This window comes from Bos taurus, chromosome 16 (genome assembly GCF_002263795.3).
Source record: "Bos taurus isolate L1 Dominette 01449 registration number 42190680 breed Hereford chromosome 16, ARS-UCD2.0, whole genome shotgun sequence".
In the NCBI taxonomy this organism is placed as follows: Eukaryota; Metazoa; Chordata; class Mammalia; order Artiodactyla; family Bovidae; genus Bos; species Bos taurus.
Genome location: NC_037343.1, coordinates 77022119 through 77310476, shown reverse-complemented (window position 1 = coordinate 77310476; position 288358 = coordinate 77022119). Strand labels below are relative to the sequence as shown.

The 288358-nt window shown below is 44.1% G+C and overlaps 1 protein-coding gene and 1 pseudogene across 2 annotated transcripts; both read right to left on the bottom strand.

The window, feature by feature from the left end:
- Window positions 1-81835: 81835 nt before the first annotated feature.
- LOC107133258 (6-pyruvoyl tetrahydrobiopterin synthase-like) lies at window positions 81836-83371 on the bottom strand (annotated as a pseudogene).
- Window positions 83372-97910: 14539 nt separating this feature from the next.
- On the bottom strand, window positions 97911-236070 carry NEK7 (NIMA related kinase 7). 2 transcript variants are annotated; one of them, XM_003587112.6, is made up of 10 exons: window positions 235795-236070; window positions 180077-180161; window positions 164139-164279; window positions 157590-157652; window positions 156042-156152; window positions 134999-135107; window positions 134009-134116; window positions 118424-118518; window positions 114283-114396; window positions 97911-100801 (listed from the first exon to the last, which is right to left on the bottom strand). In XM_003587112.6, the coding sequence occupies exons 2-10, from the start codon at window positions 180131-180133 to the stop codon at window positions 100691-100693; spliced, it is 909 nt and encodes a 302-aa protein (XP_003587160.1). In that variant the 5' UTR covers window positions 180134-180161; window positions 235795-236070; the 3' UTR covers window positions 97911-100690. The 2 variants fall into 2 exon arrangements, with proteins under 2 accessions (XP_003587160.1, XP_010811924.1); XM_010813622.4 differs by lacking the exon at window positions 164139-164279.
- Between the last annotated feature and the right edge of the window lie 52288 nt (window positions 236071-288358).

Sequence of the window (288358 nt, the reverse complement as noted above, 5' to 3'; positions counted from 1 at the left end):
GGGTTGCCATGCCTTTCTCCAGGGGACCTTCCAGGGGTCTGATCCAGGTCTCCTGCGTTGCAGGCAGATTCTTTGGTGTCTAAGCCCTCAGGGAGGAAAGCCCCCACCGAATCTGCTGAGTCCTGACGCCCACGGAGCAGCAGCACCTCCTCCTGGTTATTCTTTCTTACAGTGGAGAATCCTAGTTCCACAGGACGCCTCATTCATTAGTGGTTAACAGCATCTACAGATAGGTAGAATTTATCTGTAACTGGACAGAATAATAACCTCTAAAAATAATATCCAACCTTCAGGGCCAAATGAGGATTAAATGAGTTAAAAGATATCAACTGGAGACAGTCAAATAGAGTGAAGGACGACAGAAAGAGAAAAACAAATATCGAGTATTAATGTATCCAGGTGGGACCCAGAAACATGGTATAGATGGTCTTATTGGCAAAGCAGAAACAGAGACACAGGCGTAGAGAACGAGCGTATGGATACCAGTGGGGAACAGGGGGTGGGGGCGGGAGGAATTGGGAGGCTGGGATTGACATGTACACGCTATTGATGCTATGCATAAAGCGGATGACTAACGAGGACCTACTGTGCAGCACAGGTGACCTACACGGGAAGGAAATCCAGAGAAGAGGGACATATGTATGCGTACGGCTGATTCATTTTGCTGTACAGTAGAAACTAACACACCATTGTAGAGCAACTAGACTCCAATAAAAATGAATTTAAAAACAAAATAAAATGAAATATCTAGACCAAAAAAAAGATATCAAGCTTCAGAGCAGAGCCCACATCTGGCAGGTGCTAATTCTATCCTCATTCAAGTTATTGATGAAAAGAACGACTAAATGCGTGTGGAATTTCAATACTGTCAGGAAAACTCTCTCAAGGGAATAGAAATCTGTTCGTCAGCAATCTTTTTAGTACAGAGTTCAACAAATAGTGAATTTAAGTGACTCCATAATCATTTAGTCTATATTTCTCCAATTTATCTACCCAAATATCTAATCATATTTATCTAAACATGGAAACAGAGCATCTAAAGCATTTTTCCTTTTCTTAAGTATGATAATTCTCTCAAAAAAAGGAAGGTTTCTGAAGCAGGATTTGTTCTCACTGACTTATTTTTAAGTTAACCTGCACCCTGGAAAAATTCCAAGAAGCCTGGTAAGTACTGTTTGCAAAAAAAAAAAAAAAAAAGAATTCAGGCAGTGGGTGAGGGGGTGGAGAGGGCAGGAAGTCGAGGATACTAGGCCAGGAGCGGGGAGGGCGGTCTCCATGGGTGGGGGCTTCCTGCGGGAGGGAGCAGTCACCAAGTCAAAACTTTACCTGCTTAATTTCTTTGCAAACACTGGAGATCACATTTATTGATACTAAGTCTTTTTTTCCTTTTCGAAATTTGGAGTTGGGAGACAGACCCTGGATCAGTGTTACTCCGGGTCCTTGGGTTTCTAAATTTGTCTGAAGACCCAAAGACAAGAGATCCCCAGTCTGACCCTTCAGATTCGTGAGTTTCACCTCACCGTCTCGTGGCTGAGATTTCAGAGCCGGTTTGCTTCTCTCCTGGCCCTCGAGACATTCACACAGTCAATCTCGGAAACCTGCTTCCTTCAGGCTTAGTTTCCAAAAAGGATGCTGAAGGGAAAATGTTTGTGAAAATACAGGCAAAAAAGTCCCGGGAAGTTCAGAGTGCCTGCAGGAGGCAGCGAATGGGGCATGCGGACCCAGCGGCTTTGCCGTGTCTCAACAAAACGCGGTGACCTTGCTAGCAGCTGCCACCACCAAGAGGGCCTGCTTACTTCCTTTTCATTCTGCAGGCCTCGGCCAGAGCGTAATCCAAGTTTAATGTTGTTTCTAGGCCTTAAGGAAAAGCAACAATTTTCTCTCTACAGAAATCTCTTTCTGGAGAAGATGTATGAATTATGTGTTGTCTCTTCATAAACCTTTTCAAAAATACTGTAAGTAGGAGGGTGATGCACTCAACCCATGAGAACTTTCTGACTGCCCCCCCTGCCCCGGAGGGGAAATGTTTCTTAAGAATATTGTGGGTGCAAGAAATACTTATTTCTAATTCTATAGCCCTCAAAAATTAGGAAAAGGAGTCCTTTTTTGAAATCTACTCAAAGCTTTAAATGTCAAACACAAAACAAGATGATGGGATTCAATTTTTTATTTACCCAAGGCAGAATGAAATTCTCTTGTCTGAAACATAAAGAAAACTTTTTCTCTTTGCCTTGTTAAAGTTGCCTAATGAACGGACTAACTTGTCTCCTGATGCCACAGAGAAAAGTGTAAGGTAAGGAAGTAAAAGAAGAAAAAACAGAGTGGAGAAAGAGATTCAAAATCCAGCTGTAATAAAGAGACTTTAACATGGCCACAACATAAAATTCAAATCACAATGCAGAAAAAATAAAGCTCCCTGTTTATGCCACTGTAGGCTGAGGGCGGTTAGAATTCTCTTAACGATGCCACCGAGCAGCGTCGTTGCTTCTTATTGCAATTTGGGAAATAAATGCAATATAGCTTTCTCCTCTCTGCTTCATTTCTAAAATAAAACTCTAGTAAGAGAATAATCGAATCTGAGGACCAGAATGCCAGATAAAAAAAAATACAGAATACTGGACACATGTAATGAATAATCCCCTCTTAAGATAAGCAAATTTTCTTTAAAAAAAAAAAATGACATTTCTTGTAATCGTGCATTACAGAATGTTTGAAAAGATATAAACAAAAGGAAAAATAAAATCCCCCTGGCAACAAATGCATTTATTCCAAGAGAGAAAAAGAATGGTTCACAATATAGTATTAAATTCTGAGTGCATAAACAGGAGAGGCTCATTTGATGTGAACATTTTAACTTTTTAAAAAAGGAAACAGCTTGTTTAAGCTGATTTGTCTTTAAAATTAAATAAGCTCTGTCATCTTATTTAAACCACAGGTTAATTTATTAAACCTACGCAGGTAGAGGAGAAGTACAGTTGAGCCTGGTGTGTTTGAGACATTGCAGATTTTACGTGGATGGGATTTGATTCAGTGAAGTGCTGCTCCATCCCTGTGCAGAACCAAACGGAGCTAATGAAGTAAAAACGGTAAAAGTTTGTATTAGCGTTTAGTCAGACAGTGGGAAAGCATGAAGCTTTTTAAGACTTGTACTTCCCAATCGCTTTCCAGAAATGTTTGCTTGTCACGATTAGATTTAAGCTCATACCAGCAGCGAAAGAGAATAGGCTTGCTTTGCAACATACTCACCAACCTTGGGTATCATTGCTTTATTAACTCTTGCCAGTTTAAACTCCTCAAGGATGTTATTGTTCTTTAACTTATAATTGTTAAACAGACAGATAAGTAGAAACATACATAGATAGACGCCATCCACTATGTATTTTCAGACTTTTATTATGGCAAATTTAAAACACACAAAATTGGAGATCACAGTATATTGAATTTCCAAATACCCACCACTTTTAATTAATTTTTATTGGAGTATAGCTGCTTTACGAGGTTCTGTTGTTTTCTACCCCATTGTTCGTTAAGCCAGGTTGCCAGGAATTTCTGCTAAAAGAGCCTTGATATGCAGAAATGGAAAACTCTCACAAAGCATTGATTCCCAAGAATCAACATTTAATGGAGTATAGATTTTATTATTGATCCTGTTTGCTGTCTAACTAGAAGATAACTGCCCGAGCGCAGGGCATCCATCTGCTTTGTTCATGGCTCTGTTTTCAGACTCTGGAAATGAGCTTGGCATACACAAGGTGCTCAGTAATTTGCTAAATGAAGGAATAAAACCTTGCAAAGGGCTGCTTATCAACGCCTGGGAGCGTGGCAGATGCCCTGGGCCTGTCCCGTCCACACTGGGCCTCTAGGGACAGCATGGTGACCGCCAGCAGCCAGAGCAGATTTGGGTAAGGAAGCCACACGGAGAGGCTTCACCACGGTGGTCATAGGAGGACGCTTTTCTATCTTTCCTCTCTGAACCTGAATTTTAAAGAATGACTAATAGACTTCCTAAGTCACCAAGAGCCTTTTGGGGTTGTGTCTATTTAGCCAGAAATATAAAAGAAAACTGAGATTAGCTGAATACATCAAGGTCTTCCAAGCCCCTATTTGTTGTCACTTAAAGTTATGTTTAACCTCTGCCACTGATGTCCATTCTTTACTGCTTGGTTACACTTACCAGATAATTATTATCTTCCAGTCATATTGTCTCAGAGAGCATGGCCTCCAGGGATAAAATTTTTTTTTAACGCCATTTGTTTCAAAACAGACTGTGATTAGGGATACAATGTGAGGCAGGAAGCAAGTCAAGATTCGGTGAGGCTGGGGCTCCCCCGGTGGTCCAGCAGCTAGTGTGAGAGCTGGACTATAGAGAAGGCTGAGCGCCAAAGAATTGATGCTTTTGAACTGTGGTGTTGGAGAAGACTCTTGAGAGTCCCTTGGACTGCAAGGAGATCCAACCAGTCCATCCTAAAGGACATCAGTCCTGAGTATTCATTGGAAGGACTGACGCTGAAGCTGAAGCTCCAATACTTTGGCCACCTGATGCAAAGAACTGACTCATTGGAAAAGACCCTGATGCTGGGAAAGATTGAAGGCAGGAGGAGAAGGGGATGACAGAGGATGAGATGGTTGGACGGCATCACCGACTCAGTGGACATGAGTTTGAGCAAGTTCCGGGAGTTGGTGATGGACAGGGAAGCCTGGTGTGCTGCGGTCGAAGGGGTCGCAAAGAGTCAGACACGACTGAGCGGCTGAACTGAACTGAACTAAAATGTAAGCTCTGTGAGGGCTCTGTCCTTATTTTGCTGTCTGTGTAAACCAGGAGCATAGCACTGTGCTGCTTATATAGCAGATGTTCAGGAAATATATATCAGCAGGAACAGAGGGAGGGAAGGAAGGTGAGAAGGAGGAAGGGAGGGAGGGGTCAGGAGAGAGGGAGAAAAGCAGGGAGGGCAAGAAGAATCTTGCCCTCATTGCTTCTGGTCTGGACAACTATCGCTGATTTTTTTTAAATCCCAGAGATCTGCTCTAGTGGATTCTTTCTCTGGTATCAGCCTCCTTCCCATGGCAGAATCTGGCTTAGAACAGTTGTGTATTTGCCTAAAACTCCAGCAGGCTCCTACAACCTTTCTCCACATCCTATCACATCCGACTTCCTTTATATCCAAGTATCCCAGCCTGGGATTCCAGGCAAAGATGGAGAAAAAGGCCCTCTGCTCCATAAATTAAAACTTCATAGCCTTTAACGTTCCTGATTGACATAAATGCTGCAGTGAATAGACGAGGAATGTGGAAACACGGGTCGATTTCCTCTGCCATCGGCAGCCAGGCCCTGCGATACTGCGCATCCAGAAGTGCTCTTTGACGGATGGCACCCCAGTGATGCAAGCAGCTGATGGCACCCAGAGCTGCAGAGGCGGTCACCTGGCCTCCTAACTGGTTGATGGATCTGCAGAGCCTGGGCGAAAGGGACCCAGAATGGTAACTGCGGCCATCTTTCTCTTTTATGATTTCTCTTTCTTTTCATTAGGTTTGACATCTTGGAGATTGAGCTTTGTAACTAACTATTAGCCCAAGGCAAGGACTGGGAAAATGAGACTTTTCTGAGAAAGTGACCCCCACCCCCGAACACAGAATGTGAACAACTGTAGTTAGGACCTGCCAGGAAAGGAACCTGGGTGTGGATTTATGCTTAGACGTTGCCGTTGATTTGATGAAGGAAAGTGAAACCAGTCCCCTCTACACCTGCGGGCAGGGCCGGGGACTTTGAAAAAGAAATATTTTTATTCGTTTTATCTCTCTGTGTTGCGGGATTTGAAATGAAAGTCTGGGTCCACTCAGTACCCACAGAAGACGAACTTCTGCCATCAGGGATGAGCTGGGAGAGGCGGGTGTAATAAACAAGAAGAGGAAGCACAGAGAGCAAGCGTGCCTTGTGAGGACCGGCACATTCCAGCCCTTTCTCCAGGGTGAGGCCCTCCCGACGCACCGTCTGTCTGGGGCGGATGTCCAGAAAGCCGCCCCCCGGCCACTCCAGCGTGTCAGTCTGTCTGGTTGGGATCCCCCTGTGTGATTATTAAAGCCTGAGTTCTGCCGAAGCCCAACCAACGCTGCTTCACATTTTTAGCTTCAGCTCAACGGTTTTCTTTCCAGACTGCAGCAATGTCCTCAGCACAGGGACAACCCCCAGGCAGAAAGACCACGCGTTTCTCTCTAGGAAATTCCCAGTAAAAACTTTTCCTCAAACGCTTTCAGCCATTACTTCCACAACAGGAGAATTTTTTTTTTCCCCTACTGACATTCTGAAGGGATAGAATTTCCCCACATATGACATACTTCCCCCGCACTCAAAAAAAGGCCAAAGAAGATGCTGTGAGGCCAGAAAATCTCAAGGAAACAGTTGAAAACAAGAATTCAAAAATAAATAAATAAATAAATAAAAGAATTTCCAGAGGGCCTGGGGCCCCAACTGAAAGAGAATGCAGTTTTCCTGATTAAAATAAATTAATTAGCCTAGTAAATGAGGGAGAGGGTGGAATGAGAAAGAGAATTATCCTTGTTTAATGTGTTTATTCAGGCCCTGAGGGGACAGAGGGGCTATAAAAATTCTGAAGGGAATTAAAACACATGTGTGCCAGCAATGTGTCGTCTCCTTTCTCCACCGAAGGGCCAGAAGCCTCCAGAATTCTGTACAAAACATTTACCTACAGAGCATCTATCAGAAGCAATCAGTGATTCCTCCATTGGTGTGTCTGATCGGTTACCTAACTTGTTTTTAGCAGTAAAATAACCTTGTCAAGAAGACTCTCTTATATACACACTATGTATAAAATAGGTAACTAAAGAGAACCTTCTGTACAGCACAGGGAGCTCTACTCAGTGTGGTATCCTAAATTGGAAGGAAATTTCAGAAAAGAGGGAAGACATTGTATACATACAGCTGATTCACTTTGTTGTACAGCAGAAACTAACACAACATTGCAAAGCAACTACACTTTGATAAAAATAAATAAATTTTAAAAGTTTAAAAACAAATAAAAACTTTAAAAGCAAAGAATACTCCCTCACGCTTTCAATAGTATCTCTTCTCTCCAGAGCGCTCGAGGTTTTGTCTTTTGTTGTTGTTGTTATAAAAATAAAACAACAAGCAGAAATAAAAGTTCTAGACGAAGATCTTTGAAAATGGTTAAGGACTCGTGAGAATTAAGACTGAGATTTGAATATGCTTAAAAATATTTTTAACTGAATGCATTAATATCTCAGCCGATTGGGATACTGGGAGAAGATATGAGCTAGATTGCTTATTCTCAAATTTCTTATCAATGATTTTGATAAGCAATTGATGATACACTTTTAAGATGAAAAAAATATAAAATACTTTCAGTAACCGATGACTAACAGTCAGATTTACTGAATGCTTACAATTCACAAACTCTTTTTAAAGTATTTATTTATTTACTTCCTTGGCTGCATCCAGTCTTAGCTGTAGCTTCATTGCATCACATGGGATCTTTTGCCGAGCTGCACGGGACTCTAGTTGCCGTCCTTGGGCTCCAGCACACGTGGGCTCAGCAGTTTTGGCGCATATGGGTTCTTAGTTCCCTGACCAGGGGTGGAACTCATGTCCCCTGCATCGCAAGGCAGATTCTTAACCACTGCACCGCCAGGGACGTCCCAGCAATTCACAAGCTCCTAACTGGGCTTTGAGGATGCACAAAGAGGAATAGTCCTCACCTTGACAAGTGTGTAATCTAGTTGGCGGTTTAAAACTCGAACACATAGAAAAGTAACCTGCCTTTGTAGGTAATAATATCCAACAAAGCTTCTTGAAGGCCAGTCCCAGAGCTGGCTGGCACAAACCTTACACTGACCACATCTGATGGTCAAAGAAAGTCACAAGGCCCTTCCAGACTCAAAGAGAGAGGAAATAGATTCCACATCTTCCTTAGCAGAGCAGAGCAAAGGAGGAGATAGTGGCTTTTTTTTTTTTTTAAAGATCATCCTAATCTGAAAAAGGAGATAGATTATAGATCCTTCCTTGTATATTGACCTGTGAATATAAAAACCAACTTTTACTTGTAAGAGGTTTTCTATGTGCTCAGTAGTATACTAACCACAGGGGGGAAAAAGAAATCTATTGCTTGGTGCCAGGGTTTGGAGCTTTCAACCATTTTGTTGGGTTTTGTGGTCCTGGAGTATTTTTCACATAGATTCTTACGTCCAAATAAGATACAGTATAAAAATGATCAAAAATAAGCCTTTACTCTTCAAGTAGAATCAAGAATATAACAGAAATCATGTCTGACACATGAGGATTATAAGCAAGTAGAAAAAACAATGGCCTGCAGAATGCTACCTGGAGGATTACAGAGAGACTTTAGTCTTCAGTTGAGAACTTTTTGCTCTTCAGTTGCTTTCCTGGTGAGTTCATTACCCCAATTTAAGTAACATTTAAGTCCAAATGCACATGTCTACTAGTTATCAGAAAGACACGTCTTCAGTGGTAACTCATCAACTAAATGGACAGAATTATATCCCTGGGGTGCTGCCCTATTTCCTGTAAATGGCCATTCATAATACAGATGCTGTTGGGATTTTGAGAACAACCAATAAATAATACTACTGTTTTCACCGTTTGAATTCTAAGCCCAATAGTAAACAAAAAGTAATGCACAAAGAAATTAAAATATCAGCTTTATTATAGATGGAAATTTGAGTTGGAAGGTGTTGCTTAGTTCTGCCATCAAGGGCTTCAGTACAGAACATACTTATGCCCAGGATCAGACCTCTCTTAGGTGCTTGACTTGCCCCCTGCAAGCTCTTCTGCATGGAAGACCTGACCAGACTGCAGCTTGCTGAGAAAGGCAGGCTCCTGGGAGGAGAGAAGAAAACAGGACTGAGGGTCACTGCCTGCCTCACATGCCTGCCTTACATGCCTGCCTCCTCCTAAATTAACAGTCAATTCACTTTGCCTTCTCCAGGGAGAAGGGAAGGACAGGGTAGGGCAAAAAGTCAAGGGTTTTTAGAAAAATTCCCGTCTTAAGGAAATCTGATGAGTGGAGATGAATTGTCTCCATGAACAGCTCCTTTTAAATATACATACTTAATTAAATATTAAGATAAAATATATTAGTATTGGTTGCTTTAGTCGCTAAGTTGTGTCCGACTCCTGACCCCATGGACTGCTGCCCACCAGGCTCCTCTGTCCATGGGATTTCCCAGACAATAATACTGGAGTGGGTTGCCATTTCCTACTCCAGGGGGTCTTCCCGACCCAGGGGTTAAACCCGGGTCTCCTCTATTGCAGGTAACTTCCTACATTGCAGGCCGATTCTTTACTGACTGAGCCATGAGGGAAGCCCCTGTTATTATTAGAAATATAGTGTAGTTGCCTCCTGACCAGCCGGAAGTGAATAGTTTCTAACTCTACCCTGTTTGCTATATCTCACGTTCTTGCATCCAGTTTCTAAGTCCAGAAAAACCTCCAGAAGGTTGAAAATCAAGACAGCTAAACGCACACACACACACACACACACACATCATGTGAAAATAAGAAAAACTGTGAATCAAGAAAATCTTCATAGTGGTCAGCACTCTTGACATAAAGAGCCAAGAGAAAACGCTAACAACTGTACCTACACGTGATTGGAATTGCAACAGTTAAGAGGAAGATAAATGTGCTTTTAAGAAAGTAGGTCCCATGGGGAACTCTAGTCAATGTTTTGTAATAACTTATAAGGTAAAAAATTTGAAAAAGAAAAATTATATACATGTATATATAGAGATAGAGCTGAATCACTGTGTTGTATACCTGAAACTAACATGATATTGTAAACTAAGTATACTTCAACTTAAAATTTTTTAATTTTTTATTGTGATAAAAGTCACATAATATGAAACATACTATTTTAACCATATATAAGTGTACAGTTCAGTGGCATTAAGTACCTTCACATGGTACAACTCTCACCATTATCCATCTCCTGAATTTTTCACCTTTCTAAACTGAAACTCTGCCTTCATTAAACACTAAAAAAATTATTTAAGAAAAGTAGGTTCAGTTTGGACAAAAGCAAATAGCTTTCCCTTCACATCCTGTGACAGCAAAGACTTTGAAAACTAACCCAATATTCCAAAGTGTCTGCCCTTTATGAAGACTGCAATGCATGTTCTTCAAAATCTTATTATTGATGTTTATAAGCCAGTTCACCAGATCTTAAAAATCATCATCACTCAGCCCTTGGGGGTGCCGTCAAGGATAGAGTCTGCAGAACTGAGGACCCCGCTCCTTCGAGCCCTGTGGACCCAATCCCAAATCTACCCCAGTTCCATGGTGGGGTCTGGGCTGGCGGCTTCTCTGCCAGCGGTTTCTTCCCAGCCGTAGGCTCCTGCTCCCCGCTCTGAGTTAACCCATTCCTGCCCGCGCCCTGGCCTGTTTCTGCCTTTTCCAGCCTGACAGATACTCATCTCTGCCCCTGGCTTGCAGGTGGGGGCCTCAGCCGACGGGCCTTGATGTCAGGAAATCAGCAGCGGCTCGTATATCAGCCTGGTCATTAGCGGCGGATGGCGGTGGACCTTTGCCCAGCGCACCTTGCCAAGGCAGGAGGAGGGCTATAAAACCCCGGGCCTTGTCAGCCGTTGTCACTTAGGTGAGAATTTATCAGGTCTCCGGGTGCCCTCTGACTGGATTATTATGAATAATGAATGAGGCTTTATGCTACACTGAAGCATTAATAAGATGGGGGTGACTGGGAGACATTCCGGGCACCGCAAACACTCCGGCCCCCCGGGTGGGCGGCCCCCCAGCCGGTGGCCCTGCCGGATCTGGGGGTCTGGGAGAGGGCTCTGGTCCCGGCACTGACAGAGCCCGACTCGGCGTCTGCGGTCCAGCCCGTGGGTGGCAATAAAAGACTGGGAGCACGCTGTGTGTCCACCCTGCTCGGGCAGATGCAGCGAGTTCCAGAGTCCCTTATAAATAAAGATCTGAAGGTGTAATGCCAATCATCTCGTTTACTATCACTCCAGTGCCAGAGTCCAGGGTACAGAAGCCTTGTAAGAAACTTCTAGGATACAAATGCAAGGGGTTTTCATGACTCAGATATTTGGTGTTTGGAGAGGGGAGTTTTGCCTTTCTTTTTTCTTCTTTTCCTTCCTGGACAGAGGACCCTGTGGGCTACAGTTCATAGGGTTGCAGAGTCGAATAGGACTGAAGCAGCTTAGCATGAACTCATGCATATCTATATCTATATATATCTATATATATATATATATATATATATATATATATATATATACACACACAGAGAGAGAGAGAGAGATGCTATGGAATGAAATTCTTGGCCAACCAAAAAGGTTTTTCCCTATTCTTTTCCACTATGGTTTATCACAGGATATTGAATAGAGTAAGTTTTGCCACTTTTAATTTTATTTTATTGAAGTATAGTTGATTTACGATGTTGTATTAATTTCTGCTGTATAGCAAAGTGATTCATATATATATTTTTTCTTTCCATATGTATATGTATATATATTCTTTTCCATCGTGGTTTATCACAGGATATTAAATATGAGTTTTTACCACTTTTCTAAGCATGGCTGGTCCTGGGTGAGTCTCAGAAATTTTACATGACCCAAAGGGAAAGAAGGCTTAGGAAACAGAGAGGAGAGGGGCCCAGATCAGGTGGAGAACAGCTGTCTCCGACCCATCTGGGTGGAAATCATTTTCTCAGATCGCGGGAGGGCTACTGCAGAGAACAGCTGCCCCCTCCTCCAGAACATCTCCGGACATGCCCGCCACCTTCTTCCAGGGTTCCTAAGGGTTACTGAAACAACAAGGTCAGCTGAATATCCTTCTCAGTAAAACATTGTTCAGTGGAACAAGGTGAAGAACAATCTGTGTTCTTCTGATTTTCCACCTAAAACCTCCTTCCACATTTCAAAGGCCAAGGATGAACATGTTGATTCGTCTTCTGTGAGAGACTTGCTGGCCAGATCCCACTCAACCCAATTTCATTCAGCAAACATTCTCTGAGCCTTTAAAACTTTCATGACAGTGGGAAATTAAAAAGAAAAAAGTACCTCTCCCTAAATGAGTTGATACTCAAGAATAACACATGGGAAGGGAGTCCTTGTCCTGATGCACCACTGGTGACCCAGAGTGAAGAGCTCAGCTAGGAAGCACTGCCACGCGGCTCTGCGGGAATAGGTGTGGATCTGTTCCTGGTCCTTCAGGAAAATAGAAGTTATCCAGTGCAGTCACCCAGCATCAACTTGACAGCTGTGCTTTTCAATGATTTTACTGCTTCTCTTTCCCCCTAGGTAGTGCTCCTCCTTCCCTCTTCTATTCCTAGTTTTGTGGTCTAGAATGAAAGACTTTTCAGCACTGGAGCGGCATTTTGAGTCGGTCAGGTTCGATTTCCTGCAATGTCCTTTCTCTGAAAGTCATCCTGACAGTCTAGTCACTCCCAAGGGGTCTCTGTCTCCACCTACTCTACTGTTTCATTCATTAGGTGCTTAAAAATGGTAGGATTTCGTTGTTTTCTACAGCTTAATCACCTTCTGCTGGTATATACATGCATGTGCATCTTTTTAATGCGTTCATCCATCAACGAGCACTAGGCTGTTTCCATGTCTTGGCTGTTGTGAACGATGCAGCAAGGAGCAAGGGATGCAGATGGGTTTTTGTGTGTTTTTGCTTCCTTTGGATAAATACCCACAATCGGATTGAATGATTGTATGTTACTTCCGATTTTAACTTTTTGAACCTCCTCCATACTGTGGTCCTCAAAGGCTGCACCAGAGAACTGATTCTCTTCTTGCCCTCGTCACCATGTTCTCGGTGTCCTGAGGGACATGGAGGAGGAGCAGGAGAAACAGTCCAGTGTTCTAGAGACCTCTTTGCTCTTTCCTGAAAGAGTCTGGTCAGAATAAGAGCTGTTACCATGAAAAGAACCGGAACCAGCCAGTGGATTCAAATCCTGCTCACACCACAGTGCCGTGAGCGCCCAGCGGCTGGCAGCGTCCACAGCATCGTGAGGGCTTCGTGGGGGCCTGGCAGGGAGAGGGGCTGCGGGCATCAGGCTGGCGTTAACGAGGGCAACCCCTCAGCCTCTCTGCCATCCTGGGATTCCAGGCTCGAAGTGCGCTCTGCTGTCCTGGCCAGTGCTTTTCATGCTGAGGTCTCCGTGAATGCCTGCCCAACTCGGTGGGTATTTGTAAATGCTCAGCTAAGCAAAAGATCCTCTTATTCACTCACTCAAGCCTCAACATCAGACCGAATTAGCCCTAAGTGAACAGAGTTTTCTGATCATCGTGAGCAAATTGTGCAGAGGAGAAGCCATGTGTGTGTGTGTGTGTGTGCACCCAAGTCCATGCACTCAGGCACACATGCTCTGCTAAAATATGTGGTCTGCTGGGGAGGGGGCTCCCCTCACTAAGCCAACACAAGTCTGTTATGCAAAACATTGGCACTGGCCGAGTTTCTCACCACCACTAAGCCGTAATCTGTTTGGCAGGCATGAAGAATGTCACAGAATCCAAGGTTAATTGGGAACAAGGCAGTAAGCACCAGCCTCTCCCAGGGCACCCTTGGAACTTGGAAGCTTCATCTGAGGACAAGGTCTGTCTCATCATTAGTGGACAGAACTTCTATCTGCCCTGTGAATGGTAAAGAAAAGCAGTGAGACAAGCGTAACAGGATTTTAGGAAAATCGCACACTCTTTTACTTTTAAAACGTTGGAAAGACCATAAGGAGTTAGATGATACATCCCCTGAGTCCCAAGCACGAGGAACACGTCTGGTCACAGAGCCACACACAGGCATGTCAGGCCACCCGGAATCATGTCATATTTGGATATTTATGGGGTCTCTGTGTACCTGAGGCTAGTTTCACTCTTAATATGCAAACTTATGTGACTCTCCTGGCAGCTGAATCAATGCTTCCCACTGCATTAGGGGGGCGATTCATGGAGAAGGCAATGGCACCCCACTCCAGTACTCTTGCCTGGAAAATCCCATGGACGGAGGACCCTGGTGGGCCGCAGTCCATGGGGTCGCTAAGAGTCGGACACAACTGAGCGACTTCACTTTCACTTTCCTGAGCAGGACCTGACATACAGAAGGAGGGGTGTACACTGAAGAGGTCGTCTCCAAAGCAACGTCAGATGGAAAATAAGAGGAAAGCGGTGGGTGAGGAGAGGAAAGTGTAGGTGGGGTGGAGAAAAGCAGGCATCGGAAGGAAGTCTGTGGCAACAAACACAGAAGGGGATGATGTCTAAGGTAAACCGGGGGACACCTTGCTACTCGGAATGAACATCTACTCCGGACCAAAAGGGAAAGGTTTGAAGGGGAGAAAATGAGCGGCAATGATGAAAACGGCAAGATGAAAAGCAGCAGAGCCAGGAAAAGATCGAGGACGGGGCCCCCTGTGAAAGGAAGGAGGCTGGAAAGGGCTAAACAGCAGAGAACAGCATTATTTTGAACAGTGAAAAGAAGCACAAAATCTTTTCTAATCAGTGGTTGCTGTCTTGGCCTTAAGAGCTCAAACAAAGGAAGACAAGATGCCCCGAATGATTATTTATTCATTCCCCTTGCTTCAGTGGGGTTCTCCTGGCAAAATTCCAGCAGCTTTGCCATTTTCAAGAAGGGGGATTTTAGAGCGTGGCTGCTCTGCGGGTTTGGTCCTGTAATCTCCTTTTAATGTTTCTGCTGCAGTAAAAGGTCACTCTCGATTCAGCTGTTCATAAAATTGACATGAGTCTGGGGTCCCTTGGAGATCCAAAGCCAGGGCAGGCAGGGGGGTGGCTGTGATGAGGATCACGCCTCGGACAGAAAGGGCCCCTCAGGGTTCTGTCATCTCCGAGGGTTTAATCATCGCTTTGCCACTCCAAGCCTGCACCTCCCTTCTGACTTACGTATGCATATATCCCACCGCAAACCAGCGTTTTAAGAGGAGGCCATAATGACTGATTTAAACAAAGTAGCCCTCCATGGGACATGGCGAGGGAGAAGCGGGCAGAGGAATCCGGGCTGAGCGGGGACCCGAGGTGCGTTTTTAATAATTACACAGTAACAGGATATTTCTCTGTCTCACACCTCGTGGCCCTGGGAAATTTTCTACTGATTGAGCCTCTTTGAGGTCCCAGGTCCTTTATATTAATCCATATGGTCTCTGATAGTTATCTCAACCCTGTGACTTGACATCAACATTCCCCACCTTGTGTCAGAAAGAACCAAGTCTCTGCGAGTTTGAATGGGGACATAAGCCTAGGAGGTGTTGCAGGTGGGCTCTGAATCCAAGTCTGAAGGCCAGCCAAATGTGTTTGCAACTTTCCCACCTCAGCCAGATCTGCTCTAGACTGAGGGTGATGGTGTCCACAAGTCCAGTGGGTGTTATTGCAGGCTGTGTGTGTTAGGCTCAGGAGCAGGGGCAGAGAGGACAGCAGGGCCATTTCTCCCTTTAGGACACTGTGACGTGAGGAGCAGACGTGTGAGCAGTACTAAGGGCCCCAGTCTCCTGGGGCTTCTTCTGAAAAGAATTTACATGGAAGTGAAAGTGTTAGCTTCTCAGTCTGTGTTTGACTTTTTGCGACCCCATGGATTTAGCCCACCAGGCTCCTCAGTCCGTGGGATTCTTCAGGCAAGAATACTGCAGTGGGTTGCCATTTCCTTCTCCAGGGGATCTTCCCGACCCAGGAATTGAACACAGGTCTCCTGTGTTGTAAGTGGATTCTTTACCATCAGAGCCACCAGGGAAGCCCATTTAAAACCAATAAAACCAAATGTTTGTTTTAATTTTTTAAAAGTCTTCTTTTTCAAGGACATATGAAGGCTAAGGTCATCTACCTAGCAGTAAGTAAGTTAAGTAAATGAAAGTCGCTCAGTCCTGTCCAACTCTTTGCGACTCCATGGACTATACAGTCCATGGAATTCTCCAGGCCAGAATTTTGGAGTGGGTAGCCTTTCCCTTCTCCAACAGTAAACCCGTCTCAAATACCAAGCTGACTCTGCAAACCCTTTTCCCAGGGCCACTGACCGCATTTCATGAGGTTAACTAGATTAGTGAGCTTCATACGTTGCCAACCCCCATTTCAGGGATAACAGCTATCTTCTCTCTACCAAGGCAGGCCAGGACAAGGCCACAGCGTGGGGTCTGTTTGTCCAGGCAGCTGTGATTTCAGTGCCGCCAAAAAGGTCTTGTATATGTTCTATGTATTTCGTAGAGCTAACTGCCCAAAGCCATCTTCCTTGCCTTTTCTTCCGTTTAATAGAGACATTCTCACAAGATAGTGAAGTGGGCAGGAAGAGAGTTAGACTGGAGGGGTTAGAAATTCATTGCCACAGGAGGAGAAAGTTCCAGAATAGTTGTCTCCGCCTTGATGGAAGCTCTTAGCAGAAGACTGACCTAATGAGGCTTCCTTCCCTTCCTCTCTCTCCACTAAACCTTCTGAAAGAGCCTCTGTGAGAAACACCACCAACCTTGAAGCCACGCTGCGTCCTCCGTCCGCCCAGCCACGCTCTCACCCGTGTTTCCTGCACCGGGAGGGCCAGTCCCCTTCCCATTTCTGTCCCTTTGCACACACCGTTCCCTCGGCCAGGAATGCTCGTCCACAAGCCCATTGTCCGCCTCCTGGGGCCAGTGACTCTCACCCCTCAGGTCTGACCATCCAGGCCAGGCTCCTGGGCTGCTCTCCTGACTGCACCCGTACACTGTCACCAGGCTAGACAGTTCCTCCCACCAAATGCTGTCAGAGCCCTGCCCCTTCTACCCCAATGCAGATTAAATAGCTATTTGGTGACTACTTTCGTCTACATCTAGAAGAAAGAACTGTAACAGAGGTAGTGTCTGCCCAGGGCACCAGGGTACTAACAGCGTGGCACGTGCCTAGGAGGTGCAAGGCAAATATTGCAGAATGAGCGACCGAACGAAGGGACAGATGGATCGATGGATGAACACAGAGCTGCAAGCCGTCCCCGGGAGAGATGAGGAGGCCTCCCCGGCGGTGCAGTGGATAACACACCACCTGCTAGTGCAGGGGACATGGGCTCGGTCCCTGGTCCAGGGAAGATTCCGTGCGCCATGGAGCAACTAGACCCGTGCACCACAAGTACTGAGCCCACGCTCTAGAACCCAAGGGCCGCAACTACTGAGCCCAAGCACTGCGGCTACTGAAGCCCGAGCGCCTAGAGCTGGTGCTCTGCGGCAACAGAAGCCACCACAGCGAGAAGCCCGAGCCCCGCAAGGAACTGGAGCCTCCACTCACCGCAGCTGGAGAAAGCCCGCACGCGGCAGTGAAGACCTAGCACAACTTAAAGAATGAAACAAACGAGTAAATTATTTTAAAGAGAGAGATGAGGAGTTGTGCCAAAGAAAGCTGACTAATCCCCATCCCGAAAAATCAGTTTCTACATATTGTCTTGCAGTAGTTTGGTGAAAATTTATGCATAAGAACATTCAGAAATCGCCATGAGATAAACAAATCTGCCTGGTAATAAAATTCTGCTTGTGTAGACACATAAAATATTTTAAAACCAACTATGTCATAATTCAGACATGTGTTGATCAAAAAGTATAAATACACTTAAATATAAACATATTTAATAAAACATGAAAACTATAGCCAAAGAGATTTTGTTCTTCAATGGAATTCATGACCAAAACTGAAGAATTAGTTTCGTAACAATGAAGAATTGAAAATATTTTTGGAGTTGTAATGTATTAGAGCAACAATGGATTAAATCATGGTCTTCTATTTATAAGAGAATTAATTTTAACTATTCTGGAATGATGCAGTCTTTATTTGAAACTTTTAATCAAATAAAGTATTAAATAAAATTTAATAATGATTCAAGTTAAGATTATCATCAATTTGCAAAAATCATTCTATCCAAAATGCTCAAACATATTTGTAGAAATCAAATAATGCTTCTCTGAGGAATGTGTAATTAGCCCTTCCATCTTTCTTAAACATATGTACTATATTACTTGTCTGAGAGTTTGCAATGACTCAAAACTCTCCATGTAATTATATAATTAGGTGATTTCTTTAAATGAAGAACATGTACTCAAATTAAATATATCTGTTTTATCATGTCACTATATTATCAAACTGTAGACATTTCAATAAAATTCTGGCCAAAACTCATATTAAACATACAGAAGATGCCATTTAGGTTTTAGGCTAATGAGAATTTTGTAAACATTACATCAACTAATTTCACTAGCAAAAAAGACTCCCCTAATATTGTATAAATCATAAGGATTATATACGTGGGGATGAAATAAAAATCAACCTCTTCTCAAAAGCATTAAAAAATCAGATCAACCTAAAACACTTAAATTTATTATAGAGCTGCATCTAGTTTCTGGAATTATATTATAATCAACATTATAGTAGTCAATCGCTCTCTTTATCTCTGTGTACAAGTATAGAATTTCTTCTAAGCATCCAAGGATTAAATTATCCATAATATTTTTATAAAAGTATATTTTATAGTATCTCCAGCCAAGAATGTATCTGTGGATAACTAATTCTCTTATCCTACCATAGGTGGTCCCTTCCAAAAACCTTCACCTTTTAACTCAGAATTACAGATGGATACTAGTTTGATTACTTTTGCAAGAACTACATCAAAAAAGAATTCAGAGCCTTTAAATTTATCTTTTAAAAAATCAGTTTGAAAGATTATTTTTACTAGCTGCAAAAAGAATGACTGAATCTCTCAATATTTAAAATCTATTAGATGTGTCCTGTTGAGAAATCTGTCTGTTGTTTTCATGAAGAGTTGAAACAAAACACCAAGCTAACAACAGATATTTCTTACACTAAACGACAGTCTGTGTGCTCTTTTCTTCCCGGCTTAAATATGTTCCATGTTCTTTTCACCCTAAACTCATTTGGCTTGAGTTGTTGATCAAAGAAAGTTATGCATGAGAGACCATTCTGTTCAGGAATGAGGGTCTGTCATGCCCTGAAACGCCCTTGTGATTTATAATATATGAACTTTCTGTGTGAAGAGGGGTAAATAAATTAAAGCAATTTGAAAACAGCTGGAAAACATGCTGTGTATGCAATTTATCAGTCACACAGCCATGGACATAATATTCTGATCCAATTTTAATTTCTAAAAATGCTTGGATGACATGGGCAGAAACCGTCCTAAATATATGTAAGAACACACACATACACACATGTCAAATACAATAGAATTACGTTGGAGAAATACATTTTCTGATTATGTGATTTTAAATGTGAATTTGATACTTCCAAGTTCTTACTGGTGTAATTAAGTAACTTCTCTATTGCTAATACTTTTCATTTTTAACTTTGATTTCTGCAAGTAATTTGCAGTTCATCAGTTACTCAAAGCCAAAATATTCTCTCTGCTAAACTAGGAAAAGTTTAAGCCACCGCAGTAACAAGCAGAGAGGAAAAAAGCAGCGTCAGTTCAGTTCAGGTGATTCTTGCGCATCAGACTGAAAGCCTGGGTGAGTCCCCTGCCTTGTAGGAAAGCAGAAGGGAGTTGATGAGGCAGGTAACAGAAGTTACAGGAATAAATAGGAAAGCAAAAGGGAGTTGATGAGGCAGGTAATAGAAACTACAGGATAAATTTGCAAGCTCTCCTAAGTCAGGGTTGTATCTTGACTTAAAGGTCGCTTTCTGAAAATTCTGAGTGAGAACTCAGATGAACTCATAAGTGAATGCACAGCTCATTTCAGATAAGGGCACAGGCCACATCTACTCAATCGCAGCTTTGGGAAAGACCTTGGAAACCAGACCTCAGCTAATATACGTGAGGACTCCTAACTGGAGGAAATGATAAGGCCATAAACAAGCTCTAAGTCCCTAGGTCTCAGAGTAAATGGAGAACACATCAGGACTAGGGCTGGACCCCAGTGTTTTTCTGCTTCAACACACACAACTCTGTCTGCTGGTGGTGTTTTTATGACTATCTTTCAAGAACTCCTTTCCTCACAACTTCCATTTTTCTGCGTTTAGTTTAAAACTGCCTCTTCATGAAGTAAGTCTGTGTTTTACCAGCAAGAGCTTCCCCCTCCTTTTGCTTCTGTTGGCAGAGTCCAGGACAGGCCCGTGTGCTCGCTGACAGACAGCGTAAGTCAGCACGGTAGGTCACAGTGTGTTCCAGGGACTGTTCTGTTAAGTACAGAGCAGATGCGTCTGTTCTTAGAACTCCACAAAGACTCAAACAAGCTGAAATACAAGAAGGAAGAGTCTCGTCCAAGGGGTACCCGCCTGCCTCCCCATTTTCCATAGGGGCTGTGCTGTTCCCACGTTTTATCCAGACCTTCTACTTAGTGTGGTGGTTTGAGGCTTCCAGGTAGGGACTTCTTTTTCTAAGCAATTTTTTTCATTTATTTGGCTGTGCTGGGTCTTAGCTGTGACGTGTGAGATCTAGTTCCCTGAGCAGGGACTGAACCTGGGTTCCCTGCATTGAGAGTGCAGAGTCTTAGCCACCGGACCACCAGGGAAGTCCTTTCCAGGTAGACACTCTGTGTCTCCTTTCATAGCTTGGTATATAACCTTGGGCGAGTCACTTTAACTTTGCTGAATTAAGGCTAACCTTGCTGAAATTCTTTTCTCCTTCACATGAGTAAAAATAAAATACCTTGTAAGAGAACTTAGAAATCCTGGGAGATATTATTATTGAAGAGCATTTTATCCGACAGTCACACCATTGATTATACGATGCCATGTTTGTTGAGAAAATGTGCGTTCGTGAAGACTTACTCTCAGGGTGACCTGAGTGTGTGTGTGCTGTCAATGAAGGCCGTCTCTTTGGGAAACCAAGGACTGGAGCCCGCCAGGCTCCTCTGTCCATGAGAGTTCCCAGGCAAGAATACCAGAGTGGGCTGTCATTTCCTCCTCCAGGGGATCTTTCCAAGCCAGGAATCAAACCCACATCTCTTAGGTCTCCTGCATTGGCAGGTTCTTTACCAGCTGAGCCACCAGGGAAGCCCCTCGTGGTGATAGTCATATTCAACATCAACAACTCCGACTACATTTTTTGAAAAGGCAACAAATTTCTTTTGCCTGTGTGCACTGAATCCTATTTACCACATTATGACACAAAATGCATAAAAGCACACCATATCACCAGCGATAATATATCAATAGAGTAAGTACATCAATTTGTAAGATGTGTGATCATGACAGATTTTTGACCAAGCTTAGCTCAGGAAAAAAAAAAAAGTCAGTGTATCATTTTAGTATCAATAAGCAATAGTTGGTTTTGAAAGATCCTTATTGTTCAAACAATTCCAAAGTGTCCTATTCCCTGTATTTAATTTATCACTCATTTTTTTGAAAATCAAAGATATGGGGAATAAATGAAATCTTAATGTTGTGAAAGAATGTAAGAATAGATTTTAATTAGATCTCAAATGCTTTGAACTAGCAATTCTTTTTTAAAAAAAAAAGACCCCACTGTTGATACAAACAATGCATTGAGTGACAGTCTCTCTGATTCTGTGGAATCACAGTATAGAAGCTGGAACCAAGACCAGCGAGAAAGACATCGACAAACCCAGATACACAGATGACACCACCCTTATGGCAGAAAAGGAGATTAATTAAAGAGCCTCTTGATGAAAGTGAAGGAGGAGGGTGAGAAAGCTGGCTTAAAACTCAACATTCAGAAAACGAAGATCACGGTGTCCAGTCCCATCACTTCATGGCAAATAGATGGGGAAACAATGGAAACAGTGAGACTTTATTTTCTTCGGCTCCAAAATCACTGCAGACGGTGACTATAGCCATGAAATTAAAAGACTCTTGCTCCTTGGTTGAAAAGCTATGACCAACGGAGACAGCACATTAAAAACAGAGACATTACTTTACTGACAAAGGTCTGTCTAGTCAAATTATGATTTTTCCAGTAGTCATGTAAGGATGTGAGAGTTAGACCACAAAGAAAGCTGAGCGCCTAAGAATTGATGCTTTTGAATTGTGGCGTTAGAGGAGATTCTTGAGAGTCTCTTGGACTGCAAGGAGATCCAACCAGCCCATCCTAAAGGAAGTCAGTTCTGAATATTCATTGGAAGGACTGATGCTGAAGCTGAAACTCCAATACTTTGGCCACCTGATGCGAAGAACTGACTCATTGGAAAAGACCATGATGCTGGGAAAGATTAAAGGCAGGAGGAGAAGGGGACGACGTTGGATGAGATGGTTGGATGGCATCACTGACTTGATGGACATGAGTTTGAGCAAACTCCAGGAGATGGAGATGGACAGGGAAGCCTGGCGTGCTGCAGTCCATGGGGTCCCAGACAGTCGACACGACTGAGCGACTGACCTGAACTGAATCACGGTGCAACTTTGTTTCCCCGTGTGTGTGCTTAGTCGCTCAGTCGTGTCTGACTCTCAGGGACTCCACAGACTGTAGCCTACTGGGCTCCTCTGTCATTTCCCTGCTGCTGCTGCTAAGTCACTTCAGTCGTGTCTGACTCTGCGTGACCCCACAGACGGCAGCCTACCAGGCGCTCCCGTCCCTGGGATTCTCCAGGCAAGAACACTGGAGTGGGTTGCCATTTCCTTCTCCAATGCATGAAAGTGAAAAGTGAAAGTGAAAGTGAAGGCGCTCAGTTGTGTCCGACTCTTAGCAACCCCATGGACTGCAGCCCACCAGGCTCCTCCATCCATGGGATTTTCCAGGCAAGAGTACTGGAGTGGGGTGCCATTGCCTTCTCCGTGTCATTTCCCTGGTCCCCTTTAAACTGTATTCTGTGCAAATCATCTTGTCTCTGACTTATTCTCATGACTTGACTGGTTCATACTTGGATAAGACAGCATCGTATCGTGACTGTAAGTCAAAAGCACAGTCTGAAATCAGGCCAAAGTGTCCAGGCTCAGGTCATAATCAAAACTTCACACCTGATTTAAAGGGAAATTTCCCTCTCCAGCTGGGTCCTGCTGTGGGCTTGCCATGACTGCGGGTAAGGCAGGGCCCTCTTTCTTCCGGGATCATTCCTGCTCAAAGATGTTTCTGACCCAGCCGGGGGCAGAGAAGAGGGGAGGAGAAGAGGGGACGTAGGAAGCTCTGACCTGACTGGGGCTGTCAGAAACCACCCCTGGTCCTCCTGGGGTGACAGGAGGTGACTCTCTCGAGGCCCCTCCTTCCTCGGGGCACCAGCCCTGGGGCAGAGAGAGCGCAGGGGCTCCTTTGATTGGCTGCTCCTGCCATCTGGTCTGCTCCACCCCGGACCTGCTGGCACCAGGACATCCTTTCGGAGGCAGGACCCCTTCCACCAGGACCGATGGCCAGGTTAAGGGTTACCCATCTGTATATTTGTCCTCTACATCTGTGTCTCTATTTCTGCTTTGCAAATAGGTTCATCTGTGCCATTTTTCTAGATAACACATATATATGTTAATATATGATATATGTTTTTCTCTTTCTGACTCCCTTCACTCTGCATGACCATCTTTAGGTGCATCCACATCTCTGCAAATGGTGACTTAAATGGAAAGGATATCCAAAGAGAAAGAGGAGTATATGTCTATGCATATATCTGATATACTTTGCTGTACAGTAGAAATTAACACTTTATAAAGCAACTATACTCTGCTACCCTAGAGAAGGAAATGGCAACCCACTCCCGTATTCTTGCCTAGGAAATCCCGTGGACAGAGGAGCCTGGCAGGTCCCAGTCCATGGGGTCACAAAGAGTTGGATAGGACTTAGCAACTAAACAGCAATAACAAATTGCATTTTATAGTTATTTTTTCACACCAAGTATTTTTTTAAAACAAAATGTTTTACTTCTAAAATAAAAAACTTTGTATAAAGGCAAAAAACAAATCCCTATATTCCGATTCAGAATGGGGAACACAGGTATACCTGTGGCGGATTCATTTCGATATTTGGCAAAACTAATATAATATTGTAAAGTTTAAAAATAAAACAAAATTAAAAACATTTTTTTTTGTTTAAATTTATATATAAAAAAACAAACAGAAGAGAGGTCCTCGTCTAGCCCTTGATATTCCACCGCCTTTAGCTTCCATGCTGTGCTGGCCCGTGCAGCCCTCAGCCCGTGGTCACAGGTCCTTGCCAGCACTCACGTGCCCCGTGCCCCGTGCCCCGTGCGTGCAGGGCACACGTGCTCCAAGGGGTCCACCAGGCCCCCTTGTGAAGCTTGGTGGACAAGGAGAGTGTTTCTTGCTCGTCCCACCGTCTCCTTCACCTGAGACCTCACAGCTCGGTTCCCTCCGAACAAGTTCCCTTTATAAAATATTTTCATCCCCCGGGGCCTTTTTATCCCTCTGGCAAGGATATGGGCCAAGTTTTTTTTTTCTTAGTTAACTTTTTTTAATTTTGTTTTTTTAGTTGGAGTACAAATGCTTTACAATGCTGTGCTAGTTTCTGCTGGGCAGTGACGGGAACCAGCTATATGCAAACACACAGGCCTCTTGGCCTTTCTTCCGCCCCGCATCCCACGCTCTGGGTCATCACAGAGCACCCGCTGAGCTCCCTGGGCTGTGCAGCAGTTTCCCTCTAGTTACCCATTCTACGCACGTCGTGTACATACGGAGCTACCCACTCAGCTCATCCCACCTCTCCTCCTCGCTGTGTCCACAAGTCCCTTCTCTCTGTCTGTGTCTCTGTTCTTGCAGTTAATCTGTATCGTTTCTCTAGACTCCACACATACGCCTTAATACACGATATTTGTTTCTGTGAAGCCAGTGTTTAAACCCGGTTCTTTAGAAGGATGCTGTATTCTTCCTTTGGAGAATCTTATCAATTTCAACTTCTCCTTCACCAAAATTTCCAACTTAACATGCCTGAAACATCGTGGAAAAATCGAGTAGCATGTGGACACGTGTCTCTATGAAACCCTGTTGTTCCCACGAGCTGTCAGACGCTGCTCTTCTCAGAACCTATACACTGAAAACGACATAAGGCTGTGCCTGCTTTTTGGAGCCAATTACAAGATAAATATAAAAAAGCCCCTTTCTGACACCTTAGATACCAGGGATCAGCCAAGGTCAAAGTGTCATTGCTGTAAATTCCAGAAAAAAATATTCCTCTTGAAGCACAGATGTAGCTTAAAAGGGAGCCAGTGTGCAGAGTGCTGGAAGAATAAAGAACGCATCCACAGTCAGGCGAGAGTGAGCTATGAATGTGCTTGGTTGCTCGGTCGTGTCCAACTCTGTGACCCCATGGGCAGCAGCCCGCCAGGCTCCTCTGTCCATGGGGATTCTCCAGGCAAGAACACTGGAGAGGGTAGCTATCTAGGTAGCCATCCCTTCTCCAGGGGATCTTCCCAACCCAGGAATCGAAAGAGGGTCTCCTGCATCACAGGCAGATTCTTTATCAGCTGAGCCACCAGGGAAGCTCAAGAGAGTGGTTTGAAGAGAGATGAATGTGTCTAAGCAAAGGTTTCTGAAAATTGTAATCAATGCTTTACATGTATCACGCCCTAGCGGACTCGTTGCTGAAGAATATGTCATTTGGGGCATCATTTTAAGGTTGATTTAATGAATCACAAATGGGCTCTTGCAAGTTCCCATGATCAGTAACAAACCACCTTCAAATTCAGTGGTTCAAACCACAACCGTTTGTTGTCGTTGCTCAGTCACTAAGTTGTGTTCAACTCTTTGCCACCCCATGGACTGTAGCCCCCCCAGGCTCCTCTGTCGATGAAATTCTCCAGGCAAGAATACTGGAGTGGGTTGCCATTTCCTCCTCCATGGGATCTTCCCCACCCAAGGCTCAAATCTGTGTCTCTTATGACTCCCAGGGAGCCCAGTACATGAAGAATTTGCCTATAATGCAGGAGCCTCGAGAGATGCAGGTTCGATCCCTGGGTTGGGAAGATCCCATGGAGAAGGAAATGGCAACACACTCCAGTATTCTTGCCTAGGAGATCTCACGGATAAAGGAGCCTGGTGGGCTAGTTCTTTACCACTAGCACCACCTGGAAGCCTGGAAATACCTCATGGGGAGCAGCTGATGCTGGAGGAGGGGACGGTGCTCCCCTGTCACCCCAATCTCTGCTTCTTCTATAAATCATGGTCATCATCATCGACTTCTCTGAGCTCGCTCACCCTAGTGCAAATCTCCCACTACAACTTTAATCTTCCATCCATCCAGCCGGCCATGAATTCAACACACATTCTAAGTACCTTTTATGTGCCCCAGGCTGTGCCCCACCCAAGTGATGTAAAAACGAGCAACACATGGTCCTTTCTTTCCAGAGACTCATGGTTCTATAGTTACAACACGAGTTCAGGGGTGATGTAACAGAGACCAGCAGCTGCTGCCTCCTCCACCTCTGCAGGGCCTTGGTGTCGGATCAAATTCTGAGGGAGGACATGAGCCAGTCTTTTGAGGGATGAGCAGGAGTTTTCTGGGTACATGGAACTCACACAACATCGCGGGGAAAGAGGAATTTCAAACTTGAATGCTTGGAAAGTTGAAAGTAGTTCAGCATGGACAAAGAACAGAGGATGTCTAGGAAATAAATGAGGGCTTTCCTGGTGGCTCAGAAGGTAAAGAATCCGCCTGCAATGCAGGAGACCTGGGTTCAGTCCCTGGGTTGGGAAGATCCCATGGAGAAGGGAATGGTTACCCAGTATTCTTGCGTAGAGAATCCCATGGACGGAGGAGCCTGGCAGGCTACAGTCCACGGGGTCCCAAAGAATCGGACACGACTAGACAACTGACAGTTTTGCTTTTCAGGAAATCAACAGATGCCAAGGCAGGACAAAGCAGGACTTCATACAGCTTTTAGGACATTGCATTTTTTTATTTTATTTTTTGAAGCGGACCACTTTTAAAGTTTTTATTCAGCTTGTTACAATATTGCTCCTGTTGTTTACATTCTGGGTTTCTGGCCATGAGGTATGTGTGATCTTAGCTCCTTGACCAGGGACTGAACCACAGCCCCTGCATCGGAAGGTGAAGTCTTAACCATTGGATCACCAGGGAAGTCCCAAGACTTTACATTTTAAAATTGTAGGTAAGCAGATGCCCCGGGCTTCCCTGGTAGCTCAGCTGGTAAAGAATCTGCCTGCAATGCAGGAGACCCTGCTTTGATTCCTGGGTCAGGAAGATCTGCTGGAGAAGGGATAGGCTACCCAATGCAGTATTTTTACCTGGAGAAACCCCATGGACAGAGGGGCCTGGCAGGCTACAGCCCACGGGGTCGCAAAGAGTCGGACACGACTGAGCAACTAAGCACAGGCAGATGCGCCAGCAGGAGAGGTGCCTCCTGGTCATGAGGAGGCTTTCCTTAAGGACTGTGGCTTCTTTCTTTCTTTTTCCTGAGCGCCATCAGTCTTAGCATCTCCTTCAATGAATAATACTACAGGCAGCGTGTTAAATGGTTCTGAATGCTAACAGTTATTATTTAATTACTGCTTACATTTTTTTTTTCTAAACCTGAGTTTTAGGTGATGGGGACACTGTGGTTATTTATGCCCCGTGGCCTTGTGTGTGGGTTTTCCTGGAGGCAGTTGTTAGGATTATTAATGTCCCACATAGAACTGTGCCACAGAGGTAGAGAAAGGGGAAGAAGCAGATAAACTAGAGAGAAGAAGGAAATGTGACATGTCTTCATGCCAAAGGCATAAAAACCAATTCCTTTGTTCTGTGCAGTGAAATACAGAGACAGCCGTTTAACCTCTCTGCAGAATAAACATGATATGCGCAATCAGAATTGTTGAGTGATAATCAGGAGAGCAAGGCACAGAGGTGAAACTTAACTCAGGTTGACTAACACAAGCCCGTCCACATCCGTTGTCTACTGACTGTGTCCCAGGCAGCTTGGACACGGGCTATGCGGCGATGCAGAGAATTCACTTGGTCTGCTCCCGTGGTGCTCACCAGCCTTCTCCCGGACAATGAGAAACTTGTAATCATCACCTGGACCTCGTTTACTTACTAATAAAGTAAGCGTTAAGGGATGGGACTTTCCCCAGGGAACCTAAGTATGAACACCAGGTCTCCCTCATCTTGGCTTGGCAGGGATGTTGTTAGGACTCACTGTGGTCACTACCTGGGGGTCTTCTTCGTCTAGAGTCAGTGAAGTCGCTCAGTTGTGTCCCACTCTTTGAGACCGCATGGGCTGTAGCCCACGAGCCTTCTCCTCTTTGTGACCGCGTGGGCTGTAGCCCACCAGGCTTCTCCATCCATGGGATTTTCCAGGCAAGAGTATCGGAGTGGGTTGCCATTTTCTTCTCCAGGGGATCTTCCCAACCCAAGGATCGAACCCGGATCTCCCACAGTGCGGGCAGACGCTATACCCTCTGAGCCACCAGGGAAGCCCCTGTCTAGAGTCAGGAAGGGAACCATTTGAAAAGAAGGAGGTGGAGCCAAGACAACTGTTAGTGAAGACTGTGGAGTCAGGCTGGGGCCAGGGCTCCTCCTCTGTTCTCCTTAGGAAATGTCTCTCTCTGAGTGCTTTTGGGGGCTTAAACATATGAGACACGAGGGGGAGATGAACGTGGTCCTCAGGGTTGTGTTCTTCCCTGGCACTCATTCTCCAACGGAAATGAAATCCTGGAATGTTCTGAATCCAAGGAGTCTACGATTCTTCCCACTTCATGTGGAACTTAGAACCTGTTGTTGTGCCCACTCATGTTCAACTCTTTGAGACCCCACGGACTGTAGCCCACCAGGCTCCTTTGTCTGTGAGATTTCCCAGGCAAGAATACTGGAGTATGTTGCCATTTCCTTCTCCACGGTATCTCTCCAACACAGGGATTGAACCTGTGTCTACTGAGGCTCCAGCATTGTAGGCAGATTCTTCACCCACTGAGCTACCTGGGAAGCCCAGCTTAGAACCTAGTTCCACTCTGTCCTCTGGAATTCGGTCCCTTATTTCGGTGCAGCCCATTGCCAAGACCTATTTGCCTAGTGATTATAGACTGGCTTTGGGCTCATTGTTGTAGAGTCTGGCGTTACTAACTGTTCAAACTGCAAGAGCCTCAGAATTGCAGGTTCAAAACTGAAGGCTCCACTTAGATGCTTCTTAGACACAACTTCTGGATATATGCCATTCAGTCTGTTGAGAGCTTGAAGTATATGGCATCTATAAATGGAGGGTACTGAAGGACAGAGATGATCCCGAAAAGAGCATACACCCCCACCTTGATATCTAAATCAGAACTTGGGCGTGGAGTCCCCATTAGAATTCTTCAGAATTCTCACCTCCAGGCTTCTCACCTTCTCTAGGTTTATCTCACTCTGTCTGAACACAGTGGGTGGGTCCTGTGGCCACTTCCCCACCAAGCATTAAATATTAATAATCTGTTCATTTTAGGGAGTTGGGGAACATGATGAGAATTCGATTACTCTTCTAAGATCAATGAAAATAAGACTCTCAAAAGACATTTTATAAGATTTTCATTTCTACTCCCTAGCTCTTTAATCTGGCTCATTTAGTTTGACTCCATGCTGGAAGGCAATTTGGAGGTAAGATGGGCTTTTCAATTTCGGCCCCCATCTTCCTCTTCGGTTTTTTATTATCACCAAATGCAACATGCTGTTTTAAGATTCTCTAGATTGTAAACATTTATGTCCAATCCTCTTTTAAAATTATTTTCTTTTCCAAATTGTAAGCGGCTAGACCTATTAAAAAGTTTAAAATTTCCTAAGTCTTAGTAGGGGGAAAAACAAAAACGGCCCTACTCTTCAGCCTTTTGTAAGAACCAATTCAAGGATCTGTTTGTACAGAAGAATCTCTTTCCAAATTTATTTCCAGCTACTTTTGTTTTCCTTGAGGGACCTTTGAAACACTATATTGCTACTTTTCATGTTTTTTATTTGCCCTGTGGAACAATAAAAGCTCAAAGGTTCATAAATATGCATTCTGTAAATGTATTATGCTGACAAAGTGTTGCTCAGATAGCTGGCTTGCCTTTGGGGAATGAATAAGTTTACAGCATGCTTAAACAACACCGCAAGGTGGGAAGAGAGAACACGGAGGAGGGGAGGAACAGGGGGAAATTGGAGATAAACAAAAAGGAGGAGACAGAAATAAGGAAAACTGAAAAGCCACCACAGCAAAAGGTGGTGTGTGTGTGTGTGGTGGGGGGGTAGGGATCCACAGTGAATGAAAAATGCAGGAGAAAATTAAGAACAAAAGTACCACCATATTTTGTAAACATTTTACAATGTCAAGACAGGGAAAGAGATATTTCACTACCAAAGATCTGAGGTTGTTTTTCTCCTTAAAATGATTTGAATGGAGCAATATACAATATCTATATTTTAATTTGTATCGGGCTTTTATTAAATATGAAATTTGAACACAAGGTTTTTGTCCTTATTTCTTCTAATCCCCTCTGGAATTAATCTAGTTCTGCTTCATTCATCTCAAATTAGATAAGCCATAGGCTTGATGATTACTGATAAGTAAGGCCTGAAAAGAGGAACACATTTCATGACAGAAGTGAAAACACCCAAACAGGCAAGTCTCTAGTGAACTGTGCTAAGGAGCCTCAGCGCGGACGTTAGGAAACTGCAGCTCTGATCTGGGCTAAGTCTGTCACGTGCAGAAATGGTTACTGCTTAACTCTGTGTTCGTTTTTCTTCTCGCGAGAAATTAACTGTGAAATTTAGAAATAATTTACAAATTCTTTACATTGTTTAAATACAATTAATTTTATACCCATAACAATGCAAGTTGGAAAGAAGGTAAACAAAAATAACATTTGTAACTTAAGGAAAAGGACAAAATACTGGAGCTATCAAGATACATTGGGTAATTTGTGTGTGTGTGCGCTCAGTCATGTCCGATTCTTCGAGACCCCATAGAATGCAGCCCACCAGGTTCCTCCGTCCACAGGATTCTCCAGGCAAGAATACTGGAGTGGGTTGTCATTTCCTTCTCCAGGGGACCTTCTCAACTCATGGAGTAATCTCTAGTCTATCAGAAATCATTACCCGGTACTTTATGCCACAGACATTTCATTAAATATGCTCAGTGAAAATATTGAAAATAACAAATATCCTCGACTTGGAATATAAAGAATGAGAAGTTTATGTAAAAATTTTTCACACACACAGCTAACTCTCTGGGGACTTCCCTTGTGGTCCAGTGGTTAAGCGTCCGCTTTGCAGGAGATGCAGGTTCAGCCCCTGGCTGGGGAACTATGACCTCACAAGCCGATGAGTAACTACTGAGCCCTCGGGCCACAACTAGAGAGTCTATGCACTGCAATGAAAGATCCTGCATGCCACAACCAAGTCCCCACACGGCCAAACAAACAAATATAAAATAAACAAGGTAAATACCTAATTTTTTTTTTTTAAAGCTGACCTTCTGTGATTTACCTTCCTCACATCTTCCTTATGGAATTCTCAACCACTGTCAGTTGGGTAGAAATGTCCTCCCCATCCACGGCCTTAATCCCGTTGCTTTCCTCAAGGTTTCCTCAAAATCCCATAATTATGAAACCAAAGCATCTTTTCTATATTTTATACAAGTTACGATTTCCCTAAAGCTCAACATTCAGAAAACGAAGATCATGGCATCTGGTCCCATCACCTCATGGCAAATAGATGGGGAAAGAGTGGAAACAGTGTCAGACTTTATTTTGGGGGGCTCCAAAATCACTGAAGATGGTGACTGCAGCCATGAAATTAAAAGACACTTACTCCTTGGAAGAAAAGTTATGACCAACCTAGAGAGCATATTCAAGAGCAGAGACATTACTTTGCCAACAAAGGTCCATCTAGTCAAGGATATGGTTTTTCCAGTGGTCATGTATGGATGTGAGAGTTGGACTGTGAAGAAAGCTGAGTGCCGAAGAATGGATGGTTTTGAACTGTGGTGTTGGAGAAGACTCTTGAGAGTCCCTTGGACTGCAAGGAGATCCAACCAGTCCATTCTAAAGGAGATCAGTCCTGGGTGTTCTTGGGAAGGAATGATGCTGAAGCTGAAACTCCAGTCCTTTGGCCACCTCATGGGAAGAGGTGACTCATTGGAAAAGACTCTGACGCTGGGAGGGATTGGGGGCAGGAGGAGAAGGGGACGACAGAGGACGAGATGGCTGAATGGCATCACTGACTCAATGGACATGAGTTTGGGTGAACTCCGGGGGTTCAGGGAGTTCAGGGAGGACAGGGAGGCCTGGCATGCTACGATTCATGGGGTCACAAAGAGTCGGACACGACTGAGCGACTGAACTGAACTGATGATGCCTCGCTTCCTCGTGGACATCGACAGTGGAAGGTTCTTACAGAGGGCTGTTCTCCGAGGAGTCTCTCATGGCAAAGAGAGGACGTGCAAAATAGAACCGGATGTGATATGTGCGCTGAGAGAGAGAGCGCGCGCGCGTGCCAAAAGGCAACCGGAAGTGCCTGATGCTGCCGGCGAGGAACACGGAGGAGCGGATACGTGAACCAGCCTTTCCAGGTTCATCAAGCCTTGGAAAGAGCCCAAGGCCCCGAGTGTCCACTGCTTCCTACAGGCCAGTGGCTTTCTTTCTGTCTCTCTCTTTTTTTTAATTATAATAGGGTGTTTCTGTTTTTTCTTTTTCTTTCTTTCTTTTTTTTTTTTTTGAGATATATTCTCTCCTTTTAAAAATGTATTTATTTGGCTGCGCTTGTCTTAGATGCGGCATGCAGGATCTTTAGTTGCGGACGGTGGGGTCTAGTTCCCTGTCCAGGGATCGATCCCAGGCCCCCTGTGACGGGAGCCTGGAGTCTTATCCCCTGGACCGCAAGGGACGCCCCTAGGCCAGTGGGTTTCAATTTCCAACCACAGTGTAGCAGGAAATGCTTTCTATAAGCATGGAGGTGCAAAATGTACATGTAATGAATAAAAGTTTTGCATAACAGAATGTAACCCTTCAGTTTGTGAAAATACTGATATTTCAATCCTATTTAACCTTCTTTCATTTTGTGAAGGTGTGTTATAACCCACCAAATGGACCGTAACCTCAATTTGAAAGAAAATCTGCTACAGGCAATGGGTGTTAGAATGTGAAGGATACATTTAATCTGAGTTTTAGAAAGAGAACTGGCACCATAGGAGAAGAGAGTTTGGAAAGTGGAAAGATAGAATCAGGCAGTAAAGTGGTCTGGGCAAAGGGCTTAGAGTTAAAATAGCAAGATGCAGAATGTTAAGATCAGAGTTGGTGATTTTCTACATTACCGTTTTCAGGATTATTCACATTTTCAAAGAAAATCTTGAAGAAAGGGAAGGCTGTACGGGGTCTTAGCTGCAGCACCAGAATCTTTAGTTGTGGCATGTGAATTTTTAGTTGCCACATGTGGGATCTAGTTCACCAAGCAGGGCTTGAACCCTTGTCCCCACATTGGGAGAGCAGAGTCTTAGCCACTGGTCCACCAGGAAGGTCCCAAGAAAGGGAATTCTTAAGACAAAGGAATAGCTCCTCAAGAGAGGAGATAATTTAGGAATGCACCTTCCTGGAGCTACTCAAGAAACCCTCCTAAAGGGATCCCCTGCACAGGATCTGGGCTTTGATTATGCACAGAAATTGGGGTTGGGGAGGGTCTGTTAACAGATACAAGTGTTATAAACAAGAGGGACAAATCATGGTAATACATGCCTTTGCCACCAGTTTCTCCTCAAAGAATCTCATCTCTCCTGTGTCAGGGCAAGGTTCCCTCTGACATAAGGTGAGTGCCAGGTATCGGTCACTAAAATATTTTCTAACTGTGTGTGGAGTGAGGACTCGACAAACTGAAGGAAGAAAACACCACTTCTACATCCGAGCAGCTGTGTGTTGACGTATCTTTTTCTCTAACACTCAAAAGATTGTATAAATGATGTTAAAATGACAAAAAGAAAAATAGTCATTGTCTCTACCATATCAATTATTTCCTCTTTTTCTCGTGGCCGTAGCCATAGTATATGCACAATTTGAATTCTCTTTGTCACCGCCTTCAACATTTCCACAGGGCCACATGGTCTCGGTAGAACTAAAGCCAGAAGCATATTCCATTTCCCACTGATGGTGTTTACAGATGTTCCCCTGTTTTTCCCCAACTCAGTTTTAAATTCACACCTCCATGCAGGTCCCTGTTGCCACAGGAGGGGACGAATTTGAAATGGGAGAAAATCACTGTGATTCACCTAAGGTGTCTCGGAAAGGCAGTTCTAGAATTTGAATCCAGTGCTGCTTGTTCACATGAGGTCTTTTCAACCCACGTTCAAGGCTGAGCCTCTTCTGCACAGCCGACATACAGAGAGATTTAGAGGTGATGTTACAGTCCATGGACACGAAACAGAGTGGAAGCTCATTCTTATTTTCCTGCTTCGTCTCGTCTAATTTAGATCGAACGCAAATTCTTCTTGTTAAGCAAACAGCCTCCTTCTTTTCATGATGCCAGTCCCTTCTTCAAAGGCCTTTTGTTTTCTGTGGTCTCCAGTATTTCTCCACTTCACTCACCGTCTATTCCCTCAGCCCAAGTGACATTCCCTTACACGTGAGCCTTTTATTCTAATGTTTTCCCCTCTTCCTTACTTTGATTTCGTCGCCTTTTACCTTTTTCATGCTTTCGGAAGAGAGCCCTTCTCTTCTGAAGCAATTTCATCTCGTTGCAGAGGCTCCTTTAAGGAAAAATTTTAAAAGCCAGCTTTCATGTGCCCCCCATCCTGCGTCCCCTGAGAGCCCAACAAAATCAGCTACTGCAGTGCCAAAGAACAGATCAAAACCAGCCCGAGCCCACCGTCTTTGTCGTATTTATTTATTTATTTGTTGTGCTTTGCATTTAGAAGTGGATTCTGAGAATTCCTCCCAATTCGAGGGCAGCCCTGCACTGGATACTGAAGTAAAACGTAAGTAAATGGAGAAAAGGAAGAAGACGGTAAACCGTATACACCACTGATACTATTCATATATGCACCACTGGTACCACGTATAAAATAGATAACTAATGAGAACCTACTGTACAGCACAGGGAACGCTCCTCAGCGCTCTGTGCTGACCTGAATGGGAAGGAAATCCCAGAAAGGGGATATATATATATATATGCTATGGCTGATTCACTTTGTTGTACAGTAGAAACTAACACAACATTGTAAAGCAACTATGCTCTGATAAATTTTTTTTAAAAGCAAGATAAAAGTAAAAAAGAAGAAAAAATTATCTCATTTTTGTGACTATCTAATCAATGTAGCCAATGAGGCGATGTACTGAGTTAAACATACTACAGTATTAAAATTCATTTCACCCCTTTCTCTTCCCTTTCTAATTCGGTCTCTAGACAATTTTAAATTACATAAGGAGCTCACGTGTGCAGCTGGGCAGCAGCCCTGTTCTAGAGGGGGCCCTTCTGCTCCCACAGGGCGTGTGCTTGACAAGAAGCAGCCGTGTTCCACCACACATATGCTCATTGCCTGTTGTACTTGTTACCGTCAAGATGCAACCTGATTAAATATGAAAATATAAGCAAAAGAAGAGGCCTGTTATTTCTAAGAAAGACTAGAAAATGGCGAGTTGCTAAAATAAGTTACTATTAAGTGTAGATGTGACAAATGTCAACAAATGGAGAGAAACTATAAAATATATCAAGCGGCACTTTATTGAGTTTCTTCCATGACACTCCTTATTATCCCCACTTTACACAAGTGAAAACTGGAATTCTAGATAATACATTATCAGTTCACTTCAGTCACTCAGTCGTGTCCGACTCTTTGCGACCCCGTGGACTACATTATAGGCGTGACAGGTAAAGCTTCCCAGGTGGCTGTAGTGGTAAAGAACCCACCTGCCAATGCAGGAGATGAAAGAGATTGGGTTCGATCCCTGGGTTGGGAAGATCCCCTGGAGGAGGGCAAGGCAACCCACTCCAGTATTCTTACCTGAAGAATCCCATCGACAGAGGAGCCTGGCGGGTTATGGTCTATAGACTCTCCCATTTGTCTGCACTATCTCTACTTTCTAAAAACAACTTAGCCCAAGATTTACAGATGAATGAAAACGTCTATGTCACCCTAATTCCCCTAAAAAAACATTGATCTCCATAGGAGTAATTCTAGTGAATGAAATTAACGTAAAACCAAATTTTCAAAAGAGAGTCTTCATTGACCACATGCAATTAAATTATCCTTTAAAAAATAAAACAATTTAGTCCAGGTGCAGTTGAATTTTCCCATCTGGCCATTTCTTCCTCATCTAGAAAATGTAAGCGGTCAGTACAGAGCTTAACGAAGCCCAGCTATTGACCTCTGCAGGTCAGTATGTGTGCTTGGTATTAGTCAGACACAATTCAGTTGTCAAATTTGCAGTTGAGGGAAAGATGACTGCTTCAGTTCTTAGTACTTATTCCAGGAACCCATGGGTTCCCTGAGGTCTTCTGCATAACTATTTGTCATATTCGAAGCAAAGTGTGAAAGTGTTAGTCACTCAGTCACGTCCAAATCTTTGCAACCCCATGGACTATAGCCCACCAGGCTCTTCTGTCCATGGGATTCTCCAGGCAAGAATACTTGAGTGGGTTGCCATGCCCTCCTTGAGGGGATCTTCCTGACCCAGGGATTGAACCCAGGTATCCTCGCATTGCAGGCAGATTCTTTACCATCTGAGTCACCAGGGAAGCCCTATTCAAAGGGAAGCTGCCTTCACATGCAATATTGACCTTACAGGGCCATCCTGCAGGACAGAGAAAGTGTTCCTGGCCTGAGTGTCTGTGCTTCGGCCACAGATTTATCCTAATCCTCACCAATCATCTTGCTTTGGGAGAACCAGATGCCAAGGGGCACCAGCCTGGCTGTTCAGGGCAGGGGTGGGGGTGGGGGGTGGAACAGGTGGATCTGAGCAGTCATAACAGTACCCAACCTTTCCTACGTTTATCGTTTAATGAATCTAATTGAACCTCTTGTTCTAAAAGACAAATTAACCGGAATTTTCAACTGTCAAGTGAGAAGACAACAGAAGACGGAAACTGCTCACATAGACCAATGAAAACGCATCACCGTGTGGGAGGCTAAGCTTGGGGGGCGGGACAGAAGGCAGAAAGTGCTCACATAGACCAATGAAAACGCATCACCGTGTGGGAGGCTAAGCTTGGCGGGTGGGAAGGGGCTTTTCTCTCCCGCAGGCACCAAGTCTGTGCCACGTGGCTCAAGGAGGAGAGTGGGGCCGTCATGCCTCCTGACCCAGAAGCAGAGGCAGGCGCTCAGGTGTTCGTGCCCGTCACATCTCAGGAAGTGAGTTAAGCTCACCTAACCTCCAGGTGCCAGAAAAGGCAATGGCCCCCCACTCCAGTACTCTTGCCTGGAAAATCCCATGAATGGAGGAGCCTGGTTGGCTACAGTCCATTCGGTCGCTAAGAGTCGGACACGACTGAGCGACTTCACTTTCACTTTCCACTTTCATGCATTGGAGAGGGAAATGGCAACCCACTCCAGCAGTCTTGCCTGGAGAATCCCAGGGATGGGGGAGCCTAGTGGGCTGCCGTCTATGGGGTCGCACAGAGTCGGACTTGACTGAAGTGACTTAGCAGCAGCAGCAGCAGACCATCTTGTCCTCACTTAGCCCCGCAAATAAAGCTGCATGCGTGCTCACTTAGTCATGTCCGACTCTTTTGTGTCCCCATGGACTGTAGCCCACCAGGCTCCTCCATCTATGGGATTTCCCAGGCAAGAATACTGGAATGGGTTGCCATTTCCTCCTCCAAGGGATCTTCTAGACTCTGGGAATGAACCTCATCTCCTGAGTCTCCTGCATTGACCAGCGGATTCTTTACCACTGAGCCACCTGGGAAATCTCCGTAAACAAAGCTTCTTCCCCTCAGTCCACCTTGTCCTCCGGCTCCCAGACACATCACATGCTCACTAGCCACTCAGCCCTCCAAGCAGGATGGGGACGGGCAGGAAACACCTCCCCAGATCAACCTCCATTGTCTCAGAGTCTTTGTGGGATGCTGGTTAGACATTTCCACTCTCCTAGGATATTCAAAAATCAATCACAAAATAATCTTCTTCCTAGTGAAGCTGTGAAAAACATTTGGCAACTGATTGATGAGTGTTTCCAATGAACAAACAAACCAAATGTCCCTTCATTAAGTCAGTGGGCCATATGTTCGGGTTTTATTTGGCATCTACTATGTGCCAGCAATGAAACAGTGTCTCACTGTCCACTGAATCCAGGGTAAGCAAGGCGCTAGCAGGGAAGCTGGAAGAAATCTCAGGAGCCATAGAAACTGCAGAAATGTTTATTCTCTCCAGGCTGGCACAGCAGCAAAAAGGGTTTCTCAGGTAGGGCTTGTACACCTTTACAGAACAAAAGCTGTGGCAAAGCAGGGATGACGTGATGCGCATGCACATTGCTGTACGTGATCCCAGCTCTTACATAGCCAGGCAGTCATTGTTCACCAGCTGTGGGGCGAGAGAGCCTGACTGATGCCATCTTGGCTACCTGCTATTTCCCCACAGATTGGTGTCAGGACACAAAAATAAACGAGAAAGAGTCTCGGGCCCAAAGAGGTTGATGCCTAATGCCAGAGGCAAAGTGTAAAAACAGCACAATCGTGCAAAACAGAGGCGTATACCAGGTGGGCAGTCAGGAGAGACTCCCACATGGAAGAAGCAGAACTGGGCCTTAAAAGGCTAGTAGAACTGTGTCGGAGAATAAAGGAGAAGCACAGAGACCGGCCTTTGAAGACATCTAGAGGCACGGATAGGCTTGGTAAGGGAAGCATTGGCGGAGGCTGGAGAGAAACGCGGAAAGGTGTGAGGAAGAAAGGGAGAAAGAAAAAGAAAGAAATAGAGGAAGAAGGAAAGAAGGGAGGGAAGGAGGAGGGAAGGAGCAAAGAGGGTGGAGAGAGACAGGAAAAAGGTGGGGCTCAGTCTAAAGACCAGATGCACCACGGTGAAGAGCCGGACATTGGCCTCAGAGGTTGAGGTCAGCAGAGATGTCTAAGCCTGAGCAAGAGGAGAGACAAGGTCAGACATGTGTGCTGAAACATGAACCTAACACAGTGACCAGTGCGGTGGCACATGGCGCCCTCGGTACATGTATGGTCTCGGAAAACGAATGTCAAGACCATACTGGAGGGGAGACGTGACTGGTTTTACGGGGAGTGAAATGCAGGTGAGAGGCGAGGCCCCCGTGGTCAGGAAGAGGAGGATGAACAGGAGGGAGCGGTCAGCAGGGACTGTGGGGTACGATGGATGTCCTTGTTTAGAGGCTCCATGTCGAGAAGAGAGGGAAGAGCCCTGCTGGTGTGATTCAGAGGATGGAGGTCCCTCTCATGAGAGAAGAAAGGTCACTGGAGGATCAGGGTCTCTGGGAAAATCATCTCTGTCGTAATATGTAGGTAATAGTCATGAGATTATATCTTCAGTATGCCTTCCTTTAGGTTTTACATTTCATGGAGGTCATATAGGTCACAGCATGATGTTTGATGGTTTCCCAGGTGGCCCTAGCGGTAAAGAACCCACATGCCAATGCAGGAATTGCAGGAGACGGGAGTTCGATCCCTGGTTAGGGAAGATCCCCTGGAGAAGGGCATAGCAACCCACTCCAGGATTCTTGCCTGGAGAATCCCATGGACAGAGGAGCCTGGAGGGCTACAGTCCCTGGGGTCGCAAAGAGTCAGACAGGACTTAGCGACTAAGCAAAGGATGCTTGGTACAAAGTAAATGTTCTGTTTAATTTAGGGGAGAAAGGAAGGGGGAGGGAAGGAGGGGAAGAGAGGGGAGGGAGGCAGGGTGGAAGAGGGAAGCGGCCGTTCTGCTTGTGGGCCTACAGTCCAGGAGAGAAGTGCGAGGCTCTGCAAATAGAATCGTTCACATAGAACCCGAATTCAATGTGCACATTATTGCATCAGTGATGTTGTGCACATGCAGCTTTGCCTGCTCAACCTCTGTACAGATTTTAAACACCGACAAATTGCTCCCCGGCTAAAGGGCACTTTTCACATATGCTTCTGTCTCTTTCCAGGGAAGCCGCAACTACGTGATTAATTCTGAAGGAAGTCTTTGTGACTGAAATGTGATTCTTCTTAATTTCAAAGCATCCTTAAAGTGTGGTAGGATATTACTGACCTTTATTTCACGGCCGTATGGAGGACTAGTATGTCTCCAGTAACACACTTCCCTGTCCCATTTCAAACGGTGAGTTGTAAACATCCAGAAAACCACAGGCGTTCTAACAGGCACTGTCTGGGAACTCCCAGGTGGCGCTAGTGGTAACGAATCTGCCTGCAAGCACGAGACACACCAGATGCGGGTTCCATCCCTGGGTCGGGGGAGCCCCTGGAGGAGGGCATGCAACCCACTCCAGTATTCTTGCCTGGAGAATCCCAAGGACAGAGGAGCCTGGCGGGCTACAGTCCACAGGGTCGCAAAGAGTCGGACACAGCTAACGTGACTTAACACAGGGGCAAGCCAAAATGTTCAAGCCTGACAACCGAAGGCCCCACACTGCACTCAAACCACGGCTATCACGTTGCCGCTCGGAAGACCACTTTGTCATCACCAACAGTATTCAGAAAAAGGGTTGAAATGATTAGCACATTCCAGGAAGGAACAGAAAAGGAAACATTACAGGAGGCAGGAGTCTAACACTGCCTGTCTTTAAATGTGGAGTCAGATATTCTACAAGAGGCTCAATTTTGCCTTTAATAAGCCTGACTTAATGGGACATGACTGACATCCGCCCCTATTTCATCTATTATAGTGTTCTTCAATCGCTTGAGTGTTCCTTAATCAAAAGGAGAGTTCCTCACCACCCTTGGGTATCAAAGGAGAAGGTTTCTATAGCTATTACTAAACCGAAGAATTATTCTTTGAAGACCCTAAGGTGAAACATTGGAAAAAAAATCCTTCCGGGATACAGATGAAAAATGCCACATGCACGTGTCTCCCAAGTACGCGGTGCAAACCGTCCAAAGACTAATAGAAACACAGACCCACGCTGACTGCGCACGAGCGCTCACATCTCCTGTGCTCGCCTTTCCACTCGCCTGACGCACGTGGAGTCGAGAAGGACTAGGTAACAAGCCCAGCCCCGATTAATGAGCCAGGTGAGCAAGCGACCCCGGAAACGCTTTCATTTCCATAAACCTTTTACGCCAAGGAGCCACGCCAGGGCGGGAGGGATATCGCCATGGCAGAGCCAAAAATATGTAGCTCTGTAACACGCGAACAATGGTGAGAGCTCCTGCATTCAGGCAGGTTCTCTCTATGGCCATAATGCCACTGGGTAAAAGTTATTTAATTACTTTGTTCTGAAAAACCCATGCCTTTTGGGTTCAAAAGAAACCTTTAGAAGGCCCGCTGGGAATTAAAATAATTAGCACATAGCCCATTATTTGAAAGCTCGATCCTGTGAGACTAAGTCATTACAAAATCAAGTCAGAAATGACTCGACTTTTTTAATGCTGTGGCTGGCAAATGAAGTCCTTTTTTATTATGATTATTTCTTTTTTAAGATAGAAACCTACCTATTTGAAAACAGAAGCTGTTAACTTGCTCCTTGAATTTAACATCTGGTAACATTTTCATCTTTTGCAAACTAGTAAAATGTTATAGTATTTTTGACAGCGGGAGTTCAGTGCCAGAAGAAATTTTATCAGTACAAAGAGACTGCTAAATGGGTTTCTTACTGGGCCACGGGGTTTCTTAATCATTATCTTACAGCATTAAAAAAAAAAAAAGCGCTGCAGGGTGGGTGCTATTTGCCTGTGATTTCTCCAGGAATTAATTTAGGGAGAAATTAATGGCCAAGCCATTAATGGGCCACAGCTCAGCTCCTATAGTAGGTTAACGTGTAGAGTGGAACCCACGGACGTTTGGACGTCTGGGTTACTGAAAGACGTTCCGCCACCGCACCGTCACTGCCACCATCTGTTCCTTCTTTTTCTATCGACTGCCTCTATCCTTCATTGCACCACATTGGCCATTCATCAGTTTTGTCTGTAAAATAACCTTAAGTACCGTGGGATAGTCAAAGGCAGGCTTCCCTGGTGGCTCTCTGGTAAAGAATCCACCTGCCAATGCAGGAGACCTGGGTTCAATCCCTGGATCGGGAAGATCCGCTGGAGGAAGGCATGGCAACCCACTCCAATATTCTTGCCTGGAGAATCCCGTGGACAGAGGTGCCTGGCGGGCTGCAGTCCACGGGGTCGCAAAGAGTCGGGAATGACTCAGAGACTGAACCACCACCACCACCAGTCAAAGGCAGACGTGAAAATGTGACCGGCAGACTTCTTATATGGAAACATGAAAACACTGGGGTACCGAGCGGAGCCTTCTCGGGGTGTCTGCCGAGCGGTCTGTGCTGTGAGCAGCAGGATGAAATGGAAGAAGCAGTCACGGAGCAGCCTGACACACAGACATCGGCTGTGGGCTGAGAATCGGGATGCTGCATTCTGGTTCTGGCACCTGCCGGTTCTAGAGACTTACTCAAGTCCCTCAGACTTCCATTTCCTCATCTGCAAAACTGGGGAAATAAGGAGTGAGGATTAGTCATGATCACTCTGCCTGGCAGTGGGAGGGCTCGCTATGGGTCGTGGTTATGCTTGTTGTTCCTATAGGCACTTGGGAAGCTGCGGTTGACAATCATTATTTCGTATTCCTTTCTTACTCCTTTTTTTTTGGCAGCACAGGATCTTAGTTCCCCAACCAGGGTTCATACCTGGGTCCCCTACAGTGGAAGCTCAGAGTCTTAATCGTTCGACCATCAGGGAAGTCCCAATAATGATTATTTTAAACAACAGATACACACTACTGGATATAAAGTAATCAACAAGGACCTATTGCATAGCACAGGGAGCTCTACTCAACACTCTGTAAGAACCTATGAGGGAAAAGAATCGAAGAGAGTGGATATATGTAAATGCATAACAGATTCACTTGGCTGTACACCAAGTGTACACACAAAATAACACAACATTGTAAATCAACTATACTTCCATAAAAAAGGAAGTAAAAGTTTCCGTCTCCTTATGATTTTGATCAGAAGAAAGCTAGAAGCACACACACTCACACATGAAGAGTTTGATTGACCACAACAATATAATGTGAGTGAAACATTTGTCTGCTCAATTTTCCAAAGCCTCTGAACACAAATAAATTATTCAGCAAGGACTTGGAAGCACAGATCACTTCTCTGAGGACAAGGAGGGTCGTGCCCTGTAAATGCTCTGATTGCAAGGCTCTGCCTCCGTCTGATCTGTCAGTGGTCTTATAGAATCAACGCAGAGGTCAAAAAGAGAATTAGCACCTTTTCAAAAGCAAAACAATTATTTAAAGTCTTGGTGAAGGAAAAAAATAATGTTACTCTCACCCACGTGTTCTGTGCAGTTCTCACATGGAACTGAGGAAGAAACTTAGATGAGCAGGTCTCCAGGGCAGAGAACATGATTTCATTGTTATTAAAGTATATAATTGCTTTAAATATATAAATATTTTTTGAATATTTACTATATGTTTGGCACATGCTAAGTGATTTTAATGGGCTGTCTTATTGAGGAACTCTAGAAGGAAATGGAAGCTTTAAAAGATTAGTAATTTGTCCCAAATCTCACAGCAACAAAGAGAAATAAGGGGCCCAGTTCTTACCCTCAGTCTCTCTGCTGACAAAGCTGACAGCTTCTCACACTACACTGTGCCCCTGAAATCACACTTTTTTTAAAAAGAATTTGTAAGATTAGAATAATTCAGGTGTCTCCAAAAACCTCTTTTTAGAAAAGAAAAAAGTATCTGGTATATTTTCATGAAAGAGAGGACACTTCCTGTACAGCCCTGCAATTTTATGGACTACAATCAAAGACGCACGTTACATCCATGAAGAAGGAAAAACTTGGAAACGCACAGTCAAGTTTGCATGGACGGTAGAAAAGAATTCATGTCATGAAGGTGGAGAAGAGGGATAAGGTTAAACTGGCCTTCAGAGCATCAAATGACAGGCAGTAAAACGGCCTGAACCCAAAGCTTGATCAAAACTGTGGATCTGTAATGATAGACCCCTTCACTGTTAACATCGGAGTACAACTTCCCTCCCTGATTTCAGGACACCAGACGGAAGACTGCATGTTAAGCCTTGAGCAGAAGCATGAAGACGACAAAATTCATGGGATGCTGGAAACTGAGGAGCCCGCGGGTCTCCGCCGTTCCGTACAGGGACCTTGTTGTTGTTGCTGTTCAGTCACTAAGTCGTGTTGGCTCTGCGACCCCGCGGACTGCAGCACGCCAGGCTTCCCTGTCCTTCGCTAGCCCTGAGCTTCCCCAAACTCATGTCCGTTGAGTCGGTGATGCCATCCAGCCACCTCATCCTCTGTCGCCCCAGGGACCTACCTCATCCTAGACGAGACAAAGCCCGGTGGGCGAGGCTGGGCCTCTGTGCTCGGCATGTGCGGCACCTTCAGCAAGTGGCTTACACCTTTTTGTGTCAGTTCCATGAGTCACCAAGTGGGGAAAACCATTTCTACCTGGGGATAGCAGTGACGGTATCTACTCCATGGGGCTTTGATAAAGATCAAATGATTTGTAAAGCACGTAGAACAATAATCAACTCAGAGTAGGTTAGTTTTCGGTTAAATAAATACCTTCAGGTGTGTGTCTATATAGAAATATTTGACCTATAGATCACATCTGGAAACTACATTGACTGCTTTCCGTGTTCCAAGAGCTGGGATAAATTCCTGAGTTGGATGAGTTTATTTAATCCTTGAAACAACATGTGGAGGTGGCACTGCTCAGATGAGCAAATTGAAGTTCGAGAAATTTGTTCAAGGTCACGTGACTCATAAACCTTGGAACTAAGAGCCAACCCAGGCCATCTGGCTCAAGCCCTTGCTCTTAATTAGAAAACGGATAATTATTCTCCTAAGTACAGGAAGGAAATCTCATCATTAAAGAACTGGGAGAATTGGTTCATGATAAGCATCAAATGAGTTCCAAAGCTAGCATTAAAAACAATGTTTATTGGCGTATGGTTGCTTTATGATGTTGTGTTAGTTTCTGCCGTACAGCAGAGTGAATCAGCTGCATGTAAGCATAGATCCCTTCTTTTTTGGATTTCCTTCCCATTTAGGTCACCACAGAGCATTGAGAAGAGTTCCCTGTTTTATCAGGGGAAGTTCTCATTAGTTATCTATTTTATACAAAGTATCTGTGTCAATCCCAATCTCTCAATTCATTCCACCCCCCCATCCCCCTACTCAGTGTCCATATGTTTGTTCTCTGTGTCTCTACTTCTGCTTTGTAAATAAGATCGTCTATAACAATTTTTTCAGATTCAATATATATGCATTAACATACACTATTTGATTTTTCTCTTTCTGACTTAATTCATTCTGTATGACAGTCTATAGGTCCATCCACATCTCTACAAATGACCCAATTTCATTCCTTTTTATGGCTGCGTAAAATTCCATTGTATATATGTACCACATCTTCTTTATTAATTTATCAGTTGACAGATTTTTTGGTTTAAATTTTAAAAATTAAAACAGAGGTAGCATTGTATATTGTCTTTAACATAAAAGGAACATGGGCATGTTTGTCAATGATCGTTTATATGATTCCACATGTATCTTTAAACTCTTATGCTTCCAATATTGACTGACGTCACTATAAACAGACAAGAAGAAAATAGCCTCAGAGATTAACGATGACCTAAGTATATTAGCGGAGAAGGCAATGGCACCCCACTCCAGTACTCTTGCCTGGAAAATCCCATGGACGGGATGCAGTCCATGGGGTCGCTAAGAGTCGGACACGACTGAGCGACTTCACTTTCACTTTTCACTTTCATGCATTGGAGAAGGAAATGGCAACCCACAGTGTTCTTGCCTGGAGAGTCCCAGGGACGGGGGAGCCTGGTGGGCTGCCGTCTATGGGGTCGCACAGAGTCAGACACGACTGAAGTGACTTAGCAGCAGCATATTAGTATATTAGCCTAATTCTCTACTGGAACTTTCCATCTTATTTATTAGGTCTACATTAGACTAGAGACAAGCCCTTCTCTTCTTCATCATCCTCAAGTTACACTCTTAGACATCCGAAAGGGATGACGATCATTACTGACATCTGTCCTCTCCCACATGGGGCCCTAGCTCACCACTTTCCAAACCAGGTCCAGGTAAGAATGTCCTATGGGAAGTATGATCCCACAGGAATGAATGATCCAAGGAAAAGAAAAAAGTCTCAAACAAATAAACTGATATGTTTAACTGTGAACTGATTTCCCTTTTTACTGCAGATTTACCAAGAGTGACTCATATATCGGCCAGTGCATGCACTGTGAACCTCCGCCAAGGGGATTCCATAAAGCACTGTGTCTCACATTTGACCGCAGAGACTGCAGCTGCTGGAGCACAGATTTCTATTTCCTGGAGGTAGGTGAGCTCCAGGGCACACTCTGGCCCCTGGCACTTTTGCATTATCTGTTTTTACACACAGCAGTTTGCAGAGGTCCGTATTATTACCTCTGTTATGAGACTGACACTAGAGCTGGGGACACCGACTGACTTGGCTGCAAGTGTGAATCGCTCAGTCGTGTCCAACTTGTGACCCCGTGGACTGCAGCCCACCAGCTCCTCTGTTCACGGAATTCTCCAGGCAGGAATACTGGAGTGGGTGGCCAGTCTCTTCTCCAGGGGATCTTCCTGACCCACGGGTCGAACCCAGGTCTCCCACATTGCAGGAGGATTCTTTACCATCCGAGCTACCAGGGAAGCACCGCCTTGGCTGAGGTTGCAGTTATTAGCGGTTGCAACTGGATTCAAACCCAGGTCAACCTGCTGCAAATGGTCTTGCTCTTCCTACTTACAAAGAAACGGGCCAGACCCTCAAACAGCAGACTGCCCGCTCACTCCCTGGTTTCCTCCCTCCCAGCCTTCTGGTTACTGCCAGCAGGAACCTGACACCTGGATGAGAGGAAAGAAAGCCCGTGACTGTATATTTGGTTTTTCTCCTCCTCCTCCTTACCCTCTAGTGTAGAGTACGTCCCGTAAAGTTAATACCTCACATTGACACTGAGGATTTTTTTTTAGTTGTAACAACTTGATTTCTGAAGCATAATTTCAAAAACATTACATAATAAATATGCTCCAGTGATTAAAATTGATATGTTCTGCAGAATCAAACAGAAAACATCATGAAAATATTTTTAAAGTTTTCATGCTGAAGAAATCATCTAATCCATCACTAAGAAATCTAGCCTGAAGACCGAAAATTTTTGAAAACACAGATCTTTGATCCACTGGAACACGAGTGCAAACATCCCTTTCAAAGACTACTAGGAACCCAGAAACATCCCAGTGTAGGTCAGATTTCCATCGGGAAAATGCAGGGCCTGTGGGCTGGCGGAGCCATCACCTTCTATTGGTGGGCAGGCAGGGGTGGGACAGAATGCAGTCTAAGCTCATTCAGGAGCTCAAGAATCAGACTTTTACCTTTCTTGCAAGAATCCTGTCTCCCCGTGCATATAGGATTTCTTTCCTTGGGAACTTCCCTTGTGGCTCAGACGGTAAAGCGTCTGCCTGCTATGCGGGAGACCTGGGTTCAATCCCTGGGTCAGGAAGGTACCCTGGAGAAGCAAGTGGCACCCCACTCCAGTACTCTTGCCTGGAAAATCCCATGGATGGAGGAGCCTGGTAAGCTACAGTTCATGGAGTCGCAAAGGGTCGGACACGACTGAGCGACTTCACTTTAGGACAAATAAAAGCAGCCCCGTGGCACATCCAGACTTTTCCTAACGTGCTCAAAAATTGACTGTCACATATTCAAGAGTCGCAGGATTATTTCATTCACTCTAATATCACCCAAACTTTTCTTCTTTCTACAGCCTTCATCCTCTTACTTAATACTTTATCAGCAGGGATTTTATTGAGCTGCTACTGCATGCTGTACTTATTATTTCTAATGCTCTCAACAACCGTGCAAGATACATGAAGAACAAGAATTTCTGAGACTTCCCTGGCTGTCTCGTGGGTAAGGCTTTACTCTCCAGTGCAGAGGGTGTGGGTCTGATTCCTGGTCAGAGGATGAGACCCCACATGCCTCTCAGTCAAAGAACCAAAAACGTGAAAAACAGAAGCAGTGTTGCAAAAGATTCAATAAAGACTTTAAAAATGGTCCACCTCAGTAAAAAAAAAAAAAGAAAACTTGAAAAAGATTAAGAATTTCTTAACCCCTCTGAGTACATTAGGATAAATTTACTTGTGAAAACATTTTCTTAGTATTTAATATTTATCTCTTCTATTCCAGTTCAGGATTTCTGTGGTTATTACAGAAAACACACTTAGGTGAAAGTGTCAGCTGCTCAGTCACGTCTGACTCTTGCAACCCCATGGACTATAACACGTCAGGCTCCTCTGCCCATGGGCTTCTCTAGGCAAAAAAACTGGATGGGTCGCTGTTTCCTTCTCCAGGGGATCTTGCCGACCCAGGGGTCAAACCCGGGTCCCCTGCACAGACCATTTTCTTGAGTGGAACAGGCAAACCTTACAGTCATGTCCATGCGCACAGGTTGTGGTTTTCATTTCTAGGTGGGGGATGGGGAAGGGAATTATTCAGAATCTGAACCTTCTACACAGTCCTAAATTCAAAGGTCTCCATCTCCTTCAGCTCCCACTCCAGTTTTCACTGATAAATTTACTTTGGTCAAATCAACGCAGTGTTTTCTAAACTGCAAGGTAACAGGAACCAGATCCTAAACACTGTGATAAAATCGATCATTTTCCCTTGTGTTCACGCATCTGACATGGCTTCACTGTATAAGGAGGTAGCATTTCTCATTTTTCACCACTGATCTGTTCTCAGCTTCTGAAATTTTTGACAGCAAAGCCTCTTGAAATTTGGTTGGGAGTAAAGGCTGAGACAGCATGTAATCAACCAAGCTAAACATAAATTCCTTTTTCAATTCCCTTTCTCAATTGCTTTTGAGTTGTTCTCAAAAGTATCTATGGCTCCATAATACACAAAAGAAGTGAGAAGGCAGAAAGTCTACACTCCCTGCAAAGTAAATTCTTAAACGGTTTTAAATTTTGCCCCCCAAATCCCAATACTTTATATTTTACTGTATTTGGATGTTTGCATGGTGTTCAAACATTCTTTGAACACAATTACGAAGGTACTTCTCATAAACGCTGCTGTCAACACCTATGTGTTTTTGGTAGCTAATAAACATTACCCAAAGAAACTTCTTTTCTCATTTGCTAATGTCAAGTTTAGGGAGTAAAAGATGTGAAGTCGGGACTGTTTGAACTTGACGAAGCAGGTGGAGGGGGAATGCGGCTAAATTCAGACACAGTCTGATGGAAGGTTGGAACACATGCTCTGGGTCCTTCCGTTCAAGAATGAATAGAAAGAGAGTACGTGGGAGGGGGCAGAAAGGAGAGGAGCCACAGATTTCAACACGGGGTGGGATTAATTCCCACTAAATGCTCCATGTTTAATAAATTCCTCTACCCTCAGGAGTAATAAGCCTTTTAGGAGGCAAAATTTTATTTTACATAAATTCATGCCCGAATATAAACATGTATTAATTAATAGTAACCATTTTAACAAAGAAAACATGTAAGCCATTAATGGCAATCTAGCTTTAAATCATTAACTGGCATGTTTCAAACCCAAGAGAGATTTGACATTATGACAACTGACTTGCAGCAGCAGACAGAATACTCTGCTATCAAGAAAATTCCCTGTAGCACACAAACCTCGAGAGTAAGATCCGTTTCTTAGGGGAAAAATATTGAGGCTAGAGAATTTTCAGATGAAAACTCCTGTTTTCTTCACTGGGAGAGAGCCAGAAAAAAACTGAGAAACAGATAAACAGTGGTGGAGGTGGTGGGTGAACCGCAGGAAGGGGAATTCTTGCTTTCTTATGGAATTTGGTAAAATGTCCCCAAGTTCTGTGATCCAGGTCACGCTAGCTGCAGTTAGTGGGGTGATGCCAGTCGGCATATTCTTATATCAGGCTGCCAGTTTAGCTCAGAATGTGGAGAACGATCAATCCAATTCCGTACAAAGACGAGAAGAATGGGGGAGCAGGACGAGGCAGAGATGGAAGATCTAGGAAAACTAGAATTACACGCAAAACCCACTGGAGACGACAGGTATGTACACAGCTCCAGATTTACCGTGAAGCTCAAGATGTGGCCCCCTCATGGCCTGGGCTCTTCCGACGTCTGGGGTGATGACCCAGAAATGTGTTTACGGGGGAATATAAGTTTGAAAAATTTGAAAAGTTTGACTATTTTAAATACAACAGGCTTAAGATTTTGGTCATCTACTCCGGCTCACCCTCGTTTTCCCTTTTGTTAACGCGTGCGGAGAAGCTAGGATACATACAGCTGAGGGGCAGTTGAGATGGGGGTATATTTGATCTGGAATATCAGCCTGGATCGCAGCAGGAGATGAGTGTCGGGGTCATTTTAGGTGGAAAAACTTAATGCACAGAATTACTGACTGGGAAAGTAGATGGGAGTAAAGAGGGGTTGGCTGGCAAGAAAGACAATTCTAAAAAAAAAAAGCCATAGGAATGACAGAAATCAAGGACAGTCACCGCCCTAGGGCTGAGATCAAGTGTGGGGCTGGCAGTGAGGGGGCGCTTCCCTAATGGAGAGCCTGACTTTGCTGGCAAGAGCAAGAGAAGCGAGCAGCTAATTGATAAGAAATACTGTGACTTGTCTGGGCTTCTCAGGTGACACAGCGGTGAAGAATCCACCCGCCGGTGCAGGACACGGAGGAGACGTGAGTTTGATTCCCTGGGTCAGGAAGAGCCCCCGGGCAGAGAAGACTGGTGGGCCACAGTCCCTGGGGTGGAAAAAGAGCCCTCTAAAGTGACTGAGCATGCACATACGTGCCTGCATGGCATTCATCAGGATTTAAAACTTTTTATTTCTTGTATTTTCTTCCCTCATTCTGGATACCGACATGCTTTTGTATTGAACTCTGTATTGATAATTCTGTACATTTCTCTTTAAATTTCCCAAAAGCGTATAAGCTTCAGGTCCACCCAAACTTGGATCTACCCCTGTGTACATGAGTCATACAAAGATGGGTCTTGTAATGGCAAATCCAATCTGATGATTTCGTCCTTACACAAGTTTAAAAGTAAGCATTATTTAGATACTCATCCGAGGCTTTTGGTTTTTTTAATCCTAAAACAGTAAAAGCAAATCTAAGACTTCTAATTATTATGGAAACATTGAGCTCCGTCATCAGACTACCTTCTGCACCAAGACTAAAACAAAAACCAAGGTCTTGGCTCTCGTGAAGTTCCTCACACTAAGGTGTTACATTTACTTTATTCAAATCAAAACTAAAAAAAAAAATTGTTTTCTCAGCCTCACTTCAAGTCCCCACAAGCCTGTGTACCATTTAGATTCTCATATTTATTATAATGTTTTCCCAGCAGGTGGCAGTAAAGAGTCTAGTTCTAAATCAATTAGTCTATTAGAATTTCTGACCGGATGAAAATAAAATGTTCCGAGGGCAGGGATGCTGCTTTTCTGATTTAGACAAAGGTGCCACGTGGGCTGGTGTCCCTGCTGAGCTGTTTCAGTTATTTCTAACCTAAATCAGATGCACATTCACTTCTGTGAACCTGATGTCTCGAAAAGCTCCCCAGAGTTGGGAATTAGCGTGCCTTGGAGGAGAGAGGGCAGATATTGGTAGCATCATATTGTTTCTTCAGGGAGGCCCTTGTTGCATCCCTAACGAGGAGGTATTTCTCTGGATCAAGTTACTACAACTCTTGGAAAAGAACTCTAACCTGTTAAATGTTGATGGTTGGGGACTCTCAGCAAAACCATTCCTTGAATAAGGTGAAAAAAATATTCAAGATATTGTGACTTGTGATACCAGTTTGGACCTGCTTTTCATTTTATTTAAAGCTCTGGTCTTCCTTATATATACATATATATATATATATGTATATATATATCTTAGTCTTCCTTATTTTATAATAGTCTCCCTTGTTTACACACACACACACATATATATAACTCTGATATTCCTTTATTATATATATATATATTCCTTATTATATATATGTATATGATTATTTGTTCTCATGCAGAAATGCAGTTATTAGGTATATCGTTTAGAAAACCAGAATTTTCATATGTTAAAAAGGAACAGATGGTCCTATAAAAATTAGTGTTTGTATGGTATTATTGTAAGCAATGAAGTAAAAAAAAAATGAGTTGAAAACGAAAGCTGACAAACAGCAAGAATATCTTACATGTTGAATTTAAGATACACTGTGCAGCTGTGAGCTTTGAGGGTAACACCTCCCAGAAACAAGAATGAGACAGTTCTGAATAGTATAAAGGCTTAGACATTAACCTCAACTAAAAGACTTATATGGAGTGCTGGATTAGTTATTCTTTTAATTGAAGACTGATACAAACTGTTCCATTATTTTAGCTGCATAAGATACCCACTTATTTGGTACAGCTTTTGCTGGCCTCTTGACAAATTAGACTTAAAAAGTCTCATTTCAAACTAAAAGGCATTATTAATATAATCACATTAAAGACATTTGACAGGTGAGCACCTCCTTGTTAAGTCCTTTTCCTGGTGTTTTCAAAATCTAAGAATGGTACAAATTAGGCTGTTTGTACTTAATTTTCATCTTTGACTGAAAAACTCAAAAAGTTTAAAGAATCTATTCACCATTGATTTGTCTGTCAGTCAATAAGATAGACTTTCTTTTGGGAATTCTCTCTTCTCTCCCTGCTCTTTTGTGATTCTACACTGCACAGAATTCTTAAACATCAAAAAATACATATTCTTCCTGAATAGTCCACCCTTCCCATTCCTACAGTCTCATTATATACACATGGTGTGAATTTTCATCGTTGATTTTTATGTTTGGTACATGTGTGCGCACAGGGGTTTGGGGGAGAGTTATTTTATTTGTTTGGGGTTTTTTTTGATTTGAAGCAAGTACCCTAGCCACATTTAAGAGTTTGCTAAATCAGACTTCCTTTGTGGTTGCAAACAAACATCTTCTCCCTCCGAAGACTACTGCCTATTAAAGAGTGGCCTCATCTTTCCCAACAAATCAAAAGTTATCCAACATGACAGTACCTTAGGAATGCTTCGTTCCTGAATGTTCAGCAACCCAAGAAGCAGTGAAGTTAGAAATACAAACGCAATCTTGTGTGCCAGTGGACTGGGAAGTTCAGTTCAGTCACTCAGTCGTGTCCAGCTCTTTGCGACCCCATGGACTGCAGCACGCCAGACCTCCCTGTCCATCACCAACTCCTGGAGCTTGTTCAAACTCATGTCATTCGAGTCAGTGATGCCATCCAACCATCTCATCCTCTGTTGTCCCCTTCTCTTCCCGCCTTCAATCTTTCCCAGCATCAGGGTCTTTTCCAATGACTCAGTTCTTCCCATCAGGTGGCCAAAGTATTGGAGTTTCAGCTTCAGCATCAGTCTTTCCAATGAATATTCCGGACTGATTTCCTTTAGGATGGACTGGTTGGATCTCCTTGCTGTCCAAGGGACTCTGAAGAGTCTTCTCCAACACCACAGTTCAAAAACATCAATTCTTCAGCTCTCAACTTTTTTTTATGATCCAACTCTCACATCCATACATGACTACTGGAAAAACCATAGCTTTGACTAGATGGACCTTTGTTGGCAAAGTAATGTCTCTGCTTTTTAATATGCTGTCTAGGTTGGTCTTAGCTTTTCTTCCAAGGAGCAAGTGTAGAGTCAAGGATAAAACAAAATATGAAGATATTTAGAAAAACTTTGTGTTAGAAGGAGGATGCTTCAATGCCTAACTACTTGTTACAGGCAGCTAAAAGGGGGCTGAAGGCAAGAAATTGTTCTGCAGATCAAGAAAGGGTCCTTTTAAAACTTATATTACCATATGCAAAATAGATAGCCAAAGGGAATTTGCTGTGTGGCTCAGGGAACTCAAACAGGGGCTCCTATCAGCCTAGAGGGGTGGGGTGGGGAGGGAGATGGGAGGGAGGTCAAGAGGGAGGGGATATATGTATATGGCAACCCACTCCAGTGTTCTCGCCTGGAGAATCCCAGGGACGGCAGAGCTTGGTGGGCTGCCGTCTATGGGGTCGCACAGAGTCAGACACAACTGCAGCGACTTAGCAGCATGGCTGATTCACATTGAGGTTTGACAGAAAACAACAACATTCTGTAAAGCAATTATCCTTAAGTTAAAAAAATAATTTTTTTAAAAAAAGAATAAAAAGGGTCCTTTTAAAGATAACTTGTCTGAATACTGCTTGATACCATTTATACGTGGTACCAGAAGAGTCACCTTCATAGAGTCAGCAAATACATTGGTGGATGCCGGGGCCAGGGGAGGGGAGGGTGGAAGGGGCAGATGGAGCATTCATATTTATTTGGGACAGGGTTAGGGCTGCCCTGGCGGCTCAGCTGGTAAAGAATCCGCCTGCGAGACCCTTGTTCCATTCCTGGGTTGGGAAGATCCCCTGGAGAAGGGAAAGGCTACCCACTCCAGTATTCTGGCCTGGAGAATGCCATGGACAGAGGAGCCTGGCAGGCTAGAGTCCAGGGGGGTCACAAAGAGTCGGGCATGACTTTGACTCACTTCACTCACTCACTTCAGCTGAGGAAGGTGCACATTTTAGGAGACAGATGATGGTGAGAGTTATACAACAATATGAACATTCTTAGTGCTGCTGAACTGTACCGTTAAATACGGTTAAAATAGTGTGCTTTCTACTATGGGACTTTTACCACAATTTGAGAAATATTGTAATAAATAAATATAAAGATACTTGTCTGGGAGGGAGAGCCGTCTGGGAGGGAGAGCCGTCTGTTCCTCGTGGTATGAGACACCTGGACCATTTGCCACCTAAGGCTCCTTTGAATCGAGGAGTTCCTTGGCATGTAACGTGATCTTCCTTAAACGAAGGGGACTCAGAGGGAGAGAAGAAGAGAGAAGAGGAGACGGTGGACACAGAGGAGACGCGAGCAGAGCGGAGGCCTGCAGCATGGACTGCAAGTGGAGCAAGTGATGGCGACGGACGGCCCATGAGCTCCTGGTGAAGGTGCTAAACCAGGTTCAAAACAAGGCTCTGACTTGGAGATTCTCTTCCTCGGTCACCCTGAAATCGGAAATGAAGGTTCCCAAAAGAAGGACGGCTTCCGAGAATACAAGCAGCAACTGGGCACAGACACCACTTCAAGGATGTGCTCAGACATCCTTGCCAACAACGCATCCGACGCCGGTGCTGTTCCCCACTCCACTCCGAGCCCCTCAGTTCCTGAGCGGATGGTTGGGGAAGACAGAGAGAAAAAGCCGACTTGTGGGTTTCAGTCTGGAGGAGAGTCATGAGTTCAGCAGGAGCGTCTCCTCCCCGCGCATCCAAAGCTCAAGAACAGAACACCTGTCGGGTAGAGATCAGGAAGTCCACGAGAGAAGAGCAGCACCTTCATGCAGGTTGGCTGTTTTCTTTGTCATGGGTTCATCCCTCTGTCCCCTGCACCCCTTTGAGTGAGGGAAGCGAGATAGGAAGCAGAGTGATGAGTAAAGGGAAAGGGGGGCGGGGGAGCCACAGAGCAGCTGACACCCCCAGAGTCTCGGGGGGAGTCTCCCACAGTCAGGTGGATGGAAGGATGCTTTCCTAGTCCTGCAGGAACCCCCCTGAGAAGACGGTCCATCAGCAGGGACGGTGAGCCACAGGGCAGGAGGCAGGCACCAGGCAGGGAGGGGGTGGGGACGTGGGGAGCGGGGCGGTGACCTGGAATCAGCTCTCCAGGGCTCTCACGTGAGGCGTGGGGTTGCTGCTGCAGGCCCCTGACAGTCGGGACTGGATAAGGCTGACGTCTCCAAAGCTTGAGAAGGGGGCTAAATAATCTAGAGACATCATCCCTGGGTCTGGGTTTTTTCTAACTCACAAGAGTAGAACATTGTAACTGAAGTGTCTCGAGACCACCGTCTCTCTCCAGCCAGCGTCCCTTTGGTCACATCTTCTCAGGTGGGGTGGTGTTGGGATGCAGCTGAGAGGAAGTGCAGCTGGGAATAGAGTTTGGGCTCAGTGGCTGTGTCTGCATGGGTCTCGGTCACTCCCATTCACAGTCAGGTTACCGCTGGCCATGCTGGCATAGAAATGATGCCCAGAAATACTCCTAGACTCACGTATGCTGTGAAAACACAGAACCACAGGTTGTCTTGTGATTCAAATACATCCTAAATGCCCCTCACAGAAAGTATATAAGTAGCGAAAGAGAAACAAAATCTTCATTCTGATTTTAACCAGAAGCTGTGCTGTGGTTAGTCACTCAGTCATGTCCAACTCTTTGTGACCTCATGGACTACAGCCTGCCAGGCTCCTCTGTCTACGTGGATTCTCCAGGCACATATGCTGGAATGTGTTGCCATGCCCTCCTCCAGGGAATCTTCCCAACTCAAGGACCGAACAGGGGTCTCCTGCATTGTAGGTGGATTCTTCACCAACTGAGCTGGGGTCAGCTTCCCTGGGGCTCACCAGGGAAGCCCAACCAGAAGCTACATGCAGAGTATTTCTACCAAATAGTATAGCTCATAATTAGAGAAAAATAATTAGATAACTACCCTCAAATGTACTTGATATCACTAAAAACTAAATTGTCCAAAAGCGTGGACAAATAAAATAATATTCCAACTCTTGGAAGTGTGATCAGAAAGTTATTGGCACCATATTAGGGTTGGGGGGGAGGGGCACGTGCTGGAGGAAAACAGGTACCTAAGAGTCTACGAGAGGCTTTCAGGTGAGATGTGTGTGTGCTCACCAGGACACAACACTCCTCCTCCTTCTGACTCCAGCTCAGGCGGCAGAGCGTGGAGACGGTCAGGAAACAGAGGGTGGAGCGAGCTGGGAGTAGCCCTCTTGATGCTCCCGGTGTTGTGAGCCACCTGCCAAGTCCTAGGGAGCTGCTTGTTTTGTACACTCAGAGCACTTGTTACATTCTTTCTCTAACTTATTATTTTATATTAGGGCTTCAGCAGTGGCTCAGAGGTCAAGAATCCGCCTGCGATGCAGGAGACACAGGTTCAATCCCTGGGTCAGGGAGATCCCCTGGAAAAGGAAATGGCAACCCACTCCAGTATTCTTGTCTAGAGAATCCCATGGACAGAGGAGCCTGGCGGGCTACAGTCCGTGGGGTCATAAAGAGTTGGACACGACTGAGATGACTGAGCACGCACGCACAGTTTAAATTAACAGTGCTGTGATACAGCCAAGTGATTCGGTTATACATATACGTTTGTCCATTCTTTTCCTATTTGGGTTGTTACAGAATAATTAAGCAGAGCTCCCTGTGCTATGCAGTAGCTCCTTGTCAGTTATTTTATTTTTAACTAGAATATAGTTGCTTTACAATGTTACATTCGTTTCTGCTGTCGGGTAAAGCGAATGAGCTGTGTTCATATATCCCCTCCCTTGGGAGCCTCCCTCTGTCTCCTACCCTACCCCACCCTCCAGGTTATCACACAGCACTGAGATGGGCTCCCTGTGCTACAGCAGCTCCCCACGAGCTATCCATTTCACGCCCGACAGTGCACACTCGTCAGTCCCAGCCTCCCAACCCGTCCTCCCCTCCCTCCCCACCTGTGTCCATACGTCCACTCTCTTAATGTCCGCATCTCTATTCCTGCCCGACTTATCTTGAAGGCAAGTAAATTTCTAGCTTTGCTATCGGTACAAAAGGTACTAGGTGAAAGGGCTTATCTTCCCCTTGCAATCAAACCTGAAATAGCTTTATTTTTTAAATCTCTACTTTTGCAATGAAGAAACTTGAGACTCAGGGAGTCACAGAGTTCTAGGTGGCAGAGAAAGGAAAAAAAGTCAACCTTGTGTATGTGTGTGAGCTCAGTCATGCTTGACTCTTTGCGACTCCATGGACTGTAGCCCTCCAAGCTCCTCTGTCCATGGGATTTTGCAGGCAAGAATACTGGAAGGGGTTGCCATTTCCTTCTCCAGGGATCTTTCCGACCCAGGGATCGAACCCGTGTCTCTTACGACTCATGCACTAGCAGGGAGGTTCCCCCCTGGGGAGCCCATGAGAAATGTTCAGCTGATGGTAAAAAGGGTGGCATTCATGTATGAGTGACACTCGGAGCGTATTAACTACTGGAATAAACTGCTTGCTTTTGTCTGATAAACTCTAGTTCTCCAGTAACTCCTAACAAAGTTTGCGTCTAACCTACCTATTGAACCTATTTGTAAAGCCCAAAGCTTTCTGATAGCACCCTCGGTACGGACCCCATCATTAGAACGTACGTAAATTATTTTAAAGGCATAATAGCTCTCCACGGACATCCTCATAGATTAAGTGTCAGAAATGAAATATAGCATTTCAACTTTAGAGGCCTTTTGGAGTAGGTTTGAAGACAATTGTTGAGAGTCCTGTAAAGTGCAATTTATGAAGCTGGAATCCCAGAGGTCAGCCATTCTTAGCTGAATAAAATGCAGGACTGACCTCCTAGGGCCGCCTCTGCTCGGATCCTGTCCCCTAATGATGCCTTCCCACGCAATCGTGACATCTGTGAGAAGGACAAATCTCCTATCACTTACAGGTGGAATCTTAAAAATGATACAAATTAACTTATTTATGGATTACATTTGTGAATCTGAAGGATTTACATTAGTGAGATTCGTCATCACAAAATTCTCCATGCTTTAGAAAAATGTATATAATCTGTAGTGGAGGATTTGCCAAACCCCTTGATCTCGTCTAAGTGTACGGATTCATTGGAGACACAGATGCAAAAAAACAGTGCAATTAATCATCAGGGGAGGTTGACCTTGGCTTGAGGGCTGTTGTTCAGAATGCCAGTCCCAGGACTTCCCTGGGGGTCCAGGGAATGTGGATAGAGAATATGCCTTCCGATGCAGAGGACATGTGTTTGTTCCCTGGTCAGGGAACTAAGACCCCACGTGCTGCAGGGCATCCAAGCGCCCAGCCGCAACTAGAGAAGCCCCCCACCCCCCGCGCTGCAACTAGAGAAAATGCAGGCCACAACAAAGGCCAGCGCGGCCAAAATGAGACGAAATAAATAAAGTACCTACATGATAAAGGGGGGGGGAGGGGATGCCAGTGGCCAGACAAAATAAATAAACTACCTACATGTTAAAGGGTGGGGAGAGGATGCCAGTGGCCAGATGAAATAAATAAAGTACCTACATGATAAAGGGGGGGAGGGGATGCCAGTGGCCAGACGAAATAAATAAAGTACCTACATGATAAAGGGGGGGAGGGGATGCCAGTGGCCAGACGAAATAAATAAAGTGCCTACATGTTAAAGCGGGGGCAGGGGGGGAGAGGATGCCAGTGGTCAGATGAAATAAATAAAGTACCTACATGATAAAGGGGGTCAGGGAGAGGATGCCAGTGGCCAGACAAAATAAATAAAGTACCTACATGTTAAAGGGGGGCAGGGAGGGGATGCCAGTGGCCAGCGTGGCAACTCAGACACAAATGGTGAGAGAATCAAAGAAGAACTCAGGCACCTCCTAGGCCCCCACCCTGCAAAACAAAGGGTGAATGCCTCTTTGCTCACTTCTCCATATTCAGAGATACGTACACAAAGCCCCGTCGTCTCTGGGCAGCCGGTGATCTGTAAATTCCCTCATCCGCTCAGTTCTGCTCCGAGAGCTGCCTCACTGAGCCCTGTGATAATGCTGTTCACAGTTTCCTGTACCTGCTTCTTAGGTCTTCAAAGAACAAAGAAATCAATAAAGTTTTCTTCTGTTTGTTGATTGCAATTTGGTATACCGTCACTTCAAAACCCCCTTTCCGTGCTGGCTGTAACGGCAGAGGGGAGGCGGGTGGGGAGGCAGGTGGGTAGAAAAGCGTGTCTTTCTTCCCACGCTTCGTGATCTCTGCCCCTGTTCCCTGCGGCTGACGACGCGATGGCTCGGCTCGCCGCGCAGCGAGGGGGTGTCATCATGGGCTGTGACACCCCGGCCTGGGAGGAAGGCGAATCCGGAGCCCTGTGACGGCCGATTGCAGAAGAGAGCCCACAACAGCAGCCCTCGCTCACCAGCAAATCTGTGGCTCTTCTGGGTTTGGGAAGATAGCGTTTTCTAGCAGGAATTTCTATTTCTCTGTGTTATCAGGCTCTTGGACCACATAAGCAATCATTTTTGATGGCTGCTGTGTACTCTGCCAGCCTGCGGCCACTGGGAGCTTCTGAATAGAGCCAGGCAAATGGCTACTGCTTAAAAACTAAGCTTTCTCTTCTGTACAATTCTGCTGTAAGTCAAAATCCCCCTCCCAGTTATTTAAAACAAAACATCAAATCTGATCTTCTGAAGGTCCTTTCTTTGAAAATACATAAATAAATATATTTTCAGTTCAGTTCAGTCGCTCAGTCATGTCTGACTCTTTGCGACCCCATGGACTGCAGCACGCCAGGCCTCCCTGTCCGTCACCAGCTCCTGGAGTTTACTCAAACTCATGTCCATAGAGTCGGTAATGCCGTCCAACCATCTCATCCTCTGTCGTCCCCTTCTCCTCCTGCCCCCAATCCCTCCCAGTATCAGGGTCTTTTCCAGTGAGTCAGTTATTCGCATCAGGTGGCTGAAGTATTGGAGTTTCAGCTTCCGTATCAGCCCTTCCAATGGATATTCAGGACTGATCTCCTTTAGGATGGACTGGTTAGGTCTTCATGCTGTCCAAGGGACTCTGAAGAGTCTTCTCCAACACCACAGTTCAAAAGCACAAATTCTTTGGCACTCAGCTTTCTTTATAGTCCAACTCTCACATCCATACATGATTACTGGAAAAACCATAGCTTTGACTAGATAAACCTCTGTTGCCAAAGTAATGTCTCTGCTTTTAAATATATTCTGTCTAGGTTGGTCATAACTTTTCTTCCAAGGAGCAAGCGTCTTTTAATTTCATGGCTGCAGTCACTATCTGCAGTGATTTTGGAGCCCCCAAAAATAAAGTCAGCCACCATTTCCACTGTTTCCCCATCTATTTGCCATGAAGTGATGGGACCAGATGCCATGATCTTAGTTTTCTGAATGTTGAGCTTTAAGCCAACTTTTTCACTCTCCTCTTTCACTTTCATCAAGAGGCTCTTTAGTTCTTCTTCACTTTCTGCCATAAGAGTGGTGTCATCTGCATATCTGAGGTTATTGATATTTCTCCCAGCAATCTTGATTCCAGCTTGTACTTTATCTAGCCCAGCATTTCACATGATGTACTCTGCATATAAGTTAAATAAGCAGGGTGACAATATACAGCCTTGACGTACTCCTTTTCCTATTTGGAACCAGTCTATTGTTCCATGTCCAGTTCTACCTGTTGCTTCCTGACCTGCATACAGGTTTCTCAAGAGGCAGGTCAGGTGGTCTGGTATTCCCACCTCTTTCAGAATTTCCCAGTTTGTTGTGATCCACACAGTTGCCCAAAATGTTTGTTTCGGTTTTTCTGTAAGATGTTATGGAAAACCCAAATGAATGTTTTGGCCAACCCAATACTTGACTTTACCCTTAAGTTAATTGTCTACTAAGATTGGGGTGAGGGGGACCACAGTTCTGTACCAGTAAACTGTAGGCAGAGGCGAGCGTGCTTCTTGGGTGTAAAGACAGGACACTTCCTGCAAAAAACACCTGCCCTTATATTCAATATTGAATATATATTACATGTGTCCTTATTCGCCTTTCATTTCATTCCTCAGTTCAGGAGAATTTAGCCCATAACCCATGAAGCTCTCTCTTTCACAACATCTTTCTTGACCTTCCTAACAAGTTTCAGTTGTCATTTACTTCCTTCTAAGCTTCCAGAGTCTTTCGTTTGATCCCCTTTAATAGCACACATTTTCTTCCTTGTAGTGTATTTACCAGCTGAGCCACAAGGGAATCCCAAGACTACTGGAGTGGGTAGCCTATCTCTTCTCCAGCGGATCTTCCTGACCCAGGAATTGATCCGGGGTCTCCTGCATTGCAGGCAGATTCTTCACCAACTGAGCTATGAGGGAAGCCCAGGGTATATTATCAGTGTATGATGTTATCACCCATGGTTGAAGAAGAGTCTTTACCAACAAAAGCCGTGACTTATCCATTTTTGGAATGTCCATAGTGTCTAGAACTGACTTGTCCATAATGGGTCTTCAAAAGATGTTAAATGTAGTTTTAGAGGAAACTTACTCACTCTAGTGTATCACAAGTTGCTAGCAAAATATGTGGTGGAAATAGTGAACAGAGGGTAAGTTTCCTCCCAGCCCCCTTTTTTTCCTCTTCAGCAGAGGGCATGTTTTAAAATGTGAGTTCTATCCTTATTCAAGTAGGGTGAGACGGACAGATCAGGACACAGCTGTCATTGGAGGGATGGTTTGTTGCTCACAGTTCCCATGGGAAGGGGTCACATCACGCCACACAGGACCACAAGGAGATCCCTGGAGTCAACCAGGGGGGCTCCTGGGCAAGAACATTTATTGCAGCTCTTTCAGGAACTGTGTTGGTAAAGAATCCGCCTGCAATGCAGGAGACCCCAGTTCGATCCCTGGGTCGGGAAGATCCTCTGGAGAAGGGATAGGTACCCCCTCCAGTATTCTTGGGCTTCCCTGGTGGCTCAGCTGGTAAAGAATCTGCCTGCAATTTGGGAGACCTGCATTCGATCCCTGGGATGGGAAGATCCCCTGGAGAAGGGAAAGGCTGCCCGCTCCAGTATTCTGGCCTGGAGAATTCCATGGACTTTATAGTTGATGGGGTCGCAAAGAGTCACACACAACTGAGCGACTTTCACTTTCAGGAAAGAAAGGAGGTAAAGTGAGCTGTTGAGCAGGATTGTGAGTGTGTGTGTGTGTGTGTGTGTGTGTGTGTGTGTGCACACGCATGCTCAGTCAGTCGTGTCCACCTCTTTGCAACTCCATGGACTGTAGCCCGCCAGTCTCTGTCCATGGGATTTTCCAGACAAGAATACTGGAGTGGGTTACCATCTCCTACTCCGGGGGATGTGTCTCCTGCATTGGCAGGCAGATTCTTTACCACTAGTGCCACCTGGGAAGCCTAAGCAGGATTAAATCAGAATAAGGTCAGTGAACTCTGGGGTGTAGGGCTCCAGCAATCCCTGGTGGCTCGGGGGTAAAGAATCTGCTGCCAGTGCAGAAGACACAATAGACACAAGTTCACTCCCTGGTCGGGAAGGTCCCTGGAGGAGGGGATGGCATCCCACTCCAGTATTCCTGCCTGGGAAAGCCCACGGACAGAGGAGCCTGTCCGGCTGTGGTCCATGGGGTCATAAAGAGTCAGACAGGATTGAGCACGCATTCTGGAAGAGCCTGGTAAAGCAGCAGCTGGGGGTGGCCGCTGGGTCGGTTACTTTGCCCATGAAAGTGTTGCCGGCAGGGGAGTCATGTGGTGTCTCTAGGAACTGTCTGAACCTGGGAGCGGCCGTCTCTCCAGGGTCACCAAGACCCCAGATGTCAAAGTATCAGAAACATGGAAAATAAATAAAGGAGCATAATTCCTATGGAGTCTCTTTCCTCCCGGAAGCTCCCACCTCTTCCTCACAGACACCAACAGCCTCTCTCCATGCTCTCCCTGGTTCTGCTCCATTTATCTATAAATACAGCCCAATAGCAGCAGCAGGAAAATACATTTTTCTATAACATTTACAGAGAAGTTAGAGGTGGTCTTTGAGACACCATGATATTCATCTTTTAAAAATTGAAGCACACGGTTAATATCTACAGAAAAGCACACTCACCCTAGGGATGTATAGCTCTATGAATTATCAGGAAGTAATGATGTCCCTTTTTTATTCTAACCACATTATGTGACATTTTTGGAACATAGTACACATTTCCTTACAGTGTTGCCTGAAGTGTAGGGTGTAGACTGTAGCCCCAGAATGTCTGGGTTCTAAACCCTGTCTCTGCCACTCCCCATCTGTTCCTGGGAGGCGTGACACTTAACCTTTCTGTAAACCCTTCTCAATTTTCCCACGTGTAAAATGATAATAATAGTAAGAACCTTGTGGTGTCGCTGTGAGAAATTCAAGTGCCGAGGACAGTTCCAGGTGGCTAACGCACTGCTCAGTAATATGTGCTTCTCTATTACTGAGAAACAGTACGTGGAATAATGATTACTTTTCCTTGACGACAATACACAGTGATGTAATGGACACAGAGCCACCTCCAGCCGCCAGCTTGCCAACCTTGTCTCGTGGCTATGCTCTTGGCATTTTGCTACCTGCTTTCTGCAGACTTTACTTCTTTCTAATAAGCCAGACCGTTAGTCCCCGTGTCTTTGGGAGGACTTTCCTGGCAGTCCAGTGGTTAGGACTTTGCCTTCCAGTGCAGGGGCTGTGGGTTTGATCCCTGGCGAGGGAGTTAAGATCCCATTATGTGCAGTGGCAAAAACAAACAAACAAACAAACCATAAAACAGAAGCAATATTGTAACAGATTCCATAAAGGCTTTTAAAATGCTCCATATTAAAAAGAAATCTTAGCAAGTGTCTCCGGGTTTCTTCTTACTTCCATATCCTCAGCACCTGAAGCAGAACTTAAAACACACGTGTGTCCATTCACCGTTTTAGAAAGGCCAGATAAACTATCATTAAAACACACGTGTATCCATTCACCGTTTTAGGAAGGCCAGATAAACTATCATTAAAACACACGTGTGTCCATTCACCGTTTTAGGAAGGCCAGATAAACTATCATTAAAACACACGTGTGTCCATTCACCGTTTTAGGAAGGCCAGATAAACTATCATTAAAACACACGCGTGTCCATTCACCGTTTTAGAAAGGCCAGATAAACTATCGTTCCTTGCTTTTGCCATTGTGCTTGCTTCCAGCACCAAACAGCAAAATCTGTTGCTTGTGATCTGCTTGGTTCAGGAAAACCAGATATACTGTCAGGAAAGGATGAATCAAACCCAAGAGGATCTCTTTATTAAGCTTGAAGCACCTTTCTGTGTTTGTAACTTGATTCTGACCCTGATGCAGCACTGGGTCTTGCCAGGGCTCCACTGGGCCATGAATCAATGTTGACAGCAGCGTGCGGTGGATGCCAGCGGGCCGGCTGTGGTGTGCCCGCGCCGGGCACAGCTCAGGGCAGAGAGGCTTTGCTCTCCCTTGGTGTCTTTCCCTCCACTTCTCCACGGGTCGCCTGGGAAGATGCTCCTTCGTTCCCGTCCACTGGGGATGATGACAGCTGGTAGCCCTGAGACCCGGTGACGAGATAAGAACAGAGAGCAGGGGCACCCAGGGGGAGAAGGAGCCAGGTCAGCCAAAGCGAGGGACTCTTGGCAGAATGGCCTCAGTGCCCGCTGGAAGGGGCTGTGCCTAGTGAGGTGCCGGTGGGGCTCGACACAGGATTAGAAGCAGATGAGCGGATTTGGAACAGAAAAGTAATGAGATGGTCCTAGAAGTCCTTTTTATTTAACAGATATTGTGGTACGTTTCCAACGATGTCCATACCCTCATCCTAGGAGCCTGTGAATATGTTACTTTATTTGGCAAAAGAGGGGACTTCCCAGGTGCCTCAGTGGTAAAGAGTCCGCAAAAGAGACTGCGGGTGGATTAAGATCCAAGATCTTGGGATGAGGGAGTTGTCTGGCTTATCCAGGTGGACACAATCTAATCACATGAGACTTTAAAAGCAGAGAGCCCTTCTGGGTTGCAGAGTGAGGGTGGTATGAGATAGACGTCGTGAGCCTGGCTGGATTGACGCTGGAGAAAAGGGGGCTTGTTGGGGTCCTAGAAGCAGGAAAGTCCAGAAGGGTTTCCCCCAGAGCCTCCAGAAGGAACACAGCCCTGCCCAGACTTGATGTTCGACCAACTAGACTCATGCACGACTGGCTTCCAACCTACAAGACTGTAAGGTAATGCGTTTGTATTTAAGTCATCAAATTTGAGATGATTTGTTCTAGCAGCAACAATGCCTGTACGCGTGCTCAGTTGTTCAGCCGTGTCTCTCCCTCCGTGACCCCACGGACTGTAGCCTGCCAGGCCCCTCTGTCCATAGGATTCTCCAAGCAAGGATACAGCAGTGGATTTCCATTTTCTTCTCCAGGGGATCTTCCTGACCCAGGGATCAAACCCGCATCTCCGGCTGGGCAGGCGGACTCCTTACCACCGAGCCACCGGGGAAACCCAGGAGGAACAATACATGAATATAAATATTTATAGAGTCCCATCTTGGGCCAGCACTGAGCTAAATATTAAAGCTACAACAGTATACAAAGTAAACCTAATTTCTGCCCTAATGAGGCTTACTTACAAACTAGGATTTAGAATCTTCAACCACCTGAAATCTATAGAACAAGTATAAGATAATAAGAGGTCTTGTTACAGCCATTCACCTTCTACTATATTAACTCTGCAAACTATACTCTGAATCAGAAGAAGCAGTTTGTAAATCAGTTTTTCTAATGAAAACATGTGCTCGATAGAAATATAATGTATATGTATAAGTAACTTCTGACTACTGAGATGGAGTAGCACTCAGAAACTACTTTTTACAAGGGGCAAGCAGCTCTACAGTATTAGCAAAAACCGACAGAGGGGATGAATATCTAACAAGTAACGTGGAGAAGGTAATAAGAACAAGTGACTGTGGAAGTAAATACAGAAGGCTGACAACTTTTGTCTCGTTTCATAAAATGGGTTATTCATGAACTAGTGTAACCGGAAGTGGGGTCTGGCTGCTGTCTGCTCAGAAGCCACTAAAGAGGCCAGGTTGGTGGAAAATTTGCTTTATTTAGGATGTTGGCAACTGGCAGGGGGGTAGGGGAGGGCGGATGCCAAAGGCTGATGACCCCCTCCTCCCACCCACCCGGCCCAGAGGGCAACAGCTTTTATAGACAGGAGGAGGAGGTGACATGCAGAAACAGCACAGTCAGCCCCGACAGTCGTGTTCATATTGGTCATAGAAGGTCTGACCAGCGTCATCTTGATTGTTTCAGGTACAGTTAGTCTTCAGTTGCAGGGTTTTTGGGTTTTTTTTTTTTTTTTTTCATTTCTTGAGGCCTTTTCTCAGAATTGTGGCAGCTAAGGTCATGGCTCCAGTCTGTCATGATGCAGTTAACTTCTTCCACCTGGGGGAGTTTTAGTGTTTATAAGCCAGCTCACAGGATATGGCTCAGAAGATTATCTGTAGCCCTTGAGAAGGAAGTAAAGGTCCTTGACTTTGCTTAATGACTATATTATTACTTGGTCTCCTTTGACTGTTTACCTTTATTTCTGCATTTTCTCACCTCTCTGATTAAACTTATCCTTTGGCTAAAGTTTTTCTGGGGCTTCCCAGGTGGGTCAGTAATAAAGAATCCTCCTGTCAATGCAGGAGATGCGGGAGACGTGGGTTCAATGCCTGGGTCAGGAAGATTCCCTGGAGGAGGAAATGGCAACCCACTCCAGTATTCGTGCTTGGGAAATCCCATGGACAGAGGAGCCTGGCAGGCTACAGTCCATGGGGTTGCCAAGCGTCAGATGCACCTGAGCACGAGCGCACAGGCTTTTCCAGAGACAAAGGGCATGAGGGGCAAAGACCACAGAGCCCTGCTCAGTGTCAGCACTACACAGAAATGTAACTGCATAGAAACTTATAATATGTTGACTAATGGATTTGCAGGTCACAAACTTCTCAAGAAACGAAGCACATTTTTTATTATTTGACTTCAAAATCCTATTTTGTATTTGAACTTAACATGTATAAGTTATTAGAGGGGTGCCATTTCCGAAGAAATGAGATAAGCTTATCTTTGGTTGTCAGCAATATCTCACAGGAATGAAAGGCAAGTTACAAGGCGGGCAAAGCTATCATTGCTTATGCTGTTGACTTAGCTTGGAAGACCAAAAAAAAATATTTTTTTGCATTCTCAGCTATATCATATATTATTTTTCCTTTTGCATTCTCAACTACACCATGTCTCATTGTAGAAATGCATCCTAATCTACATGATGAATTAGGAAGGGAGTAGGGGTCCTTATTCTAAGGGAGATCAGCCCTGGGATTTCTTTGGAAGGAATGATGCTAAAGCTGAAACTCCAGTACTTTGGCCACCTCATGCAAAGAGTTGACACATTGGAAAAGACTCTGATACTGGGACGGATTGTGGGCAGGAGGAGAAGGGGATGACAGAGGATGAGATGGCTGGATGGCATCACTGACTTGATGGACATGAGTCTGGGTGAACTCCAGGAGTTGGTGATGGACAGGGAGGCCTGGCGTGCTGCGACTCATGGGGTCGCAAAGAGTCAGACACAACTGAGCGACTGAACTGAACTGAGGAGTCCTTATACATGTAGACTTAGAGAATGAGCCTTCTATTTGACTTTAGTAAAAGAAAACTTTTAAGGACAATTATTCTATGTCATATAACTAACAGCTCTCAGTCTGATAATTTTCATGGCCACGGTCTTCATGTAGGAAGTCATCTTAGTTCGCAGTTTCCCCTGTTTCATGGTATCTCTCCAGTGTTCTGAGATCTCTTGACCTCTATGTTACTGACATCTGGAGCTGACCTGTGCCTTGTAACCTTAACAGAGTCTCTGGATGCCACCCACTGGGTGTCTGCAGCACCCTCCCCCCGCTCATCATTACTCCTAGGCAATGTGTCCAGTTATTGACAGTGTCCCGTGGGGAGGGGACAAAATCTTCTTGGTTGAGAGTCACCAGCCTAAGTGATTAATGTAAAGTAAAGTCACAGAAAAGACTAGCCTTGGAGGCAGGAAGTCCCCCTGGAATTCTTGGTTGTGCTTCCTATGATTAATCTGGTCTTCTGTTAGCAGGACACAGGGGATTTTCTCAGGGTGAGCCGTGTAATGCATGGACTATTGATACAGCACGGGCCCCTCTTTCATTGCAGCGATCAAGGTCTTTCATCTTCATAGCCAGCACTAAAATAAAACTTTATAGACACTGGGAACTTCTAGAAAAACCACAATATTCTGTTGGCCACTCTCCCAAGTCATCTTATAGACCCTGTTCTAGTTTAATCAAAGGTCATTTATGACTTAAAATATAAAAATCTTCATAGAAGGCCAAGAATTATTTAAATAGTGTGTATATTATCAAGAGTGAGGACTTTAAAAATCACTGAAAAGTAAGTGCAGAGTTACAGAAATGACAGGATTTAATCTCTTCTCATGAAATAGGTGAATGACTCAAATTGCGTGGGAGATAGGATGTACAACGTCACATAAAAGGCTGCTGCTGCTGCTGCTACGTTGCTTCCATCATGTCTGGCTCTGTGCGACCCCACAGACGGCAGCCCACCAGGCTCCCCCGTCCCTGGGATTCTCCAGGCAAGAACACTGGAGTGGGTTGCCATTTCCTTCTCCAATGCACGAAAGTGAAAAGTGAAAGTGAAGTCACTCAGTCGTGTCTGACTCTTAGCGACCCCATGGACTGTAGCCTACCAGGCTCCTCTGTCCATGGGATTTTCCAGGCAAGAGTACTGGAGTAGGGTGCCATCGTCTTCTCTGCATAAAAGGTTAGATACATACAATTCCACGTTTTCATTAGTTTGGATTTAAAAAATGCTTAGTGCCCACGGAGGAACCATTATGTGGCGGCAGAGGTGGGGTGGTGGTGGGGAAGGAAAAGAATTCCTCAAAGAACTGCTGAATTATGTATCATTTCTTTTATAAATTGAAGTATAGTTAATTTGCAGTGGTGTGTTTCAAGTGTACAGCAAAGTGATTCAGTTACACACATATATTCTTTTTTGGGTCTTTTCCTTTATAGATTTTTACAAAATATTGAGTATAGTTCCCTGTGCTATATATCATTGCTATTCCTTCTATAATCAGAGTGACTTTGGGTTTATTTACCACACAGAGAGACAAGGGTTTTGAACAGTAATGCATGCTTGGTGTTTTAAAATGAATAGTGTTAAAGAATTGCTAGATTCTTTGTTTTCTTTTTTAATATAATTGCTTTACAATGTTGCATTAGTTTCTTCTGTAAACCAATGTGAATCAGCTACACACACAACCCCCGCCCCCCACACACACACCCTCCCCTTTCAGCCTCCCTCACAGCCCCGCAGCCCACCGCCCAGGTCATCACAGGCACTGAGCTGAGCTCCCGGTGCTGTACAACAGCTTCCCACTAGTCATCTGTTTTACACACAGCAGAGTATGTGGTTCTGCCTCTCAGTTCATCCCACCATGAAAAGGAAGGAAATTGGGCCATTTGTAATGATGTGGATGAACCTAGAGTCTATCATACAAAGTGACGTAAGTCAGAAAGGGAAAAACAAGCATCATGTATTAACTTGTATATATGGGATCTAGCCGGCTTCCCTGGTAGCTCACAGTGAAGGATTTGCCTGCAGTGCGGGAGACCCGAGCTTGACGATTTCTTGGTTGAGACGATCCCCTGGAGAAAGGAATAGCAACCCATTCCAGCATTCTTGCCTGGAGAATTCCATGGACAAAGGAAAAATAAATAGTACAGATGAGCCTATTTGCAGGCAGGAACAGAGAGGGAGACGTAGAGAATGTATTGTGGACACAGTGGGAAGGAGATGGTGGGGTGAATTAAAAGAATCTGTCCTTTAACTGTGGAATAATATACCCTGAACATGGAAAGTCTCATCATACGATCAGTTCAATTCTCTACAGACACAGAGCAGAGGGTCCACCTGCTTAAGCTGGGGAGCTGGCATGTCGCTGCTTTTAAAGTGGTCACACCTGTGGAACCAAAAGGCACATCGTTAGCTAATTGGCAGAAGATGCATTTAGGAGAAAACCATACAGTGGAGAAGGCAGATGGAGAAAGGGTGTCCTGGATATACCACAGTAAGATTGGTTTCTAGATTTCTAATCACTTCCGGAGTCTCACGGCATCAAGTTGGAGAAAATGGCATTCATCAAAAATCTTATGGAAAGCAATAAGCATCCTAGGTCAATGATTTAGCAGAAAGAGGTTTTTAAAAAATCAAACTTTGTCACCAAAGGCACACACAAAAAAGGGAACACGGTTTTCTGTAAGGACTCGGAGCAAATTTAAGCACGCTCATTTTACAACCCTGGCATTGATGTGTAATCCTAGGTCCCAGGGTATAAAGGTATGTCTAAAGAAGACTAAAGCCTCTTCAGAGTGAGTACTTTCTGAATTCCTCATTTCTAAGTTACCAGGTGAATTCCTGTGGCTTAGCCTATGAGAAGGCACCACACACGCACGCACGCAGGTGACACGTCCTTTTTGCCCTCAGGAGATTGAAATATGATTTCCCAAGCTGGTGGACAGGTTGGCAATTGAAATCAAACTGCTCTTTGCCTCTCAAAGCGCTGGCATGAGGGCCGTTCCCTCTGATTGGTTGTCCCTGGAGCGGGGTGAGGGGCAGGGGGAAGCGCTGAGGCCGGAAGCGCCTGCGCTGGCTGCTGGATCAATGGTCAGTGTCAGCGGGGCTCTGTTTAATGAACCTTCCACCGGCGTCCCCGCCTTGCTGACAACAGTGGGTAGCCCCAGTGCCAACGCGGAGGACGCGGGATCTATTGGAAGGCGAAATAATTGCTTCATTTTCTGGTACAAAGATATAAACCTGATTTTTGTGTACATAAGAGTGCACTTTCAATCCTTAACTGGAAGAGAGCCTGGCGCGGAGCACAGAGTGAAACGGGGTAGAAAGAGATTGGCTCTCAGAACTACAGGAGAATTGCCAAGGGCTTTATAGTCAAGGGATTCTTGGGCTCTGTGGGCCAGCACCCAGCCCAAAGCGTGCTGTCTCGGTCACAGAGGGGAAAATGGTTGTTTCCGTTGGTGCCTTTCCACGAGACAGTGTTCTGACAAATCAAGAGAAGCAGGGAAAACCCCACTGATGAGATTTGCACCTAATTTGTCTCGTTACTGCCTCGTTATGATGGGGCGTGCGCAGCAGGACGCCTGTCCCAAATGCGGTATCTGGCGCACGACTGAGGGTTAGGAGGGAAATGAATCTGACAGCCCGAACCCAGAATATTCCTGTCATACCTCCTACTTCCCTGAATTTCCTTGAACTGCCTTTGTGTTGGCGAGTGAAATTATGAGGCGGTTGTGTCCTTTTCAAGATGTGTTTCTAAATGCTGCTAAGGTTAAGATTAAGGCCCGATTACTCTGAAACGTGAACACGTGCGTGCGTGCTCAGTCCTGTCTGACTCTCTGCGACCCCATCATGGACTGCAGCCTTCCAGGCTCCTCCATCCATGGGATTCTCCAGGCAAGGCTACTGGAGTGGGTTGCCATTTCCTTCTCCAGAAACATGAACACAGTGCAGCCTGAAATTGCGGCATTCAGGTGATTATGTCAAATAGCATTCATAGATACTTCTAGATTTCTACACCATAGCCCATTTGTATTTGATTTTTTAAAATACATTATGCTTGTTTTTAAGCATTAGGATAAATCAGTCCTTCCCTAGATACTTGACAACTCACAAAACCCAACAAACTTTGAAACGACACTGCTGTAATAGGTAGGAAAGTAGAGAATTGCACTTGTTTTCACGATCTTACTGGAGTAGGATGTGAATTGAAACTGATGATCATCCAATTTGTAAGTCAGCTTTCAGGCACAATCAATACTTTCCAGCCATGATTCTTTTAAATGAACCACTTCCCTTGAGTTTTGTCAACATCTCAATATTCTTTCCCAAATCCCTTTTTTTTTTTTTCTTGTCCAGCATTTTTCTCATTTACTGATTTTTCACACAAATATTTGAGTATATTGCAGACAGGAGGTTATTTTCTTCCACCTACTTCTGGGCTGTGTGACCTTGAACAAGTCAACATTTGAGATTAATTTGTCTAATCTTGTTTAAAATGGAGATATATTGAAAAGCACAAGTGTGTTAATCACTAAGTCATGTCCAACTCTTTCCAACTCCATGGACTGTAGCCCGCCGGGCTCCTCTGCCCATGGAATTTCCCAGGCAGCAATACTGGAGGGGGTTATCATATCCTTTTCCAGGGGATCTTCCCGACCCAGGGATCAAACCTGGGTCTCCTACATGGCAGGTGGATTCTTTACCATCTAAGCTAGCAGGAGATAATATTAACAGCCACTTAATGAAGTACTGATGGCAACTTGCAAAAATAAAGAAACAAATATAGGGAATATATCTAAGCATCATGTCTGGAACTTAGAATGTCCTCTATTGAATACAAATTAAATGTAAGTACCTCCATCTCCTATCTCCTTGACCACAATGAACAGACATCTTCCCGGATGCCGAAGGAGGGCTTTGTGAGCTTTTTTGTCAACCTCTCCCTCACCCTCGTGGTGCTGCTAAGGCCCCCTTTTCTCCATTTCCGGGTCATTCATTCATTCACCAAGGGCTGCATCCAACATGCACGCTAACAGACTTTCCTCAAGTTGTTTCTGCTGAGAATCCCCATCAGCAAACCGCAAGGAACAACACAGAATACAACAAAGGACTTACTTATGCTTTGGCTCCCCTGGCGGCTCAGTCGGTAAAGAATCCGCCTGTGATACGGGAGACCCAGGTTCGATCCCTGGGTTGGGAAGATCCCCTGGAGAAGGGAATGGCAGCCACTCCAGTGTTCCTGTTGGGAAATCCCATGGACAGAGGAGCCTGGCGGGCTACAGTCCATGGGACCACACAGTCAGACATGACTCAGTGACTGAACAACAACCCCAGCTTTGGCAAAACTGCAAAGAGGCATTTTTCTTCGTACTTTCCCCTGACCCCTTCTGCTCCATCGTGCCTTCTGTGGCTGGGTCACCACCCTTCCTCAGCCCTCACGCTGTATTCTTCAGTGAAGAATTCCACTTAGCCAAATCCTTTTTATTAGTAAAATGAAAACCCCTCATCCCACGGTAATCAAGTGTTCAGATTCTGTCTGGACCGTGAAGCTTTAGCAAGGAGAAAAGTCCTCTAGTGAGCCCTCTACGCTGGACACTCTTATGTCCCGGCTACCGGCTCCTCAGCCGCCGCTGGCCGGCCAGTTTCTCCAGCGTGCGGTCTCAGCATCCACGTTTGATTCTCACTGCCTGCCCTGCACGCCTCTCCGGTGAGAGTGAAGGAGGCCTGGGAGAATCTGCCTGGTCCCCAAGCGTGCATAGCTGGAAAGTGAGGGAGCTGACGTTGCAGGCCAGGGCCCAAACCCTCTGCCGCTACCCAGGAGGGCGACCCCAGGGATGTGTTCTGTGGCCCAGAACGTCTCGGTGGGGATGAGCTGGAGGGAACACTGTGTGTTGTGTGCTCCTCCTTTCTTCCTGCAGCCTTTCCAGTCTCTCGGTCTGGTTCCATCTGATCACCTCCCAGAACAAGCCTCCTGTGTCTGAGGGGGGCTATCTCTAACAGCTCCTGGGGCACGCCCAGGCTAAGGCGTGTACTCACTTGCATCACAAGCAAGGAAGATTGTGAGATGATTCCAGAATGTGTTACATTGTTTGTTAATGTTAAATTTGGCTGTGCCAGGCCTTAGTTGCGGCACGTGGGATCTTCGCTGTGTTATGTGGGATATTTCAGCTGTAGCAGGTGGACTTTCTAGTTGGGGCTCACCACTCGCATATGCTCTAGTTGCTCCGAGACACGTGGGATCTTTGTTCCCCAGCCAGGGATCAAACCTTTGTCCCCTGCATTGCAAGGTGGATTCTTAACCACAGGACCACCATAGACGTCCCCAGAATGTGATACAAGCTTTAAAGACGTAAAGAGGATAAAATGGAAGTGACTGTTATTAAGGCCAGGATGCCCGTGTGAGGGGGTGTGACATACTCCAGGGTGGTCTGTGACAGCGTCTTCAAGAGAGACCTTGAACTGATGCCTAAATGATGGGAAGGAGCTGACTACAGAAAAGCCTGGGAGGGAAGAAGTTACCTTCTGTCAAAGCAGAGACTGTGAGCTCCTGAAGGGGCCTGGACAGGCGCCTTCTACAGATAGAAGAATCTCAGTGCGGCCGTGGCAGAGTGGGTGGGGGAGAGACTCAGAGGCCTTCCCAGGCCACGGAGCAATTTGGAATGTATTTTGTGGGCAACTGGACGATACTGAAGGATTTTGAGCTGAGAAAGTGAAGTGCTGTGAGTTCTGTGATAAACAGTTCGTGCTGACTGTTGCGTGGAAAACTGCAGGCCGGGTGACCAGTAGGGAACTCGGGTGATGGCGATGCGGTCCAGACTTGGATGGTGGCGGAGGCGGGAGAGAAAGTCTAGCTTCCCCTTCCAGGCAATGTTTGGGTTTAAACAACTTTAATTTGATGCCCTGCTGCTTGGATGTGTTGGTATGTATGTTTCTGGCTAGTGAGGGTCAGAGGCCTTTCCCTGCTCTGGGGTTCCCTACACTACAGGAATTTCACTTGTAAAAGACCATGGCTGCTTTTTTTGTTTTATTTTTCTTCAAACTGTGCTGTGTGCATGCAGGCTCTAGCTCCCTGACCAAGGATCAGACCTAGGCCCCCTGCATTGGAAGTATGGAGTCTTAACCATTGCACCACCAGGGAAGTCCCTGAAAGACTACAGCTTCTTAATTTAGGATATATTGCTTGTGAAAGTGTATCACTATAAGCAGTGTATTCTTTTTTTTTTAATATATATATATCAGAATAACTTCAGAAAAGTCGATTTGCATCATGTGCCAATCTTCCTACAGTGCTGGTGTGAAGTGCCTACGGGGAGGGAATTTTGCAGACAGCAGAAGAAGAAAGATCCATACCCTGACCTGTGGGAGAAATAAAGAAGGATGTCTGCTCGAGAAAATCACAACAGGAGTTTCATGATCTGGCTGATGCACATTCTTAGATGAATAAATATTAGCACAGAGGTGAAATGTTAACTTTACAGAAAATAACAGAACACTAACAAACAAGAGTAACTAATATTCTAAGAAGTGGAAACAACTTTCTTGGGATATTGTTGCACTAAATGAATAGATTATTGAGGGGAAATATTTGATGGCAGGACATCTGCATACATATTAGAAATATTATGGAGAGAACACATTTACAGAAACTATTATGGGAAAATTTTCCAATTTAAATGATTCATCCTGCTGCCTGATTTTGGTTAACTTATATATATATACGGATTGATTGTTGGTTAATAATTTCTGTTATATTTGAATTTAAAGGTTGCTTTAAAATTTCTTTTCTTCTTTTTTAGAGTTTACACTACACATGGTAGATTGTATGAGTTTATGCTTTAATTGAAGTATAGGTGATTTTCAATGCATGTTTCAGGTATACAGCACAGTGAGACAGTTCTACATATATTTTTAAGTATATATATTCTTAATCAGATTCCAACCCCTGGTGGTCGAGTGGTTAGGATTCAGCAGTCTCTCTCTATATATTAGATTCCATTCCCTTACAGGTTATTGCAAAATATTGACCATAGTTCCCCATATGGTTCAGCAGTAGGTCCTTTTCAGTTAACTGTTGTATAGATGGTAGAGTGTATACACTAACTGTAAACTCCTAGTTTATCTGCTGTATCCTCTACCCCTTTGGTAACCTTGAGTTTGTTTCTGCTCTGTGAGTTGATTTCTGTTTTAGAAATGAATTCATTTCTACAATGTTTTTTAGATTCCCCATGTAAGTAAAATTGTATGATATTTGTCTGTGTGGCTTACTTCACTATGTATGGTAATTTCTAGGCCTATCCATGTTGCTACCAATGGCATTGTTTCATCCTTTGTTATGGCTGAGTAGTGTTCCATAGTATATATGACCCCATCTGCTTTATTGATTCATCAGTTGGTGGATGAAAACGCATGTTTTCCCCGTGTCTTGGCTATTGTAAATAGAGCGGCAGTGAACAGAGGTGTCCTTGTATCTCTTTGAGTTATAGTTTTGTCTGGATATATGCCCAGGCGTGTGATTGCTGCATGATGTGGCGGTTCTGTTTGTAGGTTTTGAGAAACCTCCATACTGTTTTCCACAGTGGCTGACCCAATCTGCACCCCCACCGACAGTGTGGGAGGGTTTCCTTCTCTCCACACCCCTGCCAGAATTTATTTGTAGACTTTTCAATGATGGCCATTCTGACTGGTGCGAGGCTTAGTACCTCACTGTAGTTTTTATTTGCATTTCTCTAATATTAGTAATGTTGAGCATTTCTTTATGTACCCGTTGGCCATCTATATATCTTCTTTAGAGAAATACCTACAAAGGTCTTCTGCCCATTTTTTGACTGGGTGATTTTGTCTTTCTGTCATTGAGTTGCATGGGCCATTTGTATATTTTGGGAATTATGGTTTTGTCCATTGCCTCATTTAAAAATATTTTCTTCCAGCCTATAGATTGTTTTTCCTTTCTGTTTATGGTTTCCTTTGCTGTGCCAACACATTTAAGTTTGTTTAGGCCCCACCGGTTTATTTTTGTTTTTATTTCCATTACACTAGGAGCAGGATCTAGAAAGATATTGCTGTGATTTATATCAAAGAGTATTCTGCCTGGGTTTTCCTGTAAGACTTTTTTTACTACCTGGTCTTAATTTTAGGTCTTTAACCAATTTTGAGTTTATTTGGGGATGTGGTGCTAGAGACTGTTCCAGATTCATTCTTTCACAGGTAGCGTTCTACTTTCCCCAGCGCCACTCAAGGAAAAGACTGTCTTTTCTCCGCTGTGTATGTTCTTGCTTCCTTTGTTGTAGATTCATTGACCTTAGGTGTGTGGGTTTGTTACTGGACTTTTATCCGGTTCCACTGATCTATAGCTCTGCTTTTGTGCCATTACCAAGCTGTTCTATTACTGCAGCTTTGTGGTATAGTCTGAAGTCAGGGAGTGCAATTCCTCCTCTCCGTTTTTCTTTCCCAAGACTGTTTTGCCTAGTTGGTGTCTTTTGTGTTTCCACACAAATGTAAATGTTTTGTGGAATGAACACTGACATTGGTCATTAGATAAGGATTGCCTTGGCTGGTCTGGCAGTGCAGGCATTTCACATCTGTGCTTCTCCCCAGCCAGGCACATGGTCTGTCTTTTCAGCTGTGTGTCAGCTTCAGTCTCCATCATTAGCATCTTCTGGTTTTCAGAGGAGAGGTCTTTTATCTCCTTGGTAGCTTTCTTTTTTTTCTTGTTTTGTCAACTTAAAGTGGGTAAAATTAGTGATCAGAACAAAATGGGATTAACTAGGAAAAACTGAACATAAGAGATGCTTTCAGTTCAGTTCAGTCACTCAGTTGTGTCTGACTCTTCGCGACCCCATGAATCACAGCACACCAGGCCTCCCTGTCCATCACCAACTCCTGGAGTTCACTCAGACTCAAGTCCATCGAGTCAGTGATGCCATCCAGCCATCTCATCCTCTGTCATCCCCTTCTCCTCCTGCCCCCAATCCCTCCCAGCATCAGAGTTTTTTCCAATGAGTCAACTCTTCGCATGAGGTGGCCAAAGTACTGGAGTTTCAGCTTTAGCATCATTCCTTCCAAAGAAATCCCAGGGCTGATCTCCTTCAGAATGGACTGGTTGGATCTCCTTGCAGTCCAAGGGACTCTCAAGAGTCTTCTCCAACACCACAGTTCAAAAGCATCAATTCTTCGGCACTCAGCTTTCTTCACAGTCCAACTCTCACATCCATACATGACCACAGGAAAAACCATAGCCTTGACTAGACGGACCTTTGTTGGCAAAGTAATGTCTCTACTTTTCAATATGCTATCTAGGTTGGTCATAACTTTTCTTCCAAGGAATAAGTGTCTTTTAATTTCATGGCTGCAGTCACCATCTGCAGTGATTTTGGAGCCCCCCAAAATAAAGTCTGACACTGTTTCCACTGTTTCCCCATCTATTTCCCATGAAGTGATGGGACCAGGTGCCATGATCTTCGTTTTCTGAATGTTGAGTTTTAAGCCAACTTTTTCACTCTCCTCTTTCACTTTCATCAAGAGGCTTTTTAAAAAGTTCCTCTTCACTTTCTGCCATAGGGTGGTGTCATCTACATATCTGAGGTTATTGATATTTCTCCTAGCAATCTTGATTCCAGCTTGTGCTTCTTCCAGCCCAGCATTTCTAATGATGTACTCTGCATAGAAGTTAAATAAGCAGGGTGACAATATACAGCCTTGACATACTCCTTTTCCTATTTGGAACCAGTCTGTTGTTCCATGTCCAGTTCTGACTGTTGCTTCCTGACCTGCATACAAATTTCTCAAGAGGCAGGTCAGTTGGTCTGGTATTCCCATCTCTTTCAGAATTTTCCACAGTTTATTGTGATCCACACAGTCAAAGGCTTTGGCATAGTCAATAAAGCAGAAATAGAGGTTTTTCTGGAACTCTCTTGCTTTTTCAATGATCCAGCGGATGTTGGCAACTTGATCTCTGGTTCCTCTGCCTTTTCTAAAACCAGCTTGAACAACTGGAAGTTCATGGTTCATGTATTGTTGAAGTCTGGCTTGGAGAATTTTGAGCATTACTTTACTAGCGTGTGAGAAGAGTGCAATTGAGCGGTAGTTTGAACATTCTTTGGCATTGCCTTTCTTTGGGATTGGAATGAAAACTGAGCTTTTCCAGTCCTGTGGCCACTGCTGAGTTTTCCAAATTTGCTGGCATATTGAGTGCAGCACTTTCACAGCATCATCTTTCAGGATTTGGAATAGCTCACCTGGAATTCCATCACCTCCACTAGCTTTGCTCGTAGTGATGCTTTCTAAGGCCCATTTGACTTCACATTCCAGGATATCTGGCTCTAGGTCAGTGATCACACCATCATGATTATCTGGATCGTGAAGGTCTTTTTTGTACAGTTCTTCTGTGTATTCTTGCCATCTCTTCTTAATATCTTCTGCTTCTGTTAGGTCCATACCATTTCTGTCCTTTATCGAGCCCATCTTTCCATGAAATGTTCCCTTGGTGTCTCTAATTTTCTTGAAGAGATCTCTAGTCTTTCCCATTCTGTTGTTTTCCTCTATTTCTTTGCATTGATCACTGAAGAAGGCTTTCTTATTTCTTCTTGCTATTCTTTGGAACTCTGCATTCAGATGCTTATATCTTTCCTTTTCTCCTTTGCTTTTCGCTTCTCTTCTTTTCACAGCTTATTTGTAAGGCCTCCCCAGACAGCCATTTTGCTTTTTTGCATTTCTTTTCCATGGGGATGGTCTTGATCCCTGTCTCCTGTACAATGTCACGAACCTCAGTCCATAGTTCATCAGGCAGTCTATCAGATCTAGGCCCTTAAATCTATTTCTCACTCCCACTGTATAATCATAAGAGATTTGATTTAGGTCATACCTGAATGGTCTAGTGGTTTTCCCTACTCTCTTCAATTTAAGTCTGAATTTGGCAATAAGGAGTTCATGATCTGAGCCATAGTCAGCTCCTGGTCTTGTTTTTATTGACTCTATAGAGCTTCTCCATCTTTGGCTGCAAAGAATATAATCAATCTGATTTCGGTGTTGACCATCTGGTGATGTCCATGTGTAGAATCTTCTCTTGTGTTGTTGGAAGAGGGTGTTTGCTATAACGAGTGCATTTTCTTGGCATAAGTCTATTAGTCTTTGCCCTGCTTCATTCCATATTCCAAGGCCAAATGTGCCTGTTACTCCAGGTGTTTCTTGACTTCCTACTTTTGCATTCCAGTCCCCGATAATGAAAAGGACATCTTTTATGGGTGTTAGTTCTAAAAGGTCTTGTAGGTCTTCATAGAACTGTTCAACTTCAGCTTCTTCAGCGTTACTGGTTGGGGCAAGTAATCACCAAGTAATCCAAGTAGACTTGGATTACTGTGATAGTGAATTGGTTGCCTTGGAAACGAACAGAGATCATTCTGTCGTTTTTGAGATTGCATCCAAGTGCTGCATTTTGAACTCTTTTGTTGACCATGATGGCTACTCCATTTCTTCTGAGGGATTCCTGCCCACAGTAGTATATATAATGGTCATCTGAGTTAAATTCACCCATTCCAGTCCATTTCAGTTCACTGATTCCTAGAATGTCGATGTTCACTCTTGCCATCTCTTGTTTGATCACTTCCAGTTTACCTTGATTCATGGACCTGACATTCCAGGTTCCTATGCAATATTGCTCTTTACAGCATCGGATCTTGCTTCTGTCACCAGTCACACCCACAGCTGGGTATTCTTTTTGCTTTGGCTCCATCCCTTCATTCTTTCTGGAGTTATTTCTCCACTGATCTCCAGTAGCATATTGGGCACCTACTGACCTGGGGAGTTTTTCTTTCAGTATCCTATCATTTTGCCTTTTCATACTGTTCATGGGGTTCTCAAGGCAAGAATACTGAAGTGTTTTGCCATTCCCTTCTCCAGTGGACCACATTCTGTCAGACCTCTCCACCATGACTCGCCCGTCTTGGACAGCCCCACAGGCATGGCTTAGTTTCATTGAGTTAGACAAGGCTGTGGTCCTAGTGTGATTCGATTGACTAGTTTTCTGTGAGTATGGTTTCAGTGTGTCTGCCCTCTGATGCCCTCTTGCAACACCTACTGTCTTACTTGGGTTTCTCTTACCTTGTAAAGAGATGCTTTACAGGATAATATATCCTTTTCATGCTGATTATTTTGACCGGGTTTAATACAGGTGATTATTCTTCAGTCTTCTGAGTTTAAATGATTCAGGTAGCCATAAAGTATGAAAATATAGACAAATATACATAAGCAGTTTACTGATCTTCCATGATGTATTCAGCATGCCTCACTAGCAGTTCATAACTCAATCAGCAAATGTGCAATGAACACTGCACACTAAAACCGCCCTCCCACTGGTCCTTGTGCCTCCATTTACAGTGCATTGTCTCGTATGATTTGTGTGTCTAATTTTCCCTGAATGATTTGCAACTTTAGCATATCCAAGAGGTGATCAAGGGAGCCCAGTCTACTAAGAGACACTGCATTGTCTGTGTTCCCAGACTTCATGGTCACCAGTATTTTATTTTTTATAAGGTTCACCTACTGTAAGTCTTATAAACATTTTTTCCATTTACATTATACCAAGAAAAAAAATGAATACTAGAAATGAGATAATGGAAAAACAAAAGCAGATTTCTTTTGCTTTCAAATGACTCTACACCAAAACATTTTGCCTAAATGATTTTAATCAATAGATGAAGGACTCTTTAAATGGTACTCAGAATACGTTACCGATTTTAGAACCGGTCTCACTCAGTGATTTCAGAACACAATGTAGAGGTGAGTGGTCATGTTAGGGCTTCTTAATTACTCCAGGGCATAAAGGTCTTCCTCAAGTATGGGTAGAAATGAAATCCTTCTATAGGATTATCCTCTAAGAGCTATTTTCCTTTGTAGACTACAATATTATTGTTGGTTTCATACACTTTTATTTTATCAAGAACTCCCACAGGAAGAAATTTCTGGAGGTTTTCCCAGGTATAAATGTCTACATTTTCTGTTGTGCTTACAATGTCTGCAAAATACGGCACGTCCAGACCCAGATACTTCATAATTGCCTCTTCCGTATACTCTTGGAGGTCAGTCAAATTCAGGACCATTCCTGTAACAGGACCAATTTCTCCAGGTACTCTCAGCACAACTTTATAGGTAATGAAGCAGAAGGTTATCACTGAGCTTAGCTTCCACGAGTAACACTTTGTACTGGTAAAGCTCGGTGAAATTCTCCCCCTCACCCGTTCTGCTGGTGACAATTTATCAAAGAAAGATGGAATTATGTAGACAGGTCCTCTAGCAAGTATTGCAGTGTGACAGTTTGGGTGAACAGAAGAAAACACCCTATGAGCAGGTTTTACACTCACAGAGTAACGGCGTCAGAGAAGGCTCAAGCCAGGGACTTCTGTCATCTTTAATTGAAGGATAATTTTCTTAGGAATGTGGGCTTTCAGTCAATATTTGCTAAACATTAGCCTATATCTTGGTAACTCTTTTAATAAAGTAAAATGAAGGAAAATAATACACAGAATCATTTTCATATTTTAAGACATACAAAGGAAGTCTAAAGTGGATAGATAGAAACCAGTGTATTTGTTACTATTTTCTGTCTCATGTCTTTCTGGCTTACAGGAAATATATGATGAGATCATTTGATTGTTCCACCTTTACTTGAAAGGTCTTCCTGGTAGCTCAGCTGGTAAAGAATACACCTTTGCAGGAATACACGAAAGCAGGAGACCTGGGTTCAATCCCTGGGTTGGGAAGACCCCTTGGAGAAGGGAACGGCTATTCACTCCAGTATTTTGGCCTGGAGAATTCCACGGACTCGTGCACGGGGTCACACAGAGTCGGACACACTGAGCGACTTCCACTTCACCTCACTTACTTGAAAGTGTGGGTGTTGTGGCACTTCCCGAACAGTTTCAAGTCTTCCTCATCACTCAGAGACTTGCTGTGGGGGTGATGGGTCGTGCCAAAGAGACGAGGCGGGACGCTTGTGCCCATGGGCGAGGACCCAAGCCCGGGCCATTCATGGCTTGACATCCGCGCAGCCTGGCCAGCGTCTTAACCCCCTGGCCCACCGCCAGGCTGGCGTGGGCGGAGCCTCCCCCGTGGCTTCCTCAGGTGGGTTTAGTCCTAGGAAGTTTTCGTCTTTTTAACGCAGTGGTAAATGGGATTGCTCGCTAAGTTTTTTCTTCCCGCTCTTTTGTTGTTAGTGTATAGCCATACAGCAGATGGCTCTGCATCAATTTGGTGTCCTGCAACATTACCAAGTTCATTGAGGAGTGCTCGCAGCTTTCTGGTAGCATCGTTAGAAATTCCTACGTGTAGAACCATGTTATCTGCAAACAGTGATGGTTTTACTTCTTTTCCAGATTTGATTTTCTTTCCTGATTGCTGCTCTGATTGCTACTGCTAAGATTTCCAAAATACGTTGCCTCAAGGTGGCAATGTGGGTTCCCTCATTTTGTTCACAATCTTACAGGAAACGCCTTCAGCCTTTCACTGCTGCGTGTGATGTTAGCTGTGGGTTTGTCATATACGGCCTTTATTACTCTAAGGTATGTTCCTTCTATGTCCCCACTCTCTGGAGATTTTTTTAAAATACTGTATTCTGGCTGCGCTGGATATTCGTTGCTATGCAGGCTTCCTCTAATTGCCATGAGCGGGGGCTACTCTTGGTTGCAGCGTGCAGGCTTCTCATTTCAGAGGCTTCCCTCATGTCAGAGCTCCGGCTCCAGGCCTGTGGGCTCAGTGGTGTGGTGTGTGGGCTTCAGCTCTTGGTGCACGCAGACTCAGCGGTTGGGGCTCACAGGCTCTAGAGTGCAGGCTCAGCAGTTGTGATGCTCGGGCTTAGTTGCTCTACGGTATATGGGATCTTTCTAGACCAGGGATCTGGAAACCCATGTCCCCTGCATTAGCTGGCAGATTCTCAACCAAATGCATTTTCAGTGAATCCCCTGATGTGTGTCCCCGCAACAATACTGGAGTGGGTTGTCATGCCCTCGTCCAGGGGAATCTTTCCAACCCAGGGATCGAATCCACGTCTCTTGCATATTCTGCATTGTCAGGCAGGTTCTTTACCACTAGCACTACCTGGGAAACCACTCAACCACTGGACCAGCAAGGGAAGTCCCAGCACTTTCTGGAGACATTTTTTTTTTTTTATACATGGATGTCAAATTGTATCTAAAGCTTTTCCTGCCTCTGGTGAAAGGATTATATGGTTTTTATTCAATTGGCCAATATGGGGTATCACACTGATTTACCGATATTGAAAAATCCTTGCATCCCTGGAATGAAGCCTACTTGATTGTGGTATATAATCCTTTTAATGCATTGTTGATTTGGTTTGCTAGTGTTGTGTTGAGGGGTTTGGCAACTGTGTTCACCAGTGATATGGGCCTAAAATTTTGTTTTTCGTGTGTGGTTTCTTTGTCTGATTTTTGGTACCAGAGTGATGGTGGCCTCACAGAACGAGTTCAGAAGTGTTCCATCCTCTTCAGTTTTTTGGAAAAGTTGCAGAAGGACAGGCGTTAACTCTTCTCTGAATATTTGGTAGAATTCCCCTGTGAGGTCATCTGGTCCTGGACTTGTGTTCGTGGGGTGCTTTTAAATTCCTGATTCAGTTTCAGGAACAGTAATTGGTCAGCTCATATTTTCTAGGTCTTCCTGATTCAGTCTTGGGAGGTTGTGTTTTGTGAAAATCTGTCCGTTCCCCTAGATTGTCCATTTTATTGGCAAATAACTGCTCTCAGTGTTCTCTTCGGGTCCTTGGCATATCTGCGATGTCAGCTGTAAGTTCGTCTTTACATTTCTACCTTTGTTGATTTGGGGCCTCTCCTTTTTGTTTTGTGAGGAGTCTGGCTAAGGTTTATCAATATTTATCTTTCCAAAGAATGAGCTTTCAGTTTCACTGATATATTCTTTGTGTGTTTTTTAAAGGCTCAATTTATTTCAGCTCTGTCCATTATGATCTATTATCTATGCATTCATTTTAATTTTTTTTCATTATAGTTCAGTCGCTCAGTCGTGTCCGACTCTTTGCGACCCCATGAATCGCAGCATGCCAGGCCTCCCTGTCCATCACCAACTCCCGGAGTTCACTCAGACTCACGTCCATCAAGTTGGTGATGCCATCCAGCCATCTCATCCTCTGTCGTCCCCTTCTCCTCCTGCCCCCAATCCCTCCCAGCATCAGAGTCTTTTAATTACAGAATATTGAATATAGTTCCATCTGGCATACAATAAGACCTTGTTCCTTTCTAAAAGTTAATTTTTAATTTAAATCTTAAAATCTTTAAGTTTTGAGTATAATTGAGTAACAATATGTTAGTGCAGGTATACAGCAGAGTGAGTCAATTATATATATACATGTATCTATTTTTTTCAAGTTCTTTCCCATTTAGGTTATTACCAAATATTGAGCAGAGGTCCCTGTGTGATACAGTAGGTCCTTCTTTATTGTAAATATAGCAGTGTGTATGTGTCTGTCCCAAACTCCCCATCTATTCCTCTTTGCCACCCACTGTCCCTGGTAACCACGTTTGAGACTATGCTATTTTGTAAATAAGTTCATTCAAATAAGTTTTTGTAAATAAGTTCACCACTGTTTTCGATTCCACAAATAAGCAATGTCAAATGATACTCTTCTCTGCCTGAATTATTTCCCTCAGTGTGACCATCTCTAGGTCAATCTGTGCTGCTGCAAATGGCATCACTTTATTCTTTTTTATGGCCTAGTAATAACATGTACTGTATTTTTGTCCATTTCTCTTGATGGCATTTAGATTGCTTCCATGTCCTGGCTATTGAGTTCGGCAGTGAACATTGGGGTGTGTGTATCGTTTCAAACCATGTATTTCTCTGGATATAGGCCTGGAAGTGGAATTGCTGAGTCACATGCTAGATAAATCATATGCTAGGGCTTCCCTGGTGGCTCAGATGGTGAAGCGTCTGCCCTCAATGTGGGAGACACGGGTACAATCCTTGGGCCAGAAAGATCCCCCGGAGAAGGGACTGGCAACCCACTCCAGTATTCTTGCCTGGAGAATCCCATGGACAGAGGAACCTGGGGGGCTACAGCTGAGCAGTAACATCTCATAGTAGCTATACCAATTTACACTTCCAGCAACAGTGTAGGAGGGTTCCCTTTTCTCCAGGACCTTGTGTTTTAATCCACATTGTGTATTGATACTTTGAATCTGGCAACCCCAAACTCCCAGTCTAACTCTCCTCTGCTTCCCTTCTCCCTGCCAACCACCAATCTCTTCTCTAGATGCTTCCCTGGTGGTTTAGCTGGTGAAGAATCTGCCTGCAATGCAGGAGACCTAGATTTGATCTCTGGGTTGGGAAGACCCCTGGAGAAGCCAGTGACTACCCATTCCGGTATTCTGGCCTGGAGAATCCCATGGACTATTCCATGAGGTTGCAAACAGCTGGACACGACTCAGTGACTTTCACTTTCTTTCACTCTCCTCTTTCACTTTCATCAAGAGGCTCTTTGGTTCCTCTTCACTTTCTGCCATTAGGGTGGTGTCATCTGCATATCTGAGGTTACTGCTATTTTTCTCAGCAATCTTGATTCCAGCTTGTGCTTCATCTAGCCCGGCATTTCTCATGATTCACTCTGCGTATAAGTTAAATAAGCAGGGTGAAAATATAGAGGATTGTCGTACTCCTTTTCCAATTTTGAACCAGTCCATGGTTCCATGTCCAGTTCTAACTGTTGCTTCTTGGCCTAAATACAGGTTTTTCAGGAGGCAGGTCAGGTGGTCTGGTATTCCTGTCTCTTTAAGAATATTCCACAGTTTGTTGTGATCCACACAAAAGCTTTTATGTAGTCAATGAAGCAGAAGTTTTTCTGGAATTCCCCTGCTTTTTCTGTGATCCAGTGGATGTTGGCAGTTTGATCTCTGGTTCTTCTACCTTTTCTACATCCAGCTTGAACATCTGGAAGTTCTCGGTTCACGTACTGTTGAAGCCTGGCTTGCAGAATTTTGAGCATCACTTCACTAGCGTGTGAGATGAGTGCAATTGTGCAGTAGTTTGAGCTTGAAGGATTCTGAGCACTGTGTTTCTACCAAGCGAAATGAGCACAATTGTGTGGTAGTTCGAGCATTCTTTGGCATTGCCTTTCTTTGGGATTGGAATGAAAACTGATCTTTTCCAGTCCTGTGGCCACTGCTGAGTTTTGCAAATTTGCTGGCATATTGAATCCAGCACTTTAACAGCATCATCGATTAGGATTTGAAATAGTTCAGCTGTAATTCCATCACCTCCACTAGCTTTGTTCATAATGATGCTTCCTAAGGCCCACTTGACTTCACACTCTAGGCTGTCTGGCTAAAAGTGAGTGATCACACCATCGTGGTTTTGAATACTCTATGCTGGTAGTCTAGTCTGAAGACAGGGACCGTGATTTCTCCAGCTCCATTCTTCTTTCCAAAGATTGTTTTGGTTATTCAGGGTCTTTTATGTTTCCATACAAATTTAAATTTTTTATATTCTAGTTCTGTGAAAAATGCCACTGGTCATTTGATAGGGATTGCATTGAACCTGTAGAGTGCTCTGCGTATTGTGGGCATTTCAACAATGTTGGTTTTTTTTTTTTTTAAATGTTGATTCTTTACCTCCAAGAACAAGTCATTCTTTCCATCTGTGTGTGGGCTTTGATTTCTTTCATCAGCATCTTATAGTTTTCAGAGTAGAGGACTTGTGCCTCCTCAAGGAGGTTTCTTCCTAAAATATTTTCTTCCGTTTGATGCAGTGGTAAATGGGATCATTTCCTGAGTTTCTCCTTCGGCTCTCTCGTTATTAGTGTGTGGAAATGCCGCAGACTTCTCAGTAGTAATTTTGTGTCCTCCTAGTTTACTCAATTCATGTTGCTGTTCAGTCACTAAGTCTTTAGTCCAACTCTTTGCGACCCTGTGGACTGTAGACCGCCAGGCTCCTCTGTCCATGGGGTTTTCCAGGTAAGAATACTGGGGTGGGTAGTCATTTCCTTCTCCAGGGGATCTTCTGACCCAAGGATCGAACCCACATCTCCTGTGTAGGCAAACAGAGTCTTTACCCTGGGGCACCAGGGAAGCCCCCACTGAATTCAGGGATGAGTTCTAACAGCTTATTGTTCGCCTCTTTAGAGATTCAGGGCATCATGTCGTCTGCAAGCAATGGCAAGGTTGCTTCTTCCTGTGCAATGTGGATTTTTTTCTCTTCTGTTACTGTGGCGAGGACTTCCAGATCTACATGATATACAAGGGTGAGAAGGGGCACATTCGTGATCCTGTTGTTCAGCCTCCTAGAGAACATTCTTCCAGCTTTTCACCAGAGGATGATGGTAACTGTGGACCTGTACATGGCTTTTCTTTCCTTGTAGTTGTGATGGTAAATGGGATTGTTTTGACTTCTCTTTTTCCTCTTGCACTGTTTGTGTACAAAAGTGCGAGATCTCTGTGTTGGTTTTGTATCCTGCAGATCTGCCGGATTCCCTGACGCACTTTTGCAGTTTCCTGGTAGCATCCTGAGGACTTTTATGTGTAGAATCATATCCTTTGCAAACCTGCACAGTTCTACTCCTTTTCCAGTTTCAATTCATTTTGTTTTTTTCTCTGATTTCCATGGCTAGGACTGTGTTAGATAAAAGTGACACGAGTTGACATCCTTGTCTTGTTCCTGATCCTAGAGGAAACGCTTCAGCTTTTCACCATTACATATCAGGTAGTGATAGGTTTTTCATATGTTTCTGGGGAGTGTCTATTATGTTGTTGTTTTTCGTCCCTAAGTCATGTCTGACTCTTTGTGACCCCATGGACTGCAACATGCCAGGCTTCCCTGTCCTTCACCATCTTGCTGAGTTTGCTCAAACTCATGTCCATTGAGTCGGCGATCCATCCAACCATCTCATCCTCTGCTGTCCCCTTCTCTTCCTGCCCCCAATCCCTCCCAGCATCAGAGTCTTTTCCAGTGAGTCAGCTCTCTGATCAGGTGGCCAAAGTATTGGAGTTTCAGCTTCAGCATCAGTCCTTTCAATGACTATTCAGGACTGATCTCCTTTAGGATGGACTGGTTGGATCCTCTTGCAGTCAGCTCTTCACATCAGGTGGCCAGAGTATTTGTCACAGCTTTTCTTCCAAGGAGCAAGTGTCTTTTAACTTCACGGCTGCAGTCACCATCTGCAGTGATCTGGGGGCCCAATAAAGTAAAATCTGTCACCGTTTCCACTTTTTTCCCCATCTATTTACCATGAAGTGATAGGACCGGATGCCATGATCTTCATTTTTTGAATGCTGAGTTTTAAGCCAATGTCAAGTTTAAGAACCTCTTGATAAGGGTGAAAGAGAGTGAAAAAAGTTTCATTATATATAGGTGTTGACTTTTGTCAAAAACTTTCATCTATTGAGCAGATCATATGGTTTTTATTCTTCAGTTTGTTAATGTGTGTATCACACAGATTTGTGCATATTGAAAACTCCTGGCATCCCTGAGATAAATCCTACTTAGTAAATCCCACTTGATCATGGTGTATGATGATCTAATGTGTTGTTGGAGTCTATTGCTAATACTGTGTTAATGATTTTGGCATATATATTCATCAGTGATATGGGTCTGTAATTTTCTTCTTTTTATGTGATCCCTTTCGGTTTTGGTATCAGGGTACTTACTGGTGGCCTCACAGAATGGAAGTGCTCCTTCCTCTGCAATTTTTTGAAAGATTTGCAGAAGGATAGGTGTTAGGTGTTCTCTAAATATACGGTAGAAATTCCCTGTGAAGCCATCTAGTCCTGGATTTTCGTTTGTTGAAACTTTTTAAATTACTGATTCAATTCCAGAAATTGTAGTTGGCCAGTTCATATATTCCACTTCTTCCTGGTTCAGTTTTAGGAGATTGTACCATTGTAAAAATGCATTCGTTTTCTCAAGATTATCCTCTTTATTGGCAAACAGTTGCTCGCAGTGGTCTCTCAGGCTCCTTCGTGTTTTCATGCTATCAGTTGTGTCTAATTTTAACCTTTGATTTGGGCCCTCTCCCTTTTCTCCCTGTAAGCCTGGCCAAGGATTACAAATATTGTTTATCTTTTCAAAGAACCTGGTCTTCGTTTCACTGATCTTTTCTTTGTTAAGACTCTATGTATTTCTATTCTGATCATTATGATTTCTTCCCTTCTTCTAACTTTGGGTTTTGTTTATAAATTTTTCTTTAGTTACACTAGGTGTAAGCTTAGGTTGTTTGAGATTTTTCTCCTTGGCTTGTATCACTGAAAACTTCTCAGAACAGCTTCTGCGGGATCCCATGGGTTTGGGTCGCTGTGTCTTCGTTTTCGTTTGTCTCTAGGGATTTATTTATTGATGTAATTGACATGCAGCTCATTTGCAATGTTGTGACTTTGGCTGTGTAGCAAAGTGATTCAGGTACACGTCTGTCTATCCATTCTTCTCATTTTCTTTTCCATTATGGTTTATCACAGAGCATTGAATACATTTCCCTGTGCTTTATAGCTCGACCTTCTTCTTCCCATTCTGTTAAGAGTTTGCATCTGCTAACCCCAAACTCAACAAGGTTTCTTGTTTCTGGTGTCTGCCCCTCACGGGTGAGGTGGTTTCAGAGCCTGGTCCCTGGCTGTTGGGTGGGACCAGATCTTGTTGCTCTGGACTAAGGCAAAATGTCTGCCTCCAGTATGAGTCTGAGTAGATAAACCCTCCCTTATATGTCCGCCCAGCTTTTGGGACTCCAGGGAGAACCACAGCTTCCCCCTGCGTCCCTAGGAGACCCTCTGACACCAGAAGATGTGTCTGGAGCAGATGCCTATGAAATCACTGCTTTGCCCTGGGTCCCAGTACCCCTTTTAAGAGTGGAGTCTGTTTCCCCTGTCCTGTGAAGCTCCTGCAGTCAAGCCAGTGGGAAGGCTTGCAGTTCCTTCATTATGTCTTTGGTTATAGAATATCTTTTTTGTTAGGTTCAGATCTTTTTAATCCATGTTTGTTCAGCAGTTAGGTGTGATCTTGGAATGAGGAAGTGAGCTCAAGGTCCTTCTATTCTGCCATCTATCCAGATTCAGTTCAGTACAGTTGCTCAGTCGTGTCTGACTCTTTGCAACCCCATGAACCACAGCACGCTAGGCCTCCCTGTCCATCACCAACTCCTGGGGTCCACCCAAACCCATGTCCATTGAGTCGCTAATGCCATCCAACCATTTCATCCTCTGTCATCCCCTTCTCCTCCTGCACTCAATCTTTCCCAGCATCAGGGTCTTTTCAAATGAGTCAGCTCTTCACATCAGGTGGCCAAAGTATTGGAGTTTCAGCTTCAGCATCAGTCCTTCCAATGAACACCGAGGAGTGATCTCCTTTAGGATGGACTGGTTGGATCTCCTTGCAGTCCAACTTTTAAAAATGATCACAATTCACACTGCCAACAAGCAGAAGGGTGCATTTTCTGCATCTTCTCTGGCACCTTATGTCATCATTTTTCATGTGTATTGACTGATCTCTTTTGCCATGGGCTATTAATTCATAGGCGGCTGCGCCCGTTGCAGCTGTCCAAGGTAAGGACAGTTGGCTGCGCTTTGCTGGAGCAGCCATGAAGAGATACCCCACACCCAAGGTGAGAGAAACCCAAGTAAGATGGTAGGTGTTGCAAGAGGGCATCAGAGGGCAGACACACTGAAACCATACTCACAGAAAACTAGTCAATCGAATTACACTAGGACCACAGCCTTGTCTAACTCAATGAAACTAAGCATGCCCGTGGGGCAACCCAAGATGGGTGGGTCATGGTGGAGAGATCTGACAGAATGTGGTCTGCTGGAGAAGGGAATGGCAAACCACTTCAGTATTCTTGCCTTGAGAACCCCATGAACACTATGAAAAGGCAAAATGATAGGATATTAAAAGAGAAACTCCCCAGGTCAGTAGGTGCCCAATATGCTACTGGAGATCAGTGGAGAAATAACTCCAGAAAGAATGAAGGGATGGAGCCAAAGCAAAAAGAATACCCAGCTGTGGATGTGACTGGTGACAGAAGCAATATCCGATGCTGTAAAGAGCAATATTGCATAGGAACCTGGAATGTCAGGTCCATGAATCAAGGCAAATTGGAAGTGGTCAAACAAGAGATGGCAAGAGTGAATGTTGACATTCTAGGAATCAGCGAACTGAAATGGACTGGAATGGGTGAATTTAACTCAGATGACCATTATATCTACTACTGTGGGCAGGAATCCCTCAGAAGAAATGGAGTAGCCATCATGGTCAACAAAAGAGTCTGAAATGCAGTACTTGGATGCAATCTCAAAAATGACAGAATGATCTCTGTTCGTTTCCAAGGCAAACCATTCAATATCAGAGTAATCCAAGTCTATGCCCCAACCAGTAACGCTCAAGAAGCTGAACGGTTCTATGAAGACCTACAGGACCTTTTAGAACTAACACCCAAAAAAGATGTCCTTTTCATTATAGGGGACTGGAATGCAAAAGTAGGAAGTCAAGAAACACCTGGAATAACAGGCAAATTTGGCCTGGGAATACGGAATGAAGCAGGGCAAAGACTAATAGAGTTTTGCCAAGAAAATGCACTGGTCATAACAAACACCTTCTTCCAACAACACAAGAGAAGACTCTATACATGGACATTACCAGATAGTCAACACCAAAATCAGATTGATTATATTCTTTGCAGCCAAAGATGGAGAAGCTCTATACAGTCAGCAAAAACAAGACCAGGAGCTGACTGTGGCTCAGATCATGAACTCCTTATTGCCAAATTCAGACTTATTGAAGAGAGTAGAGAAAACCACTAGACCATTCAGGTATGACCTAAATCAAATCTCTTATGATTATACAGTGGAAGTGAGTAATAGATTTAAGGGGCTAGATCTGATAGATAGACTGCCTGATGAACTATGGACTGAGGTTCATGACATGGTACAGGAGACAGGGATCAAGACCATCCCCATGGAAAAGAAATGCAAAAAAGCAAAATGGCTGTCTGGGGAGGCCTTACAAATAAGCTGTGAAAAGAAGAGAAGCGGAAAGCAAAGGAGAAAAGGAAAGATATAAGCATCTGAATGCAGAGTTCCAAAGAATAGCAAGAAGAGATAAGAAAGCCTTCCTCAGCGATCAATGCAAAGAAATAGAGGAAAACAACAGAATGGGAAAGACTAGAGATCTCTTCAAGAAAATTAGAGACACCAAGGGAACATTTCATGGAAAGATGGGCTCGATAAAGGACAGAAATGGTATGGACCTAACAGAAGCAGAAGATATTAAGAAGAGGTGGCAAGAAAACACAGAAGAACTATACAAAAAAGACCTTCACGATCCAGATAATCACGATGGTGTGATCACTGACCTAGAGCCAGATATCCTGGAATGTGAAGTCAAATGGGCCTTAGAAAGCATCACTACGAGCAAAGCTAGTGGAGGTGATGGAATTCCAGGTGAGCTATTCCAAATCCTGAAAGATGATGCTGTGAAAGTGCTGCACTCAATATGCCAGCAAATTTGGAAAACTCAGCAGTGGCCACAGGACTGGAAAAGGTCAGTTTTCATTCCAATCCCAAAGAAAGGCAATGCCAAAGAATGCTCAAACTACTGCACAATTGCACTCATCTCACACGCTAGTAATGTTTAAAATTCTCCAAGCCATGTTCAGCAATATGTGAACCGTGAACTTCCTGATGTTCAAGCTGGTTTTAGAAAAAGCAGAGGAACCAGAGACCAAATTGCCAACATCCGCTGGATCATGGAAAAAGCAAGAGAGTTCCAGAACTCATAGCCTTTGACTATGTGGATCACAATAAACTGTGGAAAATTCTGAAAGAGATGGGAATACCAGACCACCTGATCTGCCTCTTGAGAAATCTGTATGCAGGTCAGGAAGCAACAGTTAGAACTGGACATGGAACAACAGACTGGTTCCAAACAGGAAAAGGAGTATGTCAAGGCTATATATTGTCACCCTGTTTATTTAACTTATATGCAGAGTACATCATGAGAAATGCTGGACTGGAAGAAACACAAGCTGGAATCAAGATTGCCGGGAGAAACATCAATAACCTCAGATATGGAGATGACACCACCCTTATGGCAGAAAGTGAAGAGAGAGGAACTAAAAAGCCTTTTGTTGAAAGTGAAAGTGGAGAGTGAAAAAGTTGGCTTAAAGCTCAACATTCAGAAAACGAAGATCATGGCATCCGGTCCCATCACTTCATGGGAAATAGATGGGGAAATAGTGGAAACAGTGTCAGACTTTATTTTTCTGGGCTCCAAAATCACTACAGATGGTGACTGCAGCCATGAAATTAAAAGACACTTATTCCTTGGAAGAAAAGTTAGGACCAATCTAGATAGCATATTCAAAAGCAGAGACATTACTTTGCCAACAAAGGTTCGTCTAGTCAAGGCTATGGTTTTTCCTGTGGTCATGTATGGATGTGAGAGTTGGACTGTGAAGAAGGCTGAGCGCCGAAGAATTGATGTGTTTGAACTGTGGTGTTGGAGAAGACTCTTGAGAGTCCCTTGGACTGCAAGGAGATCCAATCAGTCCATTCTGAAGGAGCTCATCCCTGGGATTTCTTTGGAAGGAATGATACTGAAGCTGAAACTCCAGTACTTTGGCCACCTCATGCGAAGAGTTGACTCATTGGAAAAGACTCTGATGCTGGGAGGGATTGGGGGCAGGAGGAGAAGGGGACGACAGAGGATGAGATGGCTGGATGGCATCACTGACTTGATGGACATGAGTCTGAGTGAACTCTGGGAGTTGGTGATGGACAGGGAGGCCTGGCGTGCTGCGATTCATGGGGTCGGAAAGAGTCGGACACGACTGAGTGACTGATCTGATCTGATTAATTCATAAGGCTTCCCTGCTTCCTCAGCTGGTAAAGAGTCCACCTGCAATGCAGGAGACCCTGGTTTGGTTCCTGGGTCAGGAAGATCCCCTGGAGAAGGGGTAGGCTACCCACCCCAGTATTCTTGGGCTTCCCTGGTGACTCAGACAGTAAAGAATCCACCTGCAATAAGGGAGACCTGGTTTCAATCCCTGGGTTGGGAAGGGCCCCTGGAGAAGGGAAAGGCTACCCACTCCAGTGTTCTGGCCTGGAGAATTCCATGGACTATACAAGTCCACAGGTCGCAAAGAGTCGGACACAACTGAGCGACTTTCACTTCACTATACACCATGGCAGGGGGGCTCTCCTGGGGGGCACAGCACTACCCTGAACAACACAGGAATATTTGGCCTCCTCGAGCTCGGGGTCCAGCAGGAGGCTGCAAGTCACACAAGTAACCATTTGGCGGCAGTGGGGTCAGCACCAAAGGAGAGTGTAGGATGCCACGTGAGTATCTCCAGGTGGAAACAGGAAGTGTGGGCTTCCCCGGGGCTCAGATGATAGAACCCACCTCTAAAGCAGGAGACTCGGGTTTGATCCCTGGGTCACAAAGATTCCCTGGAGAAGGGAATGGCAACCCACTTTAGTATTCTTGTCTGGAGAATTCCATGGACAGAGGAGCCTCGTGGGCTACAGTCTGTGGGGTAGCAGAGTCAGTCACCAGACCGGACTGAGTGACTACCATGGCCGATTACTGGGTTTCCTTCTGGTAAGAGGGAAGAGCTTTTAAGCTGCACTGGCCTGAAGTTGGGAGAGAATTTGAGACCCTTGGAACACCAGTCCCACAGGCCTAGGAGAGAGAGAACTGGCAAAAGTAGGTGAAGACTGGAGCCAGAAAAGATGTATATGGCGTAACAACAGCTCCTTTTAGCAGGGATCACTAAGTACCAGGCACTGCGCTCAGCCCCTCGTTAAATGCACTGCAATTTAACTCTTGTAGAACCAGGAATTCATATCCCTACTTTATACTTGAGAAAGTAAGGATTAGAGAAATAATGTATGAATAGGATTATGCTTCTGGAAGGAATAAAAAAGAAATTACTTTCTAGCCATTGTAATACTTGCAGTGAAAATAATTTACTTAAAAACCCCTGGTTACAAATGTGCACTTTTACATTCTTTTTCATTTTTCTCTTAAGGATTAAAAGTAGATTTAGACTCAGGTGAAGAGTGAGATGGGTGTGTAAGAAGACCGAAAAGAAGCTCAGATAAACCTCTCAATTAAAAATAAACTTTACAGACGTTCACATCTTTTTCTGAAAAATCATTCGTTTAATTCACCATTAATTGTACCAGGAATTCACATGTAATTAGAAACAGATAATGCAACAACTCTGCGGATATTTTTGAAAGTCTCGCTGCGCCACATCTTTGTTGCCACATGTGGGGTCTTCAGCCGTGTCATGTGGGATCGGATTCTCTGACCAGGGATCGACCCTGGGCTCCCTGCTCCGGGAGCATGGAGTCTTAACCACTGGACCACCAGGCAAGGCCCCGTGGACTTTTCCTTACGTAACTATTGATTCGTTTTTGGCTGTGCTGGGTCAGTGCTGCTGCACAGGTTTCTCTCGTTGTAGCAACGGGGGTTGCCCGTGAGCTTCTCCATGGTGCTTCTCTCGTCGGGGACCACAGGCTCTGGGCGCACAGACTTCAGCAGCTGCAGCACTTGGGTTCCTTAGTGGTGGTACGCGGGCTCAGCTGTCCTGAGGGGTGGAGTCTTCCCGGCCACAGAAAGAACCTGTGTCCCCTGCATTGGCCGGCGGGTGCCTAATCATTGGACCACCAGGGAAGTCCACCCCGAGGGTATTTTGTGATGGCAATCTTTGTCTCTATGTCATCATTTTGACTTGAAAGTTACTGTATCAGTTTGGTAAAGATAGCTATACCAACTAATGACACATTTAAACATCTATGGCTGGTACTGGCTTTTCTAGTTAATGTACTTTGAAATAAAACCTCAACTAGTCCCACACTATCTTGAACCTAAAATTTCCTGTGACTTATGATCGTGCATCGGAGAAGGCAATGGCACCCACTCCAGTACTCTTGCCTGGAAAATCCCATGGACAGAGGAGCCTGGTAGGCTGCAGTCCAGGGGGTCGAGAAGAGTCAGACACGACTGAGAGACTTCCCTTTCACTTTTCACTTTCATGCATTGGAGAAGGAAATGGCAACCCCTTCCAGTGTTCCTGCCTGGAGAATCCCAGGAACGGGGGAGCCTGGTGGGCTGCCGTCTATGGGGTCGCACAGAGTTGGACACGACTGAAGTGACTTAGCAGCATGATCGTGCATACACATACAGCGGGCCTACAAGTTCCTCATAAAGGTCCTAGGTTATAAAGCCGGCTCTTCTTCACCGTTTGGAATGTGATCCTGACGTGTACGGATCACTCTACCACCAGCCCAGCAGACTGTATCCCATTAAGATCTTTCAGCCTCAGAGTTTCCAGGCATGGCAGCAACTGTTACTTATTATGTGAAAAGAACATTCAAACCATCTGCACCATCAGTAGGGGTATATTACAGTGACAGGAAGAGAATCTGTTGCCTCAAGTTTAGACACTTTCAAGTTTTGAGAAATTTTTCTTATTCAAAGACAGCAAATGATGTATCAAAGAGAAGAGGGACCTGTGAAGCTGTGCCTTAGTTTAATGCATATTGAAAGACCTCCCTCTTAGGGTCTGTCAGCCCTCCATGGTCACCCCCCGACTGTTGCAATATTTAGCCATCTCCAAAAGGATAAAGAAATAATTCATGGAAACGAATTAAGAACTGTTTCTGTAGGTTGACTGTCGACAGAAATAAACAGCAGTAGAATTTAGTGGGGGTCGGGTGCAGGGAATCACAGATACGTGAAAAACTTATGGTTATTTTTAGTTTTATATTTTTATTAGGATATTATACAATTTTCAAAGCTAACAACAGAGTCTTCGTAGTATGTGTATTTGAAGCATAACAAAATAAAAGTATTTCACAAAAGTTCATATTACAGTACTATTGAAATATGAGGCATAAGATTATTCATTGGTGGGATATAAACATAATACATTCATTTTAAAGAAAAAACATTTAATATGAATAACATTTTGGTTAAAATAAATATGCAAATGTTAACAGCAACACCTGCAGTGTATACGCATACAAGCACGGTGTTTTGTAATGGAGACTATGCAGGATGGTAAGCAGTCACGGAGTGGCCATCACAGCTCACTGAACTCACCATCAGTGCACACCGCTGAGCACTTTATGTATACAGGGATACCCTTCGTCCCCCATTCCTAGGCCTCAGCACGCGGGCCAAGGTCACCCCACTGTGTGCCCTGGGGAACTGGTACCAAAGTCTGAATAAGAGTTAGAAATCAGATGTACCTTTCATTTACTGTTCCTCATTTCAAGTCAAATGTTTTATTTAATCAATACAAAATTTACTTATAAACAGAAATACAAAGAGAACATTTCATAGGTGATTATAAAACATTAAAACTTCTCATCTTCACAATTCTTTGAAATATTCAGAATTAAAATTTGTTTTGTGCACAGTGGTTTCTTCCAGAAAAATGTGAACACTGAGATTAAAAAAAAAAAAAAAAGATAAAATATCCAAGACAGAAAGTTTCCACATGTAGAAAACAATAATAGATTACCCTGATCATTAAATTCTTCCCAATTTCCTTCTAGCAGATAGGTTCACTTAAAAGTTTAAATCTCTGCTTAGAAGTCCTGTGAGGGGTCCAGCTAATGGCTTTTAGATGGATGTATTTTTAAAGATTGCAAGAAAAAGGAGCACATTTGTTCCAAGTAGAGGACATCTCATCTCCATCAGTCATATTACATTAAAATGAACAGGACACTAAGGTCAACAGAGACAATTCTCTGGAGACGCGCGTGGGGACGCCGGGGGCCCTGGGTGTCCCTGCAGCCTGGGGTGCAGAGCCGCCAGCTCTCCCCCGCCTGCACTGGGATAAATCACCCTAATTCACAACTGATACTGTAGCTGATTAAATTTAGAAAAACAAGACGTCTACACTTTGTACATTTTAAATGTTTACAAATAAAAGTATTCAAATGATTGTAAGAAAAATACTTCTATGGAAAAAACAAAACCAGCAGCTATATGGGCTGAGGGCAGGTGCTCTCTGAGCACGAGGGGTTCCCGTCGGCAGGGTCACTGGGCGGGTTCCGTGGCGGCAGGAGGTCCTTAGGTGGTGACGGCCACGCGGCCGTGTGGGAGTGGATCACCGCTAACGCGCAGGCGTCCAGGGCAAACGTCTCCAGGACGGCGGGTACTGAACTCTGCCCGCTCCAGTAAACTACACCGCCTTGGGCAGCTTCGGGCACAAACACAGTACTTAGCTAGAAGCTTCTCAACAGAGATGTTTAGCTCATAAAACTTCCGGCTGCGGTAGTGGCTAGTTTTCACTTCTTTAAACATATCCTAAATCTGCAACCTTGTCGGATGAACTGAAACGGCATCAGCGTTCACAGGCGCAGGACAACACAAACCCCTCTTCCTTTCTAACAAGACAGGGCACACACACACAGGGTAGCCCAAATTTTAAAAAGTTAAAAAAATGTTTTCCTTCCAGGAAAAGTGTTGGCATACCAAATATTCTTTTAAGGCTATAATGTTGTCAGAACATCTGAAACATTAGTGGATAAAACTCATGTACAATATAAATAGGAAAGTAACTTGAATATAAAAAACTTTCAGAAGGGGACCAATCAGAATTTCAATAAACTCTATGAATAAAAACATATGCTATATACTATAGTGCACAATCATGAGTAGAGCATTTAAATTCATAAAGGAACTGAAGTATAGTAATGCAGGATTATTCAAATAATAGTCTTCAAATGTACAAAGAGCAAGAACACACAAAAAAGCCTTGGGCAGTGTGCAACTTTGAAAATTACTATCACACCAGCCAAACAAATCCTTAACCACTTTTTAAATGGATTCATTTATACCATTTTAATGCAAGGAGAATATCAAAGATACTAAAACAAAGCAAAAAACTCTTCAGTGTCTGACTCACATTTTTGTCCCCAAATCTCTTCACATTTAATAGTCGCATTTTGAATGTATAAGCTAAGGATTTTAAATTTCTCAAATAGTTCATGAACAAAAATACAGTTCATGTGTATATTTAGCTTTAAGAATTGTATTTGAAAGTTACAATGCTAAGAACTAAAACACATACTTCAAACCTCTAAAAATAAGATAGTCACAGAAGTTTAAAACTGTGTTCATCTCACATGTCCACGTGTGACCGGACAGCACATAGGCGCGCGCTCAGATACCATCCTCGGGCTTCATCCCGATGGGGCCAAGCCAGATCGCCGGTGTTTGGCACTGAGAGTTTACCTGGACACGACTGATCAGCACAAAAACGAGCAATCATTCTACAAATTCTTTCGCCATTAAGAACCACTGTGTTGCGTCTGCTCTCCTAACATGCAATCTGACTACTCCAAAGTCACTGGGGTTTGCGGGAAGGTGACTTAAATTGGTACAAAATGAAGCTTAGATGAAAACTGGTTAAGGATTCAAAGCACGTTAGCTCTGAAGTAGGACTCTTTTAACACCCAGGAGGAGGAGGTGCGCTTTGCTCAAGAACACTCGAGCTGCGCACTCCGCCGGCCGCGCTCAGGCGCTGGCGGTGCAGGCGTGCATGCGCTTCGCCACGTCGTACACATAGGTGATGTCCGGCCGCTTCTCAGGGTCTGGGTTGATGCACATGTTCACCAGCTGTCGCAGCTGCGGAGAAGAAAACACAACCTGCTTCAGGAACCACTCCGGGTGGTGAGGTACAGGAACACGCTTTGCACAGCTCTGGGTTTACCAGGAATGCACGTGTGCTGCTAAATATTTGGCTGGAAATATGTGACCGCCATCAGTGACTTTAGTTAGTTGAAGGCTCTAAGAAGCATATTTACTGGTGAGTGTTCAGGTCAAGAGAAGAGTGTTCTCCACCATCTAGTGGCTTTCTGGTGACCTGATTATCTTTCAGCAAAGTCTAATTGGAGGATGGCAGTCACGGGAGACAGTGAGTTTTACACTCCATGTCTCCAAGTTATTAATGACTATAGATCTCTACACATTGATCTAGAATTTACTACAACAACGTTCATTTTAAGTTTAAATTTTAATAACCAGCTTGTTGTACATCGGAATTTATACAAATGTTTTTTATTATAGTAAAAGCACTCCTTCAAACTAAGAATAATAAATTATAAGCAAGGTAAGTAACAAATAGTGCTCTCTCAACTGTATGAAGTTGCACTTATGTCCTCATGTTATAGATGAGAGGACTGAGGTTTACTTATTTACATCACAGAAAAAAGTATATTTCGTTAAGAAAATATCCTTCCATCTGACCCTAGAGCCAATGACTGAAGAATAGGGCACTTGATTCTTAATTCTAATTGCTGTGATTCATGGAACCACGTGTCTTCACAATATGGTCTTTCACGACAAGCCAAATCAAGAGGAAGGACCAGACTCCTTAGCCTTCAAGTGCTGCGCTGTGCTTAGTCGCTCAGTCCTGTCCAAATCTTTGAGACTCCATGGACTGTAGCCCACCAGGCTCCTCTGTCCATGGGGATTCTCTAGGCAAGAATACGCGTTGCCATGCCCTCCTCCAGGAGATCTTCCCGACCCAGGGATTGAACCCTGGTCTCCTGCATTGGCAGGTGGATTCTTTACCATCTGAGCCACCAGGGAAGCCCTAGCATTTAAGTATGTCTTTGTAAATTACTCATAACTCCGAAAACTTGCATTACTCTTTCTCGACATAGTGGCATATAGTTAAATTATCAAATTATTGTTTGACAATTTAAATTATCAAATTACAGAGTTTTCAACTTCCACCAAGATTTTTTTCATCTGGAGGAAAAAGAAACTAATGCTAAAATCTGTGGGCTGAGTGTGTTAACAGCACAGAAGCCCACCGCCAGTGAGAAGAGTCAGCTGGAAAGAAGGTATGTGTAAGGAGGCCCCCAGGGGATGGAAAGGGAGGAGCCCATGGACGCCCGCAGGCTCAAGGCACTGTCTGGAGAGGTTTGTTTCTACATCAATTCAGGACAGAGGCTGGAGCACACGACCTGTAAGGATTCTTCCAGTGCTAACCCTCAAGTGATGTGATTCTATCAGAATGAAGCTTCACAGTCAGCTTCACTTCTGGGAGTTCAAAGATGCCGATGATAACAGCAGACCTACTGGGAGGGTCCAAGGGTGTCATGGTCTGTTGTCTGCAGTGGCACAGGGGAAGCATTCAACATCCTGAGGGGTATGGCGTACACAAGCCTTTGTGTTACAGTGATCTGAATCAGAAAGAGGTTGTTGGCATTTTACCCATTAAAATAAAAACAAATACATTCAGTTGTACACACAATAGAAGACAGGAGGAAAAGTATCTATACTGAAACTTATATATAAAAAGACACTGTTTTCCAACAGGTTACCTAGCAGTCAGAAATCTTGTTCAGAGATAAAAATGATAAAAGGAGCAGAAAGGGTAACTGTCCTACACTCATTCTATGTAACCAGGATCCAAGCAGATGCAATAGCCGGTTTTTGACTGAACAAAAGTGCCACACCCTTCAGGCTGGTCAAGAAACCTTACTTTTCCTGCCTAATAATTCAGAATACGGTTCACTTTCCAAGCGACTGTAGCGGATGCTCGGCCCTCACTTGTTTCTGCCACGAGGAGAAAGCAGCCAAGATTACAGACGATCACTGTTTAGTTTCAAATCACGACCACTGGAAAGGGATGCTACTGGGTTAAGGTGTGTCTGAGTTCCACTGAAGAGATGAGTTTCTGGGTTCTGAGAGAAAACGGTGGATACTGGGGGATGAGAAGTGGTTACCCAGAGGAGAGACACTAACATCTCAGGGACTTCATGCAGGTACTTGGAGGCTGGTCTGACTTCCAGCAGGTGAGCAGAGTGGTGAGACGCTTCAGCTTCGATCAAAGGTGTCAGCCTGCCTTGCTGTTTGAATCAGCAGAACAGAACCCATCACCACAGTCCTTGTCAAGGGATACACAATGGTGGAGCGAATATTCAAAGGTTTGAATATTCAAAAATGTGATTCTGAAGAGTATTGAGAGGTATGATACATAGCTCCTGTCAAACGCGCTAACAGCACGGGAATTTAGGGAAGACTCAGTAAGAAATATAGTTCATCCTTATGCTGCCGTTTAGTCAACTCAGTGGTGTCTGACTCTGTGACCCCATGGACTGTAGCCCGCCAGGCTCCTCCGTCCATGGGATTTCCCAGGCAAGAATACTGGAGCGGGTTGCCATTTCCTCCTCCAGGGGATCTTCCCAACCCAGGAATCAAACCTGCGTCTCTTGCACTGGCAGGCAGGTTCTTAACTGCTGAGCCACCAGGGAAGCCCCACTCATCCTAGTAACTTGGGATAAGCCAACGCCGGATATATTACTCACAGACCCTTACAGGTGATATTCCCATCATAATTCAGCAGGAGAAAACTCCATCTTCTCTGAGGGACAGAGAAGGTACACTTTCATCCTTAAAAACATGATCTGCTTGTTTCCCATCATAATTCAGCAGGAGAAAACTCCATCTTCTCTGAGGGACAGAGAAGGTACACTTTCGTCCTTAAAAACATGATCTGCTGTTTCCTTCGAAACCAGGCAGATGTGCTGCAGCCACTCTGCTGGCTGAGAGGGAAGGTGTGTTTACATGCCCTTCTGCCCTTGGTTCTGAACTTGACTTCTGTTTCTGTATTAATAACCACTAACCTGTGTCTTCTACTGTAAGTCAGCTTAAATCCTTTATGAAAAAAGGTGGACTGTAAGCATGTTATGGGAGATTTACCCAGACCCGTATTCTTAGTTTGAGGGACGTTTCTCTGATACTTGATAACTATTGGTTATTCTAAAGATACATTTCAGTAGACATATTAACCCAGCAGGGGCTGGGGGAAGGGGGAGCCAGTTTCAATAGTCTTTTGGCAAAGGAAATGGGGGGAAAAAACACAACAAATAACTACTTTTATGTTTCAAATGGCCATGGGCCAAGTTTTATGCCTTTAATAATTTTGATTTTTAAAAATGCAAAATTGTCATACCAAGTAACAATTTTAAGTTCTGCAAGTAAGGTCACTTCTCACCCTTCTTTAATGTATACGAAAGGACAGTATCTCTGGGACATGGTAGAGTTACATGTGCTTCTGACATGATGGAGACAAGGATAAAACAGTCGCCCACATAGCAGAATATAGGAATGGCATTGAGAGATGGCAGTTGGGGTTAAGCAGTCATTAATTGGAGAATGAGGAAAAACTCTTCCCTTTGCTTGACAGCCCCCAGCCTTTAATTGTTAAACAGCTAAACGTGGCCGGCTGTCTCACTCAGTGCTCTGGGCGCACTTTATGCAGTTTGGAGGCCACACTGCCGAGATGGAGGTGCTCCTAGGAATTGGCAGTTATTTCTAAGTTTCCAGGGGACAACTGGAACCCCATCTCCTGAACATGTTCAGATAAAAGGCATCTCCATGTGTCACAAGGTAACTCTGGGGCTTTGAAGTTGCTTCCGGTGCCAGAGCAGAGAGAGGACCATTTCCTGAAAGCTGTTGCTGATTTAGTTCTGCCCTTTCTCACAACTGGATCCAACTCAGAAGCTCTCTGCAGGATGGAGTGCAGGGAGCGACATCCCAAGGTCACAGAGGCATTAAGGGGCCCGGCCGGACGGGAACCGAAGCGGCCTGGCTTCAGACACCTGACTTTTAAAACTACTGCTCTCCTACCCCAGGGAAACCCCACCTGGTCTGCAGGCTCCCACACAGCCACCTGTGCACAAAGGTGGGTGACCTTCTAACAGGCAAAGGCAGGCAGGTAGGATGGCATCACGGACTCAGTGGACATGAGCTTGAGCAAGCTCCGGGAAACTGTGAAGGACCAGGAAGCCTGGCGTGCTGCAGTCCACGGGGTCGCCAAGAGTCGGACGCGAATGGGAGACTGAGCAACAACGACAACAGGCGGTCTGACTCTCAGAAGATGCCAGCTCTGACGCTGGTTCGTCTGGTTCCTAAAGTGAATGGGTCGCCCTCACAGTTCACAGCCAGCTCCCATCTAAAAACTGACCAAAAAATCTTCTCTAGGGCTCTGCCCAACATCAAGACAAGGGCCTTACGTGACACAAAACTGTTCAGATTCATATTCTGACTAGAGTGACCTCACTCATTAAAGTGACAGTGACTGCCTCCAGAGAAAATGTACTTGAGTTTTCACATGGAACCATTTTTTTATACCAGGTTAGGAATTTACACGTGACATGACGCATCCAAAAAAAAAAAAAGCCTCTACGTGTTCTATCAGACAGACATTACATAATCAAAAAGGAATAATCATCTTAGTGAGCTCTCAGTGTTAGTCTTACATTAAAAAAAAAAAACAAAAAAAAACCCTTTATCTTCCTGAAAACCTCTGCAAAAAATTACTTTAAAAATCCTGAACGACTATCCAACCTTTTGACATGATTCTAAGTACTACATTATTAAGTATGGTTAATGAAGACATCTGTTCATATAATCAGTTTAAAAATTTTTATATATATTCCTACATGTCAGGCTTTAATTTCTCATAATATTGTCAGGTAATCACTTGCTCAAAGAAATTTTGTGTTTGAATGGAGGGAATTAGCTTCCCATTTATTACTTTGTAGAAGTAATTCCCACATCAGTGGATATTAGGTTAATAAAAATAAACAGGAATAAGTAAAACATTTCATGTAAGTAAAGACATTTCATAGTTTACATTATCTTAAGAAAACTTGAATTTGCATTACTTTACACGTTTATAAAAACATGTACATGTTAAAACAACATGTGTTGTTTTTAAACTGTTTTATAGAACAAGCTAAAAATAAGGTAAAAAGTAAAGGTCTGAATTTGTAGGAGTCTTTACAAAATCAGAAGAAAAAACTTTAATTCAGATGATTAAGGGAAATTTAAAAAGCAACACAAAATTTAAATGAGAAAAGTCATATAAAGTAAAAATAAAGTGAATGCTCTGACATTTCTAAAGGATTATGAAGTCATAAGTCATATGGAAATAAATGAATATTTTCAATAAAAAAAAGAAAATGCTAATACAGACTGATCGATATGTTTGTAAAGAAATACCAAAGCATATAGGTTGGTACCAGAGATATTAAAAGGGGAGTGCTGACGGTCCCCGATGTCGGGAGATCAGCCATGTCCAGATGAAGACGAGCGTGCTGTGTGCAGCCCGGCCCTGGGTCGGGACACGACTCCCGACAGGCGACTCCCGACAGGCACGCAGGCTGGGCTCTGGGCACTGCTGCTCTCTGACCCCACCCCCGTCCCTCTGAGACCAATTACGATGCATCCGCCTCCCAGACACACCCCGTTTCCATTGAGCCCAGGACACACTGCAGCCCCCCAAAGTGGGTCTAATGCATCAACACACACTGGCTGTCCAAGCTTTAGATGTTTATACAAAATGAGGAGGTGGATTCGATGCGTAGGCCAAAGTGTCACCAGTGACTGACTTGGGAGGTGGCGGGAGGGGAGAAAGCCTTCCTACACAGAATCCTTACGAGGTGACGCGATGGCTTCAGCCCGCAGCTGATCACTCAGTGTCTTCTGAAAACTTACGGAAGTGTCTTACAGAAAGCTAATGGTTTCACAGGATCCCAGAGGATGCGTGAAATGTAGGGCACCGCTTTGGATTCGTCTTAGAGGAGCGAGTCCCCAGTGTCGCTTCAGAAGCATAAGTGAACAAAGGACCTGCTTATATATTTTTTTAAACAAAAATGAAACATTCAAAGTTTAAAGATCTACTCTTACATGGCAACTTTGAGTGAAGGAAGGTGGTCAACTGATATTATAAATGGTGGGTGTATCAAACTTCCTAAAACCGTTTTCAGGAAGGAAAATCAAATGTTCCTAATAGTGTCTGAGGCGATTAGTATTAACTTCAATAAATAATGGCACGGTTAGAGATTATATTTATTATTGTTCGATATCCTCCTACATTTTAAAGGAAAAGGTTCTTGGGACTTCCCTGGTGGTCTACTGCCGCCTCAATCCCCAGGCAGGAGGCCCAGGTTTGATCCCTGGTCAGGGGACTAGATCCTGCACGCCACAACCAAGACCTGGAGTAGTCAAAACTTTTTTAAGAAATAAAGTAAAACATTCTCATATAACTTAGCATGAATTACATAATTATCAGAACTAGAGAAATATTTGTGAAAACAGATGTACTTCCAAATATTACTTGTGCCCTATAGTGTCTCATTTAAATATTCTTATAGAATGATTAGACTGATCAAATGAATAAAAAGATTTAAATTTCAAAGTATGCAAAAATAATCTGTACCTGACACTTTTTTAAAAAATTTACGTAAAGTAGCTCTTTTCCAAGCTAAAACAAAGGTCATGTTTTTTGTTAATGAGGCAACTTTCTTAAAAAGCCTCTTTAAGCATATTCTGAATTTTATATATAAAGAGAAATTATTTGTAAGTGCCAGCTTAAAACACCAGTTATGGGGCTTCCCTGGTGGTTCAGTGGTAAAGAATCCGCCTGCCAATGCAGGAGACGTGGGTTTGATCCCCGGCCCAGGCAAGATCCACGAGCCGCGCAGCAACTAGGCCCGTGCACCACAGCTGCCGAGCCTGCGCTCTGGAGCCCCCGAGCTCTGCAACAGGCGAAGCCGCAGCGAGGAGAAGCCCATGCACTGCACCTGGAGAGTTGCCTCCATTGCAACTAGAGAACAGCCTGCGCAGCAACGAAGACCCAGCACAGCCGAAAATAAATTATTTGAAACAAAAAACCAGTTATGGTTTTTAAAGCTTTCATTCGGTACTTTCCTTAAGGGTAACCATTTGGGAAATGAAGCATCGGTAAAATTACAACACACTGTAAAAGGTTTTGTTTTTTGTTCAGCACAGCTATGGATCGATATTTCTGATACCTTATTTGAAACATGTACTTGTTTCCACATATTCCGATATGTAAAAATCATTCCTGCCCTTCTGCAAAGCTCCCTCCCTCCTTCCCTTCAGTGTGACGTGGCTGAGCCACTACCAGGCGGAAGGGTGTTCTGAGCGAACTGCAGCGCCCCCAGGGAAGCAGAGCGCGGGGAAGGGACCACATGTGACCCGAGAGCCCCCCTCGGGTGCTTCCTTTGCCCTGGCACAAGCAATGGGTGCTGAGAGGGCGCCCTGGAGTTCAGGGTTCCCTCTGATACTGCTGGGTCCCTGTCGGCTCAGGTGTGAAACAGAAATACTGCCGCAGACCTTCTTTCTTTAGCAACAAAGTTCTTATGTGGGTGAAAGAAAATGGTGATTTCACACACTGGAAAAAAAAAAAAACCTCAGTATTCCAATTTTATTTAAAGCCATATATTTATACTCTGCAATAACCTATAACTATCTGAGGTCAGTTTAGTTCAACTCAAAATATATTATTTTGTTATTCATATATAATAAAGCAGAGCAAGGACCAAGCTTTTTAATCCTTATATTGTAAATACTCTGAGGGAAAAAAATCAATACTTATGTAATCTCAAGAATAATGAAAAATGCCATGATGAGGTATCACTTTACACTGGTTAGAATAGCCATCATCAAAAAGTCCACAGATAAATGCCGGAGAGAGTGTGGAGAGAAGGAAACCCTCCTGCACTGTGGGTGGGGATGTAAATTGGAGCAGCCACTCTGCAAAACAGTATGGAGGTTCCTCAAAAAACAAAAAACGTCCAGGTATCAGAGGGAAAAGGGAGAGGACGAGGGGTCAGTTAGGAGTTTGGGATTAACAAATATAAACTGTTGTATATAAAACAGATAAGCAACAAGGATTTACTGTATAGCACAGGGAACTACACGTAATATCTTGTCACAGGTTATAATGGAAAACAATCTGGAAAATATACATGCATATAACTGAATCACTCTGCTGCACAGCTGCAACGCAACGTGTCAATCACAATGCTGCTTCAGTTTTTTTTAAAAAAAGGAATCGTGAAAATGATGCTGGAAATTCTTACTCATCTGAGTGAAGTGGTGGGGAAGAACATGTCCAGTGTGTACTGCTGAGCTGTCCTGGGAAAAAACTCTCCTCTCCTGCCTTCCATTTCTCTAACTTAAAGGGGGGCGGGGAGGGGGAGAGAAAGGGACAGTGTCTAAGAAGGAAGAAAACCATAATGGAAGAAGTAATAAAAAAGAAAGGAAAAAAAGATGATTTTTGAGGTGAACATTTATGAGACTCCATCCATTCTCTACTAGACCTTTTAGGTTGATATTTTAAAGGATTAATTGCATTATTTGAGAAGTAGTCTCATTAACTGAGTTTTAATAGAAACAGAAATTTTTCTATCTGTGGGATGGAGATATAAAGCCACAAAACAAACACTTAATGTACAAGATAGGCATTAAATAATGTGAAAAATGACTACTGTTCTAATAATTCTAATTCCAAAATTATATTTTGCTTCTTTTTTTTTTTACCTATAAAAGTAATAAGAGCTACTAAATTAGCAAGCTTTCAAAAATACAATTACAAGATAACCACAAATACTGTGTTCTGCAAAGGTCTTTGTCACTTACATTAATAGATTTAAAGTTACTAGTAAACAGATAAGCATCTGCCTAACAGTTCAGGTCACCATCCACCTCATTAAAAAGGTTGAACCACCTCACCATGTTTTAATTGGTGCTTAAATTTCTTTTTCACCAAGTACTTTTTCAAATCTTCAGTTTCTTCCTACTCTGTTTTCACAGAGCAAGATCACTCTTATTCTCTCTACTCAATTCCATTTTTAACTTTCATCTGCAAACTCTTTACTCAACTTTTCAGAACTTCCTTCCAAACCTCTGAGGCACAACTCTCTCCAACTTTTCCTGTGTCTTTTCTATTTAGGCTAGCTAGGATTTTTTAATTAAAAAAAAAAAAGCAAAGACAAATATATATTTTGTGTGGTGTTAATGCTCAGACTTTCAGATATTGATTAAAAAGAACCAGCTCAATAGAGAACCATGGTGTGCACTTTCTAAATGATTTTCAATATGACTATTCACTATTTTTTTAATCTTAGATTTTCCTGAGATAATTTAGTAAACAAGAGTGAAAAATGTATAATTCTGATGATTACGCCAGTGTCTCCCAGAGAAACTAAACACTGGAGCTGAAGGGGAACAAACCCGTCTTGTTTCCTAGTAAATGGACGTGGGCATTCTAGACATGGTATAGCTTGTTTACAAGATTGAAAAAAACCACTTGCAGGTAGTATCAATAAAAGAAACATCACAGTCCTGACCTGCCTTTTGAGTAGTTTCTTCCTCACTACCTAGAGGGTTCTGTAAGAACATTCCCTCACTCATTCCACTGACATTAATTGGCTCATTCACTCTTTTTCTCTTTTATGCCTTTAACTCACTTTCTCCGTCAACTGATCAATCACTGAACCTTTTTAGTGTGCTGGGCCCTAGAGACACACAGATGAAAAGAGTCACTGCCGTTCAGGCACAGGAGCTAGACAGGTCTGGAGGTGGAGCCACCGGGCCATGTAGACTAGATACACAGACTCGATGGAGTACGACTCAGCCGTAAAAAATTTGCCATTTGCAACAAGATAGATAAACTTGGAGGGTATTATGGTACGAGAGTAAGTCAGGAAGAGAAAGACAAATACCCTTTAAAAATTGTGACTTACTATGCTGTACACCTGAAACTTACATAATACTGTAAATCAACTATACCTCAAAGGAAAAAAAAAAGGAATTATAAAGCAGTGTGACTGCTAAGGGAAGAGGGCCTGAGAAGTGGAGAAAGGGGAGCAGGATGACTTTAAGGGGGAGGCAACGGCCAGGCTTTGTTCTAAAGAGAATGAGTTCACCTGATAAGGCACAGGGGGTGGGGCATGTCAACAAGAGGAAACAGCACCCACAGAAAGATGGGAATTCCTGGGCCTTCTGATAGAACCTGCATGGTGGAGTTCAGGAAAGAAGAGAGGGTGCTGTGACCAGAACGTCTGGGCAGCTCAACCCAGTTCAGACTATGAGGGCCCAGGGGAATCAGGACTCCCTGGACACAGTAAATATTCAAAAATTGTTTGCTGCACTGATGTTAATTTCTTCATCACCAACAATTTTTGTTGCTGTTGTTTAGTTGCTAAGTCGTGCCTGACTCTGAGGCCCCGTGGACTGACTAACCCGCCAGGCTCTTCTGTCCATGGGATTCTCCAGGCAAGAATACTGGAGTGGGCTGCCAGTTCCTTCTCCAGGGGATCTTCCTGAATTACCAACAATACTAAACTTAATTAAAACTGAGAGTTCAGGGAAAATATCCACCTTTTCAACCCAGTATTTCTATTATTAAGTACAGTAATTCCCTATTATACATGGATGAGATCACTACTAGAAAAGAATACTGATCACCAAAAATCATAAAGCTATTATTTTAGGGAGCTCTAAAATACACATTCTAAATACCAGTCATGTGCAGCTGAGATGTTTCAATCGAGAACCCTAATCATTTGCACATAATTACAATAGCACAGTTCAACAGGAAAGATCTGACAGACAACATCATTTTTCCAAAGAATACTAGCAATACTTCTCAGTTTTGGTTTCTAACGCTCACGTGAATCTATGTCTTAGATTATAAGAAATGTAAAAATCCCAAGCTCTTAAGCTCTGAGCTCTTCCCCACGGAACGCCTGTATCTGGAAATAGACCTCATAGAGCTCCTCAGGACTCCTACCAGTCGAGGCTGGTTGGAGGCACAGCTTTTATTCTCATGAACAAAAATGTTCCCTGTATGTCTCCTCTTCAGGCAGGGGCCTTAAAAATTTAGCAGTAGCTAAATCAAACTGGTAAGCTTTCAAACAGGTATCTGGTAGGAAATTAATTTTGCTTAAAAGTTTCAGTTTTCAACAGATACAGCATCAGCTGCCATCTGAGTTATAAAATTGGCACCTAATGGACTGGTCTTTTAATTAAAAGTTTACTGTTTAAAAACTATATTTCACTTTTCACTGTTTCCTAAATTTTTGCCATACTAAAAAAGAAAGAAAATTGGACTTTTAGAAGATCTAAAAGGCACACCATATAAAGGAGTACTGAAGACTCGGGTGAAGTACGGCAGTATGGCATCTGTTCAGGTTTGTTGCTACCATAAAGTCTGAATAATAATCATCCAAACAAACCGAGTTCCTGCTTATGGAGAGAAAATATTTATCAGCACATCTGCATTTCAAAGCTCTTGTTCTGGGAACTTCTCTACATGATGGAACAGATTAAAGTAAGATCATTAGTCTATATTTTTTGTAGCTCATTTCTTCCATAAGAATTAGTTTCCCTGTTTACCTATGTACTTGAGCTTTCTATTTTATTGCTGTGCAGCCACAGAATTTACCAATCTGAAGGACCATACTAGCTTCTTTTGGTAAGTACATCATATAATGCGTTTTGCTTTATACCTCGTTTCAAGACTGGTAAACTATATGGAGGGAAGTAAAAAGTGGACTCTCTTTTCCTTTCCCAACTGTGAGACCTTCTTCTGTCTGGGCCAGACTTTGATACGTGCCCCTTGGCTGAGAACCCGCGAATCCAACTTCACACTTAGCTGCAGTGAAGTAGCCCTGCAGGCAGGCCGACTTCAACCACCACCAGCGGCATCATCATTAAAATCCGGCTGGAGGTCGCCATGGTAACCGCCTGCTGAGGCTCCGCTGCTGCGCGGGCATCTCCTCATCAGCTACCATGTGAAATGCAAATGCAGACGGTCTGAAAATTAGTCAAGAGGAATAGCGGATGAGGATGCAGATACGTGAAATATTCATGCGCTTCGTGGAAGAGAGGAGACAGCGTGAATGACACAACAAAGAGCGGCCCCTGACACCCTCGCCATCATCCTGCACAACTGTTCACACCCTCCCTCGATTGTGGGCAGAGTGCTGGAGCCGGTTTTGTGAAATGCCGTATTTATATTCCACACCCAAAATAGTAATTAAAAATGGCCAACATAATAATAGCATTAACATCAAATAAAGATAACGCTTCTGAAATGACCAGCACTGTCTTGTAAGAGTTTACTCTAAGCGCCTGAACACAAGCGCTGCGAAACAAAAACATCCAAGCGTCACTGATTATCAGTGTCAAACGATCGGGGGAAAAAAGTACTTTCAACATACTAGGACCATGAGCGCTTTTTCCATATGCTAAAAATTCTTTATAGAGATTTCATTATTCAAGTTACATGGACTCAATCTTCCTTATATAAAACTAGAACCAACCGCATTCATTTTGAAATAGAGTGATAAGACCAACTGAAAGGTGAACATTGTAATTGCTTCCTTTTTTTCCCTTTGCCCCTTTCCATTTTCCTTGGGCAGAACTCCTGCTGCCCATGAGCAGGTCCCTGACACCGTAGTTTCTCTGGGTGGGTCCCCAGTGAGCTGTCCAAAGAGTTATGTGAACACATTAGTTAACCTGAGACACTGCTATTCTGCAGTATCTCCTCAAATACTGGTAAAAATCATGATGCATTAGGCAAAAATGGGAGATGTTTTGTTCAGGAGAACACTGGATGTCAGGTGGAGGCCAAACAACTCATTTCAATGGGTTCCCAAAGCAAGCAGGGACCCACACTCCGATATTCACTGGGCAACGTCTGCTAACACTTTCAGTTCCTACCAAGGCACTTTGCTACCACGTCTACAGTGATGACCTCAAACGTTTCCCATAGAAATCTGACTGCAGTGGGGAGGTGGTGATGGGACTGGCCTGGTGAGAATGAAAAGAGCACGGATAAAGCTGAAGGAACAGGGCTGAGAGAGATGCGGCTGAGAGATGTTTGCTTCCATTCTGGGAAAACAAAGGCAGGAGGGAGGTTATGCCAGAAGAGGAGGTCATAGCTGCTCTGAGACCGTGGGCATGGGGAGGGACACTGGACGTGCTGGTCACCCAGAGCCTGGGCGCCGTGTCCAGGAGGCGGTGAAGTCAGCCACTGTTCCCATTACACCCACTGTGACACTGCATGAGGTGTGGGGTTCCTCTCCATGTGATGGATGAACTGTGGGCAGCTCTTTAACAGCCAAGCCTCCGAGAGAACGAAAGTGGAATGAAGGTGTTCTCTCTGCCACCTACACTCAGCATGTGCATCATGGGATAGAGAAGGGCCCCAAATAAAATGCAAGCATTACCAAAACGAACAACGTGGACACACGAACTGAAAGATGACTTACTTCCTCTGAATAGTGGTCTGACGGGAGAGGCGGGTAGTCACACTGCTCTATCTTCTTACACAGCGAGTACAGGTTCATCTTGTCGCCATAGAAAGGACTCTGTAACGCTGCCATCTGCAAAACGCTCCCAATGAAACTGATACACTTACACGTTAACTTTAAAGGAGGTTTCATCGAGCATATGACACTGGAGGGGAGGGGATAATTACAAACATTTTAAATAAAGTTCTCCAGGCATTTGGCGTTTCATGAACATCCTTTTCAGAGAATTAGTTCATAAGTCCTAAAATGTCTTACTTCAATTTTTGGTTATTATTTTTAACATTTAAACTTTCCTAGAAGGGAGAAATGGTTAGCATAGAATTACATATACACCCGCACACACTTATGCAGCATTAACAGTATTACAAAAATAATATAACTTAGGACTCTTTGTAAATACAGTGCAATAGGAACAACTAGTGTATCTCATGACCAAACAGACGTGAATGGTGTAACATCAACCATTCAGTGGTTAAAATACAACAAACATGAAACGAGGCAAAACTGCAGTATAATCCAGGAATGGTTTAGGGACCGGTACACACAGCATTTTATCTCTCACGACAGTCTCTGCAGGAAAAGGCTATTCTGAAATAAAAAAATGTCTTCTCAATCTGAATGTTCTGATACTCAAACTAGTTCACAGTGAATCAGAACTCCTTTCCTTTTGTGACAATGTCTCAGAAACACTAAACGTGCTTAAAAGCCCTAGGAGTCATGGCCACTAATTCAAGGCATCCAAATGGATTTTTATGCGGGGTCGGGGGGGAACACTCGAAGAATGAAGGACTTTAAAAAAGACATTATCAAATTTAACTTTAAGACCAGGTTCTAACCTGACATTTCAAGTGCGAGCAAGGACTGCAGTAAGCGGGGTTACAAACTCAAGATTCAATTGAGGATGTTCGCCTCCTGTTCAAACCTCCTAAATCTCTGAACCGCAGCAGCGCGACTACAACACGGAGTGCAAGGCTGCCCCCAAGTCAGTCACCCTTTTCTACATGTGCTAATAAGTTTGATTTTGGAAGGACAATGTGTACATTCCCCAGACAGGCCAGGCGTGCGTGCAACATGCTGGGCCGAGCAGGGCTCCTCGGTGGGCGTCAGCAGGGATGGGATGAGCTGAAAATGGCTCTCATCTGTCGGGGCTGCGGCAGAGCTTAACTCCTTCCCGGCCTGGACCGCGGGGCTGGGGGATATGGGCCTGCAGAGCTGCCCACCAGCTCTTCACTGCAACTCCTGCCAAACCACCTTCAGAAGAGGTGTTCCCCATGACGAGAGATCCCCAAACCAGGTGTGTGTCCCTAAACGTGTAAAATGCTCCATCCGAGAGGACATTTCCAGAAGAGCGGTTACGATAATAATTACGTCTTCTGTTAAGATACGAGGACACTCTGTGATAAAACAGAATCTTTTAAGATGCCCCCTTAAAAAAAAAACACTGTGTGTAAACTGTTGTCTCCTTGTGTTTGCAAAAACCCTAAGTAAATGTACGTGTGTTCGTTATCATGTGCCAGGAGCTCATTACGGTACTTTTGTCTCAATACTGCAGTGTTAAAAAAAAAAAAAATCTGAACGTCCCCTAAGGAGTTAAACAGGAATAGTATATTTTCATGCATCTCCTGCTTTGACAGATGAAAAATGTCAACTGTCCTGTTTTTATTTTCAAGCTTTTGCACTATTCATCTGGTTCATTAGTGCATCTCGATGCTGCCCCTGACAGCTGCTCGCCCTCTCCTCCCAGCAGCTGAATTTTTCAGGCTAATTTGATCCTCCACACTGAGACGATCGCTAGAATGATTGACTTGCTCCCTGACCTCCAGGGTCCGACTTCCCTGATTAGTATTCTAGGGGTGTCGGAGGGACGAGAGCCCACTGTCTGTCTTCGGGGCTGGTGGCAGCTCTCTCTTTTTTTTGAACTGTAAGCCACCAACCTACAACCCTGGAAGGATGCGATTGCTGCACTGAACAATAAAGGAAATGTGTAAAACCTACTTTTCCATGTAAAGGTCCGTGTAGCCAAAGCACAGCATCTTGATTTTAATTAGTAAAGTCTACTTTGTTGCATATCAATTAAAACTGTACTGCCAGTTTTGTGTGTGTGTGTGAGGTTTCAGAAATATTTGAAAGTCTAATTTGCTGAGTTTAAATTACATTTTCAAAAAAGGATTCCCACTCCTTCGTTGTGAATGGTAAATTCTTAGTGGGATACAATAGAAAATGTCTAGGAAATGCTATGACCAGTTTTCTTAAAGATAAACTTCTGGGCATTTTTATTAACATTATATTAGAAAGAGATACAATATCAAAGTAAATTAAATCCTTAGAAAAAATTCTAGTTCTTCCCAATGACTTGCATGGAACAATTGGGAAGATGCTCTGAGCTGAAAACTAATGTTAACACATTAAATGCTTTCACTCAAAATCATTCCCAACACATAATACGCATGAATGTAGGAGCATCCAAAGAAATAATTTTTATTTTGGTTATCATTTAAAGTATACATAAAAATGGGATGCTGCCTCTCAAAGGCAAATTCATAATGTGAAGGATTATTTCAGTTTTGATATGGGAATCTCCTGGTTCTAAAAGAATTATGCAGACTTCTCAAATAACAACAGAACTTTTTCTTTTTCATTGCTAAATTTACTGTCCTTAGTGGAAACCAATTTGCAGTTTACTTTGAGGTATATAAAGGGAAAATGTTGCTTTGATAATTTATTAGACTATGGCCTGAAAGAATCTAAGGTTGCCTAAGTAGGTATAAAATATTTTAAAATGTACAAAGTGCCTTTTAAACTTTGTAATAACAACATAGTCAAATCAGTGCAACACTGTACCAAATTATTAACAGAATATAATATTACTGAGCATAAACCTCTTTTAATCTCATGTGAACAGTGAATACAAACAAACATGTATTTTATTCTATCACTAATTCATAACTTTTCTTAAAAAAATTATCCCAGGGATGTTCTTTAAGAACATTTAAAAGCTCCTAAGTGGTTGTTATTTTAGTAGGAAGAACACAATAATCTCAGGTTCCTTACATTAAGGAAGTCTGACCTTCAATCTGTAAACAATAATTAAAGATTATGACACACATTTTAAAAAACCTTCTGATGCTCTACTTCCAAGTAAAGGTGGAACAATTAAAATACATGATCTCATCATATTTTATTTAAGCCGAAAGACAGGAGACAGAAAATAGTAACAAATACACTGGTTTCTATCTATCCACTTTAGACTTCCTTTCTATGTCTTAAAATATGAAAAGGATTCCATGTATTATTTTCCTTCATTTTATTTTATTAAAAGAGTAGATGTAGGCTAATGTTTAGTGAACAGCACTGACTAGAAGCCCACATTCCGAAGAAAATTACCATTCAATTAAAGAAGTCCCTGGCTTGAGCCTTCTCTTACACCATTACTCTATAACGAGTATCAAACGTGCTCAGAGCATGCTTTCTTCTATTCACCCAAACTGTCACACTGCAATACTTGCTAGAGGACCTGTCTACATAATTCCATCTTTCTTTGATAAATTATCACCAGCAGAACAGTTGAGAGAATTTCACCGAGCTTTACCAATACAAAGTGTTACTCACAGAAACTAAACTAGAAGAATAACCTAGAAGAATTATCTCTCTATAAACTATCCTGAAAGCTGAATTACTCTACATAAAAGTTTTAAAAAAATTGATAAAGATATTTACCATGCTTTCATATTTTAAATCCATTCCATTGTTATCTCTCCAGCCATGCATGGGCAAGTTGGTTTTTTTTAATAGATGTTCAAATGTATATTTTTATAGTAAGATTATGAAGCAACATTATATTAACATAAAAAACATTTAAGAAATTAAACTCTGATCAAAAGGAAACAATTTAAAATTATATTGGAGAAAATAAATGTGTAGTTACTAAACTACATTATAAAACCAGTTACTAAGTCAATGAATTAACTTCCTCATAATTAAAAAGCTAATTCTTAAACACCACCTAGGAAAAAAAATAACTATATACTAAAAGGACAGGGGAAACACACTCCAGTAAGTAAAAGCACGTCAGTGTACGGAATTTACCAGCATTGCCTACCTCATACAGTAGACAGCCAAGGGACCAGATGTCAGACTTGAAGTTGTACCCGTTTTCGTGTATTCTCTCTGGAGACATGTAATAAGGTGTACCCACTGCAGAAAGAAAGCAGACGGAACAAGAGGAGGACAAAAATGAAGATGCAGCTGTGATAAGAAATTACATCCAAAATTTTAGATTAAAATGGCATCAAAAAAATTGATTAAGATTAGAACACTGTTCTGGGCATACTCCAGAACCTTTAAATGTCCTCTTTTCTCCTTGATCCTGAATAGCACACTTACATCTGTCCCACATTAAAACGGAGGTGGTGAGTGCCACTTGCTTTCTTTAATTCAGGTAGAGTCTAAGGAGTACAGAAAGAATTCTAACAAAATCTACTAAGTGGCTCACACTTGTTTCATTCTTAATTTTTAACATGGCTTGTATGTCCCAAATAAGCATGACAATATAGTGATTTTAAAATACATAGTAACACATAACAATTGGTGGAGTGTGTATAAAGCATACCTATCAACTTTTACAGAAACATACCTTAGAATACTATTGTGATTCTTAAAATTACAAATATAATCACCAACCGTCAGTACCTTACTTAACTCCCACTTTAGAAAGAATAAAACAGAATTTTGTATATCAAAGGGCTATATAATAACATATGTGAAAGGCCAATGACATCTCTGGAAGAACGTCTCAGGCTGTTACTACTGAGACCTTTATAGACACAAGGTGCCCTGGATAATTTGGGGTTTGTTTCGATGTTAGCTTGTTTTGAATACGCTTTCTTTTTAATATATTTAATATTTATTAAATGTCTTAAATAAGACATTCACATTATATTTTCAAGGGCAGAAACTTTTAAGTAACTTTTGAAGGGAGAATCTTAAATCTCAAACTTAGATGGCTATTATTTCACCCTCATTTTGCCTAAGGCTTTTTGCCAAATAGAAAATCGAAGTTTGAGACAAAATTTAGAAAGCTTACTTGCTTGAGGCAACAGCTACCAAACTGTGCTGCTACTCACAGAGAAAAGTTCTTTCTCCCTCTTCTCCCAAGAACTCCCTAGGAGTTCACAGTAGGTCTCGTGAGAGTGTAACTCAGGATGCTCAACAGGGGTGTTCGGGCAGAGGGAACAAGGGTGGACCCGACAAAGTCATGGCGCCGTGCGCAAGCACATCCTCCTCCCCAAGGACGGCGTTACACACGCTGTGAGCCGAGCCGACACTGGGCTAAAAGGGGAAAACTCCACGGAACCATCCCTGCGCAGGAAATCCTAGAGACACTGGAACCCCTTCTTCCTACTAATGGATGGCCCTAATCAGAATGGATGGAAGGGGAGGTATTCATAAAAATGAGGAAATGAAAAAAGGAGTGTGCAAACAGGAGGATAAAAGGCAATGAAATAAAGTATGACACGTTCGGATGCTATCAGAGGCAGACGAGACATCAATGATTTAACTGCAGCATTTCCCGCGAAGACGAGTAAATTTGCCGATTCCCGTCGGGAGGAGAAAAGCCAGACAACCTGTGGAAACGGCTAGGTGTGAAGAACGTGCACTATCCCAGAGTCGGACACACACTCGCTCCGCGGCTGCCCTCTCGCCCGTCTTCAGCGGCGACACCGACGGTGGGCTGACTGGACGCACGCGGTTGACGGAGGCGGCGGGTGCGGCTCGGGTGACAAGCGGCTGTGCCTCAGCTCCCGGTCCAGGGCCCGGGGCGGAGAGCCGTGACCCGCAGAGAGGGGCTCCCCGGAATCCACGGGGGGAGGCGACGGAAAACACTGAGGCGTGAAGGTTCAGGGTTTACCAGAAGCGAAGGTGATTAGCTCAGGGAAACCTGCTTATACCTCAGGGCTCTGAGGTGAATGTGCAAGATGGATGAAGAAACGCTCGCGTTTGCCCTGGCATCACACCTGGGCCGCTGCACAGGGCCCACGTGCCGCCCACCGCCGCCGCTGCCGCCGGCTCTCAAGCCCAGGGGCAGGGAGGCCGGATGACGGTAGGGGCTACAGGACACTGCATCTGAGACGGGGAAAGCGCTCAAGGCACAGAGGAGTCGCTTCCGGGGCGCTGCGGGGGGTCACGGGCAACCGTTGCACCTGCAGCCCGAGCCACGGCTTCCACTCGACGCTGGTTCTCTGGAGCCAACTCGGCCTATAAGCGACCAGTAGAACCGCACTTAGCCCAGAATGCCTCCTCCTTCCGTTCTGTGTGTCCTGCTCCCATCTCAGAGTGGAAATCTGAGCGGGCGACTCGCCTTGCTGGGTGACACCTCAGGTGACGACACTGCGTCGTCGGCAGTGAGGAGGAAGGTGCCACGGGGCCGCGCCCAGCGCCGAGTGGGGCGCTGCTCTCCACCGGGCGCCCTGTCCTGGACACCGACCTGAGCACAGGCGGGGTCCCTGCCCAGCAAGGACCCACCCTCGCCCCCTCCACCTGACAGGCAGCCCGCAGAATTTCAAGCACTAGGAGAAGGTGAGATGCGTTGCATCTCCATGTTTCAAACTTAATGAATATATGATTATTTCCTAAAAACGCTTCTTAAAAAACAAAATCCTGACAGCTGTGCTGCCTCCAGCATGTGGAGACTCCCTAACAGCGGTACAAGGCGGAGGTGCGCAGGGACGTGAGGAGACCTTACAGGGACCACGCGACACCCTGAGCGCGAGGAGCCTCAGAGGGCGGGACGCGCGGCGCGCTCGCCCTTCCACCGCGGGCCCGCACGACGGGAACGGAATTCACCACAGCAAGAACTTGGGTCATTTCAACCTCCCGACAGGAGAAGCGAGGAATGGATGAAAACGCCACAAAAAGCAGAAAGGCCGAGACCAGACAAAAATGGTTAAAGAAATGAAAATGCTATCTGACCTTTTTTTAAAACATAGTAAGACAGTCATTCAAATATATATTTTTTAAAACTTTTCATTACGTTAATTGACTTATTCTAGCTATATAGAAGAGTTTTACACGGAAAGCACTCTATTAACAATAAATACGTTCGAAAATGTACCCCTGTACAAATGAAGACTGATGTTCACAAGTTCTACAATATGTTAAGAGAGCCAAAGAATTCTGCTAAACTGCTATTACAGAATATGTGACTAAAATAGTTAATAACTTACATTTCATCAGAATAAGTTACATACAGAATTTTCCCAATAGTTTAGCTAAGCTAAACATTTAGCACTGCCATTGCTGCAAAGACTTGAACGAGAAAAAATGATGGAACCACTGAAATGTCTTTTTATATGGTTAGATCTGGGCTGCTAATTTTTCTGTTTGGTTTAAGGGAGGGAAGGAAAAACCAGTCAGAGGTCAGGAAATATGTTTCACATCTTACCTTTGCCATGAGCTAGCCAGGACCTCTAAAGTTCTCTTTCTACTCACTCACCTCATCTGTAAGATGCAGTGATGAGGAAGATGAGCTCATTTCTGAGATCCCTTTGCTCTAAATTTGGTAGCCCTCTTAAAAATTGTACAAATGCCCATAGGAAAAGTGAAGTGGAGAAAAGTAATATATTCCTATTTTAAACTATCACCTAGGACAGCTGACTAGGGTACAAACAAGTCAGTTTAGAAATGTTGCTTCTTAGAATAAACTGCAGAAAAGAAAGCTTGGAACATTCCTTGTTGGGAAAACTGAAAGGACACAACTCATCTTAAACATCAATTTGATTTAAACATGTGTGCGCACCACCCCCCACACAACTTCAGGGAATAGGAATTAACTTTCATTTTTTCCTTCATACTCGTATGTCAACCCAGAAATTATGTTGGCAGACTTCATGGAGAGAGGCCAAATTTACTTAATTGTAAGGAGTATTATCTCAGGTCAGTACAGAATGTCTCAGAAGTAGATTAATATTTCTTCTATGAGAGACATTTATTAAATAAATTTTTCTTCTTTCCAGTGTAACTGATAACATTTAAAACCCAGATAATTTTACAGTTACTGTTTCTCTGTCCAGGCATTGTGTTAAATGGAGCACGTGTATTATCTTGCTGAGCTTTCAACAATGTTTATCAGGTCCCCCTGCACTGTTCAAAGTGCTGGCGAGACAGAAAAGGCTAAGCCCCTCATGGGGCTCACTGGCTAGAGAAATGGGGGCCATTTCATGAGATATTCCCACTATTATCTTGTTGTAGAGAGGATGCATAAGGAAGTCAGGTCATCTGCCAAAGGTGACAAAGCCAGTAAGGTATGGACCTAGAATCCAGCCAAGTCATCCTGTCCATTGCACTTTAACAGTTATTTTGTTAAAAGTGACCACTGTGAAACATGACTGGGAAAAAAAAATCTGAATCTTTCCAAATTAAGAAGCAGAGAACTCTTCTACAAGTCTCAGCATGTACACACGAAAGGCCACGGGTGAGGGTCAGAGATCAGTGCTTCTCTGCAGCTCCTCTGCTTCAAATAAATACTTGTGATGGTAGTTGAGAGGTTAACCATGCACAGTTTACAATTAGATAACAGCTTCCTCCCAGCGTGATGATTTAAGTCAAGAAAGGACTGAAAGTTAAAAATAAACCAGTGCAAGTAGCCTTCAATACTGACCAAGCATATGCTGTCTTTACGGCTCCATCCACACTGAACTGAAGGGAGACCAGCCAAGGAGAGCCCACAGAGAGGTGCTAGGGAAGGTGCGGGAACAACAGGCGAGTGACCACAGGTGGCACTTGGCACCAGAAATCAAACTGCTTTCATGCCTGGTTCAAGAACACTAATTTTCTAAGTTGCAATCAGAGGATGTATCACACTCGGAAATAGTGTGGGGAACATGAATTGTACACTCAAGAGACCCCAGTGTGAAAATTCTGAGGCTGGCTGAACGGCGGCCATGCGTTTACCCTGCTGGCAGCATCACAAAATCAGAGAACCATTGTCTCATTCTGAATAGCAAAGAGGAGTTCAAATAATCCTGTAACACAAACAACAACGACATCACAATTGCCCCCAAGGGGTTTCAAATATTTGTCCAGCAGGAGGACCAGTCTCAGAGCACTGTAGCCAGTGCTTTGTAAAAACCCCTTCCATCCTCAGGCGGTGCAGCAAGCATATGTAATAACTAAATCACACATGTACACGCAAAAAGAAAATTCTCCATCTTTGCTCTTCTGGGAGACATTAAGAAAGCAAGTAAAATGCCGCATTAGAACATGATGAAGCGTTTTTTTTTTTTTCCCTTTCTTTTCACTAGAACAAGCAGTGAGACAGGAAACACTTCACTGTATACAATAAATGCAACTTTGGTGCAAATGGATTTGCCTGAATAACAGATAACTACTCTTAATTATATACACCTTTGGAGTACATAATGTTATATTTCATGGTGGTTTCTCTAAGTTTTGTTAAAATTACTATCTCTTATATTCCTGTCCATGATGTACTCAAAAGCACAAAAGAGAGACACCCCCTGAGAATTAAATAAGCATTTGTAAATAATTTAGAAAAACAGAACTGCTAATAAATTAATAGTAATGCTAGAAAACAACTTTCTTGCTAGAAACTTTGATTATGACAAGTGTGATATTTTCTCCCTTGAAAAGTAAACATGTATCACTCAACATGCCAGCAAATTGGGAAAACTCAGCAGTAGCTACAGGACTGGAAAAGGTCAGTTTTCATTCCAATCCCAAAGAAAGGCAATGCCAAAGAATGCTCAAACTACTGCACAATTGCACTCATCTCACATGCTAGTAAAGTAATGCTCCAAATTCTCCAAGCCAGGCTTCAGCAATACGTGAACCGTGAACTTCCTGATGTTCAAGCTGGTTTTAGAAAAGGTAAGAGGAACCAGAGATCAAATTGCCAACATCTGCTGGATCATGGAAAAAGCAAGAGAGTTCCAGAAAAACATCTATTTCTGCTTTATTGACTATGCCAAAGCTTTTGACTGTGTGGATCACAATAAACTGTGGAAAATTCTTCAAGAGATGGGAATACCAGACCACCTGATCTGCCTCTTGAGAAATTTGTATGCAGGTCGGGAAGCAACAGTTAGAACTGGACATGGAACAACAGACTGGTTCCAAATAGGAAAAGGAGTTCGTCAAGGCTGTATATTGTCACCCTGTTTATTTAACTTATATGCAGAGTACATCATAAGAAACGCTGGACTGGAAGAAACACAAGCTGGAATCAAGATTGCCGGGAGAAATATCAATAACCTCAGATATGCAGATGACACCACCCTTATGGCAGACAGTGAAGAGGAACTAAAAAGCCTCTTGATGAAAGTGAAAGTGGAGAGTGAAAAAGTTGGCTTAAAGCTCAACATTCAGAAAACAAAGATCATGGCATCTGGTCCCATCACTTCATGGGAAATAGATGGGGAAACAGTGGAAACAGTGTCAGACTTTATTTTTCTGGGCTCCAAAATCACTACAGATGGTGACTGCAGCCATGAAATTAAAAGACGCTTACTCCTTGGAAGGAAAGTTAGGACCAACCTAGATAGTATATTCAAAAGCAGAGACATTACTTTGCCAACAAAGGTTCGTCTAATCAAGGCTACGGTTTTTCCTGTGGTCATGTATGGATGTGAGAATTGGACTGTGAAGAAGGCTGAGCGCCGAAGAATTGATGCTTTTGAACTGTGGTGTTGGAGAAGACTCTTGAGAGTCCCTTGGGCTGCAAGGAGATCCAACCAGTCCATTCTGAAGGAGATCAGCCCTGGGATTTCTTTGGAAGGAATGATGCTAAAGCTGAAACTCCAGTCCTTTGGCCACCTCATGCGAAGAGTTGACTCATTGGAAAAGACTCTGATGCTGGGAGGGACTGGGGGCAGGAGGAGAAGGGGACAACAGAGGATGAGATGGCTGGATGGCATCACTGACTCGATGGACATGAGTCTGAGTGAACTCTGGGAGTTGGTGATGGACAGGGAGGCCTGGCGTGCTGCAATTCATGGGGGTCGCAAAGAGTCGGACACGACTGAGCGACTGATCTGATCTGATCTGATCACCAATAAAGGTGTATAATAAAAAAAAAGGTGAAATTTTAATGCTAAAACATGTGCCTAAAAAAGAAAGCACTGAATTTCAGTAATATAAATATCAATCGAAACCTCTGACCAAAACCATATCACCTCATCCGGTTTTAGGGCTAAGACTGTCAAGTGGACTAAACCAGGGAGCAGGCAGATCTTCATCCCTGGGGTTACACCCATGTGCGTCATGTTACATGGCAAAAGAACTTTGCAGGTGGAAGGTGATGGACCTGAAAACAGGGAGACCACCCAGGACTGTCTATGCCATGTGCAAGGGTCTACACCTGCCACGCTGGCTGTGAAGACGGAGCAAGGAGGTGGAGGTCATGCCCACAAGGAGCTGCTTCTAGGAGCTGACACGCATACTCAGGTGACACGGCAAAGGGACAGGGCCCTTGGTCCTGCAAGACCAAAGACCTGGCTTCCCCTACAACCTGGAGAAGTCTCCTCTTGAAACTCCAGAAAAGAGCAATTCCAAAGACGCCTTGATGGCAGTCTAGGGAGAGCAATGCTGGAATCCTGACCCACAGAGCTGTAAAAGCCGTACATCTCTGTTGTGTTAAGCCACTACATTTGTGGGAATTTGTTAGGGCAGCAATAGGAATCTGACATGAATGCGCTAACGATTCACACACCGCCTGGGCCAAGTCCACGTGCTGAGTCAGCTGCAGGCCAAGAGACGGAAAAGCTTGTGACCTGAAGCATCCATGACCTCTGCAAGTTCACTGGACAGTCTGGGGATGGGATCAGTTCAGTCTTTGAGGGTTTTTTTTTTGGGGGGGGGCGGGGTGGAGGGAGAAGCCAGTATATTTACAGTAAGACAAATGAAAGGATAAAATGATGATCTTGTATAATTTAAAAGCACACTGGTTGTTCACTGACTGCTAAGGACCCTAAACCAGGTAATCACAACCGCTTTAAAGACTCAAATTAGGGACAGAGAAGAGAAAGCAGGTCACATGCTACATGGCACTCAGTTCACAGTTGATGTTTGAAGCTTGGTAAAAATTTTTCTTATAAATGTTTTAAATTTGCCAAAATAAGGTTCTCATCATGTGTATGAAGCACAAGCTGGAATCAAGATTGCTGGGAGAAATATCAATACCCTCAGATATGCAGATGACGCCACCCTTATGGCAGAAAGTGAAGAAGGACTAAAGAGTCTCTTGATCAAAGAGGAGAGTGAAAACGCTGGCTTAAAACTCAAAATTCAGAAAATGAAGATCATGGCATCTGGTCCCATCACTTCATGGCAAATAGATGGGGAAACAGTAGAAACAGTGACAGACTTTATTTCTTTGGGCTCCAAAATCACTGCAGATGGTGCCTGCAGCCATGAAATGAAAAGATGCTTGTTCTTTGGAATAAAAGTTATGACCAACCTAGACAGCATATTACTTTGCCAATAAAGGTCCATCTAGTCAAAGCTATGGTTTTTCCAGTAGTCATGTATGGATGTGAGTTGGGCAAAGAAAGCTGAGCGCCAAAGAATTGATGCTTTTGAACTGGTGTGTGGGAGAAGACTCTTTGAGAGTCCTTTGGATAACAAGGAGATCCAACCAGTCCATCCTAAAGGAAATCAGTCCTGAATATTCATTGGAAGGACTGATGCTAAAGCTGAAACTTCAATACTTTGGCCACCTGATGCAAAGAACTGACTCACTGGAAAAGACTCTGATGCTGGGAAAGATTGAAGGTGGGAGGAGAAGGGGATGACAGAGAATGAGATGGTTGGATGGCATCACCAACTCAGTGGACATGAGTTTGAGTAAACTCCAGGAGTTGGTGATGGACAGGGAGGCCTGCAGTCCATGGGGTTGCAAACAGTCGGACACGACTGAGCGACTGAACTGATCATGTGTATGTCCAGGAGGGAAAATCATAGATTTATTGATAAAGAGAAAACTCACCAGGGATCAAGACTCTAGCATCCCTCATGAATTATTCTGGATTTAAAAATAATCCCTCTGCTCAGAATCACCGAATTCAGAATGATGGACACGCCCCAAAGCCATGTATGGTTCCCTCCTCCTCCCCTACCACCATACAATCCCATCAAGAGAGCTAAGTACTCTTCAGGTGCAATAGCTACAAAATATGTCACAAAAATAAACAAGGAGAGAAAGAGGACAAATCATACAAAAAAAAAAAAACCCAGGCGTTTCCCTCCAGCTCATGGTCCTCGCTGCTTCTGGTTCTCCTCTTCCTGGACGCACGGGGGAATTACTATGTCCACTCCTTTAAGATGGGCATGGACACGAGACTTGTTTTAGCCAATAAAACATGAATGGGAATCAACCTGTGTTACATTCAAGCAGAAAGATTTAACTGAGAGCCAGTAAGTGAATTCTCCATGATCTTTTCCCCTTGTGAAGATCACACGAGACGGAAGCCCCTGAAATGCCAAGTGACCATGTGGAGGCAGGGTGGCCATCTGGGCCCACAGTGGACTCTGGATAACCACAGAAATAATATGCTTCGGTGCTGACTGCTGTTGCTTCCTGCAGCGTGCTCTAACCTGTGTTTTGTGACGGATTTAGTTAAATCCACACTCTGATGCCCAGCCTGCCTCTAATTCATTCACTCAGGAGGTACTGAGCATCTACTCTATGTCCTCTACTATACACTGGGGATACAGGAGGTACGAACCCAAACCACGGAGACCCCGGTCCTTGTGAAGATACATGTGGTGAGGGAGGGAGAAGCAAAGGACTAGGCATAGTAAGTGAGTCACACAGCGTGTTCCAAGGTAAGAAGTCGAAGAAAAACAGGAAAAAACAAAAACACGATAAGGATCAGGAATTCTAGGGGAGGTGTGTCAGGGGCAGCAGATTCATTATTAAATAGAGTGAGCTCAGGGATCACCACCCGACCCCCACACAACGTGACGGGACAGAGGAGAAAAGGTGCCTTCAAACTGCTTGCAAATATCAAACTGCTGTGCCCATCTTCACTGCCACAATGGCTGCTGGTACTGAGGAGCAAGAGAGGATTCCTCTGGGTCAGTATCACAGGAAAGACGGGCAGTTTGATATGGCTTGAATAACAATCATATATTTGTTTTAAAAATCATACACTTGGATTATTTTAAAATAATCCAAGGTGACAACAGGAAACGCACACCTTGACGGCCATGTTCCTACTTCACAGGTTTTAGTTTCCAGTTTCGAAGGGGCGTTTCCCCGGAAATGTCAGCCCCAGCTGCGGGTCGACAGGAGGGTTATGAAGAAAGACCTCCGGATCCTGCTCACTTCTGAGGCTTGGGCACGGAGAACAGGCAAGTGCAGGGCAGGCACAAATGGCGCTTCCCCCCAGGTTCCTCAGCTGCGTGCGGAGTGGGACATGGTGACCCCAGGTGGAGGTGAGGGGCAAATCGGGGACCTGGTGGCGTTGGGACCATGCCACCAGGCCCCAATGCAGCGTGCCCACAGGCCGGGCGGAGGAGCACCTCACTGCCTCCCGCATGCAAGCCCGCCCACCCCTGGGCCTCGGGCTCCTGGACTCTGGAAGGCGAAGAATCTGCAGCCACAGCTCGCACCCACCCCCGGGCCTCAGGGAGCCCAAAGACTGCGAAGTGAGCAGGACAGTCACATATGTGAGTCCCGCCCTCATAAGCACCGGCAGCTCCGTGAATGACTGAGTCCTGTCTGACCACCCGAACTGGCCCGGCCAGCAGACTGCCTAACAGGAGGCAGAAAAACAGGGCTCAGTCCTTAAGTAAATGGAACAGCACGGAAGTACTGTAAACACAGACTAATGTTTTCCAAATTGCGGGTTATAAGCCATTAATGAGTTGTGAAATCAATTTACTGCATTGCAAATAGCGTTATTTTTAGTAACACAAAATAGAAGAGACAGTATCAGGAGGAACCATGGTTGTAACAGGGACTTTCCACTTCAGTTTTGTGCAGTGAGATTCCCATGGGGTCATGGTACAGCTGGGGCGTGGGGGCAGGGGCGCACTATCGGGAAGTCTGGGAGCCCCTTATCGAGAGAGCTTGACTCAAGGGGGAGACGTGCCCTCCTCATAAAATCAGAGATACACACACACACACACACAACTCATTTTCCAACAAGTCTTACATCTGTGCGGTTGGTAAACAACAGGAAAGAATAGAGTGAAGTTTATACATCGGGACATGTATATTCCAACTCGGAGTCTCCCAGCCACACCCTCTGTCCAATTGCATACACAAGCACTAAATGACGATCTGACTTAACTGAGTCCACGGAGAAAAGGAAAGGGGACGAGAGCTCAGACCACCCACAGGGATAAACGTGGCACGTGCTCGGCTGGCAAGCACAAAGACGTTAAGATTTTGCTCAGCTCTGTGAAGCACATGCTAAGGGGCCGTCGAAGAGCCACAGAAGAAGCGGCCAGCACAGGGGAGCCCCCGAGGAGAGTAGACCACACTGGGCGTGCTGACCCCGAGGACAGGGGAAGGTCACGGCTGGGTCCTCACGCCAGTGCTGAAGGGTTGGCCCCTGAGCTTTGGGGAAGGGGCGAGCCACCCCCACGTGTGGCTGAGGCCCCCGTCCCGCAAACCTCCTGCAGAAGCGCCCACCCTGCTTCAGCCCCTCGTCTGGCCCGCCCCGGTCAGCCTGGGATGTCGCTCCCTGGGCCTCTCTGTACCCTCTCACCCCCGTTCAGATGCCACCTCCTGGCAGGGGCTGTGCCATTTCTAAAATACTCCCCCTGCTGGTCACTCCATGTGCAGGCTAACAAACCCTGTTAGTTCTTCGTGTTATTCATCTATTTCCTTCCACCACAAGGTGAGAACCATCAAGAGGAGGACTTGCCTACGTACCCAGACCCTGGAATGGCACCTTTTTTTCTGAATGAATCGGTGCAGCTGTTTCAAGAGCAGAAATAAATTGCTCATAGCCTCCCTCTCTGCTTCCCCTTTCTTTTTCTGTCTCCTCCACACCACCATCACGGTCACAAAGGCAACTCGGCATTTATGCAGCACACCACAGTGCTCAGAAAACACGTTTACCTTCATTTCATGACTAGGCTAGGGGCTGGTGAACACAGCACGGTTACTACCCACATTTCTACTCGTAGAAACCTGGAAACTGAACCAGAGAAAAGTGAATAAATGGCCTGACCAAGGTCCTACAGCACAGCGGGCAGGTCAATCCAGAAATCCACCATCCTCTACAAACGTCCTTCTGTCCCACACTCACAACAAGGCAAGAAGAAAAGTATGGCGGACACCATGGACAAAGGCGTGCAGCCAAGGAGGGAGCGGGCCAGAGGACACCCCCCAAGACGACCCCAAATGCCGAGCCAAGGACTTTTCATGACAGTCCTTAGGCCACAGAGAACAGGTGAAGATTTGCAGGAAGTAAGATAATCAGATAATGTGTTTAAAGAAGGATTTTTCTCTGCTGGGAATATGGTAACCATAATGGATTAAAAAGGAATATTACAAACACAGAAGGATCCTTTCCTAGTCCAAAGAGGAAGTGCTTACAGTTTGAGGAGGACAGAAAAGAAAGTGGAGAGGCTGGGAGACAGTGTGTATGGTGGGGGCAGAAATAAAACTAAAGGCTTCTGAGATTTTTTTTTTCCCTCCAGTTTTGAAGATCTGGACATGATCTGAACATCCAGCAACATTATCTTTGATATGTAATTTTTAATCCCAAATTTAAGGAATTATTATTGCTCCATGTTGACGTACTTTTAAGTTAAAAACTTGGTTCTGAAAACTGGCTGGAAACATGACTGTCTATACAACCTTATCTGCTACAGAAAATGTGACAGAACCAGAGATTATACTGCAGGTTGACATGTTATGGAATTAAATGATACATATTAGAGATAGAAACTGGAGAGACAACTAAAAAATTCAAAGACTTGATAATCTCTTAAGGATTGTTAAATACAAAAAACTTTGTAAGTGTTCCTTATAATGATTAAGTCAAAATAAGTGAAAATAATTTGATTTTTGGAAAAAAAGACATTTTGGAATAAACAAAATATAAATGCATAATTATAAGATGTTTCTAGAAATCCTTGGTATTTCTGTCCTATGGACTTAAATTCCTGGAAAAAAATCTCCTTTACAAAATTAAATGAAATTTAGCTCCAGAATAGAATTCATTCAAACTAAACTTACTGGAATTTTCTTATATGAACATACAGATCTCTTTTATTTGTAGTTTCATAATATTTAGACCTGAACTGTGAATAAATCATGCCCTACAGATTTAATCCTCAGCAAAAGCAGAAAAAAAAAATCAACATAAAGTATAGAGTTTATCAAATTTTCTGTGAGCAAAATAAATTTATATAGGTGACCACATTTTCAAGTACTTTTGGAACCAATTCTTAAAAGCAATCTTTTATTTTTAGTTTTTTAAACGGAAGTACAGTTGATTTATAACGGGTGTACAACATAGTGATTCAGTATTTTTATAGATTATACTCTACCTAAAGTTATTACAAAATAATGGCTAAATTTTCCTGTGCTGTATCATATATCCTTAGTATTTATTTTTAAAACAATCTTTCAAATTTGCTCTTAAAAACAAAAGTATAAGTCAGTAACACAGGAGGACAATAATTTTTTAAAAGCAAAAATTAAGGTCAACTTGTCTAAGTCTGTGTCATAATTTCTATCCTTGTTATTTTATACATATTCTTTGTTAGCGAAGAATTTTTCCTGATCCTTCTACATAAGATTTTTATTGGGTCCAAACACCTTGTTGGGCTAGAGTTCAAACTTTAATTCTTGATATTCAACATACTTTGCTTAGTGAACTTCAGTTTCAAACCATCAAAATTTCTACTTCACAGAAAAGACAGGCAGAAACACAAGATGTTTTCTTATGTTAAGAATACTTTTCTCAAAATAACATGGAAAACAAAAATACTTGGGAAAGAAATTATTTTCCTATTGATTCATTTGTCAAAGTAATCAGTCTCATTGCTACTTCCTCACTGGCTGTGCCTCAGGTGTGCCTCAGAGTGTTTTATGATGATGGGCATCCCCAATTCATGTGCGTGTGTGTGTGCACATGCACACACGTATGAACTACATACAACTACATGACCCTAAGTTAACTGGTTTAGATAAAAACTGACATTAGCAATTCTTAATTCTTCTATTAAAATTTTGCTCCCTATAATGACATACTTTGGAATAATACGTCACCTAAACCTAGAGATGCATATGCATTTGTAAACCCATTGAGAACACCTGTAAGCAGCAGTGGCGGGCAAGCTAAAGGAGTACACTTCCAAAACTGTAAGGTCTGTGAAACCAAAACTGGTTTCACGTAATAATGCTGGATCTTCAGGGTCAGGCAACTACAGCACGTGCAGAGTGACAGCCGCAAAACAGCATGTACAGTACACACGCGTGTGCAGGAACACACACGTGTGTGCAGAGCGACAGCCCGCAGAGCAGCATGTACACAGTACACATGCCTGTGCAGGAGCTAAGGGCACGTGCAGTTGTGCATGCGTGCGTGCGTGTGTGTGTGTAATGATGACCCAGCGTTTTTAAGTATAAGAGATTACTGACAGAGTGCTGTTAGAACATTCCGTTCAGGTGAGTGACAAAGTCAACGTGGGTTATCTTTCCTAAGGGCCATCCTGGACGCAGGAGAATCAAGCGACAGGTTCAAGGCCTCAAAGAGCCTCAGCGACAAAAGTCAGAAAGCTTTAAAAATGTCCAGTCACTTAATTTGGCTCGTTTTATTATTTTGTCATTTAGTGAAACTCATTCCTCATTAGACCATTTAATTTTTATTTCTCACTTAAAACCAGTAACTTAATTTTAAAAAATCAATTGTTTTCAATGAAATTATGACACCAAAGATGAGGTATCATTAAATTAAAGCCAAATTATTTTTATCTTAATTCTTATTTGATGGTTACCATTTTGTCTTATGTTACAAGGAAACTATGATTTGAAAACTTTTAGGAGAAACTCTATCATTCCCTTTAAGTTATTCAATCTAAAAATTATTTCTTCCCAGTAATTGCTATGTTAATGGAAAACCAGTTTACATCAAGGTAAAGTTGGACTAGCTACCTTCAGTTCTGTTTTAGGTACAAAGGACACTGGTATGTTATCCGCTCTAGAATCAGTAAATTACAAGTGTCTTCTACTTGTACTTTTACACTTTAGGGGAGTATTTCCTCCTGAGCCACAAATCATCTGTAGGTCTCCCCCGAGTAATCACAACCATGAACGCTACTTTAATAAATCTGCAAACTACTCTAACGTTTTTAAATGGTCAGGTGAGGTCTTTAAGATATGGTTTATTCTTCATACTGTCTTAATATTATCAAACATAAAATAAAAGGGAGGGTCCATGCCAACAGTTAAAACTAGATTTGTTCACTGGCATTTTCTTTTACTAAGTGACTGCCTGATGGTCAAAGAGAAGTGTCCAAGTGTCACATGAATGGACGCATTTTACCTGATAGGTTTCAGCTCAGGACCTGAGGATTTTTAAAATGTTGATTAGTATTTAGATGGTAAGAGCTGGCATATAATTCGTATGTCCCTTATATTTTAATCACGTGGGTGGGGTGGAGGGAAGCAGATAGATAACTGAAATTATATTGTGTCTCTTACCTAAAGAATGTGCAGCTGTGGTTTTGGAGCTGAAAAAACGGCCAAGCCCAAGGTCTCCAAGCTTGACCACCCCAGTGGCCGTAATGAACACATTAGCTGGTTTTATATCTGTGGATTAAAAGGCACTGGGTGAAAAATGATGTCAGTGGAAGTATATTCAAGGGATTAAAAATACTTCTCATTGTAGAACTTTAAATATCAGTTAAAAAGTCAGTTTGAATTCTGAACCAGTTATTTATTTTGAGTAACGTTCACATATCCTAGTATTTCTGAGTTCTCGGTCCTTTGATAGACAATCATCAATACAGGATGATAAGCACTATTAATTTTCATTTAAAATGCATTTTTTTCATTTTCAAATGAATTTCTGTGAAATTCAAAGCACAAAATAAATGCGTGCCCTTCTATCAGTTTTAAACATCCTACTAAATAGTAATTTATTGACATGTTTACATAAAATATAAAATCAAAACAGATGCAGATAATTACTTAGATGATGTTATTTTAATTGCTTATGTCAACTGTACTGAAATTTTTTACATCCCAAAATGAAGGGATTCATGCCTCAGTGATGTAACCTTCATACATTTGGTCTGACCATTTGACTGAGAATCATGAATACATTACCAGAGAATGCTGAACATTAAAAATCTAAGTAGCTATAAGGTATACTGTTCACTAAAAAGGAAAAAACAACTCTTACTTATGCATATTCAACTGCTTTCCTGCATCTATTTTATTTTTTAACTTTTACCAACATAATCAGTAAAAAAAAGTTAAATAGAAAAATAACTAATTCTCATTCTTATTTAAAACCAAGTACGGCTTTACTTAAAGGCTTATCATTCTAGTATTAATAAGATTATAATTTGGAAATAAATCACCTAGGAAAGCATGATAACACAATGGCTGGAAGGAATTTATTCGTAAACTGCCCAGTGCCCTGTGACCTTTACAACAACATGAAAAGCTTCACAAGCCTGGACTCACCCCGGTGCATGACTCGTCGAGAATGCATGTGCTCCAACGCACTGCACAGCTGCACAAAGTATTTCCAAACGGTCCTTTCAGGAATTAGCCTCTTTTGTTTCTTAAAATGCTGTTTAAAAAATTAAAAAGAAGATTAAAAAAAAATTTCAAACTAGATTCTGACTTAAGTCAGAAAAACACCTATTCTCATCTATTAGAAGCTAAAAAACAAATGATTTTTCATAGTGAAATGATACCAGGATTTGTACCTGATATCCTACCTTAAATTTCTCCCGACTGTATCTAAAGTCAGCATAGGCCGTATCAGGCTACATCTCTGTGATGTCCACCTGTTTCAAAATTTTAACATCCATATAAGGTGATTTCTTATCAAAAAGAAGGATGTCAAATTTAAGAATAGCCAGAGTAAGAAAGTCTAGAGACCTGGAGGTAATTATGTTCATTACAAGACAGGGCTTCTCTTGACAGAAGGTAGTGAAGTAGAATTCCTTTTAAATACTGAACCACCCTTGGTGATTTGAAATATCACTTAATTTATTAAAAATTAAATAAATAAGAGGGAATTGCATGAAAACTTTCATGAATATTTCCACTGCATATTCCAAGTCAAACCTGCACTTTGCTTTGAACAAATAAAACTAAACATGGGAGCAAAACATGAGAGGAAGACCAGGGCAGCAAGCTGAGCGTGAGCAGCCTAGTCCGGAAAGACCGCACCATCATGCGTAGAGGGGCCGTAACGGAGTAACTGCAAAACCCAAGGGACATATGTGTGCCCATTTTTCTGCATTATATGTGCTGGAAGAATATACTAATAATATGCTAATTCAAGAACAAAGTCCTTAGTTTCATTTCATAGGATTTGTAAGGATTCTTTACATAAAAATTATTTTTCAAAACCAAAAATGCAACTGGTTTCTTAGCAAAATTTGTAAATGACCAACATGAAAAAGTATTGCATTTAAACAAATTTTCAGACAATTTTAACTTTTTAATGTTTACATAGACATCAACATTTAAACATGTGCTTTAATGCACTTTATCTGATGACGTGACATTTTAGAAAGTTCAACTGTTTTGATTTTTTTTGTAACTGAATATGGAGAAATGGTATTTCAGATGATCCCAACACAACACACTCTGTCAGTCCCTGCCCCTGTGAGCAGGTGAGGGCGGGTTGAAAGGAAAAACAAGACAGGGAAAGAGAGCTGCCAGCGTGCCTACCTCGCGCTCAGCACAGGATCAGGTCTACTGACTCACGTGCACTCAGCGCACCAAAGGAGAGCTCTTCAAGGAAAAGCAAATCACTTCAGGGTAATCTTTATCGTAACTCGTACTACAGAAACGAACTTATTAGCAACTTCAATGACTACTACCTCAGTAGCAAAAAAACAAAAAATAAGTAACAATCAAATGACCAGGTAAAAAGCAGATCAGGGTTATTACTAAAATGGAAAAAACCTCCCAGATCATGTTTCAGTGTTAAATCTTATTAACGGCAGCCTGCATCAGCATCGGTTTTCAGTCTATGAGGGCAACACTGCAAAATCAGTTTTAGACACATAATTTTCTTTCCGACTTGGAATGAGTCCAAATAAAGCCTGTCTATGTGCTCTCCCTGACGCTGGATTAGCATATCAGAAGACCGTTTGATGTCAACAGGAAGATGGGGAACAGGCTTCTTTTCATTCAAAAATAAATATACCATATCATGTAAGTATCAGACCATGAAAGAATAATTTTATGCTTCAATATAGATTCTGAAATCATCATAATTATAATTAACCTGACAGTTTACCTTTAAAGTTCTGTTATTAAAAAATAAATTGTATATTAAAAACAGGGCACAATGAGAAAACTGCCCTCAAAATGGAAGATGTGATCAGGCCAAGGACTGTTTCTTTCAACAAGTTAAAAGATTTTAACAATGAACTGGCATCAATATAATGCTAGCTAGACAGAATGACTTGGCCAAATGTAAGTATCCAAACTAGTAAAATGTTTTTGAAGGGTAATTTTATGAATTTGATTCAATCAATCATAAAATAAAAGCAGTTTTAACATGTCATTGGTTATCTCCCAATATTTTTTCCATGTCTATTTAAACATACAGTTTTTCAACCAGCCTTGAGTAAAAAAAAAAAAAAATTTTTTTTTTTTTCCTCCCCAGAAAAACCAATACCTATGATGAGAAGAGCCTGTCTGTTCTGATGGTGGCACTGTTGGCTATCTCTTAAGAGGATGAATAGAAAAAAGGCAATAAAAATTTGAATTCTGGTAAAATTTATATTAGCACTATAAAACAAGAACTCACATAATGCCAATATATTTTTAAAAAACAACCTTTTCTTTACTTATTCTAAAATATACATATCTTTTTAAAGTAATTATCTAGTCAAATAGCATTATTGTTCAAAAATCCTATCTTTCTCTGAAAAAAGACAATTCAGCTTCAGATTTGGGGGAAGTAAATGTAATACCAATATATAGGAATAAAAACGTACATTTATTTGTCATGTGGTATGTTTTTAATAAAGCTAAATCATTTTAAAGGGTTACTATTAACAAAGATTTCTATGAAAAAAATTTAAAAGATAAGTCACTTTTACTATGTTATAAAACAGAATTTTAACCTCTTATATCTGAAAATAAAATATCTAAAAAGTCATGAAAGACAGAAATGAGCACTCAGATATACCTGATCATTTGGACAGAATTTTTATTGTCTTTTTTTTATTTTTAAAGTGGGTTCATCTTTTTTTATGCAAAGCTTAAAATACTGTTTATTTTAAGAGCATATTTTCTACCTCCTTCAACATTCAAACAAACACTGAACAGTATTCATATCAGAAAAAGAAAACCAGATGTAACAAAAAGCTAACCAGTGTATTTGTAAACGCATATGCAAACATCAGATTATACTGTTCTCTCACTTATGTGTAACAAGATGACCAACATCTCACCTAGGTGGAATTCAGCATCCTTGGTAAAACACGCAATGTCACTAAGGTGAGGCTAGCTGATGCAGCCTGCCTCCACGCAAAGGTGTTTCGGAAAATCGGCACAGCTTTTTTTTTTCACTGTCAAACATTCTCTTACAAACTAAAGGCCCCAAAACCAAATTATACAGCAGACACTGCTTATCAAGTACCAGTTTTGGGGAGGAATCACTCCTCAGTCTGGACACTCCCACTCCAAGCAGAACATACATTTCTTATTTCTACGTTCTGCAATTCCAGCATTCCTCCTTGGGAAATCTTGGGAAAAATTTTTATCACTATTACACAGTATAAACTCATCAACAGAGAAAGAACAGAAAATTATCTTGTTGGATCAAAAAAACAAGCTGATTTCTGTAGTGTATCAAAACATCTAACCCTACAGTTTGGTATGTTCATGTATAAAGAAGGACGTTTCAGACAAAACACCCAGATCCTCAGGGTCTGCTTCGTGAGTGTGCGGCCCGCACGGTCACACAGGCCCTGCCCTGAGTGTAGCGCTATTTCACCAGCTAGAGATTCCTGGTCACTTGTTCCACGGGGACGCGGGACGGTGTCAGCTGGTCCCAGGAAGCACATAACCAACACCCTTGGGAAACAACGTACTGCTGTAGTTAAAAAACAAAACCAAAGAACAACACACACAATCCTGGGAGGCAAGTCGTTCTTGAAGAGGATTAGGAGAAACGGTAATTAAATAGTAAGAAATAATGAAGCTATATGAGAACTGGCGTTGCAGGCACCAGCCGGTTTCCATCTCTTCCAAGTATCTAACACGAGGAAGTAGGGGATTTATGTTCAATATTAGGAACTACTTCCTGCTCGAGAGTGTCGTCAAACGTCTAATGTGCCACTCACATAATCCATATGCACCTTTCATAACAGACCTGATGATGAGGCTTGGCAGTAATGGTTGTGTGACCTTGAAGAAGCCACTTAACCTTGCTGGGGCTTGGTTTCCTCACTATATTAAACCGTTTTGGAAATGAACAGAGTTAAGTTGCTCCTGCTGCCTCTAAAATATCTCAGTTACGAATAAAACACAAAAAACAAATGCCTGATTGGCACATTTTCACACTGAAAAATAACAAATTTTAGTATATCCGGTCCTTAAAATCTTCAGCTAATAACAACAAAGCAAAAATAACAATCATACGACCTCTGAGATCCCCAGAGGTCCAGTTAATCCTCTGAATGGTCTTCACATGAGATGACAGGTCAGATTTTTATAATAAGGTAATTACAAGGTAATTAGATCAAACCTTTACCAACAGAAGCAATATTATGTTCCCAAACATCTCTGTAATTATATTGCATTTTTATAAGACTACATATTTCACAGTGCTTCTTTCAAAGATTTAAATGCAGAGAGACTAGATGATGGAAAAGGCAGGATGCTTCTGAAAGTATTAACTGGCAGTTCTAAGTGTGATTTCTATTATATATCAATCTTTCTACGGAAACATTTTTCTTCCAAGGGCATAAGAAGGTCTCATGAAGTGTACATGTACTTGCCATTGGGTATAAACGGGTAAAATAGTTATGTAGAATTTTGGTATGTGATACTAATCTACAATGTGTGAACATTTTCTCCCTTGGCACTCTGAATAGAATTCAGGTATCCTAAGTTGCTTTAGAAGATGCTAGTAGAATGGGCCTGGCAATCGGGGAGCACTAAAAAACCAAACAAAACAAAACAAAAAACCAAAAAACAACACCTGCATCTAATTTTATCCTCGTTGATAAAATACTTCCCACCCAAGCTCTATTCTCTTTTTCCTTTCCTATAAATGTCAGAAAGCTAAGTGTACTCAGCTACTTCTAATTATAATTTAATAGACTATCAATGTAATCCATCCATTCCCCAAAGTCAAAATCATACAGGTTAACAATAGAAGTGGAAAACATATTTTATCTTATGGTAGAAAATGTGAAACATATAAGATTTTTTTTTCCTGAGTAATTGAGCCTTGGGGGTAAAAAAAGAGAAAACCTTATTTACCAAACAAGAAAAATGAGCTCCTATAAAGTCACAATGTTCTTCCCCTAACCCCAAAAAGTTTCCTTCTAAATGTTGGTGTATCAGTATCAAGGAAGCTTGGAATAGTTCTTAAAAATCAATGAAAAAAGGTAGGAATATATCAGAATTACTAGGAGGAATCATACTGCATTGCTGCCGTGTGGATAACATGGAAGCTTCCAAGCGCCTAAAGCTGATGGGGAAATAAATATCTGAAAATGCTTAACACGTTGCCTCTATTGCATTAGAGGACTAGAGACGGACGGTGAGACGAAAAAGCGGCAAGTCCATCTTTAGGGTGACGTGGAAGGCTACAAAGGCAAACGAGAGCGCCTGTCTCTCTGATGACGTCTTTCTGGTTATATTAAACCAGACAACAGTGAAGAGAGAATACGGAAATATATTCTTAATGGACAAGGAAAACAGTGGGACAATAAGGAGCCAGTAAAAGTCTCTCAGTAGAAATATGAACGAAAGAAAATGAACCAGAAGTCTGAGCCCCTTCTCCCTTACTCGTCTTCACCTACCAGCACCGCTGTCTGTGTGCATAAAATTCACAAAGGCAACTTTCCACCAGCATTACCTTCAAGTAGGAGCAAAGAGTTCCCTTCTAATTTTTTCCTACGTAAACACAGTTCAAAACTTACACACAGTTCTAAAACTTACCCCCCTTTTCACTGTGCTTACATTATGGCACGTAATTTTCAATTTTAATACATTGAAAGTTCAATATTATTTCATCACCAAGTGTCTTAGGTTTCAAAGAAAACCCAAGGGCAATTTTATCAGCAATACTGCTTCTATGAAAATACTGCTGTAAAACATACCTACACATGCATACCACACAGACATAAGCCTTTTTGGTTACACACACACACACAGGTGTACATGCATGATGTGTAGGTACCTATGTATAGAATATTCAGTTCTGCATAGCTTTTTCCAGACAGTGCCACTAATTTGCAACCTTAAGACATCTGAATAATTTTGAAGACATAAGATAACATAAGATAGGTGGCAACCTTATGTAAGAGACCCCGCAGGAAACAGGCTGTGCTTGGGAGAACTGGCCATTCTCCCTGTGGTCTGGCTCGGGCGGCACACTTTAGGCCAGATGCTGAAATGGACATGTCTGTACCCTCCAAGCCATAAATCACCATCAACAAAGATAGATGGCACTGCTGGGGAGACTTTACTGCTTTAAGGATCCAAAGGTCAAGAGTGTAGAAGACATTTCTAAGTGCTTTTCTTTCCAGTACAGCATTTAAATTTGGATAAGAACAGATAAGAATATGTCTGCAGATGTAAAACAAACAACCACACTAAGAAGGTGAACAAGATTTACAAGTTGTAACAATTAAAGATAATAATTATCTCCAAGATTTGTTGATGTTTTCAGTAATTTATCAAAGTCTGTGGTGTACCCACCTCTCCCCTCGAGTGTGAGCTGGGTTATGAGCGTGATGAACTGTCCCCTCCGTATTAGGTTATCTTATGTGACAGAAAGGATTCTGCAGATGTAATGACGGCTCTAATCAGCAGTTTTTGAGTTAATCATTGGGGAGATTATCCTGGGTGAACTTGATCTGATTGGGTAAGCTCTTCAAAGAACTCAGAGAAATTCAAAGCCAGAGACTCTCCTGCTGGCCATAAGGGAGCAAACTGCTAGCTGCAGAGATGGACAGGCGGCCTCGCGGATGGCTCCCAGCTGACACTCGAGGCGAGCAGGGACATCAGTCACACAGCCACAAGGAACTGAATTCTCCCAACAATCCAGTCAACGAGGAGGAGAACCCTAAACCTCAGGTGAGATCGTGGCCCCAGCTGGCGCCTTGATTTCAGTTTCTAGCGTCCTGGGCAGAGAATCCATAAAGCAGGATGTGAACTCACTAACCCCCCAAATTGTGAGATAACATGTTTGTCTTTTAAGCGGCTAGTTTGTGATAATTAGCAATTAAAAACAAATAAAAAGTGCATTTCTACAGACAGCAAAAAAAAAATCAATACAAAAATTAAGTTTATGTTTTATTTTATTTTATTTTTTTAAGTTTATGTTTTATAAAGGAAAAGAGTCTTAACGCTCCTACCAAAGTTAAAGGAAATGCCACACAAGTGGTAACCATAGAAAATATAAAGTTGACGATTTAAGAATAAATCTGTATCTAAATATGTTATGACTAAGAAGAGAGGGCCTAACTCAGGAACAGGATGCGGGATCTCACTCTCTCTACCTGTATTCAGCACAGCCCTGGAAGAACCGGTCAGAGCAATCAGACAAGAAAACAAACACATAACATGCATCAGAACTGAGCAGGAAGAAGTAAAACTGTCTCTGTTTGAAGATGACATCATTTTATAGGTAAACAAAATTCTAAAGACTCTATCAAAAAAGCAGTTCTAATCAACAAATTCAGTGAAGTCACAGGATAAACAAATTAACATACAAAAAGCAGTAGTGTTTCTATACAGTGGTAGTGAATTATCTGAAAAAATTAAATGTATTCCATTTACAATAAGATATTTAGGAGTAAGCTTAAAACTAAGGAGGTAAACAGCCTCTACTCATAAAACTACAAGATGAAGAAACAAATCAAAGACACAAATAAATGGAAAAGAATCCCATGTTCATAAACAGAATAATTAATATTATCAAAATGTCAATACTACCAAAAGCCATCTATAGATTCAACAGAATCCACATTAAGATTCCAATGGAGTTTATCACAGAAGTAGACAAAACAATTCAAAAATTTATGTGGAGCCACAAAACACCCCCAAAGCCAAAGCAATACAGAGAAAGATGAGCAAAGTGGGAGGTGTCACAATTCCTGACAGACCCACATTATGAACTTACAGAAATCAAAACAGGATGGTGCTGGCTTAAAACAAACACACAGACCAATGGAAAAGAACTGAGAGCCCAAAAATAAGCCTAAGCATTTACAGGTAACTAATATTTGACAAGGGAGCCAAAAATACTCAATATAAAAATGACAGTCTCTTCAATAAACAGTGCTGGGAAAATTGGACATCTACATGTAAAAGAATAAAACTGAAACCTTAATTTTCACCACTCACAAAAATTAACTCTAAACAAATTAAAGACTTACATGTGAGACCTGAAACTGAAACTCCTAGAAGAAAACACAGAAGAGCTCCTTGACGATGATTTTTTCGATATGACAACCTAGAGCATAAGCAGCAAAATAACAAGCAAGTACGGTGACATCAAACTAAAGGGCTTCTGCACAGCAAAGAAACAATCAAAAAGCAAAAAGGCAACCTACAGAATGGGAAAACATATTTGCAAATGTATCTGATGAGGGGTTACTATCCAAAATATAGAAAGAACCCACACAACTCAATAGCAAAAAATAACCAAACTAAAAATAATAAGTCAGTTAACAAACAAGCAAAAGACCTGAGTAGACGTTTTTCCAAAGAAGATAAAACAATGGCCAGTAAGAACATGAAAAGATGCTCAACATCACTCGTCATTATAGAAATGCAAATCAAAATTGCAATGAGATACCATTTCATGCATGTTAAAATGGCCACCAAAAAAAGACAACAGGCAACAAACACGGTGAGAATGTGGGGAAGAGACCCTTGTGCACAGTTGTTGGGCTGGCAAACTGGTGCGGCCACCATGGAAAACAGTATGGAGGATCCTTGAAAAGTTAAAAGTAAGACTACCATATGATCCAGCAGTTCCACTTCTGGGAACATATCCAAAGGAAACGAAAACACTATCGTGAAAAGATACCTGCACCCCCACGTTTATTGCTGCATCATTTACAGCAGCCAAGACATGGTAACAAACTAAGTGCGCAGCACTGGAAAAGACCCTGAGGCTGGGAAAGATTGAAGGCAGGAGCAGAAGCGGACAACAGAGGATGAGGTGGTTGGATGGAATCACTGACTCAACAGACTTGAGTTTGAGCAAGCTCTGGGAGTTGGAGATGGACAGGGAAGCCTGGCGTGCTGCAGTCCATGGAGTTGCAAAGAGTCAGACACAAATGAGCAACTGAACTGAACTGATTGGCCAATAAAGCAGTTGCCGTATGTATACAATGGAGTATTATAAAGTCATAAAAAACGAGGATATCCTGTCATGTGCAAAATCACAGACAAACCCTGAAGGCACTGTGCTAAGTGAAATAAGTCAGACAGAGAAAGATAAATACTGCATGATGTCACGTACACATGAAACCTAAATGCGCAAACACACACACAATCTCATAAAAAAAAAAGATCAGATTTGTGGTCGCCTGAGGCAAGGGGTTAAGTGACGGGGGAACTGGATGAAGGGGGTCAGGAGGTACAAACTTCCAGCTCTAAGGTAAGTATGTACCAGGGGTGCGATGCACAGCATGATGCTCCAGACAACACTGCTGTCTGATACAGCACAGCTGCTGGGAGAGTAAAGCCTAAGGGTTCTCATCAAAAGAAAAACAAAAGTTTTCCTTTTTTGCTAGGAACTAGGACGCTAGGTGTTCTATTAGATGAGCTGCTAGTAAGGAGATCCAAGAAAAGTGTTTCCTTCAGAAAAGTTGTTAGTTTGCACCAAGAATTGACTGCACTGAACAATCAGCACCCAAAGTGATTTCCTTGGTGACTCTGAGGGTGAACATTCTAGCTTTCCCAGGGTGAGCACACTGTATGTCCCAATAGACCCCGACTGATAGATTCCCACCCAGCATGCTGCTGCTGCTGCTAAGTCGCTTCCGTCGTGTCCGACTCTGTGCGACCCCATAGACGGCAGCCCACCAGGCTCCCCCATCTCTGGAACTCTCCAGGCAAGAACACTGGAGTGGGTTGCCATTTCCTTCTCCAATGCGTGAAAGTGAAGTTGCTCAGTTGTGTCCGACTCTTAGCAACCCCAAGGACTGCAGCCCACCAGGCTCCTCCGTCCATGGGATTTTCCAGGCAAGAGTACTGGAGTGGGATGCCACTGCCTGCTCCGCCCACCCAGCATATTACCCTGCAATGTCCCAGACTGAAAATACACAATCTGGACAAACTAAACCTTTTCAAGAAAGAAGCTGTATGAATTGGTTGTTTTCTGGGGGTGAGTGGCACAACTGTACAACTCATTATTAGCCTAGGTGTTCTATTAGATGAGTTCCTAGTAAGGGGATCAAGTATTTTCCTGCAGAGAAGTCACTCATTATGAGCCTAGGTGTTCTATTAGATGAGTTCCTAGTAAGGGGATCAAGTATTTTCCTGCAGAGGTCACTTGTTTCCCAAGAACTGACTCTAGTAAAGAGAGAATCAGCACCCACACTGTTTTCTTGGGTGAATTTGAGAGTGAAACACTTCGGCATTTAGAGGGTGAGAATACTGTTTTGGCCAGTGGACCCAAATTAGCACGTTCACACCCAGCATTGTCTAGCACTGAATACACACTTGAGAAAAACGGAACCTTTCCATAAAGGAAGTTGTGTGAACTGGTGGTTCTCTGGGTGGTGAGTGGCATACCCATACAATGCATTATCAACCTAGGGACTTTATTAGACGAGCTCAGAGTAAGAGACTCAAGCACAGTGTTTCCTTCAGAAAAGTGACTTGCTTGCGCCAAGAACTGACCAGCAAATAGAGAATCAGCACCCAAAGTGTTTTCTTAGGAGGGTTTGAGAGTGAAACATTCTAGCTCTTCCTGGGTGAGAAGTGTTTTTGCAGGCAGATACAACTGGCTGGTTCACACCCAGCACATCTCCCTGCAGTGTCCCAGCACTGAAAATGCACTCGGGCTAACTGAACCTTCCAAAAAAGGCAGCTGTGTGAACTGGCCGTTCTGTGTGTTGTGAGAGGCATACCCACACAGCACATTATGAACCTGGGTGTTCTATTAGATAAGCAGCTGGGAAGGAGATCCAAGCAGTGTTTCCTTCAGAAAAGTCACTTGCTTGCACCACGAACTGACTGTAATGAAGAGAAAATCAGCACCCAAAGTGTTTTCTCAGGTGGGTTTGAGAGTGAAACATTCTAGCTTTTCAGTGTACCTCGATGAGATGGTGAATGTTCACTAAACTTACTGCAATATTCATGTCACAGTATCATACAGGTAAGTCAAACCATTATGCTGCACACCTTAAACCTACCCTGTCACGTATTTCAATTACAGCTCAACAAAATTGGGTGGGGGGAAGAGATAACCTTAAGTAATTATCTTAAATTGTGCCAAACTCTTGGCACAGAACAGAGTTCAATTTAAATTATCTGTATTGCGTGTGTCACTAAAAAACATCTGTAACAATAATATTCACTTTCCTCTTAGCCAGTGAGGTGCGGTATGACAATTTTTTGGCAGATTAAAAAACTTCTGAGTTTCCCTTCAAGGGATTTATTATACTGGGTTATATTTTGTTTTACTGATATTTTAGTAAAATATAGCTTTAAAAAAATATGTGAACTATATAAACTTATATTCTCTTCTGACTCAATCTGACTTTCTAAAAAGCAATTATAAATATAGGAACTTATAAATAGTTCAAATAATATATTTTGGAAAAATGGACTACAAAAATTTTAAATACATTTTAAGACTATTTCTACTGACAAAGTGAAATGAACAAAGCTCGTGTTTATATAGTTCTGAGATTAGTCTCTCATCTCCTCTATACTAAGTCTCCATCACCAAATATGTTTCTAAGCAACAGAAAAGTGAAATATATAGTATTAATAAGGCATACTACAAAGTGGAACATGTACTGGTTAAATTTAGGATACAGTAAAGAAAATGTACAGCATATATATCACAACTGGATAAACTGTAACCCAATCGCCACTCTGTAAGAATCTTTTCCTTTAAAATTCTGATTACTGATGATAAAGAAATACATGATGAAAAATTTTGGATTTCCTTTCATCTTACAACTCATCTGGGAAGTATTTCATCTGACCACAGCCTCAGGTACTCCTCTGTCACTAATTAGAGAAATACTGAATATTTCAGCTGTAAATTGCTTAATTATATTTGTCAGCCTGCTCTAAACCAATTAATTATTTACTTGTAAAAATCTTTGATGCAATGCTATCCAGAGGTTCCTTCCTGGAATACAGACCAGGAGCGATCTTTCCACTTCCACCCCAATTAAGCGGGAGCGTTGATACAGTGGGGTACTGTGATGCACAGTGATTTACGTATCACGTACCATCAAGAAATGAACACGCTCCTCGGATCGGATCTATTGCTATCCTTTGCAAAGCTCAAGTCACTGCCACACTCCTTCATAAACGAAGTCCCTATCATTTTTTATTTTTTGGTAATGTAGTCTTATATAAAGAATGGCATAGAGCACAAATTAGAGGATTGAGGAAACAACATTAGCATTTCTTAGGGCCAAAAAGCCCCTTCCTGTATCAGAACGCTGTCTCCTCCCCTGCCACATTCCACTTGGATGTGAGCAAGTCCTCGTGGGACTGAAGTGTGAAACGGCAGGAGCCACCAGCCACGTTTCCCGACGGGCCCCTGGAACAGAGGGGCGGACAGAGGAGAGGGCTTCGGGTCTCACACACACCGTCCCCAGACATTTCCTGAGTTGCTGCCATCAGCCAGGCGCTCCCTAGAAAATGAAAGCAGCCCAGGGAGCAAAGCAGGCAGTCCCCACACTCAACAAGGTGACACGGGAAATCCAGACAGGAAAACCGCCCCACAAGCAAGTGCACGACGGTGTAAGGAGTCCTGAGACACCATCCCTGGTCCTGGTCTAAGAGACCATTCCTGAGGAAGTGGTGAATGAGCGGGGAGCGGCAGGACTGACGGACACACGCCCAGCCCGGGGACAGAGCGCCCGGGGCGGGGCCGAGCGCAGTAGGTGTCCGCGGAGCGCCGACTGTGCGGAGGCCACAGGCCGCGCCTTCCCCAGGGTCTCTTCTGGACCCCGCGGCTCCCGGGCTCACCGGGGGCGCCAGGGCGGTCTGGGGCAGAGGCCTTTCTTCTCTGTTTCTCTTCACCTCTCTTAGAGACTGACGGAGAAGCGGATGTCGCGTTCCAGGGGACAGGTGCCGGTCCTTCCCTCGGGGAGAGGGTGGACATGGAGCTGATGGAGAAAGCGGAGCAGCATTCGGAAGGAGGGAAACAACTCTGAGTGTGGGCCAGCTCCAGAGGGTCTCCCTGGGGAGCACCGCAGTCTGGGCGGACGCGGGGGCTCCGATGATGCGCTCAGGGTGCAGACAGAGCTCCACGCTCGAGACAAGAACCGGATTCCCGGGAGCCTAGGGAGTCAGTGATGCACAGGAACGAGCAAGGCCAGCCCAGAAAGGAGGGAAAAGCAAACCGCGAAAGCCCTGGACTGAAGCTCTGAAAGCTCAGCCAGAAAAGACCGGGAGGAAGAGAACGACAGTCAAGAAGAATCAGGAGTGTCCAGAGAGGCGGGGAGAAAACTGAGGCGCTGGGGGACTCTGGGCAGTGGGGGGGCCAGGAGGAAGGATGGGGCCAGGGCTCAGGCAGAGGAGCAGAGCCCATACATGCGGGCCCCGGGGGTGTCTGAGACCGGGTCAGCAGGGAGCGGCCAATGGTGGGGAGACACAGGACATGGGCGGCTGGAAGCAGAAGCCTGGTGGCAGCAGGAACGCCAGGACTGAAGGCGCAGGGCCGCCCTAGTCACCTGTCTGGACAGCAGCGCCCTCTCTGAACCCGACCTCGTCCTCCTCGCGGTGCTGACTGACGTTGGACATCCTGCACATCAGCTCGCCTGTCCTTCTGTCTTCCCGCTAGAAACAGGGTTCTCAGATGCATCAGTGAATGCGTGAAGAGGGACATGTGTGCATGTGGACATGAGTGTGCTCAATGCCAGCACAGGAAGATGCACTCAGGTCCGAGAATACACGATTGAGGTTTCTGATACCCGTGGCAGAGACAGGACAAAGAACCCACGTGGGGGGATACACAGGAGCGCCTCCTGCCCAGCAGGGAAAGCGGCAACAGGGCCAGGGTGGTCCGGCAGTGAGGCCTTGGGAAGGGCAAGGCATCCCTGACTGAGGATGCCCATTCCCTGTGAAGAGGAGGCAGGCTGTCATCTGTGAAGAGTGATGAAAAGAAAGGGGAGAAGTGATACCCAGAGCATTTAAACAGAGTAACGCACATTCCAGTAATACCTATCGAATAGCTGTCACATATTCAGACAGCACAGGTAACTATAAGTATGTGCATATACTCGTACATGCTGCTGCTGCTAAGTTGCTTCAGTCGTGTCCGACTCTGTGCGACCCCATAGACGGCAGCCTACCAGGCTCCCCCATCCCTGGGATTCTCCAGGCAAGAACACTGGAGTGGGTTGCCATTTCCTCCTCCAACGCATGAGAGTGAAAAGTGAAAGTGAAGTCGCTCAGTCGTGTCTGACTCTTAGCGACCCCATGGACTGCAGCCCACCAGGCTCCTCCGTCCATGGGATTTTCCAGGCAAGAGTACTGGAGTGGGGTGCCATACTTGTACATATACCTACAAAAACAAATACATGTATACACCATTGTTCCTCAGTCTCTAAGTCGTGTGCACTCTTTGTGACCCCACGGACTGTGGCACACCAGGCTCTTCCGTCCTCCACTATCTCCCACAGTTTCCTCAAATTCATGTCCACTGAGTCAGTGATGCTATCAAATCATCTCATCTTCTGCCACCCATGTCTCCTCCTGCCCTCAATCCTTCCCAGCATCAGGGTCTTTTCCAGTGAGTCAGTTCTTCGCATCAGGTGGCCAAAGTATTAGAGCTTCAGCATCAGTCCTTCCATTGAATATCAGGGTTGATTTCCTTCAGGACTGACTGGTTTGATTTCCTAGCAGTCCAAAGGACTCTCAAGAGTCTCCTCCAATGGCACAGTTATATATACATATGTATACAATTAAGCCCTTATAAGGACACAGTAAGGCAGATAATTATTAACCCAATTTCACAGATAAGGAGACTGGAGCTCACTAAGACTAAGCACCTACATCACAGTCATGTAACACCAGTGCTTCAAGTTCTCCTCTCGCCCTCAGAAGCTCCCTGTCTAGATTAGGCTCTCTGTTGTAAACTACCACTCTAATTTATCCTACAACCTTATAAAACTTACAACTTTGGTTGTACAGTTCTCTGAGCATCAGACAAATGCCTCTCTCTCCTAGACAATGAATTCCAAGAAGGCATATAACAGGAAGACAGCACACAGTCAATGTCCGGTAAATACAGAATTAAAGAGCATATTTTTAAAGGTTACAAATTGGTATAACTATTTGAGAAAACAATTTGGCAGTATTTGTTATGATTTAAAATACATATGTTATTACTCAGCTATTTTATAGAAGCATCTGTAATTGTCTGTTAAATTGTGTATGAGACTGTTGTATTAAAATACACAAGGTTTTGTAGTAGAGCTTTCCTTGAACAAATTAAACAATGGAAATAGTCCAACTGTTTATCAATGAAGCAATAATAAAATGCACTGTGATACGTTTCTGAAAAAGAATACATGTATCAGTATGTATTTTTCTATATATACTGTCAGATATCAAAAAAGCAAGAGAGTTCCAGAAAAACATCTACTTCTGCTTCATTGACTATGCCAAAGCCTTTGACTGTGTGGATCACAACAAACTGTGGAAAATTCTGAAAGAGATAGGAATACTAGACCACCTGACCTGCCTTCTGAGAAATCTGTATGCAGGTCAGGAAGCAACAGTTAGAGCTGGACATGGAACAACAGACTGGTTCCAAATCAGGAAAGGAGTACGTCAAGGCTGTATATTGTCACCCTGCTTATTTAACTTATATGCAGAGTACATCATGCGAAATGCTGGGCTGGATGAAGCACAAGCTGAAATCAAGATTGCTGGGAGAAATGTCAATAACTTCAGATATGCAGATGACACCACCCTTATGGCAGAAAGCGAAGAACAACTGAAGAGTCTCTTGATGAAAGTGAAAGAGGAGAGTGAAAAAGTTGCCTTAAAGCTCATTCAAAAAACTAAGATCATGGCATCCGGTCCCATCACTTCATGGGAAATAGATGGGGAAACAGTGGAAACAGTGAGAGACTTTATTTTTTGGAGGGCTCCAAAATCACTGCAGATGGTGACTACAGCCATGAAATTAAAAGATGCTTGCTCCTTGGAAGAAAAGTTATGACCAACCTAGACAGCATATTAAAAAGCAGAGACATTACTTTGCTAACAAAGGTTGTCTAGTCAAAGCTATGATTTTTCCAGTAGTCATGTATGGATGTGAGAGTTGGACTATAAAGAAAGCTAAGCGCTGAAGAATTGATGCTTTTGAACCGTGGTGTTGGAGAAGACTCTTGAGAGTCCCTTGGACTGCAAAGAGATCCAACTAGCCCATCCTAAAAGAAATCAGTCCTAAATGTTCATTGGAAGGACTGATGTTGAAGCGGAAACTCCAATACTTTGGCCATCTGATGCAAAGAATGACTCATTGGAAAAGATCCTGGTCCTGGGAAAGATTGAAGGGAGAAGGAAAAGGGGAAGACAGAGGATGAGTTGGTTGGATGGCATCACCGACTCGATGGACATAAGTTTGAGCAAGCTTCAGGAGTTGGTGATGGATAGGGAAGCCTGGCGCGCTGCAGTCCATGGGGTCGCAGAGAGTCAGACACGACTGAGCAACGGAACTGAACTGTAAAGACAGACTGTAAAGTTGGAAAGGCTTTATGCACGTAAAAGTCAGTGCTTAATCTGGGAGATAAGAACATAGAGAGGAAAGTTAAGGATATTCACCACTTGAGAAAACTAATGAGAGACATTATATATTAAAAAAAATAATAAGTAAACTCTAGGCTTACTAAGCGGAGAAGGCAGTGGCACCCCACTCCAGTACTCTTGCCTGGAAAATCCCATGGATGGAGGAGCCTGGTAGGCTGTAGTCCATGGGGTCGCTAAGTCAGACACAACTGAGCAACTGCACTTTTACGCATTGGAGAAGGAAATGGCAACCCACTCGTGTTCTTGCCTGGAGAATCCCAGGGACAGGGGAGCCTGGTGGGCTGCCGTCTATGGGATCACACGGAGTCGGACACGACTGAAGTGACTTAGCAGCAGCAGCAGGCTTACTAAGTCAAATGAAAAGAAAAGTCACAACTCGGTGTTCAACTGAAATGCAGCAATCCACAGTCAGAGTGGTTTTATTTGCTGAAGGACCTGGGGAGATTCCACAGGTCAGATTCTCCCAAGTGAATAAATTACTCCTTCCCAATACAACTAGGCATTTGATCAGGTCTGAAATATCATCCTGCAAAAGACTCCCAGGACTATAATCAGGATGTGAAGACATTCCACTCATGTGAAACTGCAGAGTCAAACTTTCCGTTCTGCACACTGCGCAAGCTTTCTGTTATAGTCACTGTGCTGAGAGTACCATCAGCTCTACAGATCTGATAATCCGACTTTCAGCCTTGAGAAGCGCTCCAAGGACCTGGAAAACCAGAACCAGAGTGTCGTCTATCTTGAGAGGCGAACTGGTGGCCGCTCTGGTGAAGGACAAGACCAGGACAGGCTGACAGAAGAGCCCGTGGGGGGGCCTCAGGGACGACGCTGCTAACCCTCTGAAGAGCCGCTTCCGTCTTCCACCAAAGCACGCTGAGTGGCTCTGCAAGCGTCTCACTAGGAATCAGTTGATGCTTTCTAACAAGGTTTTTTTTTAAGTTTTTTTTTCTTTTAAAAAAGTTTCCCATATCATCTTCTACACGATGGATGCACAGGATGGAAGCTTTAAGGGTACAGCTGTCAATTCTATAAATGGTTAACTTACTACTCATTAACAAACAGAATTCTGTTCTCAATCTGTCTTACTAGATCCACTGAGTCAGTTGCTTAAAACTTTCCTTGGTAATGTCAACTTATGACAAATTTGTTTAAACACGGAGCTGAGTTCATCACCACAAAAAATGTAAGTTCACACTGACAAATTTTTCCTTCTTCACCTGGCCAGAGAAACCTGAGTCTGCTGACAACAGAGGTTAACAGGGCTTCTGTAAGGTGCTCTGGTCTAGAGTTGCTTTTCTGCAGTGGTCGCAGGACAGGAGTATTCTCCCAAGGTAAATGCTATAGGCGCAGGCACGCCTTGGCCCCAGGCCAGGAACGGCAGCCTTTAAGTGTGAAAGAAGAAAAGCAGACTAAACAAGAAAGCAAACTCTAACATCAAACCCCTCAGTCATCAAGCACTCAGTCTAGGGTGAGACTCTACAACTGAAATGGTCTCTTTTATCTGCTTCAGCAGGCATTTGCCCAATAGGGACTTGCCCACTTTCCTTCCCTGTAAGTAATTAAGTAACTCTTACTCCTAAAGGGTCAAGCAAAGAATTCTGCCCTCCGTTCCCGGTTGATCTGGTTCATGCCTGTGGACCCATTATCTCTGGACTCCTGTTGGTCCAGTTTCTTATCTTCAGCGTGGGTCTCTGTCTGAGTCCTGGGGGCCTGCGACACCCCACGTCCACACAGGGCCCTCCCTGTGGTCCCTGTCCTCTGGGAGGGATCATTTACAGCTGCTTTTATATGTCTCATCTTGATAGACTGCTGTTTTTCTAAGATTTTTCTTTTGTGTATTTGCATTTCTTTCTTTGTTAATTAAATTGCAAAGACACATTTTTGTTGGTGGTTAGCTCTCTGTGGTAGTGGTGGGAAGTCCCTAAAACAGAAAGCTGACGAGCAGTGAGTCATCCTACCATGGGACAGTCAGCTTGATAGTGTTCTGTGATAATGAGAACACTACCTTCCTTTTATGTAGACTTTTTATATTTAGAAATTGTAAAACTCTCTCCATCTTACAGTTGAGGAAACTGGGCCTAAAAGAAGTTTACTGATAGGACAGTGTTTAAGTGGCTGATGCTAAATTCACACTGGGAAGCAGGGTCGCTGCTAGCAAATCCACAAACACCTTGATCAGAACATCTGCGGAGGCTTGGAATGGAATGCAAACTGCGTATGCATCAGCATTTTCCAGGTAGAGACGGTCAAAGGTTCTCATCTGATTTTTTCAAAGGAGTTTTGTGATACAAAAATTCTTAAGGGCCTCTCAAGGAAAACACATGGATTTTTGCATCAGACAAACCTAATTTCAGAGTTCTTCTATTTACTAGTAATGATACTTCTCTTCTCTAGGTGTCAAAATTACCTCCCGAAACCACTGTAAAGAGTAAACAGATAATGCATGCAAAGCACCTAACACTGTTTCTAAAACCCCCTTACGAGAACGCCACGTGGCAGACTACCGGTTGTGCTCAAGTATCTGCTGAGAGACTGGATATACAGACAGACAACGGGCAGAGCACATGTAAAAACAGACCTTCGAACCACAATCCGCAGCAACCTGGTCAGGAAGCCAACCCTTCCACTCTAGCAAGCAGCCCGAGAAGCCAGCCTGCTCCGTTCAACTTGCAGGAGGTCACCCTGCTCTCTCTCGTGACAATCCAGGAAGCTAAACAATAACTCCTGTTAACAATTAGCCCCAGACGGCCAGGACTCAGTAACTGACAGCTTCCCCACTTTCTGTCCCTGCCTCCAACTTGGGACCAACCAGAGGAAGCCAAATACACACGTGAGCCAGTCACCAAAGATGCCCGACTGCAGTGGGCTCAGTGGCGGCTTCAGCATGCCACGGCCACCCATCGGGGCACACCCGAGCTCCACTGCTTGTCCACTGTGAGGAATTCTCCCCCTCCCCTTGCCCAGGAACCTTGCCACATGCTGGTGAGGGAGGGGGTCCTCTGCTGGGGCAGGCTCAGAGCTCACAGCACTGGCTTTCTCATTCCGCTGGTCTTGGCTCATTTCTGCACTGTTTGGCTCCGCTTGCAGAGTAAGAGGAGGTTAGCTCGCACAGGGACGGCCAAATGAAGAGCACGCAGGCCAGCCTCCCCACACCTGCACGTGTTCCTAAGACGCCACTCCGACCACGGCGTGAAGTGGAAGACACGGGGTGGCAGCGGGCATCCAGTGACGTGCCCACAAACACAGCCACCGAGTGCCTGTCTCCCCTCACGTCTCAGGCCTGAGAACCTGAAGTCACAGCTGCCACGTCAGTCCCAGGATTTTATACAACGGAGAAATACACGTAACAACACATAACACAGCAATGGCCCTCTGACATCGTGTTCCTATGGGGGGCACTCTTCGGAGTTCTGCTGTGAGTGTATATGTGCATACATACATACATATAAATATATGTGTGTGTGTGTGTATAAATTAACTGATCATTTAAAATGACCCCATGAAGTCGGTTCTAGCGTCAGTCTGTTTTGGGGGAAAGGTGGCACATAGAAGACGTTAAGTTAGGCCAAGGCCAAGGATAACCAGTTCTTAGGCTACTGTCATTAGGCAGTTTCTGTAACTTGTCAGTGAAATTCAACCCAGGGGCTCAAACAGTAAAGAATCCACCTGCAATGCAGGAAACCCAGGTTCGACCCCTGGGTCGGGAAAATACCCTGGAGAAGGAAATGGCAACCCACTCCAGTATCTTTGCCAGGAGAATTCCATGGACAGAGGAGCCTGGTGGGCTGTAGCCCACAGGGTCGCAAGAGTCAGGCACGACTGAGCGACCAACACTTAAACTTCCAGAAAAGAAAGTTAAATGACTTCTAAGGCGTCAAATCAGGGTGTGACACCCAAGACTGCGCGCGAGGCCCGTTCTCCTCTCGGCGCGTCCCTCCCACGAGCAGGGGCGGCCCGGCCAGGCTGCTCCACAGGCCCTGCCAGCCCCTCGGCCCGACGCCCAGACATGTGGGACGGAGGGTGACCAGCGTGGAGAAGCTGAGCTGCAGAGCTGTACCTTCAGCTGATACACAACACACCCTCGGTCTATTTCCAAGTTGGGTCTGGAGTGTTCATGCATCCAAGGGGACCACTTCCCCAGGTACCTAGCTTCATAATCACAACCACCACCATGGCCTACCGTTGATTACATGGCTACCAAATGTCAAGCATCGTGGTGAGGTCTTTAAAGCATCCGATGTGCCTGTACGTGCAACATACAACTCTCAAAAAAAAGTAAATCTTTAGTTTTTTTTTTAAAAAACAAACAAACAAAAAACCTTACCTTTATCATTCTGGATAGATCACCAGCATCGGCTAATTCCAAAACTATGTTCAGTTCATTATCTTCAATGAATGATGCATAATATTTAATTACATTTGGATGGTTGAGTTGCTGAGGGAAAAAAGGCATCAAAAAGTCTTCTTACTGTAAATTCCCGAGTCACTTACAGTTTTGTAACAAGAATAAAATTAGTGACTGCATTTCATTTTTAAGTTACAGAAATCGTAACATGACTGTATTCTTCTTTCATCTAGTAAATTTTGAAATAAGTTTTATAATCATTTAAACTATACAACAATTATTTTTTAGTAATATTCTTAGAAATCATAGAGTACATTATACACCTAAAATTTTTAAAAGTACCGCTGTGCCCAACAAATATATAAACTGTGCATATAAATGAATGACCAAATTAAATAGCCAATTGTTAAAAACTATATCCTTCTAAATGGTAACTATCACTTAAAGGCACTCAATGGTAAGTGCACTTTCCCGTTTTACTATTTTGAAGACTGATCCTAGTATAATTTCAGCCAGTGATAAAACTCTGACATCTACTATATCTAAATATTGCCTTTATATCAAATACTACGAATACTCTGAACCTATCTGTGGGGCGGATTATTAAATTATCTTTAAAAAAATCACCTTGTAGAAATATACGCATTAGTCTACACATATTTACAATCTTTTCTAACAATCTTTTCATTCAATCTTTAACCAAGGTAACGTAAGACAAATCATTTCTCAAAGAAAATTATTCATGAACTATCCCTGAGTATACACAGGTTTTTCTTCTCTTCTTCCTACTTATAGAAGATAGGTTTCCTCCCACATTCTCTGTGATGATACATTATTTCTTCTCGTCCCAGGAAATAACTACAATAAGTCGACAGTGGGAAGCATGGCTTATTTTGAGCTTACTTTTTATCTTTTTTAATAAATCTGATTCATTTTGGGCACAAACAAAAATGGACAGCATAAATATCATCCAAGCTTTATCCAAAAGTTAAAAACACATCATAAGCCACAGCATTCCTCAACAGAAACTTCACTGTAACAAATGCAGTGCGAAGGCACTCAAACCTCAGACCTGTTCTCTGAGTGGGCGAGAAGCTGACATACTCTTTACACCACCCTTTCTAAATCTGGAAAAAAGATATGGAAATACTATTTTTATAATGTGAACCCCTTGGATCAGCTCACATTCTCAATATATCACACCAAATATGCATTTGCATTATCTAACATTTAGAATATGTCTAATTGGGATGATCAAGAAAAAAATTTCTTCCACGTTTTATGTTTATGTCTATTTCTAGTTTGAAATGGGGGAGGGAGTTAATCCTACCAAACATTCCAATTAATTAGTGTACAATGAATCCAAAAGGCAATATACTGATTTCCAATTTATACATTATCTGAATTCAGTGTGGCATAGCTACATCTCAAGAACTGTTTTCCTTGTAAGTGTGAAATCTTAATAAATCACTTTTATCAACCCACTCAGTTATGTTCAAAACAGTCAACAGTTCATTTGTTATTTACCTTAAGGAGATCTATTTCTTTGATACAATCAGCACGTGCTTTGGCATCCATTAAATCAAATATCTAAAAATAAAATTCAGTATTACTCAATAAAACAGTAATCCATGGTTCAAACTACCATGTAAGTCCATTGTAATGCTCTACACATAATTACACACACATTTAGAAGTGCACTTTCCAATTAGCATTTAGGAGCTATGGAGATCGACAGGTAATTTATCTCACGTTACTACTAGAGAGTATACGTTTTTCCCTCCAGAGGCAGTCAGTATTAAAAATGGGAAAAGAGAACAGCTATATATTTCATAAATAATACAAAGTGCTTTAAAATATACAATCAAAGAAATCTTTCAATGTTCCAAGCATGTGGAAAATTAACTGCAAAAACAAGCATCGTATGTTAACACATCTACGTGGAATCTGAAAAAACTGGTATAGACGATCTTATACCAGAAATAGAGACAGAGATGTAGAGAACAAACGCACGGACACCAAGCCGGAAAGAGGGAGGGTGGGATGAACTGGAACTGACACGTACACACCACCACGTGTACAACAGACAACGAGGACCCACTGCACACGGGAGCTCTACCCAGTGCTCCGCAGGGGCCTAGACGGGAAGGGAATCCACGGGGAGCGACATGCATGAGGCCGAGCCTCTGTGCTGTACAGCAGAGACTAACACAACATTATAAAACAACCACACTGCAATAAAAAAGCTTTATATGGTTACATATTTTTAAAAATACTTATAATTAAACTAATTTAGAACTACAAATTAAACTATCTTTAACTGAATTCTCAGTACCAAAAGTGATTTCCAAACAGTGAGGAATGAAGTACTGCTGGCACATTTAAGGCAAAACTAAACTCCGAGCCATAGATACATTTCACTGGAAATTCAAAAGAATTTTATCTTCCTTTTTCTCTTAGGCAGCATTTCAAGACAAAAATAAAACCTGTATCTTTAGCTTAAATCATTTCCAGACATAGATTCAAACCTGATTCCATGAGCAGGAAAAGACAACAGATATGGGGAAAAACAAAATCTGGATTTTCATAAACTATTTACAGGGTTGTCTCTAGAAAGCATCTTCACGGCTCTATCCAAATTTCTGCGGGTTTTTTAATTTACATTTGAGAAGGGCAAAGCAGTGTTTAGGGTAAGTGACTGGCTGATAAGCTCTTGGTAATCTCTGGATCATTTTTAAAAGTTTTCTTTTGTCATCTTGAAGTTTAGCCAGAATCATTCACAACTGATGAAACAGAAATGGTAACACCTATATCTTCAGGAAGAAAAAGGCCTTCAAGTGACTTAACACAAATGTCCTTGAAAGGGCATCTAGCAAAAGAAAAAACACTTAGAATGTAGTAAAGAAAGTACTTAAAAATAACACTAAGGGAGTCTGACAAAGTGTCCTATCTTACTCTAAGTTATCTTGCATAAATGGAATCCTAGTCAGGAGTCCGAGCCCACTGGAGCCTGGATGAATGGCTCGCGGCGAGTCCTGTTCTGGGGTCCCCCACCCGCCAGCCGCCCTCGCCCGCATGGTCCCCCTCCCGCCCGGGTTCGTCCTCGCAGCCCCGGCCGGCAGTAGGGTCCAGGCCCCTCTCCTCCGCCCGTCCCGGCCTGGCTGACCGAGGGGGCGGCCTCTCCTCTGCCGCGGGGAGAACCTCGGCCGTCGGCCGCCAACTGCGGGCCCGCGCTCGCCGAGGGCAGGGAGACCGACCCCTTGTCTGAAGGGCGGAAGACAGCGCGGGAGGAGGAAACCCTCGGGGAAGGGCTGCGGCCGCTTGGACAGAAAGGAGAATCCGCGCTCCACACACAGGCCCCAGGGCTGCGGGGCTGGCGGGCCGGCGGGCGCAGGGGCTCCCCAGGGCCCTCGGCCCCTCTCTGCAGGCGCCTGCACGTCCCAAGGGCACATCAGAGACAGGCCTCAATGCTTCCTCGTGGGCTTCCAAGGTCCCGGCAAAGGACGGCAAGGAACTGGATACCTGACTGCGTCATTTATTAAAAAAAAGAAACCCCTGTTTCCACGGGGACGCCTTCTAACTTGCTCAGCCTACCTACAGTGATCTGCCTCCTGGGGCACCAGAAGCCCCACGTCCTTAAAACCAGAAAGCCTGGGAGAGGTACCACCGGAAATCCATGCTTTGTTCTGACTTCCCGAGAGCTTGACGCTCAGCCAAGTTTAGTCAGGGCTTCATGTCAGGGAAAGGCAACAACTGAGCCAAACCCTGAGGGTGAGACCTGCCCCGAAAGGCACGGGGGAGGAGGCGCCATGGAAGGAAGGAGAAGGGGACCCCAGGCAGAGCGGGACCCGAGCCTGTGCAGGGAGACTCGGTGGGTGCTGGAGCAGCAGTGGCCACGGGGACATCGTGAGGACAGCAAGGCGTGAGACTGCAGGGAGGAGGGAACCGGGCGACAGAGGAGAAAGGGCCCCCCTGGAGCACAGGCGGGGGAAGGGGAGTGAGGGCGGCCAAGATGGAAAGCACGTAGCAGGGTGGGCACTTTCCTGGGCACTTTCCGCTGCGCCTGAGCACACGGCCGGCCAACGCACTTCCACCGCCAGCACTGTAGTCAGGCAGGCCTGCTGGTTTGGGTTCTGCTTATCCTGTGGCTAAAACACATCCAAGTAGGACGTGCAGGAGAGTGCATCTCCAGAGAGAGGCGAGCAGTGCCCCTCGGGGCTGTGGGCGTGGAACAGGGACTCCCGGTGAAAGCAGAAATGAAGAAACACTGGCGAAGAGAAACCCTGCCCAGGGCTGAGCAAGACGGGGCGATTCTGAAACGGAAGCATCCACGTTGCTCTCATAGCTGACCAAGGTCCAAGTAACATAACCAGACAACTGAGGTCAGACCTGAAGTAAGAGGTCTAGGGGATGTGGGCCAGTGTGCCGTGGTCAGGATGAAGTGAGACAAGGTCCGGTGGGAAGACAGCATGAGGGAGACAGGAGAGGGGATGTGGCCGGCGGAGACAGAAGCCCCGGAGCGCAGTGAGGGCCCGGACGCCACTGAGAGCAGACCCACCAGGTGCCGCTGGCTGGCCTGGGGAGAAACCAGGATTCCTGGTCTCGGCAGAGACAACGCGGTGCTGGGAGCAGCACAGGAAAATAAGAGCAAGGCGCCGAGAACACACTGTAAAAAGAAAAAAAGAAAAAAGGCCCTGCAGACTGGAAGACTAGGGACAAAGATGGAGCCAAATATTTAACTGGGATGAATTCCATAATCACAGTGAACTCTGAAAAAGAGACTGCATATATGGCCATAAAGGGTTAGACATATATTAAAATCACTGCATCCATTACAAAAGAAACTACTATCCATAAATTTTTAAATGCATAAAAATCCTAATTGCAATCAGGACTGCATGCAAAATACGCAGAATGTAGAATCGAAAATTAACACAGGTAAAAAAGCATTAATGTGCTTTAAAGGGGGATAGTTTTTTAAAAGCTTGAATTATGGAAAATTTGACTTGCAACTGATTTTCTTGATGAATGCTTTAAAATAGCTATTAAATATAAGCAAATATGGGGCATCCCTGGTGGTTCAGATGGTAAAGAATCTGCCTGCAATGCAGGAGACCCAGGTTGATGCCTGGGTTGGGAAGATCCCCTGGAGAAGGGCATGGAAAGTCACTCCAGTATTCTTGCCTAGAGAATCCCATGGACAAGAGGAACCTGGTGGGCTATAGTCCACAGGGTTGCAAAGAGGCAGACAAGAATTAACGACCAAACGATGGAAGAGCTGAGTATAACTAGACATTGCATGGACCAGATCAAAACAGCTGGCTGCTAGTCTTCCGATACAACTGCAGTTCTGAGACCCAAGCCAAGTGCCCTGGGAAGACTTTTTCAACCTCCCTCTCACTCTGGGCTCCTCAAGGCTGCTCCCGTGTGGTTCCTCTCTCACTGTTTCAGACGTGTCTTGGCTGCACTTGCACTGGGATCCCTGAGTCCTGTTATTTTGTTCATCTTGGTTCTCAAAGCCTTCGGCACTAACCACTGAACACCATACGCCCGCTCCCACTGGAGGAGCAGCAGGAAGGGAGGCTGGGATAGGGCAGCAAGGCCTGCCCGTGCCCCCCAGTTAAGGAGCACCATAACGGTGGAGAACAAACCATGACGGGATGGGGTGAATTCTCCAAAAGACCGATAGTCCTGTCACCACTGCAGGCTCCCGATCCCTGTATGATCTCGAGAAGGAAAGGGCACTCAGCACACACTCCCTCCCTTGCACACGCAGGTACCAGGCAGACATCCAGGAAAGTCACCGGGGCTTCCAGCAAGCCGGTCATGGCAAACTGAAACCTGACACGCGGACAAAGCACAGAAGTGCCCAGAGAACCACGTGGAGGAGTCTGGACACTGCTCCTGCAGGGTCTCATGAAATATCTGTGAGCAGAGCAACGAATTATAGATGCAACTTTCAACAGAGGGCCTCCTCCAGGAAGGGTCCTGGGCTAGCTGGAAACAGTGGCGCAGCCCTTCAGACCAGTAAGAAGCCTTAAAATAACAAACTGCAGAAGGAAATCCAGTGTCTGCTTCCTGGTGAAGTTTCTGAAGAGAGGCTAGGATTCTTCAGACAGGAAAGGAGTCTGGTCAATGGTATTTTAAAACATTTTCATACTAAGCTGCAGAGGTGGCTTATTAAAAAGGAAGAACCCTGGTCTCTCTTTTTCAGCACAAGTGCAATATATCACAAAAATCAACATGTCTGAAATGCAAATATCTTCTTGTAAAGGTTTAAGATAACTGTTCCCTAATTACATAAGCTAAGAATATCTTCGCAGCATCATTCCTCTCTTATGTGTAGAGGGAGTTGTGCTTAAACTAGAAGAGGTCCCAACTGCAACACAACAAAGCAGAGAGGAAGGCTCACTACTTCCATCTCAGGCACATACAAAAGGCAGAGTCCCACATGTGTGCGCCAGGAGACACACAGCATCTGACATGAACACGACAGAAATACTGCAACAGCACACAACTGCACACACCCGAAACTAGCAGCACGCAAGAACGGATACCACACACACGACAGGCAATACCACACACATACATGCATGTCCACACACCGAATACTGTACGTATAAAGATTAAAGCGTAGCCACACACCAACACGTGACAATATTTATGTAAATTCAAAAATGCAGAAGCAAACAGATTCATTCAGAATTTATACTGATATGGAGAAAAGTCTAGAGAAAAGAAAAGGAATGATACACACAAAACTCAGGACGTGGTGACCTGCGAGGCAAGGGAGTGACGGCTGTATCTGAGCCACGTGGTGGGTATGAGGGCACCTGTTCCAGTCTTGACCTCTGACACGTGTGTCCTGTAAACGCTTTCATAAACATTTACTGTACAAGGGAAAACTGTTCCCCTCTGCTGGTGAAGGCTGCTGCAAGGACACTGATCCTTCATGAAATTAAATAGTAAGAGGAGGAGCACACCGAGGTTTCACAGGACTCGACAGAGAAAACGACACCAGGTAGCAGGATAAAACAGGAAGTCTACAGGCGAGTGTCGACAAAAGCGACCTTCTCTCTAAAAAGAGAAGTTGTACTGCAGGACGTCGAACACTCTGAGGCAGAAAGGCGAGAGCGTTCCAGAGGGGAGGCAGTGGGCCCGTCGGGGCAGGGCCGGCCAGGGGAGCTGGGCAGACCCGGGCGCCTGAGGAGCCCGCACAGGCAGGACAGAAGGGCAGGGCCAGGGGAGCTGGGCAGACCTGGGCGCCTGAGGAGCCCGCACACAGGCAGGGCAGGAGCACAGGGCCGGGCCAGGGGAGCTGGGCAGACCCGGGCGCCTGAGGAGCCCGCACACAGGCAGGGCAGGACGGCAGGGCCAGGCCAGGGGAGCTGGGCAGACCCGGGCACCTGAGGAGCCCGCACAGGCAGGGCAGAAGGGCAGGGCCGGGCCAGGGGAGCTGGGCAGACCCAGATGCCTGAGGAGCCCCGCACAGCCAGGGCAGGAGGCCAGGGCCGATGCCAACGCAGCGTGGGCATGGTAAGCAGGACAGCGATCCCCTGCGTTCACCTGTCTCACTTTCTCTTCTCCGGTAAATAAAGTTCACCTTGGTTTTCTGTCTTTTACTGCCAGGCTGGTTCTCCCTGAGCACGGAGACCTGCCCCGGAGCATGCCCGCCAAGTCCTGGCTTCAGGAAGTGCATTCCGCGAGCCGGGTTTCCGTGCTCGAGGCCTGTAGCTGAGGCTACGACGTGTAGCCACATGCCCAGCTAGGAGCCATGGTGACAACTCCAATCTGCCTCTTAAAACCGAGAGCTGTGAAAGCTTTTCTAAGATCATTCTAGTCATGACTGAATCCGGGTGAACAGAGCCAGCTCGATTTTAAAAGTAGCATTACAACTAAAAAGTGATTTCCACCATACACAGCACTTAATGCAAGTGTTTACAGGACAATTTTTATTCTTTCCCATCATTCTCAACTCGAGACTGTCATGACCTAATCGTTCAGGACATACTTTTCTCTATTTACTATTCACAGAATATAATTTTACATGGATTTATAGAATTAAAGTCATCTTACCTGCACTTTTTTTAAAGCTACTGGTACTCCATCCAAGAGACAGGCTGCCCTATAAACTTCGCTAAATTGCCCGCGACCAATTTTCTTCTCTATTCGAAAGTTGGCTAATGTATTATAGCCCATATCCGGTCGTAAGGCCTTCTGTAATTAAAAAAGTCAGGAAAGTTTTCAATCACACAGTATGCACACAATTGTCAATTGTCTTCACTTAAGTAGGTGATTTCTATGGTAAACCTGCAGACAGTCATTTGTTTGACAGGTATTTATCAAACTATTCATATTATATAAACACACACACACACACACACACACAGTCACCCTGCCAACTAGCACATGAAAACCTTCTAAACTTCCTGATGATATTTAACTTCTGCAAAGAACAGTTCCAGGGGCAGCAAGTGCACCACCTTATCATTACATTTTTTTTTAAGACCTAAGTTTTTAAAAGCAGAATATTAAGAAGAAAGTAGAGAGGTTCCCGGTACACCCCCCCGCCCCGACCCGGGCACTGCTTTTCTTGTTATCAACACCCCGTCAGAGCCGGACCCTGGTCACCACTGAGGAACCTACACTGACAAGTCACTACCACCCAAAGCCTACGGTTAACACTGGGGTTCACCCTTACTGCTGGACATTCTCCGTTCAGTTCAGTCGCTCAGTTGTGTCTGACTCTTCGCGACCCATGGACTGCAGCACACCAGGCTTCCCTGTCCATCACCAACTCCCAGAGCCTACTCAAACCCACGTCCACTGAGTCAGTGATAGCATCCAACCATCTCATCTGTCCTCCCCTTCTCCTCCCCCTTCAGTCTTTCCCAGAACATTCTATGGGCGTGGACAAAGGGATAACGACCTATATCCATAATCAGAGTGCCTGTGCGCACGCTCAGTCGCTTAGTCATGTCCGTGCGCACGCTCAGTCGCTTAGTCGTGTCCAGCTCTTTGAGGCCCCGTGGACTAGAGTCTGCCAGGCTCCTCTGCCCATAGGCTTGGAGTGGGGTGTCATTCCCTTCTCCCGGGGGTTTTCTCGACCCCGGGACTGAACCCGCATCTCCTGCATTGGCAGGTGGATTCTTCTACCCCTGAGCCACCTGGGAAGCTCCCCAGAATTTTAGCATCATAGTATATTTTCCCTGCCCAAAAAACCGTCTGTTCTCTGCCTGTTCACCCCTCGCTCCCCACCAACACCTAGCAGCCACCGATCTTTTCACTGGACCCATAGTTCTGCTTTTTCCAGAATATTACATAGTTAGAGTCATACAGCGTGTAGCCTTTCAGATCGGCCTCTGTCACGTGGAGAAGGAATGGCAACCCACTCCAGTATTCTTGCCTGGAAAAATCCCATGGATGAAGGAGCCTGGTAGGCTACAGTCCATAGGGTCGCAAAGAGTCAGACAAAACTGAGCAACTTCACGGTCTTTCTTTCTTTCTGTCACTTAAAACATAAATACCTTTTAAACAATATATTTTTTGCTGTTCATGGGAAAAGACATTTCTTTTTGAAACTCACACTTTTTAGTACTCATTAGATGGCAGGCACTGGACTAGCCCCCAGGGAAGCAGATGTATCCTAAGAAGTGTTTCTGCTCGGAAAGAGCCCATGTGGACACAAAAAGGGGCCTCAATTGTGCTGAGCGGATCACGGGGCTGGGAGGAGGCATCACTGTGGGCCCCTCTGGGGGTGGATGTGTTCTATCCACTGTTGTAATTCTTCTGTTCCTTGCTTACGGACTCAGTCATCCATCACCCGGCCACAGGACAGACATGAGCTGCACACCCACGGGGTCGATCGCTGTCCAGCGCGGAGGCCACTACACACGCCCCGGGAAGGCTGCCTCTGCAGTGCCTCAAGCCACTCCCGCTCTACATGCAGCATCTCAGTCTACTGAAACATAACGAAGCGGCTCAGCCATCATATGCGCTTTTCCATCCTCCCTTTTTTTGGCCAAACACTCGTGGGCCTCTTCCAGATCCCAGGATTCCTGATAAGTAGACCCTTCTTGGCCTGGTACCACTCTGCTCATATCCAAATGGACCTTCTCTACTCTGGGCCGACTCAAAGTAAACATGACATTCTTGTGGGGCCTGATTAAGGCCGAACATTAAACACCTATTGGTGCAAACAAAGGGCGCACGGGTTCCTAAACGTGCCAAGGCAGCTTGAACTCAAATCAACGGTCCTCAAATAAACCGTAGTTAGGGCTGATGACCCCATGACGTATGCAAAGGGCTGTTTTGACATATATATGGGCATTACATTAACCCCTAATACATACAACCTTGTTCACGTCACTGTATCTATCACGCTAGCAAAAAAAAACTGTAAAATTCTGCTGGACTTTCACTGCCATTCAAATGCAACGTTTATCAAAAAAGAGGGGAAAAGTAACAATAACTTGTTACTGTGCATAGCTTCTCTTTCTTCTGAAAAGTCCAAAATAAGAAAAATACCACTCTTCCTTTAAGACATGCAAAACAATCAGAATACAAATTTCACAAATTCGTTATGTGAATATAAACCATAAATAACTGCCAGAATAGAATAATAACACGACTACAATAAAAAAGGTCCCATTTTGGCACCTATAATGTAACTGGTCCTATAAATTAGTACTTTTATGCTATTTAATTCAATTCTCGTGATGATCCTATCAGGTAGATGTTATCACACCAGGATCTATAGCTAGCTGATGCCCAAGCCCCAGTTCCCAACACAGGGTTAGCCATCCTCTGGGGTTACTAAACAGCCACCTACAGTGTAATAAATATTACGGTACCCTATGCGATAATCCACAGCATTTTCAATTTTAGGCCTTTTGATGAATAAAACAGAAATGGGACTAGAAACACACATACCAAAAATGAAAATAAAAAGTAGGAATGAAATCATAAAATAAAGGGAGACTACGTGCCACGCTGTTCAAGTATAAGATTTCTTTTTGTGGTCACTGAGATGAATTTACAACTGTCACTGTAAAGTGAGGTGAAAGTTACTCAGTCCTCTCCGACTCTTTGTGACCCCATGGACTATAGAGTCCATGGAATTCTCCAGGCCAAAATACTGGAGTGAGTGGCCTTTCCCTTCTCCAGGGGATCATCCCAACCCAGTGATCAAACCCAGGTCTCCCTCACTGCAGGCAGATTCTTTACCAGCTAAGCCACCGGGGAAGCCCAAGAACACTGGAGCAGGTAGCCTATCCCTTCTCCAGGGGATCTTCCTGACCCAGGAATTGAACCTGCGTTTTCTGCATTGCAGGCGGATTCTTTACCAACTGATCCATCTAGGAACTGTCACCTACTTAACAAAGGAAACTTACGAAGTCTCACTTTTTAGATATAGTCAGTGGATGTTAGCAACCTCTAGCTTTCGTAACTTCATTTCACTTAATGAGAGACTTTCAATTGTCCAAGTTTTTCTACCAAATGTTTTTGTTTTTGTTTAATTTACACACTAGGACAGACTGCAACATGGAAGAGGTGGGTTTCCTTCCTCTCTTCCAAACACCTAGAGCGCTCCTTCTCCAGATGAAAAGGTGTCGGTCTCCAGGGTGACACTCGGCTTCCTCATTGGGAACGCTACCACGCAACCCCTGCACGCACTTCAGGCCTGCCAGGGACCCCCGTCCCCTGTCCGCGCGGTAACTGACAAACGTGCGCGGGGGCTGCTGAGGCGCTGTGACGACCGCATGCTGAGCGCGGAGGACGGCTAATGTGTTTTGGCATGCAGGCGCTTAATCACACATTTACATATGCAATGACCTACATTTGCATGTCAGATCACACACTGTCTGGGTTTATTAAGGCCGGGCGCCTCCCTGCGCGTGGCCACCGGAGTGGCGAGTGAGGGCCAGAGGGCGGCGTTTTTTTGGCAGCGGAGGGATGAGCTGCCACCCAGGATTAGGCTGATGCGGCCTGGGCATTAGACACTTCATTAGACGTAATCTGTTTAGCAGTGGGCAGTGTATGTAAGCTTCACAGCCCATTTGCGGCACCCTTTCCCCCGTGGCCTTTCTTCAAAGGGCAGCGCAGCTGACTGACAGCCTGTCTTATCTGCTCCCGTGTCCTGTTGCCAGGCCTAGACGCGAGGAGCAGACGTGAGACGGAGCGGGGCTGCACATCCCGGCACCCCCACCCCGAGGCTCGGGCACGCTGCGGCGATCTGCAGAAAGATCAGCCTGGGTGCAAGGTGGTCTCCTTTAAGACCTGGCCTGGCAGGTGACACACACCTGGCCGGTGATTCTCTGACGCTGTGGCCGGTGCCCTGCTGCACGTGGATGAGTTATGTCCCAGGTAAACAGCACTGTATGAGGTGCTTAAAATAAAAGAGATGACATCATCAGGCCAGTGCCCATGCAAGTAAAGAACTATTTTTAGGGAAGAGCTGTATTTTCTTTTTTTTTTTTGGATGTGGTCCAATTCCCCATATTTTTTAACTTAGCACCTGAGTTATGCTGGAGAATAAAATAACTCAGCAAAATACTGAGATGCAAATTGGATACAAAATAAAGCCAGTGAGATCACTGCGACCGCCTTGCCCTGCTCTCCATGCAGTGCACAAATGGGTCTCAGGCCCTGCAGCCCCTTCACCACCAGGCTATGTGTCTTGAGCCCCACGAAATGACTTCTGGAATAATGTGAGTCATTTAAAGGATTTTCAGCTTTTACGAAAGTTACACACCACTCTGTCTCTTCCATCACACACTGAACCCACCTACACCGGAGGTGGGGGGTCTCACAGACACCCCACACCTGCCCCGGCCTCCCCACCATCCTTCCCGTCTGCCTCCAAGTCCAGCAGCAGCTCACCCCTCACACACAGCGTCCAAGTGACCCGGCCTTCTGGGGACCTGTGCTCTGCACATGTGGCCCACCTCTGCTCACCGTGGAGACCCATCTGATGGCCCTTCTCAGGGGCCCCTGCCCTGGGCCCGCAGTCTTCAGCAGCAGTCAACTCTGCAGACAGCTGTGCAAGCTCAGGCACAGGGCTGGGTTCCGGATCTCACTGGCTTTTAATTATTTGTTTACATGTGTCTATTTCTCCCTCCAAGCACAGCTTCTCAAAGGCAGAAACCAAGCTTGTGCCCAGATGCCACGAAGGTGGTGTGACGTGAAACAGACAGGAAGTATCTACTTATAGGTGAACACAGCTGAAAGAAGTCCCTCTGCCCTTAACAGCTTCCACCGGGTGAGACGAGACTTGCCTTGCACCCCGCCAGTCAGGAGCCCTGAGTGCTAAGCCGCTGTCCCCGCTGGGGTGACATGCGAGGCCCTGAACGCTGCCGTCTGAGGCCTGACCCAGTGATGGTGCTTTAGTCACTAAGTCATGTAAGACCTGTTTGCGACCCCACACACTGTAGCCCACCAGGCTCCTCTGTCCATGGGGCTTTCCAGGCAAGAATACTGGAATGAGTTGCCATTCCCTTCTCCAGGGGATCTTCCTATCCAGGGGCTGGAAGCATGTGCGGTACATTTTTGTGGTGAGTTGTACTTAATCTCCTGAGATGTGTGAATCCACAAGTTAAAAGAATCCTAAAATCTCAGAAAAGCAAAATAAATACTCAAAATCACATATGACGAATAAAAAATCAAACCTGAGAGTGAAGGAGGCTTAATGTAACCCCTTAAATGTCCGGCATTCTCATTAAGGAAACTCCTGTTGATCTGAATGCGCTGTAATTACCAACCACCAGATCATGCTAACTAATTGGGATTAACTTCTACGTGTCAGTCCCCTCCTGCACATAAATACTTTTCATTTCAAAGTAAAACGCAGTCTGTTGTCCCCCGACTCATACTCTCACAGGTGCAAACTTGTTAAACAACGATTTCCCAGGACTAAATTAATTTCTCTAATTTCTTTTAAATTTGAAGGCAAGAACGTTTAATGAGCAGTAAGATAATTCAGGGTAACATGATGATAATAGTTCTCTCTGGGGAAATTAGAGGGGCCCCGCCATGGACTCAACAGACTCTCCAGGGAGAAAATCCTGTCCTGACAATTCCTGGAGGTACTGTTATCAGCGATCTAATGTACAAGCCAGGATTAACAATACTTAACACCATTAATAAGGTTTTCACTGTTACTGCAAACTCGTCTCTTGCTGGTGATTTTCATCTTACCAACTCTGTAATCTAACAAATACTATACTTTAAGTTAATAGTATTAAATTTCTCCAAAATCTGAAAGTAACGAAACTTAAAAATGCCCTTCAATTTTATTTGGCAATGAAGCTCATTCTATGGATGATCTTTAAAGAGACATTACTCAGCTCCCAACTACACAAACTGGAATGCCCTTTTGACAATATCTCACACAGAGCTCTTACACACTACTTTCTATATAAACCTCACCAGAAATTTAAAAAACATGTTAAAACAAAAACATCACATGTGCCAGCAATCTAATTAGTCATTCTTCTTCCCATTTGAAAAATCATCTCCCTAAAATTTCTTAAGCTATTTGAAAAGTACCCTATTCCTAAAGACACTAAAAGTCAGATTTAAGTCAGCTGGAATGATATACCATTAATCACTATAACTGGCTTTTTATCAAACAAAGGAGAGAATTCACTACAGCATAAGAAAAATGAGTGATCAAATTCAACCAATTATTTAAACATTTATAAGATCTTGGTATTTGTATCATTTAACCATCATTAGTTATACTACCTAGCATGATAATTACTATATACAAATTATGTAAGCAAAAATACCGGTTACCTGTCCTGGCATTTCAGGACCAGGGTAATGACAGAGACCCTGCCACCAGCCCCGTGAGCTCCAGCAGCTGGAGCTGGTCAAATTCACACCGCGAGCAGAAGCCTTTCACTGCGACAGAGACAAGTGGAAGACGTTTTCTTCAATTTATTCATTTATTCCACAGTTATTAATAGACGACAGGCTTAAACAAACATGTAATCCAAAAACAGTAAAAAGGCAATAAGCAATATTAGTATCTGGGAGAAGGAAATGACAACCCACTCCAGTATTCTTGCCTGGAGAATCCCAGGGACAGAGGAGCCTGGTGGGCTGCCGTCTATGCCCCACAAAGGGTGAGACACGACCGAACCGACTTAGCAGCAGCAGCAGCAAGATTAATATCTAATATTTAGGTACTATGCAGAGAAATAAAATAGAGTGATATAATAGGAAATGAACGATGGTTATTTTGGATTGGGTGTTACTGGGATGACCCCGCGGAGGGGGTGACATTTTGGTTAAAAGATTAAAAGACCAGAAGGAAAAGAAAGTGCCGGAAAGCAGCCCTGGGGGAAAGGTCTTCAGGGAGGAAGGAGCTAGGTGTGTCTGAAGAACACTGGCTGGAGGGTGGAGAACACTGCGGGTAAGGGCCGGGGTCAGAGGTGAGCACGCTGAGAGCATGGGTGTGGGCTGTGGGTCTCCAACAGAGAGGCTCTGAACTCATGACCCTAACCCTGCGCGGAGAAAGGCAGGGAGAGGAGGAGAGCCAGAGATGGGGAGAGCGGGGAGAGCACGGAAGGCCTGGCCTGGCCGGACCTGACGGTGACAGCGAGGCGCACGCAGTGTGCGGCCGGGACGCGACCCTCAGGTGGACCCCGAGGACTCGGACTGCGGGAACTGAACGAGGGCGAGGGGAGAGGGACGCCAAGGACGGCTCGTGGGCTCGGGGCTTGAGCACATCGACGGGAGAGGGAAGCCGCTGACGGGGGTGTGTTGGTAACAGAGGTGTGACAAAGGATGGAACACGACACAGAAACAGGCACGGCAGAGAGACCTGTGCACCGAGAGCGCTGCGTCGTCTCTGCTGCACGCGTCCTCACCCACTGAGAGCCAGCATCTCGTCCCGGCCTCTGAGCGCCGTCCACGTGCCGGGCACAGCACCTGCAGGCTCCACAGCCGGGGCTCCATAAAAACTGATGCTGCTGCTGCTAAGTCGCTTCAGTCGTGTCTGACTCTGTGCGACCCCAGAGATGGCAGCCCATGAGGCTCCCCTGTCCCTGGGATTCTCCAGGCAAGAACACTGGAGTGGGTTGCTATTTCCTTCCCCAATGCAGGAAAGTAAAAAGTGAAAGAGAAGTCGCTCAGTAGTGTCCGACTCTTAGCGACCCCATGGACTGCAGCCTACCAGGCTCCTCCGTTCATGGGATTTTCCAGGCAAGAGTACTGGAGTGGGGTGCCATTGCCTTCTCCAAACTAGTGCTCCCTTAACCTACAGGGCGGAAGAGCAAGGCACAGGTAGGTGTTCAGTACCTTCCCTCCAGCACGCAGCCAGCAAGTGGGGGAATCCAAGCACTTACACGGGGCAGTGCAAAGTCAGGGCTCAGGCCCTAAGCCACCCCACTAAACGTCCAGCTCTCCTGTGTCCTCCTGGCCCCTCAGACGGGATCCCCGTAAACGCTGGGGCCCGCGCGGCGCCAAGCTCAGCCCTCTTTGCTCGCTGCGCTCATCACAGGCCCATGCAGCCCTGCGTCCTGCTCCCCCTCGGCCGGCGCTGGGAGCTGGAATGGGCTTTCACTGACCCCGTGTGCCCCCCGACCCCCTACTGGGTGCCCCATCAGAACTCTCCTAGGAAGTCCTCCCCTTCCACCTCCCTCTTCTGCACTGAACGAGATCCGGTCAAGGGAGGAAAAGAAGGCATAATTAAATGCAGTGCATACAAGCATTCCTGGAAAAAGAAGTATTCAGCAAAACTTCAAAATCAGGGTGAACATCTGTTTCATGAACACTTCATGAAAGAGCTGTGTGAAGCATACCCACAGGTACGCGAGAAAGTCACAACATTCCATAATAACGGTATAAAGGGAGACAAAGTGTAAAGGAATCCTAATTGTAAAATGATACAACTGATTCCTAACAAACATACTAGATTCTACACATTCAACGTTGCCCTTCAAACAGGCACAATGGGAGCATGTGGACTTATTTCCAGAAAGGCTTCTGATACTGAAAATCCATTTGAAATCCCTCCTTGGATTGTAATCAGTTTGTGAATCATAAAAACCACTAGTCTCACCTAAGAAGAGATCATCTTTTGATCGAAAGAAGAATACCAAGACAATTTACTTTTTCCGCCAAGTACAAACTTGGCTCCAAAGGATTTCTAAATATTCCAAATATCAAATTCATCCTCAAAAATGGAATCATTTTCATCACTGAATTTATTAAAACTACATTTCAGGCTCTGAATGCAGTTCCAAATAGAACTGGCAAGCTATTTTGATTAATGTATACCTCATCTGGTCCCACCACTTCATGGGAAATAGATGGGGAAACAGTGGAAACAGTGTCAGACTTTATTTTTTTGGGCTCCAAAATCATTGCAGATGGTGATTGCAGCCATGAAATTAAAAGACGCTTACTCCTTGGAAGGAAAGTTATGACCAACCTAGATAGCATATTCAAGAGCAGAGATATTACTTTGCTAACAAAGGTCCATCTAGTCAAGGCTATGGTTTTTCCAGTGGCCATGTATGGATATAAGAGTTGGACTGTAAAGAAAGCTGAGCACCGAAGAATTGATGCTTTTGAACTGTGGTGTTGGATAAGACTCTTGAGAGTCCCTTGGACTGTAAGGAGATCGAACCAGTCCATTCTAAAGGAAATCAGTCCTGGGTGTTCATTGGAAGGACTGATGCTGAAGCTGAAACTCCAATACTTTGGCCACCTCATGCGAAGAGTTGACTCACTGGAAAAGACTCTGATGCTGGGAGGGATTGGGGGCAGGAAGAGAAGGGGACAAGGATGAGATGGCTAGATGGCATCACCGACTCGATGGACATAAGTTTGAGTGAACTCTGGGAGTTGGTGATGGACAGGGAGGCCTGGCATGCTGTGATTCATGGGGTCACAAAGAGTCAGACATGACTGAGCAACTGGACTGAACTGAACTGAACTGAAACCTCATCTTTGAACCAGTCAATACTGAAGGAAATCAATCCTGAACATTTATTAGAAGGACTGATGCTGAAGCTCCAATACTTTGGACACCTGATGCAAAGAGCTGATTCACTGGAAAAGACCCTGATGCTGGGGAAGACTGAGGGCAGGAGGAGAAGAGGGCAGCAAAGGATGAGATAGCTAGACAGCACCACTGATTCAATAGCCATGAATTTAAGTAAACTCTGGGAGATAGTGGAAGATAGAGGAGCCTGGTGTGCTGCAGTCCATGGAGTCACAAGGAGTCAGACACGACTTAGCAACCAAACAACAACAACACCATCTTTGAACACATCAGACTATTCAAACAGAAATGTCCAAGACAGCAGATGAGAGAACCCTTACTGTATTCCCATTCTTTTAAAAATCATCTAAATTTCTCAAGGATTTCCTTTCAAAGCTGAGAAACATCTAGCCCTAAATACGTTAAGTATGAACAACCAATCTAAATTCAAAACTCAATCAAGCTTTAAATATTCTGATGTCACTTCTCATTTCAGAGTTCTTTTTAGTCTACATTACCAAGCCTTTTCCTAAAGTAACTTTCAATAACTAAAATCCATACAATATTAAGATAATTAGGCAATCAAAATTAAGCTTTCATTTAGAGATTAATTCATTCATCCAACAAATACCTGGATACCCATGACCTAGTACTCATTCATATAAAGTACAGTCTACAGACGTGAACACTGCACTGTGGTATAGTATATTCTTATTTATTAGAAGCATATCAGCGTGAAACTACCCAGTAGTCATTATTTTTCTGAGAGTAATCTTTCTGCTGTCTTCCAAATTACATGCTTCCTCTAGGATAACACTTTTCTTATGACGTTTGCCATGTAGCTCACATACATTATGATGAGCCTTTATGCTGATTACAGTCCATTAGGGACTAAATCTCCTTGAGCAGCTCCTGAGACTGTGATCAAAGTAACTGAAATATGGAGTTGAAAGAGAGCTCAGTATAAGCAAGATATGACTGAATCTGCATCCAAAATAGGGAAAGACACAACATGCGGCTGGAGAAGAAAAAGGAGCCCTGTGACGTAAGACCCTCTGCATCGCACAAGAACATGCAGAACCCATCCTCACGCCCAGAAATCAACGTCTCTCAGAAGTGTGGCTCAGCGGTAAAGAACCCACCTGCAACACAGGAGAGGCGGGTTCAGTCTCTGGGTCGAGAAGATCTCCTGGAGAAGGAAATGGCAACCCACTCCAGTATTCTTGCCTGGGAAATCCCATGGACAGAGGAAGCCTGGCGGGCTACAGTCCAAGGGGCTGCAAAGAGTCAGACATGACTCAGTGACTAAGCAACAACAACAAATAATGATAAAATATACACTTTGGAAAGATGACTCTTGCTATAGTGTGAAGACTGAACTAGAAATAGGAAAATGAGAGGAAAAGAGACTGGTTCAGAAGGTTCCACAATAATCCAGGCAAAAGGTGGCAGAAATCTAACAGGAGGCACAGTCGGGATGCAGAGAACTAGCAGATTCCAGAGCTACTTAAGGAGTAAAGTCAGCAGCCTGTGTCAGGAATACAGCAAGGCCCCTACACATGAACTTCAAGTTGCAAACTTTCCAAGATGAGAACCTGCCTCTAGTTCCAGCGAGGAAGCAGAACCTGTGCCGTGGACGCCAGGCGTGAGCGGCATCGCAGCCTGCCCACGGTCGCCCGTCGATGATGGCCCTCCGGCTCTCCCGCCTCCCACCCCCTCCCTCCTCCATCAGTGACTTCTCCTGCCTGTCCACTGGATGCCAGCTGCTGGGCCGGCTGCTGTGCTGCACTTCTATACTGTCAAGTTAAAATTGTTTCCCTTACTTTCTGTGTTTGGCTTTTATGCATTATTTGCCTGAAAAGCATTATAAACCCAGTAGAGTGCAGTACTATATGGGTGACTGTTAGTTGGGTACCCAGGCTAACTTTGTTGGACTTACGAACACACCCTTGGAACAGAACTCGTTTGTGTGTCGGGGACTTACTGTAGCTGAAACACATGTTCACGGTGTTCAGCGCAGGGTGGGTGCTCTTGGAAGAACTCCCTCAGCAGCAGGGCTTCTGCCCTGGACAAAAGCCAGAGGATGCTGAGAAGGAAGGTGGGGGCTGGGGGTCAAGCATCCAGCTCACGAGGAGGTGGGGAGACAACAGCGACAAGGAAGGTGAGCGCCCTTCCTTCAGGAGGCAGAGCCTCGAGGAAGCAGGTCTTACCCCCGTCACCCCAAAAACAAGGAGGATTAACGGGCTGGAAGAGGCTCTGTGGATGGAGAGGTGGCGCCCTGACCCCCAACTCTCATGTGCGCAGCTTATTATTAAAATCACCAGAGAACCAGCAGCCTCCACGGGAAAGGATGCCGGGAAACAACAGCCTTGGGGCAAAGAGGTCTGTTCCAGCTGGGAAGCTTAAAGGGATGGCCGCTTTAACCAACCTCACCGCTTACTGGCTACTCCCTGACAAGACGCTCGTACCTTCCCAGCAACCAGAACGAGGAAGGCCCCTCTTCCTGCCTGTACCCCTGGGATGCTTTCCCGCCTTCACAGGGAGCCAAAGGGTTACAAACAGTAACAGCTTCAAGTTTACAAACAGTAGGTATGACCTAAGTCCTGGTGATGATCATAATTAAAATAAATCCACCCTCTAGACACACCCAGGAATTCTTAAAATTGTGCTCTGATTATAACTGTTTCATATTTAACTTTATGATAAAAAGTGAAGGCAGCAGAGTGCTCTTTAATGATCAGAAATCAAAATAGTCATAAAATGTTAGCTGCAGACTTCCATCATTTAAAATTAGCCTCACACTAAAATGTAAATATCTTACCATTTCTGTGTCACCATCAATGATACAGTCTGCATTTTTTAAAATTAAGCTATAATAAATTCGTTGTTCCAAAAACGAGAGTCCAAAAGCAACGTGAACATAACAGCGTGCAAATCTAGTCAAAATATCCCGTCAGTACTTTTGAGACTTTAGTGGAAGGAGTCAAAGAAGGAAAACAGGAAGGAAATGGAAGGTGATAGAAAAAAAAAAAAAATTCCCTAAGTTCAATGAATGACAACAACAACAAAAATTAATAGAGAAACTCATACGGCACTAAAAATGAGACCACACAGGACGCATGGCAGGGTTAGAGTATTCACCTCAGAACAAGAAAAAGACAGACACACTGAGAACAGACACCACGTGTCATTACACAGAGAGTGGGGATCTGACACTGAGAAGCCTGACTTCCTCGGTTTCCTGTTTGTGTGCAGACACGTATCAGCATCACAGGCAGCGGAAGGAGTCGCTCAGCTAACCGTATGCTGCCTCATCACCCCGTTGTTCGGGCCAATGGTGTGGAACAAAACAAAAGAAGGTTGTCAACCTGGAGTGGAAGCTGTCCTTTGCCAGCTTTTTAAAATCCTGCTCCTGAGAGCGGTAACATTTTTCAAAGACTTAATCAGCAGTAACGCTTGTGAACTCTTGTCAGGTAATCTCCCACCATCAGTCTGGATGCAGAGACAGGGGTCCTCCCGCCGCCCCCCGCCTGCATGGGCGACACCGGCCTATTTCCCAGGACAGTGGGGTACCTCTGCCCACTGCGGGGCAGAGGCCGCACGAAGGCAACCGTGTCAAAGAGACACAGAGCCACGGACGCAGCTTTAGACTCGTGCTGCGTGGCAGCCGTGGGTCCCAGGAAACTGTGCCTCCTGGCTGGTGAGTCAGCAGCAGCAAAAATCAAAGTGCTGCTTTTCCTTTCCTTTGGAATTTGGAGCTGCTCAAAACAGAATTTCAAAATCATGACATAACTACCTAATTTTAGTAGTGCTGCTTTTACCGTCTGCACAGAAACAATATACAAAACACTAATATCCGTGTGTGTGTGTGTGCAACTGGCACGTAGACATGTCTGCATCTAGGAGAAACTGCATACCATAATCTTGGGTATTTTATGACCATAATATAAAATACAGATGGTAGATTTGAAAAAACAATCCTCTTGAAATTAAAATACTGGCCTTACTTAAGCTCTTAAGGGTCTCTTTTGTGAAGACAGTCCAGATAATTCAGACAAGTGTGACAGAGGAGACAACGTAAAATTCAGCTATGCAGACACACGCTCGCCACAGGCACCCTGGTGGGCTCAGTCGGGGATCCTTCCCGAGCCCCTGCTGCGATGAGGGACCTGCAGCGTCACAATGCACCGAGAAAGAGCAAGACAGAGCACAAACCCTCAAGGTTTGGAGAGAGGTTTCCTATCCTAACCCGATGGGAAAGATGAGGTTTTATGTCCATGTGAAGTGACACAGGGCTCAGAAACACCAGAAAAGATGTTACCAAGGGTGCACCGTCAGGGCTCCAAGAAAAAGTATGACATTCACAAAATCAGAAAAAGCTTCACAGTGGAGACAGCATTTTAGACGGTCCTTGAAGGGTGGGTAGATTTCAAACTCTGGAGAGGGAGAAGAGGGGTCAGGCAAGGTAAGTAGTCACACAGGCAGAGAGTTCAGCTCAGGCGCTCAGGCGTGTTGGACTCTCTGCGACCCCATGGACCACAGCACGTCAGGCCTCCCTGTCCATCACCAACTCCCGGAGTCCACCCAAACCCATGTCCATTGAGTCGGTGATGCCATCCAGCCATCTCATCCTTTGTTGTCCCCTTCTCCTCCTGCCCTCAATCTTTCCCAGCATCAGGGTCTTTTCCAATGAGTCAGCTCTTCGCATCAGGTGGCCAAAGTATTGGAGTTTCAGCTTCAGCATCAGTCCTTCCAATGAACACCCAGGACTGATCTCTTTTAGGATGGATTAGTTGGATCTCCTTGCAGTCCAAGGGACTCTCAAGAGTCTTCTCCAACACCACAGTTCAAAAGCATCCATTCTTCACAGAAAAGATGGCAGTATTTCCTGGGCTGTGCCTCACAGACACGGATTCTGAGAGAAGCCAATAGATGTGCTTACAAAACAGTGCACAGTCAAATAAGTTTGGAAAACACTAACCCTGCCTGGAAATTCACAGTGCGCACCTCTCTGAGGAAGCAGCTGTGCAAACCCAAGCCTCCTAAACGCATCTCACTCACTGCAAAGCACATCTGTAAAAGACCAATCACAAGTACTGAAACTGAATCTGTGATTTTAAAACTCCCAGCGATCAAAAGTCCAGGACCAGGTGACCTTGCAAGCAAATTCTACCAAATATTTGGAGAAGAGTTAACACCTGAAACTATTCCAAAAATCTGTAGAGGGAGGAACACTTCCAAACTCTATGAGGCCACCTTCACCCTCATACCAATACCAAGAGACGACGAAAGAACACCTATGGATTCTTCATTTCCAGAATGACTATCAAGCAGAACTGGAAAAGCCTAGCGGAGTAAACCTGGGACACTGTACAATGCCTCCAACACCGAACTGAGAAACAGAATTTATGAATGACAGCTGTGCAGGGGTGAACGTGATTTCAGACACGTCATCGTACGCTGGGGCTTCAGGGCGAGCGTCCACAGGGAATCAGCACAGTAAGTAATTCAATAGTGTGTGTACACCTTCTGCTGAAACCTTCCTTTAGCTTCACCCTATGGTACAAAAGAACGAGCTAATACATAACAGGAGAAACACACTGCTGGTCAGAGAGGACGAGAGAAGCCACGGTAACGGACGGCGCTGTGGGCAATGCGGAACCCCAGGCTGAAGCGGAGGCAGACTGAACACAGGCACCACCTCGCCTCCGTTCCTCCCTGAGCCCAGCAGGAGCTCCCAAACCTGCAGGTCATTCAAGTCAAAAGCAAAGCTGCCTCCATTTTTTTTTTAAATATATGTCCATGAGAACTAATATTCTAAAACAGTATTTTATATTGGAAACAATTCTGATTTAAGCTTGGAAGCTCATAATCAGTACGTTCAGCACCTTATTTCTAAGGAATGTACAGGTTCGGCTTCCTTCCTCACTGTACCTGTATCCGCTTGTGAGCGCGCGTGCACATGCACACACACACACACACACACAGTCTCAAGGCAGCGTTTATTAGAACAAGTTACCTGTGGCTGGAACTGAGGAACAGGTGGCCCTTGCATTCCTTGTGATTGCTCATCCATTGTCTGAAGCAACAGGAACTTCTGAACTCTGCAAAAAAGGTCAAGCCAAAATTTAAATAATGCAATCATTACCACGGCAGGGTCCACACTTGAGATGAGCCCAATGCTTCAAAAATGGCCATTAAGACATTCCCTGCTCTCACCTTCCATTTGGTAAATCCAAGCTCTGTTTGGCTAACACAAACAGTCATTGTCTCAACTCATTTTCTCAAAAGCAGCATTTCCTGCTTAGAAAATCCTGTTTTGTGCGATGAAATCCTCTCTTCTCCATAGATCACAGAGGCTCCCCCACTCCCTCCCCAGCATGAGAAGACAAGCACCATGGAAAGCTTCCTGAAGTCATGAGCAGTGCTTCAGATTCCCCAATCGACCTCATCTCACACTCCACACACGTGAGCACTTGTACTCTTCAGGTCCAACTGAACTGCTTCCTGTGATTTCCAGGCCTATGTTTAAAAGGCCAGTCCTCCTATGAGGACTTATGCAGACGTTCCTTGCAATTATAAGGTGTCCATCCGTTAATTCAGTAAACACAAGCTGAAGACCATACGCCAAGTCCTGCACAAGCTTAAGAGCTGGGCTATGAACCCAGCACAGCAAACACCCGTGTCCACTCCTGACTCTACACACCACCAAGTGTCTCTAGGCTCTTCCTAAGTGTAATTTCATAACTAAAATCTGTGGGTTAAAAAACTAGGGTCCGTTAGGACCAAGAGATAGAGAAACTAAAACACACTTCCACTTCATTATGCCCTTTAAAAACCTGTAAAAAGGTCCTAGACATGGGTCATTTGTATTGCAAATATTTTTCCCATCCTGTGACTTGTCTTTTAAAAACCTTCCCAATGGCATCTTTTAATTAACTTGTTAACTTTTGAAATTTAACAAGTTCTAATTAACCAATCTTTTCCTTTACGGTTAATGCTTTCGTATACAAAATCCTTAAATATTTAGGAATTATTTTCCTGTTGTAAATTCGCACACATTATCTTCCAACATAAGCTTTATTGCTCTACCTTTCATATTCCTATCTGCAATTGGCCTGGAATTAAAGTTTTGTACAATGTAAGGTGAAGTCAATATTCAGCTAGTTTTTCCACATGGCTATCCAACTGACTTCAAATCATTTACTGCAAAGATTATCCTTTATCCTCCCATATCTCACTACAGTGCTACTATACCAGCCTCAACATATTATCAAATGACTGCACATATATATACTATACTAATGTCTGGTGTAGCTTTATTATAAAGTCTAGATATATGCCTAATCATATCTCTGATTTTAATATAAAGTTTAGAACCAGCCTGTTTGTTTCTACTTTAAAAAAAAAAAAGAACTACTGGGATTTTGATTAGGATTACAAGAACTCTATAGATCAATCTGCAGAGAGACCTTTCATTTTAATAATATTGGGTCTTCAAACCCATAAACATAGGATATCTTATTAATAGGTTTAATTTCTTTCAAGAATGGCTTTCACTTTCCAAACTGGTCTTTCACATCTTTTTTTCAGGTTATTTCCTAAATATATCTCGATACTATTAAGTATTTTTATCTCAATTTTCTGATAGTGTACAGAAATACAAATAATTTCTGTATATTGACCCTTTATCTTACAAACCTGCTAAGCTCACTTAATGGTTCAAGTAGATTTTTTTTGTAGATTCTTGTCTTATTGCAAAGGCTAGAACCTCCAGTACAATGAACAGAATCAAAGACATCCTTTTCTTTTTCCTATCTGAGGACGAAGGCATTCAGTCATTCACCATTAAGTATGATGTAAGATGGACATTTTTCATAAATGCCCTAATTTATCAGGATGAGATAGTGCCCTTCTATTTTCACTTTGCTGGAAGATTTTATAAAGAATAGATGTTAGGTTTTCATCAAATTCTTCTGTGTCTGAGCTGATTAAACACTTTCTTAAAATGCTGAATTTTGGTGGCTCTTTTATTTTGAATTTTGAACATTTATTTTGGCAAATGTTTAGCCAGTATTTCTGGAATGAACTCCCATTTAGTCATGATATATAATCATGTTTATGTATTGTTCAATTCAACTTTATAATCCCGGTAATGAATTAGAATACCTTTTAGTGTGAAATCTGAATCATTAAACAATCAAGAAACAATGACTTAAGGCTACACTGATTATTTAAAATGTGTATAAGCAACAAGGACACTTTTGCAAAAGGTAATATAAATTAAACAGTATCTCCAGCTTAGGAAAAGAAAAACTGTTACAAGCCAACTACACATCCAAGATGGTGTCTTACAACTTGCTGCTATAATTCTAATGCAGGACAGATTACTGCTCAAAACTGCACACTTCAGGACATCAAGAAACTGTCATTTTTCAAAGCAAGGTGACATCACAATAAAGACTTAAAAAAAAATAAATTGATATCATTAAAACCAGTATTTGACATCTAGTGCCCCATACAGTTTACATGAGACAACACAGGAAAAAGAAAAGGCCTCCTGGTCCGAAACCTCTATGAAACACTCCTTGCTGTAAGAAGCGGTCTTAGAGGGCCACAGTGAGTACTAGCACACCAAAGGGTCCAGGCGGGCCTGCAGCTACAAAAGCAAACAAAAAACTTCACTCACATTCAACTTACTTAGTCACAGAACGCTTTCTTTGTGCAGCATATTCTAATAGCCCACAGCTCAGCTAACTGTAAGAAGACGCTACGAGAAATGAGCTAGATTATAACAAAGTGGGTTTCATCATACCTCTTGATGTGTGCAATGCCTAAGCAAATAAAATTATAAAGAAAAGAAGGCAAAATGAAAAAAAAAAGAAACATAAAATTCAAAGACATCTCAGAAGTGACTAGCAGTCTGCGTCACTGCTACAGCATCCCAGACAAACAGCCCCGCTCAGTAAAGGAGCCTGAGTGGGCCTCTCACACTGCACATGGGCTTGGTAACACAATGAACAAGGAGCAAAAAATGTGCTTTGCATAATATCTAACATGGCTCCAGGTGTCACTTGATTCTAACTGCTTCTGTTGAAAAAGAAAATATCAGTGTTTACATGCTGATCTGATATTATCATATTTTCAAAGGCCATATATGCTTATATATTATCTTTCAGGTAAGCCCCTCATAAATAAAGACGTTTAATGCGTAAGTGTTAGACATACATTCGGTCTTCTGGATCGTGAGTCCCAGGCTGCAGGGACCTGTGTTTGCTGTCCACAGCTCTGCTCCCAGCTTAGGCCAATGCTTGGCACAGCATGAGTGCTGAGCGAATATTTACGGAATAAATGAATGAATGTATCTCTATCAAAACATCAAGTAATAACTGCTACAGTTTAATAAGTCTAAAATCAATGGTGAGTAAAATTATGATCAAATTCAACAAATTTGGCAACCAGTCTTCCATCAAAAAAGGCTGCCCAAAGAAGGTGCTACCTGAGCCGGGTTTTAAATGAGAAGGAGATACTCTCACAGGTTAGATAAGGCAAGGAAAACAGGAAATCTGGGGAAAGGAAAGAACACATCAAAATATCCAAAAGCAGAGCACAACATCATGTAAGTAAAATTAAAATTGGCAAGTGGTGAGAGATAGCTGGGGGGAGTCAGGCTAACTTTTATGATATCCCCTTTATTCAACTGCTATCAGAGAGCTAGTGCCGTGTTTCAAGCAGCCGAGGGACGGAAGTGCCCTTTCAGAAATACAATCTTTCCTGCCGTATGACAGAGGACAGGGGCTCACAACCGCAAGACAGACCTGTCAAGAGGCGACGGTAACAATCCAGACAAGAGGTGGTAAGGGCCCTCACCAAGGTCCTCCGATTTGACCTCAGCCAGCAGCCAACACAACTCTCTCCCTTTCTGGAAATGTTCTGTGCCCCATGTACTCTCATATAATAACTCCTTTTTCTGAGTTCCTTTTTCAATCTAACATTTATGTCCAAGTGCTGTACGGTATGAATCTTCTTTTTGCTTTTTAAACCTACATTCTTTCAGGTCATCCTTTCCACTCCCATGACTTGATTACTATCCATCTACGATTACTCTGAAATTTATCTCATCTGTTCTGAGTTCTGAACCACAAACACAAATATCCAAATGACCACCTAGAATCGTCACAGTTTTTGAACAGAAGATTCCATCTGCCATTTCTAAAAAAAAAAAAAAAGTTGCTAAGTTCTTTAATCATCTTTCTCTCCTTACATTATCACCACCTACTCAGCTGATCCAGCCCAAACCTCTCAAATTTCTGCATCTCAGGACCTCTTTATCTGAGAATCCCAAAGACCCCTTTTTTTTGCTCACACGGGTCATAAATATCCCTATTTCTCATATTAGAAATCAAAATAGAGCAATGCTTAAAATACATACTAATTCTTTTACAAATAAGAGCAATAAATTAATGACTATAACATATTTTTATGAAAAATAGCTAACTTTGCAAATACTAGCTAGAAGAGAAGCACTGTTTTGCATTTTGTTAATTTCTTTAATGTCTATCTTCAGAAAAGCAGCAGCTTCTACATTCAAGTTGTTGAGATATGTTGTCTTGGCTGAGGTGTATTTTTAAAAATGTGGTCTTACAGATACACAGCTGGAATACCCACTGTGGATATTCTTCTTTAGCACTACAGCAAGCTTTACAAGTGGTAGATTTGTAAAGGTTAACTGCAACATGGACTCTCAAAACTTATCAATGAACTTTTGTACTCTGATGTGAAAGTCTAATGGGCTCTCTTGCCCTCTAAATAGATCCTCTATTCATGCACGATCTTATAACACCCGTGCATGTCACCTGGAAAACTTTAGCTCCGTGAGTCACACAGATCCACTGAATGCTGACCATTTCATTATACAACATTCATAAACACACTCAATAGTGTCACCACTCATCTCATCAGAAATCTTCAAGTACCAGGAAGATGTCAAGGTCAGAGTGATGAATATAATTTTTCCAAAACTCCAACCTTCACTTTAGAAGTTCAAATTTCACCATGAGGAACAAATAATGGCACTTGTTTTCCCTTAAATGACAGGCAAACGTCTACAGAAGTCCCAAGTTTGAGTGTCGGTTTTTGTTTCAAGTAAAAACAGTGTCCGGTGAAAACATGAGCCGGCCAGGCGGCTCCTCCAACAACTGCAGAGACGTGCCTCCTCGACACAAGCCCATCTGCTGCCATGGGGCTTCATGTCGACCTCCCGCTGCATCACGCAGATTCAAGGACTTGTGCTCAAAGGTCAAAATGCGATCAAAAATAATACTCTTTAACTGCTTCATCAAATACAAGTTAAAAGGAAACTCGTCTTTTTTATACAGGTAGACAAGACAAAGACTAGTAGTTTGGTACCGCTGCACCAATTTAAGCTAAGGCATCCGTGCTTTTACAAACTCGCTGTTCAGTCACTAAGTCATGTCCAACTCTTTGCAACCCCATGGACTGCAGCACGCCAGGCTTCCCTGTCCTTCACTATCTCCCAGAGTTTCCTCAACTCATGTCCATTGACTCACTGATGCCATCCAACATCCCATCCTTTGTCACCCCCTTCTCTACCTGCCCTCAACCTTTCCCAGTCTTTTCCAATGAGTCGGCTCTTTGTATCAAAAACGTCTTAGTATTACAAAATCCTTTGTGCAGACCACAAGAATGAACCTCAAGGACCCCACCCAACTCCTAACCCCCATGGTCCATCAAAGCGGACAGACCACACTTTCAGAAGCTCTGGTCTAGTCAAAACCTAGAGTTCATCCTGACTGTCCCCTTCCATCATCTCTCTGCTCCCCACTCCAACACATCAGGAAATACCATTTCTGAAAATTTTCCATGCTCTTCTAGCGCCACTAATACAACCCTACAAGGTATCTCTGTATCTCTGCCAGGGATTACTCTCATATCCTATGAAGTGGCCTCTCTTTCTCCACTATTCTCTTCGCACTGATATTTGAAAAACACAAATCAACTCATGATGCTCCCATTGCTCTTGGGTTAAAATCCCAAGTGCTTGCCAAATACTGCAGGGCCCTCCCTGTAAGTCATCTCCAGCCACCTCTCCCACAGCAGGTCATCCCAGTCTCTCTCGCTGACTCCCTTCCATCAACACGAACCCCTCTTCTGTCCCTGAAACCACTGGCGTCCTCCCTGGCTTCAGGGCCTCTGTGCTCGCTGTATCCATGCTAAAAATCCTCTCCAAAGTAGGACCAGACCTCCCCCAGCCCACTTACCTTTCACATCATCACTCTATTCAGGTCTTTTGCTCATTTTTAAAATTTATACTGAGTTGTATGAGTTCCTTATATATTTTTGGAGATTAACCCCTTATCAGACATGTCATTTGCAAATATTTTCTCCCATTCAGTAGGCTCTTTTCATTTTGATTTCATTCTCTGTGCAAAAGCTTTTAAATTTGTTTAGGGCCCATTTATTTATTTTTGCTTTTGTTTCTCTCACTGGAGGAGATAGATCAAAAACTATATTGCTAAGATCAGTGTCAAAGAACACACTGCCTCTGCTTCCTTCTAAGAGTTTTATGGTTTCAGGCCTTACATTGAGGTCTTTATTTTTGTATATTGTATAAAAAAATTTTCTAATATCATTCATTTACATATAGCTTACCAGTGTTTGCAACACCATATACTAAAAGAGACTGTCCCTCCCTCACTGTACATTCTCGTCTCCTTTGTTATAGATTAACTGACCATATAGTTCAGTTCAGTTCAGTCGCTCAGTCGTGTCCGACTCTTTGCGACCCCATGAATCGCAGCACGCCAGGCCTCCCTGTCCATCACCGACTCCCGGAGTTCACCCAGACTCACATCCATCGACTCAGTGATGCCATCCAGCCATCTCATCCTCTGTCGTCCCCTTCTCCTCCTGCCCCCAATCCCTCCCAGCATCAGAGTCTTTTCCAATGAGTCAACTCTTCGCATGAGGTAGCCAAAGTACTGGAGTTTCAGCTTCAGCATCATTCCTTCCAAGACATCCCAGGGCTGATCTCCTTCAGAATGGACTGGTTGGACCTCCTTGCAGTCCAAGGGACTCAGGTTTATTTCTGGGCTCCGTATTCTAGCCCACTGATTTATGTGTATATTTCTGTCCCAGTTCCATACTGTTTTGATTACTGTAACTTTACAGCATAGTCTGAAATCAGACAGCATGATACTTCCAGCTTTGTGCTTTTTTCTCAAGAATGCTTTGGCTATTTGGGGGTCTTTTGTGTGAAAGTGTTAGTCACTCAGTCATGTCCAACTCTTTGTGACCCCATGGACTGTAGCCTGCCAGGCTTCTCTGCCCATGGGATTCTCCAGGCAAGTACACTGGAGTGGGTTGCCATTCCCTTCTCCAGGGGGATCTTCCAGACCCAAGGATCAAACCTGGGTCTCCTGCATTGGCAGGCAGATGCTCTGCAGTCTGATTAACCACGGAAGCCAATTTAGGTAGTATAGCAATACCAAATCTTGTTTTAACAGCATTAATGTCTGTTTTATTTATCCCATTTTTTTGTGGTTCCACACTAATTTTAAAATTATTTGTTCTAATTCTGTGAGAAGTGTCATGGGTATTCTGAATAGGAATTGAATTAGATCTCTATATTGCTTTGGGTAGTATGGACATTTTAACAATATTAATTCTTCCAACTCATGAATATGGTATATCTTCCCATCTATTTGTATCATCTTCCATTTTTTTCATCAATATTTTATACTTTTCAAAGTATAGGTCTCTCACCTGCTTAAATTTATTCCTAAGTATTTTATTCTTTTTGATGCAGTTGTACACGGATTTTCAAGATTTCTCTTTCTAAAGATAGTTTCCTTATTAGTGTATAGAAATGCAATAGACTTTTGTATATTAATCTTGTATCCTGCAACTTTATTGAATTTATTTATTAGTTCTAATAATTTTGGGGTGGAGAACTTTGGGGTTTTTATATACAATATCATGTAACCTATACACAGGGGCAGTACTGCTTCTTCCCTTCCAGTCTGGGTGCTTGTATTTCTTTTCCTGGTCTGATGGCAGTGCCTAGGATTTCCAATATTATGCTAAATAGAAGTGGGAAGAGTGGGCATTATCTTATCCCTGATCTTAGAGGAAAAGCTTTCAGCTTTTCATCACTGAGTGTGAAGTAAGCTTCGGGTTGTCATTATGGCTTTTATTATGTTGAGGTGTATTTCCTCTGTACCAACTTTGTTGAGAGTTTCTATCATAAATAGATGTTTAAATACTACAAATATTTTCATGTAGATTCACAACCTCAGTACACATTAAAGTAAAACAATCTTCCCAAAATCTTGTGTGTAGTCACATATTTTGTAGAAAAGAAAACTACAAAAATTAGGAATCTGAATATCAAGATATAAAAGCTGAGTAACAAACTATTTTTACACAGTTGTGTCTGCCAGTGAACTGAAATTTCATAATTCACATGACGCTGGTAAGAAAATTATTAAAAGTCAAAATACTATATATATAATAAATAATACAGCCCTCAGGGACACAGTATGATATGGCCATCTTAATTTAAACGCTGAAATATGGCACCATTCCCTAAGTGAAAACAATATCTTTCTTAGTTCCCATATTTTAATAAAAGTATAAAATACAAAGCCCTGAGACAGTTAAAAGGAAATTAAATCATGCTAACTATATACTTTTTTCCGCATAATACTTAAAATGAATAACTTCAGTTAATATATTCACCTTAGACAAAATCTTCAACAAAATGAGAATCTTTATTGTGTCTGCAGACATCCTCAATGAATTTCACCTTTAAAATTTTTTAATTTTTACAGAAACTGACTTAAAAATCATACATTTCAAAACACAAACCTGACTTTTTGCCAACTGTAAAATATGGTACTGAAACGTATGTAATAGAATATAAAAAGAAGAGACTTAAATACATATTTGTAAGAAAATAATTATTTAATTTTATTTGTGATCATGATGTTGGTCAAAAAACATAACTAGCCATTAAATTTTAAAAAGGTAATTATAGGTAAAAAATGCTGAGCTAAAGAAAAATATTTCCTTCATTCTGCAACAAAAATTACCTAACAATGAAGACATAAAGGCCAGTCAATCTTGCAATCTTTCAATTTCTAACTTAAAGCTTTAGTAAATACAAATCATAATAATGGATATGTATAGGTTCTGTTTATTAAAAATCTTTCTCCTTCTGTTTCCACACATATATTTTGACAGTTTCATCATACTACCCAGGTTCTCTGCAACTAGTGTGGACCTAGTACAAAATCCTAAATATTAAACTATGTAGCAGCAATCTGAAGAGAGATTTAAGATAAACAATGATCAATTATATGGTTCCTTCTCTAACTAACATATACTTTTCATTTTATTAAAGACTTCAGAAGTTACTTCCTGCTACTCATTACAGAACTTTTACAAAAGTACTCTCAACAAAGGCAAGTTAAAATGGCAATCCAAGTATAAATAAAAAAATTATAGCACTAGGGAAAAAAGTAGAAGGTCTAATTCTAGTTTTAAATCTAATACCACAGTTTCATTCATAAAGCAGAATGTCCTGTCTTAACACTGTGTATAGTTTATAGGCACAAAGAAATGTACATTAGAAATAAATATAAAACATGTTGAATATCACTGATAAAGAAATACAAATTTAAACAATGACAAAGTATGCAATTGATAACCTTTCAAAATGACACATATTTTTAAATTACATGTAATCCTTATATATATGTAATAACCTTTCTAGAAAGCAATACAGAAACAAACATTAATAATCATTCATCCCCTCTTACTCAGTACTCTTAATCCCACAACTCAATCCTAAAGAAATAAATCAGTGACTGAATTCTGGATTACATACAAGAATGTATATTAAAAGACATTTATCAGAAAGGAAAACTATGAACAACATAATGGTCCAACCATATGAAAATGTCTCAAGAAATTATAGTAAATACAGAAAATGGAACCCTAGGCTGACCAAACGCTTATAAAAATTGCAATGGTAGTTAAAGATGTACCCAGTACAACGTGAAACGAAAAAGCAAGATTCAGAGACAATTTCCAAGTTAGATGTACTCAAAGTACACTGTTTTTATAACTAACAATTAGATAATTACGCCCTTGTTTAAGCTACCTATCTTGCCAAAATATCAGCCAGATAAGGGTAGGAAATTGTCTGTTCTATACATCACTGCACCCCCTCGACACCTGGCACGGAATTAAACATACAGTAAATATATAGTCATCTATAATTCTAATATTAATTCATAATATATTAAATCAAAAATAGCAAGTTACAGTTGTTGTTCTCTTTTTTAAAGCACATTTGAATTACATGTATGGGTATAAAAAATAATACAGGCAAACTCCACTTCCATAATGGCAAAAGGACAATTCAGACAACCCCCTACCCCCAGGAGGACAGTTAGTTATACAAATGTTTTTTAATCTGCTTTAAAGCATCACAGTTTGGAAACAGGGAAGAGTTAAGGGACCAGTACCTGAGGGGTAGAGGAAAACCCAGAGACGGGGGTCTACTATCTAGGCACTCCCCACTGAGCACAGACTGGCTGTGGGGGGCTGCAGGGCACTCCCCACCCCTGCAGACTAGAGAAACAGTGCAGTCCACAGCTCACCACCAGGGCTTGGCGACAACCCCGCCAGTTGGGCTGGGACAACCTTCAGGGCATTACATCCCCCGAAATTGGACTGAGGTCATTTCTGAGAGCTAATGGGCTTCCCAGGTGGCTCAGGGGTAAAGAATCCGCCTGTAATTTGGGAGATAGGGGTTCAATCCCAGGGTTGGGAAGATCCCCTGGAGGAGGGAATGGCCACCCACTCCAGTATTCTTGCCTGGAGAATCCCATGGACAGAGGAGCCTGGTGGGCCACAGTCCATGGGGTTGCAAAGAGCACGCAGGCATACACACAGAGCTAAACCCCCAGGCACCTGGCAGAAACACATGGAAACATACCCTGGAGAAAGATTATCTCAGGCTTCACATCACTTCTACTATCAATCCTAAACATATAATTTCAGACAGGTAACCAAAAATAATCAGGCACTCTAGCAAACAAGACTACACAAACAAAAACCAGCACGGGACAGACAGGATGAAAACGCTCTCGGAGGGAAGGCAGAAGACGCAGGAAGGAATCATAAATGCGACGGCAGACATCTGGCAGACATTTAAGTAAGTGTTATCGGCATGAACCAACAGATAAGAGTGGCAGCAGGGCCGAGCACGTGGAGACCGCCGCAGAGACAGAGGCTGCGTGGAGATAGAGCGCTCTAAGGTTCCTCTTATGATGTCTGGGAAAGCCAAAGGGACAAATTAACACTATCTTTACCTTGCCAGTCTATATATCTTGTCTAAAACTTATTTTAGCGCTTTTTTATTATAGTATAATTTATATACAGGAAAATTTCCATTTTCCTGTGTGATTTTCATAGGTTTTGACAAAGTTAGCCTTGTAACTGCCACCAGAATCAAAATGAGAAGGTCTGTTGGCCCATGCAATTCTCTGTGTCCCTTTACAGTCAAATGCGCCCCAATTCCTGGCAACCGCTCCTCTGTCTTCCGTCCCTTCATCCTCCCTTTACCAGGAGAGCGTGTAGATGGAGCCACACGGAACACAGTCCTCTGAGCTGGGCCTCCTTCGCTCAGCCCAGTGTACCTGAGACGCATCTGTGTTGCTGCACACAGTCTGCTCATTCTTACTGTTTGCTTATCCATTCTCTAACTAAAGGACACTTGTCTTGTTTTCCAGTTCTGGGCAGTTACAAATAAAGCCATTGTAAACATCTGCGTACTGGTTCACATTTAAGTTTTCACTTCACACAGGTAAATATCTAGCAAAGAAATTACCTGGGTAACGTTAAGATTTTAATAAAGCTGCTTGCAAAACAGGTCTTTATTTGGTATGCTGAGAAGAAAACGAACAGTACCTGCTGTCAGTCTGCCTTCCATACAGCTCCCTGTGGTCTCAAGAAGCTGCTCCTTCCTCGTTCTTTCTTTGTTACTCTAGTAAGATCATCATAAAAGACAGGGGATTGGATTTGCCTACAGCATTTGTATTTCTGTCAAGTCATCATGTGAGAAACAAGGAAATAAGAGAGAGAATTTCTAATAAAAATTATGGCAAACAGAAATGTGTTGAACCTTTTGCTTTTCTGGAAAGGCAGACATTACCGTCCCGTGATTATTCAGTGACTCAGAAATGGCCTAACATAAAATAGATAATAAGAATGCAAGTGCTGAATTTTAAAACTGAACAATTAAGCCCAGTATGAGGACAGTTTGTTTATGAATTCCTATTCCTTACTCCTATAAAATGCATATGCTTGCTGACTAGTCAACAGGAGTGAAATATGGAAAAAAGTAGAACACAGCCAGCCAGAGATACGTTTAAGTAGTTAAATATAAACTTTCTGGATATGGAGTAATTCACAGTGAACTTTTTTCCAAGAAAGTGAAAAGAAGGAAAGTTCAGTACACTCAGTAAACATGTCCTTCTCTCAACTAAATCTTTTTAGAGCCACTGCTACACTTCAAACATGCTCCCTAAAACATCTGAAAAGAAGGGTTTGACAGGAGAAAGCAGAGAAGTATCCACTGAAAAATCATTTTAACACGTTTTATGTTAAAGAATCACTGAAAAGTAACAAAATAAAGGTTGAGACAATCAGGGCCAATGTTTTCACTATGGTTCTTGTGACACCTGCTGGTTTGATCTTATCTTCGTCCCTAATATACACTCATGTGTGAGACAGAAGCATTTTATATACAAAACTCTGTAGCACATGAAACAGAATCCTGAGATTAATCAAGGGACCTATGAACCAAAAACATAATGAGCACACGTGGGCCAACTAATCACTTCTCACAGCCACTGAGTTACTGAAATCAGTGTTGTTGGGTTTACTAGAAGTCACTTCCCAATGAATTTAATGAACACAAGCTGTCTGTGACCTAATACTTTGATTCTACCTTATTATTTAATTCTGATACTAAAGTTACATTTTTAACCGTCAACTGCAAAAGACAATACAGCATGCTATTAGAATTCAAAAATGCCAAAAAGTAAATGTCTTCAAATATATTATCCAGGATAATTTTCTGGTTTGTTTTCAGCAAATCCAAAACTGTGTCTTTGTCAAATAAAATAACACACATCCCTTACTAAGTAAGTCCTCACTTTTTACCCTCTTCCGTTCCTCCTCCTCTCTCCTAAATCCATTATAAAATGTGATGTCAGAGGTTTCTGATCACAGCTACCACTGCACCGCAGTCTTTACTGCCGATTACATCAGAGATCATTCAAAATGCCTGAGTGCGTGAACAACTCCAGATGAAAGAAACTCATTAGGATTATACAACTGTAACAGAACTGCAAGGAAAAAGATTTTCTAACACTGAATTTCATAATGCTAAAAAATGCTTCATTCCAGTTGACTCACCCTCTGAATAAATATATCAAACCTGAAAAAAATAAACTTTCTTCTTCCTAGGATCTTTGCTGTTTCATACTGCTAACATTAAAAAAAAAAAAAATGTAATGTCTCTAAAGAAAAAGAAATACTCCAGTAAGTCATCTTTTTACTTGCTACTTTTTCCCAGTTCAGCAAATCTAATAAGCAACAGGCTCCACACACCACCACTCAGTAGAGGCCGGATTAATTCAAACCCAAGACAGTGCTCAAGGATACATAAGAGGTCAGAAAATGTGCAGTGTAGGTTGTGAGTAAACACATTTCCTTCACTTCTTAATTATGCATTGATTCGCATGCAGCAAAGAGTTGCCTAAACCTAAATGAGACTTACTTTCTAACAGACCATTCTGAACAAAATCAGTCCTGAATGTAGCCTGTGAATCAGCAGTTCTCAGCTACGGTTGGCTACCAGGTCCCCTGTGCTGTTGCTGCTGTTTAGCTGTCTGGCCCGATGCCCTGATTCCCGGGCCCTGATTCCAGCTGATCAGTCTGGAGTGGGACCTGCATCTCTCCGCTGAAGAACATATACATAAAAGGTACACAGAGGAGGACGGTGCACGACTTGGTTTGCAAACTACACGGCGTTGGAACTTAACAGGCTGTGTCCCGCTTTGCCCTGGTGTCCAGGGCATCACTGCAGCGGGGGTGACCAGCACTCTGGCCACCAAACCTGCCCCACAGGCCGGGCCCACCACCCGGCCTGCTTCAGACGCTCCTCTGTGTGAGTCTAAATTGGACTCAAACAAAAAGAAACCGGGCTGGGTGCGCGGGCGGGGGCGGGGGGCTGGGGTGCAGTTATTCCAGGACACTGAGCAGTGATCTGGGGAGGCGCAGCGGGAGCGACCCCAGTAGGAGCTCCAGACTCTAGGGTGGATTTCTGTTGTTAACATGTTATTGTTGAAGGTTTTTTTTTTTAAGTAAAATTAGAAGGAACATAAAGACCTCTCAGCACACACAGAAGTCTCTTTTGAATGTCTCCCCCCTCCTTGTTTAAAACAGATCTAAGCGGATCATCCATTGGTTTCAAAAACATGTATGATCTAATTCCCTAAATTACAATGTTTGGAAGAGTCATGTCAGACCATACTTACAAATGAAACATCTGAGTTTGATTTTTAAAGTAACAAGTAGGTAGGTCTAAGCTGTTGAGCCTAAGAGCCATCAAGCATCTTCCTTTCTGCCAGTTTAGCACGGCGACCGATCAGGGCTAAGACGTGCGCTCTTCTCTGAGCCCTCGATGGGTCACCAGGGTGCACCCACCACTGCGCTCCCGGAGACGACCTCTGAGAAAGAAAGGCTTGAGGAAGGAAACCAGGAGAGAGGGAAAAGCAAGGAGGAGGGAGGCGCGGGAAGGAGGGGGGCCAACGGGAGCCCGGTGAGGCAGCGAGGCCGGGTCTGGGTGGCACCAATGCTGCTTTTCCCGAGCTCTCATCACTGGCAGCCTGCTCCGGACACAGGGGCGGGGCACAGGCGGTCCTCCCAACCTCTCAGCCGCAGGCCTGTCCTGGTGGGGAAGTGTTCCGGGAACGGGGGCCGCAGTCCTCAGCGCCCCTCACGGCGGTCCCCACTCCCCGGACAGGGCTCTCAGGCTCAGAACGGCAGCAAGACTGGCCGAGCGAACAGGAACCCCGTTCTCAGCGGAGATGGAAGGCCCCATGGCACACACTCCTGCTGCCCCCGGGCAGCGAGGTCCCCGAGTGCTGGGGTGTCCTATGAGGCTTCTCCAACCTCCTCCAACACGGGAGGAGCTGGACTCGGGTCACGTCGGGGAGACCTTCGCTCCCAGTCAACAGTTTCTGTTAGAAGGTGCCAAGCTTTTACTCTCTTTTGTATCACTCAACACATGTGCCCCCCAAAATAACCCATGAGAGCAACGGACGCCCCAGGATGATGGCTCCAGAAACCAGGCTCGCGAGGCGGGGCCCCGGACGAACGTGAACCACAATAACCTGAGGCCCCGGCTCCGCGGGTGCGCCCCAGCGTGGATGTGGGCGCGCACCACGCCGTCTATTGCAGCCCCCTTCAATTTCACACAAGGATTACCATCTCTGAGAGCCTAAATGAACTTTGGAAATCAATGGCGGGGAGAGAATGATTATAAACGCAATGTGTGAATGCATGCAAACTTCATATTATTTTATTCTAAAAGCACTTGTGGTTCAAATGTGCCGAGTCTAGCTCAAAACCAGAAGCAGCCGCAAGATTTTTTTCACAACAAATTTTTGTTTCTGGTATTTTCCTTCACCCTCTTCCTTCCCCACGTGAGAGTGACATTAGCTAAGAGGGAGACTGGGGAGGACGCTGCTCCCCTCCACCAGCCAGGCCAAGACTCCCGGCCAGACCAGCCCGGTGGGGCCATTCCCGCAAGACCATCCCAGCGGAGACTACCTGGGAGGCTGTTCCGGTGAGACCCCCAGTGAGCGGGTGCCAGGGAAGCCGGGGCGGGGGGGGCAAAGGAGTGCACACCGCACTCCAGAGCTGCGACCATCATCGGCTTCCAGCCCAAGATCACACCTTGCCGAGCATGGAGCCTCCACATGGATTTCGGCACCTTCCCCAAGACTGGCAGGGGAACGCCGGGCTCCCGGGGTGCCCAGGCAGCCCTTCGAGTGAACAGAGGTGGAGGCCGTGTTGGTTTGTGCTCCCGAGGACACCTGAACCTGAATAGGACAACTGATCGTGTGAACACCGGCTCCTGCGTGCACCGGGGTGGCCAACGCGGACCTCAGCGCTGCTGAGGCCACGCCTGAGCCTGATGCGTGTGAACACCAGCTCCTGCGTGCGCCGGGGCAGCCAACGCGGACCTCAGCGCTGCTGAGGCCACGCCTGAGCTCTTTCTGGTCTGGAAAGACACCTGGCGCAAGTACCTCTGACTTTCCATGCACAGCCAGGGAGAGTCAGCAGCCCAGAGGCCCGAGACGGATGACTGTAATCAGGTGTCCTCAGACGTGCCATTTCAGCTCGGGGCTGAATCTAAACCACGCTGTTCTCTGCACTGCCACGCGCGTTATTAAAAGCCCTGCCGAACAAAAGGCTCCCCCAGGCTGACGGCTCCCAACCGGCAGGGCCTCACACCAGTCTAGTCTCTGCTGCACTCTGAAACGAAGCTTCAGGGCGACCTTCCCACGGTTCCTGTCTGTGGCCCGGGAGGGCAGGCACACCGCCTAGTCCTGCTACTTCCTCAAGGCTCACACAGCCCCAGGCAGACACCCTGCCTACCAGGGCCACTCGCCCTCTCCCAGCAGAGTATCAGCAGGGTGAGATTCAGACACAGGAGAGACAGAAGCACAAAAAAGCAGCACCCAAAAACCGAAGGCGGGAGAAGTGGACGACAGAGGACGGATGGACATGAGTTTGAGTTAACTCCTGGAGTTGGTGATGGACGGGGAGGCCTGGCGTGCTGCAGTCCATGGGGTCACAAAGAGTCGGGCACGACTGAGTGACGACCTGAACTGAACAAGAAAGATAGAGGCTTTTGTTTTTCAGTGGCGGCCAGTTTCATAGCGTATTAATGAAGGGTTCTATGAAGGAATTCAGTTACTTAAGTCTAATGATCTAAAGCATTTCATAGCGTATTAATGAAGGGTTCTATGAAGGAATTCAGTTACTTAAGTCTGATGATCTAAAGCAGGGACTGGCACCCTTGTTCAGTGAAGGGCCAGAGAGCAAACATTTCCAGGGTCACAAGCTGGTATCAGTCACTGAACCCTGATGGCAAAGCCGCCATGGACCATCCACCAAGAAAGAGGGGGCTGTGTTCTCGTGTAACCTCATTCAGGACAACCAGCTGGGGCCACATGTGGCCACAGGCCATAGTCTGCCCACCCCTGAGCTACAGCACATGTCTGTCACACTTTGGCCCAGTGAACATCCAGTACTTGGGAAATACTACATTTGCCCTTTTAATCTGAAACCCTCTCTGCTAACCTTGGAGCCTGCCCACTCCACTAAGTACTCCGCTACATACTCTGGGTTTATCAAAGGAATAAAGTGAATCAATGAGATAAAGCAAGATACAGACCTATTACATTTATACTAAAGTTAAAACTGAACTTCCCTGGTGGCTCAGTGATAAAGAACCCACCTGCCAATGCAGGAGACATGGGTTCAATCTCTGGGTTGGGAAGATCCCCTGGAGAAGGAAATGGCAACCCATTCCAGTATCCTTGCCTGGAGAATCCCATGGACAGAGGAGCCTGGCAGGCTACAGTCCATGGGGTCACAAAGAGTTGGATACAAGTAAGCAACTGAACACCACCACCAGAGACTGAACTATTGTGTGGCTGCCCTACAGGGTTCATTCTGGCAGGACTCACTTCCACTACTCCCTCCCTACCGCAACGCATGCAGACACAACCCTCTGCCACTAAAAGCCCACAGATTAATAAAATCATACAATAAACCATAGTCTGTACATCACAGACCACAGGAGTTACTATCTAAACACTAGGAATCGCAACAACTCAACATGAACAAGGACAAAATTGAGGGAAGGCAGCCAGTAAGAGTAAATCCAGGATGACAACCTAAAACCAGAGAGAAAGTCACTGCAGACAGGACAAGAAGTAACACAGAGGTCCCAGCAGAATCCCGGTGCTGGGCGGACAGCAGGAGTTCAGAGAGCGCCTGGGGGCGGAGGTCTGGGCGAACACCCACGCGGCAGTCGAGACCCAGGATGACCAGCTTCCACCGGTCCAGGTGAAAGGGGACGCGTCTTCCCGAAAACTGACCCTCCCTGGAGAAGGTGACATCACTCAGGGCCTCTGTGAGTGTTCATACACAGTGTCTGCTGTGCAGGAACAGTCACCAGGCTGGCCAAGAGACCAGACAGGCAAGCTCAGGAGCTGGGGGAACCACTGGGGGACGGGGGAGTGGACAACAGAGACGGTCTCAAAAGTGAACCGGATCTTAGAATCATCAAAAACAAAACCTTAAAATAAGGATTACTATTTCTATAAATTAGTTGAAAACAGAGAAATTCCACAGAAAACTGAGATCTATAAAAGAGACAATGCACTGCCCATGAAGTGATAGAGTCCTAACCTGACGCTGGCTCTAACAGGCCAGGGAAGCACGGAAATCTCCCAGGCAGGCAGGCACTCTCTCAAAAGAACACGGAAAGAGTGTATAATTAGCAAGGTGACGGGGGCAGGGCTGAAACAGCAACACCAACAATGGAATGACTGACAAAGGCACAAGAGAGGAGGCAAACAGCAGCAAAGACCAGCTGGAATAGAGGAAAATAAATACTAAGATGACAGGCTCAAATCCAAATATTTCAGTAATGGTACTAAAAGTAAATGAATGAATTATTAGCTCCAACTGTAAGACGGAACTGATCAGACCAGATTTTCACCAATGATTCATCTCCCAGCCCGCCTTTCGGCGAGGACGACCGACCGACCGACCACGGGACCTGGGTGTGCAAACACCAGCAAGAATCTCTTGCCCCAGGGAAAGCTGCTTCCCACCCCCCACCCCCGACCGCGTGCCTCCCGCCCACAAAGGGGATGCCGCATCGCCAACGGGAGCGGCCATGTTTCTCCTTGGGAAACCCCGGCCCGAAGCCACTGGGCAGGACACCACAGCCAGCAGCTTTCTGCGTCCAGCTTCGCTATCACGGGAGAAAAACAAAGCCCTGTATGTTTGTGCCACCGCTGTCCTTTGACACTACCTGCGTCCCTAACAGATCTGTCACGGCCAGTGAGTGAGGGAACCCAGGGTCAGTAAGGTCCACCTCCGAAATCAAACTGCACGGCTATTCTTGGGACGTTTACTCCAAACTGTGAATTTATCATTTCCCACATACGCTTATTATTTCAAAGCTAGGCAGCTAAAATTTGGACAAAATCAAGAAGTTGTTCAAGAATTCTGTTCTCCTGCCGCTTTCCACTTGATGGCTACACTAAATAAGCCTGCAATGATCCCGTCTGACCTTCTCCTTACCTTAAACACCGCTTTTACACACTAATCTGTAAACAAGAATGTCCTTTGAGTGGCTCAGAAGAATTCAGCTTCAGAACTAGTAACATTAAACTCTTTACCATTTTCCTAGTATACAGGGGTCCCTAAAGGTCTGAATTACTTTTAATTAGCAAATTATTACCTTTTAATCTTCACAGTAAGAAAAATGTAAAGATAAATGCCTCTGGAAACAGAAGCTATAGCAGGGGTGACATTAAAGCAAGCACCTCAGTTTTAAGACAGTTACTTTTCTTCCTTAAATATGACAGATCAATAAATGTCTGCTTCAAGGGAAAAACACCAGCTCATACTCAGCTTAAATGTTAAACATAAACTAAAATCGAGTTTTAAAAAGTCAATCTTTGCCCTCTCTTTACATTAAAATAGAAAATTCAGTGCAACAGGGGAATATGTTTACTGGCTGAAACAGGTAATTTTCGAGAATCAGACTCTAGGATGAGCTTTTCTCTTACATCATGTGTGCCTCAGAAAACTCAGAGGCAGTCAGTGGGACCGAGTCCACAAACGGGTATCGAATGCTTTGACTCCCTGGGGCCTCGGAGGAGGAGACGATTCCTTGTCCTGTTTCTCGACTGGAACATACAAATGTGTCCGTTACTACAAACAGACGCACAACCGCCTGGGAGCACCGTGTGGAGGTGCTCGTGCACTCGGTCGTGTCCAGTTCTCGGCGACCACACACACTGCAGCCCACCAGGCTCCTCGCTCCACGGACCTTTCAGGCAAGAATACTGGAATGGGCTGCCATTTCCTCCTCCAGAGGATCTTCCAACCCAGAGATCAAACCTGTATTTCTTGCGTATCCAGCACTGGCAGGTGGATTCTTTGATCATTTGGGCTGGCTGGGAAGTACAGAGGTTTTTTTAATTAAATGGAAACAGGGATGGTGGCGGTATTGCTGGGTCAGGACGGCTCTCCCTGACCTACAGGCGTTCTGGCTTTCCCTCTCCCCACCGCCCTCTACTATCTCTATCAACAGCAAATACCAAAACCAAGACCTCAGGTCCAGCTTGCTCTCCAAAAGTGAACTTAACAACTTCCCCCAAACTGCTTCCAACTATTTGCACTTCAGCTGTTAAACACCACCATCCACCTGACCCTCGCAATGGAAACCTTGGCAGAGAAATTCAGCCCTGTTTCCCCACATCCACTCAATTTCCAAGTCATACCAATACATTAAAAAGAAAAGAGTGAGAATAAATGACATGGAAAGTAAAGACAGTAAAATTCCACAAAACCAAAAGCTGGCTCCTTTAAAAAAAAATAATAAAAACTGACAAACGCATGGCAAGACTGATTGAGGAAAAAAGCAGACTGCAGAGAAAAATAATAAGGATAACTACAAATTCAGCAGAGCAAGAAATGTGTGGGGGGGGGGGGCGGGGGAGAGAAGAGAGAGAATACAAAAAGGAACATTTTTCATCAGTAAATCTAAAACCTTAGATGAGATGGACAAACTTCTGAAAAAAAGTGTGTGTTTGTATGTCTATGAAACTAATTCTAAAATATGCAAGAAAAGGGAGTCAAAAATAGCCAAGAAAGTTTCGAAAAACACCAACAAGGCAAAGCGCAGACAGAGTTGAAGATATACTGAAAAGGTAACTGTGGCAGGAAAAAGCGAAGACCAGGGGAGCAGAAACAGAGGCCGGAAACGGAACTTCTCCTGCACGAAAAGTGCCCGCGGCGACGGAAGAGGCACGAGGGGCGAGCGGAAGGTGCGCAGGTGCGTGGCTGAGCGGTGCCGAGGTGGCCGGTCCCGGGCGCTGCAACATCGCACACGCTCACACGTGCACATACGTGAGGAGGGGACCACCGCCCTCCACGACACACGGCGGGCCAGAGGGCTAAATGGGAAAAACAGACCCGTATCTTTATGATCTCAAAGTAGAAGGAGATGTACTTCAGGATAAAAAGAAGAACCAGGAAATACTGAGAAAGTTCAGTGATCTCTGTTCATCAAGGGGCACAACTGAAAAATGCAGAAAAGTCACAGACCGTGAAAAATACTCGTAACACATGTACCAACCCAGAACTAACATCCAGGATTTGTGCAGAGCTTGATAAACAAGTCAAGCCGATTTTTGCTACTGGCAAAAGACATGAACAAGTAATTTCCAGAAAAGTATCTGAAAAAATATTCAGTATCAGCTCTTTAAAATCGGGGATAGGCAAATTAAACTAAAAGGACACTTTCATATGCATCAGACAGGCTAAAAGTTTTGAATTCTGGCAAAATAAAACTGAGATATGGAGCAACTGGAATTCTCACATATAGTAGGTGGAATATTGGGAGGCCAGTGCCCCTAAGGCTCCCAATGCACCTCCCTATGTGCAATACAAGACAAAAGACACACACGAGAAGGGGTGTGTCTCTCTCAGGGCTACACACTGCAGGGAATTCCACTTCTGCCAAATGCCCCCTCCCAGGGGAATGACAGCCTACGCCCCCTCCATGTGCCAGTTTCCCAGTTTGAGGGGTCCTAATCCACCGAGTTAAAACAGAAGTGATCTCTGTTAAACTTGATGTCTGTTAGAACTTGTTTCTAAACACCTTAAAAATATAAAAGATACTAAGGGACACACCAAATAAAATAATATCAAAGGCACCACACCCTTCAAAGTCCAAAAAGCACTGTATGCATGCATGTCAGTCGCTCAGTCATATCTGACTCTGCAACCCCAGGGACTGTAGCCTGCCAGGCTCCTCTGTCCATGGGATTCTCCAGGCAAGAATACTGGAGTGGACAGCCATGTCCTCCTCCAGGGGATCTTCCCAACCCAGGGATTGAACCCGAGTCTCCTGCAGTGCAGGCAGATTCTTTCCCATCTGAGCCACCAGGGAAGCCCAAAACAAAATACTACATAAAATTTATGACTGGGACTTCCCTGGTGATCCAGGGCTAAGACTTCCCGCTCCCAAATGAAGGGCCCAGGTTCAACCCCTGGTTGAGGAACAAGATCCCACATGCCGCAACTAAGACTTCACAGGCCACAACTAAAGATTCCGCATGCCACAATGAAGAGCAAAGATCCTGTCTGCCGAAACTGAGCCAGGGCAACCAAGTAAATATAGTTTAAAAAAAAAAAAATCATGACTATCCCTTTACTGTTTACCTAAACAGAAAACACAGCAAAAACTTTCTACTGATTTAGAAAAGTCAATATTCTGACAACTCCCACTTGCTGGAAAGAAAACAAAGTTAAAAAAAAAAAAAATTCTTCTCTTCTTGGGCCAATCTTCTAATAAATGGTAGGAAGAAGGAAAACAAAACATTTCCAGGAAAAAAAAAATGCTTAATCTCTAAAAGTATAATTATAGTGATAATTATTCATTTAGAAAAACTGTTAGTTTAATTCTAGCGTTCCAGAAAACAGCATATTCAATAAACACAGGTTTTATTAAAGCCTAAGTCATTCAAAAAGCCTTAAAGAAAACTAATTGCATAAAAACTCCTCATCTCTGATAGTTGAAGTGGGCTTGCTTGCCTTGTGAGAAAGTATCAGTGAGTGGACTTAGGAAGATGGAGGCACGCTGAAACTCGGATGGGTCTTGCGAATCTGCCACGTCTGCGCCAGTGGACGGAAACCTCCAGAGACCGCCTGGCACCCGCTCCTTTCCTGGTCGCACGTGGATTTGGACGGCAGTCCTCAGCACTGGGGGTGGGCAAGGGCGTCGCTGAGTATCTTGTATGCATCTCCAGGAGAAGAAAACTTGGTGCTACAGTAATATTCTCATCAGAACACTGTCTTCTGGATTCATCTGAGTCAGGCAGGGGACAAGCACTTTCGGAAATAGCATGACTGAGCCCGTAGGAAAGAATCACTGGTGGTGCTGGGAATGGTGCATTTTGTGTCAGGTTGACTGGGTCACGGCTGCCAGGTCTTGGGTTGAACGTGATTTCTGAACATCTGGGAGAGAGTTTCCAGCGGAGGCTGGAATCGGAGCGCGGAGTTAAGCCACCTGCCCGCCAACACGCACACCGGCCCCCAGTGCGGGGGAGCATCGGCCCACCCTTCAAGGCTCACCGAGGACAGACGGGCGGGGAGAGGAGAGCCTCCCGGAGCTGCAGAGCCTCCGCCCTGCCCCGGCCGGCACCGCCCCGCCGCACGCGGGTCCTCAGGGCTGCAGACTCGCCCGCCCACTCACAGCACCCAAGCTGCTGGTTCAGGAGCTTCCGGCCTCGGACACGACACCACCACCAGCTCCTCCGGGTCTCTAGCTTGCAGATGGCAGACCTGGGGCACCCAAGCCTCCGTGACCACGTGAGCCGATTCCTCATGACAGATCTCTCTACACATGTGCATCTGTGTGTGTGTGTGTGTGTGTGTGTGTGTGTGAGTGTGTACAGAGCTAGATACATGGCAGGCTACATATTAAGGTAACCAACCACATGTACAGAGAGAGGTGTAACTTGAGTGCGTGTTTGTATACATATCCTCTTGGTTCGGTTTCTCTGGAGAACCCGGACTAATACAGCACTGTGCTCTTAAATTAACAAATTAACACGTCTGTTTGTACTGCAACGGCAATATGGATCAAGTAATTTAAGTAAACACAAAACGACAACACCCACCCCTTCTTTTTCTTAAATCAGTGGAATCTAAAGTTTAACTTTTAAATGATACAAATTCTTTATTCATTCTAACAACTTCTTAAAACATATTCAAAGCCGTTTAACCGAGTCATTACATTTTCTATTTTTTTAAAGTGTATCTCAGAGCTTAGTAGCTATTCTGAGCATAGTACTAAAAATGATGCAGCCCCTCCAGGAATGAATAAAATAATTTTCAGTTGCTGATCCCCAGAGAATAAATATTGTGAAATATCTTAAAACATAAAATCTGACTTCATCTTAAAAGCCCTTAACGTTCATCTGACTGTTTAAAGAGGACTGTAAGTGGGTCATAGGATATGTGTTCCCACACTGAAGATCTGTATACAAATTGTTCCCTGGAAAGAATGTTTAACCAGAGGTTATAAAAACCAAAAGCAGGATTAACAATGGAAAGTCCGACCTAACGTCAGCTGACCCTGCGACGCTCTAAGCAGCGGTGTCCTGGGCCTGCTCACTCCGGGTTCAGAGGGACGCTTAGTCCATCTCACTGCAAATATGCAAGTGTCTTCTTTTTCCCTCAGTTGTGCTTGCAACATAACTAATCAAAGAATAAGACACTGGTTTATACATCAACGACCAATTACGATATGATTAACCGAAGGCAGCAAGATTCTCAAATGCCTGTTTCCAATGACAGCCCTGGGTTCAGGAGCTCCGACCCAACTCAAAGCAAGCACAGGGGCCATCCAGGCCCCACGCCGCTCCGGGGCAGGACCGCGACAGGAGGACAGATGCTGCTGGGCTGCTGCCTCCTCAGCGCTGCCTCCATCTCTGAGTCTCCCCGCCCGCCTTCAGCACCCTTGGCGCAGCTCAGGCCAACCTGATCACTTTCCATGGACTGCACAGTCCAGGGGGTCGCTCTGCCGCTTAACTTTCGAATCTCAGTGTTGATTCCTTTCCAGCCTGCAAGACAGCCACCAAATAACAACACTAAAAATAAGAGCGGCAGCTGCGCGGTGTTGCAGTGGTGATTGATTATATCAGATATCAGATAGATGTATCAATCAATCAGACTGATTATATTCTTTGCAGCCAAAAATGAGGAAGCTCTATACAGTCAGTAAAAACAAGACCAGGAGCTGACTGTGGCTCAGATCATGAACTCCTTATTGCCAAATTCAGACTTAAATTGAAGAAAGTTAAGGAAAACCACACCACCATTCAGGTATGACCTAAATCAAATCCATTACAATTATACACTGGAAGTGAGAAATAGATTTAAGGGATTAGATCTGATAGAAAGAGTGCCTGATGAACTATGGACGGAGGCACGTGACATTGTACAGGAGACAGGGAGCAAGACCATCCCCATGGAAAAGAAAGGCAAAAAAGCAAAATGGCTGTCTTCGGAGGCCTTACAAATAGTTGTGAAAAGAAGAGAAGAAAAAAGCAGAGGAGAAAAGGAAGGATATACCCATGTGAATGCAGATTCCAAAGAATAGCAAGGAGAGATAAGAAAGCCTTCCTCAGTGATCAATGCAAAGAAATAGAGGAAAACAACAGAAATGGGGAAGACTAGAGATCTATTCAAGAAAATCAGAGATACCAAGGGAACATTTCATGCAAGGATGAGCTCAATAAAGAACAGAAATGGTATGGACCTAACAGAAGCAGAAGATATTAAGAAGAGGTGGCAAGAATATACAGAAGAACTGTACAAAAAAGATCTTAATGACCCACATAACCATGATGGTGTGATCACTGACCTAGAGCCAGACATCCTGGAATGTGAAGTCAAGTGGGCCTTAGGAAGCATCACTATGAACAAAGCTAGTGGAGGTGATGGAATTCCAGTTGAGCTATTTCAAATCCTGAAAGATGATGCTGTGAAAGTGCTTCACTCAATATGCCAGCAAATTTGGAAAAGTCAGCAAGTGGCCACAGGACTGGAAAAGGTCAGTTTTCATTCTAATACCAAACAAAAGCAATGCCAAAGAATGCTCAAACTACCACACAATTGCACTCATTTCACATGCTAGTAAAGTAATGCTCAAAATTCTCCAAGCCAGGCTTCAGCAATACGTGAACTGTGAACTTCCAGATGTTCAAGCTGGTTTTAGAAAAGGCAGAGGAACCAGAGATCAAATTGCCAACATCTGCTGGGTCATGGAAAAAGCCAGAGAGTTCCAGAAAAACATCTATTTCTGCTTTATTGACTATGCCAAAGCCTTTGACTGTGTGGATAACAACAAACTGTGGAAAATTCTGAAAGAGATGGGAATACCAGACCACCTGCCCTCCTCCTGAGAAACCTATATGCAAGTCAGGAAGCAACAGTTAGAACTGGACATGGAACAACAGACTGGTTCCAAATAGGAAAAGGAGTACATCAAGGCTGTATATTGTCACCCCACTTATTTAACTTATATGCAAAGTACATCATGAGAAACGCTGGGCTCGAGGAAGCACAAGCTGGAATCAAGATTGCCGGGAGAAATATCAGTAACCTCAGATATGCAGAAGACACCACCCTTATGGCAGAAAGTGAAGAGGAACTAAAAAGCCTCTTGATGAAAGTGAAAGAGGAGAGTGAAAAAGTTGGCTTAAAGCTCAACATTCAGAAAACTAAGATCATGGCATCCGGTCCCATCACTTCACGGCAAATAGATGGGGAAACAGTGGAAACAGTGTCAGACTTTATTTTGGGGGGCTCCAAAATCACTGCAGATGGTGACTGCAGCCATGAAATTAAAAGACGCTTACTCCTTGGAAGAAAAGTTATGACCAACCTAGACAGCATATTAAAAAAAGAGAGACATTACTTTGCCAACAAAGGTCCATCTAGTCAAGGCTATGGTTTTTCCAGTGGTCATGTATGGGTGTGAGAGTTGGACTCTAAAGAAAGCTGAGTGCCTAAGAATTGATGCTTTTGAACTGTGGTGTTGGAGAAGACTCTTGAAAGTCCCTTGGACTGCAAGGAGATCCAACCAGTCCATCCTAAAGGAAATCAGTCCTGAATGTTCACTGGAAGAACTGATGCTGAAGCTGAAACTCCAATCCTTTGGCCATCTGATGTGGAGAACTGAGTCACTGGAAAAGACCCTGATGCTGGGAAATATTGAAGGCGGGAGGAGAAGGGGACAACAGAGGATGAGATGTTGGATGGCATCACCGACTCAAGGGGCATGAGTCTGAATAAACTCTGGGAGTTGGTGATGGACAGGGAGGCCTGGCATGCTGCAGTCCATGGGGCTGCAAAGAGTCTGACACGACTGAGCGACTGAACTGAACTGAAAAAACAAGATAAAACGACAACCACCTGTTCTTCACACAGTACCCTGGCATTTCAAACCTTTAAAGGCAACTGTAAAGGCAAGAGGAAGTTCAACAAATCAGAATATTTACTTCAATGAATTTAGTGTTCTGTTTCATCAAACACACAACCAAGACTCCTTCATAGCTGAGTTCATTACTAAACCGAAACTAAGAAGTAAGATAGCATTTCAATAGCTATGGAAATAATCTCAAATACATCCTTTCGTAGGTAAAAATAATTTCCATGAGTCAGTTTACTGTTCTAAACTTACTGACCGTAAGTTTAAATAAAACGACCATTAGAAAGGTGATCTGGTGACATAACTCTTCTGGCTCGTTGAAGAAGCGCAGCGTAAGTTCTCTCTTCTCTGCAACGCATAACTCCTTTGAGATAAGGTATCTTCGAGGGCCAAGATTCTGGGTTCATGTTTTAACAGAGAAAATGATTTACAGATTTTCATTTTCACACTCAGTATTTCTGCATGCACCCAACGGTATGGCCTCAGGAAATTGAAATAGAAATGACAGGTTACCTGGAAGACGACCAGCAACCAATCATCAATCAAACTGAACAAATCCTTTTTTTTAATAAAACCCAGCTCTGTATATTTATACATAACTTTTTATACCAACATTGTTTCCAGTGAAACAAGTAACAACACTACCTCTCTCCCCACTCTGGTCCCTTTCATCAGCTGTTGTTCCTGCACCAATTTGTAGGTAAGCCTTAAGCAACCATCATATTAATACGATGCACAGAACCACCGCCACATGCAGACGACGTGAAAAAGATCTGTTTCTTTAGCAAATTCAATAATTTGCAGCTTTCTGAAGCCAGTTCCCTGGGTGACACCTCACAGCTAACAAGAAAGCTTAAGATTACAACAGCAAATGTACATGTAAATTAACTTCTACTGATAGCTCAGCTGGTAAAGAAGCGCCTGCAGTGCAGGAGACGCCGGCTCAATTCCGGGTCAGGAAGATCCGCTGGAGAAGGGACAGGCTACCCGCTCCAGTCTTCTTGGGCTTCCATGTGGCTCAGCTGGTAAAGAGTCCGCCTGCAATGTGGGAGACCTGGGTTGGGAAGATCCCCTAGAGATGGGAACAGCTACCCCCTCCAGTATTCTGGCCTGGAGAATTCCATGGACTGTGTAGTCCATGGGGTTGCAAAGAGTCAGACACGACTGAGTGACTTTCACTTTCAGTGTGTTGCTCACACGTATGTTCTGTGCTCCATCCAGAACTCTCATTAGTGTGAGAAAAGTTCAGAATAACTGTTTTTAATGTTTAAATCAGTTTGGGCATGATTAAGAACATTTTAAAAACAGAGGAAAAAAACCTCTTTGAGAGCCTGTCCTCTTATATCTCCACCATCAAACCTATTTCCACAACTCAGCAGCTATCAGAAGGTCACCACGCCAGGCAGTAAACAATCACAAAAATAGTTTCCAAATCCATGAGACCCTGGGCAGGGAGAAGGAGAGCCACGTTTTCCAAGAAAGGAAACACCGAAATCAGATACCACGGTGAACTTCTGAGGAGAACCTGATCAGTAAGGCTGGGCAGACGCACGGCGGGCTGCAGGGGAGATGGCGGTGCTGTCAGTGCGCACAGCTGATGCATGGACAGCTGCACAGTCAGGACAGAAATAAAAGCCAAGCAGCTGATTGGGAGGAAGGCCCTGGGGAATTTATTTTCAGGTTCGTTCAAATCCACAATGGGAAGCCAGTCAGCATGATTATAAATCTAATCTTCTGGCATAATGTGACTTTCAGGATTTTCGGCAATTCCCGTATCATACCAACTTTCTCTTCTTCATTCTCAGATTGACTTGTGTTTCACCCAATTTCATGAACACTGATGCTCACGGACACAGATTAAGTGTTTCTGATGGCTTTCCTGTCTCCTTGGTCAGCACACAGACACTATTTATCAGGGCCTATGATAAGCAGACACGTCCTAGGCACAGGGCATCCAGCCTGCACAAAAGTGACAGGGCCGCCCCCTCGGGGCGTCTGCAACCTGGTCGGCAAAGCTCCCCGTGGGGGCCAGTAAACATGGTCCACCTGACACGTGAAAAAGGCCAAGTGATAAGGGGCATGTAACAGTCTGGGGGAAGGGGTGGGGTGCCCAGGAATCCTCCCACTGAAGTCTCAAGGGTCAGGGGAGGGGGGTTCACTTGGGGAGGAGGCAGACAAGAGGAAGAAACAGGGCAGGCGGGACTCCTCTCAGCAGCGGCCCCCGCCACCAGATGGGGTGTTGGGGCTGTTCTCACACACAGAGAGGATCCACTTCACGGATGGCCAGGGGAGGCTGTGTCCTTCTACGTCAAGACATGGTATTTCTGGAACTTCAACTGTTCTTACATCAGAGCACTATAGTTCAAGAAATGAGATTCTGAGTTCTGCAAGTAGAACAAGACTTTAAAAGAGCTATCAAGAAAGCTTTGCTGGGGCGCATTCTAAATTGGGGGAACTCATTTCCTCCCTCCCAGAGGAGTGCAAAGTGGAAGTTCTACATCTCAGGTAGTTTCACGAGGCTGACCCACACATAACAGGGGGCAGCCACTGAAGACACTTCTGTAAAGCAAAACACCCACCAGAAAACCTTGCTGATCTCAGCTGAGGACACAGTTCCCGTTCATGACAGAACCAAGTTCAAACACAGATGAGTCCAGCGCGGTGCTCAGTCGTGTCCCACTCTCTGCGACCCCATGGACTGCAGCCCGCCAGGCTCCTTTGTCCATGGGATTCTCCAGGCAGGAATACTGGACTGGGTTGCAATGCCCTCCCCCAGGGGGTCTTTCCGACCCAGGGATCGAGCCCAGGTCTCCTGCATTGGAAGGAGAATTCTTTACCATTGAGCCACCGGGGGATACAGGGTTTAGGTCAAAAACAGAATCACTAAGCAAAATGGTTCTCTTCTGAGAAAAGCAAAAATACAGGATGGTACAGTACGTGCTGAGCAGGAGAGGCAGGCGGCCACACTCGTGCCCTCACTCTTCACAGGCGAGCTTGTTTGTGTTTTGAAAAGAGCAGAGTGAAGGCACTGTTTTTAATACGGATTTCCCTAGTAGCTTTCCAAAGGGCACTGTCACCAGCCTTTCCCAGAAGGACCAGCAGCGCTCTCCTCTGGCTTAGAGCACTGTGTCGTGACGTCCTGAGCCTAAGGGCAGTCTTGCTGGCACTGCCACCATCGTGTCTGCTGTGTGTGGGTGTGTTCCGGAATTGGTAAAGCCACTGCAAACACAAACCCATTTCGTTTAAGAATCCTCGGGTCAACCGTTAGTCACAAATATTACACATTTTTGAATGATCTAGAGAGATAATGAAAGTCCTCTGAATATATAAGCAGTTTGACTATTTAAAATTGAAAATATATTCCAAATTTTCCAATAAAGCCATTTAAAAACTCTCAAATAGGTTGACAAGAAGTCAGTCAAGCCTGTCAACTGAAGAAACAAAGCTCCAAGCTCCATGGTGCTTATTAATAGGCTCCTTCAGAAAATGGCGCTGAGGCAAAACCATAGATTTATTACTATGAAGAACTCCAGTGTCTAAGGAAGTGAAGTACTACGCACACTTATTTATAACGTATTCACCATTTGTGAAAACCGCCCAATGAACAAAGTCCCAGCCCTGCGCTCTGCTGGGGTGCCCAGTATATTGTGAATAGCCAGGGAGCACGAAGCACCCATAACACTGACACGCGCTCCTAAGAACTGAAATCTGGCGAGGGCGTATCTTGCTACTAAATCACTTGAAAATTAACGCTAATTAAATACCAAACTGTTAAACGGTCCGGGTACCACCAATGCTCACAGTGTCTGAGGACCGCCAGAGGAGGCCCCTACTCTCCCAGACTTCCACTAGCGATGTCCCTCAGAAACATATGAAGAGCGCAAAGGAAAATGTTTCTTTATTGACATGTTCTCTTCACATGATTTTTGAGCCCCTCTAGGGTTCTCAGTCATTCAAGCATTAAAAATGCTTCTTGCAGTCACACGCTCTGTGTCCCATTACCGCCGTGTCTGCCAAAGCTTCGAATGTGGCAGGCACAGAGGAGACATTCAAATATCCACCAAAGGAATGAAAAAATAAAGGCTACCTAATCCTGCTCCGTCTCGGTGAACTTAAAAAGCAGTGGTTAAAACTGACTCTAGATGCTACTTCAGGTAAAATTAAGAAGAGCAGCTGGAAAAGACCCTTGAGAGTCTCTTGGACAGCAAGGAGATCCAACCAGTCTATCCTAAAGGAAATCAATCCTGAGTATTCATTGGAAGGACTGATGCTGAAGCTGAACTCCAATACTTTGGCTACCTTTTGCAAAGAGCCAAGTCATTGGAAAAGACCCTGATGCTGGGAAGATTGAGAGCAGGAGAAGGGGACGACAGAGGATGAGACTTAGTGACTGAACAAGAGCAGCAAGGAGCGGCTCCATCAGTTAACTTACCCAAATATCTGAGACTACAAATGTGTATTTACTCTAAGTCTGAGGCGTTTCAGAGCATAATATTTAGAAGGCTTGCATCATAATAATCTATTGTTGGTAAAGATCCTAGAATACCTTCACCATATCATTCTTGTGCTTAAAAATGTCTAATTGTTCTCCACCATTTTTAAAATTAAGTACAAATTCCTTAGGCTGGAATTACAGTTCCATTTATCCTAAAGAAAGGTACTGACTCCCTTCTGTGGAGCTGGCGGGTACCAAGGATAAAAGACGAACAACAAAGGGAGCCTTCCCTGGAAGAGCTCCGAGCCCAGAAGAGGCTTCAGAGGAGACGCAGCCCATGGAAAGTCAAGGGCAGGCTCGGGTTTCCTGCTACTGCACGCAGCCTCGGAAGACTGGCTGGTTCTCAGACGGGGCGTCAGACCTAGTTTTCCATTTCACAAATTCCACTTTGGCAGCCACACAGACAATGAATCAGAGCCTCCTGCCCCACGCTTTTTGCCAAACTGGCCCGTTTTTGAGCTGCAGAAGTCCTAACTTCACCTATCGCCAGGGCTTCCAGGCAAAGCCCAGCAGCCGGGGCCCCCTGCCCCGCCGCATCCCCTGGAGCCAGGAGGATGCGCCCCCTCTACGGTCCCTCCCAGGCGCCGAGGGCCTCACCATGCTGTCAGTGACACCATCGCTCAGGGCTACCAAATCCGTGATCACAGACGGCTCTCAGTCTCCCTGCACGAGGTGCCTTCACGAGCTGCAGGGCCTGACGGCTGCTGATTAGCTGGATTACGCTTCCCTGAAACAGTCAAGTGTGGTTAAGCCCCTGAGTAGATATCATGGAACAAAGGATAGAGGGCTGAAAAGTAACAGTTTCTAAAATCTAAAACCAGAAGTAATATTTCCAAAAAAATAAACCTAAAATCCCTGCAGGACTTTTTCATATGACTTAACTATGTGTAACACCTACAGAAACCAAAATCGCAGGCCACACCAACCAGAAAACCGAGCAAGTCATAGCCCAGGACCAGAACCGTGGGCTGTGAGGAGGAGGCGGGCTGACACCAGGCAGCCTTTCTCTCTCCCACACTCCCCCTTACTCACCACTGTCCTCTCTCCAGCTCAAAGCTGCAGAGATTAAAGCAGCCTTGCCCACTTGGAAACAGAGGCCAAACAGACCTACTTATTATTTAATACATGACTTAAACAAAAGAGAAAACTCAAGAGTGGCAAAACCACTATCATGTCCAAGAACAGCCTCCGAACTGAAAGCTGGCTGTCAGATTACGCACATCTCTACGTCTTAAGGGATTTACAGTCTTTCTTAAAGACTGTTTTCCTCACTTGGCTGCACCAGGTCCTATCTGCGGCACGCAAGCACTGCTGGGACATGCGGGATCTCTGGTTGTGGCCTGTGAACACCGAGCTGCAGCACGCAGGATCTAGCGCCCTGACCAGGGATCAAACCCAGGCCCCTGACTGGGAGCACGGAGCCCGTGGACCAGCAGGGACACCCCGGACTTTTAGTTTTGATATCAAAAATGTCCATTACAGTTGACTATGTGGAACTTGACGCTTCTGTTTAATGTGTCAAAGGTAAGTGTATTAACATAAAACCCAATGTACTAACAAATGTAGTTACTTCATTCATTGTCAAAGCTTAATGAGGTCTTCAAGCACAGCCCCTTTCATGCAGAAATTGATTTGCTTTACAGCATTTTGTTAAACGTTAACAAATCATATTTTAAATACAATTTGTGGATTAGCCTACCACCGAGGAGAAATTTCTCAAATAATCATTTCCTCTGTTACAGCCCTGAATGAAATCTAAGAGTCCTATAACCTACCTCTTCAGAACTTTACTGCTCCTGTTTACTTCTTGGGTGATGTTATTAAGGAGACGCTCACAAACATAAGTAACAACCATGGGAGAAGAGCATTTGAATACGACACAGAGAATACAACTCAACCCACTTTTACCAGCAACCTTGTGTGTAATGTCCGACTGAAGGCTCTGAGCCTCAGTCACCTCAAGTATCGAATGAAGTATTGGATGGCCTGAATTCCAAAGTCCCTTCCAGTCTCAAACATCCGCCAAATTCTGATTTCCTCTGAAATAAGTTAAGTCGCGCTGCACAAACGCAGAGCTTCCTGACATTCTGATTCAAGCGGAGCAGCTCCAAGCTGGGAGCCTGGGCTGCTGTAGTTCAGTCCCAGCCTTGAGAGGAAGCCCGAGGAAGCCATTCCTAAAGGCCCTCCATCAGAGTCTTCATGGAGGAAAACCCTACTGAAAAACAAACCCTGACCGATTAATCTGAAATCTGAAATACTAAGAAGGAATAGTTTTTGCTTTGCTCTTAAGACATTTCAACTACAGGCTTGACCTCACCACCCCCCCCCAAAAAAAAATCAAGTTAATACTACTGGGTTTGCTATTCTCTACTGAACTATTTAAAGATGATGTGATGCTCTAAGATTCTGATTTATAATTATCTCATCAAGGTAACATGGGAACACATGTATAAAGTTAATGCGGCAAACCATATAAAATGGGTGACATCCTCAGTTTCATAACTTATTCCCTTTTAACCTTTTCCATATAGATATTTCTCCTATATTAAAAGAGAGGTCAATCACTTTATGAATGCATATTTAGAGGATCATTTCATGAAACACTTTATATACAGTTTTTCCTATTATAAATCAACATGGAAAAATGTGTGAGCTATAAGCCCATTACTTATTCACACTTCTATTTCTAGTAAATGACTATATGAACATATTTATTTAATAAGCCTGAGAATTTGTTTTCTCAAAGGAAAAAAACATATGTCCTCTTACAGAAAATAATCCTTGTGGCTTTGTATTGTGATTCTTCAAACCAATAAAAAAAAGCCAAACACCATTTGACTATCTTCCTAAAAGACTATTACAACTATGAAATATTACAAAGTCATAATCATCAGCAAAAGATGCTGTGCTCAAATGGGAAATGTGGTAACAACAAAAATTATGAATTCCAGCTAAGACTCTGTCACCATCCAGCAAAAACAAGCCTGGAAGTCCAGCTGCCTTCTCAATGTCTTTCCTTTACCATCTGTCAGGTGAGGAAAAACCTCCCCATTCTTCCAGAAAATTGCTACAGAGAGAAGAAACCTGGTCCAAACCTCTTCTGTCACGTTTGCACCGAGCTACACAGTCCTGGTGGCTCAGATGGGTACAGTCTGCCTGCAGTGCCGGAGACCTGGGCTCGAGCCCTGGGCTGGGGAAATCCCCCAGACAAGAGCCTGGCAACCCACTCCAGTATTCTTGCCTGCAGGATCTCATGGACACTTTACTCTTTACTACACAGTTAAAACAGCAGATTTTTGTGTAAATACTGAATAGAATAACTAACAAAATGTTAGCAATGTAAATACTGATTCTGAATCATGACACAACTTTACTATTAATTTTCTCTGTAATACAAAGTCTTTTAAATTTAAAACTTTAAATTTTTAAGTTAAAACTACATGCTTAATTTTTACCTGAAAACCCAAAAGAAAAAGGAAAAAAGATCTTCATGTTTTCTTAATCCCATGATTTTTAGGGTTTCCAAATTCTATGTTCATATGTCCTCTTCCAGTAAAATAAGTACCAACATGCTTCAGTGACCTCTTATACCCAGAGTCTGGGAATTTTAAAATGTTATCACAGGCGACTTCTCAAAACATCACAGTGCAGGGAGGAATAACTTCCAGGTTACAGGTGAGAAAACTCCAAAGACAGAAGTTACATGACTTATCCAAGATTGCCACAGAAGAAAAGAATGGAACTCCAGGTTTCCTGACTCCTATAAATCAATATAAAGCTCATCCTGTCTGTGCCTGGTCCCCACACACACACACACACACACACCCGCACACATAGCCTCAGTAACTGCAGCTTCTTCCTAAAGACTGCAGAAATCTGCATGTGAACATTTTCTCTAGCTCTGTAAAGCCACAGTTCGGAGCTAGGGTTTCATGGGCTGGAATGCAGTCCTCAAGACCATAGAGAAATTATCTCAAAAGCCAACCACATCCTGGGGAGTTCTGAGCCAGCCTTGGGTCCCCAAATCCCCTGATTTCCTAAATGAACCTTGCACCATTACAAGAGTCTTCCTCTCAGGCATCCTGCTTTACCAAGAAGAATCCTTCTGGCCAGGATAATCCTTTTTAAAAACAGTACTTGTAAATACCCCTTTACTGCTCAAGAATGTCTATAAATGCCCCTGTTACTTGACAGTTAGACAAGATTTAAATCCCAGAGTGTCAACGTTTGCTGGACAATGAATAAAGTAAGCATGGGGGCCCATCCTGAAGAGTGTCTGTAACAGTTTTGAGAAGTCGTATATTTCACACTTTAAAAAGATTTTACATAAAGGAAAATCATTTTTACTATAATCCATTTTTAATCTAAAATTTACATAAGGATACACTTTCAAATAATGTTCTTATTTGACAAATTGCTATACAATACATAAAATACAAGGTCCTATATTAGAATGGGTGACAATAAAATGTAAAAATTAACTTTCCTTCTCTCAAAGAGCCTAAAATATAGCAGATAAGAAACAATAAAGACGAACTTCTATGAAATTGCAACAGATTATGATAATGATTATATTCCATATCAAACAATATTCCCAATTTTCTAAGAGGCTTTTTTTTAATGTAAAAAAAAGGGGGGGGAGGTACCAAATGACATTAAATGCTTTTCTGCTCTAGCAAGCTTATCAAGTTTTCTCACTGAACCAAACAAGGTAATGAATTGCATAACTAGATCTCTCCTATCAGGCCATCTTCATATGCTCAGATAAACCTTTCTTGGTCAGATAAACCTTCTGTGATTAATCAAAGGCTCTTCAACTGCTCCTTAAGTCTTCATTTGATTACAGAGTGTACACCAGTATTCACCAGTGTTTTCCCAACTGTTCCTTAAAACACCAGATCCCCTTAAGTTGAGAGAAAGAGGAGACGGATCATAAAGGTGTCTACCAAATACTGGGCTAAACTAATGCTGGGCTCAGCTTCCTGGAGACCCTAATATGCTAAAGAGCGCACTGTGGCTCTCCAAGGTGGCACCCTACAGATTTTTCTAGAATTGTCTAGGCACTAATTCCTTCCACAGAACTTCTATGAATATCTTGGAGGACTCTGGTAATCTGTAGAACACAGTTTGGTTGATATTGTATTTAAATGTTCTCTTCTGGTCCCATTTTTCGTGTTAAAAATATATTAACTCAAGGGCATGAATAGAAAGATTCCCATTCATTTAATCTTATGAAACATATAAAAACTGGGCCGAAAAGTCTGCTGTGAAGGCAACTCGTGCACCTCCCGTTCTGCAGTTACGGCTCTGCTGATTGCAGTGAGTCAACTGTGGAAGCCTGCCCTTCGCTGTACCTGGTGCTTCTTCACTCAATTCTACTTTGAAATTCTTACTGTTAACCTTCTGTCTTTTCTGTTGTGTATTCCTTATAAATCTTGACCTCCCTTTTTAACCTTTCTGGGTTTCTTTGCTCTAAGGTATCTTCTGAAAACAGGATGTAGTTAAGGATTATTTTTTAGGTTGAGTCCATCTTTTAAAACAGAAATTTAACATGTTTAATATATTAAATACATTTAATGTAAATTGGTTTACTAATATTTGTCTTTTATAGTCTTATTGTTTCCTTTATGTTTATTTTTTTTTCATCTCTTGCCATGCGGGACCATGCCCTTAATCCTATCCAACTACTCAGAAAATAAACATGTGTGTGTGTGTATGTGTGTTGCTCAGTCACGTACAACTATTTGCAACCCCATAGACTATAGCCCACCAGGCTTCTCTGTCCATGGGATTCTCCAAGCAAGAATACTGTAGTGAGTTGCCATGCCCTCCTCCAGAGGATCTTCCCAACCAAGGATCCAACCCAGGTCTCCTGCACTGCAGGCAGATTCTTTCAAATCTAAGCCACCAGGGAACCCCAAGAAAACAAACATATATCCCACTCTGTTTTAAATTCTGCTAACGGTGACTTTCAAGGTTTTCTAAGTTCTCCATTGACCAGTTTCTGGTTGAGCATCAAAGGAGAAATGAAATCCACCTTGTGACATACAATCCAATCCAGGGCAGCCAAGGACTGACAATGCCATTACTTTCCCCTCTAATGCTCACCCCATCCCCAAACTCTTAGATTACAGGTTCTATAGCCATAGCCCACCTAAGTTATTCCTGGCATTCTTACTATTTCGAATCCTGAATAACTCCTGTTTAGTCTTGCTTTTACATATAATTTGCTCCCATGATCATTCCCAGCGCTTTTGTACAAAGATGGCCCCCTCCCAAACTTAGGTTTTTTTTTTAATTTTATTTTACTCCTATAGTACATCTCTAAGTATTTTTTTTTCTAAAGGACACACATGCAACACATTTTCTCTAATCACTGAAACCTAAACCATCACTCCCTTTTCACACGTGAACAGTAATTTGCTGTGTACACACTGTTTTGGCCACAACACTGGGTTTTGTTCTCTGCAGTAGTTGGCCATTACCTCCAGTATTCTGTGACACTAAAGAGAACATTGATTTCTTCCAATTTCTTGGATGAGGACCCAAGTTCCAGGGACTTACTTTTATCAATTATTGGCTACTCTATTTTCTACTACTTAATCTAGCATCTGCCTGAAATAAATCAAGCTAGCAACCTGAGTCACCACCATAAGGGCGTGATAAGGAAATTATTTCATTTCCACGCAAAATACATCTTTTGCTCTATGATCAATGAGCAATTCTGCTGATTTGCTTGCTCAGGTTTCCTTTAATGGCAAGTCCCTTGATTATTTAAATCAATAAGGATGCATTTTCAGCTGGCACAGAACCTGCCTCCTACATACTGATGATTTATGAGCTAGTAGCTCTGGAATCTCATTTCCCACCCTACCTCTGCCTGATGAGCCAAAGCAGAAATGCCTATGATCCCAACCCCCTCAAATCCAGCCTACTCTGAATCGGATTCCCTTCTCAGGGAATGGCACTGCCTGTCGCCCGGGCATACAGTTCCCTGGCCACACCAGACCTTCGACCCCCTCACCTCCACGAGTCCCCACCGCCCATTCAGTCTACCTCCCAGACCCCCCTCGGCTTCTCCCAAGCCCTTGCGACTATTACAATCTATGAAATGTTCTTGGGTAACGTACTTCCTACTCTACACACCCACTGTCATGATCAATCTAAAACAAAAACATGATGTGTCACAATCCCGCCTAAAACCCTTTGAGGAATGAAGCTCTCTTCTCAGCCGTGCTCCTTACTGGCTCGCATACACGTCCTCCCCTCTGGCCTTAATGAACCATCGTCACGTCTCCCAAATGCCAGGCTCCTCCACGCCTGTGTGCCTCGGACACAGAGCCGTCCTGGCTGAAACTCGCTTCCCAGCTAACCTGCCTGGCGACCCTGCTTCACACTCAGGTGACCCTTTATGAAACACCCCTCTAAGTAACCTGTCCCTGGGCATTTTAATGAAGCAGTCCTCTAAGCATCTGGGGTCCAATACCTCCAGGTCCAAAGACAATATTGCTGCTGCTGAGTCGCTTCAGTCGTGTCCGACTCTGTGCGACCCCACAGACGGCAGCCCGCCAGGCTCCCCCGTCCCTGGGATTCCCCAGGCAAGAACACTGGAGCGGGTTGCCATTTCCCTCTCCAATGCATGAAAGTGAAAAGTGAAAGTGAAGTCACTCAGTCGAGTACGACTCTTAGCGACCCCATGGACTGCAGCCCACCAGGCTCCTCCATCCATGGGATTTTCCAGGCAAGAGTACTGGAGTGGGGTGTCATTGCCTTCAGCAACTCCTATTTAAGAGCAGACTCGATCGCTTCATTTTTTTTTCACCTCCAATACACAGGAAAGTCCTATAAACACACTTGTTAAATAACCAGATTTATAAAACAAGAAGTTACATGGAACACAGGTCAAACAATCAGGACCTAACAAGTTCAAATTCACATGATCATCTGCTTTTGAACAGTATACTATAATAGAATACTAAATAATTCATAGTAGTGAATTCTATCATAACAAAGCTGATAAGGCCCCATGGAATACAAGCGAGGACTTGGAAACACTTTAATGAGTATGAATTATGTATTGTAAGGTCATCTGTTCTAACAGTCTTTTGTCTGTAACAAGCACTCCCTAACCAAACAATCATCACAAAAAAAATGAAAAACACTGCTCATTTAAATAAAGGAAAAATTCAATAGATCTTCCTGAATTAACTCATGATTTTATATTTTATCCTTATTATTAAAAAAAAAATACTTATTAACTGCTGCTTATTCATCTGTTTGGCACATGTCCGCTGCGACACACGGTTCTACATACTATTCCTGAACCTCTAAGGTCCTCCTTTCTGCCCAGACTGCTGCTGCTAAGTCACTTGAGTCGTGTCCGACTCTGTGCGACCCCATAGACGGCAGCCCACCAGGCTCCCCCGTCCCTGGGATTCTCCAGGCAAGAACACTGGAGTGGGTTGCCATTTCCTTCTCCAATGCATGAAAGTGAAAAAGTGAAAGTGAAGTCGCTCAGTCGTGTCTGACTCTTAGTGACCCCATGGACTGTGGCCCACCAGGCTCCTCCATCCATGGGATTTTCCAGGCAAGAGTGCTGGAGTGGGGTGCCACTGCCTTCTCCATCTGCCCAGACTAGTTTGCGGTAAACTACAAAGTGGCTTTAAAAGCCTTCTTCTCACCCCCTCCCTCTGACACTCTGCAACACCAGGCAAGGAGAGGAGCCCTGGAGCCCAGGGGGGAAGCCAGGTCGCCCACCAGGTCTCCCCGCATCCCCGCCAAGAAACTTCTCCACTGACCCGCACCCAGGCCCCACCACTCTCCCGAGACCTGCGTCAGTCATAACAACAGATATTCCCAATGGAAAATCAGGTGAGACGGACACAGTTAGTGTCCAGTAAAACAGATCAAATGTGTCCCTCGATGTCCATGAGAACTGCTGCCTTGCCCCCTTCCTGCCCACCCTCGCCCCTCAGAAGAAGAGGCAGAATAATCAGACCTCTGGGTCACCTGACCTCCTTTTTACCGTGCGCACTTTGACAGCAAATTAAAATTAACAGAAAATTAAGAAAAGAGGGAGCAAAGCAGGTAGGAAAGGCCAGTGGGTCCACAGTTACACGGAGCTGCCCCAGCTTCTACTAAGGCTTCTCGATGCGCTTACTTATCAAGCAAGTCATGGTTAAATTGTGTATTTTAAGGTTTACCTACTGAGAAACTAAATCTGATCACTGGAAAGGGCACCATGAGCAAAGGAGAAAACAGTTACTATAGAGTAGGCAAACAATTACTACCCAGAATACATAAAAATAAAACTCCTACAAATTTGTAAGAAAAGGACAACCTAAAGAGTGGAATGGGCAAAGGGCATATTCTGGTTATATCCAGACAAAACTACAATTCAAAAAGACACTGCACCCCAGTGTTCACTGCAGCAGTATTCACAAGAGCCAGGGCATGGAAACGGCCCAGACGCCCACGGGCAGACGGGCAGTAAAGGAGGCGTGGTCCGTGTGCGCAGTGGGATACTACAGTCACATTCTCCTCGATGTCACAGAACCCAACCAGGCTTTGAAGCAATTCCGTGAGGCAGTTGCTGGGCAGACATCCTCAGGAAACTCTGCCAAACCCTGTGGCTCCTGCTGCCCCGCCCTGCAGCCCTGCCCTGTGCCCCCCACCCCCTCCCATGCTGCAGCCTCCTGCCCTGAAGCCCTGCCCTGCACCCAGAAGCCCCTCCTGCTCTTCTGCACCCAGACCACAATCACACCAAACTTCTACATTCAGTTGAAACAAATCTACTTTCTCTGGCACACGTGTCGTGTGACACTATGACTTTAGGAAGATACTATCCAAAGAGTAAAGATGACTATTTTAAATCAACAGCAGGAATGACAAGCACGTGATGCTGAGGAAGCTACCGAGACTTTAAACATAAAGGACTCACAAAAGTTTGAAGATCTGATTAACAGTGATGCCAGATGCACACTCAAAATGGAACTATATGATTGACAGCTACTTAAGTTTTGTTTTCAGAAACCTTCTGACTCTGCAGAAATCCACTCCTCTGACTAAAGAAATGATAAAAATTTTAGCAAGCTGGCAGACAGTAAGAGACTTTGAAAGCACAGGTTATTACTATATGTAAAATAGATGACCAGTGCAAGTTCGATGCATGAAGCAGGACACCCAAAGCCGGTACTCTGGGACAACCCAGAGGGATGGGGTGGGGAGGGAGGTGGGCGGGGGTTGTTCAGGCTAGGGGACACGTGCACTCATGACTGATTCATGTCAATGCATGGCAAAAAACCACCACAACACTGTAAAGTAATTATCCTCCAATTAAAATAAATTGATTTTGAAAAAAAGCACAGGTATATAAAGGATGGAAACTGCATTATTCAGGTCTTCACAAGAAAATACCTTACATGCTATACTTACAGCTCAAGTCAGATAGCAACACACAAGTTAACCTTTAGTTTCTCCCACGATTCATGGAGTACTGACCTACCTTTTAGTGAAACTGCCCTTGTACACTGGAGAAGGCAATGGCAGCTCACTCCAGTGTTCTTGCCTGGAAAATCCCATGGACGGAGGAGCCTGGAAGGTTACAGTCCATGGGGTCGCATACAGTACGTGGGGTCGCCAAGAGTCGGACACGGCTGAGCAACTTCACTTTCACTTTTCACTTTCATGCATTGGAGAAGGAAATGGCAACCCACTCCAGCGTTCTTGCCTAGAGAATCTCAGGGACGGGGGAGCCTGGTGGGCTGCCGTCTGTGGGGTCGCACAGAGTCAGACATGACTGAAGCGACTTAGCAGCAGCACCAGCAGCCCTTGTACACGAGCAAAGGTGAGGAGCCGTGGACGTGCCCTCCCAGAGAGGCTACCCCGCTCCCCTTTCCACACCAGTGACCCCGGAGCTGCCCCCTCGCCAGACCCCGCTGCGGTGTTTGAGCCACAGGTGACCAGCTGCCCCCGGAGAGTGACACCAGGAGTCCCCCAGGCAACCAAACTAGGACTTGAGCGGGGTGTCACTCCCCGCCCGGGACAGAGGCGGGTTTGTCCTGAACTCGGGTCGCTGTGATGAAAGGAGACTCCATGAGAACACAGGACGCCGCCCTGCGCTCTGTGCAGACAGCAGGCTTGTACTCGACGCTGATATGGCTAGTATTCCTTCTCCCTGGTTCCCCACTGTCAGGCACTATGAGAACTTTACCCCAGACTGTCTCCTCTGCCTTGAAACAGAGCATTTCAACTCTCCTTTCCCCAGCCAACTGGAGGATTTCACACCACTCTGACACTCATTTTGATTTGATGGTGCTCAGCGTGGGTGAACACCTCAGCACCATGATGGCACGAAAAGACCAGTGGCAAGGGGACTGCACAGAGCTGTGAGATGCCTCCGACACCATGCGGGACAAAGTCTGTTCCTCCTGTAACCCCATGATCACCCCCATGTTTATGAAGGAGGACAAAGCCACAGCCGCAAAAAAACTAGATGCTCCAATAAATGCAGAGGTGAATAAACCCCTTTACAATCAAAGACATGCACTCCCCTGCCTTCAACAAGGAAGCATACACCAGGACACATAAACCGTCCTAAGAGTCTGCAAGAAAGTGAAGTCTCTCAGTGCTTTATTTCACCCCATTTCAAGGAAGAGCCACAGCTACTCAGAGATGGGGGCAGGGAGGCCGAGAACAAAGTGCCGGACCTGCAGCGCAGACGCAGGGCCTCCCTGGACACCCGGTTCTCCTACTTTCTGGTCCTCCGCAGCTCGTCCTGCCGCTGTGGGCACAGTCACTGTGTCTACGACTGCTGCTGAGAACGCGAAATGCACAAAAAGGGAGGCAATCGCGACCTCTCAGGTTATTCGCAGGGGAGACACAGACTTCACAACATCAGGAAACCAGGATTCCACCAGACGCCGGGCAGGGACTGACGGGAGCAGAGCTGACAGGGGGTCCACGCAGGCGGCGGCCGGCCTCACCGAGTCGACTCGAAGGGCAGTGGGAGAGCCGACCCAGAGCAGAGGACGGGTGGGGACAGCGAGGCCACCGCCGCGGGGCAGGAGGGCGCGAGCCAGCTGCGGCGGAGCAGGCACCGACGCCCGAACCGCGGGTAGGAGACTAAGTGGAGAAGGCGATGGCAGCCACTCCAGCTCTCACCTGGAGAACCCCACAGACGAGGGGCCTGGCGGGCTGCAGGGGGTCACGAAGGGTCGGACACGACTGGGCGACTTCACTTTCCTTCTTTCTATAGTTCCTTTTGGAGAAGGAAATGGCAACCCACTCCAGTGCTCTCGCCTGGAGAACCCCACGAAGGGCCTGGCGGGCTACAGTCTATGAGGTTGCAGAGAGTCGTACAGGACTAAGCAACTAACACACACACGCAGGAGACTAAGGGATCAGAAGGTATTCTACAGACAGTAGTTGGAGGACTTGAAACGAGGGGAAAACCCTACCTACAAATGGGGAGAAGGTCTTGAATGAATCAACAGGTAGACAGATAAATAAATCTAATGCAATCCTAAATTTTAAAAGGGGAGAAAGTCAGAGGATACTAAAGGGGAATTTGTTTAAAAAAAGAAAAAACAGCCCCTCTTCTTGGTAATTTTACTTTTTCTTGGTAACTTTAAAGTATACTATAGTATCACTGAAGTCTGGATTTTCAAATATAAACTAAACTTCTTCACACATCTCATAAGCCAAACTAAGCTTAAGACATTTTTTTAACAAATTTTTTTTAACAAATTCCCTCTACAACAATCTTGCTTCTATTCTGATGCTAGTTCCTGACCTGCCATTAACTAAGAACCAAATAAAGAGGTACCAAAGCACTACAGCTTTCACTGCTATTAAAAACATAACTTGAAAACATCAAGGTACAAGTAACACTCTACCATCACATCACAGGAGAGGGAAGGGCCAACCTTCCGAGCAATGTTCAAGGCCTTTCATACACCATCATCTCTGGGTGTTTTCCCAGGTTAATTTCCTATGTGCTTCTTCCTGAATATATTCATGAATATACAAATGTACCGCTGGTCCACGTGGCCTGGTGTTTTATAAATACCTTAAATGTTTTTTTTAAATACTTACTGACATTTTGAGTATCCTCTCAAACTTTCAGCAATGAAAAATATGAAGATAACTAAATAAAACGTATCTGTGTGGAAGTGGAACAAGTTTTTACTATGTCAGCATCTGATGACCACTAATCAAATGATAATTTTCCATCAATTTGAAGGGGATTCCCTGATGGCTCAGCAGCAGGTAAAGAATCCAGGTTTGATCCCTGGATCAGGAAGATCCCCTGGAGAACCCCATAAACAGAGGAGCCTGGTTGGTTACAGTCCAAAGAGTTGCAAAAGGTTGCAAAGAGTCAGACTAAGCACAACACGAATTATTCCTAAGAAGGGAATAATTTCAAGTATTAAGCTAGTAATTTCTTTATTAACTTAGTTCAACATTTTCCCAGGAGGGGGATTGTCAGAACATCATAATGGAATTAATTTAGCAAATATATACATAAAAGCACCTTTCATGGATAGAGAGAGGTTCCTTTCCCTTTACAGAAAGCCAAATTGCTTCCCTTGAACTAGGAATAGGCCAGCCTCTAAGGAAGGCAAACATAAGGATACCGAGTGAACAGCTTAGCAAATCAGATTCAAATCAATTTCATCTGACTCCTCTTCCTGGTTTACTGTCCTTCCTAATTAGAGGAATTCAGTTGTTTCTTTGTTCTGGCTGCCCAGCCTCTAATTCGTACCTAACCGCCCAACTGGTCTCCGTCTTGACTCCACAGCCCTCCGGTTGCCACCAACTTCCTGCCTGGCGTGCTCCAGTTTCTCCCAGTCCTGGCTCTCACCTCATCCCACTCTGAAATCTTTCAAATTTTACAATGCAGAGTTCAGACACCAGGCCCAGACCCCCGGCTGACAGTGAGCACCTGGAGGTCAGACCTTCGCCCTTTCGCAGAGTAAACCCCCCTCACCCGAGGCCCTGGATCTGCCCTGCCCCCTCGGGGCCTGCAGTCCACCACTCAGCCCTCCAGGACCTCCGCCCGACGCAGGGATCTGCCCCGGGGCCTTCGGACTCACACAGGCGCTTGGGCGCCATCACCTGCCTTCCCTGAACTGCTGGTCCGGACAAGAAAGGTCCCAGGCCCTGCAGGAAACACAGACGTGCACGGGGCGTGATTCACACCTTCCAGAAGCACACATTCCAGGAAGGACGCTGAGACAAGCACAACCACGGGGCCAGTGGATAAGCACCGAAGGCCTAAAGAAGGAAGAGGTCTTTGTGTTTTTTGTACAACATGTGAGCAGAACCTTAAAGGATAAAGATGATCTTTAACCACAGAGATTTAACAACTGATTAAAAAAAAAAAAAAAACAGGCATAAAAATAGTGAGAAAATCACAAAGCAGAGAGCAAAGGATACAGGGAAAGGATACAGAATTTACCAAAAAATGAAGAGTTGAGCTGTCAGATGAAACTAACATTTAGGGGAGAGTAAAGAAGCGAATCTGGAAAGGTGAGTCAGGGTCCTGACTGGAGGCACAGGTGAGCCAGGCGAGATGATACAAACTACAGCTCACGCCTGTCTCCCATCTTCTGCAATTCATCAAAACCGAGAGAGTTTTCGGGCACAAAGATAGACCTGTGTTTAGACGATCCGTCTACTCACTTTGAGCTACTTACCGATACCCTCAAATCTCTGTCTTCAACCTGTGAAGTGGTGGGACCCAGGGGGGAAGTGGGGCGAACAGTGAAGGGGAACACTGGAGAAAGGAGGGTCCCAGCGTGGACAGAAGCCCCGGATCACCCTTCAGCTGCTGCAGATCCCTGGAGAGCCAACGGCCGAGGCGAGGCCTGCAGGCGGCTGTGCCTTCCCAGTCCAGAGAAAGCTTAATGTCAAGGGCTGGGCAGCCAATTGGATCCTCTTTCCAACTATCTCGCAATGCATATGCAAATATCCCCCCAGACTTCACAATGAAGAAAAACTGGTGTCCAGGGCTGAGTCTGGAAACACTGACATTCCGAGGTTGACAGCCCACCTTGTGAACAGAAGGGGCCTCGGACGGCAGCGTGCCCACCCAGCACCACGCCCAGGGGGTCAGGGCGCCCTGCACCCTGAGTGCATCTCTGCGGCCCAGGTGCCTTCCCATTAACTGAACCACTAATCACACGCCCAGCTCTCCCTCCGCAGCCAGACACTTGACTCCTAGGCCACGTCCTGTGCATTTTAACCCAGTTCACCCTGAGACCCTGCGCTTGCCATCTCAAAGCATACAAAAATGAACCCAGACTCAGTCCAGGACTTCAAAACTCACTTTGTCAAGCTGCCTCTTCTGGTACTATTTATGATACACACACGTATATATGTATATATATATTTTTAAGGTGGGGGGAGTAGACATGGTGGGAAAAGGGACCTGGATTTATTGGTAAGCTCCAAATTAAAGAAAAAGATAAACAAAAAAACCACTGAGAGAAGGACTTCCCTGGTGGTTCAGTGGTTGGGACTCCGTGCCTCCAGGGCAGGGGGCATGGGTTCAATCCCTGGTCAGGGAACCAGGATCCCACACGCCATGTGGTGTGGCCCAAATAAATAAGAGCCTTTTTTAAAAAAAATTACTGATACAGTAGTTTTAAAACGGCCATGCACACTCTCTCAGGTTAAGAACATCACTCACACGCAAAGGCTGCTCTGAGGGACAAGGAGGGAGTCAGCCCGTGTTATCAATGGAAATAGGAGGGTCATGGAAAGAGGAACAGATGAGTCATGGCACTTTTCCTGAATGCGGGCCAGCTTGGCCAGATCCAAGAGACAGGAAAGCCTGGTGTGGCAAGCCCCGGGGTGAGCGTGGGCTGCAGGAGGGGCGGGCAGAGCGAAGTCTCTGCGGGGGCCCCGGGCTGTGGCCTGAAGCAGAGCAAACTGTGGCAGGGCGGGGGCAGCAGTGAGTTTTCACACTAAGAAGAACACCCTGAACATGCCCCAAATGTGAGACCAACAAAGCAGCACACTCACAGGGACCACTGGGTTGGGACAGAACTAACACTAACACTTAGGGATACTATCCTCTTCCACTGGTCTGAAGCCGAATTTCCTCTTCGGTTTTTACTCAATTCTTATGCAGAGTTGTGTGTGTGTTAGTTTCTCAGTCATGTCTGACTCTTTGCGACTCCATGGACTATAGCCCGCCGGGCTCCTCTGTCCATGGGATTCTCCAGGCAAGAATACTGGAGTGGATTGCCATTCCCTCCTCCAGAGGAATTTCCCAATCCAGGGATCGAACCCTGGCTTCCTGCCTCGCAGGCAGATTCTTTACTGTTTGAGCTACAGGGAAATCTCTAGACTTATATGTACTTACCTCATTTATTTTCACTGATGATAAACAGTGACGTCGATAGTACCTGGCCAGCAGCTGAGCTGAGAGGCTGTCTGTGCTTGCTAGGAGGGGCTGATTCTTAAGCATAAACTGCCCCAAGAGCTGCCCACCCCCGGAGCGGAATGATGGGAGCAGCAGGGCTGGACTCCCATCATAAATAAATAAAGCTTTAAATTAGCAACTCTTTTCTAAAAAGACCATGTGGCATTTCTTCTTGTTGCCTGAAGAACGCAGGACTGCTAACCCAACAGAAGTAAAAAAACAAAACACCATGCCTACCACCAAGAGCCTGACAGAGAGGTACACGAGGCAGTGTGGACTATTAGGGAATGCAGTGGAATGTGGAGGAATGTGCACTAGCAAATTCACATCCTTGGGCTTCAGTTTATTCTCACATTAAACGAAAAGGTCAGTTTAGACGACTTTTTAGGTTTCCTTCCAGCTCTGAAAGTATCTGATTCAGTGAATTACGCACTTAAGGTCTCCTAAGGGAAACCACAAAATAAGGGTGAGTGGAAACTTGATTCTGGAACAGCTGTTCTGGGGGAGCAGTAAGATACAAGCTGCAGATGACATACGTACAGGACGGCCTGGGTGCCCGCGTCCCTCTAGTGCTGATACAATACAATCCCTATACAACCTTAAATACTCTGCTCAGAACACAAAGACCAGAAATCTAAAAATCTTTGGTGTGGTAAAGAAACTGGAAGAAAAAAACAAAAAGTATTTAGATCATGCTTGTTAAATTTTAAGCGTAAGTGATCAGAAGCAAAGATGAGGTCATCAGACGACCCTAATCCAGTAAGACTGGAGTCCTTTTGAGGATAGGAGGAGACACAGGAAGGTGGCCATGAGGCAGGTCAGAGACGGGGATGGCCACCCATCACGCAGGGCCCAGAAGGGCCACCAACATGTGGGCTGAGAGCCAAGGGCACACGCTCCCGGGAGCCCTTACGAGGAGCACGGCCCGGTGGACAACCCGACTTCTGACCTTCAGAACAGCGCGTGTAAACCTCTGCTGTCTGCAGCCATCCAGTTAACTCGCTGGGGCCACCCTAGGAAACTAACACAGGAGGTGCTACGTGCTGGAGCCCAGGACCTGGAGCTGCTGGGGCCTGACCCCAGCAGCCAGGTCTGGTCCTGGATCCCCGGGAGGGCAGCACCGGCAGTCCCAGCCCTGGGCTTGCTGCTCATGGAAGAGGCAGCAGCCACTCCCTGGGGGCTGGGTGCTGGGAAACTGCCAGAAGCTCAGACTCCCTCCCACCTACCCACCCAATACCACTGAGCACGGTGTAATACATGCCTTCCGACAAGAGAGAGAGACAGAGAGATCAGAATGACGAGAAGACTAGGGGGAGAACCACCTGATACAATGCAACTCATCATCCATGGCTGATGCCCTGAACACTCTGGGGCTCAAGATGACAAAGTGAAGCTGAAAAGAGTATGCCATTCAACCATCAAAATACTTATCAACTGGAGAAACTTTACTAAAACTTTCAGATGTAGACAAAAAATGTTTTTAAAAAATGCCGTTTTCACTGAATACTTCCCATTACCATGCTCTTCTAAACGTGTCTTAATGTCAAAGACTGTTAAAAAAAAAAGAAGTGAATCTATAGGTTACCATGTGACATTGAGAATGAAACATCAATTTACTGCTATAAAACAATCCACCAGGAAGCATTCTCTTTGTACAATGTTTTTCAATTTACTTGTATTTGTTAAGTAGCAAAACATGCCTAAACATGACTATTTAAAATAAGGACGTGCTATTTGCCTGAAATAAATTACCTACTGTCTGGTTCTGGGTATCTTTACGACAGTATGCAAACGTATCACATTATTTTATTATAGGGCCCAGCAGTTAGACAGACAAGGCAATGGAAGAGTCGCAACTCCTTACATTTCAGAGGTATGACAGTTTTTCATAAACATGTCTACATGTTTTGTTTTCCCAATAATAATATAATATATGATATGTGGCTTTGTTATGGTTATGATCAGAAAGAAATTAGAGTAATTTTCCAGGTAAACATGGGAATATGAGAAAAACAACAAATAAAAAAAAAAAGAATTGGAAGCATAATAGAAATATACTAGAAAGAATATTCTAACTTTTTCCATTTTTCAATTAGTATTTAAGTATCTTTTTGCAGCTCTCATCTTTTTTTTTTTGGTCCAAAATATAACCCCCAAGCCTCTTGTGGTTTTTTCCTGAGGAACTAAGGTTTACTGCCCCATCCCCCGAAAATATAGTAAAAAATTAACTCCTATTGGGAACAATTAAATTATAAATATGAACAACACAGGGCAAAAGGGAAGAACAATTAAGGCAGAGAAGACAGAAATGGCAGCAGAGCCAGAAGGAACCTGTTCCAATACAGCTGGGCCAGGAGAGGGTAGGCAGTGAGGTCTCCTGGCAGAAGAAACAGAGAAGAAGCGGGTTTCCACCACCAAACGTCCTTAGAGAAAAAGGTGAAACGAAATTAACACTACGGAGCCTCCTACCCTACTTCTAAAAATATGCGGTCACTTACTCCTCCAAGCAATGATGGGACCCGAGCTGGGAAGACTATGGTCTGAACAAATCGAGTAGCTCAGCCAAGGTCACAGCAGAGAAGAGAAACCTGGGCCTCCGTCTTTTTCACATCGGGTAAACACAGAAAATTGTATTTGTGCAGCGAGGTCACACAAAGAGAGGAGGCTTGTGGCAGCTGGTGGCAGTAAGCCCTGAAGCCCCAGGCCCCACCCTGAGGGGTCACTATTTCTGCCCACCCTGAACTTACTGGGGCTGGGCTGGGAAAGCGTGTGTAAGCTCACAGCTCTTGCCTTTTCCATTGCATTCAAGCTCTTTCCATTATCTACACCCAGGTCAGTGGCAGCTAACTCTACTGAATGCCAAGGAAAGAGTTAGGCAACCCCCAAGCACACCCCAGGTCCCAAACACCGAGATGGCAGCCTCTCCTTACAATGCAGGCCCTTTTTAGAAGTTTGGTTTTTTTTTTAAAAACTGGAAAAAAGTCTTTTATAAAAAAATACTAAGTCAGTTTTTCTAAAAAGACAAAAATCTGTGCATACTCTTACTCATGCCAGAAATTCTTTCTAAAGGCAGCAAAGGCAGCCATTCCAGAAGACTTAGAACAAAAACTGCTAAAGAAACACACCAAAAGACATTCCTTCCAGTCTTATCTGTCGGTTAAGCAAAGATAAATGTCTGACATCAGGGTCCATCTTGGCTTAGCATCAAGAAAGAAGCTGAGAGCTGGCACATCGCAGGATGGGTGAGGGGGTCCCCCGAGGCAAGAACAGCAGAAATCCCTAAAAGTCTAACAGAGGTTGAAATGTTATGAGGTCTCTGAGATTATACACAAGATCTGGCAATGAATAACTGAGCATTATTCTAAGAGGATTGGGGAAGATCAAGAGATTGTCACAGGGATCAAAGGACCAGGAAAGACTAAAATGCCGCCCTGGAAAATCCCTACCAGCCCAAACACCAATCCTAGACTCAGGTTTAGATCTGTGTGTTACCTTCCAGGGCAGGAGGGGGCCTCCAGCCTGACTCTCAAGTTTTACCGGAAGAGCCACACCCACCTGTTCAGGTATGCCAGTGGGTGCGGTGGCAGTAGCTGCAGAGACCACAAGGTTCACAAAGCCAAAAATATTTACTCTCTCACCCTTCTGAGACAAAGTCTACAAGCCCCTGTTCTATATGAAAGCAACCTGGAATGAAAAAGTTCCTTCAATGACTCACAGTGATTATCAATAGAAGGCCACCAGCAAGATTCACAGAAAGGGCTGTTTCCACTAAATAATAGAAAACACGTACATTTCTAAAACTCGATAGACCAATTAAATACCAATTTTGTGTTCCGTTCATTTGCACACTATTCTGATGAACACACTCTGGACAGCTATTGCCAAACAGCTGGTTGTATCAGTTCATTATATAAATACTGTGCCAGAGCTAGTATTTTAACAAAGGTTAAAAAAAGAAGCTATCCTGCTTGAAAACATGAATAAATGCTTCAAGGCCACCTATCTGTTCTCCTCATTCCCACTGCTCACTGAAAACAATGAAATATATTCTGTTTTCCTTAAAACGGAAGATATATAATACACAGAGATAGTCAAACTATTTAATCACCAAAAGAAAATGAGCAGTCTACAGGTTTTAGAACTCTAAGAATGAACGGTCCTACGTTAGTTCTATGTATAAGTTTAAAAATTATCAACTGTTGTATCCTGCCAATAAATTTGATTACTATTATATAAATTCCCTTTAAAACTGAAGGGAGAAGGAATTAAGTTGAAACTTTCAAAAGCATGAAAAAACACTTAAAACGTCTTACTATATATTTATAAAAATGCTGAAAAATAACTGCTGATAAGGCAAGCCAAAGCAAACAATATTATAATTGCCATTTCCAAAACAGTATATTACTAACTTTGTTGCCATATTTTATATATGATGTACTAGAATACCTACCCACACAACTCTTGAGCAAATATTTGAAGGAACAAATATTTTAATTTGAGTGAAACTAGTTATGCAGACAGAGTATCACTTTGTGCATCTACACTTCACATTTTTTTAAATACCAAAGCCTATTTAAAAAGAAAAAAAAAATCAAATGAAACAAAACCTAAAAGGAATTTCTGGGGACTTACTATCTAATTAAGCAACTTCTTTTCCAAAACTGCAGTAAGTAAACATTTCTGTCCCCTCTAGATGCCCTTAAAGGGTGGCTTCGTTTGTAATACTAGAGAGATACATTTTAAAACATCAGACAGTTTCTAGAAAAAACAGCTTTGGTTCCAGGAACAAGCTCACTGTAAATGTAAAAGCCTGCAGAAGTCTCACTGTAGTGACTAGCATCTCAGACCACTTATTTAAATGAAAAAGAGAAATCTACATTTCAGTACATACACAATGGTCAAGAAGAAAACACGTGAATATTCCGAAAAAATCAGTGCCTCAAACTGCCACCTGCAACCACCAGAAACACAGAGGGAGGGGAGTAAGAGGTGAGATACTCAAGCCCACATCCTGGTCGTGTGAAACTGCAAAACTGAGTTCTATTATTCGGGGACGTTAACACCGAGGACCCCAGTCTCCCCTCCTCCACTAGAACGCAGCCATCATACCAGGCGTGCCTTCCTCATTCTTGCAGTAAGTGCTGCTTTACTGGGCTGGAAAAGGGCTCTCGAGATGGTCCAGCCAGAAGCTGTGAGTGGTGGAGAGGCGTGGAGGGCAGCAGGTGCGATCAGGATCAGTGGACCCCAGCAGAACAGCAGTGCGGATTAGCAAATGAGTCTGCACCCGGGGGGTCGTCTTCACTTTGGAGACTGCAAACCACTTTTTGTTTATGGAAAGCGCTCCAAATTAACTGTAAAAACGCTGAAGGATTTGGAGTCTTAAGAGTTCTCGGTTTGCATTTTCACACGATTTCAAAGAACAACCCCCCCCCCCGCACCCCCACAAACATCAGTCACACCAACTGGGGAGCCCAAGGTACAGCTGAACCTTGAAAGGCGACGAGCACCGGGGGGGGGGGCGGGGGGGGGGACGGGAATCCCAGGGACCTGCCGCCGTCCCCCCCACTTTATGTGTTTAACTGACCAGCTCCCCCCATCCTCATTTTCGGATTTATCTCACAACTGTCCCCTCCTCTCCCTAATCTTGAGTGTTTACTCCGCAAGCCCCGCCCCCCTCCCACTGGCCCCGAGCGCCGGAGGAAGTGCCCGCCCCCCACAGCCGGAGCCGCGCCGTCCTCGCCGCCCATTGGCTGCGGAGGCCGTCCGTCTGAAGGGGGCGGGGCCGCCCGCGCCTCCAAGAAAGGTCCGGGGCAGCCCCCGACCCCCCCAGAGAGAGAGCGACCAGCTTCCACTAGGGGTACCTTCGCCTTTTAATTTCGCCGCCCTCCTCCCGTCGGCCCCATGCAGTTTAAAACTTTTTCAAAGCTCTCACCCAGTCCAGGGCCAAGTTGAGGATGCTGCGGTTTTAGGAGTGAAGCAAGCTGTGGACTGGATCTCTGGAAATGAAATTCCTTACGTCTTCTGTTAACCTGTTTTGGCTGCACGGGCCTTCATCAAGGGTTCCGGCCAAGAATACTCGGCGTCCATTTACCAGGAGTCACCGCAAGCATTACAGAGTTAACTGTATCTCGTTTAACTATTCACCCTTTTCAGTCAGAATGTCCCAAAGGTACTATAAATTTTTGAGGGAAAGTGCTAAGCCCTTCTCCGACCACACCCTCAAGAGCTCACGCTCCCTTACAGAATGATCACGCACACATTCTTCACTTTATTCTGTAACGCAACCTGGCGAGACGCGCAGCTGTAGCCTGAAGGGAATATGCATACTTCTATAAACTGCAAATTCCTTGGAGGAGGAATTACCAACAGTGGTTCTAATTATGGCGGGCACTCAGTGCTCTACAAACTATGGGTATTTGTTTCAACTGCATCCTTATGATCAGTAGCCTCAAAGCAGAGGAAAAATCATTTCGTTTCTGCAATGTTTCTTTCAATTGTCACCAACAACGCTCAAGGATGGAAACATATCTTACTGTAAATAACTATTTTTAGTATCCGTCCCTAAGTACAGCTGGGCGAGAACAAGACTCATCTGTTTGAAACATCATCTCCCAAGGCCTAGTTTACAGGGAAGAGGTGACAGGAGCTCTTAAATCTCACGGCAGCATCCTTCCCTAGGTTGTGTTCCCTTCCTGACACGGGACAGTGTAGTCTTATCACTTTTTCTCCTTTTCCCCTTTGAGCTCCCTTTCGTCTCTGATTTTTGGCCTCAATGTTCAATGACTTTATTTCTCTTCTTTTGCCACTAGCACTACCACCATTCGCTATTTGCCTTGCAATCATTCTCTCTGACGTCTCCTAGTCCTGACAGAGCCCCAGTAAAGCACATTCTCCAAAAGGTCGGTCATCCTCCCCGCACTCCAGCAAGCCAGTCTGCAAAGCTCCCACCACCCACTTCTCCCTGGAAGTTCGTTCAGCCCAGTCCCGCGGTGGCCGATTGACAGCTGGACCCAGCCAATCTGCGAGGAATAAATAAGAGGCGCAGCCAATGAGCGTGCGCCGGAAGGCGGGACTTCGCCAAGTTCCTCGGGTCCCCAAACCCAGACCTGTTGCGCCGCCGCCGTGGCCGCCGGAGTTTCTTAGTTACGGCGGCGGGCTCGGGCGCCCGAGCCGCGCGGGGCACGAGGCTCTCCCCACGGCCCACGAGTGGCCCGAAGTCCCCCGGCCGCGCGCGTCCCCGCACCGGCCTCCCTTCCTCGACCCACCCACGGCGTGATCCCCAGGCCGCCGCGCGCGGGCCCGACCTCCCCTCCCCGCCTGGCTCCGCGGGCAGCCCCACCCGGCGGGCCCCCGGCCCGCGTGCCCAAGACCCCAGCGGCAGCGACTCACCAGGAAGCGGAGAGGTTTGCGTCCTCCGGCCCGCGCAGGACCCGGCGCGGGCGGGCGGCTCAGCCAGGCGGCGCCGCGGACAGGCCCGCTGGGCCCGGGGCTGTGGCAGCGAGGCCCGGAGCGCTGGCCACCTCCCGCCGCGCCGCTCCGGCGGACGCTGCAGGCGCGGGCACCCACCCTGCGCACGGCGAGGCGCGTCCGGAGCCAGAGCCTAGCTGCGGCCCATCCTCCCACGACTCCCGCGCCTCCTCCCCCGGCTGCGGCTGTCAGGAGTGTAAACATCCCGGCATCCCCGAGGAGGGGGCGGGGGCTGGGGCCGGCCCCGCCCACGAGGGCGCCGGCCCCGCCCCGCGCCGCAGGCCCCGCCCCCAAGCCGGGCTAGGATCGAGATGCTTGGCTGATACCCTCAGACCTCAGCGTCAGAGCCCCAACGTCCCCCGCTGGCGCCCAGGCAGGTCTTGGGGAACCTTCCTGTGGTCAGGCCCAGCCCTAGTCCCCTCTTTCCGGCCTCCTTCCCTCCAAATCGGGGGTCAGCTGCCTTTTGAGAACTTTAAATACCCAATGTTCAAGCGGTCAGCCGAATTGGTACGTCGCTTTCTTCTGGATCATCGAGTTTTTTATCCCAGCCTAGAGGACAGTGGCCTTTAGGACATTTCTAAGAAGTGAAGTACCTGGCTTGGTCCTAGGAGTATTTGGTGGTGGGTGGAGGGGTATGTATTACATCCCAGAACCCTAGAACATGGAACTGCAAAAGGAATGCTGTGAATCCAGCCGCTTCCCTACTTCGGTAACCGGCGGACACGGCTAGAAAGGGTCAACCTCACCTTGATTTGAATCTCAGGTGGTGCGTGAGCTTGCTTAGTCTCTTCAGTCGTGTCCGACTCTTTGCAACCCTCTGGACTGTATCCTGCCATGCCCCTCTCTCCATGGGATTCTCCAGGCAAAAATATTGAAATGGGTTGCCAATCATGCCTTCCACCAGATCTTCCCCACCCAGGGATCGAACCTGCACCGCTTAACGTCACCTACATTGAAAGGCGAGTTCTTTACCACTAGAGCCACCTGGGAGGTTAACTCTGACCTGGCAGGACAAGTTATTTCACCTCTCCTGGAGTCACACTCTGTAAGAGGACAGTGGTAATAATACCTATCTCTAGGGCTTCCCTGATAACTCAGCTGGTAAAGAATCCTCCTGCAATGCAGGAGACCCCGGTTTGATGCCTTGATGGGGAAGATCCCCTGGAGGAGGGCATGGCAACCCACTCCAGTATTCTTCCCTGGAGAATCCAGGACAGAGGACCCTGGCGAGCTACAGTCCTTGGGGTCACAAAGAGTCAGACAAGACTGAGCCACTAAACACAGCACTAGGGCTACACTAGAATTCAATGACATACAGCAAAATGCTTAAGCACAAGAGCCTGGCATAGAAGAAGTGTTCATTGAGTAGCTGCTATTACTCCTAGGGCCTGTTCACTAGTTTGGCTCCCCAACCAATGGATTTGAGCCAAGAATGAGTAGATTATAGCTCAAATGCTTGAAATGTTAAACCTATGGAATTAACATTTAGAAAGTTTATTTTTAGAGAGAAAATAATTCAAGATCTCAGTAGAAGACTTTTATTTCAATGGCTAATAAAGTATGGCTAAATCTGCTAAGCACTGTTCTAAGAAGTAAAGCAGTTACCAAGACACAAAGTCCCTGATATCATGGCCTTTACATTGTAGAAAAAAGACAATAATAATACAATAAGCCAATAAATGCATGCAGTGTCAAATGGTGATTCATTCAAAAATAAAGCAGGATGTGAAGAGTCATTGGAGGGGTGACCAAATCCATTTGGGTTTGCAGAAAATAGCTCTGCTATGGAGAACAGACTTCAGGGCTGGAAATACTAAAATGGTTAAAAGATTATTATAAGGATCAGGTAGAAGATATCGATGACTTAGAGCATTGTGCTACAGTGGAGGTGTTAAGAATGGTCAGGTCCAGATATGTTGTTATGGTGCAGCCAACAAGATTTACAGATGAATTGAACGTGGGGTAAGAAGGTAGGCAGGGGACTTCCCTGGTTGGGCTTCCCTGGTTGTCCAGTGGCTAAGACTCCATGCTTCCAATGCAAAGGGCCCGGCTTCTGTCCCTGGACAGGGAACTGGATCCCGCTTGCTTCAACTAAAAGGATCCACATGCCACAACAGAGATAGACGGTCCCGTGTTCCACAACTGAGACCTGGTGTAGCCAAATAAATACTTTTTAAAAAAAACTAAGTACACAAGAATGAAGCCAGTGAAGTCAGCATTTGAACCAGATTGCTCTGTCAAGTCACACCAAACCAAACTCGGTCAAATAAGAACAGTGTCACTTGAGTTATACACAGTTATACACACCTGGCGGGAAAAATAATGGGGTATTCCCAGGGTGAAGATATTTCACCCTGGTTAAGGTTTTCAAAAACTGTCTTTTGTAACACCTTTTAGAAATGTCCATAGATAGATAATAAAACAGCCCTAATTAAAGTACACATTCTGGTGTACAGACTAGATACTTCATTGATATAAGGAAAATACGTATTTCTTATGAACACTAACAGGGAAATGGATCAAAATGAGCCCATGAAGCCCTGGAAGATTCCTATCATGGCTCTACTGGTGCCCAGAATGTTGACATCATCATCTTCACCTTGAGTTCACTTCAGTCGCTCAGTTGTGTCCGACTCTTTGCAATCCCATGAATTGCAGCACACCAGGCCTCCCTGTCCATCACCAACTCCTGGAGTTCACCCAAACTCATGTCCATCGAGTTGGTGATGCCATCCAGCCATCTCATCCTCTGTCGTCCCCTTCTCCTCCTGCCCCCAATCCCTCCCAGCATCAGAGTCTTTTCCAATGAGTCAACTCTTCACCTGAGGTGGCCAAAATATTGGAGTTTCAGCTTTAGCATCAGTCCTTCTAATGAACACCCAGACTGATCTCCTTCAGAATGGACTGGTTGGATCTCCTTGCAGTCCAAGGGACTCTCAAGAGTCTTCTCCAACACCACAGTTCAAAAGCATCAATTCTTAGGCACTCAGCTTTCTTGACAGTCCAACATACATGACCACTGGAAAAACCATAGCCTTCACTAGACAGACCTTTGTTGGCAAAGTAATGTCTCTGCTTTTCAATATGCTATCTAGGTTGGTCATAACTTTCCTTCCAAGGAGTAAGCGTCTTTTAATTTCATGGCTGCAGTCACCATCTGCAGTGATACAAAGCTACAGCTAAATAGTGTACAGTGCTTCAGAAGTTGTGAAGACTGTCTAGATACAATGCACTTTCTCTTCATGACTTTTCATCACCTCTTTGCTGGTAGAGAGGTCTGTGCCCCTGCCCTAGGCCCCTGGCCTGGAGCAGATGCTCATGGAAAAGCAGAGAAAAATAGTGAAAGTACAAGTCGCTCAGTCGTATCTGACTCTTTGCGACCCCATGGACTGTACAGTCTATGGAATTCTTCAGGCCAGGATACTGGAGTGGGTAGCCTTTCCCTTCTCCAGGGGATCTTCCCGACCCAGGAATTGAACTGGGGTCTCCTGCATTGCAGGCAGAGTTCTGGCCAAAGAGGCTCCTCTGGTCCCAGGAATCATCAGAGCAGAGTCCAGCTTTAACTGCTTGTCCCCTCCCCCCAGGCTCCCACCAAGTTTCCCACCAAGCTTGGTTCAAAAATGCTTGCCTGACTCCATGAAATGCAGTAATTACTGTCCTTTATATATGTGTTACTTAGTGTTTAGTCCTAACTACCAGGCAATACATACCATTAACTAGCAGATTGACTTTTCTGTAAATGATATTTGATTATGACACTTAAAACCTTTCAGTTAACACCCAGTCTGTATGTTTTGTTGTTAATGTAGCTCTGCCACGCACGCATGCTCAATCGTGTCTGACTCTTTGCGACCCCATGGACTGTGGACCACCAGGCTGCTCTGTCCGTGGGTTTTTCTAAGCAAGAAATACTGCAGTGGGTTGCCATTTCCTCCTCCAGGGCATCTTCCTGACCCAGGAACAGAACCACGAGTGTCTCCTGTGCCTCCTGCACTGACAGGTGGATTCTTCACCACTGAGCCAGCTGGGAAACCCATAGTTCTGCTGGCCCAACACAATTAAGAATAAAAAAGTAGAGACCGTATTGATTATCAGAACCATTTTCTTTTTAACCTGTAGGTTAACCCAGATCTGCAGTCCCATATCGGGTTCAGAGTCCATGTAACATCTCTGTAAGGAGAGAAGCTTGCTAGAAAAAAATGTTTTCCTGATGAAGGATGATGAAGTCATATTAAAAAGAATTCTCCTTTGAAAGAGATCCTAGCCACTGGGATAGACCAGAAAGGTTTAGCCTTCCTGACTCATACATAGCCCTGGCAACAGGTGTGCGTACAAAGCTGCCAGTGATCCTGGCAGCCACTGAATCTGGCAGCGGAATGGTGACAAGGCTTAGTCAAGCTGATGAAATGTCTGGACTAACCTGGGCCAAGAGGAGGAGGTCAAAGTGCAGCCTGCAGACAACCCCAGGGAGATCCCTTTCCCCTGAGCCTGGCCGCGGTCACGGTACAGTAACACAAAACCTCTCTCTCCCAAACTGTGAGAATGCTCAGAAAAAACGTCTGAAAGCTGCTTTTCCACTCTCAGGACCTCTTGCATTGAATTATTAACAGATCATGCAGATGAACTACCCTTTCAAACAGTAAAGTCTGCCTTCATTTCATCCTCTCATCAAACCCCTGGAATTCAAAGTCATGGAAAGACAACTCTGCTCTGCCCCAGTTATCCAGTTCTGTATTTGGAGAATACAGTTCCTGGTTAAAAATAGCAGCATACTGACGGTGGCCTTTTCCTGGCTATTTTTGTAGTAGTTTTAAGACTGAGGAAGCATTTCAACATCTTGTGTGTGTGTGTGTGTGTGTACACATATATACATATATGTGAAGTGAAGTGAAAGTGGCTCAGTTGTATCTTACTCTGTGTGTTTCCACGGACTGAAACCCGCCAGGCTTCTCTGTCCCATGGAATTCCCCAGGCAGGAATACTGGAGTGGGTTGCTATTCCCTTCTCCAGGGGAGCTTCCTGAGCCAGGAATTGAACCTGGGTCTCCCTCATTGCAGGCAGATTCTTTACCATCTGAGCCACAGGGGAAACTCCATTTAAATGTATGTATATATATTTAATGTAAAGATGAAGCACAAGCTGGAATCAAGATTGCCAGGAGAAATATCAATAACCTCAGATAGGCAGATGATACCACCCTTATGACAGAAAGTGAAGAAGAACTAAAGAGCCTCTTGATGAAAGTGAAAGAGGAGACTGAAAAAGTTGGCTTAAAGCTCAACATTCAGAAAATGAAGATCATGGCATCCGGTCCCATCACTTCATGGCAAATAGATGGGGAAACAGTGAAGACAGTGAGAGACTATTTTTTGGGCTCCAAAATCACTGCAGGTGGTGACTGCAGCAATGAAATTAAAAAGACACTTGCTCCCTGGAAGAAAAGCTGTGACCAACTTAGACAGCATATTAAAAAGCAGAGACATCACTTTGTCAACAAACGTCCGGCTAGTCAAGACTATGGTTTTTCCAGTGGTCATGTGTAGATGTGAGAGTTGAACTACAAAGAAAGCTGAGTGCCAAAGAATTGATGCTTTTGAACTGTGGTGTTGGAGAAGACTCTTGAGAGTCCCTTGGACTGTAAGGAGATCCAATCAGTCCATTCTAAAGGAAATCAGTCCTGAGTGTTCATTGGAAGGACTGATCATGAAGCTGAAACTCCAATACTTTGGCCACCTGATGTGAAGAACTGACTCATTGCAAAAGACTCTGATGCTGGGAAACATTGAGGGCAGGAGGAGAAGGGGACGACAGAGGATGAGATGGTTGGATGGCATCACTGACTCAATGGACATGGGTTTGGGTGGGCTCCAGGAGTTGGTGATGGATAGGGAGGCCTGGCGTGCTGCGGTTCATGGGGTTGCAAAGAGTCGGACACAACTGAGCAACTGAAGTGAACTGAACTGAATGTAGGGAAATGTAATATTTTATATTGGTTGCAAAACAGGAAAGGAGCAGCACAACTAGCAGTTTATATCGTGATTGCCTCTGGCCAACAGAATTTAACTGAATCTCTGCTTTTTTTACTCTTTCCTGGTTGGCTGGTAAAGAATCTGCCTAAAGTGCAGGAGACACAGGAGATGTGGGTTTGATCCCTGGATCAGGAAGATCCCCTGGAGAAGGAATTAGCAAATCACTCCAGTATTCTTGCCAAAAAACACCCCATGGACAGAGGAGCCTCTTGGGCTACAGTCCATGGGATCGTGAAGTTTCAAATGACTTAGCAGCTAAGCACAGCACAGCACAAAAGCCCGACGGCCAATATGCAGTGGGCAGTGAGTCAAAGCAATGAAGGAAATACACTCAGGCGTGATTTCCCTTTTCACACTTGTACACTCCACTCTTGGTGTGGGGCCAAGCTGAGGCCACTTCCCAGGATACACTTTCCTCCACACTGGTGGCAGTTCCGCAGACCTATGCTGACCGGGAGCCCTGGCGATACAGTAATCAAATCCCAAAGATGAATTTGAAGCATGTCGGTTTCTCTGGACTATTCTGTGTGTGTGTATCTACCCTGCAAGGGGGATGCTACAAGTACCCTGTGACCTCACAGAGCTGGACGGGAAGATCTCGAAGAGTCCTCTCTAATTTCTGTCACCTTGAACCTGCCTGTGCTCTCGCTTCTGCCTTGCGATGCACCAGATTCTTTCAGGTCTGAACAGTTGAAGCAGTTGTCTCTTCCTTACGCAGGAAAGAAATGGGAAATGACGTCTTTTGTCTTACTTTTAGTATTTCACATAGATAAATGGAGTGGCTGCCGTTGGACTAGGAGTCTTCAAGTGCATTCCTAACAAAGTCAATAGGAAAGGTGAAAAGCCACATCCAGTGTTGTTCTCCTCTTTCTAATCTCTGCTTACACTCAAGCCTTTGCTTAAAATATACATCTCTTTTCAGCTGTTCTACTTAAGAGCGGAAGTACATTTAAAAATACCTCGGTGATGACTTCTGCAGCAGTTCAACTGCATGGTTAGTGTTCCATCTATTTGGAAATACAGGATGTGAGTAAAGCCAGATTTGGAATCATGCCACATCAAACTCAAAGATACATTGAAAGCAGGCTCTGCTTGTCTTTATGACAATGAGATCAGTTAATCATAAACACCCTCAACACCCTCCATAATTCTGCCATTAAAAATCACCTGTCGTGAAAAATTCAAATAATGCAATTTATTTCTTTAATCACACTGTGAAATCAGGTTTTCTGTGTAAAAGTTAGCATTTTGTTGGGTAAGAGGCACCTGGGATACCACTTCCCAGAACAAAACAATTATTTCCAAAGCTTGAGTGTTGGGTGCAAAAATCGAAAGTAATGTTTAGAAACTTGCTGAAGTTCTGGTCCTTAAAATTCAAGGCTGCTGCTGCTGCTGCTAAGTCGCTTCAGTCGTGTCCGACTCTGTGCGACCCCAGAGACGGCAGCCCACCAGGCTCCCCCGTCCCTGGGATTCTCCAGGCAAGAACACTGGAGTGGGTTGCCATTTCCTTCTCCAATGCAGGAAGGTGAAAAGTGAAAGTGAAGTCGCTCAGTCGTGTCCGACTCTTCTCGACCCCATGGACTGCAGCCTTCCAGGCTCCTCCGTCCATGGGATTTTCCAGGCAAGAGTACTGGAGTGGGGTGCCATTGCCTTCTCCAAAATTCAAGGCTAGAAACTTTAAATGCATAAGCATTCAGGGACTGGGGGAGGCAAGCCACTATCTATCCATAAGCTTATGGGATAATTCGATCTTTGAAAGAGTAGAAGACAAATGGCAGACTATCGCCCATGGAAACCTCAAACAGTCCTAATTGGACAATTTTGTTACATTTGCCCATGAGCGTTATTTATCGTATATAACTGATAAATTTATTTAATTGGCAGAACTTTAAATTGTTTGTATAAATATCTACTTATTTTATATTATTATTTTTTAAAATATAAATTACTTTTCAAGTTACTTACATATTAGTAACTTAAAAGTTATTTAAGAATATATACATATACACACAATTTGTAGTTTGGACAACCAAAATATGCAAGTTTTTAAAATTCTGTTTTGTTTTTATTTGTCTTTCCCTCAATCAGGTTGAAAGGTAAAAGCAATCACTTTTTTCTCAAGGTAAAGAAATAATAAAAATGTTACTTATTCATGTTCTAAAATATGTGAAGTTAATACTTCCATCAAGCCTGTGTCATGTAACTCCCATCTAAATAGTTAGGTATGTTTTACTGTTTTACAATAGGAAGTTTGTAGAGCTGTCAGAATATAAACCAGACATGACTGGAACAAAATATGAAAATTAATCATGTCATGTCAGTGATTGGTGTTAATTCCCTATATAAAATTTTAAATAGACATTCCTGTGGTTACTACATTACCAAACTTTTATTACTAATACCTAGCTAGTGAGATTATGGACAATTATACCATCTTGAAATCTAAATAGGCAGAGAGATTATATTAAGTCACTAAAATCTATTTTCCAAACCTTTCTTTCTGATTTTCTAGCCCTTGAAGGCTAGAATCTACTTTTATTACTTTCAGAATCTCATATTTTAATTTTTTTATGGATAACCTATGTATTTTCCTGTTTCATGATCCTTTGAAGCTATGTGTACAAAACTATACAAAAATCAAAACCAATGCCCTCCTGTTTCTTGACTATACTGAGAATAATCGGCTGTGGTACTAAGAGATCGTCACACTTGTGATGGAGCATCAGCTCATGGACCAGTCCTGAGACCAGTGCAGCTTTGGGATAGAATTTCATCCATGTTTTGTCCCTGAGATGTTTCTACCCGGGTTGATGGAGTGTGATGTAAGGTGAAGGAGTAGATGGTGGGGCTGGGGTGGAGAACAGAGGTGTCACCTGTAACAAAGCACGTGGAGGTTTCCCAGTCATCATATCCCAGGGTCGCAAAAGGAGGCGGACCATCATGCACTAACAGGCTCACTGTTCTCCTTCACCAGTAAAGCTGAGTCGTAACGGTGTCTTAAAGTAAAACATGAGAAATTTGCGAAAGATATGGCCTAAAACTCACTGCAGGAAAAGAGTTCATAAACTTACAAAGTCGACTCACAAATATCCTTCTCTAGGTGGCTGCCGTCTATGGGGTCACACAGAGTCGGACACGACTGAAGTGACTTAGCAGCAGCAGCAGTGAAATTTAAAAATGGAACTAATCTCTCCTTTCTGGCTTGTCCAAAAGCAGAAAGATGGGCTAGGATCACAAAAGCTTACCTATTAGCTCACATAAGCCACAGAAAGCTTGCACACAAGCCCATTAGCAGGCCAGCTCCAGGAAAATGTGGGAGTAAGTCAAGTTTATCCTTCCTTCATTCTCATTGGCCTTAGGACAGAGCTTGGTCCTGTTTATCATCGTGTGTGTGTGTGTGTGTGTGTGTGCTTCATTCACTTCAGTCGTGTCCAATTGTTTGCAACCCCATGGACTGTAGCCTGCCAGGCTCCTCTGTCCATGGGATTCTCCAGGCAAGAATACTGGAGTGGGTTGCCATTTCCTCCTCTAGGGATCTTCCCAAACCAGGGGTTGAACCCGTGTCTCCATCTCCTGAGTCTCCTGCATTGCAGGCGGATTCTTTACCCACTGAGCCACCTGGGAAGTCTTTATCTTCATGGATTAACTATAAATTGTTGAGTTTCATAGGTTTAAGATTATTCCATGTTACTGCATGCCACTGTGTTTTTTTTTTCAATCTGAAACTTGTAATTAATATGTAGGCTTGCATGCCTTTGATTTCTAGATGGTTTTTGATCTTTGATATCACTGTCAAAGTATCCATGCTTCTGGATGTGAGTTATACATGAAGCTTAGTTAATGAGCCCCCTGTGGGGACGAAAAGACAGTCTGGAGGGAACCAAAGATAAGAAACTCTGAGAAGGAATCACGTTACTGTGGGCGGTCAGCCCAGGAGTGCTTCTCGGAGGAAGTGACGTAAAGTGAGATCTGGACAGGAGGAGGCAGCAAGGCACAGCCCCTGCACCAAGGTCCAGAGGCAGCCACATCTGGTTTCCCTCCTTCCACGTGGAAGAAAGGAATGCAGAAGCTCGTGGGCCTGGGATCACAACCCAGTGGCTTCATTTTTACTAACTCAGAAATGTCCAATCACTGTTGATGTAATGCATCAAATTTCCAGCCATGAAAAGGAAAACTGGAAATATTTCTCATCAAGAAAGCCTCAGAATCATGTCCATCCTTTGGGAAAACTATGTCATTTTCTTTTCTGCCCTTTTTCTTGCTTTTCTTCCTCTCCTTGTCTCCCTTCCCCTCAATCTTCTTTCCTCCTTCCCTTCTTTCTTTCTTATTCCCTCCTTCTTTTCTTCCACAGACATATTTACTGAGTGCCTCCCATGAACTAAGACTCTTTTGCAATCAGCAAATACAGCATTTCATTGCTCCTAAGACACTTCTTTTTTCTTTTTTAACATTTAACGTCTGTGAAGTTGGAATGTTTCTCATATTTCGTGATGTCTAACCACTAGACCACTTAGGCGTGACCTAAATCAAACCCCTTATGATTATACAGTGGAGGTGATGAATAGATTCAAGGGATTAGATCTGGTAGACAGAGTACCTGAAGAACTGTGGATGGAGGTTCATAACACTGTATAGAAGGTGGTGACCAAGACCATCCTGAAGAAAAGGAAATGCAAGAAGCCAAAGTGATTGTCTGGGGAGGCCTTACAAATAGTAGAGAAAAGAATAGAAATGAAAGGCAAAGGAGAAAAAGAAAGATACACCCCACTGAATGCAGAAAGTCAAGAAGAGGGAAGCCTGGCATGCTGCAGTCCATGCGGTCGCAAAGGTTCGAACATGGCGACTGAACAACAGCCAAAAAAGAATCAATGAGCTATGATATAAAGGTGCCGAATGATAAATCTCTGTTTTTAAAAACACAAATAGTCTCATCAAAATCTGAGTACAGAATGCAAATTAAAAGTAAATTATATACGAGAATTAGGGGAGAAATTACCAAACCAAATTTTTCTACTTATTCCATTTCAAGTTCTATTTAGCATTATTTACTTTACTAAATTTACTTTACTAAACTTAATGTTTGTGATTTTCATTTTTTAATTTTAGAAATCTGAAAATCATGGGAAAGCCCTTTTGACTAGACCTCAAAAATCTCATTTGGTAATTGGCTGTTATGAGTAAAGTATCTATCACCACCAAGTGGCTTTGTAACTTAATTGCAGGAAGGAGTTTAAAAAGAAAGAGATTCTTCTAGATGATAGCAAATAGACTTACATACCAATACTGATTACAACTCCACATTTCCAAAGAGGAGCTGAGAAAGAAAAATAAATGCCCATGGAGTATTACTCAGCCATTAAAAAGAATACATTTGAATCAGTTCTATAGAGGTGGATGAAACTGGAGCCTATTATACAGAGTGAAGTAAGCCAGAAGGAAAAACATAAATACAGTATACTAACGCATATATATGGAATTTAGAAAGATGGTAACAATAACCCGGTGTACGAGACAGCAAAAGAGACACTGATGTATAGAACAGTCTTATGGACTCTGTGGGAGAGGGAGAGGGTGGGAAGATTTGGGAGAATGGCATTGAAACATGTAAAATATCATGTAGGAAACGAGTTGCCAGTCCAGGTTCGATGCACGATGCTGGATGCTTGGGGCTGGTGCACTGGGACGGCCCAGAGGGATGGTATGGGGAGGGAGGAGGGAGGAGGGTTCGGGATGGAGAACACATGTATACCTGTGGCGGATTCATTTTGATATTTGGCAAAACTAATACATTTATGTAGAGTTTAAAAATAAAATAAAATTAGAAAAAGAAAAAAATAATAATAAATGCCCAGAACAGATGAGGGTACAAAATACTTGTGACTCCAGCAAGTTAAATGGATGTGGACCCCTGGACTTTGGCTCAAACCCTTAAGAATAAAACCAACTCCCAGCTCTCAGGTGCCTCTCAGCCCTGGGTCCAGGGGAACCTGCCTGATCTAGAAGGCGATAGGTGGGGAAGAGGAGCTGGGAAGCAGAGGAAGTCAGGTCCCTGACCTTGACTCAGCCATGCCCGACATCAGCTTCAGTGTGTCTCTCCATTTCACAGGTCAGTACACTGGTTTTCAGCTTTGCTGGTCTGAATAAAGTTCCTATCCCTGTAATCTAAGGAGCCCTAATCATGGTTGTATTGCATTGCATTCCATGCGTTCTCAGTCACGTCCAACTCTTTGCAACCCCATGGACTGTAGCCCACCAGGCTCCTCTGTTCATGGGATTCTCTGGGCAAGAATATTGGAGGGGAGTTGCCATTCCCTTCTCCAGGGGATCTTCCCGACCCAGGGATCAAACCCAGGCCTCCTGTATTGGCAGGCAAACTCTTTACCCCTGAAACACCAGCGAACCATCAATGGTTGTATTGATGTATCATGTCATCAATCCATCCCTGGAAGACTGACGCCTAGGTCATGAAAACCCCCTTGCTTGAAAGAGAGGAAAGTGACAGAGGAGCCGCAGGCAGCAGTCTGTGCCACGTGCACCCCTTTGCAGCCCCTCGTGTCCACCTCTGCTTTCAGAGCACAGGGGTCCATGCTGATGGGAACAGGTGGGTTCAGGAGGAATGGAGCCGCTGCTCCTTCTCCAGGCACTCCGGATAAGCTGAAATCAGCTCTAAGACTTAAACCCTTGGTAATAAGACCTGGGGAGTCGAAGACCATAGTGAAGCCCTCCTGAAATCCAGAAACCATAGAGGAACCTACAGCCCTACAGAGAGACCTCACACCTGTCCTGGGCAGCAGACCCAAGCAGAAAGTTAGCCTGGATGTTTGCATACATTCAGATTCTTCCTCAAGGGTTGCATTGACTGCATTGACTTCCCTCCACTGCTGAATACCAGGACCAGGGAATCAGGGGTTCTGTGTCTCATTCTCTGTAAACAATTCACAGCCACATGCAGCACATTCCAGGTCTTAGCCCCCTCATCACTATTTATGGAGGGTGTGTGTGTGTGTGTGTTCAGTCACTTCAGTTGTGTCTGACTCTTTGCGACCCTATGGACTATAGCCTGCCAGTCTCCTGTCCATGGGATTCTCCAGGCAAGAATACTGGAGTGGGTTGCCATGCCCTTCTCCAGGGGATCTTCCTGACCCCAGGGATTGAACCTGGGTCTCCTGCACTGCAGGCAAATTCTTTAATGACTGAGCTACCAGGGAAGCTCCTAGCTGTTAGGTGTACTGAATGAGGTAAAGCCCGGTTTATATTATTGTTATACTAATAGGGAAAATATACGTGCCTGGTTTTCTCCTATTTTAAAATCATGGAGATTCCCAGGACCTACATGTATAGAACAGAGAACTACACTCAATGTTTTGTAATTTCCTGTAAAGGAAAGAATTTTTGTTTTTTGTATTTATTTATTTGGCTGCACAAGGTCTCGTTGTGGCATACAGGATCTTCAGACTTCACTGGCATTCGAGCTCCTTGCTGCAGCATGTGGGATCTGGTTCCCTGACCAGGAAGTGAACCCCACCCCCCTGCACTGGTAGCACAGTCTTAGCCACTGGATCGCCAGTGAAGTCCAAGGAAAGAATCTTTAAAAGACTATATATAAATATAAAACCAAATCACTATGCTGCCATAGTGAAACTAACATATTGTAAATTAACTACATGTCAATTAAATAAATAAAATATTGGATATTATCACTTTCTACTTTAAGAAATAGTTATGAACTAATTTATGTAATATTTCCTTTTTAACAGTCAATATTGAGGTATGATTATATAGAATAAAAGATAAAATATGAATTGATCAGTTCAGTTCAGTTCAGTTGCTCAGTCAGGTCCAACTCTTATTGACCCCATGGACTACAGCATGCCAGGCCTCCTGTCCATCACCAACTCCCGGAGCTTACTCAAACTCATGCCCATCGTACACACTGATAATTTTTGACAAATATAACTGAAGTGTGTAATCAAAGTATACCCTTCATCACCTCAGAAAGTTCCTTCCTGCCCCCTTCCAGTCAATTCCTCTCATTCTGGTTGATTTGCATCATCCTATATTAGCGTTACCTGTTCTGGATTTTCTCATTAAATGGGATCTCACAGCTTGTACCCTTTGGTGCTTCCCAATAGCAGTGAATAAGCATTCCAGATGCTCCACAACCAAACCAACATTTTGTATTCTAGTCTTTTTTATTTGGGGCCCCTTTAACAGGTGTGTTGGAGAAGGAAATGGCAACCCACTCCAGTATTCTTGCCTGGAGAATCCCATGGACAGAGGAGTTTGGTGGGCTACAGTCCACAGGTCGCAAAGAATCGGACACGACTGAGCGACTTCACTTTCACTTTCACTTAACAGGTGTGTAGATATTTCATTGTGTTTCTAACTTAATATTTCTTTTGATTCCTCAAGTCATCATGAGGAATGATTATTATTCAATTATTATATCAGAGTTATCAAAATAATCACTTCTAATCTTAGCTTTTCAAATTCTAAATTCAATGGCAACTATTTCATTTAAATAATATACTCAATGTGAATTGTCTCAGGAAGGACCCTCTGAGGCTGTAAACTAAGTCATGGTTTCAAGACCAAAAATTTTATTATGAATAGCTATATTGGAGGTTTGCCTTTAACATCCAAGAAAAAGATTCTCCTTTATTTACTTGTCATTGTATTGTCTCAGGAAAATCCCAAAGAAATACACAGGTGCACACACACACACTCAAAAAGTCACATTCAAAAGAATGAGAATTCTAGGGCCTCAGATTGTAGATGCTAAAAAGTTAATCGAATCATGCTTTCAAAATCTCAAAGAAAAATTACTTATAATCTGTACTCTTACATCCAGAAAAAGTCAACCAATTACAAGGGCAAAATAAAAATATCTATTCAGACATGTAGGGATTTAGAAAATTATCTCCCACATGGCCTTTCTTATGGAATTATTTGAGAGTATACTCCTAAAAATCAGGGAATTACACAAAAAGTTGAGGCAAGGACAGAGAATGCAAGAATTAGTGGATATAAGAAAGGAAAGTGGTGAAAGAAAGTCTGGGAAACAGCTTTACAGCAGGCTCAGGTGACAATTAATCCTGATGGGAGCCAAAGCTTGAAGATGAGAGCTGGACCATGAAGAAGGCTGAGTGCCAAAGAACTGATGCTTTTTAACTGTGGTGCTGGAGAAGACTTTTGAGAGTCCTGTGGTCAGCAAGGAGATCAAAACAGTCAGTCCTAAAGAAAATCAACCCTGAATATTCATTGAAAGGACTGATGCTGAAGCTGAAGCTCCAATACTTTGGTCACCTGAAGGGAAGAGCCAACTCATTGGAGTAGACCCTGATGCTGGGAAAGAGAAGGCAAAAGAAGAAGTGGCAGCAGAGGATGAGATAGTTAGATAGCATCACTGACTCAGTGGATGAGAATCTGAGCAAACTCTGGGAGATAGTAAAGGACAGGGAAGCCTGGCTTGCTACAGTCCATGGGGCCGCAAAGAGTCAGACATGTCTTAGCAACTGAAAAATAAAGGAGAAAATACAGCATCCAGAGATTTGATCATACGCCTAGATTTAATGTATTGGATGATCTGAAGAAAGAAATAAATGCTGACAGTAGAAGAAGCAAACAGTGACAACAAGACACGCAAGGATAAATAAAAAAGATACAGAGGGTAGTTCAGTTCAGTCACTCAGTCATGTCCGACTCTTTGTGACCCCATGAACTGCAGCACACCAGGCCTCCCTGTCCATCATCAACTCCCGGAGTTTACCCAAACTCATGTCCATTGAGTCAGTGATGCCATCCAACCATCTCATCCTCTGTCGTCCCCCTCTCCTCCTGCCTTCAATCTTTCCCAGCATCAGGGTCTTTTCAAATGAGTCAGCTCTTTGCATCAGGTGGGCAAAGTTATTGGAGTTTCAGTTTCAACATCAGTCCTTCCAATGAACACCCAGGGCTGATGTCCTTTAGGGTGGACAGAAGGTAGTTATGCTGCAATAATTGGATTTGAAATAAATAAGATTTATATGGTGAAACCATAAAGTTTAAGTTTCATTGACATAACTTCTAGAATTAACTTACGGACAAAAGATTTAGTTATGGTTCAAGTGCCAAATCATAAATGTTATCCACCTTGATTCTCTACAAGTTCAAGTTCAGATGACTGCAGTGGGAAGGTGGAGAGTTCATCTGGTAGGAAAGACATGGGTACCAGTATCCTCATCTTAGAAAATCTGGAGTGAAAAAATAACATGTCTAGTTGCCGGCATTCATCAAGGGTGTCAGATGCAAGCCAAGGAAGGTGACTCTGACTTTACTAAGAAGAAAGGAGATCACTAAAATCGTATTGGAAAGCTAAAAATAGGAGTTTAGCTTTGGAAAAGCTAAAAAAAAAACAGACTCAGAGCTGTTTCTAAAAGTAATATCCAAAAAACATGTTGCAGAGCAAGTCTGATGGATGATAAAACCTTCAGTGCCTCCACTCAACACTGGAAGGACCTGCCTCTGCCTCTCAACCGACTACCAGTCGGTGCCAGGAACTCGATCACACAGACCCAAAGCCACCACTACCACTGCCGTCAGCAGGCATCCAGTGTCTTCCACACACTGCACGTGTTCGGGCTAGGAAGAGGCTGTTTCTTCTCCCTCACTTTGCTCACCTGTAACCGAGACTGAGCAGGTGCGTCTGATTGGCTGAGACTAGGTCACGTGCTATCACAGCCACCAGGGAACATCACTTAGCATGAAGAGGGAATTGCCACGTTGCTCTCCCCCCAAATATGATATTTCAAAGGTCACCGGAGGTGATGACCGATGTCTACTACGCTGATGAAACATGGCATAAAAGCCTATTCTTTCAAGTTGCAAGAATAACTTAAAGAGAGACTAAACTCATTGCATTATTTATTCCTCCCTTGTTCTCACAACCTGAATCCGATTCATTAGGAAATTCTGTTGGTCGTCCCTCAAATTCTGTGCAGAAAATGACTCCTCCTAAACACCTTCCCTGCTCGCGTCCTCCACCTCTAACCAGCCTCTGCCCTAAATGACTAAAATAGCTTCCCAGCTGGGCCCTCTGCTTCATTCTTTGTCCCTTTAGAGAATATTCAGACCCACAGCCAGAGGATCCCTTTCAAGGTGGAAGAAAGATGCTGTTATGTCTCCGCTCAAAGCCACGCGGACACTTTGCAGGTGACCCAGAGAGAAAGTCTAAGGCCCTTCATATCTGCTGCTCTCCCCACCCCGTGACGTCATCCTCTCTTGTCCTTCACCCAACATGAGCGGCAGCGCTGGCCCTGAATGCTCACCCCTCAGGTGTCTGCAGCCCCTGGTGTCTCTCTTACCTTCAAGACCACCCTCCCCGCAGACCTCCTAGTCTCACCCTGTTTCACCCAATTACCTTTTCTTTGCAGCTCTGATCACCTTCTAACATACTATGTATCATTTATTTAACGATGCTGTTTATTTTCTGTCTCAAGAAAGGCAGTTATTGTCTCTCTTTTATTAGCTGATGTTTCCAGGCCCCTAAAAAAGCTTCCTGGAATAGGGAAATAATAAGCCATTCTGAGTAAATCAATAGATGGATGAAAGAATAATCGCTCTAAAATTGTAGGGAATGTTTGGAGGATGTTAATTTACCTAAATTCTTGTTTATCAGAGCAGAAAGCTGATTGATAGACCCTAAAATGGATCAATCAAGAAATATCAGCATATATTATTTAGAATTACAGCTGTAACTACAAGAAGAGATAATGAATGAATGCATGCATGCTCAGTTTTGAGCAACACTCCTTGACCCTTTGGACTGTAGCCTGCCAGGCTCCTCTGTCTATGGGATTTCCCAGGCAAGAATACTGGAGTAGGTTGCCATGACCTCCCCCTGGGGATCTTCCTGACCCAGGGATCGAACCCATGCCTCCTGCAGCTCCTGAAATGCCATCAGATTCTTCACCCACTGAGCCATCTTTGAAGCCCAAGAGATAAAGTAGAAACATTTCAAAGTGGTCATGTCTGCAAGATGGGACTGGGAGAAAAAGTAGGGCAGAGCTCTGTGGCTTTTAAACCTTTCTGAATTCTTTGATTTTTAAACAGTCATGTGTATGTAACACTTTGACAAAAATTTATGTCTTTAGTACAACCAGTTAAAAGGAAAATATAATGGCGTGTTAAAAATTTAAATAATGAAAAATCCATTATATTTCTCTTATTAGTAGGAGATAGAATAGACAATAAGAAGTTAACATGGGCTGAATGTTTGTGTGTTTCTCCAGCGCTCATATGTTGAAGCCAGATTCCCAGGGTGATGGTGTTTGGAGGCAGGGTCTTTGGAAGGTAACTAGGTTTGGATGAGGTCCTGGAGGAGGAGCTGTGAAGAACTGCTGCCTTCTAAGGGGATAGAGAACCTGGAGTCTCTCTTTCTAATCAGTGTGAGGATGTAACACGAAGTTGTCTGTCTACTGCCTGGAAGAGGTTCTCACCAGAACCTGATGCTGCTGGCACCTGACCTCAGTATTCCATCCTCTAGAACTTCAAGCATTAAGTTGCTGTGGTTGATAAGCCACTCAGCCCACCATGGCTTCCCAGGTGGCTCAGCAATAAAGAACCTGCCTGCCAATGCAGGAGACGCCAGAATCACAGGTTTGATCCCTGGGTCAGGAAGATCCCCTGGAGCAGGAAATGGCAACCCACTCCAGTATTCTTGCCTGGAGAATCCCATGGACAAGGAATCTGATGGGCTACAGTCCACAGGGTCATAAAAAGTCCAAAGAGTCGGACACAACTGAACGACTGAGCACACACATACATAGCCCATGGTACTTCATTCAGTTCAGTTCAGTTCAGTCACTCAGTTGTGTCCAACTCTTTGCGACCCCATGAATTGCAGCACACCAGGCCTCCCTGTCCATCACCAACTCCTGGAGTTCACTCAAACTCACGTTCATCGAGTTGATGATGCCATCCAGCCATCTCATCCTCTGTCATCCCCTTCTCCTCCTGCCCCCAATCCCTCCCAGCATCAGAATCTTTTCCAATGAGTCAACTCTCCGCATGAGGTGGCCAAAGTACTGGAGTTTCAGCTTTAGCGTCATTCCTTCCAAAGAAATCCCAGGGCTGATCTCCTTCAGAAAGGACTGGTTGGATCTCCTTGCAGTCCAAGGGACTCTCAAGAGTCTTCTCCAACACCACAGTTCAAAAGCATCAATTCTTCGGCGCTCAGCCTTCTTCACAGTCCAACTCTCACATCCATACATGACCACTGGAAAAACCATAGCCTTGACTAGATGGACCTTTGTTGGCAAAGTAATGTCTCTGCTTTTGAATATGCTATCTAGGTTGGTCCTAACTTTCCTTCCAAGGAGTAGGCGTCTTTTAATTTCATGGCTGCAGTCACCATCTGCAGTGATTCTGGAGCCCCAAAAAATAAAGTCTGACACTGTTTCCACTGTTTCCCCATCTATTTGCCATGAAGTGATGGGACTGGATGCCATGATCTTCATTTTCTGAATGTTGAGCTTTAAGCCAACTTCTTCACTCTCCTCTTTCACTTTCATCAAAGTACTTTGTTAGTGCAGCCCAAACTGAATAAAAGAGAAGTAAAAAACCATAGACACTAAAAATAGTGAAGTAACTTCTGTATTCTTTTGGTCAAAATATCTTCCCCAATTTTTTATTTTTATTATGACAAATTTCAAGCAAACAACGAATATACCCATCTCTTATGAATATAAGCCAATTCTCTTAGCTTCATCAAATTTTAACATTACACTTATTTTTACATTCCTACTCTTTGATTTGCCTTGCGTGAGTCCCAAATATGTAATGATGGTTCACGAGTGGGGGCTGGGGCAAGGGGGTTGCCTTTGAAATAATGACAGATGGCTCTTACCAACTCTGAAAAGGTAATAGTAGCACACGCGGCACTCTAAAGGGAATTTTTGTAAATTACAGGTAGAGTAATGCTGAATTTGACAAGGCAAAACAGGGGCTAAGAATTGCATTTCTAAGTTTTTTTTTGCAATAGGACATACTAATCAAATCGTAAAGACAGTTTCTTTATTTCCTGGCAACTCAAAGATATACATGGAATTTATAAGATGTGTCTGTAAATGGGAGTGCAGGATCTGAAAAGTATGCTGTGAAGATGGTATATACCCTTGTGCATAACTGAAACGCAATACTGATCCTAGAAGGGTAATTATTGGGCTTCAAGTTCATGCTTTAAACGATAGCAGCAGTTAATCTCGGTTGTTTGCATTAACTCGGGAGCTCTATCATCCATTAGGCAGGATGACATTCTGATAAGAAATGTATAAGAATGCCATCCCTGCTACACAGTATGGCTTCACGTTGCTCTTGGCACAGCACATCTCTTACCTGGTTATCATCTGGTGCTCAGTGAGCGTCAGCTGACTGACTTGGGGGACAAGGAAGCCGCATTACTCTCCAATCTGTCCCACTTGCCCAATTAATGAGCTGTGTTACCACCTGCCTCAGGGGAGCGCATGTGATCACTTCTCCTATTTCTGATCATGCTGTCATGATGATGAATGACTGGGAGAGAGGTTTTGGAGAAAGAGAGCTGATTTTAATAAGAGGAAAAATTGGTATTAGAAGTCTTAACGGCTTGGACCTACTGTAATTCTCGAAAATATTTATAGGAAAACCTCACTGAGTTAACTCTTCTTCTTGTTTACAGTCCTCCCTGACAAACGATTCAGGAGGACAGCCCAGGTTTCAGGCCCCTTGTCAAATATAGAATTTACATTAACAGAGAAAGGTATTACTAAGCATAGTGGTCTCCGGTGAATTCTCAGTAGAAAAACATTGACATAAAATCCATAGGAATTACAATATTTGATTCAAGATTTTACAAAGCTTACATTATGAACCAAATATTTGGTTAGAGAAATGAGAAAGCATTTATTTTCTTCTTTTGGAACACTTAATACTTCATAATATCTTCATATGACCTTAACATTTTTAAGGACTTCATATATGTTTTTGTCAATTACAAAATACAAATTTATTTAAATTCTTTTCATTATTGAGATAGATATAAGGACTCCACAGACAAAGGGCTCTAAATATGTTTTTCTTTTCTAAGGGTATCATTTCTTGGGAGAATACCACCAAAACCAATAAGATTTATATAAACTAGGACATGTTGTGCAAATACAAAGCCAGAGAAAGTCATGAAATTGAAAAGAGCTATCAGAGATTTCTATAAAATTTAACTGGACATAGCTAAAAGACCAAACTCAAATTTAATGACTAACCTTCACTGCAAATTGGGCGTATCTCAAAAAACACTGTACTTGTTAAAGGATTTAAGAAAAATCATATACCACTGGAATTTTCAGAGCACTGTTTTTTCATAGAGATTTAAAACAAAAGCAAGTAGAAAAATTATCATTTATCTTCCAAAATTCTATTCAGCATTCTCATCAGTGAACAAGACTGGTAACTTTTTTATAATAACTCTTAAAAAACCAAGCTTCATTTTGATTCCTTAAGAAAGAAACTGAATCTCCTCTGTTTGTTTAAGGCTTCTATAACAGACTGAAAAATGGTTCAGTAGTATTGTAAAACTTCAAATGTACCCCACCCACCGTTACATTCTAAGATGTCAAATTCATTGGCAAGGGCTGCCATATAAAATACCAGAGACTGGATGGATTAAACAACAGCAGTTTATTTTCTTAGAGCTCTGGGGGCAGGAAGTCCAAGGTCAAGACGCCAGCAGGGTGCTGGGCTGTTCCCACGGAGGCCTCTCCCTGGCTTGTGGATGGCCATCCTCTCATGGTCTTTTCTTTCTGTGCACAGATGCTCTAGGTGGCTCCTCTTGTGGGTATTTTCTTCTTTTTATAGGGACACAGGTCAGATTGGCCATCAATGCTTTGGCCACCTGATGTGAAGAACTGACTCATTGGAGAAAACCCTAAGGCTGGGCAAGGCTGAAGGCGGGAGGAGAAGGGGACGACAGAGGATGAGATGGTTGGATGGCATCACCGACTCAATGGACGTGAATCTGAGCAAACTCTGGCAGACAGAGGAAGACAGAGGAGCCTGGCGTGCTGCAGCCCATGGGGTCACAAAGAGCTGGACATGACTGAGAGACCGAACTGAAGTCAGATTGGATGAAGGCCCATCCTCACAGCCTTTTCTTCTTTGATTGAAGTATATTTGATTTATAATGTGTTAGTTTCAGGTATACAGCAAAGTGAGTCAGATGTACATATACATACATGCGTGTGTGCTGTGCTCTGCTAAGTTGCTTCAGTCGTGTCTGACTCTTTGTGACCCTATGGACCATAGCCCACCAGGCTCCTCTGTCCATGGGATTTTCCAGTCAAGAATACTGGAGTGGATTGCCATTTCCTCCTCCAGGGGATCTTCCCGACCCAGGGATCAAACCCATGTCTCTTGCGTCTCCTGCAGTGGCAGGAGGGTTCTTTACCACTAGTGCCGCCTGAGAAGCTCTAAATATATATGTACATATATGTATATGTATATACTTGTGTGTGTATATGTATGTATGTATGTATGTATGTATATACAGTTTCTTTTTCCTTATATGTTATCACAAAATACTTAGTTCCCTGTGCTATATAATAGATCCTTGTTGATTATTTATTTTATATATAGTAGTGTCCATATGTTGATCCCAAACTCCTAATTTATCCCCCCCCTCCTTTCCCTTTGGTAAGTATAAGTTTGTTTTCTATGTCACAGTCTTCCTCTACACGAATTGCCTCCTTCTAGGCCCCATCTCTAAACACACTTACACACTTCTCTCGTTCTCTTTCCTTTTCCTCTCCCCTCTCCTCCTTTTGCCGTCTTCCCGACAATCCAGTAATTCAAAGCCTACTGGGGGAAGAATGGAGAAAATAGGAGAGAATGTCTACATTGTGGTTTTTTCCTGCATTTTTCTCTAAATTCAAATCTGTTTCACCAAAAGAAATCATACGTTGCAATGCTGTTCTCTCAGCGCGTCCCACCCTCCGCTCCCGGTGCTGTGTCCACAAGTCCATTCCCTGCGCCCTTTCTCTATTCCTGTCCTGCAAATAGGTTCACCTGCACCATTTTTCTAGATTCCATATACATGCATTAATATACGATATTTATTTTTCTCTTTCTGACTTCACTCTGTATGACAGACCCTAGGTCCATCCATCTCGGTTCAGCTGACGCAAGCAGCTTAGCCCAGAGTGGGGACATGGGGTCGGGGGAGGGAGGGTCGGGTGGGAAGGGATGCATGTATATGTATGGCAGAAACCTCACAACACTGTAAGGCAATTATTCTCCAGTTAAAAAAAAAAAATTCATAATAAACTTGGGAATCATACAGAACTTCCAGCAAGGAACTTTGAACCCATTGAGGGTCTGAATTGTTTCAGTGCCTCCTTGGCATGCTTTGGCAGTGGTGTCACATTTCTGGCGATGATGTAAATTCACAATAATTCTTTAGATAATCACTTTAGAATTTTCTGGTATTAAATTTTCATCACTTCGCTCTGGTCCTTGGAGTCTCCCTGTTTAAAATGCTAGCATATGATTCAGTTTAAAGAAAAGTAAAAGGAAAAATAGGCCAGTAGAACTTTCCCGGGAGTGTTTATCCTGTGGGATAAGATTGTTTCTGAAGTTAAAATTCTCCTTCCTGGTTTCCCATCACGTCCAGTGGGTCTTTCTTAAAGGTGAAGGACAGTGATCCTACTAGTGAAGGGCCAGCCTGCCTTCTTAGCCCAAAAGTCAGCCAGCTGCCGTCTAACGCTGTTGCTCTGACAGCTTCCGATTGTCTAGTACATCCCACAGGATGCTTTCTTGAATTATTGATAAATCTGTATAATTTGGGGAAGGAGAAAATGGTAATGTGGTAGAATTAATAGTAGTTCTCACGCTCTCTTCAGGGACAGAGCATTTTTACGTGTTGCACAGAAGGAAGATCTTTTAAGTTAAGAGTTCATTTGTAAGAAATATGTTTGTGCAGGAGGATATAAAGGCTACTCGGAAGGAAGTCTTGAATCATTCATCAGTGAGCACCTCTGGGTACTTTACACTTTACAGTGAGTTTTCAGTATCAGCTGAACAAATAGATGAATTTACCTGGAGACGAAGTAGATTCAGGCTTGTCAAAATCCAGATTGTCAAGAGCACTGATCCTCAGTTCTGATGCTGGTATCAGATTGTTGCTGTTCAGTCGCTAACTCGTGTCCGACTCTGCGATCCCATGGACTGCAGCACTGCAGGCTTCCCTGTCCTTCATCGTTTTCTGGAGTTTGCTCAGACTCATGTCCATTGAGTTGATGATGCCATCCAACCATCTCATCCTCTGACACCCTCTTCTTCTCCTGCCCTGTCTTTCCCAGCATCAGGGTGTGTTCCGCTGGGCATGCCATAAATAGGAATATCCAAATTTTCTCGTTTTGTGGTGCCCTTAAGGCTATCAGCAATTTTTTCTTACAAGCACCTTGGCAAATGAGAAACAAACCAAAACCCCAAACTCCCCCCCAAAAAAACTTGAAAAACCAACAAAAATCAAACAAACACCACTTGCTGATTCACTTCACTAAGTAATTAAATCTTAACCGTTTAGTATTTATGTCCTAATTCAGCTTAGTAGCCACTTGAAAAAAATTATATGTGTACTTTGAAAGTACAAGTAATGTTTTTATTTTATTCTTAAATAATCACAGTTACTTGCTAGTAAGATGCACATCCAGTGGGCACTGCACAGCTCCTTAACCCTCAGAATCTGACTGGACACCCCCACATCATTTGTGGTCCTGTGATACTTTGATCTTTCTCATGATACTTGCTTTTTATTTTTTTAACTTTACAATATTGTATTGGTTTTGCCAAATATCGAAATGAATCCGCCACAGGTATACATGTGTTCCCCATCCTGAACCCTCCTCCCTCCTCCCTCCCCATACCATCCCTCTGGGTCGTCCCAGTGCACCAGCCCCAAGCATCCAGTATCGTGCATCGAACCTGGACTGGCGACTCGTTCCATATATGATATTTTACATGTTTCAATGCCATTCTCCCAAATCTTCCCACCCTCTCCCTCTCCCACAGAGTCTGAAAGACTGTTCTATACATCAGTGTCTCTTTTGCTGTCTCGTACACAGGATTATTGTTACCATCTTTCTAAATTCCATATATATGCGTTAGTATACTGTATTGGTGTTTTTCTTTCTGGCTTACTTCACTCTGCATAATGGGCTCCAGTTTCATCCACCTCATTAGAACTGATTCCAATGTATTCTTTTTAATGGCTGAGTAATACTCCATTGTGTATATGTGCCACAGCTTTCTTATCCATTCATCTGTTGATGGACATCTAGGTTGCTTCCATGTCCTGGCTATATGCTCACAGCAGCTTTACTTGTAAAAGCTAGAAATTAGAAACAACCCCAAATCTCCCTCAACCAGTGAATAGATAAATTATGGTTTATCAGTAATGGAATACTAACCTTCAATAAAAAGGACAAACTGCATACACCTTAAACAGCATGGATGAATCTTAAAAGCAACATGAGAAATACATGTAGTCAGACCCAGAAAAGTACTGTGTGATTCCATTTACGTGAAATTCTAGGAGAGGCAAAACGAATGTAGGGTATCAGAAGGCAGATGAATGGTTGTCTGGGACCAGGAGTCGGGTAGGCAAAGAGGTAGAAAGGAAGTCAATTTTTCAGATTTTTGTTGGAGTATAGTTGATTTACAATGTTGTATTCATTTCTGCTCTCCAGCAAAGGGAATTAGTTATACGTACACCTATATCCACTCTTTGTTTTAGATTCTTTTCCCATTTGGGTCAGCACAGAGCACTGAGCAGGTTCTTATGTTGCACGGTAGGATCTTCTTAGTTATCTGTTTTACACAGAGTAGTGCGTACGTGTCAGTCCCAACCTCCCAACTTATCCCTCACTCTCGCTTTCTTACTGTCCCCATTTTCCTGAAGGGACAAAAAGAACCGAGGAAACTTGAGAAAAGGCACTTTCTAAGATCACACACGTGCACAAAGACAAGCTAGGATCCAGGTCTGGCGGGCTGACTCTCAGGCGCCGTTCTTTTCTTCTTTCTGAAGGTTTACCAGGATTCAGGCGTGCAGCGATGCGATTCAGGGATGCACATACGCAGATGTGCTCCTGTTCAGATTCGTTTCCATTGTAGGTTATTATGATACTGAAAGAAGTTCCCCGTGCCATGAGTAGGCCCCTGTTGTTTCCCTATTTTAGGTAAAGCAGTGTCATCTAAGCAAACACACGAAGGGGAAAGGGGGAAGGGAAAATTAGGAGTCTGGGGGTAACGGAAGTCTGCCTTCTTAACCACCATGGAATGCTGCTTCTCATCTGATTACAGTCGAGAAACTGGTGTTGTTCAAACCCATGTGAGGGCCTTGACAGGAGAGAGGGCATGGCCCGCTCCACGCAGAGCAGCCAGGGTGGCTGCAGAGACCCGTCGGGAGACAGGACTCTGGCCGGAGGGGAGGGATTTAAGAGACGCGGGAATGGTTTTGAACCGCACCATGGAGCTGAGGAGAAGACACAGAAGGCATTTAGGCTGGAGACTCACTCATTACGATGGTTAAAGAGTATTAACAGTAGTAACACCTCACATGGAAACTCGCCCTGACCGCTGCGCTGCCAGGCCACAGGTGCTTTTCCCCCCTCAGTTTACTTAACCATCTCGCAGCACTTTTTTCCTCCCTCTGACAGCCCCTTCTTGGTCTCCTCTGCTGCCTCCTCCTTCATTATGCAGCTCCCCTGGTGGCTCAGCTGGTAAAGAATCTGCCAGCCATGCAGGAGACGTGGGTTCTATCCCTGGGTCAGGAAGATCTCCTGGGAAAAGGAATGACGACTCACTCCAGTGTTCTTTTCTGGAGAATCCCATGGACAGAGGAGCCTGGCAGGCTACCGTCCTTGCGGTCCCAAAGAGTTGGACGAGACCGAGTGACTAAGAGGCCTTCATCATTCAGTCTCTACATGTAGCAATCCCTCAGATCCATTTCTGCATCCACTGCTCTAACGATCTTCCCCATCTTCCATCTTTAGGGCTCTAAATACGTGGAGTCCCAAATTCATTTGATTAGGCCAAACTCCTCCACTGTGATCCAAATTTATGTGGACAAGTGTCTACACGAATCTCTAGTTGACTGTACTAGATGAGGGGCCCCCAAACTCCAGGACCTGATGCCTGATCATCTGAGGCGGAGCTGATGTAGTAATAATAAAATAAAGTACACAATAAGTGTAATGGACCCGAATCATCCTGACACCACCCCCGCTACCCCACTCCCATAGAAAAATTGTCTTTCCTAAAAGCGGTTCCTGGTGCCAAAAGGGTGGGGGTTGCTGTATTAGAGGCATGACCCAATTAATATACCCCAAATGAAACTTCTGCTTTCTTAAACTAATTCCTTTCCCCACCTCCCATAATTCTCCACTGCAGTCTCTCCCTAACTTCCCACATCCAATCGATCAGAACTGCTTGTCAATTAAACCTATGAGAGCGACTTCCCTGGTGGTCCACTGATGAGGGCTCACCTTCCAATGTTGAGGGTGCAGGCTTGATCCCTAGTTCGGCAGCTAAGATCCCACATGCCTTGTGCCCCCAAAATCATAACACACACAGAAAAACAGAAGCAATATTTTAACAAATTCAACAAAGACTTTAAAAATGGTCCACATTAAAAAACAAACAAACAAACCTTGAGCTGTTTCAAGAACTTGTCCCCCTCTCATCGCTGCCTTTACCATAGCCCCAGCCTCCATCACACTGCATCTGAGCCATGGCTAAAGCCCCCTCATCCACTTCCACACAGCTGTCAAAGCAACCTTGAAAAGAGAGAGTTGCACGCGTGCCTTTCCCGCCTGAATCTCTTCAATGGCGTCCCTTCTCATTTGGAATAAAATTCAAACTTTCCCCAGGGACCACCAGCGCGTTCATGTCACAGGGCTAATACACGGGAGAGCTAAATTTAGTATTTTTTCACGAGGCAGCTTTGGCTAACTAGGGGAAGAAAAGATTGAAAGTGTCCAAGAGAAGTGCAAGGAGATCAGTAAGGCAAGGTCTTGCAAAACTTCAGGCTACCTGTGATGATGGCCTGATCAGAGAAGAGCTGGAGAGCAAAAAGGGACACAAGTGGGCTGAGATATTTTCATTATTGTTTTAAAGTGTTTCTATATGGACTGTTGCTAAAGTCTTCATTGAAACTGTTTACAATATTGCTTCTGTTTTTTGTTCTGGTGTTTTGGCTCTGGGACATGTGGGATCTTAGTTCTCTGACCAGGTACTGAACCCACACCCCCTGAATCGAAGGGCAAAGTCTTAACCCTGCACTGCCACTGAAGTCCTGAGATATACGTACTTTTAATGATATAAATGTACCATCATGAAAAATAAAACACCCACAATGAAAGGTTAAGTAAAGAAAAGAAAATTATAGAACAACATACATGCATTGCCTGGAGAAGGAAATGGCAACCCACGCCAGCATTCTTCCCTGGGAAATTTCATGGGCGGGGACCCTGGTGGGCTGCAGTCCATGGGGTCGCAAACAGTCGGAAACAACTTGGGGACTAAACAACAACAACAGCAACAACAAATACATGGGCTGATCCCACTGAATTTGCAGTGATTGTGAGTTATTCAGTTCAGTTCAGTCGCTCAGACATGTCCGACTCTTTGCAACCCCATGAATCGCAGCACGCCAAGCCTCCCTGTCCATCACCAACTCCTGGAGTTCACCCAGACTCACGTCCATCAAGTCAGTGATGCCATCCAGCCATCTCATCCTCTGTCGTCCCCTTCTCCTCCTGCCCCCAATCCCTCCTAGCATCAGAGTCTTTTCCAATGTGTCAACTCTTCGCATGAGGTGGCCAAAGTACTGGAGTTTCAGCTTTAGCATCATTCCTTCCAAAGAAATCCCAGGGTTGATCTCCTTTAGAATGGACTGGTTGGATCTTCTTGCAGTCCAAGGGACTCTCAAGAGTCTTCTCCAACACCACAGTTCAAAAGCATCAATTCTTCGGTGCTCAGCCTTCTTCACAGTCCAACTCTCACATCCATACATGACCACAGGAAAAACCATAGCCTTGACTAGACGGACCTTTGTTGGCAAAGTAATGTCTCTGCTTTTGAATATGCTATCTAAGTTGGTCATAACTTTCCTTCCAAGGAGTAAGTGTCTTTTAATTTCATGGCTGCAGTCACCATCTGTAGTGATTTTGGAGCCCAGAAAAATAAAGTCTGACACTGTTTCCCCATCTATTTGCCGTGAAGTGATGGGACCGGATGCCATGATCTTAGTTTTCTGAATGTTGAGCTTTAAGCCAACTTTTTCACTCTCCTCTTTCACTTTCATCAAGAGGCTCTTTAGTTCCTCTTCACTTTCTGCCATAAGGGTGGTGTCTTCTGCATATCTGAGGTTACTGATATTTCTCCCGGCAATCTTGATTCCAGCTTGTGCTTCCACGAGCCCAGCGTTTCTCATGATGTACTTTGCATATAAGTTAAATAAGTGGGGTGACAATATACAGCCTTGATGTACTCCTTTTCCTATTTGGAACCAGTCTGTTGTTCCATGTCCAGTTCTAACTGTTGCTTCCTGACTTGCATATAGGTTTCTCAGGAGGAGGGCAGGTGGTCTGGTATTCCCATCTCTTTCAGAATTTTCCACAGTTTGTTGTTATCCACACAGTCAAAGGCTTTGGCATAATCAATAAAGCAGAAATAGATGTTTTTCTGGAACTCTCTTGCTTTTTCCATGATGCAGCGGATGTTGGCAATTTGATCTCTGGTTCCTCTTACCTTTTCTAAAACCAGCTTGAACATCAGGAAGTTCACGGTTCACATATTGCTGAAGCCTGGCTTGGAGAATTTTGAGCATTACTTTACTAGTGTGTGAGATGAGTGCAATTGTGCGGTAGTTTGAGCATTCTTTGGCATTGCCTTTCTTTGGGATTGGAATGAAAACTGACTTTTTCCAGTCCTGTGGCCGCTGCTGAGTTTTCCAAATTTGCTGGCATGTTGAGTGAAGCACTTTCACAGCATCATCTTTCAGGATTTGAAATAGCTCAACTGGAATTCCATCACCTCCACTAGCTTTGTTCGTAGTGATGCTTTCTAAGGCCCACTTGACTTCACATTCCAGGATGTCTGGCTGGCAGTTGATTATATGGGTCTGAACATGTAGGTGATAAATAGTTTTGAAACAGGGTGTAAAATGGTAAATGAAGCCAGGAGGGTAAATATCACTGCTGAGGAAAAAAGAAATGGAAGATTAGGATAATGCCAATGGTTTATGCTCAAATTTTTGAGCAAGATTTTTGTGTCTGATTCACTTCAATATTTCCCACCTACAATGTTGACTGTAATTGTTCTAATACTTGCCAGTTTGGAAGGAAAAAACTAAAGGGTCATTTCCTTGTTTTAACTAATAGTTCTTTGATTATTTATAAAATTATATGTGTATTTTCTGTCATTATTAATCATTGACAGACATGTTAATCATAGAATCCATTTGTTCTGCCCTGGTTTTAAATTTTTAGATAAGATTTTTATAAGCTAAGAGGGAAATAGATGTGTACTTTCTGCAAACATATATTCAATCTTAGAAAAATTAATATTTTTCTTTAGATTTACTGATCTAAACGTTGACAGATTCCATTGACAATTGATGAGCTTGATGAAAATTAAAAGTACATGTTTTTAAAGGAAGGGGCAGTATTTCTGGAACTTCCCGAATGTATCTCTCTTTTTTAAAAATTATTTTTATGGGCATATAGTTGCCTTACAATGTTGTGTTAGTTTCTGCTGTATAGTAAAGTGAATCAGCCACCCATGTACATAAGTTGTTAGTTTCTGCTGTATAGTAAAGTGAATCAGCCATCCATATACATAAGTCCCCTCTTTTTTGGATTTCCTTCCCATCTAGGCCACCACAGAGCATTGAGCAGAGTTCCCTGTGGTATACAGTGGGTTCTCATTAGTTACCTATTTTATACACAGTGCACAATATATATCTGACCATACTGATTAAGCGAGGGAGAAAGAGAGGGAAATCAACCCTGAATTTTTGTTGGAAAGACTGATGCTGAAGCTGAAGCACCAATCCTTTGGCCACCTGATGCAAAGAGCTGACTCACTGGAAAAGACCCTGATGCTGGGAAAGATTGAGGGCGAGTGGAGAAGGGGCGGCAGAGGATGAAATGGTTAGATGGCTTTACTGACTCAATGGACGTGAGTTTGCGCAAGCTCCAGGAGACAACGAAGGACAGGTAAGCTTGGCGTGCTGCAGTCCATGGCAACACAACTTAGCGACTGAACAACAAAGGAGATGGAGGAGCAACTGGGAGGGTAGCATGAACATAAATGCACGACCGTGTGGAAAATAGAGAGCTGGTGGGACGCTGCTCCAGCACAAGGCACTCAGCCTGGTGCTCTGTGATGACCTGGGGGTGGACGGTGTGGGGGTGGAAGGAAGGCTCGCTCAAGAGGGAGGAGACACGTGTACACTTACAGCTGACTCACTTTGTTGTACAACAGAAACCAACACATTGCAAAGCAATTAGACTCCAATTTAAAATGTTTTTAAAATACAGCTGCATTGTTTTGAAATGAGGAAATTTGACCAAATACATGATCAGATTCCTTGTAATGTTGAAAATCTGTGACTGCTCACAACGTAATGTAATCTCATCACCATACAGAATCACACAATTTATTATAAAGGATTAGGGAGACTGAGCGCCGAAGAATTGATGCTTTTAAACTGTGGTGTTGGAGAAGACTCTTGAGAGTCCCTTGGACTGCAAGGAGATTCAACCAGTCCATTCTGAAGGACGTCAGCCCTGGGATTTCTTTGGAAGGAATGATGCTAAAGCTGAAACTCCAGTACTTTGGCCACCTCATGTGAAGAGTTGACTCATTGGCAAAGACTCTGATGCTGGGAGGGATTGGGGGCAAGAGGAGAAGGGGACGACTGAGGATGCGATGGCTGGATGGCATCACTGACTCGATGGACGTGAGTCTGAGTTGAACTCCGGGAGTTGGTGATGGATGGGGAGGCCTGGCGTGCTACGATTCATGGGGTCACGAAGAGTCGGACACGACTGAGCGACTGAACTGAACTGAGGGAGCCTGCAAGCATTTTCTGTATTTCAAAGGCCTGCCTTGTACTGTATTTCAAGTGGGCATCTTTGTAGGCTAGGCATGGTTGTATTTGATATTGTGTGTAATGAAATACTGCATATTACATAGCACATGAGAGTTACTTGACAGAATATTAAATAACTTCCCTAACATGTTCCATTTTACAAATAAGGAGGAACACTGAAAGCTAAGCACGTTCGCAAGGTCACTCAGATAACTGGACGGCTGGTAGGTTGATAGAGAAGACCATGCATTCAATCTGAAGATATGGAAGGGTTTGAGAAAAAACCTGGAGCCAAAAATCACACTCTAAGAGTAGCTGCACAGTAAAGTGAAATTGTACAACAGTCATTTTTTGTTCCTTGTGGTTTCCCTCCCATTCAACCACAGGCAACCTGGGCCGCAAAGCAGATGAAAGGGGAAAGCAGACACAAATTCAGTAGTCAGGTTTTCAGTTTGAGAAGTAAAATAGGTCTGAGTCTGTGTCAGAAAACCCAGCCAAGCCAGATTTTCCAGCTCAAAAGGAAGGCGATCAAGCCATCAGGGAACCAATACAATATTGTAAAGTAATTAGCCTCCAATTAAAATAAATAAATTTTTTTTTTTTTAAAAAGGATTAAAAAAAAAAGCCATCAGGGAGATGAAGCTTGATGAGGGAGTAATTTATTGCCTCATAAAAATATGTGTGTTGTGGGGGTGATGGGTGGGGGGGCGGGCTGGTTAGCCCATAATTGGAGGTGGGAGCCTGGAGATAAAGGAGAGGGAAATGAATTGGAGGTAGAGTGGTCTCGGGGTCAGGAATTCTGAAGCATCTTTCACCCTGTGGTTGGCAAGGCTGAAAGGGGTGTCATTCGAGACAGATTTGGTGTCCTGAGCAGGGATTTATTCTTACTTGCTACCTGAATCTCTGGGAAGAGAGGACATCAAAGTCCGTGCCAAAAAACAGGCCCGAGCAGACATGGGGCGGAGCCAGGACAGTGCGAACAGTGGTCTGGTGGGTCTGGGAGGAGAAAAGATGATAAGATCACCATCCAGAGCACCTCATGCCCCAGCCACAAGCACCCCACCTGGACTCCTGCCCCTGGAGGATGAACCAGTGCTAAGAGGCCAGTGATGAGAGACACAGGAATCCGGATGAGGAGGTGTGGCCAGAAGCAGCCCAGGATGCCCACTTGGATGTAAACTTCAGGTAAGCAGCACATAATATTTTAGTGTGTCTTATGTCAGAGTTGGTCACTCAGTCGTGTCCGACTCTGCGACCCCATGGACAGTAGCCCTCCAGGCTCCTCTATCCATGGAAATCTCCAGGCAAGAATACTGGAATGGATTGCCATTCTCTTCTCTAGGGCATCTTCACCCAGGGATCGAAACTGGGTCTCCCACATTGCAGGCAGATTCTTTCTGGTCTGAGCCAACAGGGAAGCCCATGTCTTATGCAATACTTAGACTAAAAAGGAAACTGTTCTTTATTTATTGGAAATTCAAATTTAGTAGGGCATCTGTGTTTATATTCCTTATATCTGGCAATTCTGGTGTAAAATTATTTCCCAGCCTGATATGTTATTAGCACTCTGAAGGTTCGGAAGTTTGGGGAGACGTAAACATTGGTGGCTTGGAAAAATCACTATGTCTGTACTGAATTGGTCAATGGATCATGTTTTGAATTAAAATTCCTTCCCACCAGTAAATTTATCATTTACCTTCTCTGTGTTTTCAAATATTTAAATTTTCGGAATCATATTTTTCTGAGGCTAATGATGGTAAGAGTCCATGATGTACAAAACAAGTGAGATTAAAGTGAGGTGTAAGCTCATATTCACCACTAGGAAAAAAACAGAGAACGACCTCATTTCACTGGTTGACCTTTCTGGATTATAAAAACATAAAATCATCCTAACAGTATTTTATGAGATTTGGATGGCTAACCCAGCTAGTTAGTAATTACCCAGAAAATACCTGACCTAGGGGGTCACTGTTATTATTGAAAGTGGCTTAAAATCCATAACGAATATATTACATAATCCACGTTTTATGTGTGGAAATGTGAGACGTTCTCTGGTCACTTGCCAGCAGATTCTGTGGTGCTCCAAGTTCTCGTCATTTTTAAAAAGTAGTTTAAAGACTCCTGGAGAAACCGATTGGAAAGCAAGGTTTCATTCCCAACATTCCATTAGGTTTATAATATACAATAAACCTCGGGGCTACCACTTCTCAATAGCCCTGCAAATTAGCCTGTCTACAACTAGGTTGGAAACCAAGCCAAAAATGGAGTGTGAAAAGAAGTTGAAATGGTCTCTGTTTAATCTGTAATTTCTGCAATCTGGACCACACCACCATCACAAGTAAGGAATGGAAGAGGTTTTCATGCTGAGCAGCTCAACACTGCACCACGAGGAATTTAACAGTGAGGAGTGAACCTTGAGAGCTTCCCAGGTGGCTCAGCCCTAAAGAATCCACCTGCGATGCAGGAGATGCCAGAGACATGGGTTCGATCCCTGGGTCAGGAAGATCCCCTGGAGCAGGAAATGGCAACCCACTCCAGCAAGAATACTGGACAGAGGAGCCTGGTGGGCTACAGTCCATGGGGTTGCAAAGAGTCGGACACGACTGAGTGTGCATGTACACACACACACACACACACACACACATACGAGTGAGCTCTTATGTCTCAGAGACCGGGATGCCTTGGTGCAATTCCTGCCTCCAGGTTTGGTATTTACAGCTCATCCTGTTGAGTCCTCCATATTTTGAGTTGAGATTTTCACCCTCAGTGAAGACATGTAAAAGTGTTTCACTCAGAGTTGCTTGTGTACAGGGCCCAATTTACTATTTGAAGAGTTCATTCTCAAAAGAATATTTAGTTATGGAAACACTTAACTTTCTATACTTCCTATCCTTCACCACCCACTGTAAGACACTAGATTTTAAGACCAGAAGGGAAAGAGACACGTGTACCCCAATGTTCATCACAGCACTGTTTATAATAGCCAGGACATGGAAGCAACCTAGATGTCCATCGGCAGATGAATGGATAAGAAAGCTGTGGTACATATACACAATGGAGTATTACTCAGCCATTAAAAAGAATACATTTGAATCAGTTCTAATGAGGTGGATGAAACTGGAGCCTATTATACAGAGTGAAGTAAGCCAGAAGGAAAAACATAAATACAGTATACTAACGCATATATATGGAATTTAGAAAGATGGTAACAATAACCCGGTGTACGAGACAGCAAAAGAGACACTGATGTATAGAACAGTCTTATGGACTCTGTGGGAGAGGGAGAGGGTGGGAAGATTTGGGAGAATGGCATTGAAACATGTAAAATATCATGTAAGAAACGAGTTGCCAGTCCAGGTTCGATGCACGATACTGGATGCTTGGGGCTAGTGCACTGGGACAACCCAGAGGGATGGTATGGGGAGGGAGGAGGGAGGAGGGTTCAGGATGGGGAACACATGTATACCTGTGGTGGATTCATTTCGATATTTGGCAAAACTAATACAATTATGTAAAGTTTAAAAATAAAATAAAATTAGAAGAAAAAAAAAAGAGTAAGACAGCTTTTGGGGACCAAACAAGAAAGCTGTAATCATTGTATATATAAAATCTTAATGTATATAATATAATTAATAAACTGTATGAAATGTAGATAGAAATTGTAAATTTATTTAAATTTCAGAGAATTAAATGTTTCCGTTCATTCACCTAATATTTATGGAGTTCCTGCTTTTGTCAAGTATGGTTTTAGCAAGACACACTTACAGTCTAGTAAATTAAAAAGGTTTGTCTTGGAGCTGAAGAAATGCAGTATGTTAATTGTCTAGAATCAGTGACCATAAGTAATGATGCCTTAGTGGAAAGGAAGGTGCTGGGAAGCATTAAAGGAATCTTGAGCCCCGCTGGTAAATAGGCAGATTTGTTATCTATATATGGAGCACCAATCACTGGCATGGAATTTGGATAGTCATTCTACATTTTCTATTTATTTATTTTTGGCCACACTGAGGGGCATGCGGGATATGCCCGACCAGGGACTGATACCGTGCCATCTGCAGTGGAAGCACGGAGTCTTAGCTGCTAGATCACCAGGGAAGTCCTAAATTTAAATATTAGATACACTTTTGACTGGTTAATAAGTGTGGCTGTGCATCAGACACCATTTTCATCATTCTATTAAAATTTTAATGCACGGGTTTTTTGTTTGACACTAGAAGTAACTGACTCTCTTATTTCCAAAAATCTAGACTGAGCCACCTGAATATAGTTTTGGATGACAAACTTCCACTAGAAACTTCAGCTCTCTGAATTGAAGATGACATATTTGTCCCTAGTTTAAAATAAGCAAATATCTTCATTGCTTTTTGCGGTGGGGGAGGGGGCACGGATAATCTCAGGTAGGTTCACAGAGAAAGGGAAATACACAAAAACAACCTGTATGTTGTGACTCACTGCCTTAAATATTATCATCACCTCTTCTATTAACTTCTCTTTGCTTGCCAGTTTCCTCATTTGAAAGGACTTTCAAGTTGATGCTTTTGTAAGAAATGAAGAATAGTCACTGCCTGTACTATCCTTTTTTCTACAATTAGTATTTCTAATCACATTAGACATGTTTTCAGTATCTAGAGAGGAGGCCTGCTCCCTACAGCCATCATGAGCCATTAGCTTTAATTAAAATTTACAAGTCTAATGTTGTTACATCTGCTAAATGCATTAACTTCCATGTTAATTACCAAAATGTTAATGTTGCATTAAAATAATGTTCCCTTTTGACAGTTCATCCATAGTTTAATTATTTATTTTGTTGGGGAATATGTTCTAAAAACTGAAAAAAAGAGTAAAGGAGGAAGTCAAATTAGAAAAAAATGATACAGAGTAGCAAAACTTCTAGGGAGAAAACCCTATGGTTCAGGTAAACATGGCTAAATCACACTCCTGTGTTTACCCTGAATTGAAAGGAATAGGTCTTCTTTTCTTATATCTAACATATTTTTTTTAAATAGTGCTTCCCTTTTTTGCAGCTAGTTTATAGTGAAAGCACTAATATTCATGCTCAATTCCTCAACTCCCAAGAGTTTACTAGGCTACACATTCGTTTATCCATATAAATCATTTAGAAAGAAAGCTTCAATTTAAAAAATCAGCCTTCTATGTTTTCTATCTAAACATTTATTTTTTTAAGACAGATTTGTTTCAAGAAGCTAGCCAGCATACTTCTGAGCAAATAAAAATAACCCAAGGAAATTCTCAAAGATCTACATGGACCATTGCAGTGAGCTGCTCAGTATGAATATCATTAAGACAGCTCACATTTCATTGAAAGCGGTTCAACTGTAATAAAACTGATATATAGTAGCAGCATCTTCTCTTCATGGTTGCACTTGCTGGTTGTATTCTTTAAATATGTAAGTTTATATACTTGAGTTAATTTTGAAATGGGATGAATCCTCTAAAACGAAATCTTAGTCCAGTTTATAGGTCACACAAATCCTGTCTGTGATTTTTATCTCTGCCCCTAGTGGCTGGAACCATGCCTAGTATATGGCAGACCCTTAGGAAATTTTGAGAGTTGCTTGAATGCCTCTTTAGATTTTTTTTTTTTTTTTTTGGCTTATAGTTTGTACATAGCCCTTTCTTTATCCACTCGTCTGTTGATGGACACTGAGGTTGCTTCCATATTTTGGCGGTTGTAAATCATGCTGCTATGAGCACTGGGCTGCCTGTATCTACTCAAATTAGTGTTTTTGTTTTCTCTGACATAAATACCCAGAAGTGGGATTGCTGGACCATGTGGTAGCTCTAGTTTAATTTTTTCAGGACCCTCCATACAATTTTTCATACTGGCTGCGCCCAATTTCCATTCCCGCCAAGACGGGTGAGGGTTCTCTTTGCTCCACATCCTCACCAGCGTTTTTTGCTGTCTTTCTGATAATAACCATTCTGACAGGCGTGAGGCGATATTGTGCTTTCGATTTGCATTTCCCCGATGGTTAGAGATGTTGAGCATCTTTTCTTAAGTCTGCTGGACTTCTGTATAACTTGAAAACAACGTCTATTCACATCCTCTGACCATTTTTTAATCAGATTGCTTTCTTACACTGAGTTGTGTGAGTTCTTGTATATTTTCAATATTAAGCCGTTATCAAATATATTGTTTGCAAATATCTTCTCTTACTCACTAGGCAGGCTTTCAGTTCTGTTGATGATTTTCTTCTCTATGCAAAAGATTTTAGTTTAAGTAGTCTCGTTTGTTTAATTTTGCACCCAACATAGGAGCATCTATATATATAAAGTGAATATTAACAGACACGAAGGGAGAAGTCGACAGGAATATAATACCAGTAGGAGACTTTCAACTAAAAACTTCCTTAACTGGATGAAGGAAACAGACGTTCAAGTCTAGGATCTGTCTCCTTGGGCCAGGGACAGAAGAGCCCAATTAAATACTTACTTATTTATTTGGCTGTGTCCGGTCTTTGTTGAAGCACACGGTCTTTCCTGGTTGTGGCTTGAGTGCTTGGTTGCTCAGTGGTATGTGGGATCTTAATTTCCTGACCAGGGATCGAACCTGTGTCCCCTGCACTGCAAGGCTTAACCCCTGGAGAACCATGGAAGTCCTTGCTATCATTATTACTAATAAAAATCTAAGCTAAAGAGAGAGAAAAGAGAAATCTGAAGGTAGCACTTGAGAAAGAAAGCAAAAGGAGAAGCCTCATTCAATAAAGAGCAGTTGCAGTGAGAACAGTTGAGAAAATTATCTGGACAGACAGGAGATTCTAGTGAAAGAATGTGATCTGAGTCATTACCTCAAATTGTGGGGTCATTTCTGATGAGAACCAAGGTTCACGCAGTGGACCTCAAAGTCCCTTTGCCTAAGAATCACGTGGGAAGACTGTTAAAATGCATGATCCCAGGGCCTTTTCTCCGAAAATGTTATTCCATTTTAAACCAACAGAACTAGTTGGTTTTGGAATCTATTTTCATCAGGCCTCCTAGACCGTCCTGGTGCAGCCCGTCCCCGGACCACACTCGGAGAAGTCTGGGCTAGACCACGCCTCTGGCCAGTTGACCTGGGGCAGAAGAGCAGGTGATTGGAGATGAGAAGACCAAGGATGTGAGCTGACTCACTTGAATGGTTGCTGACCTCACTCAGGATAGAGACCAGACAGGTGGAGAAAGGCCAGTGAGCCTGAGGGCAGAGCCATCACTGGATGGTGGAGGGGTGCAGTGAGGGGTGGGGAGCAAAGGGTTCTTGGGGCCAGAGAGGAGCTGGGGTGAGGGCAGGGGTTCACCTGATGGCCCAAGTATTACAGGAGCAGGAAAGTTTCAAGAAGGTGAGAAAGCCAGGGTCTGGTGTCAGCCTTCAAAAGCAAGTTAGTCACTAAGGGAACGCATAAGGGAATATTCCTAGCATAACAGAATCAAAGGCTGCCATTGAAGAAGGCCACTGGGAAAGTCACGTACTGGGAAGAAACTGGTTTTGGTTGAAGAGTAGGATATGAGCTTCTCTGATGGCTCAGATGGTAGAGAATCTGACTGCAAGGCAGGAAGCCCGGGGTTGGTCCCTGGGTGGGGAAGATCCCCTGGAGAAGGGAATGGCAACCCACTCCAGTATGCTTGCCTAGAGAATCCCACAGACAGAAGAGCTTAGCGGGCTACAGTCCATAGGGTTGCAAAGAGTCAGACACGACTGAAGAGACTTAGTAAGCATGCACATAAACATATAACTCAATAATTTTTGCTGTAGAGAAGAAATTAACACCACATTGTACATCAACTATACTTCAGTAAAAAAAAAAAAAAAATATTAGTCTAAAAGAGAGAGAGAGAACTACAGTGCATGGAGTTGAATGAGCATTTTAGGAGAAACAGCTGAAACAGAGAGGCTGACTATGTCAGGAGGGAAATGGATGCAATAATCCTGATGAACAAAGGACCTGGTGAAATTAAGAGAGCAGCTGGAGGAATCAGCTGTGAGTTGGAGGAGGGAAGCCTCTTCCTCTAAGACCAGCAGGTGCGTGGGACTCGATGCTCAGAAGTTTTTCAATGGAGGAGCATCAGGTTCAGGCACTGATGCACCCTGACCTCTGTCTTGTGTATGATTTAGGAAGGATGCCCACATTCAAGGCTTGAGAAAGAAGAGCTGTGGGGGAGGAAGGGGACCGTTTCTGCAGGACAACTGCAGAGTTTGGACATGTAGACAAGTTGCTGGATGACAATCTTACATTTTAAAAGAGCATCATCCCCAATTTAATTTTCTCTCCTATTAATGTCATTAGGACTGTCAGTGAATAAAACAGAACCTAGACATCAGCTCAGGCAGTGGAAACTTGGGATAAAATTATGCTAAAGCGTGGAGATATTTTTATTCACTTATCAACTAGCACAGGGGTTATTTTAGGGAGAAACCTTTGTTGGGAAAATTGATTCTAAAAATTCCCCTGGGATTTGGAGACCTGGCATGTCCTCCACGTGGGTGGAACTGCTCTCCTGCGTACAAGGACGGGAGCATTCCTGTGTTTCCTGTAAAGGGAGGAAGAAAACGAGAGGACAAAAAGTGCAAGAAGACAGCAAGCTGAGGAAGGACTGCGTTCTTTTTTGTGTGAAATTTCTCAACTTTCTAAATGGTTGGTTCAGCAGGTTCGGTTTGGTTTTCAGGTATGCTCATGAAGGGCTGTGTTTCCAAGCTGGGCTGATGCATGCTGAATCTAAGCGGGCTGTGAACCAAGGATCCCAGAGCCGCCCGGGGCTGGCAGGTTCTGGGACTGCTCTGCAGGCTCACATGAGCTTCTCTCGGAGGGCACATTGGCCGGCAAACACATGTACATTTCTGGTCATCCTCTTACATTTATTAAAGTAATAGCAGAAAAGAGAAGTCATATGGGTAAAATAAAATGTAAACCGGATTTCATTTGCCATGGCACATAACCATTTCGCTCATAGAAGTTATTACTGGGACTCAACCCTATTGGCACGATGTCTCTGTAATGTTCAGCTCTGTGTTTTTTCATTCAAACCTATGTGGCTCTTTCTTTCAGGGACCGGCTGTATGCTGTCCAACAAGAGAACATTGGTTGTAATCTTTGAACATTCATCTACTGTACCAGGCATTCCTTTCAGATGTGTGTCGCTTTGAGGCTACATACGACAAAATAGTAAATATATTGGTGTCAGAATAGGAGAGTTACGATCATAATTCCATCAACAGTTGCATTCATTTGAGAAAAATAATGCTGTCCCTCTGGTGCCATTTCCACCTTTAGACTCCGGGAGGTCTAGGATATTATCATGCAAATTCTCTGTACTGTAAATTCATCCTCCTAACAACCTGTGAGGAAGCAGGGAAGGGTGTTGGCTTTATTGTTTCAGAGACAGGGCAGGTGACGTGACCAGGGCCACATGCAGTCATTCAGAATTTCTCAACCCAGGTATTCTGCAAATAGGAGTGTGCTGAGAAATCTGGATTCCCGCAGCCTTCAAGCATCAGGAAATACTACAATTCAGCTCTTCATTTTGCACACAAACACACACACCCACACAAGCATAGAACAGCTGCTGCTATGTACCAAAAATTACCATTTGTCACTGTGCTTTGACGGGCTTCCCAGGGGGCTCAGTGGCCAAAAAAAAAAAAAAAATTAATCCACCTGCCAATGCAGGAGTCATAGGAGGTGCAAGTTCAGTCCCTAAGTCAGGAAGATCCCCTGGGGGAAGAAATGGCAACCCACTTCAGTACTCTTGCCTGGAGAACCCCATGGACAGAGGAGCCTGGTGGGCTACAGAGCCAGGCACACCTGAGTGACTGAGCACGCGTGCACACACTGTGCTTTGACAGGAAAATGTGAAAGGGGGTAGAGTCTGACTCTGAGTGTGGAAGTGTCCAAACAACTGCACTGCCTCCTCAAGAAAGCCATGGGCTTTTTTTCTGATACATGCATTTATCAGGAAAGGACTTGAACTTTACCCCTATGTCTTTTCTTCATTGAATGCCTCTCCTGTTTATTCAGCTAGTTAGCTGTACAGTGTGCCAGACACTTTCTGGGCCAAGATACTTCAGCTCTCAGTGGGCACTGGTGGGGAAAATACCAATGAATTTGTTTCCAAGTCCATTAGCATCTATTTAGTCAAAAAAGGGGCTCACTTATAATGCCTGACCTGATACTAAACCTTGCAAGTCACACGTGGCAGATGGTGCCTACATAATGCATGTCCATGTCCTTTCAAAATGCATATGCTAAAAACTTGATATCCAGTGAGACGGCAGGAATAGGGCCTTTGGGAGAGAGTGACAGGGGATGGAGTCTTTGGACAATGATTAGGTCATGAGGGCAGAGCCCTTATCAAAGAAGTCTAAGGAAGGTCCTCTGTCTCCTCCTCCACGTGAGGCTACAGACAAAAGATAAACAGCCAGGAAACGGTCCCTCACCAGACACTGAATCCGCCAGCATCTTGATTTTGGACTTCTCAGCCTCCACGACTATGAGAAATACGCTTCTGTTGACCACAAGTCCCCAGTCTATGGGGCTTTGTTAGCAGCCTGAAATCAGTGACCACAGATTCCTCCATGCCAGTGTATCAGACCTCGCCATTGTCTTTGTCACTTCTCTTATCCAGTGTGCTTAGCTCAGTCATGTGCGACTCTCTGCCACCCTGTGGACTGTAGCCCTCCAGGCTCCTCTGTCCATGGAATTTTCCAGGCAAGAATACCGGAGGGGGTTGCTATTTTCTCCTCCAGGGGATCTTCCTGACCCAGGGATCAAACCTCCTACATTGGCAGGTGGATTCTTTACCAGGAATGCCACCTGGGGAGCGCCTCTCTTACCCAGAGGTGAGTCTATTTCCCTACACTCTTGAATCTGGGCTCTATTTGTGACTTGCTAAGACCGATAGAATGTGACCCATGCGGTGCTGCCAAATTCCGGAGCCCAGGTCTTCAAAGGCCTCATCATGTCCAGCCTGAGTCTCTTGGAGTGCTCCTCTAGGCCACCATGGCGTGGAGAATTCCAGGACAGGGAATGACTTGCAAGAAGGGTCCCAAATGTGCCAGCTGAGAACAGAAAACAGATGGAACCAAGCGAAGGAGCCCAGGTGAGACCAGCTAACCCGCAGAACTGTGAGAAAGCATTGTCACGGCTCTAAGTCACTATGTTTGCGGGGGAGGGGGGGAGGGGTGTTTGTTACGTAGCAGTAGATAACCGAGAACTCTAGGGAATGCCCGGGTGTGTGCAGAGCTGCCAGTTATTTTCTCAGTCATGCACTTGGAAGACATAAATAAGTCAATGACATTTTGAGATTCTTTCTACCTCTCCTTGGGTTCTTAGATTTACTAACCTTTTCTGAGAGTCACTTTCAGAGGTGCAAATATTTTACTTTCGGCAACAGTTCACTTATGCATTCTTTTTCCAAATGAGAAAAATATATACATGATTTAGAATTGTGCTTGTTGGTAATGAAAAGCTATCGGGAAAATGCACACAATTTCTGAGGCCGTGGAATGAATTCCTCCCACTGTTTTCTGTTTTTACGTCGCCTCGTCTCTTCTTCCAGGAGAAAGGGTGCAAATAATGATGGATTCATTTTCCTTTAGATACACTTGAGCTCATTTTAGAATCATTTTACTTTGCATGTCTTTAATGCAGAAGAATATTTAAAGAATAGTTTTCAAGAACAGAATAAGATAAAGCAAGTTTTTAGGGGAAATCTTTTATTTCTAAGTGTATAGCTGAAGGCAGCCTTATTCCTGGGTTTTGTTAAGTTTCATAGGTTTAATTGCCTGGAGCAGGTCTTCTAAAGTTAAGTTTACTAAAATATGGGCCTTTGGGACCATATTTTCTGGAAACAAATGCTTTTCAAACATCTTATTTTATAATTTAGTTGTATCCGGGCTCTGCAGAATGTGAATATTTTAAGAATTAAGGCATTGATCTGAAAATAAACTGATATCAAATATACAATTCCTGCAAGTCCCCCAAATTAAGGTAATTTTTTGCACATTTAAATGTTACGACCATTCCTAACCTCCCCCAACCCCCACCTCATGAGCCTTTTAGCTCTTAAAACCGTCTGGAAACCAAACTGTACTTTAAAAATTATTTTTATGGAGGAAAAATGAAAACACATTTCACTTTTCTTTCCGTGAGATGGGGTACCTTCACATGGCTCCTGTGGTTTGCCGGAGGCCAGGAATGGACTGGTCACACACCAAGTGCCGACAGCCAGACAACCTTTGTTTTCTAACCCAGAACTCCTCTTCAAAATGATCCAAACGCCTGCTCCAACGGCAGCTCCAGTTTAACTCTGCTCTCGCCAACAGCCTCGGCTGCACTTTTTTTTTACTTTAATCCCACGTGGGTTTCATTTTAACTCTTTCCGAGCAAGCCCAGACCTGTTTCTCTCATCAAGAACAGGGTGGGAGCAGGGGTGGCGTGTCCTTGTCAGAATAAATTACAATTTTTGGCAAGCATCTGCGTCTCTTGCCCACTTAGGAACGAGAATATTACCTTGTAAAGCAGTGCAGCCTTCTATTATGACTTAATTATGAGGCCAAAATAAGGACACCGTTTTATAGGCGCTTTTAAAGTATATACATAAGATTTCCATCTTGGAGTGAATCAAAAGAGATTAAATTTTTCCTAGCCACCCGTGGGCTGGCTCTGATGACAGCAGCTCAGCAGACTGGTCTGGGACGCCAATCTCGAGGTCCCGGGGGAAGCTACACCTTACGCTTTCGTTGTCCACTTTCTCCTCCCATGAATGAAAGGTTCATGCAGCTCACGCCTGAGCCAGGAAATCGAAGTTCCCTTCCTTACGACACCACTGCATCTGAGTCCCTGGAGAGGGCTTCTTGATGATTAATCCCTGATGCTGGAGGAATTACATGGCTGCCCAGCCAGGCGAGGCCCTTCTCCAACTCCCTCCAAACCTTTCTCTCACGACACACAGGTAGGCTCTCTCTCACCTGCTCCTGGGGTCACCTGGAATCTCTGGCACCTACCACAGTATCTTCCCCGAACTGTGCTGTATTGTGCTGGAAAATGGAGCAGACTGTATAATCCCGAAGAAATGACATTTGGGCAAGAACAAGGGCTGCTTGACACGTGTCTGCTGGTCAAGACGGGATCCTCCACTCCATCTCAGATCTCAGCGATGATTTCTTCAGGATCAATCATCTTCTGGGAGAATTGGCTGATGCCAGCAGAACTCAAGTGGGAAGGATATGAGCTGGAAAATGTATTTCATATTTTAAAACACTAAATCTTGATTGGCCTGCCAATAGGTGTTGAGTTCATTTTGTCCCCCTTAAGACGTTTATTGAGGAGACAGAACATCTAAGTGGCTTGGTGTGAATACAGGGTTCCTGGATGAGGGCTGGATCAGTGGAACTTGGGTGGTCTCCGTTGCTAAGTTGTGTTTGACCCCTTGTGACCCCATGGACTATAGCCCGCCAGGCTCCTCTGTCCAAGGGGTTCCCCAGGCAAGAAAACTGAGTGGGTTGCCATTTCCTCTTCCAGGAGATCTTCCTGAACCAGGGATCAAGCCTGAGTCTTGTGCCTTGCAGGTGGATTCTTTACCGCCTGAGCCCCCGGGGCAGCCCTCCATAGAATGAGCCTCTTTAATCAGCTGCTCCATCTCTCAGGCCCTGCCACCAGGAGGCCTAATCAGTCCAGACCGGATCCTGCCCAGGACTTTACCCAGGCTGCCTTCCCGAGTCTAGGACCACACCAGGAGCTAACTCGTGTATGTGCTCCAAACAAGATCATGTCTCACCATCTGCTACAGAGAGCAATAGCGGGCTTTTTGCACTTATGTCTGCACTGGCTCTCAAGTTATTTGTAACTGGTGGGGAGGGGCAAGGTGAACTTAAAACTGACCCTCAGGTAAGATTTTACATTTCATTTGTAATTAACCCTATTATTTTATCAGAGTGCTGATATCAAAGTCTCTTGGCTATTTCTATACACACATCTTTCTGCATATATGTGTACATTGTATGTATACATGTAAACACGCAGCAAAATGTCTGGAGAATGCTCATCAGTTGGGGTTAGAACAGCAGTCAAGACAGACTATCTTTTTGGGAAGTAGGCTCAGAAACTTGTAGTAACCTGTGATGGAAAAGAACCTAAAAATCTGAAAATCTTTGCTATATACCTGGAACTAACACAACACTGCAAAATTGTAAATCAGCCATATTTCAATAAAAATATTTTTTTAAAAAGAGTATCCTGGAACCTCTTGGTCAGAAACAAGGACCATATTGTTTTAAAGAACCCTGTCTAGAGCTTCAGACTGAAAGCCAGCTCTTCCAAATGACCCATTGGCGCACTGGCAAGCATGGCAGGGTTTCACTCCAGTGGGGGCCCTGGAGGCGACAACTCACAGGCCAAAGTGGACATCAGTGCCGGGGCAGTGGGCGGGGTGGGGAGTGGGACGTGTCCGGTTGTGGCATTTTGGTTTCACAAGATGAAAAGTTCTGGGGATGGTGGTAATGGCTCCACAAGGTGGTGAATATATCTGAGGCTGTAAAGGGTATGTGATGTGTGTTCATTTCACTTCATATAGATTCTTAAAATGAAAAAGTAAACAAAGAACTCTGCCTATTCCTGTTTGAGACCCACTCAGAATGCCCAAGAGCCTGGTTTTCTAAGGTAATTTAGCCAGAACATATTGAATTTGGCCCTCTACACCTTAGCGCCAAGCATGGACTCTGGTTGACAATGAGAAACATCATTGGTCAGGGGGTGCCCGCTGAGAGGTTCTCCAATGTCACTGACCGGACTCAGTCCCCCCAGGCCACGCTGGCTGGCCTCGTGAGAAATAACAGAGCCAGACAGGAACTCAGCTCCTCGACCTCCACGCTCTGCGTTGCCTCTTCCACAATTGCATTTTGTTTTTCCATTCACCCAGCATTTATGCCATTCTTTGGAAACCAAGGTTAGGCTTGCCTTCTCTCTTTTGAAAAAAATGTAATTCCATTTTTGTTTGTGTGTGCCAGGACCCAAGACCACTTAGAAATTCTCCCTTTTCAGCTCTCATTATTTACAGAGTAACGGCACTTTGCAATAAGTGACGTACAGAGCAGATGTTTCCATGTGGCAACCATATAAGACCCAAAGTCATGTGGCACAAGAAGCAAAAAGCTCCAGGCCACAGTGAGGAAAGCAACTGCTACTGCTGCTGCTAAGTCACTTCAGTCGTGTCCGACTGTGGGACCACAGAGACCGCAGCCCACCAGACTTCCCCGTCCCTGAGGTTCTCCAGGCAAGAACACTGGAGTGGGTTGTCATTTCCTTCTCCAATGCATGAAAGTGAAAAAGTGAAAGTGAAGTCGCTCAGTCGTGTCCGACTCTAGCGACCCCATGGACTGCAGCCCACCAGGCTCCTCCGTCCATGGGATTTTCCAGGCAAGAGTACTGGAGTGGGGTGCCATTGCCTTCTCTGGAGGAAAGCAAGGTTGTATCTAATTTTGCATCTGTTTCTCCATCACTCTCTGATGCTGGGCAATTTAACTTCTCTGCATCCCTTTTTGTAATCTTTACACTGTGGAGGTGGTTATCATAAAAAAGATACGATTTTCCGCTCACATATCAATGCCATAGACTTCTGGCTAACAAATGGCATTGCACCAAAATGCCTAAAGCAAAACCTCTTCAACTATGGGAGAAATGGACAAAAGTGTAATTTTAACAGAAAAGCTACCCCTCAACCCCTCATGGAGTGGGAGCTGGCTAACTGCAGTGGGGACAGGGGTTGATTTCAGATGTTCTCCAGGGTTCTTCCCATCAGGGGAGCTGTCTCTCTGATTATGAGGTCAGTGTTGCTCTGTCTGTACGTAACAAGCCCATCCACCTTGGCGTGGCTGGTGCCACGGAAAGTGCAAGGTGGAACTCCCAGACTCTGCTTGATTCAACACTCCTCTTAGACAACGCCATGCCCTCAGCAGCAGCATCTGGGACTTCAGACAGTTTTACAGATTTGATTGCTGATGAGTAAAGTTCAAGGTTTTGAAGCACTGAACATATTTTTTTCTGATCTTTCCAGAGGTGTTGTTTGTATGCTTGACTTAGCCTAAACACATCACAGGTGTTTTCTTTATTAGCTTTCTTTTAGTATCTATTTCCTTGCTGTTTTCAGTGCTTTGGACTGCCTCCTACTTCCTGGCATCACTGAGCTTAAAGCTAGATTGAAAGTTATAGCAAAAGTTAAAACAGTTTGGAAATGTGGTTAAGTGGTGCCGTGTGACTGCTTTGAGCCAAAGTGCTAAAATTGTCAGTGAATCAGAAAGGAGAAGACAGAGCATTTGCCCAAAGCATAATTTCACCAACATGAATAATTTTTCAGAGCTTAGGAGGCTGTTAAACCTTTTCTTTGTACATATTTCTAAGCTCCGCTGAGATCTTGCACTGAATTCACAGATGTTTATAATATCTTGATGAGTCAAGCAATGTTCAGTTTTAGCATCAAACTGTAAGGCCCCTCCAGCTCAGATTTTTTAAATTTTATTATCTTTACTAACAGGTCTGGCAGGCAGCTTTAAGACCATAATGTGGAACAGGGTCAGACAGATGGTTGAACTAGTGGCTTATGACCTAAGTCTCAAGATTTAGGCATGTGCTAAATATAATTACCCAAAGAATACATTCACAATTTTTTATTTAAGTTTTTATTTAAACAAACAGTGACTGAGTCACCGGTCTCCACCAGTGCCTGCCAATGTGGATCCCTGGGCTCAAGTGGAAAAGTCTTAAACAGGCTCCACGTTTGTGCTGCTAGCTTAGTTTACAGTTTTATACTGTAAAATTTCTCATTTCATCTCTCATGGGCTAGTGCCACTGTCCTCAGACTCAAAAATCCTAGGGACAACCAGCAGACGATGCGTTCAGGATTGCTTCAGTGTGGTCAGGAAACTCAAGGCTTTTCTGCAGTTCGCAGCCTCAGTACCTCCTTTGAAGATGAAGAATCAGAACCAAGCCGTCCCCTTCTCCACCTGAGGATACAAAGAGACCCCAGCTCCCTTTGTAATTCGGGGGACCACTCTTTGGATGGTCCCCCACATCTCAGAGAGAAAAGAGAGAGATGGTCTTTTGCCTGTGTCTTCCTGAGACATTCAGGTGGTTACCCTAGAAAAGATACCAGAGAGTGTCTTCAACCAGAAAGGACAGAGGCTAGAAAACAGAAATTGTGCAGTGACACCGTATCCTTGGTTACAATGACGAGAGCTGCCATTAGCAGTTAATGTGATTTCCAAATGGGCATTTTCAGAATCCTTTTGTTTCTTGAAGTTTTGTGGGGACCATTGGAACACCTTACTTATAAAACTTATATGCAGAGTACATCATGTGAAATGCTGGGCTGGATGAAGCACAAGTTGGAATCAAGAGTGCCTGGAGAAATACTAATGACCTCAGATATGCAGTTGACACCACCCTAATGACAGAAAGTGAATAGGGGCTAAAGAGCCTCTTGATGAACACGAAAGAGGAGAGTGAAAAATCTGGCTCAAAATTCAACATTTAAAAAACGAATCCATCACTTTGTCTATCACTTCATGACAAATAGGTGGGGAAACAATGGAAAAAGTGAAAGACTTTATTTTCTTGGGCTCCAAAACCACTGCAGATGGTGACTGCGGCCATGAAATTAAAAGACGCTTGCTCTTTGGAAGAAAAGCTATAACCAAACTAGATAGCATATTAAAAAGCAGAGACATTACTTTGCTGACAAAGGTCGTCTAGTCAAAGCTGTGGTTTTTCCAGTAGTCATGTTTGGATGTGAGGGTTTGACCATAAAGAAAGCTGAGTGCCAAAGAATTGATGCTTTTGAACTGTGGTGCTGTAGAAGACTCTTACGAGCCCCTTGGACAGCAAGGAGACCCAACCAATCCATCCTAAAGGAAATCAGTCCTGAATAGTCATTGGAAGGACTGATGCTGAAGCTGAAGCGCCAATACTTTGGCTACCTGATGCGAAGAACTGATTCATTGGAAAAGACCCTGATGCTGGGAAAGATGGAAGGCAGGAAAAGAAGGGGATGACAGAGGATGAGATAGTTGGATGGCATCACCAACTCGATGGACATGAGTTTGAATAAACTCTGGGAGTTGGTGATGGACAAGGAAGCCTGGCTTGCTGCATTCCATGGGGTCACAAAGAGTTGGACATGACTGAGTGACTGAACCAAACTGATTGGAACAGAAGTTATACCTAGTACCCGTCTGACTATTTTTTTTAAAAACTCCATCTTTTAAAGCCCTTTACAGAACTTAAAAAAAGGAAAGAATACAACAAAGCACTTCCCTGGTGGCTCAGCGGTAGAGAATCAGCCTGCTGGTGCAGAGACAGGGGTTCGATCCCTGATCCGGGAAGATCCCCCATGCCGAGGGAGAGCTGAGCCCGTGAGCCACAACTACTGAGCCTATGCTCTAGAGTCTGGGAACAGCAACTACCGGGCCCATGAGCCTCACCTACTGAAGACATGTTCCACCACAAGAGAAGCCCCTGCAATGAGAAACCCACACACTGCAACTAGAGCATACCCCAAGTAACAACGGAGACACAGCATTGCCAAATAAAAAGATAAATAAAAAAAAATTTTTTTTTTAAAAAAGGACGAATACAAAAAAGCTGGTGAGTGGTCTTGAAATCATGAAATCATATCTTTATTTGAACCATGCTTAGCTTTCCTGGCATATTTAGGGCTGAGCAGGTTGAGGGAATTCAGGACAAATAACCGGGGCTGCAAGAGGATCTGAACCTCAATTAAACACTGGGGGAGAAGTGAAATTTTTTTCAGATCCTGAACTCATTTCAGCAGCCCTGGCTCCATCTCTAAGGTTACACTTCCATGCTACAAAGAGAAAACGTGCCAGAACGTTCTCATATAATTACAACCACATCTGCGGCCTCCAGTGGTCCCTGTCGCGTTGCCATGGGTTATAGTTAAGCGTTTCATGCCATGAAGGCTCACTGTCAATTTTTCAGCCGGAAAACAGAAGAAAATACAAAAACACCACAATCCATTCCTTCCTTGCATAGCTTGTGATCTAAATACAGGCCCCGATAGCTTTTGTCCAAAATAATCAGGACAGAAATAGTCTGAGTCTAATTAGAGTTGCTCAGCAGATTTAATACACAATTAAAATATATTCTACGTGTGTCTCCATTTTTATTATCTTAGTTTTATTAATTTTTTAAATAAATCAGTGGAAGAAAATTCTTGCGTAATTTTTTTCTGTTGTTACGGGGAGGCCTGGAGCGCTGCAGTTCATGGAGCTGCAAAGAGTTGGACACAACTTCGTGACCGAACAATTTTTTTCTGAAGGCAGGATATAGGTCAATTTAGTAAAATCACGGCACAGGTCGGGGCTTCCCAGGTGGAAGTAAAGTGAAGTGAAAGTCACTCAGTCATGTCTGACTCTTTGTGAATTCTCCAGGTCAGGATACTGGAGTGGGTAGCCTTTCCCGTCTCCAGGGGATCTTCCTAACCCAGGGATTGAACCCAGTTCTCCCACATTGCAGCTGGATTCTTTACCAGCTGAGCCACCAGGGAAGCCCAGGAATGCTGGAGTGGGTAGCCTATGCCTTCTCCAGAGGATCTTCCCAACCCAGGAATCGAAACTAGGGTCTCCTGCACTGCAGGCAGATTCTTTACCAACTGAGCCACCAGGGAAGCCTCCCAGGTGGCGCTAGTAGTAAAGAACCCTCCTGCCAATGCAGGAGACATAAGAGACATGGGGAGATCCCTGGGTTGGGAAGATCCCCTGGAGAAGGGCATGGCAACCCACTCCAGTATTCTGGCTGGAAAATTCCAGGGACAGAGGAGCCTGGTGGGCTACAGTCCATGGGGTCACAGAGAGTCAGACATGACTGAGCAAATAACACACGCGCGCGCGCGCACACACACACACACACACACACTAATCTGAAGGGAAATAATTTAGAAATGCTGTGTGATGACTAATAGCAATAAATATACTTGGCATTATCCTAACTTATCAAATCCTCATTCTCCTATCATTTTATTTGAAATAAGAGCTAATAGAGTATTATTAGCTGCTTGTGCATATCAACAATGAACTGTTAAGTTACAAATTAGACCTGCTTAAGCCTCAACCTTTAAACTCACATAATCGGATTTCTGTGGTCAGTAAAGATGAATAATTCATCTTATATGCCTCAAATATAAAACATTAGTTAACATATCACCTGCTCTTCTGATTATGCATTCTTCTAGGACTACCAGTAATTTTGATTTACTGGCAGGGAGCATATGTTTTGTTTTCGTGACATTT

Bases quoted from the DNA above. Each gene is read 5' to 3' on its own strand.
- NEK7 (XM_003587112.6), bottom strand. From the start codon at position 180,133: ATGGATGAGCAATCACAAGGAATGCAAGGGCCACCTGTTCCTCAGTTC. The intron at 135,108-156,041 runs GTAAGGTTTTTT...TTTTTTAAACAG, and splicing joins ATCTATCCAGAATGATAAAG to CATTTTAAGAAACAAAAGAG. The intron at 100,802-114,282 runs GTAAGTCATCTT...TCTTCTCCGCAG, and splicing joins CAGACCACTATTCAGAGGAA to CTGCGACAGCTGGTGAACAT.